Below are 265,093 nucleotides of genomic sequence, written 5' to 3' on the forward strand. Positions count from 1 at the left end.
AATACCCCCAGGCATGAGTAGGGGATGACTGCAAGCCCTGCACTGTGTCTCTCTGGGCCTGCAAACCTCACAGAGCTGAGAGCTCTTTGAGCTGTTTTTCTTTTCTCAGAACCATTTAAACATAAGTTATACCATGATAAAGACATAGCCATAGGAAGTCCATACAACTCAATTGATTTATATTCTCCAAAATGGTGTCATCAATTAAAATGATGTAGATGGAATCTGATTTTCCCTTTTGAACCTGTAAGAAGGCGATGAAGTGTCTAAGGCCCTGAAGCCCATGATTTAATGAATGCTGGGTATTTATTAAAATGAAAGAAGCAAAAAACTGGAAGGAACTTTAAAATCATCCAGAGACTCCAATTCTTCTATTTTACAAATATGGAATAGCAACCTCTTACTCCATAGTCAATAAATTATATATCTAATGCTGAATAGTGTAATCTAAATAGTAATTAATCACACCCAACTTCAAATTTCATGATAACGACTTATGCATACACTACAGGAAAGTCTCTTTTAATATTCTTCATAATTTTTTCCTTGTTTTGATTGTAGCAAAGCAAAAATGAAAGGATTGCTGCAAGGAATCTTGGGCCAAGGAACTGAAAATAACTTTTTTTTTCTTTGAGATGGAGTCTCGCTCTGTTGCCCAGGCTGGAGTGTGATGGCACAGTCTCGGCTCACTGCAACCTCCGCCTCCCAGGTTCAAGCGATTCTCCTGCCTCAGCCTCCCGAGTAGCTGGGATTACAGGCATGCGCCACCACGCCCGGCTAATTTTTGTATTTTTAGTAGAGACAGGGTTTCACCATGTTGGTCACGCTGGTCTTGAAGTCCTGACCTCATGATCTGCCTGCCTCGGCCTCCCAAATTGCTGGGATTACAGGCATGAGCCACTGCATCTGGCCGAAAATAACTTCTAATGGAAATTTTGACAAAGCTTCTTCGGGAAGTAACTTTGGGGGAAATTTTGGGGGTGGTCTTTGCGTACATGGTTCAGGAAAGTTTGTCTCACTGTCTAACTTCATAGCTTTATAAATCAAATTAATGGTGTTGAGTTGTGGTATAATATAGTTGGTCTTTATTTGCCTCCAGTTCCTGGCACAGAGCTCCTAAATTATTAGAATTTCTTGAGTGATAGGTGTATCTTTTGTTATTCATAATGAGCTCCTTTTGACCATACTAGAGTTTATGTTAATGAGGTGACTCAGGGTGGCCTTAGATAGATTTAGGTTGGGGACTGGTCCCCAGAAAGACCAAACATGGGATCAGAGGGTTGAACATTTAACCCCACCCTCCAACCTCCCGGGAGGGGAGAAAGGCTGGAGATTGAGCTCAATCACCAATGGCCAATGATTTGATCAAACACACCTACAAAACAAAGCTTTGATAAATACTCTTGAACAGTGAAATTTAGAGAGCTTCTGGGTTGGTAACATTGATGTGGTGGGAGAGTGGCACCGTGGAAGAGGACATGGAAGTGTGACTGTAACAGGTTCCTTACCTAAAGCATGGCAAGTGGACACACTGACCTCAAGGATTGCAGCAGAGAAAGGGTTTAATAATCATAGGGCATCTGAACAAGGAGATGGAAGGAAACCTCAGATTTGCCTCCCTGAGGAGTTTGTAAGGGGTTTGGAGTGGGCTGAGGTGTGGGGATTGCAGGGTGAAGTCATGGACTGGAGAGATGAAGAAACTGCATTCTCATGTTGATTCAGCTCTTCTGTGGGGATTGCAGGGTGAAGTCATGGACTGGAGAGATGAAGAAACTGCATTCTCATGTTGATTCAGCTCTTCTGTGGGGATCCTCAAACTGGTTGTGGATGTCAGCTGTTCTGCTGGAATTCAGGATCTGAAGAACATCTTAAGCAACTCTTAAACAAAAGCCTCATGATTCCAACATCCGAAATCCCATCTATAGAAACAATGTGGATGCAAATGGTCAGTATCCAGTGCTATGTGACTTTCAGTTACAAGTAAGTAGGCCAAAATGCAGCCTATAATTAAGCCTCATGCTTAATTATAACTATATTTCTGTCCAGAACCTGGCATGAAATTCTTGTCAACTCTGTGATTGAAACCTCCTTTGCAAAGATTATGACAGTGAGAGAAATCTAACATGGCTGACTCCATCTTGCTTCTAGTCTCACAGGCTGGCTGTCTTTGCTCATTCCTGGGGATAGGCCAAGGTAACTGCGAGGAATATAGTTCATAGTTTAAAGCAAGAATGAGAAGAGTCCCTCCCTGAAACTGATCCCTTGTTTGTTCAGGGACTGAAACTGCCTTTGTAATGGGAGGGGCCTGACTTCTGCCAAAATGCAGGCATAATTTCTCTAATCTCTTACTGCTCAGGAGTCATGTGGCCAGAGGTCACAAATCTTGTGACTTCCCCAATTGCTCCTGTAGGAAACATCCCTGTTGTGGAACCTAAGATTGGTCTTTTGAGATGTTTTTCAGACTTTTGCATTCAGGCAACTGATTAATTCCAACTGGACTGGTGACTTATGACTCAACCAATCCTGTAGCCCCACCCAGAGGCAGACTCAGCACATAGGGACTGTTTTCCACACTCTTATGCTTTTATTCCCCAACCAATCAGCAGCACCCATTCCTTAGCCCCTGCCTGCCAAACTATCCATAAAAACCCTAGCCCCTGAGTTCTTGGAGAGATTGATTTGAGTGATAACATCCGTCCTTCTGCTTGGCTGTCTTGGGTTAATTAAGCTCTTTCTTTACTGCAATACCATGGTCTCAGTGAATTGTTTTGTCTGTGCCGCAAGCTGGAAGCACCCGTTGGGTGATTGTACAAGGACAGTTTCAGAAGCTCTCCACTTCCTTTCTCCCGCAGCCTTGCCCTATGCATCTCTTACATGTGGCTGTTCCTGAGTTGCATCCTTTATAATAAACCAGTAATCACAAGCAAGGTGCTTCCCTCAGTTCTGCAATTTGTTCTAACAAATTATCAAACATGAGGGAGGGTGATGCGAACCCCCAAATTTGCAGCCAAATAGGATAGAAGTGTGAGTAGCCTAGAAACCCAGGAATTCTACCTGGCATCTGAAGTGGGGGCAGTCTTGTGGGACCATGACTTTAACCTGTGGGGTTTGCACTAACTCTGGGTAGTTAGCATCAGAGTTGAATGGAATTGAAGAACACCCAGTTGGTGGGAGATAACTGGTGAATGGATGTTGGAACAATGTGTTGGAAAAGACACTGTAACCACCCAATGGTTTCACTTTGCCCACTGCCTAGACAGAGCTGATTTCTAAAGACAGGGGCATTGTAACAGAGAAAGTGTAATTCACACAGAGCCGGCTGTGTGGGAGACCAGAGTTTTATTATTACTCAAATCAGTCTTCCTGAGCATTTGGGTATTCGGGGATCAGAGTTTTTAAGGACAACTTAGTGGACGGGGGGAAGCCAGTGAGCTGGGAGTGCTGATTGGTGAAGTCAGAGATGAAATCTTAGGGAGTTGAAGCTGTCTTCTTGTGCTGAGTCAGTTCCTGGTGAGGAGGGGGCACAAGATCAAATGAGCCAGTTTATCGAACTGGGTGGTGCCAGCTGATCCATCAAGTGCAGAGTCTGCAAAATATCTCAGGCAGTGATCTTAGGAGCAGTTCAGGGAAAGTCAGAATCTTGTAGCCTCCAGATGCATGACTCCTAAATCATAATTTCTAATCTTGTGACTAATTTCTTAGTCCTACAAAGGCGGTCTAGTCCCCAGGCAAGAAGGAGGTTTGTTTTGGGAAAGGGCTGTTATCATCTTTGTTTTAAACTATAAATTAAGTTCCTCCCAAAGTTAGTTCAGCCCATGTCCAGGAATGGACAAGGACAGCTTGGAGGTTAGAAGGAAGATGGAGTCAATTAGGTTAGATCTCTTTTGCTATCTCAGTCATAATTTTGCAAAGGCAGTTTCAACACCACACATTTGGTGTCAGAAAAAACCCACACATGGATATATGCAAGGTTAGGATCAATTTTTCCCCAGTTGGTTAGATGATGCCACATTGTAGCACTTGTCACACTATGTTGAACTGCTTGTTTCCTTGTCTGTCTGTTCTATTAGACTGTGAGCACATGGAAGACTAACATGGGCCTTAATGCAACTTCATTCACATACCAGGGGGAAATCCAGGTTCTGCAGGCCTGAAGCTTACATAGTTTGGGGAAGGAAGGATTTTTCAAAAGAATACAAAATTAGGTATGAAGAAATCACAACCAATTACAAGTATAAAAAGCTAATAAACACAACATCTATGAAAATGAAATGTTTTTCTTTATTAACTGCCTGACACATCTCTATATTTTTCCTACTTTTTTGGCTTGTCTTCTTCGATTACCTCTTTCTTTTTCTTTTCTTCCTATTTTTTTTTTTTTTTCTGAGACAGAGTTTCACTCTTGTTGCCCAGGCTGGAGTGCAATGGCTTGGTCTCAGCTCACTGCAACCTCTGCTTTCTGAGTTCAAGTGATTCTCCTGCCTCAGCCTCCCAAGTAGCTGGGATTACAGGTGTGCACCACCACACCCAGATAATTTTGCATTTTAAATACAGACGGGGTTTCACCATGTTGGTCATGCTGGTCTCGAACTCTTGACCTCAGGCGATCCACCCGCCTCATCCTCCCAAAGTCCTGGGATTACAGGCATGAGCCGCTGGGCCCAGCCTTCGATTACCTCTTTCATATGACAATAATTTATAAGATCATTTCCTATATTGAATAGAAAGGTCGTTCATGCTTTTCTCTAGCATGGTTGATCAACATGTTTTCTAATATTTCCTAGAAAAGCTTATTTCAGTTCCCCAATTCATTATTGCTAAGTCATGTAAATTTTTACAAATGCTATCAAATTTTGGAAACCTCTACCAAGTGTCTTACATAGATGGGTTATAACATTTCAGGGCATTTCAAATTATGACACAGTGACTAAACTTAACTGTTCTTTGTATTGACCATACTCCTATTAACCAGTGTATCATCAATGCCCTGCACCATCAGGTCACAACATCAGATGACTTGTCATGTTGAAGAGTACAAGTATTCCTACCAGCCATTCCTAAGCTGGGATGGCCAGCATAGCTTAACTATTTACAGAAATGGCTGCCCAAACACATAAACGTATCCCACTAAAGCCCAAATAAATGTATTCCTAGCCCAAATTACCTTAGAGGAATCTCAAAATGACTGTGAATCTCCAATGCCACTAGACACAAGGGAGAACTGAAGTAAAGAGGAAGTCAAAGTGGAAAGAGATAGTAATCTTAATCAATTGTGGTTAGAGTATCTTACCTCTGCAAATTTTGCAAAAACATATGACCACATAAATATATCGCTAGGTGCCTTCTTGGAAGAGGCACATGACACTGAGGGTCTTTGAAGCTGAAGCTTTACTGGCTTCATGTCAGATTCCTGCCTGCCTCACACAGTACTGGTCACAAAACAGGTACTTTACAAGTATTTGCAGAGTGCACGAATGAGAGTTCATCTGTGTGCAGTCTGTCGAACGGCAGTAATGATAGCATGGGCAGGGAAGGAGTGAGTAAGTGCTTTGAGTCCATTACCCTAAGTCAGGGACTGCCTGTGTCCTTTCCTTTTAAAATTTGTTCCAATGTAGTAGAAGAAATACAAGGTTCCTCTGGTTAAAAACAGTGAAATGATTAAATCTTTACAGCTCTGAAAATAACTTTTGCAGCACATACCTCATAGTCTGTCCTTGCTGCCTAAAAGCAAAGAGAGCTGGCAAATCCACTGGGTAATAAGGAGGCCTCCAACCTCCCTGCCGCCTTCATTTTGAATATCCACCCCCCAACTCCGCCACCCCGCAAGTCACTTTGCCTCAATACCCTGACAAGCATCTTGATCATTTGGGGGCATTCTTTAGAAACTTTGATATGAAAAGGCCTTTCTCATCTTCAGATCAGTGCTTAAGTTCTACATTCATCAAATACAAAAGTGAAAAGAAGCTTTTAAAAATGTCATTGGCACTCACAGGCACCATCAGGAGAATGCTTGCACAAACTGTTTAGGGAATATTTCTGATAATAAGAAGCAACATTTCCAAAATTTGAAAGAATAACTTTAAGAGTACATATAAAAACACATTCCATTCTAATAATTTGGGCTACTGATATCCTACCTAAAAAACAAGCTATTTGCTAATTTCACAGAGTATGGTAGAGGTCAACATTGCTGTGTGTCTTATTTTTCTCTTATAGTTTCAGTTCTGAGTTGTGCCCCAAGTTGGAAATTATGGGAAAAGTGTTGTGACTTAGCTGGGAGTCAGAAGTGAGCCTCAGAGTTGGCTAGCAGAAGCAAATTTCACAAAGTTTGAGAAAACTAAGTTCATAGAAATAGGTTATAGAATGGATAAGGGGTCACAGATAGGAGTGCCAGAAACACACCCAGGGTAGACGCCAATTGTGTTGGATTTATATTTGCAGTTTCTCCAATATTAGGTAGTCCCCCACCCAACTAAAAATTCCACATAAGAGATATTTATTATTCTTGGGGTACTACTCAGCATCTGAAACTTCTTCCTATGTTTGGGGAATCCTACTTTATGAGTCTTAGTGGGAAAAAGTGCCTACTTCCCACTTCAGAAGCAGAAAATGCCAGATCTTCATTTCCCAGCTCCCTTACTGGAAGGTGGTGTTATACAATGTGGGCAAAGCCAATTAGAAATATCTGCCTTCGACTTTGAACCAGTGACACAGGACATAGATACTGCAGAGAATCCTGTTGTTTTTTTTTTCTTCTTAAATCAGCCAGAAGTAGTTTCTGTCATGTGTAACTTGTGACCAAATTATAGCTTCTGACACCTTGGTCACAAGTAAAATGCTATTTTAGGGGGCCTGAAGGGCACTTTGAAATCCTGAGTAGTTCCCTTTAAGGATTCAAATATGACTTTGGGCTGCATTTTAAATTTTAGGCTGGGTGCAGTACCTCATGCCTATAATTCTAGCACTTTGGGAATGAGGTGGGAGGATGGCTTGAGCCCAGAAGTTCAAGACCAGCCTGGGCATCAAAACAAACTCTGTCTCAACTTAAAAAAAAAAAAAGCCATGTGTGTTGGTGTGGGCCTGTGGTCCCAGCTACTCAGGAGGCTGAAGCAGGAGGATAGATTGGGCCCAGGAGTTGGAGACCTCAGTGAGCTATGACTGCACCACCACACTCCAGTCTGAGTGACAGAGCAAGATCTTGTCGACATCTGTTGGGATCATTGATCTTCTTAGTAACAGTGAAACTGGAGCAAGTATTAGGAATCTAATTTTACAGCTTAGGAAAATGAGGCACAGAGAGCCAAAGTGCCCTGTCCAGGTGACAAAACTCATTTAATGGCAAAGCTAGGGATCTTGATATCCAGTCCTGTGATCTTTCTCTTCTTGCCTTCATAAATCTTTTTTTTTTTTTTTTTGGAGATGGAGTCTCACTGTTGTCACCCAGGCTGGAGTCAGTGGCTCGATCTTGGCTCACTGCAACCTCTGCCTCCCAGGTTCAATAGATTCTCCCGGCTCAGCCTCCCGAGTAACCGGGATTACAGCTGCCCACCACCATTCCTAGCTAATTTTTGTATTTTTAGTAGAGATGGGGTTTCACCATGTTGGCCAGGCTGGTCTCAAACTCTTGATCTCAGGTGATCTACCTGCCTTGGCCTCCCAAAGTGCTGGGATTACAGGCGGTGAGCCACCACGCGCAGCCTCCATTGTAAATCTTTATCATGCAGGCAAAAGAAAAGCAGAGAGAAAGATGCATGATCAGAACTCAATTCATATAAAGATCAGAAAGGTCGGCCGGGCGCAGTGGCTCACACCTGTAATTCCAGCACTTTGGGAGGCCGAGGAGGGCGGATCACGAGGTCAGGAAATCGAGACCATCCTGGCTAATATGGTGAAACCCCGTTTCTACTAAAAATACAAAAAAATTAGCCGGACGTCGTGGCGGGCACCTGTAGTCCAGGCTACTCGGGAGGCTGAGGCAGGAGAATGGCGTGAACCCGGGAGGCAGAGCTTGCAGTGAGCGGAGATCCCACCACTGCACTCCAGGCTGGGCGACAGAGAGAGACTCCGTCTCAAAAAAAAAAAGGCTCAGAAAGGTCATCAAAATGACCTGATGCAGCTTCCAAATCTCAAAAACAGGACCTGGAAGCAGCAGAAAAAGGCTTTTGAGTCCCGTGCTTTTTTACTGCTAAAGAGACAAACCAAGAGATTCCTCCTTCTTCTATCAGCCAGCTTAGAGTGTGACCAATTGTGAGGGGCAGTGAAAAGATAATCACTCATCACTTTTTCTCTGTTTAAGAATGACCTGTGTGAGGTTATTTTAAGAGGAGAAATTACTGCTAAAATCACAGAGAGTCGTAATCAGTCATAATTTTACTTTCTCTGGTAAAATTCCCAAAGGAGATATTTGTACTGAATAACACACTTAAAACAAACCTGTTGTGCAGAATCCATTTCAGATTCCTCATAATGCTTCTGCTTCATATAAGAATTCAGCTCTGTACAGAGTAACCTGAACAATCATCACTCCCAGGATATCAAACCCCAAACAGTAATGTGCATTTAATGAGAACTTCAAGGAACGTTTCTTAATTTGGAAGAGGTGCTGTCTATAGGCAATGATGGTAGTTATTACAGGCAACCACTGAGAGTTCAGCTGTTGTGTTAAAAATAAAAGGTCGAATTCAGTCTTGGAGTTTCTCACAGATTATGTTCTATTCGCATCGACAAATAACAAAATGCTTTGGAAAGTTATTCTTTTGTGTACGCTATTTTAATTCCAATCTTTATCTAGATTTGGTTAAAAAAATGTTTGGTTGATCACTTATGTCCTTTATTACCCAGGCGCAGACAATGGATCGCAGATTGAGCTCAGTGCAGAGTGAATATCTGGTTGTTTGTGGAAGACTGGGGAGTAAGTCTAGCCAAAAGGAAAGGTCCACTTTTTTTCTTTCTAATAAGCTTATTATTTTAAATCAGTTTTTGATTTACAGAATTTTTGTAAAGATAGTACAGAGAGTTCTTGTATGCCCCAATTGCTAACATCTTACATTAGAATAGTACATTTGCTACAATTAATGAACCAATATTGATGCTATTATCAACAGAAGTCCAGAGTTCATTCAGATTTCCTCAGTTTTTTTCCTAATGTCCTTTTTCTATTCCAGAATCCCGTCCAGGACAGCACATTACGCTTAGCTGTCATGTCTCCTTGGCTGTAACAGTTCCTCAGTCTTTCCTCGTTTGTGAGGACCATTTGAGGAGTACTGGTCAGGCATTTTGTGGGATGTTCTTCAACTGAGATTTGTGTAAAGTTTTTCTCATGATTATATAAGGTTATGGGTTTTGGGGAGGAGGACCACAGAGGCAAAATGCCGCTTTCTTCATATCATATCAATGGTACATACTATTAACATGACTTATTACTGTTTATGTTTGGGAGCCCCCTTTTTCCTCTCAATCTCAGGGACCTTCTTCCAGGTCCCCAAATAACACTGACTTCTCTCTCTTTGTGTGTACGTTTTTTGTTTTGTTTTGTTTTGAGACAGAGTCTCGTTCTGTCACCCAGGCTGGAGTGCAGTGGTGCGATCACAACTCACTGCAACCTCCACCTCCCGGGCCCAAGCGATCCACCTACCTCAGCCTCTTGAGTAGCTGGGACTACAGGTGCATGTGCCACCACACTTGACTAATTTTTTTCTTTCTTTCTTTTTTTCTTTTTTTGAGACGAAGTCTTGCTCTTGCTGTTGAGGCTGGAGTGCGATGGCACAATCTCAGCTCACTGCAACCTCCGCCTCCTGGCTTCAAGCAATTCTCCTGCCTCAGCCTCCCAGGTAGCTGGGACTACAGGTGTGCACCACTATGCCTGGCTCATTTTTTTGTATTTTTAGTAGAGGCAGGGTTTCACCATGTTGGCCAGGCTGGTCTCAAACTCCTGACTTCAGGTGATCTGCCCACCTCGGCCTCCCAAAGTGCTGGGATTACAGGCGTGAGCCATCAAGCCCAGCCACTTGACTAATTTTTGTATTTTTTATAGAGATGGGGTTTTGCCAGGTTGCTCAGGCTGGTCTTGAACTCCTGGGCTCAAGCAATCCACATACCTTAGCCTCCCAAAGAGCTGGGATTATAGGCGTGAACCACCATGCCCAGCCTTTGCTTTCTCTTTTGATTGATTATTGTAATTTTGAAAGTGAAATTGGGGATCAAATATTCAAAGGTGGAGAGAATTCTACAAATTATAAACATAACCAAAGAGAAGCCTCCTTGTCTACCTCAGCCTCTGCCTTCTCATTGCTGCCCTGAAAAATCGAATCATCTCAGACTGATGAGACTCTTTTCACATCAGAATATAAACCAGGTGATACTGTCAGTAAAGGACAGGAGGAATTGCCAGTTGTGTCAATCATATTGTCCAGTACATTTCTAGACAGCTTTGCTTTGGCTAAATATAGTTGTAATGCATTTCTGTTGCTAAGCACCATATTTTTATTAGCCAAGGTACTCTATTTGAAAATGCAAACAGAGCCTGGGTCTTGTAATGAAGTGCCTGGGTAAAAAGGGACAGAGTCTAAATGTCATTGACTTTGGTAAGTGCGAACTTCCAGAATGGTGTGGTACAGTTTCCTAAATCCACCTTACAAAAGAGTCCAGGGAATGACCTGCTTTCATCTTGCAGCCTACTTCATTTTATTGCCATGTCTATGTGTCTTATTTCACATATCTTTCCCGTCAGTTACAGAAAGACTGAGCTACAGCTATGGCCGCTGAGCTGTATCTATCCACAGTCATGTGGTTCAGGTGACAACGAAACAAATAGCTCACTCAGATGAACATTGGCTCTCCAGAGCAAGGTAATCTATAGGAGAGGAACAAAAACTATATATTTCAAATCTTTCCTTGTGAGGAGATTCTGGGGTTATATCAGACAGTTCAAGGAGCCTATGAGTTGCTAAAAATTGCAGCAGGTGACCCATGGAGGTTTATGTAAAAAATTCTTCTCTGGCAGTTGAAGAAAAGCAGAATGAGTGTTTGCCTTTCTCAGTGGCTTAAGAATAACCTTCTCCCAAAACAGGCATAGACTAAATGTATTAGTCAGGGTTCTTAGCTGCAAATCAGAAGCCAACAGTAGGTCATTTAAGCAGAAAAGGCATGTTTTTGCAGAAGTCAGCAAATGTGACCTGGCATTTATTTTTGTATGGCCCACAAGCTAACAATAATTTTTACATAATTAAATAGTTGGACAAAGAACATTTTAAAAGATGGATATTCATGACCCATGAAAAGTATATGAAATTCACATTTCAGTATCCATAAATAAAATGTTATTGGAGCACAGTCACACTCGCTTGCTTAAGTACTGTCTCTTGTTGCTTTCATGCTATAGTGGCAGGATTGAGTAACTACAATGAAGATTCTCATATATGGCCTACGAAGCCTAAAATATTTATTAATGTCTTAGTTGGCTAAGGCTTATTTATTATAAGCTTATTTATTAATGGCTTATTTATTATAAGGCTTATTTATTAATGGCTTAGTTGGCTTAGTAGTCTATGTTATTAATAAAATAACATAGACTAGGTGGCTTAAACAACAGAAATATATATTTTTCACAGTTCTGGAGACTGGAAGTATAAGATCAAGATGTCAGCATAGTTGGTTTCTGGTGAGGGCTCTCTCCTTGGGTTGCAGATGACTGCCTTTCTGCTGTGCCCTGCACAGCAAAGACAGAGAGAGATAGCAAACTCTGTTGTTTCTTCTTATAAGGGCACTAATTCCATCATAAGGGCCCCACCCTCATAACCTCATCTAAACCAAATTGCCTACCAAAGGCCCCATCCTCAAATACCATCAAATTAGAGTTAGAGTGTCAACATATGAATTTTGGGCAGACTCAGCTCAGTCCATAGCAACTAGCTAACCCTTTACAGAAAAAGTTTGCCAATTCTTGTATTAAAGAATATTAGGACACATGCAGACTCTTCAAGGGGACCAGAAAACTAGTCTCAGAGGAAACAGAGCCAGGAAATTCATAAAATTACACTTCACACTGCTGATTCAGGAAGACTTCACTTGTACCACCCAAGGTCCTGCTAATACTCCCAACATCAGGCACTGGACAGGACTGTAGGAGCCTTGGCATTGCCGCCTCTGTAAACTGGAATGTCGCTTTTCCACCTTACCAGAATGGATTCAGCCAGCGCCTGCTACTTGTATACAAGCTTTGGATTCTGGTACTGGTGGATCTGATAGATGAATCCCAGATCACGTGTGTGTGTTACAGCTACAAAGGAGGCTGGAACAATGAGTGTCTGGCTTTTGCAGTGATGGGGTGGGAACCCATAATGTGGGGAATTCCCTAAATATGTAGCGATACTCTCTAATAGCAAGTCACAGTGTTAAAATAACTTGTTCCTACATTGTTTCCCTTCCACTATTTTCCCTGAGAATTGTTATCGTAACTGCCTTGAATGAACACTTGCTCTCTTTGGGAAGTATAGCCATGTGGCATCCCAATATTGAACAAGCCTTCCTGGGTCAAGAGACTGTTCTTGATAAAATGGGCAAAAGCCAGACTTAGTGATTAGGAACCTCCCTGCAGTGGCATGACATGGTTGGGGCATGGAGAATGATGCCCCAAAGTATAAAGCTTCAGCTTGCTGAGCACTTTTGAATTAAAAGAAATTGGAAAGCCTTAGAAGCTAGAAGCTGCCTCAGAACCAAGGACTTTCTAACCTTCTCTTGTCTCCTCCCCTCAAGTGCAGGGAGAGGCTCTCTCTGGATATTCCCTTATCTGAGGAAAACTTCTTCCAAAAGAAATGTAATTGTCAGGCCTGGCGCGGTGGCTCATGCCTGTAATCCCAGCACTTTGGGAGGCTGAGGCGGGCAGATCATGAGGTCAGGAGTTCGAGACCAGCCTGGCCAACATGGTGAAACTGCATCTCTACTAAAAATACAAAAATTAGCTGGGCGTGGTGCTGTGTACCTGTAATCCTAGCTACTCAGGAGGCTGAGGCAGGAGAATCACTTGAACCCAGGAGGTGGAGGTTGCAGTGAGCCAAGATCGCACAACTGCACTCCAGCCTGGGTGACAGAGGAAGACGCTGTCTCAAAAAAAAAAAAAAAAAAAAAAAAAAAATGCAATTGTCCTAAGACCAGAAAAGATGAACCACTAGAGAAGAGAAAAGACTAAAAGTCATCATGCCCACACAGACTCTTCATCTATTCTTCTGAGGGCACTCTGAGAGAATACCTGGGAGACTTTATCTATGTAATAAGACAACCTTTGTTCACAGTGAAGTTCCACCCCTCATCTTCCTGCCACCTCCCCCAGAGCTCAGAGGAACTTTGTCCCAAGCCATTGTCTGTTTTTTGGACTCATTCATTTCCCTTGAAAATAACTTCTGCCCTTCATAACTGCCTACATTTCCCATTTCTCTCTTCCCTATGAAATTGGTGCTATCTAAGCTTCAGCTACCGGGCCTTTGAGTCTCATATTTGTGGGACTACCATGTCCACGTGCATGTTAATGAACTTGTATGCTTTTTCTCCTGTCAATCTGTCTATTGTCTGTTTATTTTGGCAGGATGACTCAATTATTGAACCTTCAGAGGGAAAGTTTAAATTTTCCTACAATATATTTGCTGTGTCTCCCTCTTTCTCTTGCTAAATTCCCTTCTCCAGAGATGTGCTCTTAACAGTCTTTCCCACTTTGAATTTTGAATTTGCCTCCTCTCTCTGGAATTGAACATACTTTCATTTTTTTTTAAATACTATCTTGGCCGGGTGCAGTGGCTCACGCCTGTAATCCCAGCACTTTGGGAGTCTGAGGTGGGCGGATCTCAAGGTCAAGAGATCGAGACCATCCTGGCTAACATGGTGAAACCCCATCTCTACTAAAAATACAAAAAATTAGCTGGGCATGGTGGCGGGTGCCTATAGTCCCAGATACTTGGGAGGCTGAGGCAAGAGAATCACTTGAACCGGGGAGGCAGAAGTTGCAGTGAGCCGAGATCGCACCACTGCATTCCAGCCTGGGGCGACAGAGCGCGACTCTGTCTCAAAAAAAAAAAAATGTGTGTGTGTGTGTGTGTGTGTGTGTGTGTGTGTGTGTGTGACACAAGATCTCATCTCACTTTATCACCCAGGCTGGAGTGCAGTGGTGTGATCTTGGCTCACTGCAACCTCTGCTTCCCAGGCTCAAGTGATCCTCCTACCCAAGCCTCCTGAGTAGCTGGGATTACAGGCGTGAACCACCATGCCTAGCTAATTTTTGTTGTTGTTGTTTTGTTTTGTTTTTGAGACGGAGTTTCGCTCTTGTTGCCCAGGCTGGAGTACAATGGTGTGATCTCGGCTCACTACAACCTCTGCCTCCCAGGTTCAAGCGATTCTCCTGCCTCAGCCTCCTGAGTAGCTGGGATTACAGGCGTGCACCACCAAGCCCAGCTAATTTTGTATTTTTAGTAGACACAGGTTTTCTCTATGTTGGCCAGGCTGGTCGCAAACTCCCAACCTCAGGTGATCCACCCGCCTCGGCCTCCCAAAGTGCTGGGATTAGAGGGGTGAGCCACCGCGCCCAGCCAATGTCCTGCTAATTTTTGTATTTTTTGTAGAGACAGGGTCTCATCATGTTGCCCAGGCTGGTCTTAAACTCCTGAGCTCAAGTGATCTGCCTGCCTCAGCTTCCCGAAGTCATCCTATTTGCTGTCAAATACTAGATCTTATTCATTCTTTCAATTTTTTAATACACATTAATCATCCCCACTTGCCCCCTACTCCTCCAAACTACCCTTCCCAGCCTCTGGGAACCATCATTCTATTCTCTATTTCCATGAGTTCAATTGTTTTAATTTTTAGCTCCAAAAACAACCACCTCATGAATCTTAAAAGCAAGATGCAAAATGTTCAATGTTTCCGAATAATTTAATTGCATCCCAGAACAAAGATCAGGTATATTTATAAGAATACAAAAATATCCTGCACCCAATAGATTAAAATTCACAATATTATGCATTAAAAAAACTCGCCAGGCATGCAAAGAAACAGGAAAATATAACCAATAAGGAAGAGGAAAATAAACTAGTTGAAACTGATAAAAAAAACTAACACAGATATAGGAATTAGTAACAAGGATATTAAAATAGTAGTTATTATTATATTCCAGATATTTGAAAAGTTAAGGAGAGACAGGAACTATTTTAAAACCATAAATCAGATTTCTAGAGATAAAAACTATAATATCTGAGATTAAAATTACACTGATGAGATTAATGGCAAAAGAAAAGATTAGTGAATCTGAAGACATAGCAATAGAACTGATCCAAAAATAAAACACAAAGAGAAAAGAGAATTAAAAACAAGAATGAAAAGAGCATCAGTGAGCTGTAGGAAAACTTTAAGCAGTTTGATTTATATGTAATTGTTGTCCCTAAAGTAGCGGGAGGGACAGAAAAGCTATTCAAAGGAATAATAGCTGAAAATTTTCTGGTTTTGATGAAAACTAAAAACCTACAGGTCCAAGAAAGTCAATAAATCCTAAGCACAAAAATATGAAGAAAATGAGTACACTAAGGCACATCAGAATCAAACTGCTCAAAATTAGTGATGAAGAGATAATACTAAAAGTAGCCAGAGAAGAAAAGACACATTATATACAGAAGACCAAAGATAAGGATGACAGAAGACTCCTCATAGGAAACAATGATACAGGTGATAAGACAGTGGAGCAACATCTTTAAGCTACTGAAGGAAAAAACAAACTGTTACCTAGAAATTTATACCCAGCAAAAATATTTTTTAAAGATGAAGGTGGAATAAATACTTTTTCAGACATACCAAAGCCGGAATAATTTATCACTAACAGATCTGCAATATAAGAAATGTTAAAGGAAATCCTTCAGGCAGAAGGAAAATAACACCTGATGGAAATATGATTATACAGAAAATTCAGAGCAACAAAAATGATAACTACATGGACAAATACGTAAGACTTTTTCTCTTATAATTTGAATATCTTTAAAATATATTGACTGTTTAAACAAAAATAATAACAATGTGTTGTGGGGATTACAACATATGCATAAAGAAAACAGTAGCCTAAGTGCTGGGAGGGAAAAGTGGAGTTATGTAATTATAAAATTCTGTGGCCTGGCGCCGTGGCTCACGCCTGTAATCTAACACTTTGGGAGGCTGAGACAGGCGGATCACTTGAGGTCATCAGTTCAAGACCAGCCTGTCCAACATGGTGAAACCCCATCTCTACTAAAAATACAAAAATGAGCCGGGTGTGGTGGTGGGTGCCTGTAGTCCCAGTTACTTGGGAGGCTGGAGCAGAAGAATCATCTCTACTAAAAATACAAAAATTAGCTGGCCATGATGGCATGTGCCTGAAATCTCAGCTACTCGGGAGGCTGAGGCATGAGAATTGCTTGTACCCAGGACGTAGAGGTTGCAGTGAGCTGAGATGGTGCCACTGCACTCCAGCCTGGCAATAGAGTGAGACTCCATCTCCAAAAGAAAAAGGAAAAAGGACTGGTGCGGTGGCTCACACCTGTAATACCAGCACTTTGGGAGGCCGAAACAGGAGGATCACGAGGTCAGGAGTTCAAGACCACCCTGGCCAACATAGTGAAACCCCATCTCTACTAAAAATACAAAAAATCAGCCGGGTGTGGTGGCAGGTGCCTGTAATCCCAGCTACTTTGGAGACTGAGGCAGGAGAATCGCTTGAACCCGGGAGGTGGAGGTTGCAGTGAGTGGAGATTGCGCCACTGCATTCCAGCTTGGGCAACAGTGCAAGACTCCATCTCAAAAAAAAAGAAGAAAAAAAAAAGAACAAAAGGCTCAATAATAAGAAAACAACACAATTAAAAAAATAAGCAAAAGAATCAAACAAACATGGGTGACAAATAAGCATATGAAGCATATAAGAAGATGCTCAGCATCATTAGTCATTAGGAAAATGCAAATTAAAACCATAACTACTGAATGGCTAAAATTAAAAAGACTGACCATACCAGGTGTTGGTGAGGAGGTAGAGGAACTTGAACTCTTATACCTTGCTGGGGAAAGTATAAAACAGTACAACCACTCTGGAAAACAGTTTGTCAGTTTCTTAGAAAGTTAAACATAAACCTACCATTTTATCCAGCCATTCACTCTTAGGTATAAGAGAAAAAACATGCATCTATATAGAATTATGCATAAATGTTCATAGAATCTTCATTGGTAATAGCCCCAAACTGGAAACAACCCAAATGTCCATGTACAGGTGAAACAAACCGGTATATCCAGCTGATGGGATACTACCCAGCAATAAAAAGAAATGAACAATTGATACATTCAACAACATGGATGAATCCGCAAATAATTAATGCTGAGCAAAAGAGGCCAGACCAGAAAAAGAGTATGCACTGTATGAGTTCATTTATATAACATGCTAGGAAACGCAAACTAACGTATAGTGACAGAAAGCAGATTAGTGGTTTCCTGGTGGATGAGGAGATGTGAAAGAACAGGAAGAAAGTGTTACAAAAGCAAAGAAACTTTTTGAGGTATTTTCACTATATTAATTGTGGTTATGGTTTCATAGTTGCATATGTGAAAGGAAGATAAAATCATGGAACCCCAAATTCACGATGCCAAAAGGGAAAAGTTAAGCTTGGAAGCTGAGTCATGAAAAAAAACCCCAAAACTGCCTTTATCTTTGTTCCTAAACTGATAGCTACAGATAGAAGGCCACAGGGGGCCTCCCTCACCTTGACAATGTAAATGAACAGCTTATCTTCATGGACTTGGGGGTGGAGGAGTGAGGGGAAAGAGGAGATTCGAAATCCCCTTCCATCCTGAGCTGAATGCATGTTTGACTGCTTTTCTACTCTATGTTTACTTCACCTTATGTAAAAGAGCAGATTTACTGAGTGTGAGTCAAATACATAATTGATTTTTCCCCTACCCCTTCCTTTTCATGCACATGTGACTTCACAAGAATGTGACCATGCCCTTCCTCTTTTTTTTCTTTCCCCTTTCCCCTCCTGCCTACTTTTCCCCTTTAAAATTGAAGCCCCCAAAATTCTCTGCAGAAAAAATAAGGGCCACAGATCCTGCTGTGGCTTGTGTCTCTTTTTCCTGGGTGTGTATTCAACCTCAGCAAAATAAACCTCTAAACTGATTGAGACCTGTCTCAGATACTTTTTGGTTTACATATATGTATGTCAAAACCTATCGAGTTGTACATTTCAACTATATGTTATTTATTGTAAGTCAGTTATACCCCAATAAAGCTGTAGAAACATAAATATTAGTTATTTTTAAAAATCAGTGCTAGGGGCCAGGCACGGTGGCTCACGCCTGTAATCCTAGCACTTTGGGAGTCCAAGGCGGGCGGATCACCTGAGGTCAGGAGTTCGAGACCAGCCTGGGCAACATGGTAAAACCCCGTCTCTACTAAAAGCACAAAAATTAGCCAGGCTTGGTGGCATGTGCCTGTAATCCCAGCTACTCGGGAGTCTGAGGCAGGAGAATCACTTGAACCCAGGAGGCGGAGGCTGCAGTGAGCTGAGATTGTGCCACTGCACTCCAGCCTGGGAAAGGAGAGCAAAACTCCATCTCCAAAACAAATCAGTGTTAGACTTTACCACACTCTGGCCTTATGACTCTTTGAAGCTGAGATTCTTTTAGTCATCAACATGGTTCTGGCCTAGGAACTAGTAGTTCTTCTGTGGAGTTAGAGAGCAGATAAAGGCCTGTTCTTCTACAGACAAGTTCTTTGCAAGCCATCCAAGGTGATGGAAAGGAGGTGGGGGCCACAGAGTTGAGCTTTTTTCTTTCTTCCAGGAAGAAATTAAAGACCCTTGGGGTTTTTCAATCACAATTCTCTTGACCTACTTGAGTCACTATGGGGCAGGATGCTTTGTTTCATTTCATAGAAACAAAGAGTGAGCATAAATTCTAAACAAAGTAATGTATTTGTAGATGGTCTTGTCTCTTGACGCAGATATAAAGCCTATCTTCTGAGAGAGGACAAAGAGATTAGTATGTGCCTTGCTTAAGAACAATAGACAAATGTTACAGCCTGTTAACTCCATCTGCTTCCCAAAAGAAGAAAGAATTTTTACAATGAAGTGTCAGAGGGTCTTCAGGCCCCATACGGGAGATTTTCCCAAGGGAAGCCCATAACAACCTTCCTGTGTATTTAAGCCAATATGTTCCAGCTCCTAGAGTGGGGCTCCTTGTCCTTAATTGTGGAATAAAAAGCTTTGTCTTATTGAAAGAATTTGAGGCATAGGGAGAAGGGGAAGTATTTTGGTTGGTGGGGAGGGAAGTCACAAGGTTGCATGCTTTCCTGGCTACGATGGAATCATTTGTGTAGTGAAGAAACTGAATCATCCAAAGGAAAGTATCGTCAGCTACCATATTCCAGAAATCATTTGCTTTCCTGAGGCACTGGGTGACTGAAGCAGATACATTGCAGGCACATGCCTGTAAGAGCCAAGGAATTCAACTTTTTTTTTTTTTTTCTTTGAGACAGAGTCTCGCACTTTCACCCAGGCTGGAGTGCAGTGGCGCGATCTCGGCTCACTCCAAGCTCCACCTCCCGGGTTCACGCCATTCTCCTGCCTCAGCCTCCTGAGTAGCTGGGACTACAGGCACCTGCCACCGCGCCTGGCTAATTTTTTGTATTTTTGGTAGAGATGGGGTTTCATTGTGTTAGCCAGCATGGTCTCGATCTCCTGACCTCGTGATCTGCCCACCTCGGCCTCCCAAAATGCTGGGATTACAGGCGTGAGCCACTGCACCTGGTTGGAATTCAACTTTTTTTTTTTTTTTTTTTTTTGAGTCAGAATCTCGCTCTGTCCCTCAGGTTGGAGTGCAGTGGTGTGATCTCAGCTCACTGCAGCCTCCACCTCTCGGGTTCCAAGCGATTCTCATGTCTCAGTCTCCTGAGTAGCTAGGGTTACAGGCACCTACCACCACACCCAGCTAAATTTTGTATTTTTAGTAGAGATGGGGTTTCTCCATGCCAGGAATTCAACTTTGTTTTTGTTTTTGTTTTTTTGAGATGGAGTTTCACTCTTGTTGCCCAGGCTGGAGTGCAATGGCACGATCTCAGCTCACCACAACCTCTACCTCCTGGGTTCAAGTGATTCTCCTGCCTCAGCCTCCCGAGTAGCTGAGATTACAGGCATGCACCACCATGCCCGGCTAATTTTTTTTTTTTAGTAGAGACGAGGTTTCTCAATGTTGGTCAGGCTGGGCTCGAACTGCCGACCTCAGGTGATCTGCCTGCCTCAGCCTGCCAAAGTGCTGGGATTACAGACATGAGCTACCATGCCCGGCCAGGAATTCAACTTTGGAGGCCCCATTTCTCCATTCTTTCTTTTCTGGGTTTGTGGGGCTATATTTCCCTTTCCTCTCTTCCTAATATAACTTTCCATACCTCAGCTGCCTCCCTGGCGCCAGGGCTGCCATCCCAGCAGGCCAAGAGGCAGACCGCTCTGCAGCGTGATGTGTTTTTTATGTTTCTGGCCATCTTTCTAGTCTTCTGCACAAGTGGAGTGTGTGAGGGGAACCCCTGCAGGAGAGTTACTGAGGACTACAGACTCTACTTCTGGCAGGTTGCCCTGCTGGGGAATCAGGCATTGGTCTCAGTCAGCTGGATGGGGCTGGGATCTATTTTCTATTTCCAGGTTCCCAGCGCGCATGTTCTTGTTTCCTGATGGTGCAACACTGAGGCTCAGCTATATGGCCGGGGAGATCTGTGAAATAAATGTGGGCATTTCATGTCATGTCTGGAAATTCCTGTGGAACTCTGGAGAGTGCCCCCAAAGTGAATAAAAATCAACATAGTCCTCTAATAATGTAATCTGTCCTCATAGGAAGCACTTCAGAGAATATTTTCAAACAAAGGTAAGATCTGAATAAAGTGAAAAGTGCTACTTTTATGCCCATTACCTGATGGACTGCTCACCAGTTCCAGAAGTCCTCCAACTATGGGAACACTGTCATGAGAACATGAAAATAAACCATACTGATTAATCTTGAATGAAACCTAACTCTTAAGTTTTGACTCCTCCCCCTCAAAAAGTACCTAGTGAATCTGTTTGAACAAAAATGAAATCAAAATTTAATTTGAGAAACAAATATATAAACATGAAAAAGTTTAGGCAAGAAAGGGCAATACAGGCCGGGCACAGTGGCTTATGTCTGTAATCCCAACAATTTGGGAGGCTGAGGCAGGAGGATCACTTGACCCCAGGAGTTTGAGACCAGCCTGGGCAGCATAACAAGACCTCCATCTCTACAAAAATTAAAAATTAAAAAAAAAAAAGAAAGAAAGAGGAATATGATGAAATAATTCCTCATCTAATCTCTGTCCCCTATTCCCTTGTTTCTCTCCAGGAAGTATTGTTAACAATTACTTAAGTATCTATACATGGCACTGGCATAGACATTACACACACACACACACACACACACACACACACACACAGGTGGTATGTGTATACATGTATGTATATATGTATATATCACATATCCTTTTTATTATTGTGAATGTCTTTATACATACAAGAGAATCTATTGTATAAGTGATGAACAAAGATTATGACCAACATGAACATTGTTGAATGTCATGGTCCTAGAAACAGAGGACATGGGCAAACTGAGAAGAGTTTAATAAAATGACTATTTACAAAATTGCAGGCAGGTTTAGAGAAATCAATAAAGGATAGTGCAGTACTCAGACACTTACCCAGATTTTGTGGGACCTAATGAATATTCAGTTTTTAGAAACTTCTTTAAGAAAAAGCATGTACTTCTTTAAGAAAAAAATGCAAAATTATGACACAAAAGTAGGTGCAAGAATAAAATTAAATAGCTGGAGACCGGGCGCCATGGCTCACGCCTGTAATCCCAGCACTTTAGGAGGCCGAGGCGGGCGGATCACGAGATCAGGAGATCGAGACCATCCTGGCTAACACAGTGAAACCCCGTCTCTACTAAAAATACAAACAATTAGCCAGGCGTAGTGGTGGGCGTCCGTGGTCCCAGCTACTCAGGAGGCTGAGGCAGGAAAATGGCGTGAACCCGGGAGGCGGAGCTTGCAGTGAGCCAAGATCGCGCCACTACACTCCAGCCTGGGCAACAGAGCGAGAGTCCGTCTCAAAAAAAAAAAAAAAAAAATTAAATAGCTGGGCACAGTGGCACATGCCTATAGGCCCAGCTACTCTGGAGGTTAAGGCAGGAGGATCACTTGAACCCAGGAGTTTGAGACTGTAGTGTGCTATGATCACACCTGTGAATAGCCACTGTTTTCCAGTCTGGACAACACAGCAAGACCTCATCTCTTAAAAAAACAAAAAGAATGAATTAGAATGAGAAAGCACATCAAACCAAATTTCTAAGACTATAAATATCAAAATTGTCATAAAATATCATAAAGTATCAAATACGATAAAATCTAGATAATATCATCATATCACGATTAATCACCTGTCTTTAATACTTTTTTCCATATATATATTTTTTTGTTTTTGCTATGTCCTTTTTTTTTTCTTTTTTGAGACAGAGTGGAGTGCAGTGGTGCGATTATAGCTCACTGCCACCTCAATCTCCTGGGCTCAAGCAATCCTTCCACCTCAGCCTCTCGAGTAGTTAGGACTACAGGTGCATGTCACCACTCCCGGCTAATTTTTTATTTTTTGTAGAGACACGGTCTTACTATGTTGCCCAGGCTGGATATGTACTCTTTGATCATTGCTTTACATGACATCGGTATCATTCTCTAAAGAAAGAATGGCAAGCTAAGTTAGTCTTTCCTCTAGATGGTCTCTTTCTGGATTCTCTATTCTGTTCAATTGGTCTGCAAATATCTCCCTACAAGAGAATAAGAATAGTTCAGAGGAACAATTGAAAAGACAAATCATAGCACATATACTGCTGAGCATTGGTCAGAGGCACCATTTTTTAAGTGCAAAGATTAGGGCATTTTACAAAGCTAAGCAAACTCTCAGTTCACCTTCCACGCATAAGAATGATTTTGTCGTCAGGGTCACAGCTCCTGCCTGTAATCCCAGCTACTTGGGAGGCTGAGGCTAGAGGACCCCTTGAACCCAAGAGGTCAAGGCTGCATTGAGCCATGATCGCACTACTGCCCTCCAGTCTGGGTGACGGACTGAGACCTCATTTCTAAAAAACAACAAAAAGAACGTTTTTTTCACTTCCTTATTACCAAGTACTTCAGTGGCTCCTGATCCCTTCAGATAACATCTAAACTCCTCTTCGTGGCAAATGAGACTCTCCATCCTCTGATTTCTTTTTACCTGTCTGGCCCCATCCCTCACTATTTTCCTACCACCACACCTCCACCTGTTCCACACAAGTTTTACTCCAGTAGCACTCAGCTATCTGGTTCCAGAGCATGCTATGCTCAGTCCCATTCCTGAAGCTTTGTATACAATGTTCTCTCTACTTGGAACACCCTCCCCAGCTTGTCCACCTGGCAAATCCACCCCGTGTCTTCAAGTCACAGATAAAATACTGCTTCTTCTGTGAAGCCTTTCTTGATCCCCTCAGACTCATTCAGGTTTTCTTCTCCTTTGTCACAATCCTACTGAAGCAATAATCTTACTGTAATGCAACTGTTTGCAGGTCTGTCTCCTCACTAGTCTATACATTTCTGCAGATCATGAACTGAGACTTCATCCTTGTATGCCAGGCACTCAGCACAGGGCCTGGTACACAGTAGGCACTTAATAAGTATGTTTTAAATGAATGAGCTTAAGCAACTTACATATGCTTACTGCTATGCTAAAATGTTCTCTCATGTTATGCTTACAACAACCCTATGAAAAAGTATTATTCTTATTTTGGGGGGGTGATTAGAATATGCCACCCCAAAATATGAACTTTTGCATAAGGATTATTTTGAGCTGAAAACAGTTGAGAAGCAGCACATGCCAAGAAGTATCTCTGCCCTCCTCCCTACTTGCCTAAAAGTAGGACGTAAATTTCCATTTGTGCCAGGTTTGGCGGCTCACACCTGTAATCCCAGCATTTTGGGAGGCCGAAGCAGAAGACTCACTTGAGGCCAGGAGTTTGAGACCAGTCTGGGCAATATAGCGAGACACCCATCTCTGCAATTAACAATTTTTTTAATAAAAAAAAATACATTTGCAAAGGCGTCTCTCTCTCTCTCTCTCTCTCTCGCATACCAGGAAGAGGAAACTCTTAGACTCATAATCACTAGAGACGAGGAGATAACTCTAGCCCAGAGATAGCACCAAAAGGTACCTACATAGTAAACCCTAATAAAATAACTCCTATTTTCCATTAGTTTCTCTCCACATATTTACCTCCCCACAATTTGTCACTCCAAAAGCTTAAACCCCTTTTCCTTCGTTTTGCCACATCTCTACAAATACACCATTCTTCGTTACGATGCTACATAACAACTACTCCTGCAAACTACTCATCACTGAGTAGTTTTTATGTAGCATCTTTGTTACGATGCTACATAACAACTACTCCTGCAAGTTACACTCATCACTGAGTTTCTCCCAAATGCATGTGCATTGCACACATTCATAAGCTCTGTTTTTCTCTTGTTAACCTGTCTTTTGTCAGTTCAATTTCTAGGTTCCTAACTGTAGAACCTAGGAGAATAGAAGAAAAGTGGTTTTTTCCTCTGCAGTTTACAGATAAACAAACTGAACCATAATGAGTTTAAGTAATTTGTCTGTAGAATTTCAACCCAGTTCTGTCTAATGCTAAAAATTTATGCTGTTTGCTACATTATGCTGTTTGTCTAAGCAGGTAAATTGTGTCGTTTCAGTAGCACTTAAGCTAGCTGCATATGGCATGGCTGATCCAACTTTTTCTGAAATAATAGACTGCTCTTCTTTCCCTGAGAGATCAAAACCCCCATTATGTGTCTGCCCCATCCACTCCCACTGAAATTGTTCTTTTCAAGGTCTCAAGTGATCTCTTTGTTGCCAAATCTAATGACCATTTTTCTCTTATCTTTTTTGACTCTCAATAGTTTCCCACAAAGTTGACCGCTCTCTTTGTTCTGGAAATAATGTTCTCTCTCAGCTTTTGTGACAAACCATTCTCTTGGGTGTTTTTTTTTTCTTGCCTCCCTGGGCACTCTGTCTCAATTCCCTTTTCTGGCTCTTCCTTCTCTTCCCTACCTCTAAATACTGGGCTTCCTCAGAATGAGGTCTTGAACCAGCTCCTCTTCTCTGTCCACCTCCTGCTGTAGGTGATCTCACCCAGGCCTGGGAAATTAAATGACATCCATATGCTGTTTGCCATTAGTATATCTCCAGCCAAGAAGTCTGCTTACGCTCACATGTCCAACTAACTACTTGATATCTCTACTTGATTGTTTCATTAGTACATCTTTAAAATCTCATTGGGAACTTAATTTCTCCTCTTAAAGACGTCCCTCTCCCAGTGTTTCAGTTACTATTGCTATGTGACAAACCACTTCCAATCTTCATGTGTCAGGACCCCAGACAGGGTACAGTGGGAATGACTTATCTTGACTCCATAGTAGCTGAATCCTCTGCTGGGAAGACTCGGAGGTTGGGGTTGCCTTAACAATAGGGGCTGCAATCATCTGAAGGCCTCTTCATTCACACATCTGGTGGTCAATGCTGGCTGCTGACCGGGACCTTAGCTGGGACTGCTGAATGGAACATTTACACTTCATGTGACTTGGATTCCTTCATAGCGGGGCAGTCTCAGGATAGGTGGGCTTCCTTATTTTTATTTATATGAGGTCTCACTCTGTTGCCCAGGCTAGAATGGGAATGCAGAGGTGTGATTATGGCTCCTGCAGCTTTGAACTCCTGGGCTCAAGTGATCCTCCCTCCTCCGACTTCCTAGTAGCTGGGACTACAGGTGTGAGCCACCGTCCCCAGCTGAGGTGGACTTATTTTTTTTTTTTAAGACGGAGTATCGCTCTGTTGCCTCAGGCTGAATACATTGGCAAGATCTTGGCTCACTGCAACCTCTGCTTTGCGGGTTCAAGCAATTCTCCTGCCTCAGCCTCCCCAGTAGCTGGGATTACAGGCACGTTCCACCATGTCCAGCTGATTTTTGTGTTTATAGTTGAGAGAGAGTTTCACCATGTTGGCCAGGCTGGTCTAGAACTCCCGACCTCGGGCTGGGAGCGGTGGCTCATGCCTGTAATCCCAGCACTTGGAAGGCCGAGGTGGGTGGATCACCTGAGGTCAGGAGTTCAAGACCAGCCTGGCCAACATGGTGAAACCCCATCTCTACTAAAAATACAAAAATTAGCCCGGTGTGGTGGTGTGTGCCTATAATCCCAGCTACTCAGGAGGCTGAGGCAAGATAATCACTTGAACCTGGGAGGCAGAGGTTGCAGTGAGCTGAGACCATACCATTGCATTCCAGCCTGGGCAACAAGCGTGAAACTCTGTCTCAAAAAAAAAAAAAAAAAACAAAAAAAACTCCTGGCCTCAAGTGATCTGCCCACTTCAGCCTCCCAAAGTTTGGGATTACAGGTGTAAGCCACAGAGCCTAGCCTGAGATGGACTTCTTATGTGATAGACCATGCAATGTCCTAGCAGACAAGACAGAGGCTTCCCATGTCCTTTTATGATCTAAATGTGGATGTCCCGGGGTTGGTTCCACTGCTACTCTATTGGTAGAAGCAGCCACACGCATGCCCAGAGTCAAGAGAAGGAGGTGTAGAGATTCCCTCTCGGTGGGTATATTAGTCTGTTCTCACACTACTATAAAGAAATACCTGTACCTGAGACTGGGTAATTTATAAAGAAAACAGGTTTGATTGGCTTATGGTTCCACAGGCTATACAGGAAGCATGGCAACATTTGCTTCAGGGGAGGGCTCGGAAAGCTTCCAGTCATGGCAGAAGGCAAAAGGCGAGTGAAGAGCTTCACATGGCCAGAGCAGGATGAAGTGCTGGGGGTGGGGTGGGAGGGGCGGGTAAGGTGCCACACAGTTTTAAACAAGTAGAACTCATGAGAACTCACTCAGTGTCAGGAGAGCCTCGCCAGGATATGGTGCTAACCCATTCATGAAAGACCACCCCCATGATCCAATCACCTCCCACAAGGCCCCACCTCTGACACTGGGGATTACAATTCAACACAAGATTTGGGTGGGAACACAGATCCAAACCGTATTAATGGGATAAACAGCACAAGTCACTATCACCTGGTACCAACTAACTGGTCTTACTGCTTCCGTATTTGTCCTCCTCCAATACATTTTTCATGTAACAGCCAAAGTGATCTTACTAAAATATGACTAACCTTATTCTCTGCCTTAAAAGCCACTAATGATTTCCCAATGCACTCAGAATAAAATCTTAATTTCTTGTCCCTGCAACCTCATCTACTATCACTCTTCCCTTGACTCAACCACTGTAGAGCATGCCTCTTCTTTTCTACTTCATAGGTTTGTACTTGCTGTTCCCTTTAACTGAAATACTCTTTCCTTCCTTGTCACTGCTTTTCATCCATAGGCCTAGCTTTTTCTCACTCAAGACTTGCCTCTCATGGCCTGACCACTCTGACTAAAGGGACCTTTACTCAATTTAGTCACCTTTTTATTCACTCTTCATCACCCTCTTTTTTTTCTTCAGAACTCTTCAGAATCTGTAAGTATAATATTTATCTGCGTACTTGTTTATTTGGGACTCTCTCATTAGAATGTAAACTCCGTGCGGGTCTTATTAACTAATTTTATCCCCGGCACCTACCATAATCCCTGGCATACAGTAGATGCTGAGAAAATATTTTTTGAATATAACAATAGATAGATAGATAGATAGATAGATAGATAGATAGATAGATAGATAGACAGAGAGAGAGATAGATAGATGATCTAGTCATTCAATGGCAGCAAAAGAAAAGACATTTCCTCCTGAGTGTCTCTTTAGCCAAGAAAAAAATTTCCCTTAAGAAGTCCTTCCCCTTGAGAACCCAGTTCTAATTCCCAGTCTTTTTGAGATTCCGGACATCTGATTCAGGCCCTGAAATGGACCTGGCATCTTGGATCACACTGTTCCTGGAGGAGGCATGTTCATCAAATTATCAAAACAATGTCACCTGCATTCACTTAGAGGCAATGACATAATTAACCTTGCTGGTTTCTGAAGCTCATAGAGGGCTGTGATGGGTTTCCTAGGATCCCCGTTTTCTTTCAGACATCCATTTGCAGCCAGATCTGACCATCCACTTGTAGGTCATCCTTTCTGCAATCATCCTGCAATTCCAAACATTCAAAGACACAGACAATGGTTTACAAACACTTTGGATTTGTTACAACAACACATTCATGCTTTTTCATACCCCCTCATCTATGAGCTATAGGCATCTATGAGCTATAGGCATCTATTTGATTTTGCTCATCTAAAGAGAATCACAATGAAGTGATTTTGAAAGCATTTTGAGACTTTTGCCAATTCCTTTAAGCTTAGTAAACAGCCTCAGGTGTCAAAATGCCAGCACTCCAAATCACCCATCTAAAGATCTCTTGACAAGCTCATTAATACTAAAGGTTGGTTTGCCATTTCATTTGGTCTTATCAAGATGTTATTTTCTCCCCCTTTTATTCACACTGGATCTTCAGCCAAGGAAATGTGCTCCCAGTTTCCCTTCAAGGAAGATTTTTCTTTTGTTGTTTTTCACTGCACTTCTTTTTCTTCGTTTATTTTATTTTTTCTTTTCTTGCTATAGCTTGCCATGTTGCCTCTATGTTTTATTCTTAAGATGGTATTTAAGCCTTTTATATCCTGCTACCTTTATTGATAGCAAAACGGAAGTTTATGTGTCTTTTCCCCTTGAAACTCAGGAAGGATTTGTCAAGTGTGACTTTTTAAGGAAAAAAAAAAAAATCAACTGTATCTGTTTGGCAAAGATTCGCCACCACACTTGCAATTCTCCTCTCCAGTACTTTCCTGGGACTGACAGTTTTTTGGTCTATTTCACTGGCTGCTGTAACATGTTCCCTTATACTGGCTCATTCCCAATGGTTTGGTAGCAAGTCAGATGAATGAGTCATGGTGAACTGGGAAGTAATGTCAACATTCAGAGCCCTTCTCACTCTCCCTCCAGGCTGGCATAGGCCACCTCACATTCTTTACATGTTACAAAGAGCCAGGTAACTGATTCTAACACCTTTTCACCCATCTACAAGTGGAAATTGTGCAACCTCTGTGAGCACACAACAGGGCTGAGACATCTGGAATTTTTCTGCTATTCCTTTCCCCTTGGAGAGTTTACACTGTATTAAATTTAACTTTTCTGATAGCTAAAGAATAGTTTTAGAGTTAGGAAAAAGAGAGAATGAATGTTAATGAGCAACATTTTTACCAGTTCTCTGCAACATTACCCAAATCATTCAACTATCTTATTGCTAAAAAGAATTCTACCAACTTTTCGGGTGGAAATCCTTTGGACTGGTGCCTGATACACCAACTTTGAGAACAATTTAATGTGACTGGGTTTCATTGTTTTCAGTTCCTTCAAAGAAAGGCAAATTTTTTTTTTTTTTTTTTTTTTTTTTGAGACAGAGTCTCGCTCTGTCTCCCAGGCTAGAGTGCAATGGCGCAATCTCGGCTCACTGCAAGCTCCACCTCCCGGGTTCAAGCCGTTCTCTTGCCTCAGCCTCCCAAGTAGCTGCAACTACAAGCGCCCGCCACCACGCCTGGCTAATTTTTTGTACTTTTTTTAGTAGAGACGGGGTTGCACCGTGTTAGCCAGGATGGTCTCCATCTCCTGACCTTGTGATCCACCTGCCTCGGCCTCCCAAAGTGCTGGGATTACAGGCGTGAGCCACCGCGCCTAGATGGGGCAAATGTTTTACTACATCAGATACTTTGTCTTTAGTCAACCGATTTTTTTCTTTTTTTTTTTTTGAAGACAAGGTCTTTTTGAACATTTTATTTTCTTCTAAGTACTCCCTGAAAGTATTCTGTTTTGCAGTGTTCTTCATAATGCTCCATCTGTCCTGGATTTTTAGAAGATTTTTTTTTTAAATCCCCTCAGAAAATTCAATGAAAAAAGGTAAAGGCTTTACTGCCAGTAGATTTTTGTTTCTCTTCTTTCTGGGAAAGAGCCAGTTTGAGCTTAAAAATAGACCTGAGAAATATCTACAGCTTGAGAATCATTCAACCCTCTAATATTTGCTCTAGAATAAAAAGGAGAGTTGATACATCTGATCTCAAATGATCCCCATCGTTATCACCTTTTTATTTCAGATCAAATAATTCACCACAGCAGCCTCCTGGTGAAGCAAATTCCATTATGTTAACCACCTGCTCTCTCTTATTTTTAATTTATACTGACAAAAGAGAGAAGGTGGGAATTTAGGTCATTCCAAGTGTCCCATGTTCAACATTCATCAATTGATGCTGTTTATTATTTATTACCAATGGCAGTTACTGCGATCCTAACACCAGATATCCACTGGGATAAAAATAGTGTGGCAATAAAAAGGAATGACTTATTTTTAAAGTTTTCCTTTTTAAAAAAATTATTGATTACAATTGACATAATAAAATTCACAATATTTAAGTGTACAATGAAAGTGTTTATCATCAGCTGATAAATCTGGAAGTGTTGCTGCTTGAATTTTTAATGACAAATTAGAGTTGTTGATACGAATACATTGGTATTTGGATGTACTTTCAGGGTCAATGTTAAAAGACATTTTAATATGATTTGGATGTTTTGCCTTGGAAGCAGTTCATCTATGCATACAAAATCAATCCTTTTTTTGTTTGTTTGTTTTTAGAGACGGATCTCCCTATGTTGCCCAGGCTGGCCTGCAGTGGGGTTATTCACAGTTATGACCATAGTACACTGGAGCCTCAAACTCCTGGGCTCAAATGATCCTCCTGCCTAAGCCTCCAGAGTAGGTGAGACTATAGACACACACTACCATGCTGGGCCAAAATCAACTCTAAAGAAACTGTGGGTAAATTTCTTTTCTTTTCTTTTTTATTTTTTTGAGACAGGGTCTCATTCTGTCACCCAGGCTAGAGTGCAGTTGCACAATTACCGCTCACTGCAGCCTCGAACTCCTGGGCTCAAGCTATCCTCCTGCCTCAGCTCCTGAGTAACTGGGACTACAGGTGTGTGGCACCACGCCCAGCTAAATTTTTTTTTTTTTTTTTAGTAAAGACAAGGTCTCACTACGTTGCCCAGGCTGGTCTTTAACTCCTGGGCTCAAGTGAGCCTCCTGCCTAGGCCTCTCAAAATGTTGGGATGATAGGCGTGAGCCACTGCACCTGGCCTCGCTCTCCTTCTTAAATAAGTTTTTCCTCTTTTCCTTGGGAACTTAAAGTTTTGATGTAATTTTATCTTTACATTTTCATTTTTATTTTAGATTCAGGGGGGTCCATGTGTAGATTTGTTACAAGAGTATGTCATATGGGGCTGGGGTTTGGGCTTCTTTCTATTGGTCCCATTACCCAGATAGTGAACATAGTCCCCAATAGGAAGGTTTTCAGCCTTGCTCGCCTTTCCTCCTTTTGGAGTCTCCAGTGTCTATTGGTCCCATCTTTATGTCCACATGAATCCAATTATGTAATTTTAAGCTTACAGAAAAGCTGCAAGAATAGTGCAAAGAACTCCCATATACTCTTACTCAAATTCACCAATTTTTATTTTTACTCCAACTTAAATAAATTTAACATTTAGTTTTTTATTTGAGAAAAAAAAAATTAAGGTCTAGCTCTTTCCAAAGTTTGTATTTCCATTTATCTCTAGCCTAACTGGTAGAAAAATAGCAATTAATAGCACTGTTTTACAGCAAGGGAGACTGAGACACAGAGAAGTCTAACAGAACTCTGGGGTCCAGCACCACCTATGGCCAACATAAGGAAGCCAGTCACCACTCAGCTCTGCAGTCTAGCTTGGCAACCTCTAGCCTGACCTCTTCCTGGGATCCCTGGCTCCTATACAAAGCCCTTGCTCCTGACCCTTAGTTTTGATGACTGACATTACCCTTATTGTCCCAATCTTCGATGCGCCTTTTGCCTTTGGCCATTCTGGAGATCACCACACACTCAATTCAGCCCACTAGGGACCTTACCCTGTCTCAGCCCTTAATAGCAGGCAACTTAAAAAGTAGTAGTATTGTCAAATATGCACAACTAGGGATCCCAGGTGTCCTAGCACCTAGAATCATAGAATCAAGAAACACTGGCACTGACGTGACCATGAAATCATTCGGCACAACTCTTGTATCACATGAGGACACTGAGGCCCCAAGAGATTTAATATTTTGTCAGGGTCACATAGTGAAGTGAGCTGGTAGCAAAGGCATGGCTAAAATTCTAGTTTTATGATTTTTTAAACAACATACTGCTGCCTTGTTTTTATTATTATTAACAATTAATCACATGTAAAACAGTATGGCAGTCACTCCAAAAATTAAACATAGAACTACTAGCAATTCTACTTCTGGTATATACCTCAAAGAATTGAAAGTATAGTTTGAACAGATATATTTGTACACTGTATTTATTTATTTTGAGACAGGGTCTTGCTGTCACCCAGCTAGAGTGCAGTGGCATGATCACAGCTCACAGCAGCCTCAACCTCCTGAGCTCAAGCAATCCTCCCACCTCAGCCTCCTGAGTAGTTGGGACCACAGGCACGTGCCATCATGCCCGGCTAATTTATTTTTACTTTTTGCAGAGATGGGATCTCCCTATGTTTCCCAGGCTGGTCTCGAACTCCTGGCCTCAAATGATCCTCCCACCTCAGCCTCCCAAAGTGCTGGGATTACAGGTGTGAGCCACTGTGCCCAGCCTGTGCACTGCATTAATCAGCTCAGACTGCCCGTAAAAGCCACCACAGTCTGGGTGGCTTTAACAACAGAAATTTATTTTCTTTAAGTTCTGGAGGCAAGAAGTCCAAGATCAAGGAGTTATCAGGGCTGGTTTCTGTTGAGGACTCTCCTCCTGGCTTGTAGGCAGCTACCTCTTGCTGCGTCATCACATGGCCTCTTCCCTACACTTGTAGAGAGGGAGAGTGACAGAGGGGTGTCTTTTCTCTTTTTTAAAATAAGGACATCAGTCTTATTGGATTAGGGTCTCACCCTTCTGACCTCATTTAACCTTAATTACCTCCCTAAAAGTCCTGTCTCCAAATACAGTCACTTTGGAAGCTAGGGCCTCAACATATAAATTTTGAGAGGACATGAGTCAGTTCACAACAACTATCTTCTCAGTTTTTTTTTTTTTTTTTTGAGATGGAGTTTCGCTCTTGTTGAACAGGCTGGCGTGCAATGGCGTGATCTCAGCTCACCGCAATCTCGGCCTCCTGAGTTCAAGCAATTCTCCTGCCTCAGCCTCTTGAGTAGCTGGGATTACAGGCCTGTGCCACCACACCTGTCTAATTTTGTATTTTTAGTAGAGACAGGGTTTCTCCATGTTGGTCAGGCTGGCCTCGAACTTCTGACCTCAGGTGATCCGCCCGCCTCAGCCCCCCAAAATGCTGGGATTACAGGCTGAGCCACCACGCCCAGCCTCTTCTCAGTTTTTTGTAAACTAGAACTATTCTAAAAAATAAAATATATTAATAAAAAATTTAGATTCCCTAAGCAACCTAAGTGTCCATTAACAGACAAATGGGTAATGAAAATGTGGTACATATACATGATGAAGTATTATACAGCCATGAATAAAGAATAAGATCCTGTCATTTGCAAAAACATGGATGGAACTGGAGATCATTATGTTAAGTGAAATAATCCAGGCACAGAAAGACAAACTTCACATAATCTCACTGATTTGTGGAAACTAAAAATTAAAACAATTGAACTCATTGAGATAGAGAATAGAAGGTTGGTTAACAGAGGCTGGAATGGTAGTCAGAGGCGGGGTGGAGTGTGGGCATGGTTAATGGGTACAAAAATATAGTTAGAATGAATAAGATCTAGTATTTGATAGCACAACAGGGTGACTACAGTCAACAATAATTTATTGTACATTTAAAAATAACTAAAAGAATATAATTGAATTGTTTGTAACACAAAGGATAAATGCTTTAGGTCATAAATACCCCATTTACCCTGCTGTGAGTATTATGCATTGCCTGTCTGTACTAAAATATCTCATGTATCCCATAAATATATATATACCTACTATGTACCCACAAACATTTTAAAAAAACTTTAGATACCCAAACCAAACTTCTAGAGATAAAAATACATCTGAGATGAAAATACACTGGATGTATTGTGCCATTGGATGGGAATGTAAGTGCCATTGCATGGAAATAATGGTAGATTAAACAATGCAGAAGAAAAAATTATGGATTTTGAAGACACAGCAATAGAAAGTTCACAAGGAGCTGCCTCCACCGTGGGCCTGTGAGAATCGAGGCCCTCGCCAGTGTACCCATGTATCAAAACCAGTTCACGGCCCGGTACCAGTGGATGTTGGTGGTCTATGGGATCAGTTGGTGATCTATGGGATTGGCACCCGGTCTCTGGTGGGCTCAATGGTTTACTTTGGCCAGAAAATGGCGAAGTTGTCAGGTGATGAAGTACAGCAAAAGGATGGCTCAACAAGTGAAGTACCCAGTGAACTATCTGAACCCCCAAAAGGGTTTTATGTGGAAACAATTGTCACAGATAAGGAAGATTTTGTTCCAATTACTGAAAAGATCCTCAACAACTGGAAATCATGGACTGGTGGCCCTGGTGCAGAACCATGACTGGCTACTGAATTCTGAAAACTAAGACTTGGTTCAACATTTAAATTTGATAGATGCCTTGATTCCCATTTTGTGTTTGTGAAACGCATATATATTTAATTTTGCTGTAAAACATAATCACTAATAATATGCAATAAATCTTTTCTTGAAGGAAACTAAAAAAAAAAGAAAGAAAGTTCTCAATGAAACAGAGGGAGAAAAAAAGTCTAAAAAAAAAAACAGTTTCAATAAGCAGTGGAATAAGTTTAAGTAGCCTAATATATATGTAATTGAAGTCCCAAGACAGAGTATACTAATTTGCTAGGGCTACCATAACAAAATACCACAGACTGGGTAGCTTAAATAAAAATTTAAGCTCATGTTTCTGGAGGCTGGAAGTCTAAGATCAAAGTGCTGACAGGTTCTGTTTCTCCCGAGGCCTCTCTCTTTGGCTGGTGGACAGCCACCTTCTTGCTGTCTCCTTTCATGGCCTTTTCTTTGTGTGTGCCTCCCTGTTGTCTCTACCTCTTCTTATATGGACACCAGTCATATTTGATTAGGGTCCCACCCTTATAACTTTAACTTTAATTACCCCTTTAAAGGCCCCATCTTCAAATGCAGATTGAAGGGGGTTAGTTTCAATGTATGAATTCAATCCATAACAGACAGGAAAGAGATAGGAGAACAAAATTTTTTTGAAGAAATAATGGCTGAAAATTGTCCAATTTTGATGAAAACTCTAAACCCAGAGATCCAAGAAGCTCAACAAACCTAAGCACAAGACACAAGAAGAAAACTATACCATGGCACATGATAAATTGTCCAAAGCCAGAGATAAAGAGAAAAACCTTAAAAGCAGCCAGAAGAAAAAAAAAAAGGTTTATAATGTACGGAATAAACAAGATAAGAATGAAAGTAGAAAGGTAGACTTCTTGTCAGAAACAATGCAAACCAGAAGAAAGTGAAGCAACATCTTTAAAGTACTGACGGAAAAAAAAATTGTCAACGTAGAATTTTATACCCAGTGAAAACCTCATAAAGACATCTTCAGACATATGAAAGCTAAAAGCTTTTCACTAGCAAATCTGTACTATAAGAAATGTTAAAGGAAGTCCTTGAGGCAGAAGGAAAATGATATCAGACGGAAATCTAGATTTATACAAAGGAAAGAAGAGAATCAGAAGTGGCACCTATTTGAGTAGTAATAAAAGACTCTTTTGTTATTTAGAAAAACCTCTTTAAAGTATAATTGACCATTTAAAGCAAAAATAATAAGATATTGTGGGACTATAATAAGTACAGTTGACCCTTGAAAAACACGAGTTTAGACTGTGTGACTCCACATACACAGATTTCTAAAAATAAATGTATTGAAAACATTTTTGGAGATTTGAGACAATTTGAAAAAACAGATGAACTGCATGCATATCTAGAAATATTAAAACAATTAAGAAAAAGGTATATCATGAATGCATAAAATATATGAAGATACTAAGCCTTTATCATTTACTACCATAAAAAAAACAAATCTATTATAAAAAGTTACAATTTATATGCACACAAACACAGACCATATGTGGTGCCATTTGAAGTCGAGAAAAATGTAAACAAATATAAGAATGCAGTATTAAATCATAGCTGCATAAAATTAACAGCAGTACATACTGTGCTACTGTAATATTTCATTGCCACCTCCTGTTGCTATTGTGAGCTCAAGTATTGGGATTATCTGCTTAAAACACCATGCGACCCTAATCTCCTTATGAGCAGTTGTCCCTTCAGTAAATTGCATATTGCAGTAAAAAGTGATCTCCCCTGGTTCTTGCGTATTTTTCATGTTTAGTACAATACCATGAACCTTGAATAACATCATGGGACCCACACAAAGTGCCACTAGTGATGCTGGAAGTGCTCCCAAGAAGCAGAGAAAAGTCATGACATTAAAAGAAAAAGTTGAATGGCTTGATACATACCACAATTTGCAGTCAGACACTGCAGTTGCCACCATTTCAGACAGATGATATATCTTGTAAATGGATGGCGTGAACTTCCGGTATGGATAAATACAGCACAGAACTGACAATGTATGTTCTCTTCTTTATGATTTTCTTAACATTGTCTTTTCTCTTACTTACTGTATTGTAGGAATACAGGGTATAATACATATATAAAATACGTGTTAATCAATTGTTTAGGTTATCAGTGAGGCTTCTGGTCAATAGAGGCTATTAGTAGTTAAGTTAGTTAAGCTTGGGAGAAGTCAAAAGCTATAGGAGAATTTTCTACTGTACAAGACGAAGGGGGAGGGCAGTGCCCCTAACCCTTGCATTGTTCGAGGGTCAACTGTAATTATAATAAAAATGAGTTCTGAGTGTTGCTACGGGATTAAGCTGAAGCTGTGAGATAGGGATTGCGACAGCAGTGTTAACTGAAACTGCTTATTTCCTCAGAGAGCTTACAAGGTCAAACCATTTCTTACTTTTTCTGCATTAATTTGATCACAAAGTAAGATGATTACTGCTTTATCTGATTTTTACCACTTGTGGTCTTAGTATAGTAATATCTAAGCTCACAATTCCTCCGGGTATAAGATCACTTTATAGTATAAAGATCCCTTTAGTCTGTCTGGATTGAGTGTGGTGGCTCACGCCTGTAATGTTAGCACATTGGGAGGCCGAGGCGGGCTGATGGCTTGAGCCCAGGAGTTTGAGACCAGACTGGGAAACATGGTGAAACCCTGTCTGTACGAAAAATGCAAACAATCAGCCAGGTGTGCTGGCGCGTGCCCATAGTCCCAGCTACTCAGCAGGCTGAGATGAAAGGACACCTGAGCCCAGGGAGGTCAAGGCTGCAGTGAGCCATGATGGCGCCACTGCACTCCAGCCTGGACAACAGGGTGAGACTCCATCTCAAAAACAAAAACAAAAACAAAAAAAGCCTGTCTGGGCAGACTGGCGGGGGTCAGAGTCCTGTCTTTACTAATTTCAAAAATAGTCATTTAAAATAAGTTTAGACTTAGCTTCTGACACAACTTGGATAGAACTCTCCTTTTTTGGGAAAATTAGGAAGAAGATGAGGTAAAAGCGTCTCCTTAAAAGTCAGAGGCAGAAATTTAACCGGGGGATCATAGATGCACATAGCTAACTCGATAGGCCCTTTCTCTACCAGCTCGAGGTAGAGAAACACAAGAAAAACTCAACACCATAGGTTGTGTCATAAATAGGATAACGGGTTTGGGTTTGTAAAATCGTCTGGATATTTCCTTATTCCCACATTTCCTTACTCCTCCTTATTAAAAACACCACTTTGGGTCACTTTTTAATAGATTTATTTTATTTATTTATTTTTTTCAGTAATATACTTCTCCAGTAGAAGGCCAACGCCTTGATGGCAGGGCAGCTGCTTTGGGTTTGGAAAGTACAAGAACTAGTCTCTGGTAGGTGTGGCACAATGGAGAAGGAGGAACCATGCTTTATATTCATGCAAACATAAATCAGTGAAAAGCAATTGCCTGTAGGGATCAGGCCTGAGGGTGGGAGAGCAGCTGGGCAGAGATCAGCTACCATCTGGTATGATGACCTACATTTATTAATAGGAAAATGCGCATATTATGTCGTTGAGTAAAACAACAGGTAACAAGATAGTGTGTAGTGTGCAAAGATAAATACTTGACAAGCTGTGCTGTGGTGTGATTTTAGATTGATTTCATTTTTTTTGTTTGTTCATTTTCATGTTCTACTTTTTTTTTTTTTTTAACACAAGATACATGTTTTACTTACTAAACTAGGGGGAAATAATACGAGTTTTTAAAAAATTGAATAAGATTCTGGACCCTCACTGAGAATTCAGATACTCAAGAGACTTTTCAAAATTCTCACCTGTCTTCAGTGGCTTAGGGTGTTCTTACTTGGGGGACAGGGATTCGGGCACAGTCCCTTCAGTAGAAAATTAGCCACTCTTCAAACAGCCTGTGTACCTCTTGAAAGTACCAGGCTAAGGCATCCTCCAGAAACCAACACAGAAGTACAACAAACGTTTCTCAAGAACATTGGAAACAAGCTAATGGCCCAATATCATGTGATTTTTAAAGTAAATTATGGGACCGCCAGATAATTGGAATATTTGCAGCCATTAAAATCTATGGTTTATAAGAATATTTAATAACATGAGAAAATGCTCAAATTGTAACATTAAATTTAAAAAGTCATATGTGGTGTTATGCTATTTGAAAAGAGAATTATATATGCAATTTAATTTCCAAAAGGAAATAGACCCAAATGTTAATAAATGTTATCCCTGGGTAATAAAAATATAAATAATTTCAGTTTCTTTACCCCTTTCTCTAATTTCAAAAATTCCTACCATGACTTAGTTTTATAATTGGAACACAAAATGTTATTATTATAATTATTTTAAAAGAAGTTGGCTTATAGAACTGGAGAGAGGTTCATGACAGGCTCTAAAGCAGACAGCGTAGGTAAAAATCCTGGCTCCGACAAGTCAGCAAGCCACTGTCCCTCTCTGTGGCTCAATTTCCTTTTTCTTTTTCTTTTTCTTTTTTTGAGACAGAGTCTTGCTCTGTTGCATAGGCTACAGTGCAGTGGCATTATCATGGCTCACTGTAAGCCTTGACCTCCCAGGCTCAAGCAGTCCTTCTGCCTCAGCCTCCCAAGCAGCTGGGACTATAGGCACAGGCCACCATGCCTGGCTAATTCTTTAAATTTTTTGCAGAGACAGGTTCTCACATTTTTGCCCAGGCTGGTCTCAATCTCCTGGCCTCAAGGGATCTTTCCACTTTGGCTTCCCAAAATGTTGGGAATACAGACATGAGCCATTGTACCTGGCCTAATTTCCTTATCTTAAAATAGAGATAATGATAGTACCTATTTCATAGGATGACTATAAGATTAAATGAATCAATTCATAATAAAGTGCTTAAAATAGTGCCTGGCTTATAGTAAACGCCTCCCAAAGTTATTATGATTGCTATTATTATTATTGTAGGTCGAAAGTTCTAGCCTCCTACCTATTCATAAGTTTAGCTTTTCAATAAAAGCTGTTTTCTAAACATAATCACAGACCTCCAAGATAAAGTGGAGCCTATATACAGTATTTATTGCAAAAAACTCTTAATAATTTCCTTTTGGATCAGGTATTTAGCTTGCTGAATTAGGCAATGAAGAGTAAACTAGTTAGAGAGCCAGCCTGTGGTTGCTTTTTTCTTTCTCTATGGCCTTGATGCTCTAGATGTGATCACTGAGTTATACCTGTTTATTCCAATAACAGAGGAGTAAAGAAGAGCTCTCTAAATTTTTCCTTGGTGCACTCCAAATTTATAGTTGTATCTCACCTCTCAGAATTTGGGTCCAAATTTGGGTGAAAAGTCAATGCTCAAGATCACACAACTAATAAGAAGTAGATCTGGGATTTGAACTTATGTCTATCTGGTGCCACACTTTTTTTTTTTTTTTTTGAGATGGAGTCTCACTCTGTCGCCCAGGCTGGAGTACAGTGGCACGATCTTGGCTCACTGCAACCTCTGCCTCCCGTGGTTAAGCGATTCTCCTGCCTCAGCCTCCTGGGTAGCTGGGACTACCACCAGGCGACATCATGCCCTGCTAATGTTTGTATTTTTAGTATAGATGGGGTTTCACCATGTTGGCCAGGATGGTCTCAAACTCCTGACCTCAGGTGATCCACCCCGCCTTGGCTTCACAAAGTGCTGGGATTACAAGCCTGAGCCACCACTCCCAGCCTGGCACCACACTTTACTGCTTAACCTATATCTTTTTTTTTTCTTTTTGAGATGGAGTCTTGCTCTGTCACCAGGCTGGAGTACAGTGGAGTGATCTCAGCTCACTGCAACCTCCACCTCCCAGGTTCCAGAGATTCTCCTGCCTCAGCCACCTGAGTAGCTGGGATTACAGGCGCCTGCCACCATGCCCAGCTGATTTTTGTATTTTTAGTAGAGACGGGGTTTCACCAAGTTGGCCAGGATGGTCTGGATCTCTTGACCTCGTGATCTGCCCACCTCCACCTTCCAAAGTGCTGGGATTACAGGCGTGAGCCACCGCACCCAGCTTAACCTACATCTTATGACACTTTCCAAATGAAAGAAGAAAAACTTCAAGAGGACCACTTTATCTATCAAAACCCAGTAGTGGGAGATAGAGAGGATCAGTTTATTTTCCACTTCTCACTCCTAAATCTCATCAGCACAAAACAAATAAAGATCTAGCATGGCATCAGTGCAAAGATCAGCTCCTGACTCTAAAACAGAGCACAGAGCAGAAGGAAACTGTTTGCTTCATAAAACCAAGAATGGGTTATAAGTGAGGCCCCAAGTGCACCATGAATTGGGCTAGAAATCTGAATCCCAGTGTCATTATTTCAGGGAAACAGAGCTTCTCAGATGAGCAACTACTCTGGGTGAATGCTTGGGAAGCAACTGGTAACCTGGTGCTCTGAGAGCCTTGGGGTTTGGCCAGCTCCTATAGCATGAATGGTCTGTGCTGTCAATTCCTATCTCTCTGTCATCTGTATCCCTGCCTATCTAGTAGTGATCTCTTTCACCTGTGTTGCTCCTGCTTAAAAACTAGAATGCCACAACCTCTTCAAAGCCTGCCCCTACCCTCTGGGGACAGTGAACCATTCTCTCCTCTACTGAGCTCACTGGCTCTGGGCATTTTCCTCCATGGCATTCCTTTTCGCTGTGGATTGATGCTTTCTGTCCTCTCACACCCCAATGAACACCTTGAGGTCAAAGCATACAACCCTTTTTAGAAAAAAATTCTTTTAGGATTGATGGAAATGCATTGAGATGATGGAGGTAAAATGATGGACAGTGCCTGGTGCACAATAGGTGCTCAATAACTGTTCTTCCACTTTATTGGTTCTCCCACTTAGTATTCCCAGCACTCAGTGTGATTCCTCAAAGGCCATGGTTACTAAACAGATTTTTCGTGACTAAATAAATAAGTAAATAAATGAACACATTCTACCTCCTGCCTCAAGGGCAGGTGTCATGTCTCCTGCTGAGCTCCAGGAATATCTCCTTATTTTCATTTATATCTCTGAAATATGTGTAACAACACTGGTCACATGGCTGGGTATAGTAAATAACTTAATTGATTTTCTTTTGTTGCAAAAGATGTTGGTAGATTGAAATTTTACCTCTAAGGCATCTATAGGAAAGATGTGTTCTCCTATCTGTTTCATTTTGAGTAGAGTGAGATTGCCAGGGGTCTTATATACACAGCTTTAGGTCTCTCTAAGAAAACTTTAGCTTAACCCACTTGCCAATTAGAGGGTTGTTTTCCTTTCTTGATTTCTTTCTAAACAGTCAATAACTAATACAAACTCTAGAAGAATAAGCTCTCCAAAAGTGAGGACCCTGGTGAAATCCAAACATTTACTGCTATGATCCTAAGTAAGGGCAGGGAAGTCTCATTTATTTCCATATCCCTAGTGCCAGCCTAGTATTTAATGCATAGTAGAGACTCAAAAAATATTTCTTTGATAAATGAAGTTGCTTTTAAGGCAGTAAAGAGAAGTAAATTTATTAAATCTGCAGTGTAATTTTGTGATTATCTATGGCTTTAGAGTCACACAGTACAGAGATGAAAAAATAATAATTTGCCTATCTGGATAGAATCGTACAATTGAAAAAAGTGTTTTATCATGTATCGTATAGTATTATTTACATACCATTCATTGAGCCTCTAGTGTATAATAGGTGCTTTAAATATCATTGTATCTAATCCTGACAATGCATCTTGAAATGTTATTATAATGTCCATTTTACAGGTGGAAAAAACAAGCTTAGAGGGGCTAAATGATTTGCCCAAGGCCACAAACTAGTATTGGTCCCCACATTAAAATGTGAGCTTCATGTAGGCAGCATCTGGCACCAAGAATAGCGCCTGGCATATAGTAGATGCTAAATAAAGATTTGTTGAAGAATGAACCAGATCTGGCTGACTCCAAAGCCGTCATTCTTTTCATGACGTTATTTGCTACTCTGTAAACTGTCTTTTGAAGTATCAGAGCAAGTAGCACACTTCTTTACATCCATGAGGACCTGAGGTCCAGGGAAATGAAGTTAATTTTTCTACATTGCACAAGAGTGGCTGGGCCAGGAGTGGAACTCAAGTTTTCTGATAGTATTATTTTCTTTTTTCTAGTCTGCAGGGAGACCATGAGGCAGAGATAGGTTGTGGGCCACTTCCTTTCCTCAGGAAAGTTCAGGGGTCTGGCCTGGGGAGGAACATTTCAGAAGGAGTTATATCCAAAACTTTCTACCTAGAAAAGTGATTCAATGCTGGAGGAAAGTTATTTCCCCTGATAGAAGGATGGACTACTGGGGGATACTTTCTTATTCACAACACCAGAATCTGATGTTTTGAGACAGGGCTAGTCCTGTGGTGAAGTCTAACCAGGCAGCTGAAACCTGATAGTGGCTACTTCATCACACAATTTTATTTCTCCTAATCATATCACTTAAAATGATCACAGGCCTTTAACTTTTTAAGGAAGAAATTGGTGTTAAATTATACATCTTAAAGTCATTATGGTTTTTTTGGCCAAATAAACCCTTTCTTCTGTTTTTTTCATTGCATTTTTAATATCAAAAAAATGGGGGCCGGGCGTGGTGGCTCATGCCTGTAATCCCAACACTCTGGGAGGCTGAGGCGGGTGGATCACCTGATGTCAGGAGTTCAAGACCAGCCTGGCCAACATGGTGAAACTCCATCTCTACTAAAAATATAAAAATTAGCTGGGCTTGGTGGCAGGCGCCTGTAATCTCAGCTCTTCAGGAGGCTGAGGCAGGAGAATCACCTAGGAGGTGGAGGTTGCAGTGAGCTGAGATCGCACCATTGCACTCCAGCCTGGGCAACAAGAGCAAAACTCCATCTCAAAAAAAAAAAAAAAAAAGAAAAAGAAAATGGCTATGAACATCCTACTGTTAGTAGTAGTTTGTAGCTATGGCAACTCATATATCTATTTGTTAAGTACCCAACTAGTTGTGTCTCTATGCTAGGTGTACAGTTAAATAAGTAAGTAAATATATACATAAATAAATAACTACAAATTTACAATATTCCATACAGCATTAAGGAGACCACATAAAATTGAACAAACATATACCAGGCCCAGAACCAAATTAACCTACTATCTGAGATCATGTGCAATGAAGTCATTATAGCTACACAGGACAAGAGACTAGACCATCTAAAAGTCATTTCTTCCTTGCTTTCAAGTTCTCCATCCTTCCTTTCTTTTTCCATTTGTTTGTTTTTAATCTTTGAGTATTTTGCCTGTTAATCTTTTCAAATCATCAAAGTCTGAGTGAAGATAAACCAGAGCCTTTTCTAGTTACACCCACCTCAGGAATCCCCAAACCTAAACTCCCAGCAATAGCTTGCAGAAAAGCCATACAAACCATTCCTGGTTGGGAAAGAAGTCATCCTCATCAGCAGCTCATATGCTGACAAAGCCCAGCAAAGATTACATGTGGCCATAATAACTGCATGGATATGCTTCTCACAGCTGACATGTCTCTGCCTTCCTGGATTCTCACACTGTGTCCAGTACATGCCCTGGCAAAACTCTCTCCAAAGACACCAGAGTACTGGAGCTAGGTTTTCCTTGTCTCTTGTTCCTCCCCTCATCTCCACACTTAATAACTCCACATTGCACAGTGGAACACTTGGCAAGGCAAGAAAGAAGTCAAGCCTGGATGCTAGGGGCAGCTCCTGTCATGAGAAGGATCCATGACTGTCTCTTGCCCTTTTCTCTCCTCCTCAGCACACTTCTGCTTTCCCCTAATTTTTCCATCTTATACATATTTTATTGTTTTCTAAATATAGACATCCTAAAATCTCCGTGGAAAGACATCTATTGAAACCAGAGTGATAGCAAGTAATGTGCCCAGCAGGCAAATCGCAAAACAAATAGAGGGTGCACTCAGCACTTTTTTCTTCTGCTGCACAAAAGAACCCAAATAAGGCTCCTGGAACCATGGGTTGAGTAATCAAGTCCTTTTCCTGGATGTACAACAGCACAGCTTTGGGAGATAACTAATTCAGCTCGTGTAATTGTACACCCGTCTAGAAGAGGAAAAGGAAGCACAAAAAGAGAGAAAAGGAGAACAGGCCAAACTTTTAATGGCTTGCCCTCCTTCTGCACCTGCCATGACTTGCAAGCAGAATATTGTGTCCCAGCTGGCCACTTGTCCTGAATCTGAGACCCCAAGATACCCATTGCCCTTGGAATTAAAGAATTATAAATGGAATTTTTGCACCTGCAAATTTAAAAAAGAAAAAAAGATAGTGAGAAAACTTGGAAAGGTCCCTTGAAACATTTCTATCACCCTTGTCAGGCTGTGTTTACTGCCCCTGGTGAATGCTAACCAGACACATGAGTAAGGACTCTTGAGGACCATTTAGCTGTTTTACTGAAATTAATTTTGGTTCCTACAGATTAACCATAAAGACATGCACTGGCTGCAGGTGTGCCAAAGCCAGCATTCGGAGAAAATCCAGCAAATTTTGTGGAGATAGTTAATGACTCCTGCAAAATTAATTTAAATTGAAATAGGATAAGAACATATGGAAAGAATCAATCACTCCTCATTTTGAATGAATGTTATTTTAGCATGCATAGACTTCTGATATAATTTTCCTCCTTTCCCTTAAGGGTCAAGAAGTACTCAAACACTAAGTCTTTTCGCAAAAGAGAAGATTTTTTTTTTTTCTCCAAGAAAGAGGAGAAACGTGTTTCATAAATCTTTTTACTTGTCTAATGCGGAAATTTACATCTGGGGCTCCATAGACACTGCTCAAAGCCCTCTCAGAAAACACAACTCTGCTCTTGGGGTAATTATGCTTTCCTAGTGTCTGGACAGTGGCTCTGGCTTCCATTTAGAATAAGATCTGGGCCCACTTGTTATGCATGTCCACATTAACTGGACAAGTCATAGAATTTAAATGTGATATGAGGCGAAAACACAGAGGCAATAGCAATAGAATAGGATTAGAAAAGTCTTTTTCAAGTGTTTGGAAGGCAATTACTATGTTAAAATCCCACAGCCACGTGTTCACACTCTTGTACCCCCATTCCATGTGCAAAGCCATCTCCAGAGTTCTCTCTCCAGGGGAGTGAAACAGCGGCAGGCACACCCATCGTAAGCGGGGGCTCCCCCAGCATTAGTGCCACCCATGACGTTTCTTCTCCAAGACCTTCTTCTAATCCCATTTATAGTTTATTTACCCAAGTTATTTACACTTTGTTCCAGAAAATAGTTAAGACAACATTAATAATATAAATCCTCATCCACATCAATCACAGATATCAACTGTCTAGTCTTTACTTATTCTTCATTCAACAAATATAGATTATGGTTTTGTGCCGTATCAGGTATTATTTTAGGCACAGGGCAGGAGAGAATATAAAGAAGAAGAAAAACTAGTCCCCTTATTCTTGAGGACGATATAATTTAGGGGTCAAATGGATGCATAAACTTCTAAATAAAAACATAGCAACATTGTTCATGCAAAAATCATCTACTAATATTTTTCTCTCTTTTCACTTTGCATTTATTTTCACATATATTTATTGAAAACCTATTATGTGTCAGGCAGTATGCTAAGAATTGGGGATATAACTCTGGATACAAAAATCCAAAGAAGAATTTCAAAACAACATTCCACAATTCCAGGGACAGCAGGAAAGAAGTCACAAGACATCTATTTGTAATGTTTGTGCCAATGGAGATGGAGCAGAGAACTGAGAAATTTTTTTTAAAAAGTCATTTCTATGTGGGTTGGGAAGAAATCCTAAATTTTGTGGAAAGCAAGGAAATAGGGAGTGGTAAGGAACTAATGACTGCCTAGTTCAGCTTTCCTTAGGCTAATGTTACAATTAATCCCTGTTCCCTGAGCATTCATCATTCTGGGGAGTGGGGGGCAGATGGTGGAGGATTAAATCCAGATTCCAGCAGTTGGGGGGCCAAGCATTAATTGTATAAAATTCACAAAAGAGGTCACCTGGAATTGGCTGTATAAATAATTAAAAAGTAGGGAAAAAGGGGAACATGAGATAGCCAGAAAAGAAAGTCTTTGAGAGAAAAGGAAAGCTGGAGGAAGATACAATAAAAGACAAAATGAGACAGTAACAGGTCAAAAGGGTAGTATCTTTCCTCTGGTCCTGCTGACTAGAATCCTGGTTCAAATCCTTGGCCAACTAATTGGTGTAATCATTAGTTTATGTGCTCCATCTGCCTAGCATCCCTAGAGGACTGTGACCGTGTTCTGGTCATCCGTGTCTCCAAATCTCAGCACAGTGTCTGGCCCAGAGTTGGCCTTCAGTAAGTGCTGCTTAAATAGATTTTTTTTAAAAAAAGTGAATCATGTGAAAGAGAAGATAGAAATAAGTTAAACACACACGTATGAGGAGCTCTTCAAAAAAATTCATGGAAAATGTGTATTATCAAAAAACTATGCAGAGAATTCAAAATGTTTGCACTAAAATAAACTCATACTAATTTGTTATGGCATGTCTGAACAGGATCTAGTTTGGGGCACTAAGAAGGATAAGACATCAGTCTGAGAAGAGCCCCCATCAGAGCAACATGAATTCTGCTATTAATAAAATTGAAGCAAGAACTAATGTTAAGGCTGGGCACAGTGGCTCACATATGTAAACCCAGCACTTTGGGAGGCTGAGGTGGGCGGATCACCTGAGGTCAGGAGATCCAGACCAGCCTGGCCAACATGGCGAAACCCCGTCTCTACTAAAAATACAAAAATTAGTAGGACATGGTGGCACACACCTGTAATCCCAGGTACTCGGGAGGCTGAGGCAGGAGAATTGCTTGAACCCAGGAGGTGGAGGTCACAGTGTGCTGAGATAGCGCTACTGTGCTCCTGCTTGGGACAGAGCAAGACTCTGTCTAAAAAAAAAAAAACAAAAAAAAAACCAACATCAAATTTATGGTTTGTGTAGAAAAATAGTGAAATCATTGATGCTTTACAAAAAGTTTATGGAAACAATGTCCCAAAGAGATCAGTAGGGGTCTTTCTATGTTGCCCAAGCTGGTCTTGAACTCCTGGACACAAGCAATACTTCTGCCCCGGCCTCCCAAAGTGCTGGGATTACAGGGTGAGCCACCGTGCCCAGCCCTGAAATTCTTTCTGTTTCATAATCTTAAAAAGTCTTTAGCTGAGCCTGGTGTCTTACACCTGTAATTCCAACACTTTGGGATGCTGAGGGGGAAGGATTGCTTAAGGCCAGGAGTTCGAGACCAGCCTGAGCAACATAGTGAGACCTCATTTCTACTACAAATTTAACAAATTAGCTGGGTGTGGCAGCATGCACCTGTACTCCTAACTACTTGAGAGGCTGAGGCAGGAGGACTGCTTGAGCCCAGAAGTTCAAGGTTGCAGTAAGCTATGATCTCACCACTGCACTCCAGCCTGGCAACAGAGTAAGACCCTGCTTCTAAAAATAAAAATTAAAAATATCCTTTACAGTGCATCCATTTTTCTTCAGTTGACAATGCAAAAAAGATTGCCCTGGCCGAGTGCAGTGGTTCACGCCTGTAATCCCAGCACTTTGGGAGGCTGAGGCAGGTGGATCACTTGAGGCCAGGAGTTCAAGACCAGCCTGGTCAACATGGTAAACCCTGTCTCTACTAAAAATACAAAAAAAAAAAAAAAAAAAAAAATTAGCCAGGCATGGTGGTGCACACCGGTAATCCCAGCTACTTGGGAGGCTGAGGCAGAAGAACTGCTTAAACACGTGAGGTGGAGGTTGGAGTGAGCGGAGACCATGCCACTGCACTCCAGCCTGGGTGACAGAGTGAGACTCCATTTCAAAAGAAAAAAAAAAAAGACTGCCTTGACGTGGTTACATTCCCAGGACCCTACGTTCTTTAGGAAAAGACTAAATGGCTGGTATCATTGTTTACAAAAGTGTCTTCGGCTTGATGAAGCTTATGTTGAAAAATAAAGCTTATATTTTTCATTTTTATCTTTTAATTTAATAATCTTCCATGAACTTTTTGAAGTCCCTTCTATTCTGTACACAGGAGGCTTCAGTTACATCCCCTAAGTTTTGGTATGTTGTGTCTTCATTTTTCCTCTTTTCAAAGTACTTTTTGCCTCTCAAATTATTTTCTAATTTCTCTTTTGATTTCTTCTTTGTTCTTTGACCCATGGGTTATTTAGGAGTATATTGTTTAATTTCCACACATTGTGTTTCCCAGCATTTCCACAGGGAAATGACAATGTTAAACTGGGAGGCCCAAGAAGAACACCATTTGGAGAGGACAGGACTAGATTAGAATGAGCAAAAGGTTTCCTGGTGACCTCTGCTAATACACCTCATCTACATATACCCACCCTCCAGCTCTCCACCCAGAGAACACAGACGTGCTCAGCAGATACTTTTTTTTTTTTTTGAGATGGAGTCTTACTCTGTTGGCTGGAGTGCAGTGGCATGATCTCAGCTCACTGCAACCTCCACCTCCCAAGCAATTCTCCTGCCTCAGCCTCCCAAGTAGCTGGGGCTACAGGTGTGCACCACCAAGCCTGACTAATTTTTTTGTATTTTTAGTAGAGAGGGGGTTTCACCATGTTGGCCAGGCTGGTCTTGAACTCCTGACCTCAGGTGATCCACCTGCCTTGCCCTCCCAAAGTGCTGGGATTATAGGCATGAGCCACTGCATCTGGCCCAGCAAATACATATTCTTCCAACTCATGGATGAGAAATCGATGTCCACGCATGGTCTGACACAAGGTACCATGTAGCGTGTAGGAGAATTGGAATTCCAGGCAGGTGATAGGGCAAGATGGTTAGGAGGATAGGTTCAAATCTTCATTCTGCCATTTTTGGGCTGGGTGATCTTTGGAAAGGTACTTAATTTCTCTAGGTCTCAACTCATTTGTAAATTGGGATAATAGTACCTACCTCATAAGATTATTGTAATAGTAAAAATAATTCACATAACCCAGCACCGTGGGAAGCTTTCAAAAAATGTTAGCCTGGTCAGGCACAGCGGCTCACACCTGTAATCCCAGCACTTTGAGAGACCAAGGTGGGCAGATCACAAGGTCAGGAGTTCAAGACCAGCCTGGCCAACATAATGAAACCCCATCTCTACTAAAAATACAAAAAATTAGCCAGGCGTGGTGGTGGGTGCCTGTAATCCCAGCTACTCAGGAGGCTGAGGCAGGAGAATGGCTTGAACCTGGGAGGCGGAGGTTGCAGTGAGTGGAGATCACACCACTGCACTCCAGCCTGGGCGACAGAGCGAGATTCCATCTCAAAAAAAAAAAAAAAAAAAGAAAAGAAAAAAAAAATCCGGTGTTTTTGTTAGCACTTCGTGACCTGGAGCTGGAAGCCTTTAATATTAACATGCTGCTGTACTCTTGGGCCCCCACTGATTCCTGGGTTTGAATCCTGGCTCTCTCATATAATAGCTTAGGAGACCTTGACCAGGCCACTTACCCTCTCTGCATCTCGGTGTCCTTGTCTTTCAAAGGGGCCCTCACAAGGTGATTGTGAGTAGATGAATGAATATGGGTAAAGCTCAAATAGTCCCTGACCCATGCTAAGTAGAGACCCCATCCCTACACTGATGAAATTTAAATTCTTGCTAGGGAAACAGGCGAAAACCAATAAAGAGGTAATTATGTAAAACAGTTACCAATTGTGATAAGTGCTATGAAGGCTGAAATAAGGCTTAAAGAGAGAATGGGGAGGGGAACCTACTTAAGTGATTAGGTGGTCAGGGAAGCCTTTCCCAAGGAGGAAACATTTCAGCTAAAAGCTAAAGGATAAAAAGGATAAATAGAACTAAGGAACATCTTAATCTCAGCCTTACCAAGAGCTGAAGGAAATATCTTCAAGGCATAGGGAACATCAAATGCAAATAGCCAGAAATGCATTTCAGATTGAATTCCTACAGTATCCGCTATTGTAGAATTCCTTAACATGAATGTATCATTTTTACATAAACATGATAGCAAGTGAGATACATGATGAGACATGAACACGTGTCAAATACACATTCCTGAACATTGCTCAGCATTTAATTGACCTGTGCCCATGTGTTACAATGGTATACAAATGTGTGCAATTTTATATAAACGGACACGTGTAGACCTGAATTTTTCTAAAAGACTAATGCAGACCTAAAAATTAATTAGTGACACGTTTAAGATATTCAATTAATGGATAAGCAGAGACTGACTAGAAAAATTAAAAGAATAAAAAATGATGTTCAAATAAAAGCACAAAAGAGACAGGAGGAACTCTTGTTTTTAGGCTTGCACAAAAATTCACCTGGCAGCACAAGTTGACGTGTGACCTGTTTCCCATATGTTAAAAATTTTGATATATAACACGTTTGGATGTGCATGTTCCTGTGCTTTAGGGAAGTTCTTTTTTTTTTTTTTTTTTTTTTTGAGATGGAGTCTTCTTCTGTTGCCCAAGCTGGAACGCAGTGCTGCAATCTCAGCTCACTGCAACCTCTGCCTCCCAGGTTCAAGCAATTCTCCTGCCTCAGCCTCCCGAATAGCTGGGACTACAGGCATGTGCCACCATGCCCAGCTAATTTTTATATTTTAAGTAGAGATGGTGTTTCACCATGTTGGCCAGGTTGGTCTCAAACTCCTGACCTCAAGTGATCCATCTGCCTTGGCCTCCTAAAGTGCTGGGATTACAGATGTGAGCCACCGCGCCCATCCTCAAGGACAGTATTTTAATAGTTAGAAATATACATATTTAGAACAAGAAAGAAATGTCTGTGGAACCCCTAACATAATTTCACTAAACTCTTCAGTGTCACAGAACAGTTTGAAAAGCACTACTGCAAAATAATTCCAGATGGGAAAAAGTTAATTTTCCACCGTCCTCCATTCTCTCCTTAGTGACTAGTTTCGTTTCATTCATTCACTGAACAAATGTACTGAGCTCTGTGCTCATTACTCTTTATCCCATGCTCTCCTCCTGCCCTCACCTATTCTCCATTCTTCTCTGCCCAGGGTGGTGGGAGCGGTCCCCTAAGGGCTGCATCATCCAGGATCTCTGCCTTCCAGCTTCTGATTCCCTACAGCCAGTGGGAGCAAGGCATGGTTCTGGCAGTGACGGGAACTGGAGCTCCTGCTGGGTGCTCCTCTTAGGCACCTCCAGTGCTCACCAGCTCTAGTAACGGCTTTTCCTCTCCTTTGTAGGCTAACTGCTCCCCTCTTTTGCTAGTCTTTTGGTGCTTCAGCATCCTTTGTGGGTTTCCTTAACCTTGCCCACACTTCTGTAAACTGCCCCTTCATTAACATCTCTTCAAAATCCAAAATGAATGTATTTTCTTTTGCCTGCTAAGACCCTGACTCAAGCCTCTACTATGTTCTAGACCATCCCTGCCCAATAAAAGGATAACAGGAGCCATATATATACTTTTAAATTTTCTAGTAGCCATGAAAGACAGTAAAAAGATGCAGATAAAATTAATTTTAATAATATATCCTATTTAACACAATACATCCCAAACATTATCATTGTAACATGTAATCATTATAAAAATTTATTAGTGAGATAGTTTACATTCTCTCTCTCCCTTTTTTTTTTTTTTTTTTTTTTGAGACAGTCTCTGTCTGTCACCCAGGCTGGAGTGCAGTGGCGAGATCTCGGCTCACTGCAACCTCCGTCTCCTGAGTTCAAGTGGTTCTCCTGCCTCAGCCTCCTGAGTAGCTGGGATTACAGGTACCTGCCATCACAACTAGCTAATTTTTGTATTTTCAGTAGAGACGGGGTTTCCCCATGTTGGCTAGCATGGTCTCGAACTCCTGACCTCAGGTGATCTACCCGCCTCGGCCTCCCAAAGTGCTGGGATTATAGGCCTGAGGCAGCACGCCCGGCTGTCTCTCTCTTTTTTTTTTCGTTGAGACAGAGTCTCACTCTGTTGCCCAGGCTGGAGTGCAGTGGTGTGATCTCGGCCCACTGCAACCTCTGCATCTCAGGTTCAAGTGACTCTTGAGCCTCAGCCTCCCAAGTAACTGGGATTACAGGCATGCACCACTATGCCTGGCCAATTTTTTGTAGTTTTAGTAGACAGGGTTTTGCCATGTTGGCCAGGCTGGTCTTGAACTCCTGGCCTCAAGTGATCTGCCTGCCTCAGCCTCCCAAAATGCTGGGATTACAGGTATGAGCCACTGTACCCAGCCTACATTCTCTTATTCATACTAGGTTGACAAAACCTGATGTGTATTTTACACTCACAACAATCTCAGTTGGAATTTATCACATTTCAACTGCTCAATACCCACATGTAGCTGGCAGCTACCATACGGCACAATATAGTTCTGGATACTGATTTAGGGCTGGAGATAGATGCAAAATACAGTCCCTAACATCTTAGAGTTGATGGTCCAGTAAGAAAGATGGACACACAAACCATTAGAAAATAATGCAGCAAATGCATAATTAATGCTGTGTACAAGATGCTGTGGGAATAGAGCTCTTTCCATCAATGGGGTTTACAGAGAGATAATAGATATTAACATTTGAGCAGATCCTGAATGATCAAGGATTCTGCCAAGAAAACAAGAGGGTGGAGAGGACAATGCAGGCAGACAGACATAATCTTCACCTTTCCATCTACCCTCGCTGTATCAGCTGTTCTCTGACTATGCTCCTGAGACAGGCACCCTGCACACCAAGGGTGCACTTGGATCTCGCTAGTTACTGTGGTCCAGGTTTGGATGGACCTCTGCAGTCTTAGCACAGGCTCGAGGAGTATAAGTTTTCAAAGGAAACACAACTAGGAAATAAGGGTGAGATATGAATGCGGGGAGAATGCCTATAAACAGACATACTGAGAGAGCCTGGAGCCATTTTCCTAAGGTAATGGAACTCTGGCCACTGACAGGCTTCAGTGGCTCAGGTTCCTGGGCACAAAGCCTAACCTTATTTTCCTCATCTAATCTGTCTCCTTTGCTATTCAGAAAGCATTGTCACTGGCCAGGTATTAAAGCTCATTGTTTCTAACCTTTGGCAACATTTTGGTTGTTATTGTTTTTCATCTTTTCCCCTTATATGAGCCCATTTCTCTAGTAGTCCCAAGGATTTGAGGACCAGCACTGACCTCCCTCTAGATTGTCTCTCTCACATGAAAATCCTACTATTTTTAGTCAAATATAGCTCTCTTTTCCCGTTTCAAAACTCAGACGCCCTATAGAATAGCTCAAAAAGTTCTTATTTTGGCCAGGCATGGTGGCTCATGCCTATAATGCCAGCACTTGGGGAGGACAAGGTGGGAGGATGGCTTGAGGACAGGACTTTGAGAGCAGCCTGGGCCACATAAGGAGACCCTGTCTCTACAAAAAATTTAAAAAGTAGCCAGACGTGGTGGTATGCACCTGTAGTCCCAGCTGCTTGGGAGGTTAAAGTGGAAGGATTGCCTGAGCCCAGGAGGTTGAGGCTGCAGTGAGCCATGATCATGCCACTGCACTTTACCCTGGGTGACGGAGCAAGACCCTCTCTCAGAACAAACAAACAAACAAACAAAAAAGAAGTTATTTTTGTCTCAGAGGCAATGTTTGTTCTCTACTCTCTGAAGGGAGGTTATAACTTAAGTGACCCAAGGCCAAGGAATGGTCACGTATTTTCCGCTCTAACTTACCTTCTCAGCATACTTTGTTAGATATTTTTGGAAGATTCACCTCACTCTCTTAAATCCTCCAAACCTCAGTTTTCTAACATAAAAGTACATCACACACATGAGAGCAACAAAATAGAGCTGCTCACCTTTCAAGCCTAGGGCCTCCTGTGAGGTTCTCTGATCCACTTTGGGAAGCCATCAAGTTCCCTGCAGACCTCTTTGCGTAACTCCATGATACTTAATAGCTGGTGAGGATTTTTAAGGATACCCAAGCAGTAATGGGAGAGGAAAGGAGGATAACTATTCTTAGATACTAAAAAAGAAGTATGCACTTAACTCAGACAAACATTCTGGCGCCTTTCTGTATGAGCAGAATCCTGATTTCCAGGAGGTTGGAGAGCCATGGCTAACTGTTTACATCCTTGGTCCGCAGCAGTCAGATGGTATACACTGTAGCCTTATTTTCCTTGTCTCCTTCTTAAATCAACCATAAATCATGTTCAATGCCAAGCTTTCTGCAAAAATTCCCTGTGGTTTCTTTTAGTCTCTCACTCCAACTATCACATTGTGATTCCCATTGGCAATAATGTCGGCATCTGTTCTCCATACCAGCACTATTTGCAAATACTTTGAGACCGTGCCCTTGATTACTACTCAAAAGTTCAACTTCTGTTTTCTCAGAGCTAAAACACATACTGTATTATCCAGTTTAAATAGTTTCCAATCCTCATCTGGGCAGCAGGCTTCATCAGCTCCTCCCATTACTCATATTGTTTTTTTTTTAATGCTTTTAATTCTTTTCTTTCAATTGACTCATGTAGAGATGATTAACTTTGGTCTTGAACATTGCTAACCTTCCCACTCTGAGCTGTGCTTCATTCCCTCCTTAAGGATCTCTTCCATCCATGATGTCGTGGATTCTAAGAGGTTCTTTTACTCCCCAAAGCAGTTTATTAATACCACCTTTTTGTTTTTCTTCTCCATGGTCTAAATTAGATCTCAGAAAATAAATAAATAAATAAATAAATAAATAAATAAATAAATAAATAGGATCTCAGTATGCTAGGAATTAGGCAACAATTATATATAAAGAATCAGTTACGGCCAGGCGCGGTGGCTCATGCCTGTAATCCTGGCACTTTGGGAGGCCGAGGCGAACGGATCATGAGGTCAGAAAATCGAGACCATCCTGGCCAACAAGGTGAAACCCTATCTCTACTAAAATACAAAAAATTAGCTGGGCGTGGTGGTGCATGCCTGTAGTCCCAGCTACTCAGGAGGCTGAGGCAGGGGAATCGCTTGAACCCGGGAGGCAGCGGTTGCAGTGAGCCGAGATCGCGCCACTGTACTCCAGCCTGGCGACAAAACAAGACTCAGTCTCAACAACAACAACAAAATCAATTATTCTTAAAGAGAAATAATTTATATGGTTTACAATTTCTTTTATCTCTCTGGCTTAAAACATTTGTTTGTAATGTGCATGTGTGTATGTGCATGGTTTGGGTTTGGTTTTGGTTTTGTGAGTGTGTGTATGTATGTGGTTTGATTTTGCTTGTTTGTTATTTTTCTAAACGATTTGGTTGAACAGTTATTCAACAGAGATGACTGCACCATTCTGAGCACTGTCAGGCAGTCAGCATTTTTATGAGCTGCCCCTTTGGCATAGACTCTGTGTTTCTGGACTTGTGAGAAAATACATACTCGTACACTCATATGTGCATGTCTGAACATACACGCAAAACCAATACAGAAATTAAAACAACAGAGAAAGACACTTAGCCAAACCCAGCAGACCAAATGATTACATCTATGTTATATAAAGATTTGCCTTATAAGTTAATCAAAGATATTATGCATTTATACAAAGACCAGAGGAAATCATAAATTGTAATGAAAATCAGGAATGTTCTAATACAATTAGTACTTTTTTTAAAAGGTTCTCCATATATCAAGTACTATTGTATACACTTTACATTGAGAAATCCATACAACATCTCTGAGATAGAAATTATTATTATCCTGCTTATAGATGAGAAAACCAAGCCCCAGAGAGGTTAAGTGACTCACCTATGGTTTCACAGTCAGATAAATGGAAAAGGGCACAACCAGACAATTCACATAAGATAAAATGCAATCTCAAATGAAAAAATGTTCAAGATTGCCAGTAATCAAATAAATGTAAATTAAAACATTAAGTAATTTCATACCGCACCTTTGGGGAGGCTTAAACTATCACTCTCAGATATGGTGGCAACAATGTAAATCAGTGTAAGCTTTCAGGAAAGCCATTTGCTGATACTTATAAACAATGGTAAAGAGGTTCCCTTTAATTCAGTAATTACACTCCTAGAAATTTATTCTTAGAAAGTTATTCAAAAGAAAGAGCCATATGAATAAAAAATTTGCTGTAGCTTCTTTATGGTATCAAACATTGAAAGCAGTCTAAAGTTCCAAATATAGGGACTTTTAAAGTAAACTATGATACATCAATGAAATGGAGTACCATGTAGCCATTTAAACTATAATTATCAGTGATAATGATAATATTAAAGTTACATAATGTTAAGTGAAGTAGGCCAAATATAACATTTTACCTATTTTATGATTGGAACTATGTAAAATTATGTATACATATGTTCAAGGACCAGAATGGAACATAAAATGAAAATGCCTGAGACGTCAGATGGCATAATTTTAAGTCCATTTCTTTCCTATTTTTAATTACCTTTATTTTTGTTGTTTTCCATATGATGGCAAAATCGGGAGTTAGGAAAAAATAGAAGATACCGTTTCTACCTTTTGGTGATACAGAATGTAGCTGAGCATTCATAGAATCATTGACTTTTAGAGCTGGAAGGGGCTTTATCAGACTCTTGGTGCAACTTCCTAATTTTACAGATAAATACTCTGAGGCAGAAAAAGACTGACTTGCTCAATCACACATATTTAATTAGGAGCCAGAATTTTCAACTCCAAAAGTGACCCACAATCATTTAGGGTACATTTCTTGCAGAGAAATTAAGTTGTTAGGACCCTATCTTGAAGCAGATTATGTTAATAAAAATAACTATTTTAGCCTAATTCTACTTTTTAAAATCTGCATTATCAACTGCCTCCTTTCCCCACCTGAAATTTGCTTTATGCCAAAGCAAAAGCACTAATTCTTGACTACATGGCACACACCATGCATATTCTTGGCATTTCAAAAAATGTCAAAATATTTATAAAGAAGACGAGTATTTCAAATAACAATGGAAAACGTGGTAGTCATTTTCCGGTGATGGAAACAGCAGGAATTCAATTATGATTTAATAAATTAATTACATTGAATTTCACTTTCATACATTAAAAAATGTTTTCTAACATTGACTAAAAAATCTGCTTTAAATCTGCTAAAAATTAGTTTCTGGGATGAAAATGAAGAATATGAGTAAATATGTAAATGTTTACATAGCCTTACAGGGAGACCCTCATCTACTCACCTGTGATCACAAACAGCAAAGCATGTCCTCAGGAGACGTGCGACCCAGCTGGCAGGGGAGACTCATTAATCTTAAACCTACCTTTGATGATAATAGCTTCTGCCTGGGCTCTCTGAAAGACCAGAGGAAAATGGAGGTCAGGTGCAGTGGCTCACGCCTGTAATTCCAGCACTTTGGGAGGCCAAGGACGGCAGATCACTTGAGTCCAGGAGTTCGAGGACAGCCGGGCCAACATCGTGAAACCCCGTCTCTACTAAAAATACAAAAAAAAAAAAAATTTAGCCAGTCGTGGTGGCCTATGCCTGTAATCCCAGTTAGGAGGCTGAGGCAGGAGAATAGCTTGAACCTGGGAGGTGGAGGTTGCAGTGAGCTGAGATTGCACCACTGCACTTCAGCCTGGGCGACACAGCAAGACTGTCTCAAAAAAAAAACCAAAAAAACCAAAAAAAAAGCAAAAACATGGGAAGATGCTAAAGAAAATTTAGAAGTCACAGATTGATGGGGCTACCAAAGTTGTTTTGGTTGTTGGGGCTGCTATGTCACGGCCACAAGGTTGATTTGCAGGGAGTATGTAAAAGCATCATGTGCTCACTTCAGGGCACTGTGAGTCTCTACGGGCATCAACCGAACATCGCACCAGCAACCAAGGTGGTGGTGATGGCCGATCCCAACAGTGCTCTGCAGCTGGGGCTTCAGCAGCAGCAGGAAGCAGCACCAGCTCTGGGCACTGGGACAGGAGCATGACCCTCTCACGAGACTTGGTTGGAAGCCCTGGACACTATTTAATAGAGGTTAAGAGCTGTTGAGACACATACCCTAGGGACTAAGGAAATAGAAAACAAGAGAAATATAAAGAATCAGAGAGGAAGATTTTAGGGGAGAAATTGCTTCTACATACAATCTGTAATTTCACATTAATAGTCATATATTAAGGTTAAGACCTACTCAAATTTAATAATCTGACTCTGTTTTTTACAACTGTAAACGAGCTCACTATCCATGGTATTCTCCATGATATTTTTCTCTTAGTCATAACTCAGTGGTTCTCAAGCCTGGCTAACCATCAAAATCTCCTAGAGAATAAAAAACATCATCTGTACAGAGGAAACAAACAAACAAAAACAGACACAAAAAATGCAAAAACATAACACACACCAATGCCTAGGCCTCCCATAGATAGATGAAATCAGAATCTGGTGGTGGATCACAGGAATCAGTAGGTTTGCTTATTGCTTTTAGAGAGAGACAGGGTCTCACTCTGTTGCCTAGGATGCAGTGCAGCAGAGCAATCATGGCTCACTGCAGCCTTGAACTCCCGGGCTCCAACAATCTTCCCACCTCAGCCTCCCAAATAGCTGGGACTACAGGCGCATGCCACCATGCTGGACTTATTTTTTTGCCTGGGGGTGGTGGGGGGTTGGGGGTGTGTGTAGAGATGGAATCTTGCTATGTTGCCCAGGCTGGTCTCAAACTCCTGGTCTTAAGCAATTCTCCTCCTCCCAAAGTGCTGGGATTATAGGCATGAGCCACTGTGCCAAGCCAAATCAGTATGTGTTAAAAGCTTCTCAGGTTCTTCCAATAAACAATGAGGGTAGAGACCCATTGTTCCAACAAGAGCAGTTAGAATCTTTCTGGAACGGTTCTAATTTTAATGTAATACAGATCACCTGGGGATCTTATTAAGCTGCAGATCTTGATTTGCTAGGCCTGAGTTGGAGATTGCGAGGTCGAATTGCTAACAGCCTCTCCTGGTGATGTTAACGCTAATAGTCTGCAAACCACCTTATAAAAAGGATCTAGGAAAATTAAGACAGGTGGTTAATTCCAGAGTAGAGGGGCCAGAGACAAGTAACTAACAACAACAACAAAAAACTTTTTTTTAACCTTAACAAAAGGGTAAAAACAAAAGTATATAGGACCTCTTTTATTTTATTTTATATTTTTTTTGAGACTGAGTCTTGTTCTGTCACCCAGGCTGGAGTGCAGTGGTGCAGTCTTGGCTCGCTGCCTCCCAGGTTCAAGCAATTCTCCTGCCTCAGCCTCCCAAGTAGCTGAGATTACAGGCGCCTGCCACCACACCCAGCTAATTTTTTATGTTTTCAGTAGAGAGGGGGTTTTACCATGTTGGCTAGGCTGGTCTTGAACTCCTGACCTCATGATCCGTCCACCTCGGCCTCCCAAAGTGCTGGGATTACAGGCATGAGCCACCACACCCGGCCAGGACCTCTTTTAATACAACCCAATTTATTTATTTATTTATTTTTTATTTTTATTTTTTGAGACGGAGTTTCGCTCTTGTTGCCCAAGCTGGAGTACAATGGCGCAATCTCGGCTCACCGCAACCTCCTCCTCCCAGGTTCAAGTGATTCTCCTGCCTCAGCCTCCCGAGTAGCTGGGATTACAGGGATGCACCACCATGACTGGCTAATTTTTGTATTTTTAGTAGAGACGGGGTTTCTCCATGTCGGTCAGGCTAGTCTCAAACTCCCGCCCTCAAGTGATCTGTCCACCTCAGCCTCCCAGAGTTCTGGGATTACAGGCTTGAGCCTCTGCGCCTAGCCTATGACCCAAATTTTTAACTTGGTCACTGCTATGGTTGGAATGTTTGTATCCCCCTAATATTCATATGTCGAAATCCTAACCCCTAAAGTGATGGTATTAGAAGGTGGGCTGTTGGGAGGTGATTAGGTCATGAGAACTAAAGGGATTAGTGTCATCATAAAAGAGTCCTGAAGGAGCTCAGTTGTCCCTCAGCCTCCCAAAGTTCTGGGATTATAGGTGTGAGTCACCATATCTGGCCAAATCCTCCAGTGCCTTGATCTTGGATTTCCCAGCCTCCATAACTGTGAGAAATACATTTCTGTTGTTATAGCAACCCAAATGGGCTAAGAGAGTCGCCTCATCTAAACATGAATTACAGTCAACGAAATGCTAAATTGATAGCATGGACTTACCTATATTGCCTCCTACCTCCCAGGTTTGCTGTATGTGACCGCAGTCATGTCATAATAGTCCAGAAGGGCCTGCTGTGAGTGACACTCCCTAGCACCAAGCTTTAGGCTATGCAGTTGGAGGTGACATTTGGATTGAAATAACAGATAAGCTGAAGTCATAGGTAAGAAGATGAGCATGAACTCTGAAGGGAGATTTAAGACCAGAAAATGGGAAATGAGCACTTTGGTCAGAGATCAAGAGGCAGCTAGGTGCAGTGGCTCATGCCTGTAATCCCAGGACTTGAGGAGCCTGAGGCAGGAGGACTGCTCGAGCCTAGGAGTTTGAGATCAGCCTGGGCAACAAAATGAGATCCCATCTCTACCAAAAAAAATTTAAAAATTAGCCAGGTGTGGTGGTATGTGCCTGTAGTCCTTGCCACTCAGGAGGCTGAGGCAGGAGGATTGCTTCTGCCTAGGGATTTGAGGTGGCAGTGAGCTATGATCACACAACTGCACTCCAGCCTGGGAAAAAGAATGAGACTCTGTCTCAAAAAAAAAAAAAAAAAAAAAAAAGTAAGAGGCTGGAGAGACAGAAAAAAATATAGTTCTTAAAATGCCAAACTTGACCCTCAAAGAATGTTGAGGTTTTTCTCCTATGGTGTGCCAGGCACACTAAGAGGGAGGTCATGTGTAACTCCTTTGCTTCAGGCTCTCTCCACTTGTCCATCACCAACCACAAGGAGTAATGGAAGGGCTGAACTTTCCCAGGTTTGCTTGGCAAAGAGTTGTGATGATCCCAGAGCATACTGTGGGGTGGAGTGTTATGAGAAGGTTCTGTGGTGGTGGGAGTCCAGGATGTCTTATAATTAAGTCCTTCCTCTGGGACTGGATGACAAGAGTATATGCACAGTGCCAGGCACAGTCGACATCGGCTGGCCATAGTGAGAAACGGTGGAAAACAGCGTGGTGTATATAAAAAGTGGATGGCGGCCGGGCACGGTGTCTCACGCCTGTAATCCCAGCACTTTGGGAGGCTAAGGCGGGCTGATCACTAGATCAAGAGATCGAGACCATCCTGGCCAACATGGTGAAACCCCGTATCTACTAAAAACACAAAAATTAGCTGGGCATGGTGGCATGCACCTGTAGTCCCAGCTACTCGGGAGGCTGAGGCAGGAGAATCCCTTGAACCCAGGAGGTGGAGGTTGCAGTGAGCCAAGGTCGCACCACTGCACTCCAGCCTGGCAACAGGGTGAGACTCTGTCTCAAAAAACAAAAAACAAACAAACAAAAAAAAAACAAGAAAGAAAGAAAGAAAAAAGTGGATGGCAAGTCCAGGGAGCTAGAAATAGAGGGCAGAAGTTCATAGTTTTGGAAGGCCAGACTGAACACTGGGCTAGCTGCTTTTTTTTTTTTTTCTTTTTTGAGACACAGTCTCGTTCAGTCACCCAGGCTGGAGTGCAGTGGTGGGATCTTGGCTCACTGCAACCTCTGCCTCCCGGGTTCAAGCAATTCTTCTGCCTCAGCCTCCTGAGTAGCTGGGACTACAGGCACGCACCACCATGCCCGGCTAATTTTTGTATTTTTAGTAGAGACGGGGTTTCACCATATTGGACAGGCTGGTCTTGAACTCCTGACCTCGTGATCCGCCTGCCTTGACCTCCCAAAGTGCTGGGATTACAGGCGTGAGCCACTGCACCTGGCCGCTAGCTGCTTTTTTAAAAATTGTGGTAAAATGCACATATAATAAAATTTACCATCTTAACTATTTTTAAGTGCACAATTCAGTGACATTAGTACTTTCACATTGTTGTGCTACCATCAATATTGGGCCCATCAATATCATCCATAGAACCCTTTTCATCTTGCAAAACTAAAACTCTGTACCCATTAAGTGACAATTCCCCATCCCCCTGTCACCCAGCCCTGGTGACCACCATTCTATTTTCCATCTCTATGAATTTGACTATTCCAGGTACCCCATGTAAGTGGAATCATACTATATTTTTCCTTTTGTGATTGGCTTATTTCACTTGGCGTGATGTCCTCAAGGTTCATTCATATTGTAGCATGTGTCAGAATTTCCTTCCTCTTTAAGGCTGAATAATATTCCATTTTATGTATATATCACATTTTGCTTATACATTCATCTGTTGATGGACACTTGGTGCTATTCTTTGAATGTATTCCCCAAGCTCATGGGTTGGAAACTTAATTCCCAATTCAACAGTGTTGAGACCTTTAAGAGGTGAGTAGGTCATGAGGGCTCTCCCCTCATGAATGGATTAAAGCAGTTATCACACGAGTGGGCTCCTGATAAAAGGATTCATTTGACCTCCTTTTCTCCCTCTCATGCTCTCTTGCCATTCCACTTTCCACCATGGAATGGCACAGCAAGAAGGCTCTCACCAGACGTCAAGCATTTGCCAGTACCATGCCCTTGGACTTCCCAGTTTCCAGAACCATGAGCCAAATACATTTCTTTTCTTTATAAATTACCCAGTCTCAGGTATTCCGTTACAGCAACACAAAACGGACTAAGACACTTGGGTTACTTTCACCTTTTGGCTACTGTGAAAAATGCTACTATGAACATGCATGTACAAATATCTCCTCAGGTCCATGCTTTCAATTATTTTGGGTATATGCTAAGAATTGCTGAATCACATGATAATTCTATTTTTAATTTTTTGGGGGCCCACCATACTGTTTTCTATAGCTATTGCACCATTTTACATTCCCATCAACAGTGCACAAGAGTTCCAATTTCTCCATACCTTTGCCAACATTTATTATTTTCTGGGTTTTGGTAGTAGCCATCCTAATGGGTTTGAGGGGGTATCCCATTGTGGTTTTGATTTGCATTTCCCTAATGATTAATGACATTGAGCATTTTTTTATATGCTATTGCCATTTGTATAACATTTTCTGAGAAATGTCTATTCAAGTTCTTTGCCCATTTTAAAATTGAGGGTTTTATTGTTGAGTTGTGAGAGTATTTTTTGTTTTGTTTTGTTTTTTGTTTTGAGACATGATCTCACTCTGTCACCCTGGCTAGAGTGCAGTGGTGCGATCACAGCTCACTGCAGTATTGACCTCCAAGGCCCAAGCGATCCTCCCACACCAGCCTCCTAAGTAGCTGGGACTATAGATGCACACCGCCATGCTCAGCTAATTTTGTTCTTTTTTTTTTTTTTTTTTTTGTAGAGACAGGGGTCTCACTATGTTGCCCAAGCTGGTCTTGAACTCCTGGGCTCCAGCAACCCTCCCACCTCAGCTTCCCAAAGTGCTAGGATTACAGGCATGAGCCACCATGCCCGGTGTAAGAGTTCTTCATATATTCTGGATACTAAACCCTTATCAGATGTATGATTTGCAAACATTTTCTCCCATTGCGTGGGATGCCTTTTACTCTGTTGATGTGTCCTTTAATGCACAGAACTTTTTAATGTTGTTGTAGTCCAACTTTTCTTTTTCTTTTGTTGTCTGTACTTTCGTTGTCATATCCAAGAAATTATTGCCAAACCCAATGTCATGAAGTTTTTCTTCTGTTTTCTTCTAAGAGTTTTATAGTTTTAGGTTCTACATCTAGGTTTTCAATCCATTTTGATTTAATTTTTGTATCTGGCATAAATTTGGGGTCCAATTTCTCTTGCAAGTTGATATCCAGTTTTCCCAATGTTATCTGTTGAAAAAACTGTCCTTTCCCCATTGAATGGTTTTGGCACCCTTATGGAAAATCATTTGACCATATGTGCAGGTATTTATTTCTGGACTCCAAAAGGGCTATTTGTTGAGTTTATGTGAGGATCAGGTGATAACTGTGGTAAAGGTGAGTCAGATCAGGTTCTATGCTTGGATGACCGCTTTGAGTAAATGATGCATAGTGTGAGGCTTTATAGCCGTCTTTGGCCTATTTTGGAGAATCTTACAGATCTCCGGAAAGCAGCTCAGATCTTATCTTAATTGTGACCAGTTGGATGGACTGTGGTGATGCTTAGAGGTGCTGCTAGGTATTGTGAGTAGAAGTCCTACATGCTGTGGCAGGAGGCATTCTGCACAGAGTTATGGGCAGCATTGTTAAAAGCGACCTTGGATGCCAAAGGGTAGATGGTACAAAAGCTATACCTTAAGGACCCATTTCACATGCTTTGTTTGGCTTTTGCCGTATAGCACATGGCTAGATTTGTTCTCTGAGGTTCTTGAAAAGGGTCTAAAAAATGCGGATACCAATTGATATGCTGAGGTTGGCGAAACTATGGTGGCCAAATGGTGATGGTCTGTTGGAGCTAAAGATTTAAGTAGGAGATGCTTACCACATTTCAGACAAATGGGCATCTATCCTGAACTGCAGGAATCTAAAGAGCAGGGGTTCATTTCATCAGCCACCTGCATTTCAGTATTCTCAGTATGCATCACACTTTCTGGCACACAGTAGATGCTTAATAAGCATTTGATTATCTGAATTAAACATAAGCCAAAGAAACAGCAATGACTTTCTTAAATAAGAAAACTCAACTTTTCGGTTAGCAAGTTTCTTAAGGCTAATTTAATTATTTTTAAATAATTATTTAAAAATTATTTATTTTAATTTATTTAATATTTATTTAATATTTAATAATTTATTTATTTAAATAATTATTTAAAAATAATTTTATATTAAATATATTTATATTATATATAAATAATTAAATATTTAAATTATTTATCCTGTAATTATTTATCCTCCTCAAAAGAGACAAAGACTTGTTCACCATCCGTATTAGCCAAGGTTCTCTAGAGAGATAGAACCAATAGGGGAGAGAGAGACAGCGAGAAAGAGAACGAGAGAAAGATAAAGAGAAGAGAGGATTTATTAGGGGAACTGGCTCACAGAATTATGGAGGCTGAGAAGTCCCATGACAGGCCATCTGCAAACAGGAGACCAACGGAAGCCAGTGGCATGGCTCAGTCCAAGTACAAACACTTCGGCACCAGGGAAGCCAATAGTGTAACTCTCAGTCTGAAGGCCTAAAAACCAAAGCAGCTGCTGGTGCAAGTTCCAGAGTCCAAAGGCCAGATAACCTGGAGTCCAAAGGCAGGAGAAGAAGGGGGTGTCCCAGTTCCAGGAGAGAGAGAAAATTCACCTTCCCTCTACCTTATTCTATTCAGGTTGCCCACATTGAGGGCAGATCTTCCCCACTCAATTCACTGACTCACATACCAATCTCCAGAAATAATGCTTTACCAGCTATTCAGGTATCTCTTAATCCAGCCAAGTTGACACCTAAAGTTAACCATCAGGTCATCCTTTGAAAAAAAAAAAAAAAAAATATATATATATATATATATATATATATATTTTATAAATATATAATATACTATTATATATTATATATTAATAATGATATTAATTACCACTTATTAAGTGCCAGTTATCACCAGGCATCATACCTAGCATTTGATGTGCATTATATTTAGTCCTTGCAACAATCTGCAGGTAAGCATTATTTCCATTTGTAGTTCAGTGCATTGAAGCTTGGAGATTTCAAGTGTCTTGCTTAAGGTTACAAAACCAGCAATAGTGAAGTTAGGACTTATATCCAAAATGGGTCCCATGTTTTTGCTCTGAGAACCCTTTTTGCCAGTTTCTACCTGGGCACTGTCATTTTCATCTTCTAGTATGCATTTATTTTAGGGCAAACCCATTTCTTCCCTATAAACAAACCATTAACAATCTTTTCTCTATCTCTGGCCTTTTCCCAAGTTCTCCATGTTCCTTAAATTTGGCATCAGCCCAGCATTGACAATATCATTCGGTGTGACACACACATTCACACATGCGTGTATGCGTTGTAATGTCACCAAAAATGCAACCATCTCCCTTTCCATGTTAAGTCCGCATAGAAACTATTTTGTATCTATTCAAATATTCACAAAAAGTCAAATTTTTTTTTAGAAAGTGAACAAATAAAAGGAACCATAACTACCCGGACCCCTGGTGAGAGCTAGGTGGTGAGATGCTGAAGAGCCATTGACAAGTGCATCTCTGAGCAGACTACTCAGCAAACAGCAAAGGGACAAAGCAGAGTCCACCCCACACTGCTCTAGATTTGGTCTATGTAGCATATGCTTTACCCAGCACTTATAAAAGGTTTAGGTAATTCCCACTCCTGTTCTTTCCTGCCATGTGGAGGGACAGCAACTGATTTAAGACTGCCAGCCTCTTTAATCCCACCCTCCTCCTTCCTGGGAGAGGTGGAGTGATTTATGTAATCAGTGAATATGGGCGGTTACTTAGGCTTGTTTAATCCAGCTCTTCTTTGCTCTTTCTGTTGGATGAAAGTGTGCTGCAATAGGCCTCAAAGGGGCAGGGCCCCCTGTGTAGAGTCTTTGGCTGTCTAGCTGTGAGTCCTGATTCTAGGGTTCAGTATTAGGAAGACACTAATTACTTGTACCCAAAGCCAATTCTTTCCAATACAGCTTCATCAGTAATTGAGCTGACTTTTTTTTTTTTTTTTTTGAGACACAGTTTTGTTCTGTTGCCTAGGCTGGAGTCCAATGGCGCGATCTTGGCTTACAGCAACCTCCACCTCCCGGGTTCAAGCGATTCTCCTGCCTCAGCCTTCCAAGTAGCTGGGATTACAGGTGCCCACCACCACGCCCAGCTGATTTTTGTACTTTTAGTAGACACGGGGTTTCGCCATGTTACCCAGGCTGGTTTCAAACTCCTGATCTCAGGTGATCCACCCGCCTCAGCCTCCCAAAGTGCTGGGATTACAGGCGTGAGTCACTGCGCCCAGGCTGAGCTGACATTTTAATCTTCATTTATTGACACCTTAATCTCTCTGATTGGTTTAAAACTTGGGCAGAGAACATAGGGATATTATTTATTGGGTTTCTCTCAAACCTCATTGGATGGCTGTGATTCCACATTGTGGTCTTGTCTAGCAGACTATTCTGGCCTGTATTCTTTGCTTGCCCTCTGTTTATTTCCTCAGAGGGGGACAGTAAATCTTGAATCACTTGGTGACTCTGTTATACTGATACCTAGCCAGTTCCCTTAGTTCCCTTACACAAGGTAGGAGTCAGGCCTTTCTCCTTCACTGAGGAATGAGGATGATCTTCTGGTTGGCCAATGTCTCCTTCCCCTTTACATCTCTGGGTATATTTCTCCTAAATCTGTGCTGCATCTTTCCACATTTACGAAGCATCAACAAACTCGTGGTTTGTGATGTCATGGTAGAAAACAAACATAAAAGTCCAAGGGCTCTGGAATCAAACAAAGAATCAGGTAAAGGTGAGTCACTGCTCTTCAAACCAGTGTCAAGAAAAAGTGTTTAATGTAGGGAAGTTTAAACTTTCCCTCTGAAGGTTCAATAAGTGAATTATCCCACTGAAATAAACTGACATTACACAAATTAATAGGAGAAAAGCAAACAAATTTATTAACTTGCATAAGCATGGAGCCATGTAAAATATGAGACTCAAGGAAGGGCCAGATGGAGCTTACATAGTTCCCTCTTCACAGAAGAGAGGGAGATGGGGGAATACAGGCTATTTTGAGGGATAATAATATGGTTTGGCTGTGTCCCCACCCAAATCTCACCTTGAGTTGTAATAATCCCCATGTGTCAAGGGCTGGGCCAGGTGGAGATAATTGAATCATGGGGGCAGTTTCCCCCATACTGTTCTGGTGGTAGTGATTAAGTCTCATGAGATCTGATGGTTTTATAAATAGGAGTTCCCCTGCACAAGCTCTCTTGCCTGCCTCCATGTAAGATGTGACTTTGCTCCCCATTTGCCTTCAGTCATGACTGTGAAGCCTCTCCAGCCAGGTGGAACTGTGAGTCAATCAAACCTCTTTCCTTTATAAATTACCCAGTCTCAGGTATGTCTTTATTAGTAGCACGAGCACAGACTAATACAGTAAATTGGTACCAGGAGTGGGGTGCTGCTGTAAAGATACCCAAAAATGTGGAAGCAACTTTGGAAATGGGTAACAGGCAGAGGCTGGAACAGTTTGGAGGGCTCAGAAGAAGACAGGAAAATGTGGGAAAGTTTGGAACCTCCTAGAGACTTGTTGAATGGCTTTGACCAAAATGCTGATAGTGACAGGGACAATAAAGTCCAGGCTGAGGTGGTCTCCGATGGAGATAAGGAACATATTGGGAACTGGAATAAAGATCACTCTTGCTACGCAAAGAGTCCAGTGGCATTTTGTCCCTGCCCTAGAGGTCTGTGGAACTTTGAACTTGAGAGAGAGGATTTATAGTATCAGGTGGAAGAAATTTCTAAGTGGCAAAGCGTCAAGAGGAAGCAGAGCATAAAAGTTTGGAAAATTTACAGCCTGACAATGTGATAGAAAAGAAAACCCCATTTTCTGGGGAGAAATTCAAGCCAGCTGCAGAAATTTGCATAAGTAATAAGGAGCCAAACGTTAATCACCAAGACAATGGGGAAAATGTCCCCAGGGCATGTTAGAGACCTTTGCGGCAGCCCCTCCCATCATAGGCCCAGCAGCCTAGGAGGGAAAAATGGTTTCTTGGGCTGGGTCCAGGGACCCCCTGCTGTGTGCAGCCTTGGGATTTGGTGCCCTGCATCCCAGCTGGTCCAGCCGTGGCTAGCAGGGGCCAAGGTACAGCTGGGGCCATGGCTTCAGGAGGTGCAAGCCCCAAGCCTTTGCAGCATCCACATGGTGTTAAGCCTGCAGGTGCACAGAAGCCAAGAACTGAGGTCTGGGAACCTCTGCCTAGATTTCAGAGGATGTATGGACACACCTGGATGTCCAGGCAGAGGTGTGCTGCAGGGGCAGAGCCCTCATGGAGAACCTCTGCTAGGGCAGTGCAGAAGGGAAATGTGGAGTGGGAGCCCCCACACAGAGTCCCTACTGGGACACTGCCTAGTGGAGCTGGGAGAAGAGGACCACCATCCTCCAGACCCCAGAATGATAGATCCACCAACAGCTTGCACTGTGCGCCTGGAAAAGCCACAGACACTCAACACCAGCCCGTGAAAACAACTGGGAGAGAGGCTGTACCCTGCAAAGCCACAGGGGCAGAGCTGCTCAAGACCATGGGAACCTACCCCTTCCATCAGGATGACTTGAATGTGAGATATGGAGTTAAAGGAGATCATTTCGCAGCTTTAAGATTTGACTGCCACATTGGATTTTAGACTTGCATGGGGCCTGTAGCCCCTATGTTTTGGCCAATTTCTCCCATTTGGAATGGGTATATTTACTCAATGCCTGTACCCCTCATTGTATCTAGAAAATAACTAACTAGCCAGGCGCGGTGGCTCACGCCTGTAATCCCAGCACTTTGGGAGGCAGAGGCGGGTGGATCACCTAAGATCAGGAGTTCGAGACCAGCCTGATCAACATGGAGAAACCCTGTCTCTACTAAAAAAATACAAAATTAGCCAGGTGTGGTGGTGCATGCCTGTAATCTCAGCTACTCGGGAGGCTGAGACAGGAGAATTGCTTGAACCTGGGAGGCGGAGGTTGTGGTGAGCCGAGATCACGCCATTGCACTCCAGCCTGGCCAACAGAGCAAGACTCCATCTCAAAAAAAAGAAAAAAAAGAAAATAACTAACTTGCAGGCCGGGTGCAGTGGCTCACGCCTGTAATCCCAACACTTTGGGAGGCCGAGGTGGGCGGATCACCTGAGGTCAGGAGTTTGAGACTAGCCTGGCCAACATGGTGAAACCCTGTCTCTACTAAAAATATAAAAATTAGCCGAGCATGGTGGCAGGTGCCTGTAATCCCAGCTACTCGGGAGGCTGAGGCTGGAGAATTGCTTGAACCCGGGAGGTAGAGGTTCAAATTCCTGACCTCGGGTGATCCGCCCGCCTCTGCCTTGCAAAATGCTGGGATTGTAGGTGTGACAGACCATGTCTGGCCGGGTATGTCTTTATTAGCAGTGTGAGAACAAACTAACACAGGCAGTGAATGATTTTTAGGAGAACTGAGTGGACCCAAAGAGCAGAGAGTAGTTTGTAAATGATTCTCTTTGAAAACTGAATGGGACCAGAGAACAGATAATGGCCGGGACAAAGTTTTTTGTGCTCTGTGAGAGGTGGCAACAAATTTTAGGAAGGCAAGAGGCAGAACTTCATTGTAAACAAAGGTTGTCTTATTATGTGGATAAGGTCTCCCAGGTAACCTCTTCGAACTGCCCTCAGAAAAACAGATGAAAAGTCGGTCTGGGCTAGGTGACTTTTAATCTCTTATGGTAGTTAATCTTCCCTGGTTATTGAATGAGATTTCCTAGGGAGGCGGTTTTAGGCCAACAGCATTTCTTTTGGAAGAAGTCTACTCAGTCAGATAAGGAAACTTCCACAGAGAACCCCTTCCTGTGCTTGATGTGGGGTGGAGAAACCAAGAGTACTTGTTTTTTGTTTTTTTTTTGAGATGGAGTTTCACTCTTGTTGCCCAGGCTGGAGTGCAATGGCGTGATCTCGACTCACTGCAACCTCTACCTCCTGGGTTCAAGCAATTCTCCTGCCTCAGCCTCCTGAGTAGCTGGCATCACAGGCATGCGCCACCACACCTGGCTAATTTTGCATTTTTAGTAGAGATGGGATTTCTACATGTTGGTCAGGCTGGTCTCGAAGTCCTGACCTCAAGTGATCTGCCCAACTCGCCTCCCAAAGTGCTGGGATTACAGGCATGAGCCACCACGCCTGGCCGACTCCTTGGTTCTGAGGCAGCTTTGATGGCCTTTTAATTTCCTTTAGTTCAGTGTGCTCAGCATGCTGAAGCACCATCATTTGGACCATTGTTTTCTGCACCCTAATACTTTTAGTAGCCATTTCTGTGCTACAAAAACACCTGAAATGGTGTTTCAGGTAAGCAGAAAAAAGCTCCTGGCCTCTAGCTTTCCTATTTCCAAAGCTCAGCTAGGGCTCTTTCTTGGGTTCTTTCTCTGAGCTCAGGCAGGGGATAGTTAAGCCTACAGTTCAGTTCTCTGAGATTCAGTCATAAGTCACTCTTGCTACAATCTTCTGTGATTTTGCATTTTTCTTTGGGTCACTGAAGCAGTATTTACCTAATGTGCCTGTGAACACTGTCCACTTTCCATAAGGTCACAGTGCTGCTGGCTTCTGCTGGTAGCCTTCCCTGCAGGTGACTGCTCCTGACTGAGCTTTAGGGGAATGACCAACTCTGGATTCCTCATCACCAGTGACAGAGTGTGCTTCCTCAATTGGACCTTGTCTATGCCAATAGCTTAGTCTTTGTCTGTACCACCATGAATATGGTATTTGTTGTTCTGGTTTTTTTTTTTTTTGTTTTTTTTTTGAGATGGAGTTTCGTTCTTGTTGCCCAGGCTGGAGTGTGGTGGCATGACCTCGGCTCACTGCAACCTCTGCCTCCTGGGTTCAAGCGATTCTCTTGCCTCAGCCTCCTGAGTAGCTGGGATTACAGGTGCACGCCACCATGCCCAGCTAATTTCCTTGCACAATTAGAGATGGGTTTCACCATGTTGTCCATGCTGGGCTCGAACTCCTGACCTCAGGTGATCCACCCGCCTCGGCCTCCCAAAGTGTTGAGATTACAGGCGTGAGCCACTGCGCCTGGCCGAATATGGTATTTGATTTGACATTTTATATTACAGATTAAGTCCTTAAGAAAGACAACACTCATCCCTGATGTACTGAAGATCTTTGTTTTGTCAGTCAGTGCTTTCTACTTTCATTCTACTTATCATTCAACTTTCTTAGGTTAACTATCTTCTAATGTAAAAAAAAATGCATTAATATATAAAAGTATAGGCTTCAAGTTTAGAAAGCCTGTCTCTTCGGAAAGTTACTGACCTCATAGCAAACTATGAATAAATTCCCCAAAGTAGGATGAACAGAGCAATTTATATCCATATATAAACATAATTATACTATACAGTTACATAACTAGAATAAAATTTAATGTAAATGTGCCAAAGAGGAGAAGAAATCACAGAAGATTTACAAAACTTACATGAAATAAGAAAATGTTCAACTATGTAATAACCAAAGCTTCCTTAACTTGGGAATCTTGGGAACCTAGAAAGTGAGGTAACCCAAGCCAAATTCCTCTGGTGTCACAGTTCCTCCTATACCAGGCCAGGCACTTGCCAATGACACTGGAGTAGGGGTAAGCCCTGGGTGTGTTGTGTAGTGTGTGACGTAGTAGGTGAAAAACAGCAAAGAGGTAATTCTTTATTCTCGAGAGCTTCCTCGTGCACATGATCAGCTTTTGCACATGCTTGGAGGAAAAACAACACTATTAAAATGTCTTTTTAAAAGTCAAAGCTAAATGAGTATGCAATAAAGCTTTGAGAAATGGAAAAGAAAATCTATGAGGAAAACGTCAGCTTGCTTATCCAGGGAATGAGCAGGACTTAATTCTCATGCCGGCATGGGGCTGCCGGGCACCCAGCTCCTTTCCTGTGGGTAGAAAACAAGTCCCCAAGTTGCTACTGAGCCAAACTGTAAAGGCCAGTCAGGAAATGAGCAGCAGTGCTGAATGGGGAAGCCTGGATCCATGGTTTTTTCCTAAAGTAAACAAAAGATCTGCAAAAGTATTTCCTTGCACTATTTGGCAAGAGAAAGAAGCACCTGGAGAGTGAGTTAGGGAGAGAAAGCATGGAAGAAATGTGAGTAAAACAAGGAAGATTATAATGAAGCTTTGTCTCACTAATCTCCAGAGCCCAGGTGTTCTATTAAGAAACAAAGCTGCAAATGAAGAGACATCTCAGAGAGTGGTGGATTAAGAATATATTCATGGAAAGGATAGATCTTCCTTGCTTTTTGGGATCCTGAATTTCATCTTTCATTTGGATTAAAAAGAAACTTAAAAAATATCTTGTAGAAAGTCAAAGTAAAGATATAAATATTAAAATAAATGAGGGCTGCGAAAGAAAAAGTATGAGCAATGAGAAAAGCAATTATCCTTGGAGGCAGAAATTTCTTTCTTGTTTCAATGCAGCATGTGATACTGGCAATTTCAGCCATTCTCTTTCAGGCAATTTTCAGTGCGAGTGCCAAATGCTGCTTAGGGGGATATGTCTCTGCTCACCTGAGGGAGCAGGGCACAACTAAAGATGTAAGGAGAGCGATCGCATTCTTTACGCCAAGCATTCTGTTTAGCAGGACTGCCTCAGGAGGAACACAAGTTGCTCTCAGGAGGCAGAAGGTGAGAGAAATGAGGCAGCAATTACATAGTGTTGCTTGTGCTAAGTACAGAGCATTAAAAACAAAAAACAAAAAAGCCCCACTAATGCAGTGGACTCAGCAGCGGGCTCATTGCTAATTTTAGGAAGTCACACAGGTTTAGTGCTTGCTTCCAGCGGAAAAGCCTTAAAAGCCCAAAGGGTGACTGTCCTCCAGTGTTTTTTGAAACAACCAACACTTGATATATAAAGGTTAACTGAGGAAAAAATTAATTTCTGCGTTTTCTGCAATGAACTAGGAGCAATGGATTGAAAATATTTGGCCAAATAATTTTTATAAGCATAACAAAATTCCATTTTTCTGGACCAAACCTCATCAGCCCAACTAGGAAAGACGATGCTGGAGCTTTAGGAGGCAATCAAAGGCTCATTTTATTTGATAGGTAACATCTGATACAGAAGCATTTCCCGCCCTGGGCCCTGGATCTACTCAGTGCCTACCTGCTGGAGAAAATCAAAGATAAAGACCCAGATCACTGGGATGCCAAGGACACAGCTAGCTGGACACTATTTGAAGTCTATGTGCTCAAGTATTGCTTTTTTTCCCTCTTTATGTAACGTTAACGTGTATTTATTCATTCAGCTAACTCTAGCTGTTCCTTACTTAAGGTTAAGTGGTTGTGAAACCACAGACACTGTAGAATCAGAAGCTGTTGTTTTAAACTCTTGGCCAAGTAGCAGTGCCTTGTAGCTTGCCTTTGCCGAGCTCCAGGGGCAGCTGAGGGTGGGCTGTCTGACCATCTGGAGATTTCAGTGTGCTCCATCCATCTCATGCCAACCTGACTTGCCAGAATTAGGGTCACTGTGCTCTGAGACACTTTGAGATGATGCTCAAGGGAGCTGTGCTCTGCAGCCTCCTGGGTCCCTTCTGCAGGTGCACTTGCTTTTTCAATCTGATGCTATTTTTCTTACCCTCTGTAGGCACTCACACGCAGAACTATTATTACTTGCTTGTTACTGCATGTTGCTGATTCATACTCATAGGAAAAAGTAATTTTATCTTCAACACCTCTTCCTTGTCATTTAAGACATATGTTAATGAAAGACAGATTTTGGCATCCACTTTTCTCTGTAGCTTTGAGGCCACAATATAGATTCATTATAAATGAAGATGCAACTGTTATTTTACTTCTATTTATATTTATAACTACACCAAAGCCATCTTGCGGGTACCTTTGCGCCTCTCAAATCCCCAACCATATTCCAAGAAACCGTATTCCAAGAAATGCTCAACATTTCATGCCTGAATTGGTATTAATGTGGCATTAATGTACATACAATGTTTTAAATAACGATGTTTTCACTCATATTTTATTATGGACACCTCCTGATTTCACATATTTTACATTACCCTAGAGCTGAATCCTTTTGAAGACATTTTAAGGGTTTTTTTTCCCCACTGCAGTACAGAATGCTTTTTTTCTTTAAGCGAGGAGTATGCAAGTGAGAGTGCTCTGCGAGGAGGGATGCCAAGTGGAAGGCTGAAGCCTGAGGGGGTGGGGCGAGTGCAGAACTAGGCAGAAGCAGAATGCTGAAAAGAACTGATTGAAAGCTTTTTGCTTTGTCATTCCTCTCAGTTCCTTTCCTTCTCTTCTTTTCCAATTTGTAATTGTGGACAAGTGTAACCTACTTATTTGCTAGAATGATTGGATCTAGAATGAGCCATAACCTTGAAGGTCGTCTGAAACAAACTCCTCTCCACTGCTATCGTTTTCTGCTTGACTCAGAAAGCTCTTTCTTCCCTGGTGCCTTTCCCAGCAGCATTTGGGCCCATCCATTACAAGAGCAGCAAGTAGAGGTTTTGGAATCAGAGAGTTCTGGGTCCGAGTTGTGACTCTGCTACTTACTAGATGTGGTATCCTGAGCAAGTTACCCAACATCTCTTCTGTAAATGGTTATCATCAAAATGAATTCCTAGGAGTTTGAGGATTAAATAATGTGTATAGTATACACAAAATCTAGCATTCAGAGCTAAATTAAGAGTAGCTAAGCAGTTCAATAGGAACTAGGACCCATGCTTCCTGTTTGACTCTGAGGCAACACTTTTTTCCATGGAAAGATACTGTCTTTCTTACAATGTCTCATAAAACCTTTGAAAAAGTCACTGTTGCTGGAATACTGTGTGTACTGCCTTGTAGATTAATAACAATACCTCACATATATTTAATGCTCTAGAATTGACAATGCACTTTCACAAGCGGGGAAAATACCCACGCCAACACTAAGTCTCCTGATGACTAACAGAGGCAGGAAGCAGGAGGAGCAGAGGCTTTGAAAGAGGTCGATTAGTGATGCAAATGTGAAGTTATCTGCACTTGTGAGGAGCATAACAAACATCAAAACCAATTAGAAGTAACAATGTGTGATCTATTCAGGCTTCAGGACTTTGATGAGTTGGAAGTTTTGGGGTTTAACAATCCAGATGGTTCTGATAGCTTTAAGTTTTGCCTCCAAGAGGGCAGCTATCTGCATATGGGTGAATTTTCACGTACAAGCTAGAGTACAGCAACGACTTAGAATCACACACGGGTAGAAACCGGGACGTGTTCACAATTTGTAGACAAAGCATATGGAATCGAGAGAGGCAAAGCAAATAAGTTCTCAGAAGTCAATGTTAAATGGGTGTTTCAATACAGGCAAATGTGTCATACCGAATGCAAAACTTTTAATAATAGAAACTGTTATCTTGACTTTCTCACAACCTTCGGAAACAGTTCCTCATGTGTGAGAATTTTTACATTTGGACGATGCTCAAAAGTGAATTTTTAGAAATGGAGAAAAAAATGAAGGGTGCATTTAAACAATATATTCCATTGTTTCTGTACTGTAAGAAGATGAAAGAATATACCTTTTACTCCTGGAAAGAAAATGGTCCTTTTGAAATTCAGCTCTCTCAGAAGATGAATTTTTAAATATCAAACTCTGCCTAACCAACTGGTCCTAGCTTTATGGATGTGAGGGGTAAATTAGAATTTCATGCAGTTATCAAATATTTTAAACTAATACCCAAGCAGTTACATTTGCAACGCTTCATGATTTCTTAACATCTATAGACAAAATTCCAAATAGGTCTTTCCCTTTTCTTTCTGTGCCAAAATCTACATTTCTATCTAGCAGCAAACCCCGAGAAGGAAGTTGTTGTAGGTAGGTTAAGAGACAGAAAGACTGACCAGGCAAGCAGAAGACACTGGTGGAAATGGCCCTGCTGCGCAGCCATGTGGAATAGGAAGGCTATGCTGGACAGAGCCCAAAAGAGACCAGTTTGTGTCTCACAGTCCAAATTTGGTTGATGTATTTTTGAAGCTTCTAAAGGTTAACTCACATGCTGTAATACATTATAGAAAGACACGAAGCCGAATTTTACTGTGCCAGTCAAGAGGCTGGCTTGAATCCGCTATTTAGAACTGAGAGAGACAGTACAATTTACATGTGTGAGAATGTGAGAATAATTTTACCTTCTGTTGTTTTTGAAACCACCTTGGGCCATGATTTTTAAACGGAGACACAAGGAGATCTGCTGGGGTTCCCATAGCAACATTAACTTATCTAAACTGCCCTTGCTGTATGTAATACTTTCATGACTAGTTTGGCTTTTTAATGTACACTTTAATTATGAAATACAACTGAGTTAAGAGTCTTGGGCAAATTTTAATGTTTATATTTACTGACTTATGCATGTTTAAACAGAAAGCTTGATAATTGTACTTTTGAGGACTTGCCATCAAGGCAAGTTTGTGCAAAAACCTTTATGTGGTCTTCCTTGCCACTGATCTCTGACCTCACTCCATTCCATTCTATAGACAACTCCTCAACCTCTCTCAATACATTTATAAGACACCATATCTCAAACTGATCTCAGATGGCTCCAGTTCAGAGACTAGAAGTCATACACCTGCTAGTCTAGGTTATCTACAAGCTGACCCCCTTCCCATCTTTTCTACCTATCCCTCATCATTAATGTCCCACACCACACTTGTCTTCTCACCATCTGCTGAGAATGTACATTCAAGAACTAGCCTGAGACCTACCTCCCCCAAGAAACCTGATTCTTCTCCATTCTTTTTCAGAGCTAATCTCTCTCTCTCTCTCTGGAAATACTATTACTACTGCTACCACTGCTATATGATGTGTTGGCTGTGACTGGACAGCATCCCTCCCCTGGTGTTTTTTGACAGCAGTGTCTTGATTTTCCTTTGAAGAACTTTCTTCCATTCCAGGAAGTGAAATTTCCTTCCACTCCAGGTTGGAGTGCAGTGGTGCGATCTCAGCTCACTGCAACCTCTGCCTCCCAGGCTCAAAAGATCCTCCCAGCTCAGCCTCCTGAGTAGCTGGGACAACAGGTGCGTGCCACCATCACTGGCTAATTTTTGTATTTTTGGTAGAGATAGGGTTTTTCCCATGTTGCCCATTCTGGTGGCATCATCAATTAAGCTGCCCTGCCCCAGCCTGTTAAGAGATGAACCAATGACTAAAGCTGGACCAATGATATTCTTCTAGAAATTGGATTTTAAGTGAATTCAGAAAGAAAAAACAGTTGGAACTTAATTATTCCAATGATGGTTCTTTCAAGAGAGTATTTATTTATTCTAGGTTCTGTGGTTCATAATCAAAGTCTGCTAGCTGGTAAGTTCCCTATTTGAGTGTTTGTATATTGTCTTAGATCATGATTTACAGGTTTGGGATATGCACATTTTGTTTTGCCAGCTGTACTCTATTTATGCTCCCTGAAGAGCATAAACAAGGCTGGGTCTTTATTGTTCATATTATTCCACTGAATTTAGCACTCAATATGTAAGTAGTCAATAAATATTATGTAATGAGTATGAGACTAATCTTAAAAACTTCATTTCTACAAAATGTGATTTGCAAGCCAACTTATGTCCTTTTTGAAGCAAGGGAGTAAATAAATTTTTTTTTTTTTTTTTGATACGCAGTCTAACAACTGTCACCCAGGCTGGAGGGCAGTGGTGTCATCTCGGCTCACTGCAACCTCTGCCTCCCGGGTTCAAGTGATTCTCCTGCCTCAGCCTCCCGAGTAGCTGGGATTACAGGTGCCCACCACCACGCCTGGCTAATTTTTTTTGTATTTTTAGTAGAGACAGGGTTTCACAGTGTTGGTCAGGCTGGTCTTGAACTCCTGACCTCATGATCCGCCTCCTCGGCCTCCCAAAGTGCTGGGATTACGGGCTTGAGCGACTGCGCCCGGCCCTCGAGGGGATAAATACATTTTTAACTGCCACAATTTAAGAATTCTCTTGGGTATGACAGTTGTCTTAAACAGAGCTTACCACTGATACCAGAAAGGGTCTGGATCCAGACGCCAAGAGAGGATTCTTGGATCTTGTGCAAGAAAGAATTGAGTCCATACAGCAAAGTGAAAACAAGTTTAAGTAAAGAATAGGCTGGGCGCGGTGGCTCACACCTGTAATCCCAGCACTTTGGGAGGCCGAGGCGGGCGGATCACAAGGTCAGGAGATTGAGACCATCCTGGCTAACATGGTGAAACCCCGTCTCTACTAAAAATACAAAAAAAAAAAAAATTAGCTGGGCATGGTGGTGGGTGCTTGTAGTCCCAGCTACTCAGGAGGCTGAAGCAAGAGAATGGCGTGAACCCGGGAGGTGGAGCTGGCAGTGAGCTGAGATCACGCCACTGCACTCCAGCCTGGGTGCCAGAGCAAGACTCCATCTCAAAAAAAAAAAAAAAAAAAAAGTAAAACATAAAGAATGGCTACTCCATAGGCAGAGCAGCCCCAAGGGCTACTGGTTGCCCATTTTTAAGGTTATTTCTTGATTATATGCTACACAAGGGGTGGATTATTCAGGCCTCCCCTTTGTAGACCATATGGGTAACTTCCTGATGTTGCCATGGCATTTGTAAACTATCATGGCACTGGTGGGAGTGTAGCAGTGAGGACAGCCAGAGGACACTCTCATTGCCATCTTGGTTTTGGTGGCATTTGGCCGGCTTCTTCACTGCAACCTGTTTTATCAGCAAGGTCTGTATGACCTGTATCTTGTACTGACTTCCTATCTCATCCTGTGACTAAGAATGTCTTAACCTCCTGGGATTGCAGCCTAGTAGGTCTCAGCTTCATTTTACACAGTCCCTATTCAAGATGAAGTTGCTCTGGTTCAAAAGCCCTTGATACAAGAGCTTGTCAGCTTACATACCTTTTTTTTTTTTTTTTTTTTTTTTGGAGACAAGGTCTCACCATGTCACCCAGTTTGGAGCGCAGTGGTACAATCTCAGCTCACTGCAACCTCCGCCTCCGAGGCTCAAGCGATCCTCCCACCTCAGTCTCCTGAGTAGCTGGGACCACAGGTGTGTGCCACCATGCCTGGCTAATTTTTGTATTCTTGGGAGAGACAGGGTTTTGCCATGTTGTCCAGGCTGGTCTTGAACTCCTGAGCTCAACCGATCTGCCTGCCTCAGCCCCCCAAAGTGCTGGGATTACAGGTGCGAGCCATTGCACCTGGCCTAACAACTTGTATATCTAAGAATAGCCTGAAAATAATGTCAGCATGGGCTGTACTTCCCCAATTTTAGGAAAGGAAAGAGGAACTAAAATTCTATTTCAGATATGAGCCTCTGAATTTCAAAAAAAAATTGGGAGAAAATAGACAACAACAAGACAAAAAATAATACACTTTGACCTTGGGCTTGTTGTAGCTTTCCCTGGAAATAAGGTGTGCTTTCTCTCTGCAATCAGATGACAATGGGAAGAGTCTGACTGTGTTTGGGAACTGGTTTACTAAGCCTAAACAAATAAACAATTTTTTTTACTTGCAAAAAATGTCAAGTTACATTTTCTCAAAATTACTTGACATAATACTAACTTAATTGAATGCTTATAAAAATCAAGGAACAAGCAAAATGGTTAGATGTAATAAATTCAAACAAGCTTGAGCATATCAAGTTTTCAAAGCACAGAAAAAGGCATACTGTGCTGAACCACTTACATGTGCTTAAAATGCACAAAGGAGCTCACCTATGACAAAACGGCAGGAAATACAAATTCTCTTCTTTTTTTCTCATTGTCTTTTGAGAAACAATAGACTTACAGTAGTCCTTGAATAGCACAGTCCTCTGGCTTTGTACCTTAACATGTTACAAAGTTCAGTCTTGTGAAAGGAGTGTAGATACCATATTGGAGCTATTCTGAGTCTGGTGCAATGGTTTCTGGAATTTGCCTTGAATCCACACTCGGTGCATTTTCACTTGTTTTTTCCTATTAACTTGTAAGCGGCGATCAACCAGATTTTGCTTTTCATCTAAACTGGCTTTGCAGAACATACTGTGGACTTCCCCTGTGAGACAAAAATGGCAATAAAAGATATGACATGTGACTAGAGATGGGGGAGGTCAGGAGTAGAACACTGATGGAATAACTGACCATCTAAATTTCATTTATACAAGAAACACTCTCTAGAACAATTTGGTGAAGGAAACCTGTGAAACCAAGCGAGTTTCTTCTATTTCACAAAAATACACCATGCATATAAAAATACACCTGTTTACAGACTAACACGGCAGACATCAACAGATATATAAAACTATTGGTTGCAGCTTTCAATATTTTGAAAGGTGCTCCCTTTCTGAGTTTTTGTTGGTTTACAGAAACCCAAAACGGCAGATTATAAAAGTACTCACATAAATTTGGGGAAATCCTTGAATGCAGCATTCACTTGGTACTGTTAGAAATGCATTTTTAAAAATGTGAAATTGGTTGGGCATGGTGGCTCACGCCTGTAATCCCAGCACTTTTGGAGGCTGAAGCAGGCAAATCACCTGAGGTCAGGAGTTCAAGACCAGCCTGGCCAGGGTGAATCACTTGAGGTCAGGAGTTTGAGACCAGCCTGGTCAAATGGTGAAACCCCTTCTCTAATAAAAATACAAAAATTACCTAGGCGTGGAGGTAGGTAATCTCAGCTACTTGGGAGGCTGTAATCCCAGCTACTTGGGAGGCTGAGGTGGGAGAATCGTTTGAACCGGCGAGGTGGAGATGGCAGTGAGCTGAGATTGTGCCACTGCACTCCAGCCTAGGCAACAGAGTGAGACTCTGTCTCAAAAAAAAAAAAAAAAAAAAGAGAAATCAGCTAGAGATAAGTAATTTTCCTTCTTTCTATTTTGAAAATGTATTGTTTTTTTAGACATAAGATTCACTCTGCTGCCCAGGCTGGAGCACAGTGGTCCAATCATAGCTCACTGTAGCCTCATCTGCCCCAGCTCAAGTGATCCTTCCACCTTAGCCTCCCAAGTAGCTAGGACTACAGGTATGCACCACCAGACCAGCTAATTAAAAAAAAATTGTTTTGTAGAGACAGAGTCTCATTTTGTTTTCTAGGCTGGTCTCAAATTCCTGGCTTCAAGCAATCTTCTCACCTTCATCTCCCAAAGTGATGGGATTACAGGTGAGCACCCCTGTGACAGGCCAAGATAAGTAATTTTCTATAAACTTATCAAATGTCCTCCTTTGGCTGTGGCTATCATCAATTTTTTTCATATCTAGGCTAACAATATCTCCAAAATGGAACAGCCTTCACCTTCATCTGGGTATGAGGGTAAAACAAGAGACTTTAAAGCAGTTTAACTGGAAAAAGATTAAACAGTAAACGGCCATTTTCAACCTTTTATGTAGACCAGTAATAAGCATCAAAGTATGAAGACATCTAATGCTTAATCAATGACTGAAGCCTCAGTTTCATAGCTTCTGAGCTATAATCAATGAGATAATAACTAACAAGAACGATTATGACCAATTATTTCCTTTTGTAGATTAGCATACCTTTTGTAAAGAAATATGCTCTGGTACCATCTCCTCGAACATAAAAATTTTCAGATAAACAATGTCCTGAAAAAAATTGTGAAAAGAGAAACTCTTAAGGGTATTCCTTTAAAAAAAAACAACTAAATACTTTGATGTGAAATATAAACAAGGCATTCTTTAGAACATTTAAAAATAACCTCAAACTGAATATACTATTACCCTTTTTAAAACGAAGCTGAGTCTTATCATATCTTCCATAGTCTCGAAATAACAGCATTCCCCCAGGTTTCAGTAACTTGGACAGTCGGTTTACAACACCTTGCATCCTTTGGAAACAAAGTATTAAAAAGATACCCAGTTTGTAGAAATCTTGTTTTATATGCTGGATTTAACTTTGTTGAAGACAAAATAAGAAAAGCTTGATAAGGCCAAAGAAATCTAAACCATAAACATAAGGGTAACAAAAATAAAAATATTTTGTAAAGAAGAAAAAACCAAAACCAACTTGCTAAATGACTAGATTCAAAAGTCCTAGAGTATCAAGAAATCACCCAAATGATCAGAGTGGTAACTTCACAGAGCTTGACGTATGATGTCAAAGCTAAACTTCAAAACCACAGATGTTTCCTGGTACTTACAGAAAATTAAGGTAGTTCTGAGATAGACAACAATGGAGTGTGCTTCATTTTCCTTGCAAGATAAAAAATATGCCAAAGCCATCCCAAGTTGTACATATCTAAAGAGGGAATATCTTTCCTCCAAAACGAGCTCATTCTCCTTTTCTTTATTTAGTTCGGAGGTACCACCATTTACCTCATGAAAGAGAAATTATTTTTCTTCCACTGTCCTCTCCATGTGGCCATAAAATTCTATGTCCTCTTTAATTTTTATTTTTAATGACATCTTTGATATTTCCTGTCTTTTTTGTTTCCCATTTGTACTCCCTTAGTACCAACCCCTATCTCCTTAGGCCTGGAAACAAATCTGCTTCCTAACACGCTGTATTATTCTCCCTGTCAATCCTTCCTGCATGTTATCGATGAATAATTCTGCTTAAAATGATAATTTTGTCAAATCATCTCCTTGCTCAAAAACTTTCATGATTTTAATCCATAGGATAAAATTTCAATTTCTTAGTTGAGCTCTTAAGATCTCCTACTACTGACCCCAATTAATCTTACCAACAGCTTTCCAATCTGAAGCAGCTCCCCTAGCCAAACTGTCATGCTTGGCCCTGAGCAGCCTCTGCCTTTGCTCACATGGTTTTTCCTCAAAGAATTCTCTCCTCCTTACTGTCTGCCTATTTAAATTTTATTCACATTCCAAGCCCTAGTTCAACAGCAGGGAGCCTTTGCTTTTCTCCTTTACTGTTTATTCTACTTATTTGGCTTCCAGTCAAATACAATCCCTTATAGCTGCTCTTGATTTAGTGTTTTTGGCTAAGTGTTCATGGCTTTATGTGTGATTATGGGCCAGGGATGGCATAGATTTCAGATCTCATATTAATTCTGAGTGACAGCATCGGCTGCCTACAGAGCTCTGAGAAGGACTCATAAAGCTCATTGCGAGTTACCGAGTACAAAATCGATTATCAATGTCTGCCATGGGCAGAGAATGGTAAATGGCAGCTTGTGTGCTAAGTCCTTGTCTCTGCCTTATCTAAGCTACTTAAAGCTGCTGAGGTTTTCTTATTTGAAAAAAATGAAAAGTTTGAATCAGATAATCTGTAAATTCCTTTCAATTAAAACACTGTTCAGTGGAATAGTAAGGTAAAACTCAGATTATGTCATGTTATGAAGGAAGCAGATACTGAGAAAATGAAAGCAACTATAAAACAAGAAAGAAGTAGGACAAAAGGAGGTGGCATGATTAGGTGAAAAGTCCTTTTAAAAAAACTAGCACATAAGGACATAAAAGAAAAAAGAAACGTATTTTTTGTTTATTTTATTACAGGTTATTTTCATACTGTGCTTATATCATAGGCTTTGCGAATGAAAGAAAATCATATCTAAACCTTAAAATATTCACTTTCAATATAAATATTTTACGTACATAGCAAAATCTTTCTGTAATTATTAGTAAAACAAGTATGAAACTAAAATGCAGAAAAATAAACAATCGAACACTTTAAAATGTAGCCACCTCCTCCTGCAAATTCTTTCCTCTCAGCTATCCTTTAATGTCTGGGGTTGAGGATAAAGGCAAGGAACGGGAGCTACTTTTCTTGCTCATCTCATCTTGGTTCATAGTGCAGTTCCCGAGCCAATTCCTGAGAACTGCAGGTGGGAGTGGGCTGGGGGTGAGATGGACAAGACAGGAATGGTATGAAGCCCCTTTTCTTTCTTCATCCTACTTGGGCCAACTCTGCTGTCTTCACTTATCTCTGGATAGAGGGAGAGGAGAAGGAAGAGATAAAAAATGTATTGACTGCCTGCTTTATGCTTGGCTCTGTAATATTTTGTATTTTCATTTCAGTGACAAGAAGGACAATTCGCTCTTCTTTTGTAGCCACCTACAATTTATTCCCATTTAAGCTGGGTCCTCCAGACTCAAGGTCTAGCCAAATTGCTTGCCATTTGCTTATGCCTGAATTTTCCAAGCTACCAAGATGCTACTTTTCTAGAACTTTTCTGGGGTTGAATCTACTACTATAGTCCTAAGTGACACTATAGACATTGCCTTGGTTTTAGTTTTTTCTTTTTTTGAGACAGGGTCTTACTCACTGTCACCCAGGCTAGAGTACAGTGGCGTGATCTTGGGTCACTGCAACCTCCGTCTCCTGGGTTCCAGTGATTCTCCTGCCTCAGCCTCCAGAGTAGCTGGGATTACAGGCATGCAGTACCACGCCCAGCTAATTTTTGTATTTTTATCATTTATTTATTTTTTTGAGACGGAGTCTCTGTCTTGCCCAGGCTGGAGTGCAGTGGCATGATCTCCACACACTGCAGCCTCTGCCTTCCAGTTTTAAGCAATTCTCCTGTCTCAGCCTCCCAAGTAGCTGGGACTACAGGTGTGTGCCACCACAGCCAGGTGATTTTGTATTTTTGGTAGAGATGGGGTTTCACCATGTTGGCCAGGCTGGTCTTGAACTCCTGACCTCAGGTGATCCACCCGCCTTGGCATCCCAAAGTGCTGGGATTATAGGCGTGAGCCACAGCGCCCAGCCTTTTATTTTTTTTTTGAGACAAGGTCTTGCTTTGTCGCCCAGGCTGGAGTGCAGTGGTGCAATCTCGGCACACTGCAACCTCTGCCTCCTGAGTTCAAACGACTCTCCTGCCTCAGCCTCCCAAGGAGCTGGGATTATAGGCGCCCACCACCATGCCTGGCTACAGGAGGCAGAGGTTTCACAGTAGAAACGAGGTTTCACCATGTTGACCAGGCTGGTCTGGAACTCCTGACCTCAGGTGATCCACCCACCTCGGCTTCCCAAAGTGCTGGGATTACAGGTGTGAACCACTGCACCTGGCCTTTCTCTTCTCTATAACATTCAATTCAAATCATGAGAAAATACATTATCTGAACTAATTTCAAATAGTCTTTTTGTGGTTATATGTAGAATTTAGATGTTTCTTGTTATGGGTGTCAATGGGGAATCTTGTTCTCTATCCACCTCTCCATCCTTTTAACTGTTCATATAAGGAAACCAAACACATAGATGACAACTTTCTATTAGTACCTGAACAATGCCTACAGTCTAAACAGATTAGCAGAAAGAAATAGGTTATAGAAACTGGGAGGAAACAGTAGCTTCATAAAACCTGACATACCTCACTAGGTGCTAAAGTATCTTATTTCAGATTTATTTGGAAATGGAATTTGTTCTTCTACAAGTAATCAAAGTGCTCATTTCTGAATGGGAAGTAAAAGAACTGTAAAGGGTCCTAGTGGCCTTTTAATTGCAAAGAAATAAGCACATGGTAACTCAGTTTCTATGGAAAAGGGTCACACTCATCAAACAAAAAGTGGTTGACGCCAAGTCTGTATCTTCCACCAGGGAACTGTGAGAACCCAATTTTAAGAAACCTTATGAAAGCACAGACCTGGTACTTACCATATGTACCCTTTAATACATAGAAGATGGCAAGATTTAAGAAAGGTAATCATTCTAATTGCTGGTAATATCTCTTTATGTTTTCTCTCTGGAGAAAAGCTATGTTTATAGTTTTAAAACACTGTATGAAACTAAGTCATAAATATTTAAATGATGGCATCAGGCTAACCTTAGATCATAAAGGTCCAAGGATAATCTGGCAAATCTTAATAACTCCTGATTCCCTAGTGTGCTTCTTTAGAACAAAATTTTTAAAGCCCATCAACAGGCCTGTGTGAAGCCAAACAGATCCCAAGCCCACCTCTTCATGAACATTCAGGAAGACACTACACTAAAGATGTTTGTTTCTGATCACCAAGTACAATTTCCCTCTTGGGAGTCTATTAGGTTGTTCTGAATTTGTAATTTCCTTGAAGCACTGTCACTTTTAATAGGTATGTGTCTTGCCAGAATATGCTCACTTCATTCTGACAGTGACAGAAAGCTCATTAATGAAGTAGTCTGACCAGTTTCTGTCTAAAAGTACGAAGAAAGGAAAAACTGCCTTTAAAAGGCTGTGTATTATACATAATGTTGCTCACTAAATAATAAATTCAAAAATTGTCATTTTTGCTTTGATAGTTCTGAAAACCACTACTGATAAAGGAGCTTTACACATCCACTTTGCCCTTTCGTCTTCATTTACCTGTCAGGATGAATAGAAGAGAGCACAAAGACAAGGAGAATGACATCCAGGATCCCATCTGGAAAAGGGTAAGGTAAGCCATCATCACATACATCATGAACAAAGGCAAAACACTGGGTTGCTCTGTAGGACGAGTGTGACTGTCATGATAAAGGAACAGAAAGCAAAAAGAGGACTTAGTAGACTTCCGGGATTTTTTTTTTTTTAAATAAAAAGGTCAAATTTTTAACCTTTTCTCCCAAAAGCCTTTCCTCTGTCAGTCTGAACACTTTTTTCCAATTCAGTATTGTTAGCTTATTTCAAGCTGCCCTAAAAAAATTAAGGCTAGCTCTTGGCCTTGATAACAAATATCCTTCGCAATCCCTCTTTAACTTTAAAAGTAGAGGAGGGTAGGCTTTCTGAGTTAGTAGACAGTGTTGTTAGAGGCCTGCTCTGGGTTGCTGTTTCTGAACTTAAAGAGGTTCTGTTTGGACTACGATTATTCATGGGCAGGCATACATTCTAAATTTTGTAGGTCAGTACCCTTTCTGGTCATTTCTTGTGTGTTGTTGGCCTTTCTTTCTTTCTTTTTGAGACACAGTCTTGCTCTGTCACCAGCATGGAGTGCAGTGGCGCAATCTTGGCTCACTGCAACCTCCGCCTCCTGGGTTCAAGCCATTCTCCTGCCTCAGCCTCCCAAGTAGCTGGGATTACAGGCACCCACCACCATGCCCAGCTAATTTTTGTATTTTTAGTAGAGACGGGGTTTCACCATGTTGGCCAAGATGGTCTCGATCTCCTGACCTTGTGATCCGCCTGCCTCGGCCTCCCAAAGTGCTGGGATTACAGGCGTGAGCCACCATGCCTGGCGCTGTTGGCCTTTCATCTTTTTTTTTTTTTGAGACAGTCTGCTCTGTCACCCAGGCTGGAGTGCTGTGGCACGATCTTGGCACACCGCAACCTCCACCTCCCAGGTACAAGCGATTCTCGTGCCTCAGCCTCCCAAATAGCTGGAACTACAGGCACGTGCTACCACAGCCAGCTAATTTTTTTATTTTTAGTAGAGACAGGGTTTCACCATGTTGGCCAGGCTGGTCTCAAACTCCTGACCCCAGGTGATCCACCCACCTTGGCCTCCCAAAGTGCTGGGATTACAGGTGTGAGCCACCACGCCCTGCCTCTAGTGATCTTAAAATCAAAACAACTTTTATTGTTCTGGGGTAATACCTTAGGCATCAGTTGGTATGATTCCCAGGAGTAGCATACCTTTACGAGCTCCACAGCTCCAGAAGCAAAATCACAACAATACAGAAAGGACTCCGGAGAGTTCCTATGAAGATGGAAGAAATATTTATTTATTTTTTTGGAGACAGGGTCTTGCGCTGTTGCCCAGGTTGGAGTGTAGTAACGTGACCATAGCTCACTATAACCTTGAGCTCCTGGACTCTAGCGATCTTGCTTCCTCAGCCTTCTGAGTAGCTAGGACTACAGATGTGCCTCACCATGCCCAGCTAATTTTAGATTTTTTTGTAGAGATGGGGTCTCACTATGTTGCCCAGGCTGGTCTTGAACTATTGTTCTCAAATGATCCTCCTGCCTCAGCCTCTCAAACTGTCAGGATTATAGGTGTGAGCCACTGTGCTCGGCCAGAAGAAATATTTATATCTGGAGTCTAGAAATACTCAAACTAGAGAAGAAAGGAAACTGTAGGTCTGACTTGTTAATAAGTTATTTCCACCCCCGCCCCTCAGCTTTTTTTTTGAGACAGGGTCTCGCTCTGTCACCCAGGCTGGAGTATAGTGGCACAATCACGGGTCACTACAGCCTCGACCTCTGGGGCTCAAGTGATTCTCCCGCCTCAATCTCCCGAGTAGCTGGAACTACATACAGATGTATGCCACTGTGCCTGGCCAATAGGTGGTATGATTTTTAATTGGACTCTTCTTAACTTAAATATGTTCTGTTTGGCCTTTATCTGAAATTCAGTAATGATGGCTGGACCATGGTTACTTAAGGCAGCCATATACTCTGAAATTTGTAGACTAATACTCCTCTTGATTATACTGTGTATGCTGGTATCAAATAATCCTTGCATCATGTTGCTTAGTACCATGTCTGAACTACAGAAAGAGGTCAGCATGTCATTAAACAGTAAGGATGGTCCTGGCTCTCATGGGTTTTATAGTCTAGTTGGGGACATAATTGGTTTTATACAACTTCTACAGGGGTGTCAAGAGGGTCAGCACCCTGAGGTATAAGTCTTAAAATTTCTGAAGGAGGAGGATGTATTGTTAAGTGAGGAGAAGGGGAAATGGTTGAAGAGTTTAGAAGTGGGAGTCACATGCCAGGGATGAGAAGTAGCACTAATCCTGAGAGCCCAAACTGGTATATGGCAGGATAAAAAGGTGGGCCTTGAAGCATATCATTAAGACTTCTAATCTGACTCAAGAAGCATTCCAAGCAAGGTGAACCTCTAAATAAATATGGAATTTATTTAGCTAAATAAATATGCATTTAGCAAAATCTGACCCAGGTGCAGGTTATACTCTTTTTTTTTCTTTTCTTTTTTTTTTTTGAGACCCCAGAGTTTCGCTCTTGTTGCCCAGGCTGGAGTGCAATGGTGCAATCTCGGCTCACTGCAGTCTCCGCCTCCTGGGTTCAAGCAATTCTCCTGCCTCAGCCTCCCAAGTAGCTGGGATTACAGGCATGTGCTACCACGGCCGGCTAATTTTGTATTTTTAGTAGAGACAGGGTTTCACCATGTTGGTAAGGCTGGTCTTGAACTCCTGACCTCAGGTGATCCACCCACCTTGGACTCCCAAAGTGCTGGGATTACAGGAGTGAGCCACCGCACCTGGCCTCAGATTATATTCTTAAAGGCAACTCATTGATGAATAACTATGATAACATATAATTCACTCATTCTATGGCACTAGGGATTTGCATTCAATTTAAGATCTATCCAAATAAGTTAAAGTATGATTAATAGGATTTTGTTATGAAAAGCTAACCAGTACTGAATCAAAGTTAAAACTCATACTGCTTGGTCTTTTCTCATCTGTCAAACATAAAAATAGCACTTTACTTCAGCATGTTCCCCTGTTTTTTTCTGATTAAATCCATATAATTGTGACTTGTAATTTGCTGGGTGTTTGAAATGTATTTGAAATGTTCTCAGTAAACACTCAGCACTATGTGGCTAATGGTTAAGGGCAGGGGCTTTGGAACAAGACTGCCTAAGGTTTGAGTCTCAGCTTTACTACATAGTTGCATGACCTTGGGCTAGTTGCTTAATCTCTTCTTTAATTCAATTCCCTCATCTTTAAAAAAAGAGATAAACATGGCATCTAAGATGGTTGTTTGAAGTGAATGGATTCTTATAGCTAAAGTTTCCAGAAAGGTGCCTGATTCAGAGTAAGCACTCAATAAATGTTAGTCATTATTATAATTGTTGTTGCTATTATTATCATCACTATTATTATTAAAGGAGATTGTTTTTGCCTTCCAGGAGCTTAAAAACTAACATAGTCCTCTAAAACAAAACAAAACAAAACAAAACAAAACAAAACAAAAACCAAAAAACTTCCATATAGTTCAAAATGCTTTTCTGGACACTGGTATGTCTAGCTCATTATAAAAGGTCTGCAGTCTACCTTTGGGCAGTAGTTACCACATACCCATAAGATATAGAACAGTCTACGAGCTAAAGGAAAGCATGTGCCATATGCCATGTGTCCTGCCACGGTGGCAGCATGACCTCTAAGATGGAATTCCCACTGTATCAGCAGCCCAAGGTGATGTCTTGTGACCACCCAGTGACTTTCCAGAACCTTTCTGTAAAATCAGCTGACTACCTTGGCTCTTCTCCCAGCAAACAGGTGTAAATATCACTACTACCACCACACCACCAAGCACTCTCTTGGCAGGGGTCTATGAATTAAATGATCCTTGGAGAATGATATGACCTCTCCATTTCAGAGGTCTAATTATGGTAAAATATTCTGAAAATGTAAAACATTAATCCTACACTCTCTAAAAGTAGTAAAACATAATTTCTTAAGCAGAAAAAAAAAGTCTAATAATTCCTTTGGAAGGCTAATCACTGGTTGCCTTTAAAAGATGAATTAATTATCTGAGGTTATTGAGCTACAGTAATTTCTAAAACATAGGTATGAGGCAAAGAAAGACAGAGCTAAGAAGAAAGAGTTAGGGAGTGAGGAACCAAGAGCTTGCAATTATAAGCTGAAGGGAGAAGCAGAGGTGAAAAATACAACTAGCAAGTGGGGGAATGAGAGATATTAATCAGGCAATATGTATTGAGCTCCAACTAAGCTGTACTGTTAGGCAACCTGGGAAATCAGATTAGGATAAAATATGCCCTCTACCTTAAGGAATATAAAAAGTGGTCGGAGAGACAAGGCATAAATAAATGACATGCTAAATAATACCTTGAGATCAGTCATAAAGTAACACACAATCAACTGCCAATGTAGTGTATTTACGTGTATTATAAGCTCAGAGACCACTGGGGTAAAGGAATATGGCTATGTGACATAAGCAAGTTTGAAATTTCAGCCCAGAAACTAGAAAAAGGAAAACAAAACTAACAAAGACACAAACAGAAAGGACATTCAGAACTGTAAATTTACCAGCATCACCCAGGCCTGGCCACATTAACTGGTTATTAAATGATAGTAGGAAACTACTCACTATTCATTATGTTAGGTTTATAATAATATTAGAGAGTATACTGAGTTTTGGGAGATATATCCTGAATAATCAAGGATAAAGTATCATGATGTTGGCATTATATTGGTAATTGTTGAATTGAGGTGTTAGGCATATGGAAATTCACTGTACTCTTTGCTTTTCTGAATGTTTTTTAATTAAAAAAATTTTTTTTGAGACAGAGTCTCTTGCTCTGTCACCCAGGCTGGAGTGCAGTAGTGCGATCTCAGCTCACTGCAACCTCCACCTCCTGGGTTCAAGCAATTCTCCTGCCTCAGCCTCCCGAGTAGCTAGGATTACAATTGTGCACCACCACACTCAGCTAATTTTTGTATTTTTAGTAGAGACAGGGTTTCACCATGTTGGCCAGGCTGGTCTCAAACTCCTGACCTCAAGTGATCTGCCTGCCTCGTCCTCCCAAAGTGCTGGGATTACAGGTGTGAGCCACCGCACCAGGCCCCAGATGCTTTTACATTTTAATAATAAAAAGTTTAAAAGATCACATCATTTAAAAATATGCATAAAGACTGAAAGGAATTAAAACAAAAATTTTGTCAGTGGCTATGTTAGGATGATGAGTGATTCCCTCCCTCTCCTTTTCCTCTAATGGAAATGTTCTGCAACGTGCTAATGCTGATTTTATAATGGAAAAATAATGTGAACTTAAAAAAAATGTGTAAACTTAAAAAAGAATAGAGCTTGGCAGATTGGCCATAGATAAAAGGTGTTTGAAGAGTTTTGTGTGTTCATCATGGAAAAAGTAAAAGACACAGGTGAAATGGTGAACAGGAAGGGTGAGCCTGGAGCAAATCTCTGTCCCTGTAGTCAAACTCTGCTTTTTTTTTTTTTGAGACAAAGTTTCGCACTGTTGCCTGGGCTGGAGTGCAGTGGCGCATCTCAGCTCACTGCAACCTCCACCTCCTGGGTTCAAGCAATTCTCCTGTCTCGGCCTCCCGAGTAGCTGGGATTACAGGCGCCCGCCACCACACCCAGCTAATTTTTTGTATTTTTAGTAGAGATGGGGTTTCACTATGTTGGCCAGGCTGGTCTCGAACTCCTGATCTCGTGATTTGCCCGCCTTGGCCTCCCAAAGTGCTGGGATTACAGGCATGAGCCACCACGCCCGACTGCTTTTTTTTTTTTTTTTTTTTTTTTAGACGGAGTCTCACTCTGTCGCCCAGGCTGGAATGCAGTAGCGAGATCTCGGCTCACTGCAAGCTCGGCCTCCCGGGTTCACGCCATTCTCCTGCCTCAGCCTCCCGAGTAGCTGGGACTACAGGCGCCCGCCACCACGCCTGGCTAATTTTTTGTATTTTTAGTAGAGACGAGGTTTCACCGTGTTAGCCAGGATCGGCTTTTTTGAGTCTTAGGATTAGTTGCTGCTACCTCCAAACAATTTTAAGCCTAGACACAATGATTTGGCATGCAAACATCTTACATAGGGTGTTGCTTCAGAAGGGATGACAAAATGAGGCTTAAGTTGTAAGCTTTACATTCAATTGTCTATGTGTAAAATGACATCTAAGTATCTAGGGAGAGTAAATAATCTCTGAAGTTTAGCAGTTCACAGCTCAGTGGAAGGATGAAATCACTTCCTCTTTTTTTTTTTTTTTTTTTTTTTGAGACTGAGTTTTGCACTTGTTGCCTAGACTGGAGTGCAATGGCGCAGTCGGGTCACTGCAAACTCTGCCTCCTGGTTCAAGCAGATTCTCCTGCCTCAGCTTCCCAAGTAGCTGGGATTACAGGCATGCGCCACCATGCCTGGCTAATTTTGTATTTTTAGTAGAGGTGGTGTTTCACCATGTTGGTCAGGCTGGTCTTGAACTCCTGACCTCAAGCGATCCACCCGCCTCAGCCACCCAAAGTGCTGTGATTAAAGGCATGAGCCACCATGCCCAGTCTGCTTCCTCTTTTCTTATTCTCTCATCCATATACACATAAGCTTAAAAAATTACTTCAAAACAATGATGGACAACCCATGGCTACGAAACACTATTTTCAGAGTAATTCCCAGTTCACATGAAAGTAGACATTGAGATTAAGACATTTCTTTTGAAATTTGCTTGAGCCATTGTTCATATAAGAATTAGAAACACTACTGGCATACACGTGACAATATTTTCCCAGAATTTCTCAACATTCCATAAATATGTAAAATTCTGTAGAAAGAAAACTCTTAAAACTCACTCCAAAGTGTTCAAAATTGGAAACACACTATTTCCAGCTCCACAACCAACCTAAAATCAAAAGAACAAGCAAATATCAAAAAAAGCAAGGTTAAATTTTTGTCACCAATGTCAGATCTCCTATTAAAGAAAAAAACAATTAGACTTACTGGATCTCTGGGCACAGGATAATTTTCTAAACTCAAAAGCAATGAAATAAATCACAGGAATAAACACTAAGAAATCTGACTATGGAAACATTTAAATTTTTTACACACCAAAACCCAAAATAAACCAAATTTAAAAATAACCAATACGCTGTGAAGAAAACTGCAATGAATATGATAAAGGGCAAGGCTCATTAGGAAAAAAAAAAAAACAGATAAGCAGAGAAAATAAATGGACAGAACAAAAAAGAAGTACAAATGATTCTAAACATTTGAAGTATGTGACCTACTTAGTCATCAAAGAAACGCATATTAAAACAAGGTACAATTTTTGTCTAACAAAGTGGAAAACATTAAAATAATACTTCAATCAATGAGGGTGTGATGAAACAGACATACACTGTCATGGAATGGTATTAGTACAACTTCTTAGAAAGCAAGTGGGCAATATGTTTTAAAAGTATTAAAAATCTTCATAAATTATGAACTAGAAAATCTAACCTAAAACAATAAAAGAAAATGCAGGTAAAGGCTATACCCAAAATGTTTGCTTCAGAAAATCTGAAAACAATTAAAATGCCCAGTAGTGTGAAAATAGATAAGTAAAATTATAGTACTCCACATAGTAAAATATTTTGTAGCCATCAAAATATTTACAGAGAATTTTTAAAGATAGTGAAAACTGCTTATGATGCCATGTTAAATAGAAACAAACAAAACTTAGAATACATGTACAGTAATAAAAGAAGAAAAAGGTCAGCCAGGCACAGTGGCTCATGCCTGTAATCCCAGCACTTTAGGAGGCTGAGGCGGGCGGATCACCTGAGGCCAGGAGTTCAAAACCAGCCTGGCCAACGTGGCGAAACCCTGTCTCTACTAAAAATACAAAAAAATTAGCTGGGTGTGGTGGCAGGCGCCTGTAATCCCAGCTACTCAGGAGACTGAGGCAGGAGAATTGCTTGAACCCGGGAGGCAGAAGCTGCAGTGAGCTGAGATGGCGCCACTATACTCTAGCCCGGGCAACAAGAACAAAAGTCTGTCTCAAAAAAAAAAAAAAAAGAAGAAAAAGGTCACTAAAATGTTAACAGTGGTGAAATCCTTTGTTTGTAGGATTGGTGATAAATTATCTCCTTGTTAGCAAATTTTCTATAATCAATATACATTGCCTTTAAAATAAGAAAGACAGGGTTTAGTTTTAAAAATAGAAAACCAAGGTCTACACCAGATTATAGCAAATTATATATCTCACTTATTTCTATTTCATCTAAAAAGGGGTAATAACAAAGAGAGTAAAAATTAAGGCCAAAGCTTCATTGGTACTTAAAACTGCCCTCAGATTAAAATGAAAACAGACAATTTTTTTTTTTTTAAAAACCAGCAAAACCAGATTTAAACCACAAACTTAAAACTTGACTGATTAAAGACATGAGTCCCTTAGATATTATTTATGCACAGAAGTACACTGAATGCTTATTTACATTTGATAGTTTTCCACCAAAAAAAATCTGGATTTTTAATAAAATAATACAGAATGTACATTTTCAAATTATTTGTCACCTCCCATTTTTGTCCCTTGAGCACAATACCTCTAGTATCCTGAAAGTGGCATTGCTACCAGGAAACAATCCAGTCTCCATAGGTCCTTTTTTGTGTTTTTCAGAGTCTAGGTTGGAAAAATCAGATTCTGTTTTGCTTTGACCTTCTGAAGAACCAGAACTTTTCTCATAATGATTTTTTTCATCAGGCACAGTAGGACAGTGCATTCTTGAGAAACGATTTGTAGCACTAGTTTTTACATGATCCCATGATGATTCTCTCGCCTTCTCTTCAGGTTTTTGATCAACTGGAAGAATTTCAGGAAATTCCCTCAACAGCCAATTACGATCCTTGAAAAACTTATTCTTATGAATCTTGTAAAATGTGTCCCAGTATTTACTAGCTTCTCTCTCATACTTAACTAAAATAAAGAGGAAAAAGAAAGATTTATTTTACTACGAATTATATTTACTATTAGCTACTGTCTTGATAATTGTTAAACATATACATTATCATTTATAACAATTATATTTACAAATGAATAACTTTAATATTATAATATTTTAATCTATCTGATAAAAGGTTGAAACTACAGAGCTTTAATTCTCTCAAAATGTGTCAAAATGTGGGATATTTAGTCCTACCCCTGTGAATCTGCTTTTATCTTAATAGTTTAGCCAATTTTTGTGAGAAATATAATCACTGCAAACAACTTTCTAATTTTATCTTAACAATCACATTGTTACCAATAAGCTGTGTGGTTTTTTATTATCTTAAAGAAAGGTCCAGGCGCGGTGGCTCATGCCTGTAATCCCAGCACTTTGGGAGGCTGAAGCGGGTGGATCACGAGGTCAGGAGTTCGAGACCAGCCTGGCCAACATAGTGAAACCCCATCTCTACTAAAAATACAAAAAGTTAGCCGGAGGTGGTGGCAGGTGCCTGTAATTCCAGCTACTCAGGAGGCTGAGGCAGGAGAATTGCTTGAACCTGGGAGGTGGAGGTTGCAGTGAGGTGAGATTGCACCATTGTGCTCCAGCCTGGGCAACAAGAGTGAAACTCTGTCTCAAAAAAAAAAAAAAAGAATGAGGGCTGGGCACGGTGGCTCATACCTGTAATCCCAGCACTTTGGGAGGATGAGGCAGATGGACACTTGAGGTAAGGAGTTCAAGACCAGCCTGGCCAACATGTTGAAACTCCATCTCTACTAAAAAAATAAAAATTAGCTGGGTGTGGTGGCAGACACCTGTAATCGCGGCTCCTCAGGAGGCTGAGGCAGGAGAAATGCTTGAACCCGGGAGGAGAAATTTGCAGTGAGCAGAGAACACGCCATTGCACTCCAGCCTGGGCAACAGAGTGAGTTGTCTCAAAAAAAAAAAAAAAAAAAAAAAGAGCCTGGAGCAGTGAGACAGAGTGAGACCCTGTCTCAAAAATTAATAAATAAACAAATAAAAGAAAGGACACCTTATTTTTAATGTATTTACAAATACAATTTCAGCATAAATGCAAATTGGTGATCAGACAGGAAATTTCAAAATTATAAACAACATAATTTAAGAGCTAAAAGGGTCCATTGGAACAATTTACTCCAACCTCCCTTTTTGCATTTGAAGAAAGGACCTAAATCCACTTGTTCCAAGTCCTAGAGCCCCATCACAGTGAATCCATGGCCATGTCTCCTGACTTTTGGAATCTGGAGGCCATCCCGTAACTCCATTCTTCCCCCAACCTCCAAGGCATCTCTTCCTACTGACATCTCCCAAGATGAAGCCTTAAAGAAAATTTCTGATGCTCTTAAAACAAATATGCATTTTATGATGTCATCCTGTGGTCAGGGTTAGGTCAATAGTCTCAGAGCTTCAGGTAATTCTTCGCTTTCTGCCTCTTCCTATTTGCTCCTTAAATTAATAAAGTAAGGGCCGGGCACGATGGCTCATGCCTGTAATCCCAGCACTTTGGGAGGCCGAGGCGGGCGGATCACGAGGTCAGGAGTTCAAGACCAGCCTGACCAACATGGTGAAACCCCATCTCTACTAAAAATACAAAAATTAGCCAGGTGTGGTGGCAGGCGCCTGTAATCCCAGCTACTCAGGAGGCTGAGACAGGAGAATCACTTGAACCTGGGAGGCGGAGGTTGCAGTGAGCCGAGATCACGCCATTGCACTCCAGCCTGGGCCATAGAGCAAGACTCCGTCTCAAAAAAAAAAAAAAATTAATAAAGTAACCCACTCTCTCCCTCATTTATTCAACAAACATGTCTTTTATTTATTTATTTATTTTATATTTTTAGTAGAGACAGGGTTTCACCATGTGGGCCAAGCTGGTCTCAAACTCCTGACCTCAAGTGATCTGCCTGCCTCCACCTCCCAAAGTGCTGGGATTACAGGCGTGAGCTACTGCGCCTGGCACGTTCCTTTTTTTTCCCTTTTTTTTTTTCCGTGTTCTTGGGCAGTGCTACAGGCAGTAACAATTTCTTGAGTGCTATTATGTAATAGGCCTAATCCACGCATTAGGAATTACTTTAACCTACTGTAGACGCATGCCATTTTAAAAGTGCAAAAGCTTTCTTTCTAGGAATACAGAATAATTTCCAAGATTTGGTGTTAGGTGAAAAAGCAAGGTATATAACAGTGTCTATATTCTGTAACCACTCATTAAAATAAGAAGAAAATACGCATGTATGGTTACATAGAAATATTCATGTACACACACACACACACACACACACACACACACACTTGTAGAAGGTACAAAATACTTCTAGAAGGATAATCACATAATCAGTAATACTGGTTGCCTCTAGGGAGAGGAAAGGAGTGGCTGGGGACCACAGTTGGAAGGAGAATTTTCATTTGAATTTTGATCCATGTGAATTTACTATACATTCCAAAAATAAATTAAACTAAAAATAAAAATAAGAGATGCATTTCCTTCACAATTTTAAAGAAGCCCCTACTCTCAGAACAAGCAGTTGCCTGTAATCAGGTTCATCTTTGTTACAGAACCCTGTCCTGAGGCCCTTATAATTTTCTTCTTTCCAATTTTATCTTTATGGCCTTGTACCGTGGATCTCCACCCATCTGGCCACAAGACTTCCTTCCCATCAAGGCTGAATTGTATCTGGCAGCAGGAATGCTATAAAGACTGAAACTCCCATCTGTATTTAAGGTCTGAGAAATGAAAGTGGATCTTTGTAACAAAAGAATTATGTGATATTAAGTCCAAAACATACTCACCTCTGCACTAATGGAAAGAAACCTATTTATGGTTGATCTGAAACTATATATTTGTCTTTTAAATATTTCTATCTCTATTTTCCTTCTTTTTCAATAATTTTGGTGTATCTCCACTTTTAAAAATTGGAGTGTGCCTGATATACTATGTAAGAAAACAAAATGACACTCTGAAAATCAGACTCAGGAGAAATTATAAAAGAGTCAAATTTCTCCAGGGTCTTCTCAAGCTTTCTCTTCTTCCTTTACCTTAAAAAAAAAAAACTCTCTTTGTAACTCATTCCATGCAGGTAAAAGATTTTCTGCCTAACAAAAAGCAGCCATCTAAGAAGACTTATATTTAGTGAAATCTCTAGTATTTGAGTTTACAATATCAAGCTACTTGTGAAGTGTGTTTGAGCCCAATTACCAGTAACTAGAATGTACTGTAATACTACTATATCTTGATTAATTTGTGGGAATATTCCTCTAGGAATTAAGTGGGGTGGGGGAAGTACAGGGGAGTAACCTAATAAAAGATGTGCATAGCGGCCAGGCGAGGTGGCTCATGCCTGTAATCCCAACATTGGAAGGCCCAGGCAGGAGGACCACTTGAGGCTAGGAATTCAAGATGAGCCTGGACAACAAAGCAAGACCCTGTCTCTACTTAAAAAAAAAATGTGTGTATAGCAGTTCTATTTATATTAGGAAAAAGTGGGGAAAACTCAAATGCCCAACAACATGGGAATGAGCAAGCAAACCATGCAGTTCAAACAGGGTAACCTTATGTAGCAATTTAAAAATAAAAGATAATAAGCGGGGCATGATGGCTCATGCCTACAATACCGGCACTTTGGGAGGCCAGGGAGGGCAGATCACCTGAGGTCAGGAGCTCGAGACCGGCCTGACCAACATGGAGAAACCCCATCTCTACTAAAACTACAAAATTAGCCGGGTGTGGTGGTACATGCCTGTAATCCCAGCTACTCAGGAGGCTGAGGCAGGAGAATTGCTTGAACCCGGGAGGCGGAGGTTGCGGTGAGCTGCGATCGTGCCATTGCACTCCAGCCTGGGCAACAGGAGTGAAACTCCATCTCAATAAATAAATAAATAAATAAATATAAAAAATAAAATAATAAAGGAAAATAATATTAAGAGAAAATACACAGAATAGTATATACATTGATGGCAGCTCTAAAATTTATTTTATAGTCATTCATAACAATAAGTTGAAAATTTGAAGCAATGATAACAATTTAATCATTATTAGGTAGCTCTTTCTTTTGCAAAGCTGTATCTACTTCTTACACAAAGATTAAAGAATCTTAGCTGAATTCTTCATTCAAATTGCCTACAGAATTTCCTCATTTGATGAAAGGTTTGAATTAGAGTAGTATCTCTAAAGTCTGTTTAAGCTCTAAAAATTCTGTGTACTTTCCTATTAAGCGCCATGAATTTATGGAGAACATTAAACATTATCAGTTCTACAGACTACAAAATCTTGGATCAGATTGCCGTTTTAAACATGAGTCTGTACTACTGTTTTAATTTTTACAATTTAAAGAGAAAATGAATCTGTAGTGACGTGACTGCAATCTGGTTCAGAAACCAAACATGTCAAGCATCTAAATTCAACTCTAGCCTATGTAATATTAGAAGGCAATAGTCAGGGTTTGCTAATATACCTATTTTCAAGCCTTTTCCAACTATTTCCCACTCAGGAATTAGGAGAAAAGAAATCAGATAATTACATAAATTATACCAATAATAGTAGCATTAAAAATGACAAGAATAACACATATTACGTGTTTATTATGGGCTACGCACTATGTCAAATGCTTTACTTGGATTTTTCCCCCATTTAATCCTAGCAGTATCTCTCAGATAGATTTTATTATTCCAATTTGCAGAGAAAGAAATTCAATGTCAGAGGAAATAAAGAATTTCCCCAAGGTCACCCAGCCAGAAAGAACAGAGTCAAGACCTAGCCTAAGTCTGCTAAACTCTAAAGCCCACGCTCTCACCCATTACACTACACTGCCTCCCGAACACAAAGTCAATATGAACCCCCTGAAAATCATCTCTGCTTTTCTGATTCATACTTTCTTCTCAATTATGAAGTATCAAGTTGAAATTAAAACCTCAGTGTGGCTTACAATCAGTGTAACTACATTGTAAAAATAATGCTGATTGGAGTTACCCTTCATTAAGACAGATCAGAAATACATAATTAATTAAACTGCATACTTTAAATTATAAGAAATATAAACCATGCAGTTATATGATGAAATGATGAGCAATAGGAACATTAAATGCTCTATGAGAATATATGGGTTTGTGGGACAGAAACAAAACAGAGAAGCAGCACCAGTGTCTGGAATTTGGCTTTCAGCAGCTTCTCCAATCAATGCTGGCAACTCCATAGTTCCCAGTAATGTGTGAGAGCTTCTGAGACCCCACAGCTTGGTCAATCATCATAATTATGATTATGAGACAACAAACACCTTCAGTGTATGATTTAATTTCCTGAACTGCAAGAGTATCTGTGTTAACAGGGGAATTGGAGGAATTACTGCTCTGACCATGAGTAAAAAATTCAGTATCAAGCTGCTGGTAAGGCAGGTCAGGAATGATAAAATAATATAGCGTGGAGAAATCTGCCCTGTCTTCATCTTGTTTAACTGACTTTCTAAACAGGTGTATTAATGACAAATTTTTCTTGGAGGAAAATTTTTTTTCTTTCCTAGGTTGGTGATTCAGAGTTAACTGCTTTATGCCAGTGGCAGTAAGAGGGATGTAGCGATCTGTTTAACTACAGCCCAATGAAGCAACTTCTCAATTATTCACTTATTAAATTCAATATTGCTGAGGGAAAGAAGGAATATGCACGCTAACCATCCTTAAATATTCAGAATTCATTCTGAATCACACTCAACATCACAACTAAGAAATTGAATTAAACCATTTATGTATGACATATATAATATGATTAATATGAATTATGAAAATTTATTCTAAGTTTCCATGTAATAAAAAGCAATTTAAAGTTATTTTTGCACATCAATTACGCAAATACCTGAGCTCTCAAAGTTGGAAATTTCCACACATCAGTGAGAAAATTCATTGTCTAATAAAAGAAAACTCTTAAAAACTATGAAATTAAAAGTATGTTTCTAAGAGCACTGCATAAAATTTTAAACAAGCAAAGCCAACTTATAAACAAATAACCTAAATTTATAAGCATAAAACTTTTAGCTACTCTCTCTATATATTTTTTTCACATAGAACATTTTCTCAATGGTAAGGTATTCACAAAGTAAAGTATAGTGAGACTCATTCTTTTGCTTGACATAGATAACTTTCCATAGGTAGATAGTTAATTACAGGATATTTTAAAGTAAAAATAGCAGCTGCTTTTGTTATTCCATTTAAAAGACTCATTACATTTGCTAAATAACTGAGATATGACACACTGGAGATGTTTTTTAGGAAATTATAAAATATAATTATGTTAACTCAAAAATTGCCAAATGTATCTTTCATTTCTCTGAATTAACTTGCTTTTAAAATAAATTTGAGCTATAGTAAAATTGAAAATAAATTACAAAAAGGAAATGTGGAATTAAAAATCATTAATCTGGGCAATCTTATTGAAAGAAATGAGGGCCTGGATCTATAGTTTTTTTGTTTTTGTTTTTGTTTTTTGAGACAGGGGCTTACTCTGTGCCCAGCCTGGAGTGCAGTGGTGCAATCACAGCTCAGTGCAGCCTTGACCTCCTGGGCTCAAGTGATCCTCCCATCTCAGCCTCCCAAGTAGCTAGGACTACAAGCACGCACAACCACGCCTGGTTAACTTTTAAATTTTTTGTAGAGATGGGGTCTGACTGTTGCTCAGGCTGGTCTCAAATTCCTGGGCTCAAGAGATCCTTCCACCTTGGCCTCCCAAAGTGTTGGGATTACAGGTGTGAGCCACCACATCCGGTCCCAGATGCCATATACATTTTAATCACAAAAATGAAATGTCAACCATCCTGCAGCAAGACTATTATTTGTGATGCATAATTTCTTACTTTCAGATTGTGAGAGTGTTTCCTGACTTCAGTTCTCACCAACAGCTGAGACAATATGTGAGAAATGGGAAATGGGAGTGACAGGAGAGCCTGAGACACACAGAGACCAAAAGAAATGTGCCAGAGAGTTGGCCAGCATGGGAGAACAACCAGTACTTCCTCCCAGTTGCATTAAAATAAAGTGAGATAAGATCAGTAAACAGTGCTCCTGCTGTATAATAATCTGCATATAGAATACTCTGTGATGGGAGAACACTGGCTCTTTCAAAGATTTAGGACTCTCCTAGATAAGAAAAGATGGTGGTTCACAGAGGCACTTGCCGAAGAGCCAGGTCACTGCTTCCTCTGGGGTCTCAGTGTTTGAAAGTAGAGCTTTTAAACAATCTATTTACCTTGACCCATATTCATCAGAGACATTAAATATCAAACCTGAAGCCTCACCCAGGGTGCTGCAGACTGGCACGTCTGTGATCCCTACAGAAATTGCGCTGGATGGCTCTCACTGTAACGTCCTGCCACTCAACATGGTTCCTCAGAACAAAAGTATTCTTCCTTTACCACCCTCCGGGTAGCCTCAGTTATTGCTCTGTGTGCCCTTGCTTACGTGTGATAAGATGGTCACCCCCATAATGTGTTCCTTCTCCCTGCAGTGGTCCCCTGACAGGTATAAAGCCCATCACACTGAAGTGTTACAGAGGGGATGCAGAAGGGACCTAGCAGAAGCCTTTATCTCTTTGAGTCATTTTGAAATGGAATTTTTTGTTCTGTGTCTCTGCAGCAGTCAGAAAACTTGCACAGAAAGAGACTGGACATACTAATAAGCAAATCAAATGCTTCAAAGTGGTATCATCAACCCTCTCCTGCCTGCCTTTCCTGCTTCTACAGAGAGAGGCCAGTCACCACCTTTCTATTTCAGTCACACTACGTACGGTTCTATGGGAACTGTCATTTTCCTTTACTGCGGTTTCCAAGGCCCTAAAATAACCTTCTCATTAGCTTCACCAAGTTCATTGTTAACATAAATAGGACAAAATAGGCAGCCACATACAAACGACTTTAAGGGAACACTATCAGCACTGCTCATCTATTTATGTTCTAAATGGAAATATTCAAAATAGGGCAAAAAAATCCTTGGTTTTTCATATTATCAGGAAATATATTGTGGATAATTTTTAACTTCCTGGAAATGAATTAAGATGGCTGACAACTTTTAATTCAGTTTAGGCTTGACTCTGTCTGTCACATCCAGGTGGCCACCAGCAGAAGCTTGAGTAATGTGGAAAATATGTCTGTGCAGCTGCTGGCAAAGAAGCACAGTTATACTTCTTCAGAAACAGTGTGACAGAGTTCCTGCAAAGGAATGCAATATTGGCTGATTTGTAAGCAGTACTGCCACTGGTATGCACCCTCGAATCCAACCCTAATACTCTCTGGCCATATTCCCCTCAAAGACTTCGTGGTTGAAGCTCATAAAAATAGAATGATGTCATTGTGGATCAGGTGCTCTTCATTTCTGTCCACTCTCCAGGATACAATAAGGAGCTTAGGAGGAGGATGGAGAACTGGCTCTACGGAATAGCAAGTGATACCAGAAGATAAGATAGGTAGGCACTGCCCTCTTCACTAGGTAAGGGCAGCTAATGAGGGCAGTCTCATTAGCTTAGGCTCCCCAACTACTGTTGCTTCAAACTTTGGCCTCAATTTGTAGACTAAAGTCACCAGAACAATAGTTAACTACCAGTGGGATTAGTGATCTTCCTTATACTTGGTTTACACAGAGGAATGCTAACATCTTTCCCTGGGGAGTTCCAGGACAGCTGATCAATCTAGAAACAAAATTCAATCTCAGGGGTTGGAAACCTTTTTCTGTAATGGGCCAGATAGTATTTTAGTCTCTGTGGGCCAGCTGCAGCAGTCTTTGTTGCAACTACTCAACACTGTGACTATAGCTCAAAAGTGACCATAGACAGTATGTCAACAAATGAGTGTGTCTGTGTTCCAATAAACTTTATTCACAAAAACAGGCAGCAGGCTGGATTTCGACCATAGACTAGTTTGCTGACCCTTGCTTCATCTAACGGTTACACTGATGTTGCCACAAGAGTGACCAAAAAATGATAACCAGAACCAAGTTGTTCTGGCAAAACTAATCTATTGTATTAGAAGCCAGAATAGTGGCTCTTATGGGCCACTATTTGTGGGATTAGTGGGGTCAGGGATCAGGGGGAGTACTGTAATTGGGAAGAAGCACATGGAAGCTTCTGGATTAATAGTAATATTCTGTTTCTTGATATGGTTGATGTTTACATAGGTGTGTTAACTTCGTGAAAATTCATTGAACTATGCGAGAATTCATTGATGAGTTGTATAAATTTCTGTGTCTATTTTATAAACTATTTTTAAAAAGAAAAAAAAAGAACCAACATGTTCTAAGGGAGAAATCATTTTAAGAAAAATAAGGCAGAAAGTCCTATAGAGAGAATATAAGAGTTGGGTAAAGTGTCTGTGGGTTCCCAGCTGTGCAATGAGGATGATGCAGGCCAAGTTCTTTTGTTTGTAGTGTGCTTTTTAAAAAAATTGTGATTACAAACCACATAATGTAAAATTTAACATCTTAACTATTTTAAAATGTATAGTTCAGTACTGTTGAGTATATTCATATTGTTGTGAAACAGACCTCCAGGATGTTTTTATCTTGCTAAACTATTAACTACATACCAATTAAATGACAACTCCCCCTTTTATGAAATAACATGAGGTTAAAAAAGTAGATCCCCAAATTATATATGTATTATAATTACAACTGCTTAAAATTATATACACATTGGGTAAAAGTTCTAAATGATGAGCTAAAAACAATTATGTTAGAACAGTAGGATTAAGAGGCAATTGTCCTAAATTTTCTTAATATTTCCCCCATTTCCCGAGCCCTTGGCAACCACCATTTTTCGTTCTATGAATCTGACTACTTTAGATGTCTCAAATAAGTGGAATCATACAGTATCTGTCTTTTTGTGGTGGCTTATTTCACTTAGCATCACGTCCTCAAGGTCCATCCATGTTGTAGTATGTGACAGGATTTCTTTCCTTTTTAAGCCAGAACACGATTCCATTTTATGTATATACCACATTTGTTTTAACCATTCATCTGATGATGGGCATTTTAGGGTACTTCCACCTTTTGCCTATTGTGAATAGTGCTGCTATGAACATAGGTGTGCAAATGTCTCTTTGAGACTTTGCTTTCAAATCTTTTGCATATAACCCAGAGGTGGGATTGCTGGGTCATATGGCAGTTCTATTTTTTATTTTTTTAGGAACTTCCATACTGTTTTCCATAGTAGCCACACCATTTTACAATCTTACCAACAATACACAAGGGCTCCAATTTCTCCAAAGCCTTGTCAATGCCTGTCATTGTCAGGTTTATAAAACATTTATTTATTTTTATTGATATATAATAGATATAAATATTTTCAGAGTACATGTGATAATTTAATACCTTCTAATCAGTGTAACTGGTATATCCATCAACCTAAATATTTGTCTTTTCTTTTATTATTGTTATACTTTAAGTTCTAAGGTACATGTGCACAACATGCAAGTTTGTTACACATGTATACTTGTGCCATGTTGGTGTGCTGCACCCATTAACTCGTCATTTACATTAGGTATATCTCCTAATGCTATCCCTCCCCACTCCCGCCACCCCACAATAGGCCCCAGTGTGTGATGTTCCCCATCCTGTGTCCAAGTGTTCCCATTGTTCAATTCCCACCTATGAGTGAGAATATGTGGTGTTTGCTTTTCTGTCCTCGCGACAGTTTGCTCAGAATGATGGTTTCCAGCTTCATCCACGTCCCTACAAAGGACATGAACTCATCCTTTTTTATAGCTGCATAGTATTCCACGGTGTATATGTGCCACATTTTCTTCATCCAGTCTATCACTGATGGACATTTGGGTTGGTTCTAAGTCTTTGCTACTGTGAATAGTGCCACAATAAACATACGTGTGCATGTGTCTTTATAGCAGCATGATTTATAATCCTTTGGGTATATACCCAGTAATGGGATGACTGGGTCAAATGATATTTCTAGTTCTAGATCCTTGAGGAATCGCCACACTATCTTCCACAATGGTTGAACTAGTTTACAGTCCCACCGACAGTTTAAAAGTGTTCCTATTTCTCCACATCCTCTCCAGCACCTGCTGTTTCCTGACTTTTTAATGATTGCCATTCTAACTGGTGTGAGATGGTATCTCATTGTGGTTTTGATTTGCATTTCCCTGACGGCCAGTGATGATGAGCATTTTTTCATATGTCTGTTGGCTACATAAATGTCTTCTTTTGAGAAGTGTCTATTCATATCCTTTGCCCACTTTTTGATGGGGTTGTTTGATTTTTTCTTGTAAATTTGTTTAAGTTCTTCACAGATTCTGGATATTAGCCCTTTGTCAGATGGGTAGATTGCAAAAATTTTCTCCCATTCTGTAGGTTGCCTGTTCACTCTGATGGTAGTTTCTTTTGCTGTGCAGAAGCTCTTTAGTTTAATTAGATCACATTTGTCAACTTTGGCTTTTGTTGTCATTGCTTTTGGTGTTTTAGACATGAAGTCCTTGCCCATGCCTATGTCCTGAATGGTATTGCCTAGGTTTTCTTCTAGGGTTTTTATGGTTTTAGGACTAACATTTAAGTCTTTAATCCATCTTGAATTAATTTTTGTATAAGGTATAAGGAAGGGATCCAGTTCCAGCTTTCTAATATGGCTAGCCAGTTTTCCCAGCACCATTTATTAAATAGGGAATCCTTTCCCCATTTCTTGTTTTTGTCAGGTTTGTCAAAGATCAGATGGTTATAGATGTGTGGTATTATTTCTGAGGGCTCTGTTCTGTTCCATTGGTCTATATCTCTGTTTTGGTACCAGTACCATGCTGTTTTGGTTACTGTAGGCTTGTAGTATAGTTTGAAGTCAGGTAGCGTGATGCCTCCAGGTTTGCTCTTTTTGCTTAGGATTGACTTGGCAATGTGGGCTCTTTTTTGTTTCCATATGAACTTTCAAGTAGTTTTTTCCAATTCTGTGAAGAAAGTCATTGGCAGCTTGATGGGGATGGCATTGAATCTATAAATTACCTTGGGCAGTATGGCCATTTTCATGCTATTGATTCTTCCTATCCATGAGCATGGAATGTTCTTCCATTTGTTTGTGTCCTCTTTTATTTTGTTGAGCAGTGGTTGGTAGTTCTCCTTGAAGAGGTCCTTCACATCCCTTGTAATTTGGATTCCTAGGTATTTTATTCTCTTTGAAGCAATTGTGAATGGGAGTTCACTCATGATTTGGCTCTCTGTTTGTCTGTTATTGGTGTATAGGAATGCTTGTGATTTTTGCACATTGATTTTGTATCCTGAGACTTTGCTGATGTTGCTTATCAGCTTAAGGAGATTTTGGGCTGAGACAATGGGGTTTTCTAAATATACAATCATGTCATCTGCAAATAGGGAAAATTTGACTTTCTCTTTTCCTAATTGAATTCCCTTTCTTTCTCTTGCCTGATTGCCCTGGCCAGAACTTCCAACACTATGTTGAGTAAGAGTGGTGAGAGAGGACATCCCTGTTTTGTGCCAGTTTTCAAAGGGAATGCTTCCAGTTTCTGCCCGTACGTATGATATTGACTGTGAGTTTGTCATAAATAGCTCTTATTATTTTGAGATATGTCCCATCAATACCTAATTTATTGAGAGTTGTTTTAGCAAGAAGGGCTGTTGAATTTTGTTGAAGGCCTTTTCTGCATCCATTGAGATAATCATGTGGTTTTTATCTTTCCTTCTGTTAATATGTTGGATTACGTTTATGGATTTGTGTATGTTGAACCAGCCTTGCATCCCAGGGATGAAGCCCATTTGGTCATGGTGGATAAGCTTTTTGATGTGCTCCTGGATTCAGTTTGCCAGTATTTTATTTAGGATTTTCACATCAATGTTCATCAGGGATCAGGGATATTGGTCTAAAATTCTCTTTTTTTGTTGTGTCTCTGCCAGGCTTTGGTATCAGGATGATGCTGGCCTCATAAAATGAGTTAGGGAGGATTCCCTCTTTTTCTATTGATTGGAATAGTTTCAGAAGGAATGGTACCAGCTCCTCCTTGTACCTCTGGTAGAATTCGGCTGTGAATCCATCTGGTCCTGGACTTTTTTTGGTTGGTAGGCTCTTAATTATTGCCTCAATTTCAGAACCTGTTATTGGTCTATTCAGGGATTCAACTTCTTCCTGGTTTAGTCTTGAGAGGGTATAAGTGTCCAGGAATTTATCCATTTCTTCTAGATTTTCTAGTTTATTTGCATAGAGGTGTTTACAGTATACTCTGATGGTAGTTTGTATTTCTGTGGGATCAGTGGTGATATCCCCTTTATCATTTTTTATTGCATCTGTTTGATTCTTCTCTCTTTTCTTCTTTATTAGTCTTGCTAGCGGTCTATCAATTTTGTTGATCTTTTCAAAAAACCAGCTCCTGGATTCATTGATTTTTTGAAGGGTTTTTTGTGTCTCTATCTCCTTCAGTTCTGCTCTGATCTTAGTTATTTCTTGCCTTCTGCTAGCTTTTGAATGTGTTTGCTCTTGCTTCTCTAGTTCTTTTAATTGTGATGTTAGGGTGTCAATTTTAGATCTTTCCTGCTTTCTCTTGTGGGCCTTTAGTGCTATAAATTTCCCTCTACACACTGCTTTAAATGTGTCCCAGAGATTCTGGTATGTTGTATCTTTGTTCTCATTGGTTTCAAAGAACATCTTTATTTCTGCCTTCATTTCATTATGTACCCAGTAGTCACTCAGGAGCAGCTTGTGCAGTTTCCGTGTAGTTGGGTGGTTTGGGTGAGTTTCTTAATCCTGAGTTCTAGTTTGATTGCACTGTGGTCTGAGCGACTGTTTGTTATAATTTCTGTTCTTTTACATTTGCCGAGGAGTGCTTTACTTCTAACTATGTGGTCAATTTTGGAATAAGTGTGATGTGGTGCTGAGAAGAATGTATGTTCTGTTGATCTGGGGTGGAGAGTTCTGTAGATGTCTATTAGGTCCACTTGCTGCAGAGCTGAGTTCAATTTCTGGATATCGTTGTTAACTTTCTGTCTCATTGATCTGTCTAATGTTGACAGTGGGGTGTTAAAGTCTTCCATTATTACTGTGTGGGAGTCTCTTTGTAGGTCTCTAAGGACTTGCTTTATGAATTTGGGTGCTCCTGTATTGGGTGCATATATATTCAGGATAGTTAGCTCTTCTTGTTGAATTGATCCCTTTACCATCATGTAATGGCCTTTGTCTCTTCTGATCTTTGTTGGTTTAAAGTCTGTTTTATCAGAGACTAGGATTGCAACCCCTGCTTTTTTTTGTTTTCCATTTGCTTGGTAGATCTTCCTCCATCCCTTTATTTTGAGCCTATGTGTGTCTCTGCACATGAGATGGGTCTCCTGAATACAGCACACTGATGGGTCTTGACTCTGTATCCAATTTGCCAGTCTGTGTCTTTTAATTGGAGCATTTAGCCCATTTACATTTAAGGTTAATATTGTTATGTGTGAATTTGATCCTGTCATTATGATGTTAGCTGGTTATTTTGCCCGTTAGTTGATGCAGTTTCTTCCTAGCATCGATGGTCTTTACAATTTGGCATGTTTTTCAATGGCTGGTACCGGTTGTTCCTTTCCATGTTTAGTGCTTCCTTCAGGAGCTCTTGTAGGGCAGGCCTGGTGGTGACAAAATCTCTCAGCATTTGCTTGTCTGTAAAGGATTTTATTTCTCCTTCACTTATGAAGCTTAGTTTGGCTGGATATGAAATTCTGAGTTGAAAGTTCTTTTCTTTAAGAATGTTGAATATCGGCCCCCACTCTCTTCTGACTTGTAGAGTTTCTGCCGAGAGATCCGCTGTTAGTCTGATGGGTTACCCTTTGTAGGTAACCTGACCTTTCTCTCTGGCTGCCCTTAACATTTTTTCTTTCATTTCAACCTTGGTGAATCTGACAATTATGTGTCTTGGAGTTGCTCTTCTCGAGGAGTATCTTTGTGGCGTTCTCTGTATTTCCTGAATTTGAATGTTGGCCTGCCTTGCTAGGTTGGGGAAGTTCTCCTGGATAATATCCTGAAGAGTGTTTTCCAACTTGGTTCCATTCTCCCTGTCACTTTCAGGTACACCAATCAGACGTAGATTTGGTCTTTTCACATAGTCCCATATTACTTGGAGGCTTTGTTCGTTTCTTTTTACTCTTTTTTCTCTAAACTTCTCTTTTCGCTTCATTTCATTCATTTGATCTTCAATCACTGATACCCTTTCTTCCACTTGATCAAATCGGCTACTGAAGCTTGTACATGCGTCACATAGTTCTCGTGCCATGGTTTTCAGCTCCATCAGGTCTTTTAAGGACTTCTCTACGCTGTTTATTCTAGTTAGCCATTTGTCTAATTTTTTTTTCAAGGTTTTTAGTTTCTTTGCAATGGGCTCGAACATCCTCCTTTAGCTCAGAGAAGTTTGTTATTACCGATCGTCTGAAGCCTTCTTCTCTCAACTTGTCAAAGTCTTTCTCCATCCAGCTTTGTTCCATTGCTGGCGAGGAACCGCGTTCCTTTGGAGGAGAAGAGGCGCTCTGATTTTTAGGATTTTCAGCTTTTCTGCTCTGGTTTCTTCCCATCTTTGTGGTTTTATCTACCTTTGGTCTTCGATCATGGTGACGTACAGATGGGGTTTTGGTGTGGATGTCCTTTCTGTTTGTTAGTTTTCCTTCTAACAGTCAGGACCCTCAGCTGCAGGTCTGTTGGAATTTGCTGGAGGTCCACTCCGGACCCTGTTAACCTAGGTATCACCAGTGGAGGCTGCAGAACAGCAAATATTGCAGAACGGCAAATGCTGCTGTCTGATCGTTCCTCTGGAAGCTTCGTCTCAGAGGGGTACCTGTCCGTATGAGGTGTCAGTCAGCCCCTACTGGGAGGTGCCTCCCAGTTAGGCTACTTGGGGGTCAGGGACTCACTTGAGGAGGCAGTCTGTCCCTCTCAGATCTCAAACTCTGTGCTGGGAGAACCACTACTCTCTTCAAAGCTGTCAGACAGCGACGATTAAGTCTGCAGAAGCTTCTGCTTCCTTTTGTTCAGCTATGCCCTGCCCCCAGAGGTGGAGTCTACAGAGGCAGGCAGGCCTCCTTGAGCTGTGGTGGGCTACACCCAGTTCGAGCTTCCCGGCCGCTTTGTTTACCTACTCAAGCCTCAGCAATGGCAGGCGCCCCTCCCCCAGCCTCGCTGCCACCTTGCAGTTCGATCTCAGACTGCTGTGCTAGCAATGAGCGAGGCTCCGTGGGCGTGGGACCCTCCAAGCCAGGCATTTGATATAATCTCCTGGTGCGCCGTTTGCTAAGACCGTTGGAAAAGCGCAGTATTAGGGAGGGAGTGACCTGATTTTCCAGGTGCCGTCTGTCACCACTTCCTTTGGCTAGGAAAGGGAATTCCCGGAACCCTTGCGCTTCCCGGGTGAGGTGATGCCTTGCCCTGCTTTGGCTCATGCTCCGTGGGCTGCATCCACTGTCCTGCACCCACTGTCCGACAAGCCCCAGTGAGATGAACCCAGTACCTCAGTTGGAAATGCAGAAATCACCCGTCTTCTGCATCGCTCATGCTGGGAGCTGTAGACTGGAGCTGTTCCTATTTGGCCATCTTGGAACCACACCTTTTTGTCTTTTCTTCATGCTAGAAACATTTATTCTCTTCCAGCTATTTTTTTTTGAGATGGTCACCCAGGCTGAAGTGCAATGGCATGATCTTGACTCACTGCAACCTCTGCTTCCTGGGTTCAAGCTATTCTCCTGCCTCAGCTCCCGAATAGCTAGGACTACAGGTGTGTGCCACCAGACCCGGCTAATTTTATATTTTTGGTAGAGATAGGGTTTCACCATGTTGGCCAGGCTGGTCTTGAACTCCTGACCTCAGGTGATCCACCCACCTTGGGCTCCCAAAGTGCTGGGATTATAGGCTTGAGCCATCTTGTCCGGCCTCTTCTAGCTATTTTGAAATGTTCAGTAGATTATTGTGAACTAGTCACCCTACTGATCTATATTGAACATGAGGTCTTAACCCTTCTAACTGTATATTTGTACCCATTAATCAATCTCTCTTCACCCCCCACCCCTTCCTGGCCCCTGGTAATTACCAATCTATTCTCTATTTTCATAAAATCCACTGTTTTAGCTCCCACATATGGATGAGAACATGCAGTATTTGTCTTTCTGTGCTTGACTTATTTAACTTAAGGACCTCCATTTCCTCCATGTTGCTGCAAATGATAAGATTTCATTCTTTTTTTATGGCAGAATAATATTCCATTGTGTATATATACCACATTTTCTTTATCCATTCATCCATCTGGAACAGGCAAGGATGCCCACTTTTGCCACTTTAATTTTACATAATACTGGAAGTCCTGGCCAGAGACATTAGGCAAGAGAAAGAAATAAAGGGCAGCTAAGTTGGAAAGGAAGAAGTCAAATTAGCCTTGTTCAAAGACAATATTTTTTTTTTTTTTTTTGAGACAGGGTCTTACTCTGTCACCCAGGCTGCAGTGCAGTGGTGCAAAAGTGATCTTGGCTCACTGCAACCTCTGTGTCCTGGGTTCAAGTGATTCTCCCACCTCAGCCTCCTGAGTAGCTGGGACTACAGGGATGCACCACAATTCCCAGCTAATTTTTTGTATTTTTAGTAGAGATAGGGTTTCACCATGTTGGCCAGGCTGGTCTCGAACACCTGGCCTCAAGTGATCTGCCCACCCTGGCCCCCCAAAGTTCTGGGATTACAGGCGTAAGCCCCTGTGCCCAGCCAACAATATGATCTTACACTTAGAAAAACCTAAAGACTCCACCAAAAAACTGTTAGAACTGATACATTTAGTAAAATTGCAGGATACAAAATAAACACACAAAAATCAGTAGCATTTAAATATGCCAACAGTGAACAATCTGAAAAAGAAATCAAGAAAGCAATCCCATTTCCAATAGCTACAAAGAATATAAGATACCTAGAAATCAATTAAATCAGAGATGTGAAAAATCTATACAGGAAAACTATAAAATATTCTTAAAAGAAATTAAAAAGGACATTAAAAAATGGGAAGATATTCCATGCTGATGAGTCCAAATAATTAATATTGTTAAAATGACAATTCTACCCAAAGCAATTTATAGATTCAATGGAATCCCAGTCAAAATACCTATGACATTCTTCACAGAAATAGAGCACAAAATCCTGAAATTTTTCTCTCTCTTTTTTTTTTTTGAGACAGGTTCTCGCTCTGTCACCCAGTCTGGAGTGCAGTGGCACAATTACAGCTTACTGCAGCCTCAAACTCCCGGGTTCAAATGATCCTCTAGCTGCAGCCCCCTGAGTAGCTGGGACTACAGGTGCATGACCACAACACTTGATTAATTTTTGTATTTTTTGTAGAGACAGGTTTTAGCCATATTGCCCAAGTTGGTCTTGAACTCCTGGGCTCAAGCAATCCTCCAGCCTAGGTTTCCCAAAATGCTGGGATTACAAGTGTGAGCCACTTGTGCCTGGCCCCTAAAGTTTTTATAGAACCCCAAAAGATCCAGAATAGCCAAAGCAATCCTGAGGAAAATGAACAAAGCTGAGGCCAGGTGTGGTGGCTCACACCTGTAATCCCAGCACTTTGGGAGGCAGAGGTGGGCGGATCATCTGAGGTCAAGAGTTCAAGACCAGCTTGGCCAACATGACAAAACGCTATCTCTACTAAAAATACAAACATTAGCTGGGTGTGGTGGTGGGCACCTGTAATCCCAGCTAATCAGGAGGCTGAGACAGGAGAATTGCTTGAGCCTGGGAGGCAGAGGTTGCAGTGAGCTGAGATCCTGCCATTGCACTCCAGCCTGGGCAACAGAGCAAAACTCCGTCTCCAGAAAAAAAAAAAAAAAAAGAACAAAGTTGGAGGCATCATACTACCTGACTTCAAAACATACTACAAAGCTACAGCAACCAAATTGGCATGGTACTGGCATAAAAACAGACACATTGACTGATGGAAGAGAATAGAGAACCCAAATATAAATCCATGCATTTACAACCAACTCATTTTTGACAAAGGTGTCAAGTACATATGATGGGGAAAGGACAGTCTCTTCAATAAATGGTGCTGGGATAACTGGAAAACTGTAAGCAGAAGAATGAAACTAGATTCTTATTTACTATATATAAAAATCAAATCAAAATGGACTAAAGACTTAAATCTATGACCTGAAACTATGAAATTACTAGAAGAAAACATTGGGGGAAATGCTCCAGGACATTGGAGCATTTTTATTTGTCTATTTTGTCATTTGTCAAAAGATTTCAAAAGCACAAGCAACCAAAGCGAAAATAGAAAATGGGATTATATCATGCTAACAAGCACCTGTACAGCAAAGAAACAATCAACAAAGTGAAGAGACAACCCACAGAATGGAAGAATATATTTGCAAACTACCCATTTGACAAGGGATTAATAATGGGAATATATTAAGGAGCTCAAACAACTCAATAGGAAGAAAAAGAAAATCAGATTAAAAAATGGGCAAGGTTGGGGCAGTGGCTCACTCCTGTAATACCAGCACTTTGGGAGGATGAGGAGTTTCAGACCACCCTGGGCTGAGGTGGGAGGCTCACCTGAACCCAGTCAGATTAAGCTGCAGTGAGCCATGATCTCATCACTATACTCCAGACTGGGCAACAAGACCCTGTCTCAAAAAAAAAAAAAAAAATGGCAAAAGATCTGAATAGATATTTCTCAAAAGAAGGCATACAAATGGCCAACAGCTATACGAAAAAATGCTCAATATCACTAATCATCAGAGAAATGCAAATCAAAACCACAATGAGATATCATCTCACCTCACCTAACATAGCGTATATCAAAAAGACAGGGAATAATGAATGGATGCTGGTGAGGATGTGAAAAAAGGAGAACCTTCATACACTGTTGGTGGGAATGTAAATTAGTATGACCACTATGGAAAACAGTGTGGAGTTTCCTCAAAGAAGTAAAAATAGAACTACCATATCATCCACCAATGCCACTACTGGGTATTTATCCAAAAGAAAGGACATCAATATATCAAAGAGATAACTGCACTCCCATGTCTACTGCAGCTCTATTCATAGTAGCCATAACATGGAATCAACATTTCCGGTTTTTTTTTTTTTAGACGGAGTCTCGCTCTGTCGCCAGGCTGGAGTACAGTGGTGTGATCTCGGCTCACTGCAACCTCTGCCTCCTGAGTTCAAGCGATTCTCCTGCCTCAGCCTCCTGAGTAGCTGAGACTACAGGCATGTGCCACCACGACCAGCTAATTTTTGTTATTTTTAGTAGAGACAGGTTTTCTCGATCTCTTGACCTTGTGATCTGCCCACCTCGGCCACCCAAAGTGCTGGGATTATAGGTGTGAGCCACCGCGCCGGCTCCTGAGTTTTTTTGATAGTAGCATAGGCCAATTTTTTAAAAGCCATTTATGAAGGTTGGCAAGGCTTTTCTTAAATTAAATATAAAGGCCTTCAAGAAAACTGCCTTCAATCCTTACTGAAACTATATTTATCCTAAAACTTCAGCACCATTTTGATGTGACTTTATCTTCTTTGCTCAAAGTTTATAAATTTGTTCAAAGTTCCTAGGAAGTGAAATGCATAATAGCAAAGTAATAGCAGCATAGCAAGTGGAAAAGTTTAAAATTATGTTTTCATATTTTGTTTGAAATGCCACCCATGTGTGTATCTCCCAGAAAAAGCAATAATATGACTACTCAAAGACCCAATTATAGGGTGAATACAAATTTCATTAACTTTGGTCCCACTACACTGGAAGAACTGGGAATTCTACCAAATGGAACAAGTGGACTGGCATCAGGAGAGGCTAAGAACTCTCAGAAGCAATGACACGAGGAGGAGGAAAAGTCACTAAAGCTCTGGCTCTAGGAGCTACAGCACGCAGTTGACTACCTTGCTCTTCCAGAAGGACTCGCACAGCTGAGTTTTCTTTTACTTTTTTTCTGGCTGCTGCTTCTTCTTCCTTAGACCACTGCATGTGATCCCTATTAAAAAAAAATAGACTGTAAAATATGCTTTATCATTGAAGAAGGCAGAAAAAAGGTGACAAGGAACCACATCTTTCATTCTAGATTAGCTGAAGACATATGATACAGACTAATTCCACATGGAATGAATACATTTTGTGTAAGATGTTCCTACTGATGGCGCTGGTACAACCCTGGAACTCCTAAGATTCTTCTGTTTAAATCTGGTTGTGCTGCAAGCCCCAGCTACCTCTGGGAAACGGCTGCTAAAGTAATGTCCTCAGAACACCCTGGTGTATGACTATTTGGGTGCTGGTATGCCGGTTTTTACTCTAAGGCTAAATTTATTTGCCTTTTTGTTAATTTATGAACAGAACATTCTTCAGTAGTTTTTAAATGCTCCTCTTACAACACTTGTATTCTAACACTTTGCTGTCAAAGAGATGAAAGTTTTAAAATGTTTTGTACTTAGCCTGCAATTTTTAAAGTAACTTTAGATTTATTTTTCTTATTAGCTACTTTAATTTCTGTAAAAGGATTCATTTGCATTTAAGTGATAGAGTACTTGATACAGCATGTGAAAAGGTCACCTTTCTAAGTTCTGGTACTTTCTATAAGTATTTTTAGTTTCAGAATCGACTCTCCCTATATGAGAAGATACTATTTTCTGCTGCACAAAAATGTCTTTCTTGGAATAGAAGCGACAACTGTATACAAGAAAGGTAATTTTTTTTAAGTTTTGTTTTCACAAAGTTTGCTTTTTTTTTTTTGCAATAGGTTAGACTATAAGCAAAGCAATTTCCTGGAATAAACCAGGAATAATTTTTTATCACTAAACAATAAAAAAATTACACACCCCATATTCAAGTTGCATTTAGCCTAGAAGAAAAACCCCTAACACTATTATCATATGATATATGTAGTAGTCACCTGACTGATGAGAAGGGATAAATTATACAATTTTCTTGGAAGTGCATCATGCTGTGACCGACAAACATTGAGCAGTTAGGATGATCATAATTATAATTATAGTAACTGCCATCCTTTATTTATTACATATCAGGTATTGTAATAAGCACATTACATACATATGTCTTATTTAATCCTTTCAAAAATCCTTTGATAGGGTTATAATCATGTCCACTTTGCATAGTGGCTAACAGAAATTTAATAACTTATTCAAGGTCATATAGCCAGGAAGTGGCAGAACCAGAATTCACCTAGGTTTGTGTCACTTCAAAGTCCATCTTCTCAACTATTAGTCTATTATTTTCTACCATGGCAGTGGGGGACACAGAGAGATTTAAGATGTAATGTTTGTCCATCTTGGGTTTATATTCTCCTAGTGCAAGCAGGTAAACAATACGTAAATGATAATACAGTGAAACATGCATGGCTAGCACCTGATGAAGGGGAGTGCAGTCAATTAATGCAGCTGGGGCAAATAGGAAGGCTTAAGAGAAGGTAGGTTTGGGTTCAGGTTAGGAGGAAAAGTGGTGGAGCAAATTCATGTCACTCAGAAGCTGACAATACAGACAGTGCATACAGGGAACAGTTAAAAAACTCCATTTTGACTGGTTCTCTTGGACAACTGCAGATGAAGTTGGGAGCTGGGTAACGGTCAGATTTCAGAGGATCTTAAATGTGGGGCTGAACAGTTAAGTAGTATGCAAGACACAGTGAAGCGGGGAAGGACTGGAGGAAAAGCGACCAATTAGACTGTTGGAGTGGTCTAGGAGTAATGAGTCCCATGACTAAAGTGGTAGCTATGGAGAACAGGAAGGAAAGGGGGAGAGGGAGACACTGAAAACACTGAAATTAAGACCTAGAGATTAACTAGATATTGGAGTAGAAGTGTAAGAGTCATGAATGATTCTAAGGTCTTAAAACTGAGTATCTAGGAAAGTGGGGGTAACAATGACAGAATATGGAGTTACATTGGGTGGAATGATGATAAGCATGGTACTATTTTAAGTATTGCTTATACAATCAGATATGAGAGGGTATATTCCAGTGACCTGGCTATAAATACACCGTTGAAGGTACGAAACTGTTTTCCTTAAAAAAATAAAAATAAATAAATAAATAAATAAATAAATAAATAAATCAAAATTGGTATGCTGCAGTCTCCAGGAAAACTGAATGAGAATGTTTTCAGAGTTTCATAGATAAAAGTTTAACCACCAGTATTTAAATAAAACTGAATCATGTACAAGCCAAATAATCATTAAACAGCTTTGTCTCTTGCTTTAATAAATGAGGTTAGAATAGTTTTTGTTTTGACTTATTTTGACTTACTTTAACATATGTGAGCAATCACATATAAATTGGGGCTGGCAACTACACTTTAAATTCTGTATATATTAAATATACTATATTGAATACAATTACGTGACAGTTGTGAAATTAAAGGCAACAAGTTATTTATTGAAAAAACAGTATTTCTAAGGCTAGGGATGAGTTTTTCATCTACAAATTTCTACCACTTATAGGAAAGAAAATAGAACAATCTATTTCCCTGGGAAGAATCAAGCTGTGAGACAGTAAGAGTATATGTGGTCTTCCGCTTTAAGCATTTAAGCTTTTAGTTTAACTTGCTATTTCTTATTTAATAGATTTAGTTATTTCTTAACTGTAACTTCCTTACACTGTTCTTTATGTTACTTCATTTTCTTAACTGCTAAGTGAGGGGAATAGTATATCCTAAGTTCCTGCAGAACAGATTTTTTTTTTTTTTACACCACAGTTACAGAATCCCCACAGAAACCTATAAAATGTTCCTACTGTATTTATGGGGACTTCCTCCAGCCCTGCTGCTTTATGGCAGTTCTTTATTTTAGAAGAACTGGATTCACGTATCCCAAAACCCAACAGCTGACAATAAGAATCATACAACTTTTTATTAGTAATAAATACAACTATAGAATTTAAGCATAGAAACAAATAATAAACAAACTGGAAATAATCAAGTATTTAACAGTAATAAAAACCAAAGGAAAAAAGTGGTTTATAGAGTTTGGCCAATAAATTGTACTTCTGGGAACTTACTGAAACGAAGTAACTTGAAAGAACTAAGAAATTCTGTACAGGGAAATATTTGTATGAAGATATTCACTGGAACACTAAATATAATATTAATAGCAAAAAATTAGAAACAACTTCAGTGATAGGGGAATGAAAAAATTATAGTAAATCAAAGGAATATTATGCAGACATTAAGATAATAAATATGACTATTACATGACAATATGGAAAAGTATTTATAAAATGAGGTTAAAAAAGTACATCCCCAAATTTTATATATATATATATATATATATCTTTTTTTTTTTTTTGAGATGGAGTCTCGCTGTGTTCCCCAGGCTGGAGTGCAGTGGCACAATCTTGGCTCACTGCAACCTCCACCTCCCGTGTTCAAGCAATTCTCCTGCCTCAGCCTCCTGAGTAGCTGGGATTATAGGCATGTGCCACCATACCCGGCTAATTTTTTTATTTTTAGTAGAGATGGGGTTTCACCATGTTGGCCAGGCTGGTCTCCAACTCCTGACCTCAGGTGATTTGCCCGCCTCAGCCTCCCAAAGTGCTAGGATTACAAGCGCGAGCCACTGCGCGCCCGGCCAAATTATATATGTATTATAATTACAACTGTTTAAAATTATATACACACAGGGTGAAGATTCTAAGTGGTGAACTAAAACCAATTATGTTTGAATAGGAGTAAGAACAAACTATCTTAAATTTCCTTAATATCGTAAAGCAGCTTCAACTAGAGATAATTTTTTAAAAACTATATGTAAAACCTGTACTCTATGTTTAAGACATACAACAATTGTCTTTAAAACTTTACCCTTCTTGAGGAAAAAGCCATCAACCCTTATAATAAGAAGGAAGTTATGTTTTCTTAAAAAAGGAAAGACATAAAAAAGAAACTTGGGCAGAAAGTACAAAATATACTTTTCACAAAAATTTGAATTTGAGAAAAAAACCTCAAAAATAGAAGATTTTTGAGTAAAACAAATTTTTACATGCCCTATAATTTGTTTGTATACATAGTTTATATATATTTCTTATTCCTTCCATATCTATAGTACAATTGAATAATGTTTCCTTGATTTAGCTTTTAGTTGATGGCAATGTGTAATCTAAATAATTGTGTATTTGGTTTGATTTGGAAAAGTTAAAACACACACACACACACCCCAATTATTTAAGTTGGATACTAAAGTTTTTGATAATCTTACCTAGAGAAACTTCTGCTGAATGTAGTGTTGCTTCCTGTTACAACTTTTAATAATCAGATATAAACCAAAGTACCCAATATAAACTATTTTCCTATCTTTGTCATTTACTATGTATGTGATGGCCTCACTATAGGACACAATTTTGTTCTATAAGTCAATGATATTTGACAAATTTGACAAATGTATTAGATGACTAGGGAATTAAAAAGAAAATATTTATTCTTAGGTTAAAGGAAAAAATAGTTTATTACTTTCAGCCTAAAACGATTTCAATAATTCTTAATTCTATAACAAAGTGTGGGGAAGAGAGTTTCTGGGATGCCAGATGAGTTGGTCTCCCCTGTGTGAGACACCCATGGGGAGCCATGGGCGGCATCTGAGGAGAAAAGTCTCCTTATTGCCTTCCTGTCTTTATGCCCCAAGAGCATAACAGCTCCACGGCATTCCACAGGTTGCTCGGGGAAATAATACTCCTTTGAAGCAGTGGAGTATAATCAAACATCTTGGCTTCTCCTGAAACCCACTCCCACTCATTTTAGTCCCGATAAGTTAAAGATCTTAAGTAGTATAGAGACTACTTTGCTCCAGGAAATTCACAGAAACTGCCAATGCTATACATCTTATTAAATGACTCATGAGTTCTCCTTCACTGATTAATCCTCTTCCTCATCCGTTCCTACCCCTCCCATTTGCCCTAAGAACGAAGAGCTTGTAAACCAATAAATTGGGTGGAGGCCGAGAGCTCAGGGCCGTGAGCAAGCCTCTGATGCTCTGGTCCCCTGGACCCGCCTTTTAAACTCTTATTCAGTTTCTTTCTAATTCCTTTGTCTCCACTGGAATCTGGGTACCCGCCAGGTGGTATGGGGCTGGTTTCTCCAACACAAAGTCATATTTATTACATAGTTACAAACAAACACACACATTTTTCTATATACTACAAAATCTTCAACATAATTATGACTTAAAACTCTGGTATAGGACTTATGATTTTGGCCATGACAGAGTACCTGGCAATGGACTTACCCTCCTGCCACAAATAATTATAAACTGGATAAAATATATAAAGCAACTGCTTTTAAACACTGGACTACACTTCAGACAGTGCAAGACTGATCCTTAAGAGAAGAAAAACACAAAAGGTGAGTCCCCACATCCACCTGTTCTGTCTGGGGACACATTCTAGACTGTGGTGCAGAGAGGCTGTCTCACTGAGTGGCAGTTTCATGAGTTGAGAAGGCAGAGATCAGAGTTCAGAGTTGCAGAGGTGGTGAGGGTTTGTGCAACAGGATACTAAAGGGGAGATGGACAGACAAGAGGGCCCCTGAAGTCTACAAGAGTTCTCCTAAGGTTTTCAGCTAGTGCTAGCTGCTCATCTACAGGCAGAGTCGCCACAGGATCTAGTAGAAGAGAGAGGATTCTAGGAATGAGGATGGAGAAGAGAGAACTGACAAGATAGGTAGTACAGTGCTTGGTGACATTGGAGTTCTGGCTAAGCCACAGTGGAAAGATCTATCTGAGCATCTTGAGTATTTAGTTAAGACCCTAGAAATCCCATGCCATAGGAACAAGAACCACACTAGACTCAGGATATTATCAAAATAGTCCCACCCAAACAACACCTAAAATCAAACCTGATCCAAGAAGGAACTGGCAGAAATTTAACCACTTGCCAGAAAAAACTCGACATCTTTAAAGGAAGGCAACATAATCCAGACTGCATAGAAGATATTATCCATAATGTCCACCATATAATCAAAAACTATTAGACATGCAAATCAAGAGAAAAGTCAGTCAATAAATATAGACTTTGAGAAAACCAAATATTGGAATTAGTACACAAGGACTTTAAAACAGTATTGAAAAATATGTTGAAAGATTTAAAGAAAAAGATGGACAGAATGAATGCACAGATGGAAGAAATCTCAGAAAAAAATGAAAACTTCTTTTTAAAAAAGGAAATTCTAGAACAAACCCATATACACTATCTGAAATAAAGAGTTGAGTAGGCTCAGGTGGGCATGGTAGCTCACACCTGTAATCCCAGCACTTTGGGAGGCTGAAGTAGAAGAATCGCTTGAGTACGGGAAGTTGAGGTTACAGTGAGCCATAATCACACCACTCCAGCCTGGGTGACAGAGTGAGACCCTGTCTCAAAAAAAAAAAAAAAAAAAACTGGGAGGGTTAACAGCTGACAGACACTGGAGAGAATGGGTCAGTAAACTTAATGACAGATGTAGAAATTATTCAGATTGAAGACCAGAGACACAAAGATTGAAAAAAAGTGTGAGTCTCAGTAACCTGTGGGATAATACCAATTGGTCTAACAAACACATAAATTGAAAGCCCAGAAGTAGAAAAGAGAGACAAAATGAGTTAAAAATAATAATAAAGAAATACTAAAATTTTTCCAAATTTGAAGATAAAAAGAAGAAAGAAGAAAAAGAAATACTCAATAGATCCAGGCAGGAAACACAGCAAACCCCAGGCAATATAAATACAGAGAAAACTGATAAAAATCAAAGATAAAGATAAATTTGAAAAGTAGCTACCATATACAGTGGGAAAAGAAATGCAAACTACAGCTGATTTCTCATCAGAAACAATCATAATGAAGGCAAGAAGATAAAGCAAGGAGATCTTATGTCAGCATAGGGGGATGGGAGGGATGTGTCAACCTTGAATTTCACATGCAGTAAAAAGATCTTTCAAATTTGTAAAATAAAGACATTTTCAGATAAACAAAATTTGAGAGAATTTGTTACCAGCAGAATTTGCACTACAAGAAATGTTAAAGATCTTCAGGTTAAAGGAAAAGGGGACCACACGGAGTCTCAGATCTACAGGGTGAAAAAAAGAGACCAGAAGTGGTAAATATGTGGGTAATTATAAAATAATCTTTTTAAAAACTTTAAATTTATTTTAAAAAACTCAACTAACTATATATAGCAAAAGTAAAAACAATGATTATAGCATTTACATATAGAGGTAAACTGTATGACAACAATATCACAAATGTTGGAGGGATGACAAGTAGAAACATATTGTTGTAAGGTTCTTAATTTTATGCTAGGTGGCACAACATTAATTCTAAGTAGACTATACTAAGTTGACAAAGCACATTGTAATGTCTAGAGCTGTGGTTCTCAAACTGTCGTCCACCCTTTGAGGTGGACCACTAAATCGAAACTATTCTCATAACAATACTGTGTTTTGCTCTTTCACTGTGTTGACATTTGCAGTGATGGTATAAAAACAATGAGGGGTAAAACTACAACTGCCTTGGAATGAAAGAAGGCAGTGGCACCAAAATGTGTTAATTGTCATATTCTCTGCCACCATCCAGTGAGCAGCAAAGAATATAACAATTTTTACAAAAATGAAACAATTAAAAAATTTTCAATTTTGCTGATTGATGAAGCAGTAAAAACTATTAATTTTATGAAATATTGACCCTTGGGTACAAATCTTTTTAACAGTCTATGTGACAAGATGGAAAGCATGCACTTCTTACTGAAGTACAATGGATGGCTTGACTGAGGAAAAGTACTCATATGAACTGTGAGCTGAACTAGCTGCTTTTTTCATGGAATGCTATTTTTACTTGAAAGAGCAACTACTGATAAAGCTATAGTTATTTAGACTTGGGTATGTGGCATATAGTTTCTCAAAAGTAAACAAAATGAGCCTATCACATTAAGAAAAACAAATTACAGTATGTGTTTGCAAAAATAAATTTTGTGCTTCCAAGCAAAAATTAGACTTCTGGAAAGCTTGTGTCCACCACCATGAGTTTGATAGGTTCCCAATACAGATTTTCCTGATGAGACTGGTGGTGATATTAACAAATGTGATTTTTAAATATTTTATAATAAAATGTGTCAACATTTAGAAGATCTACATCAAACAGGGAACCAATATTTTCCAAATTATCCATGCATGATGTTATAAATCATGCCTAGGTAAAGGATCTATCCAAAGTGCAAGGTATACCAGTGTATCATAATATGGCAGAATATAGAGCCAGGCCCTGTGGAGCAGTCTTGTAGTCCCAGCTACTCGGGAGGCTGAGGCAGGAGAAAGGCTTGAGCCCAGGAGTTCACAGCCAGCTTGCGTAATATAGTGAGACCCGGTCTTAAAAAAATATATATATATGGCAGAATATAAAAAGTTCCGTGATATGGTTTCATATGCCATATTGCAACTAAGAAACTACCACTATTGAGATTTAGTGTAATATCAAAAAAAACCCCACAATTATCTGATAAAGGCTATTAAAAACTCCTCTCCAGCCAGGCGCGGTGGCTCATGCCTGTGATCCCAGCACTTTGGGAGGCCAAGGTAGGCGGATCACGAGGTCAGGAGATTGAGACCATACTGGCTAACACGGTGAAACCCCGTCTCCACTAAAAAATACAAAAAATTAGCCGGGCATGGTGGCAGTCGCCTGTAGTCCCAGCTACTCAGGAGGCTGAGGCAAGAGAATGGCATGAACCCGGCAGGCGGGGCTTGCAGTGAGCCGAGATCGCGCCACTGTACTCCAGCCTGGGCAAGAGAGCGAGACTCTGTCTCAAAACAACAACAACAACAAAAAAACTCCTCTCCTTTATAAGCACATATCTGTGAGAGACCAAATTATCTTCATATAATGCAAGAGGATATGAGAATCCAATTTCTTCCATTATGGCAGACATTATAAAGAGACTTGCAAACATTTAGAGCAATGCCACTCTTTGCATTACACTTTTGGGAATATACATTTACATTAAAATATGTCATTTATGTTAATATGTAATGGATTCATTATTGTTTTGGAATTAATAAATGTTTTCATGTCTGAGTTTTAATTTCTAATACAGAAAATATCAATAGACATAATCCATATCCATAAGAAGTCTTTGCGGTTCGTAGTAATTTAAGAGTGTAAAGGGGTCCTGAGACCAAAATGTTTGAAACTATTGCCTTGAAATAATTCCTAAAACAGAATGCAAAGATGTATGGCTAAATGCCAGTAGAGGAAGTAAAAATTGGATACAAAAAATTATTCAATTAGGCTGGTCACGGTGGCTCACACCTGTAATACCAGCATTTTGGGAGGCCAAGGCGGGCGGATCATGAGGTCAGGAGTTCAAGACCAGTCTGACCAACATGGTGAAACCCCGTCTCTACTAAAAATACAAAAATTAGCTGGGCATGGTGGTGCATGCCTATAATCCCAGCTACTCGGAAGGCTGAGGTAGGAGAATCGCTTGAACCTGGGAGGCAGAGGTTGCAATGAGCCGAGATCATGCCATTGCACTCCAGCCTGGGCAACACAGAGAGACTCCATCTCAAAAAAAAAAAAATTATTCAATTTATCCAAAAGCAGGCAGGAAAAAAGGAACAGGGGAAAAAAAGGGCAGAAGAGAGAAATTAAAAAATAAACAGACAACCAAACAAATATTAATATACAATGCTACCTGGACTAGGTGTTATCTTAAGTTTCTTTTCTTTCTGTTTTCTTTGGTGTTAATTTAATAGGTCCAAACATTACTTTATTGTTTGCATTTGTATTTTTTTAACTGTTAAATATTTTCCTGTATGCTCACATGTACTTCCTCCTGGATCAACTTTCTATGTACATTGTTCATTTATCAATTATTAGCAAGTAATGCTTTTCTGACAATATAAAAAATGTTCTATAGGTTAGCCCTGATGTATGGCAGTGGAAAATCATTTAAATTTTTTCTCTCTCCTTTGGTTTTTGTATTAGTAATAGTTCTCAAAACAGCATACGGGCTGGGCACGGTGGCTCATGCCTGTAATCCCACCACTTTGGGAGGCCGAGGTGGGCAGATCATGAGGTAAGGAGATCGAGACCATCCTGGCTAACACAGTGAAACCCCATCTCTACTAAAAATACAAAAAATTAGCCGGGTGTGGTGGTGGGCACCTGTAGTCCCAGCTACTCGGGAGGCTGAGGCAGGAGAATGGCGTGAACCCGGGAGGCGGAGCTTGCAGTGAGCCGAGATCAGGCCACTGCACTCCAGCCTGGGCAACAGAGTGAGACTCCGTCTCAAAAATAAATAAATAAATAAATAACCAGCATACAAATTAAGATTAAGTACTTTGAAGACTTTGGTTTTCCTTGGGAGGAGGTAATTAAGGTGAACAGGACCTAAGGGCTTCTGGGGTCTGCAATGTTCTGCTCCTGACTAGAGTGCTGGGCAGGTGGACATATTACACTTCGTAAATAAATCAAGTTGAGTACTTAAAAAAAGATTAAGTACTCTGAAATTATAATTATTCTATTTCATCAAATCCAATATGCTATTATTTTCTGTACCAGTAATAAAGAAAAAACATTTTCAGCTACAATTTTAAGATGCACAAACTGTAAAAATGTCATGATTTCAGAGATGTTAATAGGTAAATAAAAATGTGAGTCTCAGAAAAGATAAAATATAGCTGTTATAGGCATATCAGCTAATAACTGAAGTAACTTCAATTAAATCTTCCTTTCTACTATTGAGTCTAATTTATATTTGTAACTCCAGGATGCCTACCTCTCTTTTTGGCTATAATGAATATTTCAGTTGGTTACTGTTATTAGTAAATTAGTTTTTGTTTTGTTTTCATTTTTCATTATTAATTTATTTTTTGAGACAGAATCTCACTCCATCACCCAGTTTGGAGTGCTGTGGCACCATCTCGGTTCACTGCAACCTCCGCCTCCCAGGTTCAAGTGATTCTCCTGCCTCAGCCTCCTGAGTAGCTGGGATTACAGGCACGTGCCAACACACCCAGCCAATTTTTGTATTTTTAGTAGAGATGACGTTTCACCATATAGGCCAGGCTGGTCTTGAACTCCCGACCTCAGGTGATGCGCCTGCCTTGGCTTCCCAAAGCACTAGGACTACAGGTGTGAGCCACCGTGCCCAGCCTATAACAAGGTTTTTTTAAAAAAAACCTTTTTAGCCTCTGGAAAAACCTCTGACAGCCTCAAACTCCTGAGTTCAAGCAATCTTTCGGCCTCAGCCTCCTGAGTAGCTAGGACTATAAGTGCATATCACTGCGCCCAGCTAATTTTTAAAATTTTTAAATTACATTATTGTTATTATTACTATTATTATTATTATTATTATTATTATTATTATTGTAGAGACGGGTCTTGCTTTGTTGCCCAGGCTGGTAAATCCAACTCCTGCATCAAGCGATCTTCCTGCCTGGCCTCCCATACTGCTGGGATTACAGGCATGAGTGAGCCACAACACCAGCCTGAGTTTCTTACTTGTGTGACTAACAAAAAACACAAACATAGAGCCAATGCCTTTCTACTTTGCATACAATGGGATGGAGGTCACAGGTGCTGAAGAAACCAATACCCACCTGCCTCATTAAATATTTAGTGGGAACCTATATCTATCAGGCACTGGGCCTGTGAACTGAGGACACAAAGATGAGGAAGATTTGGTAGAACTCAAAATTTTGAGAAGTTGGAATCAGTATTAAAGAATACAGAATTTGCCATCAGGTAGATAGCAAGATGGGAAATAGGTACATAAGGAAGGGGGCATTTTTTTTTTAAATTAAAACTCAATACCAATGCATATAAAATATAGTTACATCTCTACCCTCCCTCTCATCCCCATTCCCATCTCTGATGTAAATACCATTATCAGGATAATGTGGACCTTTTCAGACTTTTCTCTCTATATATAAAAGCAAAGGTGTATATACATGTAACACAGGTACAATAATTTCTTTTTATTATTATTATTATTATTATACTTTAAGTTCTAGGGTACATGTGCACAACGTGTAGGTTTGTTACATATGTATACATGCGCCATGTTGGTGTGCTGCACCCATTAACTCGTCATTTACATTAGGTACATCTCCTAATGCTATCCCTCCCCACTCCCCACACCCCACAACAGGCCCCGGTGTGTGACGTTCCCCTTCCTGTGTGCAAATGTTCTCATTGTTCAATTCCTACCTATGAGTGAGAACATGTGGTGTTTAGTTTTCTGTCCTTGCGATAGTTTGCTGAGAATGATGGTTTCCAGCTTCATCCATGTCCCTACAAAGGACATGAACTCATCTTTTTTTATGGCTGCATAGTATTCCATGGTGTATATATGCCATATTTTCTTCATCCAATCTATCACTGATGGACATTTGGATTGGTTCCAAGTCTTTGCTATTGTGAATAGTGCCGCAATAAACATACGTGTGCATGTGTCTTTATAGCAGCATGATTTATAATCCTTTGGGTATATACCCAGTAATGGGATGACTGGATCAAATGGTATTTCTAGTTCTAGATCCTTGAGGAATCACCATACTGTCTTCCACAATGGTTGAACCAGTTTACAGTCCCACCAACAGTGTAAAAGTGTTCCTATTTCTCCACATCCTCTCCAGCACCTGCTGTTTCCTGACTTTTTAATGATCACCATTCTAACTGGTGTGAGATGGTATCTCATTGTGGTTTTGATTTGCATTTCTCTGATGGCCAGTGATGATGAGCATTTTTTCATGTGTCTGTCGGCTGCATAAATGTCTTCTTTTGAGAAGAGTCTGTTCATATCCTTTGCCCACTTTTTGATGGGGTTGTTTTTTTCTTGTAAATTTGATTGAGTTCTTTGTAGATTCTGGATATTAGCCCTCTGTCAGATGGGTAGATTGTAAAAATTTTCTCCCATTCTGTAGGTTGCCTGTTCACTCTGATGGTAGTTTCTTTTGCTGTGCAGAAGCTCTTTAGTTTAATTAGATCACATTTGTCAATTCTGGCTTTTGTTGTCATTGCTTTTGGTGTTTTAGACATGAAGTCCTTGCCCATGCCTATGTCCTGAATGGTATTGCCTAGGTATTCTTCTAGAGTTTTTATGGTTTTAGATCTAACATTTAAGTCTTTAATCCATCTTGAATTATTTTTTGTATAAGGTCTAAGGAAGGGATCCAGTTTCAGCTTTCTAATATGGCTAGCCAGTTTTCCCAGCACCATTTATTAAATAGGGAATCCTTTCCCCATTTCTTGTTTTTGTCAGGTTTGTCAAAGATCAGATGGTTGTAGATGTGTGGTATTATTTCTGAGGGCTCTGTTCTGTTCCATTGGTCTATATCTCTGTTTTGGTACCAGTACCATGCTGTTTTGGTTACTGTAGGCTTGTAGTATAGTTTGAAGTCAGGCAGCGTGATGCTTCCAGCTTTGTTCTTTTGGCTTAGGATTGTCTTGGCAATGCAAGGTCTTTTTTGGTTCCATGTGAACTTTAAAGTAGTTTTTTCCAATTCTGTGAAGAAAGTCATTGGCAGCTTGATGGGGATGGCATTGAATCTATAAATTACCTTGAGCAGTATGGCCATTTTCACGCTATTGATTCTTCCTATCCATGAGCATGGAATGTTCTTCCATTTGTTTGTGTCCTCTTTTATTTAGAGGTCCTTCGCATCCCTTGTAAGTTGGATTCCTAGGTATTTTATTCTCTTTGAAGCAATTGTGAATGGGAGTTTACTCATGATTTGGCTCTCTGTTTGTCTGTTATTGGCATATAAGAATGCTTGTGATTTTTGCACATTGATTTTGTATCCTAACACAGGTACAATAATTTCTTAACAAAAATGAGGTCATACTGGAGAAAATTCTCTTCAGCTTGCTCTTTTCATTTAATGATATATCATACCCATCTCTTGATTTCAGTATACATAGATCTCTCATTTTTATTAACTGCTACATTATTTTCCAATGTATGGAAGTAACTTTTTTTAAGGTTTTAATGAGGTGTAACTGACATACAGTAAACTGTATTCAAAGTGTACAACTTGGTAAGTTTTAATATATGTAGACACTTGTGAAATTTTCACCGTAATCAAGAAAATGAACATGTCCATTCCCTTCAAGTTTCCTTGTGCCCCTTTGTAATTCCTCCCTCCCACCCCTCCCCTTCTCCCCACTCACCTCCACCACTAGCATCCACTGATTTGCCTTCTGTCTCTATAGATTAGTTTGCATTTTCTAGTACAGTAAAAGAAAGTATTGTATGTACTCTATTTCTAACTTCTTTCACTCAGCATAATTATTCTGAAATTCATCCATGTTGTATATGTTTAACATACACAGTAGGTGTATGTTTAACTTTTTTTTTTTTAAGTACAATTTCCATTTTATTTTTCTCCAGAGAATAGTCTGTCTTCAGTCTTTAAGAACTCAGCTCCTTACATGGGCTTTGGTGGGGGACGTGGGGCAGCACCCACAGGTCTAAATCAGGGTGGGGGTGTTCGGTCTTTGTGGGCTTCACGAGATCGATTCCTGACTACTTTGCTGTGAATTGCACAACTCACACAGTAATATAGCTTCACATACAGCTTGGGAAGCACATAGGCATTGAAGACGCTCACTTCAGAAATGTCCCTGACTGCTGCGGCCTCCACTACGTTTCGAATGACGAATTTCTTAATGGCCTTGTCCTTGGGCACGCATCGGGTACAGTTAGTGCAGCGAATAGGATGCACGTGGCCGCGGCCCTTTTTGGCATGACCGTTGTTCCTTCTTTTCTTTGTCATCTTGGAGGCACGGACCAGAGATATATGTTTATCTTTTAAAGAAACTGCCAAGTTCCTCGTTAGCATAGTGGTGAGTAAAAACAACCTAAACAAACAAATAAACTGCCAAGTTGTATTCCAAAATGGTTATACCATTTTATATTCCCACCAGCAGTGTATGAAAGTTCCAGTTCCTCTACATCCTTATCAACACTTGGTAAGCTCAGTACTTTTAATTTCAGCTATTCAAATAGGTGTGTAGTAGTATTTTACTGTGCCTTTCATTTGCACGTTTCTAATGACTAATGATATTCAGCATCTTTTCATGTGCTTATTTACCATCTGTATATCTTCTTTGGTGAAGTATCTTAAAATACTTCATTTTTACTGTGTTGTTTGCTTTCTTATTATTGAATTTTGGGAGTTTTAAATTTATTCTGATTATGAATCTTTTATCAACAGTAAAAAGGAACAAACTATTGATACATGTAGCAACACAGATAAATCTCAAAATAATTATGCTGAGTAAGAGAGGCCAGACAAAAAGATAAAACATATTAAATGATTCTGTTTATACAAAATATTGGAAAATACAAGTGAATCTACAATGCATTCTAGGTTCTTTAACCTTCCTTCTTTCCTTTTATTTTGCAGGTAAATTCTCCCTGACACCCAACCTTTTCCAGAGACCTGCTTCTCCTGCCCTGTAAGCTTCATTTCAAAGACTAGACATTATGTATTTTCTGCATTTTTCTGTAGCAGGGGAGACTGGTAGCCTTTATGAGGGTCTGGGTCTTTTGCTTTGTCAAATGATCCTTTACTGAAATATTTTACTTTGTAGTTCTTAACTAACTGGGCATTTGACTGCAACATTGTTGAGTCATCTCTTCCAACTGGGCTGGTCTATTTGCTTGCTTTGAATATACCTCTTGTATTTATTCCCAAATTCACATCTTTATTCATGCTACCACTTGTGTAAAACATTATCTTCACTATTTAAATACTCTTTATCCTTCAAAGCTCAAGTTAAATCCTACCTGCTCTTCCAACCTCATCTTGGGAATCTCTTCCTATCCTGAGTTCCTTTGGTCTTCACTGTCTTCACACTTATCATAAAGGGCATCCAAATTGGAAAAAAGGAAGTCAAACTATCACTGTTCACCGATGATATAATCATATACCTAAAAAATCCTAAAGACTCTTCCAAGAAGCTCCTAGATCTGATAAATGGATTCAGTAAAGTTTCAGGATACAAAATCAATGTACATAAATCAGGAGCACTGCTATACACCAACAACAGCCAAGCTGAGAATCAACTCAATAACTCAATCCCTTTTATAAAGGTTGCAAAAAATAAAATAAAATACTTAGGAATACACTTAGCAAAGGAGGTGAAAGACTTCTACAAGGAAAACTACAAAACACTGCTGAAAGAAATCACAGATGACACAAACAAATGGAAACACATTCCATGCTCATGGATGGGTACAATCAATATTGTAAAAATTACCGTACTGCCAAAAGCAATCTATAGATTCAATGCAATTTCCATCAAAACACCATCATCATTCTTCAAAGAAAAAACATTCCTAACATTTATATAGAACCAAAAAAGAGCCCATAGAGCCAAAGCAACAATAAGCAGAAAGAATAAATCTGGAGGTGTCACATTACCCAACTTCAAACTATACTATCAGGCTTTAGTTACCAAAACAGCATGGTACTGGTATAAAAATAGGCATATAGACCAATGGAACAGAATATAGAACTCAGAAATAAAGCCAAATACTTACAGCCAACTAATCTTCAACAAAACATACAAAAACATGAACCAGGGAAAGGATACTCTATTCAATAAATGGTGCTGGGATAACTGACAAGCCACATAACAGAAGAATGAAACTGGATGCTCATCTCTCACCTTAAGCAAAAATCAACCCAAGATGGATCAAAGATTTAAATCTAAGACTTGAAACCATAAAAATTCTAGAAGATAACATCGGAAAAACTCTTCTAGACATTGGCTTAGGCAAAGAATTCATGACTAAGACCCCAAAAGCAAAACAAAATAAAACAAAAATAAATATAACAACAAAAAATAAATATAACAAAAACAAAAATAAATAAATCAGACCTAGTTAAGCTGAAAAGCTTCTGCAAAGCAAAAGAAATAATCAGCAGAGTAAACAGACAACCCACAGAGTGGGAGAAAATATTCTCAAACTATGTATCTGACAAAGGACTAATATCCAGAATCTACAAGGAACTCAAATCAGCAAGAAATAAAACAAATAATCCTGTCAAAAAGTGAGCAAAGGACATGAATAGGCAATTCTCAAAAGAAGATGTACAAACAGCCAACAAACATATGAAAAAAATGCTCAACATCACTAGTTATCAAGGAAATGCAAATGAAAACCACAATGAGATACCACTTTACTCCTGCATGCATGGCCATAAAAAAAGAAAAATAGATGTTGGCATGTATGTAGTGAAAAGGAAACACTTTTACACTGCTGGTGGGAATGTAAACTAGTACAATCACTATGGAAAACAGTATGGAGATTCCTTAAAGAACTAAAAGCAGAACTACCATTTGATCCAGCAATCCCATTACTGGGTATCTCCCAAAGGAAAAGAAGTAATTATATGGAAAAAAACAAAACAAAACAAAACAAAAAACACATGCACATGCATGTTTATAGCAGCACAATTTGCAATTGCAAAAACATGGAACCAATCTAAATGCCCATCAACCAACAAGTGGATCAACTAGTGTTCAAAATAACCAGCTAGCATCATGATGACAGGATCAAGTTCACACATAACAATATTAACCTTAAATGTAAATTGGCTAAATGCCCCAATTAAAAGGCACAGACTGGCAAACTGGATAGAGTCAAGACCCATTGGTGTGCTGTACTCAAGAGACTCAACTCATGTGCAAAGACATACATAGGCTCAAAATAAAGGGATGGAGGAAAATTTACCAAGTAAATGGACAGCAGAAAAAAGCAGGGGTTGCAATTCTAGTTTCTGACAAGACAGACTTTAAACCAACAAAGATCAAAAAAGACAAAGAAGGGCATTACATGGCTGGATGCAGTGGCTCATGCCTGTAATCCCAGCACTTTGGGAGGCTGAGGTGGGTGGATCATGAGGTCAGGAGTCCAAGACCAGCCTGGCCAACATAGTGAAACCCCATCTCTACTAAAAATACAAAAATTAGCTGGGTGTGGTGGCATGCGCCTGTAGTCCCAGCTACTTGGGAAGCTGAGGCAGAAGAATTGCTTGAACCCGGGAGGTGGAGGTTGCAGTGAGCTAGACCACACCACTGCACTCCAGCCTGGGTGACAGAGCGAGACTCCATCTAAAAAAATAAAAATAAAAAAATAAAAAAAGAAGGGTATTACATAATGGTAAAGGGATCAATTCACAAAGAAAAGCTAACTATCCTAAATATATATGAACCCAATACAGGAGCACCCAGATTCATAAAACAAGTTCTTAGAGACCTACAAGGAGACTTAAACTGCCACACAATAGTGGTGGGAGACTTTAACACCCCACTGTCAATACTGGACAGATCAACAAGACAGAAAATTAACAAGGATATTCAAGACTTGAACTCAGCTCTGGATTAAGCGGAACTGATGGATATCTACAGAACTCTCCACCCCCAGACAACAGATTATATATTCTTCTCAGTGCCATATGGCACTTCCTCTAAAATAGACCACATAATTGGAAATACAACATTCCTCAGCAAATGCAAAAGAATTGAAATAATAACAAATAGTCTCTCAGACCACATTACAATCAAATTAGAACTCGAGATTTAAAAACTCACTCAAAACCACACAACTATATGGAAATTGAACAACTTGCTCCGGAATGACTCCTGGGTAAATAATGAAATTAAGGCAGAAATCAAAAACTTCTTTAAAACCAGTGAGAACAAAGAGACAATGTACCAGAATTTCTGGAATGCAGCTAAAGCAGTACTAAGAGGGAAATTTATAACACTAAATGCCCACATTGGAAAGCTAGAAAGATTTCAAATCAAAACCCTAGCATCACAATTAAAACAACTAGAGAAGCAAGAGCAAACAAATCTACAAGCTAGCGGAAGGCAAGAAATAACTAAGACCAGAGCAGAACTGAAGGAGATAGAGACACAAAAAACCCTTAAAAAAAAAAATCAATGAATCCAGGAGCTGGTTTTTTGAAAAAATTGATAAAATAGATAGACTGCTAACTAGACTAATAAGAAAAGAGAGAAGAATCAAATAGATGAAAAATGATAAAGGGGATATCACCACTGACCCACGGAAATACAAACTACCATCAGAGAGTACTATAAACACTTCCAGGCAAATAAGCTAGAAAATCTAAAGAAATGGATAAATTCCTGGACACGTACACCCTCCCAACACTCAACCAGGAAGAAGTTCAATCCTTGAATAGACCAATAACAAGTTCTGAAATTGAGGCAGTAATAGCTTACCAACCAAAAAAAGCCCAGGACCAGATAGATTCACAGCTAAATTCTACCAGAGGTACAAAGAGGAGCTGATACCATTCCTTCTGAAACTATTACAAACAATTGAAAAGGAGGGACTCCTCCCTAACTCATTTTTTGAGCCAGCATCATCCTGATACCAAAACTTGGCAGAAACACAACAACAAAAAAAGAAAACTTCAGGCCAATATCCCTGATGAACATTGATGCAAAAATCCTCAATAAAATACTGGCAAACTGAACCCAGCAGCACATCAAAAAGCTTATCCACCAATCAACTTGGCTTCATCCCTGTGATGCAAGGCTGGTTCAGCATATGCAAATCAATAAGCATAATCCATCACATAAACTGAACCAATGACAAAAACCACATGATTATTTCAATAGATGCAGAAAAGGCCTTCAATAAAATTCAACATCCCTTCATGTTAAAAACTCTCAATGAACTAGGCATTGATGGAACATATCTCAAAATAATAAGAGCTATTTATGACAAACCCATGGCCAATATTATACTGAATGGGCAAAAGCTGGAAGTATTCCCTTTGAAAACTGGCATAAGACAAGGATGCCCTCTCTCACCACTCCTATTCAACATAGTATTGGAAGTGCTGACCAGGGCAATAAGGCTAGAGAAAGAAATAAAGTGTATTCAAATAGGAAGAGAGGAAGCCAAATTGTCTCTGTTTGCAGATGACATGATCCTATATTTAGAAAACCCCATGGTCTCAGCCCAAAAACTCCTTTAGCTGATAAACAACTTCAGCAAAGTCTGGGAAACAAAATCAATGTGCAAAAATCACAAGCATTCCTATACACCAACAATAGACGAGCAGAGAGCCAAATCATGAATGAACTACCATTCACAACTGCTACAAAGAAAATAAAATACATAGGAATACAGCTAACAAGGGGCATGAAGGGCCTCTTCAAGGAGAACTACAAACCACTGTTCAAAGAAATAAGAGAGGACATAAACGAATGGAAGAACATTCCATGCTCACAGATAGGAACACTCAATATCGTGAAAATGCCCATACTGCCCAAAGTAATTTATAGATTCAATGTTATTCCCATCAAACTACTGTTGACTTTCTTCACAGAATTAGAAAAAACTACTTTAAATTTCATATGGAACTAAAAAAGAGCCCATATAGCTAAGACAATCCTAACCAAAAAGAATAAAGCTGGAGGCATCATGCTACCTGACTTCAAACTATACTACAGGGCTACAGTAACCAAAACAGCATGGTACTGGTATCAAAACAGACATATAGACCAACGGAACAGAACACAGACCTCCATTAAACAGAGAAATAAGTCCACACATCTACAACTATCTGATCTTCAACAAACCTGACAAAAACCAGCAATGGGGAAAGGATTCCCTATATAAATGGTGCTGGGAAAACTGGCTAGCCATATGCAGAAAACTGAAACCGGACTCCTTCCTTAGACCTTATTCAAAAATTAGCTCAAGGTGGATTTAAGACTTAAATGTAAAACCAAAAAACATAAAAACCCTAGAAGAAAACCTAGGCAATACCATTCAGGACATAGGCATGGGCAAAGACTTCACGACAAAAACACCAAAAGCAACTGCAACAAAAGCCAAAGTTGACAAATGGGATCTAATTAAACTAAAGGGCTTCTGCACAGCCAAAGAAATTAGCATCAAAGTGAACAGGCAACCTACAGAATGGGAGAAAATTTTTGCAATCTACCCATCTGACAAAGGGCTAATATCCAGAATCTACAAGGTATTTAAACAAATTTACAAGAAAAAAAAACATCAAAAAGTGGGCAAAGGATATGAACAGACACTTCTCAAAAGAAGACATTTATGCAGCCAATAAACATATGAAAAAAGGCTCATAATCACTGATCTTTAGTGAAATGCAAATCAAAACCATGATGAGATATCATCTCACGAGAGTCGGAATGGCGAGTATTAAAAAGGAAACAATAGACGCTGACAAGGCTGTGGACAATTAGGAACACTTTTTTTTTTTTTTTTTTTTGACATGGAGTCTTGCTCTGTAACCAGGCTGGAGTGCAGTAGCATGATCTTGGCTCACTGCAACCTCCACCTCCAGGGTTCAAGCGATTCTCCTACCTCAGCCTCCTGAGTAGCTGGGACTACAGGCACGCATCACCACGCCCAGCTAATTTTTTTGTATTTTTAGTAGAGACGGGGTTTCACCATGTTGGCCAGGATGGTCTCAACCTCCTGACCTCATGATTCGCCCACCTTGGCCTCCCAAAGTGCTGGGATTACAGGCATGAGCCACCGCGCCCAGCCAGGAATGCTTTTACACTGTTGGTGGGCATGTAAATTAGTTCAACCATTGTGGAAAACAGTGTGGCAATTCCTCAAGGATCTAGAACCAGAAATACCATTTGACCCAGTAATCCCATTACTGGGTATATACCCAAAGGAATATAAATCATTCCACTCTAAAGACACATGCACACATGTGCTTACTGCAGCACTATTTACAATAGCAAAGACATGGAACCAACCCAAATGTCAATCAATAATAGACTGGATAAAGAAAATGTGGTACATATACACCATGGAATACTATGCAGCCATAAAAAAGAATGAGATCATGTCCTTTGCAGGGACATAAATGAAGCTGGAAGCCATCATCCTCAGCAAACTAACGCAGGAATAGAAAACCAAACACTGCATGTTCTCACTCATAAGTAGGAGTTGAACAATGAGAACACATGGACACAGGCAGGGGAACAACATACACAGGGGCCTGTCCAGGGGTGGAGGGCAAGGGGAGAGACAGCATTAGGACAAATCCCTAATGCATGCAACGCCTAAAACCTAGATGACGGGTTGACAGATGCAGCAAACCACCATGGCACATGTATGCCTATGTAACAAACCTGCACATTCTGCACATGTATCCCGGAACTCAAAGTAAAATTTAAAAAAAAAGAAAGAAAAAAAGAAAAGAAAACTACAAAAAAACAAACAAACAAAAAACACACATCTGGGCCAGACGCGGTGGCTCACGCCTGTAATCCCAGCACCTTGGGAGGCTGAGGTGGGTGGATCACCCGAGGTCAGCAGTTCAAGACCATCCTGGCCAACATGATGAAACCCCATCTCTACTAAAAATACAAAAAATTAGCCAGGTGTGGTGGCGGGCGCCTGTAATCCCAGCTACTTGGGAGGCTGAGGCAGGAGAATCACTTGAACCTGAGAGGCGGAGTTTGCAGTGAGCTGAGATCGAGCCACTGCACTCCAGTCTGGGCGACAGAGCAAGACTCTGTGTGAAAAAAACAAACAAACACAAAAACCCCAAAAAACACACATGTGTACTGAACATGTAAAAAACAAAAAGAACCATATATGAAACAGGGCAAGAGGAATCAGATGATAAGTATAATTTTTATATAAGGAAAATTATATAATGAAGAATTCTTGGGATATGAACCCCATTGAGATTCTGTAAACTGTCTATTATTTAAGTGGGTTACATAATAGAAATCACATTGCAACACACAGTCTTACCTTGGATCTACAGAAAACGGCTTAGCTCAGTGTTTTTAAACTGAAGGTCATAAACCTTGGTGAGTCATGAAATCAATTTAGTTACTCTAAGCAACCCTTGAATAAAGAAATAGAAACAGGGTAGAATAAAATAAATGGAAAATACTAGATGCACACCTCCCATGGTAAAAACTGTACTGGAAACTTTTGTTCCTGTTTTATATATGTGTATATGTTATGTACACATGTGCTGGTCCATGATGGAAAGTGTGTTTCTTACTGGGAGCATGCCAATGGCCTAGCTGATGTAGTCATGTAAAACAAGTGCTTAGTGCTTACTTATAAATGGCCGAGATCCCTTGAAAAGTTTCTATATGCTTAAACCAAGAACATTGTGAATAAGGAATGATTTTTCCAAGTAACTGTGTAAGTTGCTCAATATAGACAGATCTCTGGGCCATGTCTCAAAAGCATTTTGAAAATCGTTTCCTGTCATCACCCTCCAAAATTGATAAATGTACTAAGTATAATTAAAAGACAATAGGCAAAATGTAAAATGGTTCAGTCACTGTGGAAAACAATTTGAGTTTCTCAAAAACTTAAACACAGAATTACCACATGACCCTGCAATTCCACTCTTAGGTATATATTCCAAAGAAATGAAAGCAGGGACACAAACAAGAACATAGTTCACCCATGTTCATAGCAGAACTATTCACAAGAGGCAAAACAGGGGAACAGCCCAAATGTCTATCAGTAGATGAATGAATAAACCAACTGTGATGTATACAAACAATGGAATATCATTCAGCCATAAAAAGAACAAAGTGCCAATACATGCTGCAAGGTATATGACCCTCCAAGACATAAGTGAAAGAAGTCAGACATAAAAGGTCGCATTGTATGATTCCATGTCTATGAAATATCCAGAATGGCTGGGTGCGGAGACTTAAACGTCTGTAATCCCAGCACATTGGGAGGCTGAGGCAGGTGGATCACTCGAGCCCAGGAGTTCAAGACCAGCATGGGCAACATGGTGAAACCCCATGTATACTAAAAATACAAAAAAATTAGCTAGCCATGGTGACACACGCCTGTAGTACCAGCTACTTGGGAGGCTGAGGTGGGAGGATCACTTGAGCCCAGGTGGTCGAGGCTGCAGTGAGCTGTGACCGTGCCACTGCACTCCAGTCTGGGTGACAGGGCAAGACTGTCTCAAATAAGCAAACAAACAAACAGACAAAAAATGAAAGACTAGACCAACTGTGGTAGCTCATTCCTGTAATCTCAGCACTTTAGGAGGCTGAGGCAGGAGGACTGCTTCAGCCTAGGAGTTCCAGACCAGTCTGGGCAACATAGTGAGACCCCACCTCTACAAAAAAAATAAAAAATTAGCCAGGTGTGGGTAGCACACACCTGTAATCTCAGCTACTTGGGGGACTGAGGCAGGAGGATCACTTGAGCCTAGGAGGTCAAAACTGCAATGAGCTGTGATCATGCCACTGCACTCCAGTCTAGGTGACAGAGCAAGATGCTGTCTTTAAATTAATTAATTAATAAAGTAAGTAAATAAGTAAAAGACTATAGGCAGATATAAGTACTAGTAATACAAATACCCAGAATCTGGAAGGCAAATCTTTCTCAGCATATTAGAAACTAAATAAAAAAGAGTATCTTTATTTTTTCTTAAAATTAAAAAAAAATATGGTCATATAGAGAGTAAATAATCCTTAAAACCAAAGGCTAAATGGAAAAATGAACTGTAGATAATTCTGAGCAACACCTCTGAGAGAAAACTGGCATATGCTTTTCTAGAAACATCTTTAAAAAATCAAATTCAGGCTAGGTGTGGTGGCTCATGCCTGTAATCCCAGCATTTTGGGAGGCCAACACAGGAGGACTGCTTGAGGCCAGGAGTTCAAGACCAGCCTGGGCAACATGGCAAGACCCCCCCTCTCTAAAAAAAATAAAATAAAACAAAATTAAAAATTAGCCATTATAGTGCCATTGTACTTCAGCCTGGGTGACAGGGCAAGACCCTGTCTCAAAAAAAAAAAAAATCAAATTCAGCAAGAGAGGAAACACTATTCTTAAATATAAAGGAGAAAATAAGGAAGAAAACAAAAACTTCTGAACAGAATTTTGGACTTGAAGGATGGGGAGAACAAACCAGGTTTCGTTTAATTTACACATCTTCTCCTTAAGAAGAAAAAAATGTAAAAAAGGTGTGTGGGAAGATAATGTGAATCAACTACCTTCCTCTTCCCTGGGTGAAAGTTTTTATTGCTGCTCTTACAGTATGTATCTGTGTTGGTAGAGAGTTCACCACAGGTGTCGGGTGCAGACTGGCCAACCCCTTGGGGGGTATGCTATGAAGATGGATGGCTGTCTAGACTAGATCAATGTTTTTCAAACTGAATAACAGAGCCCTAAGGGTCCTCTTGGCTGCTAGAGTAAGTGAAGAGAGGTGAGAGGGAAAAGGAAGTGGTGCTGTTGATGCTCCAGGCCTCTATGCCTAATTCATTCAGGTCAGGTTTGCTTTTATCTTTTAAATCCTAGGATTCCATGTTAAAGCTTCACTTGAAAATAGTTCTGTTGCTAAAGAAAATTATAAAAACCACTGGACTGGATCAAGGGTTCCCAAACCTGGCTCCTCAACAGAATAACTAAAAGAGCCTTTTCAAGTTAGAAATTCCTGGGCCATACCTCTAGACCTACTGAAATAGTAACTCCCAGAAGGATTCTTGTGCAGCCAGCCCAAAGCTAGCCCGTGTGTTTGAGGAGTGCTGGACCAGATGATCCTTGCTTTCCTGAGTCTATGACAAAACAGAACTTAAATCAGTAGGCAAGAATCTCAGGCAAGAGAGCAGGTGGTAGCAGATGGAAAAAGAGAATATAGATAGCTAAATCACTAGGGTCTAATGAAGAAAACAAAAAAAATTGATAAATGAGGAGCTTGCCTAAGATCAGAAGTTGCTCTGGAGATTTAATTGCCTGGCAAAGGGCCCATTTTATCTCATAGCCTGTGATAACTATCCATATTGGTGATGGTAGTGAAAATGGTTTAATGGAGCAGCTGTCCAAAAAAGTATAATGTGAACTACATACGTAGTTTTAAAATTTCTAGTAGCCATGGTAAGGAAAAATGAAAATAAAGAGGTGAAACCAATTTTAAAAATATATTTTATTTAGGCCAGGCACAGTGGCTCACGCCTGTAATCCCAGTACTTTGGGAGTCCGAGGTAGGCAGTTCACCTGAGGTCAGGAGTGCGAGACCGGCCTGGCCAACACAGCGAAACCTTGTCTCTACAAAAAATACAAAAATTAGCTGGGCGTGGTGGCAATATGGAAGGGAAGAGTGTGGTCCCTTTAAATGATACAGAAGCGGGGAAGGGAAGCGCTACTTAGAGGAGGACGTGGTCCCTGGCTAGGGCTCCACCCACATGAACCTAGGTGAGGACAGGCATTTCCTGCCCAAATGTTGTATTTTCCCAAGACCGCCCTGGCCTGCCACGCCCCGATCCTATGCCTATAAACAATCCCCTCCCCCCAGACCCCAGCAGGCAGACACACAGGTGGCTGGACATGGCGAGAAGCACATCAGGAGGCACCAGCACACCAGCAGGCCACCCACCAGCAGAACGACATTTGGCTAGGGCAGCCAGAGGAGAGCCCAGTCCACCTAGCGGTCCGACTCCAGGGGAAAACCATCTCCCTTCTGACTCCCCAATCTGCTGAGAGCTACTTCCACTCAGTAAAACCTTGCACTCATTCTCCAAGCTCATAAGTGATCCGATTCTTCCCATACACCAAGGCAAGAACCCTGGGATACAGAAATCTGTCTTTACGATAAGGCAGGGGTATAACTGAGCTAACACAAGCTGCCTATGCATGGCTAAACTAAAAGAGCACCCTGTAACACGCGCTCACTGGGACTTCAGGAGCTGTAAACACTCACCCCTATACACTGTCATGGGGTAGGAGCCCCACAGCCTGCCCATCTGTATGCTCCCCTAGAGGTCTGAGCAGCGGGGCACTGAAGAAGTGAGCCACACCCCCATCGCACATCCAGCGAGGGGGACATAGGAGCTTTTTCCCTTTCAGTGGTGCATGTTTATAATCCCAGATACTCAGGAGGCTGAGGCAGGAGAATTGCTTGAACCTGGGAGGCAGAGGTTGCAGTGAGCTGAGATTGAATCACTGCACTCCAGCCAGGGCGACAGAGCGAGACTCTGTCTTATTTAAAAAAAATTAAAAAAAAAATTTTTTTTTAAATATATATATGTATGTATGTGCATATATATATAATTTAATTGCATATATCCAAATTTTCATTCACTTTTAACATATAATTCAATATAAAAATTGAGATTGTTTACCTTATTTTTTGTACTAAGTTTTTAAAATTTTACAGTACATCTCAATTCAGCCCAGTTATTAATATATTTCAAGTGCTGAATAACCACCTGTGGCTAGTGACTACCATATTGTATAGTGTAGAACTAATTAATTAAAAAATCAATGTATTCCCTTTCAAAATTGAGATTCGGTTGCAATAAAAACATAAAAAGCCCATGAATCACCTTCCTAGCCCCAGAGATGCTGTTCCAGAGGCTAGTCTGATAACAATTTTGTCTGCAGATATCATGCCCAACTTGACTTCTTCAGCTCTGACCACTCTCCCTCTTCCCAGCAGCAGTGTCTGCGTGCTGGACATTTACACCTGAATGTCCTGCTCACAAAGCCTATTATTCAAAATGTCTAAAACCAAATTAACCATCTTTCTTCCAAAATAAAACAAATACATTTACCTCTTGATTTTCCTATTTCTATCAGTTACTTAAGATCAAAACTTCAGAGTCAACTTCTTCCTTTTTCTTTACTCTGCACAAGCACCAAATTCTGTTTATTCTTCTGTCACGATCTCTTGCTCACTGGCCCTTTTCTGCTTCTAATTCTTCCTGCTGATCAGTCTAGCATGGTGTTACCAAATATATACACTTAATACACTAAATATAATGTCATTTATTTATCTTCAGTGGCTCTATAATGCCTTATACTTCAGCTATGAATTCAGGACCATGCACATCTTAAACCTACCCCCCATCTGGCCTATGTCATTCCAACCTTATCTTTCACCAATCTCCTAGAAAAGCCTTTCTTAAGGCAAACTATCCTATCCTCTATCTCATGAAAATGCCTTATATTTCCTCATCTCAGTGCTTTATGATTTTCTATCCACCTAGAATGCCCTTATTTCAGTTTACCTATTCAAAGCATTAATTCAACAATATTTGTGTGTCAGGCATTGTGCTATGTACTGCAGGCAATATAAATACAGGCATATCTTGTATAATTATGCTTTGCTTGATCACACTTCACAGCTATTGCATTTTTTACAAATTGAAGGTTTGTGGCAACCCTGCATTGAGCAAGTCTATTGGCACCATTTCTCCAACAGCATGTGCTCATTTCATGTCTCTGTTACATTTTGGTAATTCTTGCAATATTTCAAACTATTTCATTATTATTATATCTGTTATGAGCTGTGATCAGTGATCTTTGATGTTACTATTGTAATTGTTTTAGAGTACCATGAACCATATCCATATAAAACAGCTAATTTAATTGATAAATGTTATGTGTGTTCTGACTGCTCCACTGACCTGGCTTTCCCTGTCTATTTCCCTCTCCTCAGGTTCCCCTACTCCCTGAGACAAAACAATAATGAAATGAGGCCAGTTGATTACCCTACAATGGCCTCTACGTGTTCAAATGAAAGGAATAGTTATATATATCTCATTTTAAATCAAAAGCTAGAAAAGATTAAGCTTAGTGAGGAAGGCCTTTTGCAAGCTGAGATAGGACAAAACCTAGGCCTCTAGCACTAGTCAACTTGTGAAATGCAAAGGAAAAGTTCTTAAAGGAAATTAAAGATGCTACTCCAGGTTGAGTGCTATGGCTCACACCTGTAATCCCAGCACTTTGGGAGGCTGAGTTGGAAAGATCACTTGAGCTCAGGAGTTCAAGGCCAGCCTGGGCAACATGGTGAAACCCCATCTCTACAAAAAATACAAAAATTAGCCAGGCATGGCAGTGAATGCCTATAGTCCCAGCTACTTGGGAGGCTGAGGCCAGAGAATCACTTGACCCAGGTGAAGGTTCAGTGAACCGTGACCACACCACTGCACTCCAGCTTGGGTGACAGAGTCTCCCTGTCTCACAAAAAAAAAAAAAAAAAAAAAAAAAAAAATGCTGCTCCAGTGAATACATGAATGAAAAGAAAGTGAAATAGCATTACTGATATGGAGAAAGGTTTAGTGGTCTGCATAAAAGATAAAACCAGCCACAATATTCCCATAAGCCAAAGCCTAATCCAGAGCAAGGCCCTAACTTTCTTTGACTCTATGAAGGCTCACAGAGATGAGGTAGCTGCAGAAGAAAAGTGAAGCTAGTGGAGGTTGGTTCATGAGGTTTAAGGAAAGAAGACATCTCCATAGCATAAAAGTACAAAGCAAAGCAGTAAGTGCTGATGGAGAAGCTGTAGCATCGAGTTATCCAGAAGATCCAGCTAAGATCACTGATGAAGGTGGTTACACTAAAAAACAAACTTTCAATGTAAATAAAACAGCTTTCTATTGGAAGAAGATGTCATCTAAGACTTTCATAGCCAGAAAGGAGAAGTCAATGCCTGGCTTCAAAGCTTCAAAGGACAGGCTGACTCTCCTGTTAAGGGCTAAGGCAGTTGGTGACTTTAAGTTGAAGCCAGTGCTTATTTACTATTCCCAAAATCCTAGGGCCCTTAAAAATTATACTGAATCTACTCTGCCTATACTCTATAAATGAAACAACAAAGCCTGGATGACAACACATCTGTTTATAGCATGGTTTACTGAATGTTTTAAGCCCACTGTGGAGACCTAATGCTCAGAAAAAAGAATTCCTTGCAAAATACTACTGCTCACTGACAATATACCTTGTCACTCCAGAGTTCTGATGGAAATGTACAAGGATATTAATGTTGCTTTCATGCCAACTAACACAATATCCATTCTGCAGCCCTTGGATCAAGAAGTAATTTCAACTTTCAAGTCTTATTTAAGAACTACATTTCGTAAAGCTATAGCTGCCATAAATAGTAATTCCTCTAGTGGATCTGGGCAAAGTAAACTGAAAACACTCTGGAAAGGATTCACCAATCTACATGCCATTAAGAACATTTGTGATTCATGGGAGGAGGTCAAAATAATAACATCAATAGGAGTTTGGAAGAAGTTGATTCTAATGGATGATAAGGGGTTCAAGACTTCAGTGGAAAAAGTAACGGCAGATATGGTGGAAACAGCAAGAGAACTAGAATTAAAAGTGGGGCCTAAAGATTTAGTCTGAATTGCTGCAATCTCATGATAAAACTTGAACAGATGAGGAGTTCCTTTGTAGGGATGAGCAAAGAAAGTAGTTTCTTGAGATGGAATCTACTTGGGGTGAAGACAGTGTGAACACTGTGGAAATCACAACAAAGAATTTAGACATAATTTAGACAACAAAGAATTTAGACATAATTTAGACAACAAAGAATTTAGACAAAATTCTAAATATTAAACAAAATATTTAGAATATTACATACACTTAGTTGATAAAACAGTGGCAGGATCTGTGAGGACTGACTGATTTTGAAAGTTCTACTGTAGGTAAAATGCTATCAAACAGCATCACATGCTACAGAGAAATCTTTCATGAAAGGGAGAGTCAGTTGATGATGCAAACTCCATTGTTGTCTTATTTTAAGAAACTGCCACAGCCACTCCAACCACCACCCTGATCAGTCAGCAGCCATCAACACTGAGGTAAGACCCTCTGCCAACAAAAAGATTATGACTCACTGAAGGCTCAGATGACTGTTAGCATTTTTTAGCAAGAAATTACTTTTTAATTAGGTTTGTACACTGTTTTCTTAGACATAATGCTATTGTACACTTAAGAGACTACAGTATAGTGTAAACATAACTTTTATATGCACTGGGAAACCAAAAAAATTGTGTGACTCACTTTATTGCAATATTTGCTTTACTGCAGTGGTCTCAACCAAACCTACAACATTTCTGAGGTGTGCCTGTAATCGTAATCTCAGTTTCCCTCACTTTAAGAAATCTTTCTGACTATGCCCAAACAGAAGTGTTTTTGCATTACTGAGTTGTTCTCATATGGCATATAGTCTGTAACACTCATTGAGCCCTCACAATTTACTGCCTTGTAGGGGTAATTATCAGCTTTTTCTGTAAATATCTATCTTTCCAAATAGGGTGGATTCCCTGAAAGCATAGACGAGAATCATACCAATATGATCTCCCTGGTGCTCAGTAAGACACAGGTACTGATCTGCATTTGCTGGATGACAAGTATGAAAAAGAGGGAAGGAACTGTGGAGCAGGAGGAGGGCCCCACCTAGGAAAGAATCCTCACCCCCACCCAGTGACAGCAGGCAAATCAGGATCAGAGGTAAGTAGGAAGGGCCTGCAAGAACTCCAAGGCTACTAAAAGCATATGGAAAGTTTCACTCTTCCAATTCCATTTGCAATGAAATTCAGAATCAGCAACACTTAAGTCAGGATCGGTTACCCTAGCTTTTGGACCTCTACAACATGAGTTAGGTCATCAGCTTTAAAAACCCTTTCTTAATTCTAAATGAAAATAATACCACTGGTGATATTTAAGAAACACACATAATATCAGATTTAAAAAGAAAACTCACCACATGTTGTGTTCAAAAACTTTGGCTGGGTCAGTTAAAATCCTTGATCCCAGAGGGGCCACTGGGTGGTAACCACTTTGGTATCTGTGTGGCACCTTTCCTAGCCTTAGACAAGAAATGGAATTTCTCCAAATCATATTCATCCTAAGCAGTACCTAAAAAGTTACAAATGATTAATTAGTCAACATAGATTAAACAGTGTATTGTTTATCTAATACCCAAAACCTGGTTCTAAAGGTTTTCAATCTGAGAATGCACATGAAAACTAGAAACTTTTTAATGAAAGATGAGCATAACAGCTTCTCTCCTGAAGTATATTCAGGCCAAGAGATGGGAGAGAAATATTTAGGGTGGGCAACACTGGCTGGCATTTTTTTGAAGCCATAGCCTTGACCAACTTTGCTTTGTTCGATATTTTATTTGCTTATTTAATTTTTAGCACATGATCAAAGCATGTCTGAATTTGTGTACTAAAGACAGATTTTTTTTAAAGTAATTTTATTTTTTGGGGGGTAATTCTAGGAAAATATATTTCTAGGAAATATTTTGTGACCACTAGACAAAAATCCCAAGTATGGCAGAAGAATAAGAAAACAAACCTGTAACTCTCATTCTCCGTGCTGAACTGAATAATATGAAAATCAGTCAAATAAATAAATATTAAGACAGAATCTTAGCAATTATTAATTCTAACAATCCTGTATACATATATTTTTAAGAATAGTCAGTAATATGGATGCAAAATAGATTTTCCTGAACAAAATGCATGCTTTGCCAGGCATGGTGGCTCATGCCTGTAATCCCAGCACTTTGGCAGGCCGAGGCAGGTGGGTCACTTGAGGTCAGGAGTTCGAGACCAGCCTGGCCAACATAGGAAAACCCCATCTTTACTAAAAATACAAAAAAAAAAAAAATTATCCAGGAGTGATGTGAATTCCTGTAATCCCAGCTACTTGGAGGCTGAGGCAAGAGAATCGCTTGAACCCAGGAGGCGGAGATTGCAGTGAGCCGAGATTGTGTCATTGCACTCCCGCCTGGGCAACAGAATAAGACTCTGTCTCAAAACAAACAAAACAAAACAAAAATGCATGCTTAAGGCCAGCTGCAGTGGCTCATGCCTATAATCCCAACATTTTGGGAGGCCAAGGTGAGAGAGTTACTTGAGTCCAAGAGTTAGAGACCAGCCTGGGCAACATAGTGAGACCGTTTCTTCAAAAAATAAAAAAAAATTAGGGGTGATGGTGCACATCTGTGGTTCCAGCTACACGAGAGGCCAAGCCTAGAGGCTGAAGCTGTAGTGAGCCATGATCATGCCACTGCATTCCAGCCTGGGTCATAGAGCAAGACTCTGTCTTATAAAAAAGCAAAAAAAAAAAAAAAAAAGCATGCTTATACCCTAGCTCAAGAGGAGAATCATCTGCTGATTAGCCCAAATCCATCTCCATTTCTGGAAGAATAACAAGCATTTAAAGAGTATGTCATCTTAATTATGTACTTGTAAATATGTCACTTTAAAATCTTTATGGAAAAGTATTAAAAAGAAGCTCTAAGGTGCTTACTTTTTCCAATAAGAAACCATTGTAATACTGCTTGACATTTCAGTTGTTCATCACAACATTCAGCCTAATGCTGTCAGCTGTCAGGTGGAAACAGATGCTAAAAGGTGTGTGTATGTAATATGCATCACAGATCATTGGAGGTGCTATTAGGCGTAAAAATGCCATATACTGTGCACTCTTTACCACCCTACTGAAAATGAATAGGTTTAAGACTGTGAATTCCAAAATGAACTGCAGAATGTCAAAAACAGCTCTTTGTACTTTTAAACATAAAATTCAAGATTTTCCTTTTGGAAAAAAAAAGTGGGGGCATAGTTATACATACCAACAAGACTGTAATGGTTCCATTCAAATGTGACTTAACAGTGATAAGAAATGAAACCTTCAACAGCAAGTGCAGATGCTCCTGTTTCTTATTTGTTTTCCTTCTCCAGTAAATGCAAGCTCTTTGGTGGAGGCAAATGAAATGAAATGCTCCACCTACCACCACCTTTACCCTGATGTGCCTTTGTTCTTTTTGCCTGCCAATGTTCCACATAAGACTATCAGTGTTCTATAAAACCCTACCTGCAAAATTATTTTTAGAGCTCTTTCTGCAGTGAATAGTATTCATAAAATCTTTTGTATGCTGAAGAGTAGAAATTGATTACACCTAGAAAGAGAGGCAATTCATGCTCAAAAGTATAAAATGATGTAAATGTTTCCTACCCAGGAAAGGCAAATCAAAATGGAATTTCAATCCTTTAAATAATCACGTGATACTTATCTATACTCATCTATATATAGAAGAGGGAAAAAAAAAAAGTAAGAGTTTCTCTCACTATAAATGACCAAGAGCCTCTGTAGACAGAGACAAAAAGATACAACCAGATTGGATTATTAGGCAATTCAGGAAAATGTCAGAGAAATGTGAATCTTGCAGGCTGCTAGTCTGTGGAGAAAGCATGGTGTGGCCAGGGTCTAAATATGTGGCAATTTCCCTACTTAGGCAGCTGTTTCTTTAATTAACCACACAAACATCTTTATTTCACTTGCTTATCTATAACAGTTATGCACAGCCTTGCATTGCTATTTATCTTATTACATAAATATATAACAACTGTATATAGGAGATAATATAAATACATAATAAAATTATATAAATGCCTTCTTACTTAAATTGCAAGCTTCTAGAGGCAGCACCAGGCTGCTCATGAATTGTTTGACTGATTACATAAAAATGGTATTTGTCTGACATAAATCTAATTGGATGGAAGTTACTTCATATTTTCCAGGGTGGATCCTAATTAAGATCCTTGCAGTGCGAAGGAAGTGATAGAAGAATGTGACAATGTACAGGTAGCTATCCAATTAAATTAACTACGATGATTAACAAATATGTGCTTTGTATTATTACTACCACGTTAGCCTAAGGTTTGCTGGTCATGGTTCAATTTTGTGGGAAAAGAAGGGCAGGGCCAGCCCCAAATAAAATTGTGGTAGAAAAAGTAGGTTTCTGCCACCAGAATGACCCAATCCCTTTATGTACCTTCTCTTAGCTCTCTTTTGGCATACTCTAATTTGAATACCAGTTTAACTCAGATAATTGCACAACAAAACTGTGTGAATAAGTAGTATTTTTATTTGAAACAACACAAAGAGGTACAGTTTAAAATATTCCATTCATCCAAAAGAAGGCAAGAAAGGAAGAACAGAGGAATGAAAAACAAATAGGACAAATAGAAAACAAATACCAAGATAGCATATGTAAACCCAACCATATCAATACTTACAATAAATATAAATGGGCTCCAATTAAAAAGCAGATTATTAACTTGGATTAAAAAAAGTAAGACCCAGCAATATACTGTTTATAAGGCAAGCACTTTAAATATAAAGAAACAAATAGATTAACGTAAAAAAAGGTATACTATGCAAACACTGCATAAGAAAGCTGGTGGGGCTATATTAATAGACAAAGTAGACTTCAATGAAAAGACTATTATAGAGATAAAGAGGGGCATTTAATAATGATAATAAGCCAATTCATCAAGACAACATAGCAGTCTTAACTATGCATGTACCTAATAACAAAGCTGTAAAATAAATAAAGCAAAAAGACAGAACTTTCTAAAAGGAGAACTTAACAAATTCACAGTAATACTTGGAGATTTTAACAACCCTTTTCCAGTAATAAATAGAAAAATAACCAGCGACAAGCTATCTAAAAATCAAAAAGGATAAAGAAGATTTGAACATTATTAACTTGACCTAGATGACATTTATAGAAAGAACATCATACAGCAATAGCAAGAATACACATTCTTTTCAAATGAACATGGAACATTCACCAAGGTAGACCATACGCTGGGCTATAAAACAAGTCTCAATAAATAGATAAATTTGGCTGGCCAGGCACAGTGGCTCATGCCTGTAATACCAGCACTTTGGGAGTCCGAGGCGGGCAGATCACCTGAGGTCAGGAGTTTGAGACCAGCCTGGCCAACATGGTGAAACCCCATCTCTACTAAAAATCCAAAAAAAAATTAGCTGGGTATGGTGGCGGGTGCCTATAATCAGCTGAGGCACAAGAATCACTTGAACCCAGGAGGCGGAGGTTGCAGTGAGCCGAGATTGTGCCACTGCACTCCAGCCTGGGTGACAGAGTGGGACTCTGTCTCAATGAATAAATAAATAAATAAATAAATAAATAAAAATAAATCCCAAAGTATTAAAATCATACAGAGTGTGCTTTTTGACTATAATAATATTAAATGTTAATATTTTGATGAATTAACTTGTATTAATAAATGTCCCTTCTTATCTCTGGTAACAGTCATTTTCTTGAGGTCTACTTTGTCTGATATTAATACAGCCCTACCAATTGTCTAATGTAATGTCATGTATGGCATGCTGTGTATCTTTTAAAAAAATTTTAGTCTATTTGTGTGCTTTTCTAATAGGCAGTGCTTTTCTAATAGGCAGCATATTGTCAATCCTTGCTTTTGTATCCAAATTCAAAATAATAATAAGATAGCTACAAAAATTTCCAAATGTTAAGGAATTAAGCAACACAGCTATAAATAACCTATGAGTAAAAGAACAAATCTGAAGAGAAATTAGAAAATATGTTGAACTGAATGATAACAAAATCTGAAAATATCAAAATGTATGGGATGCAACTAAAGCAGTGTATAGAGAGAAATTTATAGTTTTACATATTTTTATTACAAAAGAGAAAGATGTCAAATCAATAATCTCAGCTTCTATCTTTTTTTTTTTTTCTTTTTTGAGACAAGGTCTTGTTCTATCACCCAGACTAGAGTGCAATGGCACGATCATAGCTCATAGGCCTGCTTTGGCCTCCCAAGTAGCTGGTACTACAGGCATGTACCACCACACCTGGCTACTTTTTTTTTTTTTTTAAGAGAGGGTCTCCCTATGTTGCCCAGGCTAGTCTTGAACTCCTAGGCTCAAGGGATCCTCCCACCTCAGCCTCCCAAAGTGCTGGGATTACAGGCATCAGCCATCTTGCCTGGCCTCAGCTTCTATCTTCACAAGCTAGAAAAATAAGAATAAATTAGACCCAAAGTAAGTAGAAAGAAGGAAATAATAAAAAATAAAAACAGAAAGCAATGAAATAGAAAACAGGGCCAGGCATGGTAGTTCACGTCTGTAATCTCAGAGCTTTGGGAGGGAGGTCAAGGTGGGCAGATGGCTTGAGGCCAAGACTTTGAGACTAGCCTAGGCAAAATAGTGAGACCCTGTCTCTAAAAAAAAAAAAAAAAAAAAAAAAAAACAACATCAACAACAACAAAAAACTTCAAACAAACAAAATTAGCCAGTGCCTGTAGTCCCAGCTACTTGGGAGGCCAACGAGGGAGGATCACTTGAGTTCAGGAGTTCAAGGCTGCAGTGAACTATGATCATGCTATTGCACTGCATTCTGGGCGACAGAGCAAAACCCTGCCTCAAAAAAAAAAAAAAAAAAAAAAGAGAGAGAGAGAGGGAAGGAGGGAAAATGAGCAAAGCAGGGAAAAATCAAAGTCAAAAGTTAGTTCTTTGGAAAGATTAATAAAACTGATAAACTTCTGGCAAGACTGATATCAAACATGTGTTTCACAAAACACAAACTTCCAATAATAGGAATGAAAAATGAGATATCACCACAGACCTTACAGACATTGAAAAGCTAATACTGGGATATTATGGACAATTTTATTGCATTCATTAGATGGGACAAAGTCCTTGAAAACCATAACTTACCAATAATAACAAAATAACACAAGAGAAAATCTGAATAGCCCTAAATTTATTAATTACATTTGTAATTAAAATCAAAACAAACAGCACACCTAATAGGATGGCTGGTATTTAAAAACAGCAACAACAACCCAGAATATAACAAGTATTGGTGAGGATGTGGAGAAATTAGGAAATTGGAGCCCTTATTCATTGCTATTGGAACATAAAATGATACAGCAGCTATGAAAAAACATTATGGTGAATCCTCAGAAATTAAACATACAATTACCATATGATTCAGCAATTCTACTTCTGGGTATATACCCAAAAGAAGTGAAAGCAGAGACCAAAGAGATATTTGTACACCCATATTCATAGCAACATCATTCACAATAGACAAAAGGTAGAAGCAACCCACGTGTCCATTGAAGATAAATGGATAAACAAAATGTGATACATACATACATATATATGTACAATGGAACATTATCCAGCCTTAAAAAGAAAGGAAATTTTGACACATGGTACAACCATGGATGAATCTTAAAGATATTATGCTAAGTGAAATAAGCTAGTCATAAAAGGATAGATATTGTATGATTCCTCTTATATGAGGTTCCTAGAGTAGTCAAACCGATAGAGACAGGAAGTGGAGTGGTGTTTGGCAGAGGTTGGGGAAGGGGGAATGGGGAATTAAGTTTTTAATGGATAGGGGAGGGGCGAGAGGAAACGGGGAGACGTAGATCAAAGGATACAAAGTTGCAGATATGTAGGATGAACACGTCTACAGATCTAATGTACAATACGAGGACTACAGTTAATAATATTGTATTATATTTGGGACTTTTGCTGAAAGAGTAGATTTCAGGTACACTTGCCACACATACACACAAAGGTAACTATGTGAGAAGATACAATTGTTAATCTGCTTGCCTATGGCAACCACTTCACTGTGTATATGTACATTAAAACATCTTCTTGTGTACCTTATATATACAATTAAAGAAGAGAAGCTAGATACCAAAAAAGTAAAAAATAAATAGATAAAGAGTTTCATTTAGGGAAGATGAAAAAGTTCTGGAAATGGATGAAGTATGAAGAAGGCAACAAAAATTTCCACAAATCCTGATAAGGTGTTTCAGTTTTTTAAAATTTACTATGTGAAAAATCTGAAAACGTGGTCCTGACCCTTCACTTAACTCAAATTAATGTCACATCAAAGGTATATATTGTACCAACTTTGCCCACAGGTTCCCATTTTCAGCTCACCATCCTATGAAGGTCCTTCCTCTTGAATCCTAAGAAGGCCAAAATGAAACAGAACAAGCAAGACTTTAGGGCCATGCCCCTATGAGATCTTAATGCCAAGGCTCAGTCATGAATAGGCAATGGTTAAAGCAATCACTAAGGAACAGACGAGAAAGGAAATGAAGCTCATTCAAGTATTGGATTGACAGTGTCATTAAAAATTGCATTTATTATGCTACCAAGTATAAAGAGGCATACCAAGAAAAGCTGACAGACTTCCTGCCAGCTCTAGGTGTAGGTAGGTATGTGTCTATTTTAGAATGTAAGGAAAAGAACAAATGTATAAAAGGACTTGGGTTCAGCATACATAGTAACCATGACAAGCCAAGGAGAAGGTGGTTTTAATAGTTACCAGTTTCCTGAGCAGACTACCACCACAATGAGCATAGTGGCAAAAGCAGCAGCCTTGATACAGAAGGCCAACTTATGGGGAGCAGATCTCTCCCCAGCTACAAATTTTGGCTAGATGCTTTGCCTACCACTAAAATGGGATCCTTTTCACAATGATTCATACATCTGCCTGACCATATCAACAAACTATAACATATGCTACAGGAATAGGTAAAATGTATGTAATGCACATGACAAAATACCTCTTAACTGCAAATTTTGCTTTTGGGGAGCAATAGTTTTGAGTAATACTTTTTTTTAAAGAAGGATTTTAATAAAAGGAAAGACTCCATAGTATATTTTGCAAATTGAAAAAATATTTTGGAAAGTAAAGGCTGAGCACAGTGGTTCATGCCTGTAATCCCAGCACTTTTGGAGGCTGAGGCAGGAGGATTGCTTGAGCCTAGGAGTTTGAGATCAGCCTGGGCAACATAGAGAGACCTCATCTCAAAATAAAAATAAATAAATAAAAGGAAATAAAGCACCAATTCCAATATCTCTTCCATGTAAATTTCATTTTTTTTTAAAAAAGTTAAATATTTACCATGTGTGATGACCTATCCTAAGCACTTATATACAGTATATTATCTTATTTAGCTTCCATTTCCCTATCAAGGGGTACTATTTTAAGAAAAAAACCTATAAAGGACGAAGTAAACTAACAGGCCTAAAGTCACCCAGCTAAAAATTGATAGAGATTCAATTCCAGTCCAAGCAGTCTAATTAAAGAATCCACATTCTACCTTTTTGGATGTTTTTGTTTTTGCTTTTTTGAACAGCATTATTATTCACATACATATAATTCACCCATTTGCCTTCTACTTTTGTACACCACATATACAAGAAGGATCATGTTACTGATTCCCCAGTCTTTAATGGGGTTGCTAATTTTGTTGTAACTGATTTAAGGAGGCCCAGAATTCCTTCTCTCCCTTCATCTCTCAACTCTGTTTTTCTCTTGGGCCTTAATCAAATAGCAAGCAATGCCATTGGTAGTCAGCAGTCCCCAGATTTAGGAAAGCACAGTCATTCTCTTATTTGGCTTGTCATATTACTATATGTGCTGAACCCATACATAACAATATGTATAATCTGTACTCAAACCTCAAGGTGCAGACAAAAGGCTCTTGCATCACCTAAATAATGTAACATTTTAACACCCACGTCTTTTCACCGGTTTGCTTCTGCAGAGCTGAGTAGTAGAGGCAAAGAACGGCTTCTTAGTTCCATTGCTTTTTAAGATGGTTCCTAAGACTGCTTTCTTGCATTTTAATACTACTAGAGGAACACCAAAGAAATAGAGCAAACAGTACTGCTGTTTGTGTGAATCTATAACGATTATCCTTGGAGCACTTAGCTAGCTCTAGGAAAAACTATTTGTAAAACTCCCCAAGGATGATTCCCAGTTGTCTCAGCTCACTGCAACCCCAGGGAGAGGAATTGCTATTAACCATACACTAAATGCCAGTCCACCATGTAAAAGTTAACTTCCCTTCAATGTTTCCTGAGTTCTGAGTATCCTTTAAATAAGTAAATTAGTGAGACGTTCATGTTTTCACCTTTGTAACTGTTTAGCATTTCTTCTCAGCTGGGAAGCTGGGAAGCAAACATCATCTAGAATGAAGTTGCACTAAACATTACCTGAGAGGCTAGCATTAATGAGAACAAATTAAGCGCTACTGTTGTACTTTTTTGGAGAGCAAAAGCTGACAGGTAAGAAACACTTAAGTATCAACTACACTGCAGTGAAAACTGAAGCTTCAATTAACCCTGGCAATTTCAGCGAACTCAGAGGGTGACCATCTGCCAGACAAACAGCTTAGGCAACTCATGCATCTTGTTTTAATCTTTCTTTGGATGATTATAATTTCAGGGTATAAATAAGGTTATTAGCAAGAACAGAACAACAACAATAATTACAGTAAGTATTTGCAGAGCATTTTGATCACACTATGACGTCAGTAACTCTGCAGCTTCAAAATGGGAATTTCATGCTTAGCGTTTGTTCTCCATGACTGCCCTGAATGGTGGCTACATGATACACTCACTCACACAAAAAGAGGCAACTGGGACTCAGAAGTTATTTCTCTAAGGGATTTAATGTAAGCTCATCTCAAAGCCATCTCAATCCAAAATATCTGAACTATTCTTATTTCTCTGGACGTTGTCTCCAAACACATTATACTGGGCCAGAATGAAATTGGTTTTAACTTATTTACCTGGCATTTCACATTTAGACTTCTATGTACGGAAGAAGGAAAAAAGCCTGGATTCTTGATGGCATCATTGAACAGGTAAACCAATGATAGTCTATCTCTGACTTCTTGCTAGGTGAAAAAAGTAAATCCTTTTGTATTTTAGCCACTATTAGGTTTTCTGTTACGTAATATGTATTATTGTTAAGTCCTGGGATTTCAGAGACAAATCCATTTGGTTTCTGCTCTCAAGAATTACCATTAAGTGAAGAAGAAAGAGATGCAAACAAAGAATCCTGACATGATATATAGTAAAGGTAAGTACAAAATGCTATTGGAGCACAGAGGAATGAAAGATTAAGTCTACTAGTGGTGGCTCTGAGAAGCTTTCTGGTAGAGGCAATATTTGTGCTGGGTATAGAAGAATGAGTAACATTCCACGGAGAGAAGGGTAAAAGCCAGGGAATTTCAGGCAGGAGGATTAGCACAAATAAAGATTAAACAGGTGTGAAAACATGGAATATTCAGAGAATAAAAATAATATAGAAAAAGGTGCTGACCTAAATAATTCTGGATATGAATGGTGCCTATAAAACTGAAGGCAATAGGAATGGTAATAAGCACTGTACTCTAGTTGATAAAGGGTTAACAATTCTGAAATCAGTATACAAGGAAATCAGAATTGAACAATTAGGAAGTAGGTGATACTTGGCAGAAGCCAGGTTTCTCATTGTTGGAGTGGGAGGTTACAAACAAGGGAGAAGAAAAGGCTAGAATAATCTATATGGTAATGACTTAGAATGCGAGTCATTTGTATGCACTCATATTTAGCTTAATATACATACGTTATATATAGAAATATCTGTAGATATGTATGTATACATTCATTAGTATACACACATATATTTCCTTACTCTGTCATCTGAGAGGGCCTAGAAGTCATCACATCCCGGTGGCAACAAGCACACCCAGTACCCAGATCTTCGTTTCTAACCATTCTCTAATAAAACAGAACCATGGCTGCTTGGAGAACTGGCTGATTCTAGGATTGAGGCAGAGAATATAACATGAGCCTAGAGCATCTTATAGTGCCAGAAAGTAAGGAAGTGCACACACATACACCCGAAAAACCAAAAAAACCTACAGTGCTGAGGGTATTGTCAAAAGGACACAGGAGCCAACTGAACGTGTAGCCAATGGCCAAAGCTAGAATACTCTGAGCAACAAAATAAAAAGTAGTTTTGGATTACAACCCAAAGTATAAAATAAATATCCATGTATCCATACTGATATAAATGATTAAATAAACAAATAAATGAGGGAGAAGAGAGAAATCGTCCATGCAAATAGTCCTGAATAATTTATGTAAATAAATACTCTTCCCTTAAGGAAGTGGAACATAACTCCTCATTAAGTGTGGGCAGCACATAGTGACTTCTTTCTAAAAGAGTTCAGTGTGGAAAGGGGGAAAAATAACTCTGCAGCGGAGTAACTTCACAAAGACTTCCTCAGCCAGGTGATCAAGGTTAACACGAACAGTGATAGTGCTGATAGCATGTATTCTTGATATGATGTGACAAAAACAGCACTTTACCTCTATGTTCTTCTTCCCCAACCCCCATAACTTCAGTCTAATCATAAGAAAACTATCAGATAAACCCCAGTTGACAGACATTCTATAAAATATGACTAATACTCCCCAAACTGTCAAGGTCATCAAAAACAAAGAAAGTCTGAGAAACTGCCAGAGCCAAGCAAAATAAGGAGACACGATGACTACATGTAATGTGGTATCCTGGATGGAATCCTGGAACTCAAAAAAGTCATTAGGTAAAAAGTAAGGAAATGTGAATAAAATATGGACTTTAGTTAACAATAATGTATCAATATTGGTTCATTAACTGTAACAAATGTACCATACGAATCTGTTACTAACAAGGGAGACGGGGTATGGACTATATGGAACCTCTCTATACTAACTTCACAATTTCTTCATAAATCTAAAAGTGTTCTAAAATTAAAAATGTAAAACAAAATAATTTTGTATGACTACAGACTATGATGTGAGGGGCAGACAGGTGGGGTGGGGAGGTGGTTATAAGGCTGGAAAGTTAGGCAGAGGCCAGATAGGAATCTTCATGTACACCAAATTAAGCAGTTTGAATATTTTCTCATAGGCAATGCAACAAACAGAATTTTAAATAAGAGAGCAAGATGATGAGATCTGTTCAGTGGTCCCCTCCTCATCCTGTCTGCAGGGGATAGGTTCCAAGATCCCTAGTGGATGCCTGAAACTGTGAATAGTAACAAACCCTATACATACTATGCTTTCTCATATATATATATATATATATATATATATATATATATATATATATATATGATAGTTTAACTTACAAATTAGGCTTAAGAGATTAGCAATAACTAATAAAACAGAACACTTGTAACAATATACAATAAGTTATGTGAATATAGTCTCTCCCTCTCTCTCAAAATATCTTATTATACTGTATTAACCCTTCCTGTGTTGATGTGAGATGATAAAATGCCTACGTGATAAGATGCAGTGAGGTGAATGATGCAGGCATCGTGACATAGTGTTAAGCTACTATTGACCTACATCTGAAGGACGATCAGCTGCTTCAGGTAATCCTGGATCATGGAGCCATGACGGTGTCAATGGCTGGCTGTCAGGAGCAGATGATGACTACCGGGTAGTTAGAATTTATAGAGTGGATACACTGGACAAAAGAGTGATTCACTTCCTGGGCAGGACAGAGTGAGATGGTGTGACACTTCATCATGCTATTCAGAATGGCATGCAGTCTAAAACTTCTGCCTTGTTTATTTCTGGAATTTTCCATGTAATATTTTCAGACTATGGTTGACAGTGGGTAAATGAACCATGGAAAGTGAAACCATGGATAATGGGAGACATTATTTATAAAGATTATAAAGACTTACAAAATGTATTTATATATATTATAATGGCCTTATACTACCGATGACTGATCAATGAAAATCAAAGTTCTGGGACCAGGGCATGTGTAGCATTTAAAATCTCCCCATACAATCTTGGTGTACATTGAGGATTGAGAACCACTCAGATACAGAATTAATGAGAAGAGAAAGAGGCCCAGGGCTACACACTAAGACTATTAGATCATGACAGCTAAAGAAAACAGTGGCCATGAGTATCAACGAGGGCACATATTCAAGTCACACTTCAGAGGGAGAATCAATGAATTTCTTGCAATGACTAGATGTAAAAGTTGTGTGCAGTGAAACAGGAGACAAGGTTTCTGGCTTGCATGGCTGAGTAGATGTTGATGGTATTCAAAACAGAGTTCATACACACAGGCAAAAAGGCTAGATAATGGTGGGATGAAGGTAGGGAAGGGAAGATAATGAGTTCAATTTGCACATGACAAACTTTAAGGATCCTACAATATATTCAAATGGATAGCCCCAATAGGTACTTAGAAATGAATTCATGTGAGTGGTAGGTGCTAGAGATGTGTATCTGGGAATCAAGTCCTGGTTTTACAGGTGGTGGCTGAAGTCGAGAGGGACTGATCAAGAAAAAAAAATAGGGCAGATGGAACTAATGGTAATACTGATATTTAGGAAGAAGAGGGGTTAGTTTATGGGACTCAATACTAAAGAATATTAAAAGAAGCCAAAAATAAACAATTGGTTTTAGAAATGTAGGAAATCAGTGATGACCTTTATCAAGGTGATTTGAAACCTGGCTCTGCCAGCAGAAAACAGTTTAATCAATATATAAGTCACTGGAGTAAAGGAGGTAATGAATGTAGATGACTGACAGGCAGAGGAGAGAAAAGGAGAGAAGTTGGGCTGTATTTTGAGGGATCATGTAGGTGAAAGAAGGGTATTTGTTAAGCTGCAAAGATTCTTGAGTATCATTGTAGGATGAGAGAACACACACACACAAAGACTGAAGATACTGAAAAAAGAAAATTGCTGACAAAACAAGTTTTGAGAATAAGTAGGCCAAAGAAAGGGGAAATAAGTACACAGAAAACACATCAGCTATGTGAGGTATCTAGAACAACTTTATGCTCTGAAGAGTAAGAACAGGTGAGTTTGTAGTAGAAGAGAAGATGGCTAAGACACTCCTTTCCCAATGAGCTCTTCTTCGTGAAGTAAGAGGCTGTAAGGTAGGGGGCATGAGAAAAGGAGGAACAGAAAAAAAATGGGAAAGGACACTAACAACATTTGAATAAAAGAATGTCAATGAACATAAGTTGCCTATCTAAAGATGCAGCTCAAATTAGTGGTTATTTATTGGTTGTCTCTCAAGTATTCACTCCCTACTTCCCATAGCTCATGGACTTGAAATCTGTACATTTTCTGAGAGGCCAGAGTGGACATGATTGAAGCCAGAGGTGAACATATACCCTATGCTAAGCCAATCGGCACACTTCTATACCTCTGGGCATAGTGATTGGTTAGGAAGTGGGCATGTGGCCAAACCTGTCCAACAGAGTACCTTTCTGTTTTACTGCTAGAGATCTGGGAACAAAGATAATTTTTAATACCTATTAGGTATGAAAGAGGAAGCACCTGTTATGTATGAAAGAGGGGCTTTTTCAACAGCCCCAAAGCTGTTGAAAGCTATATTGGTCAGCTTGGGCTGCCACAACAAAATATCATAGACTAGGTTGCTTAAACAACAGAAATTTTATTTTCTCACAGGTCTGGAGGCTAGAAGTCCCATATCAAAGTGCTGGCTGATTTGGTTCCTGGCTTGTAGACAGCCACCTTCTCATTGTGTCCTCCAATGGCCTCTGTGCATTCGCAGAGGGAGAGATATCTTCTCCTCTTTTTATAAGGACACCAGTTCTATTGAATTAGGGCCTCACTCCTAAGACCTCACTTGATCTTTATTACCTCCATAAAGGCCCATCTCTAAATAAAGTCACATTGTGGGGTAGGCCTTCAGCATATGAATTTAGGGGGACACAATGCAGTCCATAACAAAAGCCACCTTGGAGCCATGAGTGGGCCTAACGTTAGGTATGCATGGTACAAATATAGGATGAAGCCAACTATGAGGCAAGAAAACTAGGAAGCTAAAAAGAGGTTCATAAGTCCCATTGTTAAGTAGTTGGATTAAATTCCTCTTTTTTTTTTTTCAGTTATCGAGCCAATACATTTCTTAATTGTTTAAGCCATCTGAGTTTTCTGTTATCTGCTACCAAAAGTAACCTAACTGATAGGGCAGTTATTGATTTCCTCTACTACCTAGTTTGTGGGGCGAAATATTTGGTTTGATCTGGATTAGGACTATTTAGGCTTGTAGTATGGAAAGCAATGGTGATTTAAGATGGTGGAAGTGAAGGAAAATATAACTAGTAACCACAGAGTAAGCCCATGCTGACTGGGAAAAAAATAATAGAGAGGGAAGAGGAGGGTAGAAGGAATTGGAGGAGCTGATGGACTTAAAGTGGCTAGAGTCTGGGTTTAAAAGAAACAAGGGGAGGGACCCAGCAACTTGGGAGGCTGAGGTGGGAGGATCACTTGAGCCCAGGATTTTGAGGCTGCAGTGAGCCTTGATCATGCCTAGGTGACAGGGCAAGACCCGGACTCTAAAAGCGGGGGGGAAATGGAAAGAAACAGGGGAGGGAGAAGACAGATAGGAGGTACTGGTTAGGAATGAGGCCTTCTAAGTTTTTTTTTTAACCCATCTCACCTAGTAACAAAAACAGTAAACACTGTAACAATGAGAAGGAACTACTGCTTTGAACGAGAGGCTCTTACAGTGTGGCCAAAACCACAAGGCCACAAATGCCTATGAAAGAGAAAGCTTTTAGTATTGACAAAAGCTAAAACATGGACTCCCGTCCACCATCTTATGTTAATCTTCTGAAAGTCATTATAATAGATCTCCATCCCTTGCTCTTCAGGAACAGTCCCCCACTGGACACATCTGCTAAAACAGGGTTTGTCCAACCAAGGTCCTATGACAATTATTTAAATCGCATTTTTATTATGATAATAATCTAAAATTCAATAGGAGCCATGTATAACTGCTACTTGATTTCAGTGTCTGTGTTTGCATTTATGATCTTGCTGGCAATAAGCAGCACAGATGTAATACATAAATGATGCATCTGAGTATACAGCACACTGTAAAAAGATTCTGCAGTATTTTGAATAGAGAAAAGTGGTGAGGGAATTGGGAAGACACATAGCACACAACAGCACAGATGGGCTGAAGTCAAAAGAACCTGCATGATGATGGTCAGTAGCTTCTTTATAATGAGAGTTGCAATTTATTTTCAGTAAAACATCAGCAGTCACACTATACCGCTGTTAATTCGAGTTTTATTGGTTTTGTGGTTGTACTTGTACTTATTTTGATTTTGTGGCTGAATAGGAGCTCTATGTACAAGGAGCTTATACCTGGATTTGTGTTCATAAACAACATAGTAAGAATATTTTAAGTCAACTGAGGGACCTGAGAATATTTTTCCTTTAAACAGAGATTTATTTCTCAGCATTTAGAAATAGTATTAGAAAATTCTGTTCCAGAGAATTCTACAGTTTTTTTGTTTTTTTTTTTTTTTGAGATGGAGTTTCACTCTTGTTCCCCAGGCTGGAGTGCAATGGCAAGATTTTGGCTCACCGCAACCTCCGCCTCCCCAGTTCAAGTGATTCTCCTGCCTCAGCCTCCCGAGTAGCTGGGATTACAGGCATGCACCACCACGCTTGGCTTTTTTTATTTTTAGTAGAGATGTGGTTTCTCCATGTTGGTCAGGTTGGTCTCAAACTCCCGATCTCACGTGATCCACCCACCTCGGCCTCCCAAAGTGCTGGGATTACAGGTGTGAGCCACCGTGACCAGCTGCTGGGAATTCTACTCTTACTGCTCCTTAATAGCAGAAATATCCCTAAGTAGGGCAGAGTCATCTCAATTCTCTGCAGAAAGCAATTTCAGGTGGCGCTGAAGGGTATGGACTAGGTTGGTTCAGGATCTGCCACTTACTACCACAGGCTGTATCACTACCAGAGGTTGTCTTAGTTTTACAACCTCTGGCATGATACCTAACTTCGCTAGTCTCAATTTCTTTAATAAAATGTGGCTAATAAGGTTATTTCCAAAGATAGGAAGCTTCTGGGAGGTAACACATGTAGCTTAGTGCTGGGTGCGTGGTAAGTGTTCAATCAGTGCTAACCCATTTGCTGTTATCATTAGTCTGCCTCTCCTCACAATTTCCACAGGGCTTTGTGAATACCACAGGATCAAGCCTTCCACTAAGATGCTGCTTAATTTGAACAGCCCTAAGTAGTCCCAACTTTTCAAGAAGACAAAAGACTAATTTACCAATGAAGCAGGATGGTATAGTAGAGGGCTGAACCGACAACAGGCTTAGTCCCAAGTTCAAGTCACTTAATAGGTGGCTAAGCCGGGACTTGAAGTTGAGATTAAGTCTGTTGTCAGTTCATGATTTTTTAGGGAAAGTCACTTTGCTTACGCCTATCAGTGCGTTCGTAAAATTGAGAGAATTCTTAAGTCACAAAGTTCTTACAAAGAAAATTATAAACTACATAGTGCCTTACAAATGTAAAGTCAAATTATTATTCAACAAATTCCGGAAACATTTCTAAGGGGCACCTCTTAAAACTAAAACAGAAAAAAAAATCCCACAAAATAAAATTAATAAATAATTACGAACACCCTCCCACCTCCCACTGTCTAGCAATCAGGTACTGAGGCAGTCAGTTAGGACCACAAGCTAAAATGAAAGTAACAATCAAGTCTTACTTTCTGCAACAGTGCAAGCGGGAGGCAAAAAGAAATGCTAGCTCCCCAGCTTTCCTTTCTCCCCCACTGAATGGCAGCACTGGGTGAGGATCAAGTAGACACGGCATAGATGGGGAAATTGTCTTACTGTCAAGGAGGGGTGGGAGAAGGCTCTCGCTTTTCTAAATGGACCCCTGGGGTGGAGGTGGTCAGGGACGCGGCAGGGCAGAGAGGGGAGCCTGGAATGGAAGGAAGTCCTCTGAATGGAGGCATCTGGGCTAGGAATGCAGGGGGCTGATTCCTAGACTACAGCCCCTCCAGGAAACTGCAATGTTCTAGCTGTGCACCAACTATGGTGTGGGGAAGGCAGCTTCTCCCCATGAGGCCCTCCAGGCAGAGCCTTGTAATTGTCTACGGTCAGGCCGGAAAGATCACATGTGGAATTTCGACCTAGAGCCAGACTCCTCACCCACAAAGAAGTAAACCTTATCCCAGGAAACTATATAAACTTAAAAAAATCAATAAATTTAAGAAAGGTTTAGAAAAGCCCATGAATAATAATGTCACAGCAAGCTGCTAAAGAATAATTGAGAATATTAATTATGTTCTTAATCTCCAAGGAATACATCATATAGAGAAACCTTAGTAATCTTTCACCTATGAACGGTCTTATTCCTACGCTCATTTGTAAGACAGTTGTTAAGAGCTCAGAACCACATTTTCTATAGGAACATTTTAAATGGTGATTAAGAAACCAGGCTAGTCCACACATGCTTTTTAAATCCATAACGTGGATGAAAAGAAATGTCCTTGTTTATTTTAAATGGTCTTAGAAAACTGGCAAATCCTATTTTCCCAAATAGCTGAAACATTGCCAATCCACACTGCCTGGGGCAACTCGAATCTTATTTAATACAAAAACAATCTGATTAAATATGATTCTTTCCAAACAACAACAAAACACATAAAACCTGTCAACCAACTCCCTGCCACCTGACAACCTAAGATGTGTCTAGAAGGTACTAATGTTGTTTAGCTAAAAACTAAACCTGTACCTCAAAATAAGTGCTGTCCCTTCAAATAAGTGACTTTAAGAGATTACTATTTATTCCAATAATAGCAAAACATTTTTGAAATTCCATTTTCAGATAATGTCCTCATAGCAAGCTATTGTTCTTTTTCATATCCTCAATGATGGCAAACTCTTTGCTTTAGAAGAATACCTTTTGCTTTCAGAGTAAGTTGTTGTTCTTGTTGCCATACATGTATAAACTCCTGACATAAACAGCTTGGAAGAATAATACTCATTAAGATACAGCTTCTGGTATGTTATTTCCTTGAACAGTCTTAAGCAGTCATACCTCATAAATCCAGTTCACATAGTACATACTGTAATACCACAAATGATAGTATCTTTAGATATTACTTAGATAATATCCTTAAATGTTACTCTTTTCTAAGAAGCCAAAGTTATCTGGAAATATGAGCTGGATGTTTTTAAAAAGTGTTTTTATTTAAATGGAACATATACAGTGGGAAAGATCCCTCTACAAATTCAACATAAAATAATATGAAATACCTAGGAATAAACCTAGCCAGAAATATACAAGACCAATATGAAGAAAGCTATACAACTGTACAGAGGGACATGGAAGACAATTTTAATAAGTAGGAAGACAGTACATGGGTTTCTGGGGCTGAAGATTCAATACTGTAAAAATATAAATTCTCACCAAATCATCTATAAAATTAAAGTAATTCCAACAGAAATTCCAAAAATGTTTTGGGAGAACTTTAACAAATAATTTAAAAGTTCATCTGGACAAATAAACATGCAGGAAGCACCAGAAAAATACTACAGGGAGAAAGAGTGATGTGATTGTGTTGGGTGGAGTTGGGGGATGGTGTGTACCTGTCCTTCCAGACATTACAACACACTGTCAAACAGATAAGTCTTGGGCATACCTCTAACACAGGAGATACAGTCAAAGCAAATGGAACAGAATAGAAAGTCCAGAAACGAGTTAGAATACATATATAAGAATTCCATTTGTAATAAAGTTAGTATTTCAAATTAGTGGGTTAGAGCTGGCCTATTCAAAGATGTATATTAAGAAAAGGGCCACCCGTTTGGAAAAAAAAGGTACATCGCTACTCCATATCTAACATCAAAATAAATTCCAGATGAGTTAAACTTTTAAATGTGAAAAATTAAATCTTTATTAGTCTAGGAAAAAAGTGAATATTTTCCCAAAAAATGGGGTAAAAAAGACTCTTAAACATGATACCAAAGCCACAAACTATTTAAAAAAGGAGAACAAGACAAATAGATTGCTTACATTTAAATGTATGGGAAAATATGCTATAAAAGACACTGGTGGAAATAACCTGCAAAATATTACAATGTGTTAGTTTATAAGGAATGCTTAGAAAATAATAAGTAGAAATGACCTCAGCAGGAAATGTGCTAATGCTATGAATAAGCATTTACTAAAGAAATGCAGATGGCCACTAGACACTTGAAACTGTTCATCACACTAATAATAAATGTCTCTTTAGGATTCTTTTGACTGCAAATAACAGAAGGCACTACTCAAAGTGGCTTAAATGATAAGGAAATAATATCTGTCATAACTGAAAGCCCAAAGATTGGGCAAGTTCCAGGTAAGGTTTCATCTGCTATTCTACAATGTCATCGAGGATCCAGGTTCCTGCCATTTCTCCATCCTGCTCTCCGCAGCATCACCTTCATCCTAAGGCTAAGTCCCTCTGTCAATTACAAAATGGCTGCAGCAGTCCCAAGCATCACACAGACATGGCAACATCCAGCAAAAGAAAAGGACCATCTCTTTCTGTGTCTCTTTTTAGGGAGGAGGAAACTTATCCACAACTTCCCAGCCAGACTTGCTCTCAGATTTCACTGGCCAGAATTTGGTCACAAACTATTCCCAAATCAATCTCTGGTAAGAGAATCTTAAACTAGAAGTTCTCAGAGTATGGTTCACGAATTCCTGGGGAACCCTACCCCCCTTTAGGCAGTCTTCAAAAGGCTAAAATTATTTTCATGATAATATCAACATATTATTTGCCTTAAAAAAAAAAAACACTGTAGTGCCATTTGCACCAATGGTGCACAGGCAATGTGGATAAAAGCATTAGCACCTTTGCCTAAATCAAAACAGTGGCATCAAACTATACAGAAGATCACTGTCTTCTTCACCAACTATGGACTCACAGAAAAAAAAAAAAGGCAGTTTCACGTAAGCATTTCCTTGATGAAGCAATAAAAATTGTTTTCACAGAGCATCATTTTAACTTTGGTATTTTCTCAAAAATAAATGAAGTAAGACTGCCAAGAAAACAACTGACACCATTTGTTGCCTTTGATAAAATTTAAGCTTTTAAGCAAAAATTAGAATTCTGGAAAACCTGTGTTCACCACTATAAGCCTAACAGCTTTCTAATTCTTAAACACTGTTCAGATGAGAACAAGATATTTTTGGCACTATAAAATGAAATGTGTCAACATTTGGAAGACCTATACAACTCAATGAGCCAGTATTTTCCAGATGACCAACATAAGATGATACAAAATCAAGCACGGGCTAAAGATCCAGTCAAAGTATAATACAAGACAGACCAATGGATTTTAATGTAGCAGAATATGAAAAATTCACTGACAAGGCTTCAAATTGTAATATTGCAATTAACCTTTAAGATACTACCACTTACTGGGATTTGGTGTAGTAGTAAAGTAGAATACCCATATTCATCTGAAGAGACAAAGCACTCCTCCCCTTTCTAACCACTTATAAAATATATCTGTGTGAGATCAGATTTCTTCACATATATCAACCAGAACAACATATCACAACAGACTTAATGCAGAAACAGATATAAGAATCCAGTCATCTCTTAGGTGAGACATTGAGATTTGCAAAAAATGTAAAACAATGCCATTCTTCTAATATTTTTCTTTTGGAAAATATTTTTTATAAAAATATGCCATAATAACATACAATGGGTTTATTAGTCTTATTTTTAAATCACTTAATAATGCAGTTTTTACAGGTGTTGTGATAAAAAAGATTTAATAAATATTTAAACAATTAATTTTTTCTTAGGTTACATTTCAAATGTAGTAAATATCCATAGCTACAAGCCACATAAACAAATGTTCTTTGGAGCCTTTATAATTTTTTAGTGTCTAGAGGTCCTGAGACCAAAAAGCTGGAGACTCGCTGCCTTAGATTAATTTTCTGGGTGATATGGATAGCGGAAAGCCCATCACACAGAAAACAGTAAAATAATCTTCTGTCATTTTGGCGAAGGTAAAAACACTGTGATAAATGGTGTGCAGGAACAGGCATTCTGGCAAACTGAGGGGGCACTGAACTGAGAGACCTTTCCTGAGGGGGCTTTGGTAATACATATGAAAATTTTAAAGAAAAAATTAGAAAGAAAATTTCGTTTCTAAAAATATATCCTATGGATATAATCAGAAGAATATATTAAGGATTTGTCATAGCATTATTTGTATATTACACTGAAAAACTACAATACAAATATTAATTTTTAGAAGACTGACTAAATTATTGTACATGCATAGAAAGGAAAATTATGTAGCTGCTTAAAAATGTTGCTAAAGCCAGGCACAGTGGCTCATCCCTGTAATTCCAGCCCTTTGAGAGGCCAAGGTGGGCGGATCACCTGAGGCTGGGAGTTTGAGACCAGCCTGACCAACGTGGAGAAACCCCATTTCTACTAAAAATACGAAATTAGCTGGGTGTGGTGGTACATGCCTGTAATCCCAGCTACTCGAGAGGCTGAGGCAGGAGAATTGCTTGAACCCGGGAGGCGGAGGATGCGGTGAGCTGAGATCGCACCACTGCACTCCAGCCTGGGCAACAAGAGCGAAACTCCGTCTCAAAAAAAAAAAAAAACATCTTGCTAAAGGCTGGCCCCAGTAGCTCACACCTGTAATCCCAGGACTTTGGGAGGCCAAGACAGGCAGATCATTTGAGGCCAGGAGTTAAAGACCAGACTGGGAAACATAGTGAGACCCCCATCTCTACAAAAAATTAAAAAATTAGCTGGGCATGGTGGTGTGTACCTGTGGTCCCAGCTTCTTGGGTGGCTGAGGCAGGAGGATGACTGGAATCTGGGAGGTTGAAACTGCAGTGAGCCATAATTGCACCACTGCACTCCAGCCTAGGTGACAGAGTGAGGCTCTGTTTCTGAAAAAAAAAAAAAAGGTTACTAAAACCCTAAATTTATTGGTATGTGATATGGTTTGGCTGTGTCTCCACCCAAATCTTATCTTGAATTGTAGCTCTCATAATTCCCACATGTTGCGGGAGGCATCTGGTGGGAGATAAATGAATCATGGGGGCGGTTTCTCCCATACTATTCTCGTGGTAGTGAATAAGTCTCACGAGATCTGATGGTTTTATAAGGGGAAACCCCTTTCACTTGGCTCACATTCTCTCTCTTGCCTGCTGCCATGTAAACTGTGCCTTTTGCCTTCTGCCATGATTGTGAGGCCTCCCCAGCCACATGAAACTGTGAGTCCATTAAACCTCTTTTTCTTTATAAATTACCCAGTCTGGGGTATGTCTTTATCAGCAGGATGAAAATGAACTAACATGGTATGAAAAGATGTCCATGATTTATTAGGTAGAAAAAAAAAGTCAGGTACAAGATAGTATTTATAGTACGGTCTCATCTTAAAAAATTAATGTCTATATACCAAGAAACATGCATATGCATAGGGAAAGTCTAGTAGAATTTATAGCAGTTGTCACTGATTGAAAGGCTCACAGATCTTCCTTGCATTTTCTTCTTAATATATCTCGAAATCTTTTTTTTTTTTTTTTTTTTTTTGACAGAGTCTCACTCTGTTGCCCAGGCTGGAGTGCAGTGGCGCGATCTTGGCTCACTGCAACCTCTGCCACCCGGGTTCAAGCAATTCTCTGCCTCAGCCTCCCAAGTAGCTGGGATTATAGGCCCCTGTCACCATGCCTGGCTAATTTTTGTATTTTTAGTACAGGTGGGGTTTCACCATGTTGGCCAGGCTGGTCTTGAACTCCTGACCTTGTGATCCACCCGCCTTGGCCTCCCAAAGTGCTGGGATTACAGGCATTAGCTACCACGCCTGGCCTAAAATATTCTTTTTTCTATGTAAACCCAAATTACCTTTATAATTAGAAAATATAAAAATATTTTAAAATCACTAAATATACAAATTCTATATAATACTCATGAGTAGAGGATCCACTCTAGGGAATAAAAGATGGTATAATAGGCAGTAGGTGACAGCAACACTAGAATGCTGGATTCTGGACCCAAATAGCCAAGGGTAAATGTCCAGAGAAGAGTTGCTTAAAAGACCTCTAATTGTCAGACTGGGTAAGGCAGATGATTATGGATGCTGATTAAGGTGGAGCAAAGAACCAGGAAGTAGAAAGAAATTATTAGAAAAGGAAAAGGGTAACAGGAGAATGTGGGAAACCAACAGCCCATGCTAGAATGCTGAATTCCAGTTATCTAGAAACCTCCTATTCATCAACTATGGCAGGCACTTGCTACACTGTTGTTTGACATTATGGCTGCTCTCTCTTTCCATTTGATGACTGTGTTTCTGACGCGCCAGGATCGTTTCATTTATAGTACTTGTTAATCATCAGACAGAAAACACAGATGGTACCAGTCAGGTCTGCCCAGCCTTGCTGCTGAAGCTGGAGTCAGCTCCTAGGAAAGCTCGTGCACCCTCTGCTGGTCATCTCTACACCAGGACAAGAGGATCTGTGTCCAAAGGAGGTAGGTAGCTTCCCATATCACAGGGATTCACCTTTGTATTCTCCAGCTAATTTCAGTGAAGACTTTGGGAACCATTTCCTCAAACTGCCACCTCAAACAGACAATTCCAGACTAAAACAATGCCTTCCTTTATTATGCCAAAGAGAAACATCCTAAAAACTAAAGTGCTGTGAGAAAATTTTCCATCAAGAGCATTTTAAGTTCAACGATTTCACCTTATTACTTAATAATTAAAGGTGTCCAGATGGCTGCAACACTTAATATGGCTATAAAGCTCCATTAGCCTTTACTCTGGTTGAAAATCTGAGAACCACTCTAACAGATCTTATTTGTACAGATTTTATAACTTACAAAAGCTCTCACATTCATTTTCACATCTGATCTTCAACTATCCTGTAAGTGAGGGACAAGGGTGGGAAAAGCATTTCTGTTATCACTGTTGTACAGATGCAGGAGCTGAGGCTCGAGCACTTGGTCACATAGCCACAAGAGCCCACTCTCCAAGCAGGCTCCTGACTCCAGATTCTATGTTCTACTTAGTACGCTATTCCATCTGAGCTGCTGATCCATCAGAAGTTTTCTAAAGAGTTGGCATGAATTTTAGCAGAGAGGTAAAAGACCGGAAATACATGTTTCCATAATACATCCCACTTTTGCTTCAAATGTCATCTAAATTTTAGATGCTGAACCCTACATCTGAGGGGTTTGCATTGCAGGCAGTGCTTTTCCCAAAAAGAACATCAGCTTAACAAGGGAAGTGGATATCTTAGTAAGAAATCTACTGAAAACCAAATAAAATTAACTTAGAATTTCTATGTGTGGCATGTCTATGCCCATAAAAAGTAGATCCTGTCAGGCTTTGTAGCTTTCACTAAGTCAGTGCTATATATGAAGCATGAAACTGGGTTGGGGATTCTCAAGTTCTGGTCCTGCTTTCTCTTGAATCTTTATAATCTCGATGATTTTCCCCATGAAAACAAAGTATTATGGATACTGTTCTGTTGGAGTGCCAAGCTAAAAATCAGTATGCTGAAGAAGAGAGATGCAGTGAAATTTAGCCATAATCACCAAAACTAAAGAACAAAAGTAGTAATAATAAATAGATTCAAACAATTATATAAGGTTTGCTTTGTGCTAGGCACTACTCCAAGTCATACACATGCACACACACACAAATTCATTTAGTCCTCCCAAGAATCTTCACTAACAGATAAAGAAATTGAAGCACAGAGAAGTTAAGTAGTTCTAGTTACTTAAGGTAGCCAGGGTTACACAGATACTAAGCAGTGAGGCTGAGATCTGAACCCAGGCAGGCTGGTACGTGAGTTCATCTTCTTAATTACTAAGTTGTGCTATCCCTATATAGTGGTGTCTACCATATTCCTGCTGCATTTTTAAAGTAAACTTTTAATTTCAGATTTATAAAAATGTTACAGATAGTACAGAGAGTTTCCATATATGTGATATAGTTTCCCCCACTATTAAATCTTACATTATTATGGTATATTTATTATAATTAACAACTCAATAGTAATACATTATTATAAACTTAAGTCCATACTTTATTCAATTTCCTTAATTTTTATCTAATGTCCTTTTTCTGTTCCGGGACCCCTTATTACATGAGATCATGTCATCATGTCTTTTTTTTTTGAGATGGAGTCTCACTCTGTCATCCAGGCTGGAGCGCAGTGGCGCAATCTCGGCTCACTGCAAGCTCCGCCTCCTGGGTTCACGCCTTTCTCCTGCCTTAGCCTCCCGAGTAGCTGGGACTACAGGTGCCCGCCACCATGCCCGGCTAATTTTTTGTATTTTTAGTAGAGATGGGGTGTCACTGTGTTAGCCAGGATGGTCTCGATCTCCTGACCTCATGATCCACCCGTGTCAATCTCCCAAAGTGCTGGGATTACAGGTGTGAGCCACCGCACCCGGCCATGTCATCATATCTTCTTAGGCTCCTATTTATTCTGACAGTATCTCAGATTTTCCTTGTTTATGAAGACCTTGACAGTTTTGAGGTATACTAGTCGGGGTTTAACAGGTTTCTCCCCACTGTTAAGGTATATGCCCCTTTTACATAGTGTACTCTTTGGAAGGAAATCATTATGCAGAGCCCACATTTAAAAAGTGGGCACTTAGGCTCTACCTCCTTAAGGGCAGAATATCTACACAAAATATTTGGAATTCTTTTGCATGGACGATTTGTCTCTTCTCTCCCATTCATTTATTTATTCAATCCTTTATTTATATCAGTACAGACCAGGGATACTTATGTTATACTTCATGTTATAACTAAATACTAACAGTTATTTTGCTGCTCAAATTATTTTGAGCTTTGGCCATTAAGAGCTCTTTCAAGCCAGGCATGGTGGCTTATGCCTGGGATTATAATCCCAGCACTTTGGGAGGCCGAAGCTGGAGGATCACCTAAGCTCAGGAGTTCAAGACCAGTCTGGACAACATGGCGAAACCCCATCTCTACCAAAAATACAAAAAATTAGCCAGGCATAGTAGCATGTGCCTGTGGCCCCAGCTACTTGGGAGGCTGAGGTGGGAAGACTGCTTGACCCCAGGAGGCGGAGGCTGCAGTGAGCCGAGATCATGCCACTGTACTCCAGCCTGGGTGACTATACTCCAGTATAAGTATAGTCCGGTATGAGTATACTCCAGTATGAGTATAGTCACGCAGCGTGACAGAGTGAGACCCTGTCTCAAAAAAAAAAAAAAATCCTCTTTCAGTTGGCTCCTATATTCCTTTTGACATAGTTCCATCACTGTGTTTTTGTTTTTAGCACTTGCTTACTTTCTGGCACTCATTTTGTGTATTCCTTGATCTAGTCCTAGAAACAGCCATTTCTACAAAGAATCTTTGTTCCTTTTATTAGAGAATGGTCTGGGCACCAGGTGTGTTCCTTGCTACTAGGTTGTCCTTGCTTCTCAGTCCTCTCAAGGGACAAAGCAAGGAAATATAGGTGTGCATAATAAACCAAGTATATACATATATCTATATATAATGTGTTTCTATATGCATTCATCTGTATCTATATTAAACTAGAGTTCATACTACTAGCTCCAACTCTAATCTATTACCACACAGATAACTCCAGCCTTCCCTTCTTGCTTGTCTATAGCCTTCTACTCCAACAGTAAGAAACCTGGTTCCTATCATCACCATCCAGTTAATAATTGTTCGATTCTAGTACACCTGTATAGTGGTTTCAGAATTATTACCCCATACTGCCACAGGAAACTTTATCAACTGCAGTATAGTGCTTATGTACAGTTCCCATTGCCTTTAGTCTTACGGTCTCATTTCCAAAGTTACTCAGGTCAACACCTTTTCTCTGGCCCCCTTCAGTGAGGTTATTGCATACATTTGTAATACAGTTAGATTATTTTGTCACTCTGCATTCCATCCTGGAATCCCCACACTCCTGATATCATTTTAAAAATTCTGAACATGTTAAATTCCACTCTGTGCTGTACATAACACATGCATGGTGTCATGTACCCACCATTATAGTCTCAGACAAAATAGTTCCACCACCCTAAAAAAATCCCATGTGACTGATTTAAATCTCTCCCTTCCCCAAACTCCCTGTTTCTGTTACATTTTCTAAACAGAGAATGTACTGTATATCATTGCTTCTCATCCTTTCCCCTAACAACATGTTCACATTTATAAATATGTGATCTCACTTCAATCCTGAGTGTTCCCACCAAGCAGATGACTGAGTAAAACTTAGAGAAACAAAGTGTTGGCTGGGCACGGTGGCTCACACCTGTAATCCCAGCACTTTGGGAGGCCAAGGTGGGCGGATCACTTGAGCTCAGGAGTTCAAGACCAGCCTAGGCAATGTGGTGAAACCCTGTCTCTACAAAAAATATAAAAATTTTATTTAAAAACAACAACAAAAGAAAGCGGCTTGGTCAAGATCTCAGGGAGTGATGGTGCTGGCACTAGAACTTGTAGCTTTTGACTCCTGGTATGATGCTCTTCCCGCTAGACTATTCTTTTGTCTTTTCAGTAGAGAGTGGCATGGTTATGCAGAGAGACAAGAAGAAGAAAAAGAAGATGAGGCAGACATGGTGGTAAGTGATTATTGAAAGCATATATTATTAACAGAAGCTTTTAAACTAAAAGTATAATAAAGTGGAATTTTAGTTCTGCAAATTAGGTGAACTTTATACTCCAAAATCCTTGCTGCTATCAACCACCCCTAAATGGCTGGATTAATATGTTTTAAAAAGAAATCTTATTAAACATACCCCTGAGCCAGCAAGAAAGAGAAATACTCAGAGACCAAAAGCTCGCAAAAGTCCAGAGCTGAATGAGCACTGAGGTTAGCAACCACCCAAAGCCTACAATGTATAAAAAACAAAATGTGTCACAAAAATTGATCTAAATAAACCCAAGTTTGGTTTAACAATAGAAAGTATATCAATGTAATTTGCCACATTACCAGATTAAAATAAAAAATCATATAATGACCTCAGCAGATACAGAAAAGGCCTCTGATAAAATTCAACATTCGCTCATGATTAAAAATCAAAACTTTTAGTGACTGTGAAATGGAAGACAATTTCATTAACTTGATAAAGGGTAGCTGCCAAAAACTTATGATGTCATCCTTAATGGTGAAATATTAGAAGTATTCCCTTTATAAACATGAATAAGACAAGGATGTCCATTATCAATGGTTCTACTCAACACTGCAATGGAGGTCTTGGCCAGGACAGTCAGAAAGGAAAGAGAAATAAAAAGTAAAAGGTGGAGGAGGAAGTAACAAACTGTCACAGTTTCCTAACGATATGATTATCTACACAGAAAAAATCCCCTAAACCCTACAAATGACAATTATTACTATTAAATGGAAAGTTTGGCAAGATTGCCAAATAAAAGATCAATATACAAACAGACAATTATATTTTCATATACTAGCAAACATATAGTTAGAAAACCTAATTTTAAAATATACTATTTAGCAAGGCACAGTGGCACCACTTGTACTCCCAGCTACTCAGGAGGCTGAGGCAGGAGGATGACTTGAGCCTAGGAGTTTGAGGCTTTAATGCACGATGATCACACATGTGAATAGCCACTGCACTCCAGCCTGGGCAGCACAGTGAGACCTTACTTCAAAAAAAAAATACATACACACATCCATACACACACACACACACACACATCATTTATAACAATGACCAAAAATATGATACACTTAGGAAGTTGTAAAATATGCAAGTCCTTTAAAGAAAAAATTATAAAACTTCACTGAGCCACTAATGAAGATCTAACTAAATAAATGGAGAGCTACATAGTGACTCTTGAATACAATGGGTTTAAACTTCATGGGTCCACTTATATGAGGATTTTTTTAACCAAACTCAGATTGAAAATACAGTATTTGGAGGATGTGAAATCTGCATATAAGGAGGGCCAACTTTTCATATACTTGGGTTCCACAGGGTCAACTGAAAGACTTGAGGATGTGTGGATTTTGGTATATGCGGGCATCCTGGAACCAATCTCCCTAGTATACTGAGGAAAGACTCTATAGTCTTCATAGATAGGATTATTTGATATTGTAAAGATGTCAGTTCTCTTCAAACTGATATACAGATTTAATGCCATCCCAATCAAAATTTCAATAAGGCTTTTGGGAAGCCCAAGCTGATTTTAAAAGGTATATGAAAGTGTCAATGGCAAAAAAGAAATAAGACACTCCTAAAGAAGAGGAGTAAGATGGAACAGTTCCCCTACCAGCTCTCAAGCCTTATGATAAAACTGCAGTGAATAAGTGGTCACTTATCACCCCAGGGACAGAAAAATAAGATAATGGAACAGAAAACAGAGCACAGAAATAGACTTGACCAGATAGGTAACTTGATCTACAACAGAACTAGCACCACAGATCTGTGAAGAAATGAAGAGACTATTCAATAAGTGGGTCTGGAACAAGTGATTATTCATATACAAAAAATAATAATAATGAAAGGATCTCTAATTTATACCATACTCTCAAATCAATTTCATCACTGACTGAAGACTTAAGTGGGAAAGTTAAAACTTTAAAACCTAGAAAAAGAATAAGAGGATATCTTTATGACCTCAAGTTAAGCAATTCTTAAACAATAGTCAAATTATAACCATAAAAGGAAATACTGACTACTTTTACCACATTTAATGTGAGCTTCTTTTTTTATATAGTATCAAATAAGCCACATATTGGGAGAAGACATTTGTAACACATATTATGATGAAGAATTGTTACGGAGAAACATGCAGAAACATTCTAAACTCAAGAAGAAAAAGACACACAATCTAATAGAAAATGGGCAAAAGTCATGATCAGGCTTTGCACAAGAATGAAAACAGGAATGCCTAGTGACATTAAAAATAGATGCTCAACTGTATTTATAATATGGAAAATGCATAAAAATCATAATATGATAGTCTTATATTCACTACATTGGCAAAAACTTAAGTCTGACAATACAAATGCAGGCAAGGATGTAAAGTAATGGGAAGTCAGCTAATAGGATAGAAATTGCTATAACAACATACAGAGTCAACATGGTATCACCTAAAAAAGCTGAAGGTGCATAATATGGTTTGGTTGTGTCCTCAACCAAATCACATCTTGAATTGTAGTTCCCATAATCTCCACATGTTGTGGGAGGGACACAGTGGGAGGTAATTGAATTATGGGGGGTGGTTATCCTCATGCTGATCTTGTGATAGTGAGTTCTCATGAGATCTGAGGGTTTATAAGGGGCTTCTCCCCTGCTTCACTCTGCACTTCTCCTTGCTGCTGCCATGTGAAGAACGATGTGTTTGCTTCCCCTTCTGCCATGATTGTAAGTCTCCTGAAGCCTCTTGAGCCATGTGGAACTGTGAGACAATTAAACCTCTTCCCTTTATAAATTACCCAGTCTCAGGTATGTCTTTATTAGTAACGTGAGAACAGACTAATATAGTAAATTGGTACCAGGAATGGGGTGCTGCTGTAAAGATACCCAAAAATGTGGAAGCAACTTTGGAACTGGGTAACAGGCAGAGGTTGGAACTGTTTGGAGGGCTCAAAAGACAGGAAAATGTGAGAAAGTTTGAAACTTCCTAGAGACTTGGAGGGCTCAGAAGACAGGAAGATGTGGGAAAGTTTGGAACTTCCTAGAGACCTGTTAAATGGTTTTGACCAAAATATTGATAGTGATATGGACAATAGAGCCCCCCACCTGAGGTCATCTCAGATGGAGATGAAGAACTTGTTGGGAACTGGACTAAAAGTCATTCTTGCTATGCAAAGATACTGGAGGCATTTTGTCCCTGCCCTAGAGATCTGTGGAACTTTGAACTTGAGAGAGATGATTTAGGGTATCTAGAGAAAGAAATTTCTAAGCAGCAAAGTGCTCAAGAGGAAGCAGAGCATAAACGTTTGAAAAATGTGCAGCCTGATAATGCAGTAGAAATGAAAAACCCATATTCTGGGGAGAAATTCAAGCGAGCTGCAGAAATTTGCATAAGTAACAAGGAGCCAAATGCTAATCACCAAGACAATGGGGAAAATGTCTCCAAGGCATGTCAGAGAACTTTGAGGCAGCCCCTCCCATCACAGGCCTAGAGGCCTAGGAGGGAAAAGTGGTTTCCTGGGCTGGATGCAGGGCCCTCCTACTGTGTGCAGCCTCAGGACTTGGTGCCCTGCACCCCAGCTGCTCCAGCTGTGGCTAAAAGGGGCCAAGGTACAGCACAGGCCATGGCTTCAGAGGGGACAAGCTCCAAGCCTTGGCAGCTTCCACGTGTTATTGGGCCTGCGGGTGCACAGAAGTCAAGAACTGAGTTTGAGGAACCTCTGCCTAGATTTCAGAAGATGTATAGAAATGCCTGGATGTCCAAGCAGAAGTTTGCTGCATGGGTGGAGCCCTCATGGAGAACCTCTGCTATGGCAGTGCGGAAGGGAAATGTGGGATTGGAGCCCCCACACAGAGTCCCTACTGGGACACTGCCTAGTGGAGATGTGAGAAGAGGGCCCCCATCCTCCAGACTCCAGAACTGTAGATCCACTGACAGCTTGCACCATGTGCCTGGAAAAGCCTCAGACACTCTACACCAGCCCATGAAAGCAGCCAGGACAGGGGCTGTACCCTGCAAAGCCACAGGTGTGGAGCTGCCCAAGGCCATAGGAGCCCACCTCTTGTATCAGCATGCCCTGGATATGAGACATGGAGTCAAAGGAGATCATTTTGGAACTTTAAGGTTTAATGACTGCTCTATTGGATTTTGGACTTGCATAGGGCCTGTAGCCCCTTTGTTTTGGCCAATTTCTCCCATTTGGAATGGGTGTATTTACCCAATGCCTGTACCCCCATTGTATCTAGGAAATAAATAACTTGCTTTTGATTTTACAGGCTCATAGGCAGAAGGGACTTGCCTTGTCTCAGATGAGACTTTGGACTTAGATTTTTGAGTTAATGCTGGAATAAGACTTTGGGAGACAGTTGGAAGGACATGATTGTGTTCTGAAATGTGAGGACATGAGCTCTGGGAGGGGCCAGGGGCAGAATGATATGGTTTGGCTGTGTCCCCACCCAAATCTCATCTTGAATTGTAGTTCCCATAATCTCTACATGTTGTGGGAGGGACCCAGTGGGAGGTAACTGAATCATGGGGGTGGTTACCCTCATGCTGTTCTCATGATAGTGAGTGTGTTCTCATGAGATCTGATGGTTTTATAAGGGGCTTTTCCTCCACTTTGCTCTGCACTTCTCCTTGCTGCTGCCATGTGAAGAAGGGTGTGTTTGCTTCTCCTTCTGCCATGACTGTAAGTTTCCTGAGGCCTCCCCAGCCATGAGGAACTGTGAGTCAATTAAACCTCTTCCCTTTATAAATTACCCAGTCTCAGGTATGTCTTTATTAGCAGTGTGAGAACGGACTAATACAATGCACATACCATATAATTCAGTAATTAAGTACCTAGGTATATACTCTGGAGCAACTCTTTGTGGCAGCAGAATTATAACACAGTCCCCAAGAGACCCCCTCATCCTCTGCATAGTCCATCAGTGTGGATGGGACCTGTGAAAATGATGGACAGTCATCTCCTTCATAGGTTACTTTTATGTAAGACCTCATCTTAGCAGAGGAGGTCAGAGAGACATTCTCCTATTTGCTTTGAAGAAGCAGACTGCCAGGTTGTGAAAAGGGCCATGAGGCAGGGAATAGTGGGCAACGTCTCAGAGCTGAGGGCTTCAGTCCTATAGCTGCTAGGAATGGAATTGTGTCAATATCCAGTGAGGGTAGAACAGGACTGTGAGTCGCAGATGAGACCACAGCCCAGGCTGACACCATAATTTCAGCCTGGTGAGATCCTGAGCAGAGAATTAGGTTATGCTGTTTTAGGACTTCTACAAGAATTTGAGGTAATGAATGGGTGTTAATTTAAGCTACTAAAACTGTGGTAATTTGTTATACAGCAAAAGAAAACTAACGCATTCTTTAACGTGTGCCAGGAGACAGGGATAAGAATGTCTATAACAGCACTTTCCTAGAAATAAAAAACCTGAAAGAGGCCAGGTGTGGTGGCTCACGCCTGTAATCCCAGCACTTTAGGAGGCTGAGGCAGGCAGATCATGAAGTCAGGTGTTCGAGACCAGCCTAGCCAACATAGTGAAATCTCATCTCTACTAAAAATACAAAAATTAGCCGGGCATGGTGGTGGGCACCTGTAATCCCAGCTACACAGGAGGCTGAGGCAGGAGAATCTCTTGAACCCAGGAGGCAGAGGTTGCAGTGAGCTGAGATTGAGCCACTGCACTCCAGCCTGGGCAATAGAGTAAGACTCCATTTCAAAAAACACAAAAACAAAACAAAAAACATGAAAGAAACAAAAAGCCTGGCTAGTAGAAAGGGGATAAATTAATTGTAATAAATTTATACAAGGAAATACTACACAGTAGTAAACATGAATGAATTACAGGTATGTCGTAAAATGTAATGTTGAGAAAAATATAGACAAGCTATAGAAGAGTACACATATATAATATGAATGATGTTCAAAAACATTTAAAACAATTTTTTATTTATCTAAAGAGGAAAGAGGGATCTGGGAACCAGCAGGGCACATAAGAGATGTCAAAGTTTTAGGTAATATTCTGTTTATTTTTAAGTTGATGATAAGTATATGGGTGTTCATTTTATAATTGTTATTTGTATATTATGCTATGATATCTGTAACATAGCATAAAGGATTGATATTCTTTTGAATAAATATTGTTTAAAATAAGAGGGTGAGTCTGCGAGCTTTACTATCAATCCTTTAAACCTAAATCTTTCTGAAAACTTCGTATATGCATTAATATACTGTGTGTTCAGACACACATCATTAAAATATAGAGAGGAAAGAAAACATAAGAACCAAACTTGTGGTCAAAAGGTTCAATAACTTCAAAATAAATTTCTAAAAGTGACTTGCACCTGGACTACTACAATCACCTGCTAAGTGGTCTCTTATATTTCACTCTTGTTCTTGATGCTGCAGCCAAGTATCTGTTTAAGAAGAATGTCACATCACTCTAAGGGTTTTCCATCACATTTCCACAGTTCCACATGGTCTGACCCCTACCTACTTCTGAGATCTGATTTTATTCACTTTTCCCACATGCCCTAGCCACATAACAAATCCTAACATTCCTTAGCACTAATGTATAATGCTGATGTGCACCTTTAATAAAATCCAGGCATTGTTTCTTTGGCATCACATCATGTTTCCAATTTGTTTTGAGGAGTTTGGGAATATTTATCGTGGTTCTGTTTTATTAGGATTTCACTTGATTCTTTTCTTTTCCTCATCCTTAATATCCACTGTATCAGAAGTCCTATCAACTCTACTTCCAAAATACATCTTGAATCTTGTTCACTTCTTTCCATCTCTCCTGTTACCACTCTAGTCCAAAACACTATAATCTCTTACCTGGACAAATGCAATAGCCACCTGTCTCCTTACAATTATTCTTGCCTTCCACAATGTATTTTCCACTCTATAGCCATAATGACCTTTTTATAACACAAAATAGATCATATCACTCCCCTCTTCAAAGCCTCCTATCAGAATAAAATCCAAAATTCCTTACCATTGCCTACAAAGCTTAACGTCTTGGTCCCATCCGACTGCTCCAAGTTTACCTCTCTCCTGCACACTAAAGAGCCACACTGGCCTTCTGAGAGTTTTTGACTTCTTATTATAAGCCTTAGGAATCCTGAACTCAAGCATCCCTTTGCCTGGACTACTACTCTGGACTGTTGCAGATCAGCTCCTCCTCATCATTCAGGGCTCAGCTTACATGTGTTCTCTTTAGAACGGCCTTCCCTGACCACTCTGGCTAAAGCAGGGTGTTCAACCACCCTCCAGCACATCACCCTGTTTTATTTTCTTCACAGCACTTATTGCTACCTAGAAATCTTATTTTTTCATCTATTTATTTATTGTCTATCTCCTCCCACCTGTAGGGACCCTGTCTATCCTGTTTACTGCTATACCCTATGCCAAAACTTTCCCCTGCACATTATGGATGAAAAACAAAAACATGTTGAACAAATGACTTCCTATAGCTTAGTTAAAATTTGTCTCTGAATAAATGTTCAAGTTTAATAACCTGAGTATTTTATACATTTATTCAGTTATACTATGTTTCTTTAAACAAAGTATATGAACAAAAAGCATTTTATTAACTTTTGAATTAATATTTCTTCTTTCTTGTCTTTAAAATATCATGGCTAGGATGGTTAAGTATTCTGTAAACATAACACAGACAAAGAATAGAAAAAAAGAAGAACTAATATTTGTTCTATGCCCAAAACTAAGAGAAATCATTTTCCAATCATAAAACTGTATCTATTTATGCCATTTTACCTTCAACAAATGGAAAATATCTACTTCATAGGTAGAAGTCTTAAGGATTTAAGTTTTTTTGAAAGTTATTAATATTGTGACTTCCTACTGATTTAAGGAATAAGTGGAGACTAAATCTGCATCTAAGCTAAAAGTAGCTGCTATTGCCAAGTATTGTGGTATATGCCTGTAATCCCACTATACATGCCAGCTACTCAGGAGGCTGAGGCGGGATGATCGCTTGAGCCCAGGAGTTCAGCACCAGCCTTTGAGATTTCTTCTCAAGCAAATAAAGTTAAAAAAAAAAAAAGTACTTAGCTGTTGATAATAGATTCTATACAAACATATTGTTTTTTATAGCCCATTCATTTATTCAACATACATATGCATTAACCACATTTTAGGTAGTGTAAAGCAGGGAGAATTATATTACTACTCAGTTTCTGCCCAGGTTAGTTGAGAAGACAGACAAATGACAATTCTAGTATAGTGCCACAACAGTATACACAGTAACATGGAAGCACAGAAAAGGCTACTAACCAAGCTGGAGGAGTTAGGGGAAGGGTCTCAGTGGAGCTGTGATACCTGGGATGAGTCTTGAGATCAACTGATAAGAGGAGAGGAAAGGAAGCTTCAGATAAAGAAAATCTCAAATATAAAGGCACATTGGCTTGAGAAAGTCAGCAAACATGTCAGAACCACAAAAGCAAACATGAGGGATGGCCAAAGAGATGAGGCTGAAAATGTGGGCAAGATAATGAAAACATGGGAAGATAATGAAGTGCCTGGTATTCTACCCAAAGAGATTCAGATTTTGTACTATAAGGTACCTTATGTGAACCCCTAGGGATTTTGTACACATATCTTCAAGGCTATGAGATTTCTGTAGGAGAAACCTTTCATTTTCAATTTGATAAAAATCTTTCAAAAAAAAAAAAGAATATTAACAAAAGGACACTCTGGATCATCTGAATGAGCACTTTTTAATTGAGTGCTGTCACAAGATTTGAATTCACACGTGTGTTTAGGAGTGTATTGCTAAACAAGTGGTGCTGTTTGTCATTGATACATGTTAATGAGAATGAAATGGGGACTACTGTATGTAAATGATGTTGTTTGTCAAGTAAAGGACAAATGAAGCCATGACATACTGAACAAATGAAGGTTTTGTGGTGATTTATATAAAGAAAAGAGGTGAAGGCATCAAGTAATCTCTCAACACAAGGGCAATATGGACAGACCTTTCTGTAAGGAAGGTACGCCACAGAGGACATTCATGATTAGAGCTTTTTAGGTCCAACTAAAGTCTCATTGCTCACAATCATTTGAATTTATTGGTTTTATAGCTTTGTTTCATTTAACTTGTAAATGTTCGGGTGTTATCGGTGTATAAAAGATACAACACACACATAAAAAAATTAAAAAGACAAAAAACAAGAAAGAGACAAGATGAGGAGTTTATACCTAATTTTATCTTTGCATATATGTGACATACTAAAAAGGTTTTAAGTTAACAATGGAGGATCCTGAGTATCTTATTTGGGTATAAGAAATACTGCTCAGCCAGGCGTGGTGGCTCACGCCTGTAATCCCAGCAGTTTGGGAGGCAGACGCAGGCAGATCACCTGAGGTCAGGAGTTTGAGACCAGCCTGACCAATATGATGAAACCCCATCTCTACTAAAAATACAAAAATTAGCTGGGTGTGGTGGCATGTGCCTGTAATCCCAGCTACTCGGGAGGCTAAGACAGGAGAATCACTTGAACCCGGGAAGCAGAGGTTGCAGTGAGCCGAGATCACACCATTGCACTCCAGCCTGGGCAACAAGAGCAAAAAAACTCCGTCTCAAAAAGAAAAAAAAAAAAGGAATTCTGCTATGGGCCAGGAACGGTAGCTCATGCCTATAATCCCAGCACTTTGGGAGGCCAAAGTGGGCGGATCATCTGAGGTCAGGAGTTCACAACCAGCCTGGCCAACATGGTGAAACCCCGTCTCTACTAAAAATATTAAAATTAGCCAGGGATGGTGGTGTGCGCCTGTAATGCCAGCAACTGGGGAGGCTGAGGCAGGAGAATCACTTGAACCTGGGAGGTGGAGGCTGCAGTGAGCCGAGATAGCCCCACCGCACTCCAGCCTGGACAACAGAGCAAGACTCCATCTCAAAAACAAAAAACAAAAAAAAAAGGGAGCCTGTCTAGGGGCTAGGGGAGGGATAGCATTAGGAGAAATACTTAATGTAGGTGACGGGTTGATGGGTGCAGCAAATCACGATGGCACATGTATACCTATATAACAAAACTGCACGTTCTACACATGTACCCCAGAACTTACAGTATAATAAAAATAAATAAATAAATAAGAAATTCTGCTATGGGTGTTCGGAGCTGCTGAAAGAATGCAACAGGCAAGTGACAGCTTGTGCTTTAGGAAAATCACTCTGGCAGCAGTATGGAGGAGGGCTGGAATTAAAAGTACCCAAGTGATAGCAGCAGGAGGCAGACAAATCCTAGGCAGATGGGGGTGGGTCCCCAGTGAAACCTGACCTTCAAGCTGAAGACAGCTTAAAGCCTAGCTACATGTCCTGGATAAATCTATGGACCAGATCGAGAACCTCTCTTCCCATTTGGTGCACTTTCCTCTGATTGATCCCCACCCTTCACCTATTTTACATATACCCACCCTTCTCTAATTTGTTTTTTCACACTGTTGTGCCCACCTTTGAGTGGTGCCTTTGTTTTAGCCTATTTTGCATACTCACAAACCAATCAGCATGCACTTCCCCATTCTGAGCCCATAAAAGCCCCAGACCCAGCCATGCCAGAAGAGAGGCCAAACTACTTTGGGTGGGGGACCACCCTTGCGTCCCCTCTTGGCTGAGAATGAAAGGAGTTAGCCAGCTTGCTTTAGGCAGACAGTAAGGGAAGCGTCCCTGAAGAACCTACGACGTGCCCCAAAAGTGCTTACACCAGATGTTTTGTGCACATAAGGGAATTTGCACAGGGGGCTTGCCTAAACATGCCCACAATAGAAAATTCCATTCCCTAACACATGTGCAGTAAGGGAAATAACCAATATGGAGTAGCTCAGACTAAGGGCCCACGAGCACACTGGAAGGATGGGGTGGAGCCTCCAGAAATTTGCACCTTAAGCCCAGGTATTCAACTGTAAAGGGGGCAACCAGCAACCTGCTTTCAGGACCCCTTTCTTTACTGGGAGCTTTCCTTTCACTAAATAAATTCTACTCCACTCACTCTCCGGGGTCCACACACCTAATTCTTACTGATTGTGAGACAAAAACTCAGACCTAGCTGAGCTAAGAGCAAAAATCCTGCATCAAGAGCTGTTTTGTTGCTCAATAAAACTCTTCTCTGTCCTCCTCACCCTCCGATTGTTAGTGTAATCTCATTCTTGGACACAGGACAAGAGCTCAGGATGCCACCAAACATGGGTAGGAAGAAGAGAGTAACACGGTAGCTCTCTGCCCCACCAGCAGCGCCTGGTAGCCACCCTATGCAACAAGAAGCAGGGCGGGGGGCCAGGCCAGCCCCAGGGCCATGGGCGGGAGTGGGGTAACAGGACTGATAGGGCTGTTAACATGCCCCTGTTCGTCAGGCTGCAGAGGGCAGATCTAAAAGAGCTGTTAGCATGCTGTAACACCCACCTCTGGGGCTTCTGGGTTGCCTGACCCATTTGGTTACCACCACCTTCCCCTAGTCTGGACTCCAGAGCCCACTGTGGGAGTCACTTGTGACATGCCTGGTCCAGCCGCAAGCGGTGCACGGAGCCAGCTCCTGTGCCGGCACTTGGAGCAACCAGCTGGATACCACACAACTCTGCACTCACCAGCTCAGACACCCTCTCCTGCCAGGGGCTGAGCCCACAGTCAGGTGGCCACAGGATCCACACCTGCGTGCAAGCCAGGAGTGGCCCAGTGGGCCAGTTGTGCAGGGCACCTCCTGTGGCAAGCCCAGCCCGAGCAAGGCCTGGGTAGGTCTCCAGCTGCGGAGGTCTCCAGTGGCAAAGCAACGTCAAAAAAAAAAAATCCTGTGTCACAAGTAAGGCAGAAATTAAGAGACTACTTAATAATGTGATAAAAAATGGTGAGGCCCTAAATTACTTAGGTGAAATGAAGATGAGATGGATAAGAGTCTAAAGGACTTGGTTGTGGGTGAGGAACAGCAAGGCATCCAGGATGACTCTCCCTTGGTGACGACTTGGTGGTGAAATAAAGGCCACAAGAAAGAAGACAAACAAGTGGGGGCAAAGAGGAAAGAGAAATGAGAGAGTTGATGAATTCAATTCAGAAATGATTTGAATTTCATTTAAGCCAAAGAAAACCCAGTTATCTTTTCTGGGTTCCAGTTTTCTCAGTGACAGCTGCATTCATGAATTACCAAATTAACTATTGTAGCACTCTCTAAAAATATACAAAGCACTCTACCGTATGCTGTAAATAAGTCATGAAAAATCAGCAAAAGCTCGAGCCCTGAAGGAAATTCAGCAGGGTTAAAAAGAGATATGGCCAATGTTTACTAAACACTTAAACTGTGACCCAACACACTCACCCAGTACTGTAAGTACTCACTTAATGTCATCAACAGATTTTTGGAAACTGACTGTAAGCAAAATGACATATAACAAAACCATTTTTACCATAGGCCAATTGATATAAACAAAAGTTAAGTTCCTATAACATATTTCTGGTCACAAAAACATCACCAAACTCCTAAATACAAACCAAAACACTTCTAATATTAAACATTGAAATAAATGGGAGCTATACATACATTTAAGGAAGATTAATAAAAACAAGTAAGATAGTTATTTACCTAATTATTCCAGTTCAGGGTCGAGGGTGGCTGAAGCCTATCCCCTCAGCTCAGGGTGCAAGGTGGGAACCAACCCTTGGACACGACGACATTCCATCGCAGGGAGCACTCACACTCACACTCAGACAGGAAACACAGACAAGGCCAATTCATCCAGCCTGCACTGAGATGTGGGAGGCAGTACCCTGGGGTACCTGGTGAAAACCCATGCAGACGTGGGGAGAAGGGGCAAGATCCACACAAACAGTAGCCCCGGTAGGAAATTATTATTTTTTCTCATCAAGTTATACAAAATGACACTGAACGAAAAAATGCGATTCAAGGACCTGCTGTACTGTACTTTTTGCTCTGCCAGTCAGGTGCGATCGCTGGCTTTCTTTGAGCACCTATGAACAAGAGGTAGCATGCCCAAGTCCACGTGGGAGATACAGCGGCCCCACCCTTAAGGGACTTAGAGCATGGCGGTGGGACACATGTGGTGCAAGCTTGCTGAAAGTTTAGTGTGCTGGGAACTTTGAACATACAGGCAGGGCTAGTTAACAAAGTATATCTTTTACTTAGAGACATCGACGAGGAATATCTTAGGCCGTCCAATAAGAATGTAAGCATTTCATATTTTATTCCCTATAAAGAAAAAAGAATGGAGGCGAGAGGAAATGAAATGAAGCAATTATCGCAAAACCAGTCAGTGTCCCCGCAGGCCACCCAAGGACAAGCCTCCGGGAAAGAGTAACTCAATCCCAGTTTGGAGGGTGAAACTAAGAGTGAATGGGAAGCCAGCATCTTCCTAATACAAAAGCACAGTTTACCGTCCCCCTCAGCCAACATGCGGCTGAAGGGAAAGCCGCGGGGCGTACCTTTAGCACGGGACGCTGCTTTGGGGGGATCGCCCTCGACACAGCGCCCCTCCCGGCACCTGGCCAGAACCTCCCAGGGCGAAGGTCGGGGCCGAGAAGCTTGTGAGTACCGGGGCAGTGAGGGAGGGATCCCTAAGTGCAGGGCGCACACACGGGGCGGAGACCTGGAGGCGGCAGCACCGCGCCCCCAGGGCTCTGCCCAGCTAGCCACTCGCAGCACAGAGAAGCGCGCCCGCAAGACAGCGCAGCCTCCGCGGGCCGGAGGAGGCGGGGCCGCGGCAGGCAGAGGCAGGGCCGGGCAAGCCCTCGCTCCCCGCCGCCTGACGGGAATTGTAGTTCCTGGGAGAAGCCGGGCTGCCTCACGAGGCACTAGGAACTACATTTCCCGGTGAGAGAGCGGCTCCGGCCGGCCGCGCGGTACCGGAGCGTCGCACTGTCAGCGGCCAGAGAGCCTGGGGCAGATCGAAAAGGGAGTGCTTCTTCCCTTCTCTCCGCGCTCTGGCGGTGCAAGCGGCTCTGCTTTCCCTCGCCCCGCCGTCGGGTGCTCCCTGCCCGCCTCCCCGTGTCAGCTTTCCCTGGGCCCCGCCGGGAAAGTCTGGGCCTCGAAATTCGAAGGCAGCGGCGGCTGCCCAGCACGGGAGTGTGGGGCGCGCCACTCGGCGGCCCAGCCTACCCAGGGCCCGGCCCGCGCCTCCATGGGCCCGACCCGGAAGCCCAACGTGTGCAGCCGGCTGAGTCGCCGGGCGCTGGGCTGCTTCTCGCGCGACGCAGGCGTGGTGCAGAGGACCAACCTGGGCATCCTGCGGGCGCTGGTGTGCCAGGTGACCGCCAGCCGGCCGGGGCGGGACGGAGGGCCGCGGGCGCGCGGCGGCCGAGCCTCCTGCGGGGATGCGGTTTTAACGCGCTGGGGCCTCCCTTTATAGGGTCACATGTGATGGGGAGGAGGATACAAGCCCGGAATCTGGGATAGGTGGTAATAGGGCCACCAGCTGCTTTTAGTTTTACGCTTCTTATGTCTTACCTGGAAACAATTATTCTAAAAGTTGGTCACCTCATTAAGCCAAAACATGAGGGCAGAGTGGAGGAAGGATGCAAAAAGTTTTAAAATAATATAGGTGACATTATGTTGCTTTGAAAATTTAAAATCTAACTTAAAGCCTAAGAGTTCTTTCCTGAACGGAAATTCTTTATGTCTTTTAGGAAAGTACTAAATTTAAGAATGTCTGGACAACTCATTCCAGGTCACCTATAGCCTATGAGAGAGGAAGAATATATTTTGACAATTATCGGCGCTGTGTCAGCAGGTAACTTTTTATTGATAATTTTGCTGTAATTCACCTCACTGTTGATCTTAACTATAATTTGTATAGAACCACATGCCTACATTAGTGCCTAGTGAAATAGAATGAAAAAAATGGGTCCGAAATAAGACTAGGCAGTAAAAAATGCATGTAATTTTAAAATCTTGTTAAATCTAAAGTTGCAGGTGTCATTTTTGTAAATACCAACTTAAAGCAAAACTACAGTGCAGGCAAAACCACAGATTGTTCAGAGTACTGTTTAGTGTTTAGTCTACTTATACCACAGTCAAGAAATCCAGTTGCCAATCAAATAATTAGATGCTGCTTTGGAGAATTGATGGATTGTGTTTTGGAAGTACTTGCCTTTTTTTTTTTTTTTTAGAGAAATTTTTTCAAACAAAAGCCTAGTATTTAGAGATCCAAAATGTTTAACAGTCAGCCTCATCCACAACTGTCCAACATGAGGGGGGAAGGAAAGCCACAATGCATCCCCATATACTCATTACCCAGATTCAAAAACTATCAAGATTTGCCACATTTGCTTTATCTAACCCACTTTTCCTTTTGCATGACCTCTTTTAAAGCATATTCTAAACATACATCAGTTTGCATTTTTAAAAAAATGAGCTTTTTTTATAGGCTTTATTAGGATATAATTCACATACCATATATTTACCCATTTAAAGTGTACAGTTCAATAATATTTAATGCATTCACAGATACATGTAATCACTACCACAGTTAATTTTAGAGCATTTTCATCACTTCAAAACAGAACCATGTACCTTTAAGCAGTCACCTCAGTACCACCATTACCCTCAGCCCTAAGCAACCACTAGTCTGTTTTCTGTCTGTAGATTCACCTATTCTGTACTTTTCATATAAATGGAATCATATAATATATGGTCTTTTGTAACTGGCTTTTTCACTTTGCGTGTTTTCAAGGTTCATCCATGTTGTCACATGCATCAGAATTCCTTTATAAAGTTGAATAATATTGCATTGTATCAATTACCACATTTTACGTATCCGTTTATCAGTTGTTAGACATTGGTGTTTCTACCTTTTAGCTATTATAAATAATGCTGCTATAAACATTTCCATGTAAGTTTTTATGTGGGCATTTATTTTCACTTCTCCTAGATTATACCTAGGAATGGAATTGGTAGGTCATAAGATTATACTGTAACTGCGTTTAATAGTTAGAAGAACTGCCATACACTTTTCTAAAGTGGTAGTACCATTTTATGTTCCCATAAGCAGTATATGAGGGTTCTGATTTTTCCACATTCTTGTCAACACTTGATGTGTGACTCACAGCATCTCACTGTGGTTTTGATTCCATTTTCCTGATGACTAGTGATGTCAGGCATCTTTTCTTGTGCATATTAGCCATTTGTATGTTATTCTTTGGAGAAATGTTTGGTTAGATATTTTGCCCACTTGTAAATTTTTTTTTTTTTTTTTACAAAAATCCTTACATATTTTAGATACAAGTCCCTTATCAGATATATGATTTCAAATACTTTCTCCCATTGTGTAGATTGTCTTTTTACTTTCCTGATGTTATTGTTTGAAACAGAGAGGTTAATTTTTTTTTTTTTTTTTGAGACAGAGTTTTGCTCTTGTTGCCCAGGCTGGAGTGCAATGGCGTGATCTCGGCTCACTGCAGTCTCCACCTTCCGGGTTCAGGTGATTCTCCTGCCTCAGCCTCCCGAGTAGCTGGGACTACAGGCATGCGCCACCACGCCTGGCTAATTTTGTATTTTTGGTAGAGACCGGGTTTCTCCATGTTGGTCAGGCTGGTCTCGAACGCCCAGCTTCAGGTGATCCGGCCACCTCGGCCTCCCAAAGTGCTGGGATTACAGGCATGAGCCACCGCGTCCAGCCACAGAGAGGTTAATTTTGATGAAGTCCAATTTATCTAAATTTTTTTCATTACTCATGCTTTTGGTGCCATATCTAAGAATCCATTGCAAAATTTGAGGTCATTAAGATTTGCTCCTAGGTTTTTTTCTAAAGGGTTTATAGTTTTAGCTCATATTTAGGTGGTTGATCCACTTTGAGTTAATTTTAGTATAGGGTATAAGGTAGGTATCCAACTCCATTTTTTTTAACATGCAGCTATACATTTGTCCTAGCACCATTTATTAGAAAGACTTTTCTTTCTTCATTGCAAGGCCTTGCCACCCTTGTCAAAAATCAATTGACCATAGACACTTTTGGATTTATTTCCGGACGTTCAAGTCTGTTCCACTGATCTGTATGTCTGTCCTTATGTCAATACCACATTGTCTTGATCACTGCTGCTGTGTTATTTCTTCTTTAAATGCTTGGTGGAATTAACCATTGAAAGCATCTGGGCTTGGCACTTTCTGTTTTGGTAGGTTGTTCATTATTGATTACATTTCTTTAATAGATACAGACTTATTCAAGTTATCTAATTCTCCTTGGGTAAATTTTGATAGATGGTGTCTTTCAAGGAATTCATCTAAGTTATCCAAACTTGTGAGCCTAGACTTATTCATAATATTTCTTTATTATTGTTTTAACGTCCATGAGATCGGTAGTGATAGCCACTCTTTAATTTCTCATATTAGTAATCAATTTTGTTGACCTTTTCAAAAAAACAGCTTTTGGTTTTGTTGATTTTCTCTATTGATTTTTGGTTTTCAATTTTACTACTTTCTGAGCTAATTTTTGTTATTTCTTTGCTTACTTTGGATTTAATTTGCTCTTCTTTTACTAGTTTCCTAAGGTAGAAACTTAGATTACGATTTGAAGTCTTTCTCCTTTTCTGCATATGCACTTACTGCTATACCTTTTCCTCTAAGCATTGTTTTTGTTGCATCCCACAAATGTTGATACGTTGTATGTGCATTTTCATTTAGTTCAGAATATTTTTAAATTTCTCCTGGGACTTCTTTGACCCATGTGTTATTTAGATGTGTGTTGTTCACTCTCCAAATATATTGGGATTTTCCAGTTATCATTGTTTTATTGATTTGTGGTTTAATACCACTATGACCCAAGAGCATACTTTATATTAGTTCTAGTCTTTTAAATTTGTTAAGGTGTCTTTTATGGCTCAGAATGTGGTCTACCTTGGTGAACGTTTCGTGTAAGCTTGAGAAGAATGTGTATTCTGCTGTCGTTGGATGAGATATTCTGTTTGATCCAGTTGACTGATGGTACCTTTCAGTTTAAGTATATGCATAATTACTAACTTTCTGCCAGCTGGATGTGTTAATTACTGATGGGTATTGAAATCTCTATAATAGTGAGTGGATTTATCTATTTCTCCTTGCATTTCTATCCGTGTTTGCCACATTGTGTTTTGATACTCTGTTGTTAGATGCATATGTATTAAATATTGTTATGCCTTCTTGGAGAATTGACACCTTTTTCATTATCTTATGCCCACTTAATCCCTGGTAATGTTCCTTGCCAAATTCGACTTTGTCTGAAATTAGTATAGCTACTCCAGCTTTCTTTTGTTTAGTGTTTACACATTGTATCTTTTGCCATTCCTTTACTTTTAATCTATCTGTGCCTTTTTTTTTCCCCCCCAAAGTCAGGGTCTGGCTGTGTCTCCCAGGCTGGAGTGCAGTGGCACAATCATAGCTCACTGTAACACCAAACTCCTGGACTGAAGCAATCCGACCATCTCAGCCTCCCAAGTAGCTAGGACTATAGGCATGTGGCTATTTTTAAAACAATTTTTTTAGAGATAGGGGTCTCAGTCGTGCTGTGTTGCCCAAGCTGATCTCATACTCCTGACCTCAAGTAGTCCTCCCACCTCAGCCTCTGCTGAGGATTACAGACACGAGCCACCAGAACACTTTAGGTATTTATGTCTCTCTCTGCTTGCTCTTATGCTCTCTGAAGAGAAATCCAAATTAATTCTTATTGTTCCCCTATATAGTTAAGGTGCTTTTTTTTCATCTGGCTTCTTTCAAGATTTTCTCTTCACTTTTGATTTTCTGCAGTTTGAATATGCTTCCCAGATTTGGGGCTTGGTATCTGTCAGTTTTGGAAAATTCTCAGCCATTATTACTTCAAATATTTATTTTTCTCTTTTTCTTCCTTCTGGTATTCCCATTATGTGGATGTTATACCTTCTCCAATTTTCCTGTAATACTTGAATATTCTGTTCTACTTTTTCTTTCTTTTTCCTCTTTTATTGCCCCAGCTTGGGAAGTTTCTGTTGACCTATCTTCAAACTCACTGATTCTGTCCTTGGCTGCATCCAGTTTACTGATAACTGTTAAAGGCGTTCTTCATTTCTCTTATGGTGTTTTTTGATTTCTAGTATTTCTTTTTTTTCCTTTTTTTTTTTTTTTTTTTTTAGAATTTTTATCTGTGTTTAATTTACCCATCTTTTCTTGCATGGTGTCCACTTTTCCCAGCTCTGATCCTGTTAATCAGCTATTTAATTAATTAGTTTAGAAATGAGGTCTTGTGACTGGGTGCGGAGGCTCACACCTGTAATCTCACACTTTGGGAGGACTAGGTGGGCAGATCACTTGAGGCTAGGAGTTCGACACCAGCCTGGCCAACATGGCGAAACCCCATCTCTACTAAAAAAACAAAAATTAGCTGGGCATGGTGGCACACACCCATAATCCCAGCTACTCCAGAGGCCAAGGCAGAAGAATTGCTTGAATCTGGGAGGTGGAGGTTGCAGTGAGTTGTGATTGCATGCCACTGCACTCCAGCCTGGGTAACAGAGCGAGACTCAAAAAAGAAAACCCCAAAAAACCCCAAACAAACAGTAAAAAACAAGAAATGAGGCGTTGCTTTGTTGCCCAGGCTAGAGTGCAGTGGCTTTTCACAGGTATGATAATAGTGCACTGTAGCCCCAAACTCCTGCACTCCAGTGATCCTCCTCCCTCAGCCTCCTGAGTATAGCTGGAACTACAGTCACATACCATCGCACCTGGCTTAATCATTGTTATTTTAATTTCTGGTCTGCTAACTCTAAAATCTCTGCCATATCTGAATCCAGTTCTGATGTTTGTTTTGTTTCTTCAAACTTTTGTATTTTGCCTGTTAGCATGCCTTGTCATTTTTTTGGTTGAGGGCTATATATGATATGATATATTGGATAGGCCAGGCACAGTGGCTTACTCCTGTCATCCCAGCACTTTTGGAGGCCAACGTCTGGGGTTGCTTGAGCCTAGGAGTTTGAGACCAGCCTAACCAACATGGCAAAACCCCATCTCTACAAAAAATATCAACATTAGCTGGGCATGGTGGCACACACCTGTAGTCCCAGCTACCAGGGAGGATGAGGTGGGAGGATCGCTTGAGCCCAGGAGGTCAAGGCTGCTCGAGCCGTCAGCATGCCACTGCACTCCAGCCTGAGCAACAGAGCGAGACAGTGTCTCAAAAAATTTTACAAATTTAAGATAATATTGGATAAAAAGAATTAAATAGGCCTTTAGAGTGAGATTTTATGTTTATCTGAGTAGGAGTTCGGCTATGATTATTGTTTGTTGTAGCCGTAGGTATTAGAGGTTAAAATTTCCTCTAGTGTGCTTATTTTTGTCTCCCCCATTGTTGGCTCCAGTGGCTTGTTCCTGGGCTTATGTTCCTGGAAAGCTGTAATTGTCAGTATCCACCTTTCTCTCCAGTTTTGGAGGCAGCAGTTTGCCCTGTGACCTGAATTCTCTGATGGATCTAAGAATAATTATGGATTTTCAGATTGTTCAGCATTTTTCGTGCTATGAGGACAGACGGGTGGCACTTCCAGGCTGTTTTCGTCTTGGACCAGAAACCAGAATTTAGAGAGAATAGTCAGCTTTTGAGATTTGTTCTAACCCCAAGAGGGCTCTGTCCTGCTAGCTTTTTCTGGTTATTTCTGGCAAATTAGCCAGCCTACAATTTAGCCTGTATCTCCGCTGAGTCTACCAGTCTCCTCCCATTTGCCTTTCATCACAAACTCCACAGATTTTGTTAGTGCTCCTAGGCCTTAACTTCTCCACACTCTGTTGCAAATAAAATTAGTTTTTCTGGAAAGAGCCACAGAGCTATCTCTTTTATGGCCTGCTTCTCCCCTCCTGCACAGTTTTTGAACTAAGGCTCTTTACCTGGTTGTGGGAGTCAATGCCATGCTTCTCTCTGAGTGACTCCCCTACTCTAGAAGCTGCGCACTTGGAGTTGAGGAAACACTGACCTCAGATCTTCCCACCTTGTCTCTCTCTCAGTGTAGAACTACTGTTTTCTAAGGAGGATAAGGCCAGTTAGGGCCTCAGTATCCTCAGCTGTGCTACATCCAAGGTAGATCCTCCATCCCATGAATAGGGGCTGGGTGGAAGAAGGGACCCCCACCTCTTGACTATACTGACCCAATACTCAGCCCCAGCAATAGGCAGCTGGGGACTGGATGAGAAATGCTGTCATCCCACCCCTCCTAGGAAGATAGCTCTCTGAGTGGAAGCTTGGAAAACAGGGAGCCTTGTACTCTTGGCTGCACCAGTCTGGAGTGGAGTTTCCATCTTGCTGAGCTGGGATTGGGAAGGAAGGGACTATGCCCTGGTTCAGACACCACAGACTCACTATTCTTACTGAGCAGTAGTAGGTTTTCTTGAATAAATGTTTCTTCATATGCTGTATGTCCCCAGGACCATTTGCAGAGACTTTAAATAGTTGTCCTTTTATGATTTTCACCAGTTTTGCCAAGGAGTTTGTCCACAGAGCTCTTCATGCCCTCATGCTGGAAGTGGAAATCTGGACATGTTATCTTATCATGTCATTATCACACCTAGGAAAATGAGCAACAATTCTTCAGGATCATTTAATGTCAAGTTTATAACTTCCTGCTTTAACTTAAAAAAAAAATTAAATTAGAGTAAGTGGTGTCAATTAGTGTTCTAATGATTAAATATTATTGAGTTATTTAATGTCCAATGGTGTTTTATCCACAGGTTATAATCGCATATGAAGTTGCCTTCATTCTTGTGAAACTGTTTGGTTTAAACTTTTGAATCAGTGAGAGAATGTCAAAGAGGTACAATAAAATTATCACCTGAAAATTGTTTCTCTTTCAACAGTAATTTAATTTCAAAGTTCATTTAAAAAAATGAAAAGGGGCTGGGCGCAGTGGCTCACGCCTGTAATCCCAGCACTTTGGGAGGCTGAGGCAGGCAGATCACGTGGTCAGGAGTTCGAGACCAGCCTGACCAACATGGTGAAACCCTGTCTCTACTAAAAATACAAAATACAAAAATTAGCTGGGCATGGTAGCATGCACCTGTAATCCCAGCTACTCAGGAGGCTGAGGCAGGAGAATCGCTTGAACCTGGGAAGCGGAGGTTGCAGTGAACCGAGATGGTGCCATTGCTCTCCAGCCTGGGAGACAGAGTGAGACTCCATCTCAAAAAAAAAAAAAAAAAAAAGAAAGAAAGAAAAGCGCCAGGCGAAGTGGCTCACACCTGTCATCCCAACACTTCGGGAGGCTGAGGCAGGTGGATTACTTGAGTCCAGGAGTTCAAGACCATCCTGGGCAACATGGCAAAACTCTGCCTCTACAAAAAATGTAACAATTAGCTAAGCGTAGTAGCATGAGCTTGTAGTCCCAGTTACTTGGGAGGCTGAGGCAGGACAATTACATGAGCCTGGGAGGTGGAGGTTGAAGTGAGCTAAGATCATGCCATTGCACTCCAGCCTGGAGTGTGAGAAACTGTCTCAAAAAAAAGGAACAAAATAAAATTAAACATTTATGATCACATCTCAACTAATCAGAGAAGTACAAATTAAAAGAGACTATTTTTCACATCAAAGATATAGCATTCAATATTGGCAGAAGTATAAATTTACTCAACCTTTCTGAAAAGTAATTTGGGAGTAAAAAAAAAAACCATAAAGGGTTTTTTGTTTTTTGTTTTTTTTAAATCCACTAGTTTTCATTCTAAAATAATGGGACCCTTTTTATCCAGTAATTTTCATTTTAAATATCAGAACAATAGTTTTTGATCTTGATGGAATTCAACAGAGATATTCTTAGTAAATGTTCAGAGGTAAAGAAAGAATTTAATATGAACCATTTTTGGAAAACAACGTCCAGGTACGTATATGTATATAAACCAGAAGGAAATGAACCAAAATGTTAATAAGGGTTATTTTTGGCAGTTTTATGGTATTGTAAACTATTTTAATCTTGTTTTTTTTTATATGAATTATGTGATCAGAAAAAAATATTAATATTTAGTTAAGAGGAAAGCAAATAAATTGTGCCTTGGTATTTCACATCTCTGAATAAAAATAGTCTCTCAAACCTGAACAAATACTGTCTTGGTTATCAAGAATAATAATCATTTATTTTTCTTTTTTCCCAGTGTTGCATCTGAGCCAAGAAAACTTTATGAAATGCCAAAATGTTCCAAATCAGAAAAAATAGAGGATGCTTTATTATGGGAATGCCCAGTGGTAAGATTTGTTTTTAGAGCGTTTGTTTCTAAAGCATTTTTAGCCTAGAAGAACCAGTTATTATTAACATATTGCATAAAATAATACAACTTAAATATCATAGTGACTCTTGCATCTTTAAAGCAATCAAGATGAGAGTATATCTTTTATTTTCCTCATGAAATAATTTCTGTATTAAAAATACTAATATTATGAATGTGTTTTTAAAATTAGATAGATTTTTTTTAGATCCTGAAAACTAAAAAGTTATAAATCGATTAAAAGTTATATAAGCAGCATAAGCTAATGTATAATTATCTTAGTGTTTAAGAGATCATTCCACTCAATATACTGAAACAGTAACAAAGTATTTAGAGCAACAGTTATTTTACGTTATTTTACGTGTTAGGAAAATAATAAAAATAAAATAATAGGATAAGCTCATTTCATAAGGCTAGCTTTGCCTGGGTGTATATTTTTCAAAACACTGTTTTCATGGAATGTTAACGGGTGTCAGAGGAGTTAGGGGGAATTGGGCTGTGAAAAACTAAGTTTGGGACATTCTGAGTTTAAGACTGTAAACATATCTATTGATAGAATTACTTCTCAGAGCCTTTACTAATAATAATAATACAATAATACTAATAGGTATGATGATTATCAAGCCATTTCCCCAAATTCTTTTGATCATAGAACTTCCTTGTTTAAGGAATATTTCTAAGTACAGGTTGAGCATCCCTAATCTGAAAATCTGAGATCCAACATGCTCCAAAATTCAAAACTTTTTGAATGCCGACATGACGCCACAAGTGGAAAATTTTACACCTGCCCTCATGTGACAGGCACAAAATTTAAAATATTATGTAAAATTATCTTCAGGCTACATGTATAAGATAGATATGAAACATAAATGAATTTTGTGTTTAGACTTGGGTCCCATCCCCAAGATACCTCATTATGCATATGCAAATATCCCCAAATCCAAAGAAATTCAAATCTGAAACACTTCTAGTCCCAAGTGTTTCAGTAGGAGAAGGGATAATCGACCTGTATTTGTTTTCTATAGGATCAGTGCTTATTCTAAGAAATGCACTTAGGAAATACTACAACAGATTAATCAGGTCTTTGAATCTGATTGGCTGTCCTTTAGGAAAAACGGAACTCATAATATGTGACCAAAAATAATTTTTAAAGGATAAGAGGCTGTACGCTAAATTTATTGTTAATTTTTTTTTCAGGCTATCATTTTTACATAAAGTTTTAGTTTTCTGGAGCTGCTGCTTTCTTTTTCTCTGAATACTTATTGTCTGTTCACTGAAGGCTCCTATTTAAAAATTAGAAAGCTTTTAAACCTATGTTTTCTTCTTCAACTCCTTATTGAAAGCTAAAAGTAACTGTTGTGCCTTTAGCAATTTAAAGCTTTTTGATCCATTTTCATTGGGGAGTATGGGGGAAGACGACAGATTTCTTAATTGAGAAAGTTTTTAATACACTAGTATAAAACACCAAAAATTTAGTAACCTAATTCCTATTCTCACTATTTTTTTTTTTTGAGACGGTCTCTCTTTGTTGCCCAGGCTGCAGTGCAGTGGCGTGATCTCCACTCACTGCAACCTCTGCCTCCCAGGCTCAAGCAATTCTCCTGCCTCAGCCTCCCAAGTAGCTGGGACTACAGGCACCCAGCACCATGCCCCACTAATTTTTGTATTTTTAGTAGACACGGGGTTTCACCATGTTGGCCAGGCTGGTCTCGAACTCTTGACCTCAAGTGATCCACCCTCCTTGGACTCCCAAAGTGCTGGGATTACAGGCATAAGCCACCATGCCCGGTCCGTATTCTCACTTATTTTTAAACATTTTATTCTCATTTCAACTGCAGCAAGATTTTCTCTTAAGAAAAACCAGGAGCATTTTGAATTGTTATTAACACACTGATATGAAACTACTTTTAAGTTAGTGTCCATCTTTTCCAAGACTCTGTGTGAATTACAGCTTTTTGTTCAAGAAAATATTTCGAACGTATTATATTTGCTGCTTCAAATTATTTTGATAGGCAAGTTATAAATAGTATATTTTTTAAAACTTAAATTTTTTTAATATATTTTTTTAAGACAGGGTCTCACTCTGTTGCCTAAGCTGGAGTCCAGTGGCACAATCACAGCTCACTGCAGCCTCTACCTCCTGGGCTCAGGTGATCCTTCCACCTTGGCCTCCTAAGTAGCTGGGACTACAGGTGTGCACCAACAAACCCAGCTAATTTTTGTATTTTTTGTAGAGGTGGGGTTTTGTCATGTTGCCTAGGCTAGTCTTGAACTCCTGGGCTCAAGTGATCTGCCCGCCTTGGCCTCCCAAAGTGCTGGGATTATAAGTGTGAGTCACCACGCTCAGCCAAAAACTTTTAAATCTTCATGAAACAACATTTAGATAAGACGTTGTAGAATAAATGCATTTATATCATTGCCCTGAATCCAGTGTAAGACTTCAAGGGTTAATAAACTTAAAAAAAAAATCTTATAGCCAGTATTTTAAGAAACTTGATTATACTTACGAAAGGAACATTGTTTGTTTTCTCTTCTTTTAAATATGGAGAGGTTTAATCCTTTACCTAACAAAGGAATTAATTTTAGCAAAATGATTCATTCCAACCCTCTTATAAGAAATATCTAGGAGAGTGGCCAGGTGCGGTGGCTCACGCCTGTAATCCCAGCACTTTGGGAGGCCGAGGCGGGCAGATCACGAGATCGGGTGTTCAAGACCAGCCTGACCAACATAGTGAAACCCCGTCTCTACTAAAAATACAAAAATTAGCCAGGTGTGGTGGCACGCACCTGTAATCCCAGATACTCGGGAGGCTGAGGCAGGAGAATCGCTTGAACCTGGGAGGCAGAGGTTGCAGTGAGCAGAGATCATGCCACTGCACTCCAGCCTGGGTGACAGAGCAAGACTCTGTCTCAAAAGAAAAAAAAAAAATCTAGGAGAGTCAACTAAGAAAAATAATGAATCTAAGTGATAAACATTCAGGAAATTCTCTAAATAAGAGATTTATTTACAGTCTTAATATCTCAGGGTTCTTTTTAGGTTTCCAGGGGAAAAGAGCAGGATAACAGTGTGGAGACTGCTAAGTTGAGAATTTAAAACAAATGAGAACATAAGATTTTTAAAATTGCATTGTGAATGTAACATTTTTTATCAATCCTTTAATCTCACTCTTTTAGACATATTGAGAAAATGTTAAATAGAAAATATTATGAAATTTTAATAAGATGTTTCAGATCTTTGAGCATGAAAAATATAACAAAAAAGCCTAATTTCAAAAAACTATTTGAGATCAAGGGACAATGGTGTGACCAATATGAAGGGTCAAGACTGAAATGTATTGTCTTTACTATCAAGAACTCTACTTTCAGTTTTTTCTCGGACAGTTAATTTCAGCTTCGTAGAGATTTCTGACCAAATTAAGGAACACTGTTTTCCTGGGTTTGTTTTGGGTATATGTCATTATAGTTATGTTATTTCTTACTGAAATTTATAATTGTGAGTTTTTTGTATTGTTTTAGTATTTAGTGGTGTATAATGTGTTATTCAATTATATGTAGTCATACAAAAAAAAAACACTAGCATACAAACAAAAATTATTTTTTTCCTTAACATTTGAAAGGCAAGACAAATTTTTAGGGAGCATATATAAAATAACTATGTCTTCATTCTTTTCTATTCACTTTTTGGCCTAAGCAGATACTAGATTAATTTCAGCCTCTCTTTACTTTCTTTCTTTCTTTTTTTCTTTTTTGAGATGGAGTCTTCTGTCGCCAGGCTGGAGTGCAGTGGCACGATCTCAGCTCACCGCAACCTCCACCTCCCGGGTTCAAGTGATTCTCCTGCCTCAGCCTCCCAAGTAGCTGGGATTATAGGCAAGCACCGCAACGCCCAGCTAATTTTTGTATTTTTTTTAGTAGAGATGGGGTTTCGCCATGTTGGCCAGGCTGGTCTCGATCTCCTGACATCGTGATCCAGCCACCTCAGCCTCCCAAAGTGCTGGGATTACAGGCGTGAGCCACCGCACCTAGCCACTTCTTTTTTTCCTTTTTATCTAGAAACAGAGTCTTGCTGTGTTGCCTAGGCTGATATCGAACTCCTGGGCTCAGGTAATCCTTCTGCCTCACTCTCTCAAAGTGCTGGGATTACAGGTGGGGACCACGATGCCCTTTTAGTCTACAAATTAAAGAAGAAAACTTTGCTTCTCTTTTTCTTCCTGCCTTAGACTTCCACCTTGTGGTGGCTCCTCAGTGACAGGAGTGCCCATGCAGCTATCCTCTCCCTTTTCTAGGATAATTCACTGGTGACATAGGTCATCTTTCAAACCAGGTCCATTTTCTGTACTTTGGCTGTCTTCATTGGTTTCTAGCTTTTCATTTGAGCTTAGGTTAGAACCACAGTGAATAATGAAGTAATTTGCATTTTGCCAGTTTTGACTTCCATCTAAAGGAAACAAGTCCTGTGGTAAAGGAAAAAGGGGGCAATATGAATGTCTATTCTAGCAGAGAACCCTTTTTTTTTGAGACGGGATCTCACTCTGTCACCCAGGCTGGAGTGCAGTGGCATAGTCATCACTCACTGCAGCCTTGACCTCCCAGTCTCAAGCGATCCTCTTGCCTCAGCCTCCTAAGTAGTTGGGACTCCAGGCACTCACCACCATGCTAATAGCAGAGGACTCTTAATCGCTATGCTATATACATGATTTTAAGAGCTGTTATTGTTGTTATTGTTATCACAGAGGTAGCATCATTGTCTTCTACTGTTATTATGACTAACATTTGTGAATACTTAATAAAATAATTAATTCATAATAATAAATTATTTCAGGCCATGTTTAAGTGCTTTATGTGAATAAACTCAATAAGTGATGATGAAATAATTACCCACAATCTTATCTTTCCTTGTCTTAATTCTCTAGTTGGGCATTTAATCTTTCTTTTGTGGTTTATTTATTTGGCATTTGAATATTTAGCTATTTTCTTTGGACATTGATTACTGCAAATTGTTCATGGCCAAGCAGTTTCATTTTTATATCTCTCTTTTTTTTTTTAGGGAGATATACTTCCCAATTCATCAGATTATAAGTCCTCACTCATAGCACTGACTGCTCATAATTGGCTACTTCGTATATCAGCAACTACGGGAAAAATCCTTGAGAAAATATATCTTGCACCTTATTGCAAATTCAGGTATTTACTGTGAATTTATTATTCAAGATTTTATTTTAAAAATTTGAAACCTGTGGCCCATGAAATTTCAAGCCTTTTTTCCCTGTCAGTTTTCTAATCCATTACCAGATCTCAATTAATAAACCTATTTTCTTTTTCTCCCCTCATGACTACATTTAGAGGTCTGAGTATAGAGACCCTCTATCATTTGTCTTTTTTTTTTCTTTTTTAAGACAAGGTCTTGCTCTGTCTCCCAGGCTGGAGTGCAGTGGCGTGATCTCTGCTTACTGCAACCTCCACCTACCAGGTTCAAGCGATTCTCCTGACTCAGCCTTCCCAGTAGCTGGGATTTTGGGTGTGCACCCCATGCCCAGCTACTTTTTGTATTTTTGGTAGAGCTGAGGTTTCCCTATGTTGGCCAGGCTGGTCTCAAACTCCTGACCTCAAGTGATCTGCCCACCTCAGCCTCCTAAAGTTCTGGGATTACAGGCGTGAGCCATCGTGCCCAGCTGTCATTTATCTTTGTATCCCTAATAAGTAACTAACCTGTAATAGTTTAAATAAACTTAAAAAAAAAAATTCCCTGTATTCTACAAATAGTATTTTCTATGTAAGATGCTCTTTATGGTAGATTTTCCTGAAGGCTAGTCTGTTTCAGTTAAATTGTCTGCTGTGTACAATCCAAGAACTGTTATTTTAACTATTAGTTTTATAAATTAGATGTAAATGGAGTGAATATGTTCATGGAATGTGTGAAAGTAACATTTTTAGTGCTTTTTATACTTCCATTTTAAAGTAGAAATGATTATTTTGTTTTCTAAGTTTTGAATACTCTTAGATCGAAAACAATTTTTATTCACCAATGCTCTAGAAAGATTAAAATTATGTATGTATTTAAATAGGGATATGTCCATATGGGGATATAGAGGAAATTTTTTTAGCTATTTATTTTTTAAAATAGATCACTTTGCTTTTATAATTTAAATAACTAAAAAATAGTTTACTTATAAAATATAATATTTTGGTTTTAAGTATAAGGAAACTGACCCAAATAAATAAACTTCTCTTCATTCTTTTAAAAGATACTTGAGCTGGGACACTCCTCAAGAAGTCATTGCAGTTAAGTCAGCTCAGAACAGAGGCTCAGCAGTGGCCCGGCAGGTATACATATTTAAACATTCAATAAAATGAAGACTCTTTTTCATAGGAATTTGTCTGCAGATTTGTTATGAAAAATCTAATGATCTTTTATTTCTGAAGCATGCTGTAAAAGATAGGATTCACGGCAACCTGGATGGGATCGGAGACCATTATTCTAAGTGAAGTAACTAAGAAATGGAAAACCAGACATTGTATTTTCTCACTCATAAGTGAGAGCTAAGCCTTGAGGATGCAAAGGCATAAGAATGATACAATTTACTCTGGAGACTCGGGTGAAAGGGTGGGAGGTGGGTGAGGGATGAAACACTACACATTGGGTATAGTGTATACCACTCAGGTGATATGTGCACCAAAATCTGAGAAATCACCACTAAAGAACTTACTCATGTGACCCAACACCACCTGTTCCTCAAAAACCTATTGAAATAAAATAATAATAAAAATATTTTAAAAAAGAAAAGTTGATAGGTAGATTTTTTTTTTCTGAAGCGTGCTATTTAAAGAGATTTTTCTCTTAAAGAATTACCCAGGATTTACTAGATTTTATAAAGTCTGGAAATTTATATCAAGAAACTTTTTGTTTCTATTGGTGACTTATGGGGAAATACTATGGAAAGCATTTATTGAGCACTTAAAAAATAGATATAGACTGCTTTTAGAGGTTTTCTGTTTCTTTATACACCGGGACACCTAGAAAAAGCAAATACTTATTTTGTGTCTCCCCTTGGCAGAGTCTGTTGTAGTTCTTTCTCATTTTTAATTTGAACTACTTCAGCTGTTTCTCACTAGTGTCCTTGATTGCAAAACAGGCAGGCACTGATCTGAGTTCTTTACCTGTATTTACTAATTTGATCTTCAGCACACTCCTTTCAGTAGATACTTTTATCATCCCATTTTACAGGTGAGGATTCTGAGCCCCAGAGAAGCTAAGTAACTTATCCAGCATCATAGTGTTGGTAACCTTGGCTCAAACTCAGGCAGTTTAGCTCTAGAGTCCCTGCTCTTATGCACTGTAGTAAGCTGCCCCTTCTTGAAATTTCTGTAATATGGACTGGCAGGTGAAGTTTATATAGAACTCTAGCATTAAAAAAAAAAAAAAGTTAAGTAGTTCCTTTAATTTTACCTTGTTTAGATAACTACATCAAGCATTTCCTTGTCAACCCTCCAGTGTATTCCCATACATGCTGGGTCTGTGAACTCTGCTTTTCATTCCTCCCTCATCTCTCTTGTCTACTTTTTCTGTATGCCCCTGAAGCCAAGCAAACTATTTGTTGGCTACTTCTACTTACTTTTTATCATGGTTATCTGAATGTTTTCCTACCCTTTACTAATCCTGCCCAGTCACATTAATAACTTAACTGCATGCCTTTTATTGGAATCTCCTTACCCTTTTCCTGATTTATTTAGTATGACATCTAAGAAAGAGAGATGCTATCTCTCTCTTAGTAATACTTCTCTCTTTATACTCTTACTACCTTGCTTTTACTTTGGTAAAGGAAAATTCAGAAAAGTGGGATAGTATAAAAAAGCAAAACATTTTGCTACTTTGAGAATTCTAAAGTGTCTTGTCTGATGTACCTTTTTAATAATTTAAATTGCTAAAGAGCAAGAATTTTTGTTTTGTTTTGTTTTGTTTTGAGACGGAGTCTCGCTTTGTTGCCAGGCTAGAGTGTCGTGGTGAGCTCTCAGCTCACTGCATCCTCTGCCTCCCAGGTTCAAGCAATTCTCCTGACTCAGCCTCCTGAGTAGCTGGGACTACAGGCGTGCACCACCAGGCCCAGCTAATTTTTGTATTTTTACTAGAGACGGGGTTTCACCATGTTGGCCAGCATGGTCTCGATCTCTTGACCTCCCAAAGTCCTGGGATTTACAGGCGTGAACCACCACTCCTGGCTAAGAATTTTTTTAAGTTTAATTCTATACGTTATCATATGTTAATGTTTTACATTTACCATCACCTGATAATGTTAATAAAATCTTGTCAGTATTTCTATATTCTGGACTGTTTTCCTACAGTCTCCAGCCAACAAGTAGTAGCTCTTAGTTGGGGTATATAAACTGTACTTTTCCTTTGGGTTTAAGGAACACAGAAGGAGTCTGATTTACCTTGAAGATATTAGTTCAATAAAAATTTATCCCTTTGGAAGGGAGAATCTTTTGGGCTTTAAGCATTACAATCTTTTTTGTTTGCTGTTTATTTGTTTTCTAACTTTTAGTTATAGCAGTTTTGATTGGTGTTTCCAGCCTTAAAAGTTCTATTGAAGCAGAGACTGGCTGTGATGGGGCAGACAGCTTTGCCTAACACAAATTTAAGAAATTCCCTTCAAAACTGTATTGGAGAAGTACAAGAGATTGTTTTACATTTCACAGTGGCAAGAAATTGGACCTTGTTCTTCAAAGTAAGGAGGCTATCCTTTTCAAGCAGAAGAGTCACTCAAGCTTTCATTGATGATATTATTTCTAATTTCCTGTAAAGGAGTCAGCACAACACTACTTTCATTATATATTTATTTATTTAGAGACAGCATGTCTGATGCCCAGGCTGGAGTGCAATGGCTTGATCAGAGTTCACTGCAGCTTCAAACTCCCGGGCTGAAGTGCTCCTCTCACGTCACCCTCCTGAGTAGCTGGGACTACAGGCATGCGCCACCATGTCCAGCTAATTTTTTTATTTTTTGTATAAACGAGGTCTCACTATTTCTACAGTGAGTGGCCAGGCTGGTCTCAGACTCCTAGCCTCAAGCGATCCTCCTGCCTTAGCCTCCCAAAGGGCTGGAATTATAGGCGTGAGCTACCTGATCCAGCAGCTTTCAAATGATATGAGCACGATAACTACATTATCTTTTTATTAGGCTCTTTATTGTTCAAACTCCAATTCAAAATATAAATGCATGGTATTTTATTGCTAAGAAATGTTTACTTTTATGGATTTTTGTCTGTATATATGCGCATGTGTGTCTGAAGGGCTGAAGCTTTAGTGGACATGTTTTGAATATGTTGCCCTTCCATTTAAGTAACTTTGCAATCTAGATAGATGGTTGTTTTCATAATATGAAAATGTCTGTATAACTACATGCTAGAACAGATGGATTTTTTCAACTAATGAAAACAGTGTGTTTCTGAAGTACTTTTGAGAGCTGCGTGTAATTGTAGTCTTTCCTTCTAGGCAGGCATTCAACAACATGTTTTGCTGTACCTTGCAGTGTTCCGAGTTCTACCTTTTTCACTTGTAGGGATTCTAGAGATCAACAAAAAGGTAAGAACTCATTTCTTATTTAATTGCAATATTTTATTGACAATAAGTTGTAATGTCATTATTTAATTATTTATGAGATATTTGATTGGAAATGCTCCCCTCACTATAAAAAGTTCACTAACTTGGTTTATTTTGTAACAAAATACATGAGAACATTTGCCTAATATCCCTTCATCTTTCTGCATGTTTTTATGCCTCTCAGGTGGATCATATTGGATACCTGTGGTCATTAACAAACTACTATGTTATGAAATTACAAAATGAGTAAGGTTTTTTTTTTCCAGAAGGAACATTCCAAAGCTTGTTAAAAAGATCATTAAAGGAAGGTGAAAAGTTGCAACAAAATATTTCATTTTAATTGCAAGATATAGGTCTAAAACTTGCTTTATGATATATAACAAGCCTTATATTTAAATATGTAAATTTTCCAATTCATTCAGTTTTGGGTTTTATTGTTGTTCCCATTTGTTCTTGACTTGTGGAGCAGTTACATGGGAGGAAAGAAGGAGCAAATTTCCTTTGAGTAAAAGAATGAATAGGATTCTACTTTAAAAAAAAAAGTTACTTATTCTTGGTGCATAGTTATTTATTGAGCTCTCCTACTGGTCTTTAATTCAGCACCTGAAGTATTGTAGAGGACAGTATCTTGAGGATCTACTGATCTTTATAAGCAAACAAGTTGAATGTATTAAAATTTTACATTATGTAAGCATTATATACTAAACTGCATAATGGCTAAAGAGTAATATTAGTTACCGTTCATTGCTTATTTTGTGCCATGCACTTTGAATATTTTACAACATTGTAACGTATATATTTAATTAAGTTAAGCAGCAGTCCCAGCTACTCAGAAGGCTGAGGCAGGAGAATGGTTTGAGCCCAGGAATTCAAGGCTTTGATGAATTATGATTGCACCACTACACTCCAGCCTGGGTGACAGAGTTAGACTCTGTCTCTAAAAAATTAAAATAAAAAATAAAAAGCAGCTACCTAAATCCTAAAGGTGGCAAGTAGAGGATCTAGAATTAAAACAGATTGGCTACTTTATTATAGCAGTCATTATTATTATTATTAATTTTTTTTTTTTTTGAGACAGAGTCTTGCTCTGTCACCCAGGCTGCAGTGCAGTGGCGCAATCTCTGCCCACTGCAATCTCTGCCTCCTGGGTTCAAACAATTCTTCTGCCTCAGCCTCCCGAGTAGCTGGGACTACAGGCGCCTGCCACCACACCCGGCTAATTTTTTGTATTTTTAGTAGAGACGGGGTTTCACTGTGTTAGCCAGGATGGTCTCGATCTCCTGACTTCGTGATCTGCTCACCTCAGCCTCCCAAAGTGCTGGGATTACAGGCATAAGCCACCGCGCCTGGCCAGCACTCATTATTTTAAAATATGTTTGAATTGGCCTGGTGCAGTGGCTCACACCTGTAATTTCAGCACTTTGGGAGGCTGAGGCAGGCCGGTCATTTGAGGTTAGGAGATCAATACCAGCCTGGCCAACATGGTGAAGCCCCGTCTCTACTAAAAATATAAAAATTAGCCACGGGTGGTAGTGCACACCTGTAGTCCCAGCTACTCGGGAGGCTGAGGTGGGAGAATCGCTTGAACCTAGGAGGTAGATATTGCAGTGAGCCAGGATTGTGCCACGGCAACAGAGCAAAACTCCATCTCAAAAAAAAAAAAAGTTTGAATTGCACAAGTCCTCTTTTTCTTCTTTTACTTTTTCTTTCTTTTTTTAAAGCTTTTCTTTATATATTTTCTTTTTTTTTTAACTTCTAAGTTCAGGGGTACATGTGCATTATGTGCAGGTTTGTTATATAGATAAACATGTGTCATGGGGGTTTGTTGTACAGATTATTTCATTCCTCAGGTTTAAGCCTAATATCTATTAGTTATTTTTCCTGATCCTTTCCCTCCTCCCACCCTCCACCCTCCACCCTCCGATAGGCCCGAGTGTGTGTTGTTCCCCTCTATGTGTCCATGTATTCTCATCATTCCATGTGTTCTCATCATTTAACTCCCACTTACAAGTGAGAACATGGAGTATTTGGTTTTCTGTTCCTGTTTTAGTTTGCTAAGGTTAATGGCCTCTGGCTCCATCCACGTCCCTGCAAAGGACATGATCTTGTTCTTTTTGTGGCTGCATAGTATTCCCTGGTGTATATGTACAACATTTTCGTTACCCAGTCTATCACTGATGGACATTTAGGTTGGTTCCATGTCTTTGCTCTTGTGAACAGTGCTGCAGTGAACGTATATGTGCATGTGTCTTTTATATTTATAATAGAAGGATTTATATCCCTTTGGATATATACCCAGTAATGGGATTGCAGGGTTAAATGGTATTTCTGTCTTTAGGTCTTTGAGGAACCACCACACTGTCTTCCATAATGGTCAGACTAATTTCCATTGACACAAACAGTGTATAAGTGTTTCCTTTTCTCCACAACCTTGCCAGCATCTGTTATTTTTTGACTTTTTAATAATATCCATTCTGACTGGTGTGAAATGGTACCTCATTGTGGTTTTGATTTGCATTTCTCTAATGATCAGTGATGTTGAGCTTTTTTTCATGTGCTTGTTGGCCACATGTATGCCATCTTTTTAGAAGTATCTGTTCATGTCCTTTGCCCACTTTTTAATGGGGTTGTTTTTTTTTCTTGTAAATTTGTTGAAGTTCCTTTTAGATTCTGGATATTAGACCTTTGTCAGAGGTATGGATTGCAAAAATGTTCTTCCATACTGTAGGATGTCTGTTGACTCTGTTGATGGTTTCTTTTGCTGTGCAGAAGCTCTTTAGTTTAAGTAGATCCTATTTGTCAATTTTTGCTTCTGTTGCAATTGCTTTTGGTGTTTTCATCATGAAATCTTTGCCCATGCCTATGTCCAGAATGATATTGCCTAGGTTATCTTCCAGGGTTTTTATAGTTTTGGGTTTTAGATTTAAGTCTTTAATCCATCTTGAGTTAATTTTTGCGTATGGTGTAAGGAAGGGGTCGAGTTTCAATTTTCTGCATATGGCTAGCCAGTTATCCCAGCACCACAGGGAATCCTTTCCCCATTGCTTGTTTTTGTCAAGTTTGTCGAAGATCAGATAGTTACAGGTGTGCAGTCTTATTAATATTTCTGGGTTCTCTCTTGGTTTATGTTTCTGTTCTTGTACCAGTACCATGCTGTTTTGGTTACTGTAGCCCTGTAGTATAGTTTGAAGTCAGATAGCATGATGTCTCCAGCTTTGTTCTTTTTGCTTAGGATTGCCTTGGCTAATTCAGCCTCTGTTTTGGTTCCATAGGAATTCTAAAATAGTTTTTTCTAGTTCTGTGAAGAACATCAGTGGTAGTTTAATGGGAATAGCATTAAATATATAAATTGCTTTGGCCAATATGGCCATTTTAATGCTATTGATTCTTCCTAACCATGAACATGGAGTGTTTTTCCATTTGTTTGTGTCATCTTTGTAGATCTCCTTGTAGAGATCTTTCACTTCCTCTGTTAGCTGTATTCCTAGGTATTTTATTCTTTTTAGGACAACTGTGAATGAGAGTTTGTTCATTATTTAACTCTTGGCTTGACTGTGGTTGTTGTATAGGAATGCTAGCAATTTTTGCATATTGATTTTGTATCCTGAGACTTTGCTGATGTTGCTTATCAGTTTAAGAAGCTTTTGGATTAGACAATGGGGTTTTCTAGATACAGGATCATGTCGTTTGAAAAGAGGGATAGTTTGACTTCCTTTCTTCCTATTTGAATGCCTTTTATTTGTTTCTCTTGCCTGATGGCTCTGGCCAGAATTTCCAACACACTGTTGAATAGGAATGGTGAGAGTGGACATCCTTGTCTTGTGCTGGTTTTCAAGGGGAGTGACAAGATGTCTTTTTTCAAAGTGGGAAACTAGGATCAGTGAATTAAAAAGTCATGAACTAGTCAATGTCAGAGTAAACAATACTTATCCTTCTAAGAGATGACAAAAAATACAACTCATAATTTAATTGTTCTCTCTGTGCCTGTAGGTTAAGTACTTATGTTTGCTTATTACAGTCTACAACAGAAATGAACATGTGGCAAAGTAATAAACTGTTTCTATTTATTCCTGTATGTCCAAGGTAATTGGACATCTTCCTCTATTCCTGTATTTCCAAGGTAATTGGACAAGGACATCTTCATTTAAGTAGTTTGTTTTTGATTAAGCTGCTGAATTGTATAAAAATAAGAATAATAGAAAAATATGCAATTAGAGAGATTTGGTTTTAAATATTGTTACTTGGGATTGAAGAACATCTTTCACTTACCATGCATGAAAGACTATCCAGGGGCTGGGCACCTCTAATTAACTAAAAATTTGTCTCTATTTTATAAAGAACATTTTAGCATAAAGAATTGATCCTTGGAAGAGTATGAATAGTAGATTAAATATTCATTTAGAACGACATGGCCTTGGTGTATGCCAGTGTCTATGAGGAATGGAATTTGTTATTAATAGATATTGACAATGCTATGAAGCAGATGAATGCTGGTGCATTATTCTGAGGGATGTGTGCCGCACTTCCATTAGTGCTCCAGTATGAGAATCCAGTGGCTTACTGTTCACTCCTAATAACACCCTAGCCTCAAGGTGATAAATTATAATGAGGTTTTAATGCTAGGCGGCAGTGTTATCATAGTGACATGAATATTAAGCAAGAGTACAAACCACTGTGAACATTCAGAGGATTGGACTTCCAGTCTTTTCTCAGGTGATATCTGTCTTTCCCCCCGCCAGATTTTTGGGAACGTTACAGATGCTACCTTGTCTCATGGAATACTGATTGTGATGTACAGCTCAGGACTGGTCAGACTCTATAGCTTCCAAACCATCGCTGAACAGGTAGAGAAAACTGAAATTTGTCATGTTACTATTAGCATGAGTTTTCGACTAAAGTATGATTTTTTTTTTTAGTGAGATGCTTTTAGAGTAAGGCACTTCTGTAGATTTTGGCTCTAAAAAACTGTAGAAATGTAGAAGACAAGTAACCTTTAAAGCAGGGGTGGGGAAGATAAACAGAAAGGCCATTGGAAAAAGACATTTTCTTTGTCATATACATGTGAATTTTATTTTTGTTCTCTCCAGATATCAAATAAATAGGTGCTAAAGCCACCATTTTTGTTTTGTTTTGTTTTTAGTTCATGCAACAGAAACTTGACTTAGGGTGTGCATGCAGATGGGGTGGGACTACTGGAACTGTAGGAGAGGCTCCTTTTGGCATTCCTTGTAATATTAAAATCACAGGTATGGCTACTCTATAGTATTTTTTCACCTTAAAAAAATTAAGTGGTCATATAAATAGTTATTAATTATAGTCATCCAAATGTTTTTCTCATTTATTTAAAAAACTCAATTCATTTTACTCCTATACATCATGTGCCTTGCTATTCAATAATGAATAAGCTTCGAGGAAAATCTGTCAGTTATTCATTGAACCAAAGGCCTGGGGATGCTGAGCCTTGCTTGGCCACAGACCTTTAGCAATTCACTTTACTTTTCTGATCCTTGATTTCCTTATCTGCAAAATGAGTTGCAGCAAATGATACCATCTTAGCTCTCTTATAACTTAGTATTTTACAATTCGATGAAATTTACCCCCTCTCTAAGAAAGGTGTTTTCCAAGAAAAAATTTTTACCATGACATCTGAACATAGAGCTTAGACACAGACAGAACTTCCCAGTATACTTAAAGAGTGCCAAATCACAAAAAGAAAATTATATACAAGTCTATAAATATAGTAAAAATGTTCTATATTTAGCTTATGAAATTCAGTTGTTAGAAAAGAAATCAACTGGCCAGGCATGGTGGCTCATGCCCGTAATCCCAGCACTTTGGGAGGCTGAGGCGGGCGGATCACTTGAGGTTGGGAGTTTGAGACCAGCCTGACCAACGTGGAGAAACCCCATCTCTACTAAAAATACAAATTAGCCAGGCGTGGTGGCACATGCCTGTAATCCCACCTACTCGCAAGGGAGGCTGAGGCAGGAGAATAACTTAGACCTAGGAGGCAGAGGTTGTGGTGAGCCAAGATCATGCCATTGCACTCCAGCCTGGGCAACAAGAGCGAAACTCCATCTCAAAAAAAAAGAAAAGAAATCAACTATTACTCAAATTCAGTAGTAGTACATTAAAAGAAATAGATCATGACTGTTCAGAGTTCATCTCAGGAATCCAAGGATGGTTTAATGTTTACAAATTTAGTAGCTATAAAGATCACATGAGTAAACTAAAAGAGAAAATTTTCTTTATTATCCTAATATCTGTTTATCTTAATTCTTGTTCATTAAGACTCATTCCTTATCATGTTGAACACATTCCTCTTATTTATAACCAACCAATAAGCATTATATTTTTAGGTGAAATGCCAAAGGATTTTCTAATATATGCAGAATAAGATAAGAATTTTTTCTATCATTTTTCCTTAACATTGTATTAGTAATAGACCAAGAAACAGAAATGAATGATGTCATTGTTCAAAAGGAAAAAAATATTATTTTTGGTAGTAAATGACAAATTATAAAAACTACTGGGAGTTCAAGTAAGTTATTCATGAAGTTCAAAATAAATATTTTAAAAATTACTCAAGTTTTTAGATGCCTTGGACAAACTGAATTAGGCAGTTGTATGAAAATTCAGCTCTAGCAATACCTCCTGTATTCAGTACAAATACATTAAAAGCAATCTATTAAGAATTTTAAAACTGTAGGCTGCAGTGGTAACCAGGTTATTTTGAAATGGGTTATTTTGGACAGAGTTTTTCCAAATGGTAGCATTTTTCTTGTTGAAATGCAAATAAAAAGTAAGTAAAGTCTGGGCACAGTGGCTCAAGACTGTAATTCCAGCACTTTGGGAGGCTGAGGCGGGTGGATCACGAGGTCAGGAGTTCGAGACCAGCCTGGCTAACATGGTGAAACCCCATCTCTACTAAAAATACAAAAATTAGCTAGGCACGGTGGCAGGCACCTGTAATCCCAGCTACTTGGGAGGCTGAGGCAGGAGAATTGTTTGAACCCAGGAGATGGAGGTTGCAGTGAGCCGAGATCGTGCCACTGCACTCTAGCCTGGGCGATTGAGCGAGATTCCATCTCAAAAAAAAAAAAAAAAAAAGTGAGTAAAACAAAAGAACAAAGATGATAAAGACAAAGTACATAGAGCCTGAAGAATTGACCTGGAGTTTTATCCCTTTTTTTAGAAAGAAGACTGGATTTGGGATCAGAATTTTAGTCTGCTGACTAGTAAGGGTGACACTCTGCTACTAATTGGTGGTATGATAGTGGGCAAATTATTATTATTATTATTATTATTATTAATTTTGAGACAGGGTCTCACTCTGTTGCCCAGAGTGGAGTGCAGTGGAGAGATCACAGCTCACTGCCACCTCCACCTCTTGGGCTCAAGTGATCATCCTACATTAGCCTCCCAAGTAGCTGGGACTACAGGTGCATGCCACCACACCCAGCTAATTTTTGTATTTTTTGTTTGGTGGAGATGGTGTTTCACTATGTTGCTCAATTTGGCCTTGAACTCCTGGGCTCAAGCAGTCTGCCTACCTCATCCGCCCAAAGTGCTGGGATTACAGGCATGAGCCACTGTGCCCAGCTGATAGTGGGCAAGTTATTTAACCTCTCTGGGCCTCAAATTTTGAAACTTTGAAATAATAATATTTGAAAACATGATCTATGAAATCATTTGTCATTGTAAAAAAAAATAATTCAATGATTTTTGTATGTTTGACTAAGAAAATTAGCACATTATATTGGAAGCTTTCAGTGTTTATTTCATACTGTAGAGACTTAAATCCCATTCATTTCTCCAAATTTGTTTTTCAATCTTAAGGTCTATACAAATAGTATTTATTTTAACTTTAAATAACTTTTTTTCTTAGTGCAAAAGCAGTTCCTTTGCATTATTTAAAAAATTGGGAAATTGGCCAGGCGTGGTGCCTCATGCCTGTAATCCCAGCACTTTAGGAGGCTGACGCGGGCAGATCACTTGAGGTCAGGAGTGCAAGACCAGCCTGGCCAACACAGTGAAACCCCGTCTCTACCAAAAATACAAAAAATTAGCCTGTAATCTCAGCTACTCAGGAGGCTGAGGCAGGAGAATTGCTTGAACCCAGGAGGCAGAGGTTGCAGTGAGCCGAGATCGTGCCACTGCACTCCAGCCTGGGCGACAGAGCAAGACTCTGTCTCAAAAGGAAAGAAAAAAAGAAAAAATAAAATAAAATTTAAAAATTGGGAAATAAAGATAAGCAAAAGAGAAAATGTAAAACATTATAGTCCTCTTACATGGGGTTAACTGTTATCTCCTTGATGTGTAATTTTCTAATCTTATAATGTATATATTTCTATATGTTTAAAACCAAGAAAAGAATCATACCATAAGTGCTCTTTTATAACTCACTTGTTAAGAAATCAACTCTATTGAGGTATAATTTACATGTAATTAAAATGCACCCATTTTAACTGTACAGTTTGAGTTTTGTCAAATGTATACATCCATGAAATCACCACTACAGTCAAGATTTAGAATCTTTTCATCATCCCAAAAAGTTCCCCTGTGCTCTTCGCAGTAAATTCCTCTCTTAACCCAGCCCTAGGCAACCAGTGATCTGCTTTTTTTTCACAGTAGATTAAATTTATATTTTCTGGAGTTTTATATTAATGAAATCACATGGCATGTATTTTTTGGTTTGGCTTCTTTCACTCAGGATATTATATTTGAGATTCGTTTCATGTTGTTGCATGTATCTATAGCCTAACCCACTTTTTGATGTTAATATATTATGAGTATTTCCATCTAGATTATTTAATAGGTGGCCTTGTGAAAACAACAAAGTTGTAATCCTATCTCACTCTTAAATAATAGATGGATCAAAGACTTAAAAGTTTTAGAAGAAAACTTGGGAGAATCTTTTTATCTCAGTGTGGGGAAGACCTTTTTAAGTATGGCACAAAACCCAAAGCCATAAAAGAAGAGATTGATAAATTTGATTATATAAAAATAAAATTCTGCATGGCAAAAAATCCCCAGAAATATACAACATAAACCAACTCAAATAACAACAGGAGACATAGTTACAAATCATACTGTAATGGGGCAATTTCCTTAATATGTGAAGGGTTCTATAGATCAATAAGAAAAGGAGTGATAACACAATTACAAAATGATCAAAGGATATTGTTTAAAAGAAACAGAAATATAAATGACTTTTAATTAGGGGAGTGCAAAGCTCAATGTCACTGATAAGACAAATGTAAATTAAAATTATTATAAGATAACATCTCTTCAGATTCTTAAATATCAGAAAGTTAGAACTTTCGATACAATATGGTTGGTAAAAGTTTAGGCACTTTCATTTATTGTTGGGACCCTTTATGGCCCCCAACAATTTGTCAATATGACAGTTTGTTAATATGTATCAAAATTTTAAATGCGTGTACTCCTTGAACCCAGCAACTTCAGTACTAGGAATTTATCCCAGATATATTCACTTGTACAGAAAGTGATAAATGTACAATTAAAACATTGTTTCTAATAGCAAAAGATTGGAAACAATCTATACATTGGTAAGTGACATTAGTATTATTATATCATCGTATACAAAAGATTGGAAACAATCTATACATTGGTAAGTGGCATTAGTATTATTATATCACCATATAGCTGTATCACAAATTTAATTGCTAAATTGTTAAAAAGAAGGAGGAGTTTTAACTGGGCATAGTGGCTCATGCCTGTAATCTGAGCACTTTGGGAAGCGAGGCAAGTGGATCACTTGAGGTCAGGAGTTCGAGACCAGCCTAGCCAACATGGCGAAACCCTGTCTCTACTAAAAATACAAAAATTAGTCAGGTGTGGTGGCGAGCACCTGTGATCCCAGCTACTCAGGAGGCTGAGGCACGAGAATCACTTGAACCCAGGAGACAGAGGTTGCGGTGAGTGAGACTGCGCCACTGCACTCCAGCCTGGGCGATGGAGCGAGATTTTAAAAAAAAAAAAAAAACAGAAAGAAGAATTCTTTTTGCACTGGTATAGGATAATTTCCAGGATGTGTACTATTAAGTAAAAAAAAAAAAAAAATCGGTGCAAAACTGTGTATATAAAAATCTTCATTTGTGTAAAGTATTGTGTAAAGTATTCATACTCATGTATTAAAGGAATATATATATGGTGATGTGCTTTTGGATTTGCTTGGAATATCTGAAAGGACACATAAAAACTTGATAAATCGGAAGAGATACAGATCAAAGGAAGACTTAGTTTTCATTATATCTTCTGATACTTCTAAAATGTAGTGCTTGTATTACCTATGTGACAAAGTGGTTCTGTGTGTGTGCATCTCCTTGAGATGTTCAGAACTTGACCTATATGCCATTTTACAAATGAACCATAATTTACTTAACCAGTTCCCTACTTTGGACATTTAGTTTGTTTCTAATTTTGTGATTACAAATAGCATATTTCTATAACTATTAGTGATCCTTGCCTGAATCAGTTATGTCATGTGATTTGCAGAATGGCAGTTTTTAAAACTCTGTTACTGCTTTTACCTTCAATAGCTGGCATTTTTCTAGAAATAAAAGCTTTAACTCATCAGCTAGAGATAAACTGTATTTCCTTCCAAAAGGCAAGTTAAAGACTTATTTCTTCCCTTTAATTATCAATATTCAGAGCAAGGAGTTGGTATAATAGTCACTTTTGATGCCAGCAAAATGTTTTACAGACAAACACACATATATAAACACAATAGACTTGTGGATTTTTTATTTGTCCAATATTATATAGTAATAGTTATTATTCTTAATGATGTTCAAATTGTCCTGAATTTGGCCAACAGAAACTCCATTTTGACACACTCCAGTAATCTTAGAGAATTTCCTCGCTTTCTAGAACAATAATGTGTCCCAGGCTTACCTTTAACTTTCCTATTTCTGATAGGGGGCCATTTTATTAGAGAACGTCATTAGAGACTCTCAGTTTCCTAGAGAGCAACACTACAAACTGGGCAGCTTTAAACAATGGAAATTGATTCTCTCACAGTTCTGGAGTCTAGAAATTCAGAATTAAGGTGTTGGCAGAGGTAGCCTCCCTCTGAAGGCTCTAGGGAAGAATCCTTTCTTACCCCTTCTCGCTTCTGGTGGTTGTTCACAATCTTTGGTGTTTCTTGGCTTGTGGCAGCATAACTCCAAATTCTGCCTCTCACTTTTCCATGGCCTTTCTCCCTCTGTGTCTTCAAATCTCTTTCTCCTTATAAGGACACCAGTCATTGAATTTAGGTCCTATCCTTATCCAGTATGATCTTAACTTGATTATATCTGTAAAGATCCTATTTGCAAATAAAGTCACATTTACCAGTACTGGGGGTTAGGACTTTAACATATCTTTTGAGGGAACACAAGTCAACTCACAACAGAGACCCAGATCTAGTTGTGTTCATTGCAGTTGGATATCTTTACTTTTAGGTCCTTTAAATGAACAGAGCTGAGAAATACATTAAAACAAAAATTCATTAGCTCATTTTCATACTTCCAAATTTAGCCGTTCTTTTTTGATTATATTTGTATTTCTCTTAACTCATACTGAGCTTCTTGATTTCTAATAAAACTTTATCCTACTATATATATATGATAGTCTTAAAATTGCAGTACCAGTGTTACTACTAAGAACTAAAGTATGGGCCAGGTGCGGTGGCTCACACCTGTAATCCCAGCACTTTGGGAGGCCAAGGCAGGTGGATCACTTGAGGTCAGGAGTTCAAGACTAGCCTGGCCAACATGGTGAAACCCTGTCTCTACTAAAAATAGAAAAAATTTAGCCAGGCGTGGTGGTGTGCACTTGTAATCCCAGCTACTCGGGAGGCTGAGGCAGGAGAATCGCATGAACCCGGGAGGTGGAGGTTGCAGTGAGCCGAGATTGCGCCACTGCACTCCAGCCTGGGTGACAGAGTGAAACTCTGTCTCAAAAAGGAAAAAAAAAAAAAAGTATGGGGTGAAGGTTAAGATTTCCCTGCAGTTTCTTTTCTCCTTAGTGTACAGCCCAGTAAGTATACACATGGAGTGATGTGTTCAAAGGCGATTTGAAATCATTTTTCTATAGGATTAAGCTACCAGCATGACCTAATTAGATTCATTTGTTTCATTTTGTTTTCGATTTTGGGGTTTGCTGTTTTCCTTTTGAGTTTATTCTTGAAATTGTGAAATGTGTATATAGTTGAAAGGTTGAAACCGAATAAAAAGATACACTCTTGGAAATTTCTTTTCTTTTTGTTTTGAGAGTTTTGCTGTCACCCAGGCTGGAGTGCAGTGGCGCGATCTCAGCTGACTGCAACCTCCACTCCTTGGTTCAACCAATTCTGCCTCAGCCTCCTGGGTAGCTGGGACTACAGGCACACACCACCACACCTGGCTAATTGTTTTTTTGTATTCTTAGTAGAGGTGGGGTTTTGCCACCTTGGCCAGGCTGGTCTTGAACACCTGACCTCAGGCAATCTACCCACTTTGGCCTCCCAAGGTGCTGGGATTACAGACATGGGCCACTGTGCCCAGCCCCATTTTCTATTTCATTGCTTTCTGTTTTTATTTTTTATTATTTCCTTTAATCCTGTTACTCTCATCAGTAACCATTGTTTTTAGATTCTGGTTTATCTTACTATTGTTTCTTTTTGCAAAAATAAGCAAATTTATGTTTGCATACTTTAAATATTTAATCTTCTTTCTTACATCAAATGCAGTATATCATATCCTCTGTTCTATACCTTATAATTTTACTTAACATGTATCTAAATTAAAAAAAATTTTTTTATTTTTAGTAGAGGTGAGGTTTTGCCATGTTGCCCAGGCTGGTCTCGAACTCCTGGGCTCAAGCAATCCACCCACCTTGGCTTCCTGCAGTGTTGGGATTACAGGCGTGAGCCACCACACCTGGGCAAATTTTCTAAGTAAACATTTATTTGGTAGAAGAAATATATCAAGTTAATTATCCCCTACATTTAAAAATTCTAGAAAAAATCATATTGTATTACAGGTGTAGCCCTTCTTCTTTGATAAATAGTAAAGTTATTTTGTATGCTTTATGTTAAAATTGTCTTTTAAAGTATTATTTGACCTTTCACAGATTTTAAGTATTTTAATTAATCATAATATTTGTTTTCTTTTTAAGGCCCCTTTTTTTCACAATGTAGGAAGTGGAAGCCCTTTTGCTGGCTCTCCTACTCTTTTAATACTTCTCTCTGATATCCTTGTGAACATCCTTGCTTTCTCGAAACAACAGATTGTCCACACCCATCATAAAATTTTCTTACCACAAGACATGGAATCAGCTACTCTGAGAATTTTTAGGCCTTTTTCATTGAGAATATTAGAGATCAAAATTGGGGCTCTTGGGTTCACAGGGCACATTAGAGTTGTGGGCAGAGTAATAGTGCTACTTTTGGGTCATTTTTTGCATTTACTGGGAAAGGTATTTCTTTTTAAGTACATCTGTTTGTACTGTTTTTTTTTTTTTTTCTATTTTGAATTCCTATGTCCTCTATATTGAATTTCATATTCTTTATATATTAAATTTCACATTCTCTATAACATACCTAGTTGATTTCAACCCCAAATTCCAACTCTAATTGTATGTTTTTCTTTTAATAATTTTTCTCTTCTTCATCCACCATATCATCACATACAATGTGTGTATTTCTCTTATAATTTACCAACTCATGCCTTTTTCCCTTTTTCTATTGGGGTGTTTATATTTTTTATTGCTTAAAAGACCTTTATATATTAAAGATACTACCCTTTTCTTAAAAGATTAAAAAAATAAGCACTTGACATATATTTGATATGTTTATGCCTGTCTCTTCTTTTTCCTCAAGATTTTTTGTGAACCACTTTTTATGAAAGTTGACCCTTTACACAGGTTTGAACTGCACAAGTCCACTTATACACAGATTTTTTTCAATAAATACAGGAAAATTTTTTGGAGATTTGCCACAATTAAAAAAAAAATCACAGATGAACCGCATAGCCTAGAAATATGGAAAAAATTAAGAAAAAGGTACATGATGAGTGCATCAAACATATGTAGATACTAGTTTATGTGTTAATTGACTATTTATGTTATTGGTAAGGCTTCTGGTCAACAGTAGGCTATTAGTAGTTAAGTTTTGGGGAAGTCAAAAGTTTGGCTGGGCACAGTGGCTCACCTGTAATCCAAGCACTTTGGGAGGCCGAGGCAGGCGGATCGCTTGTGGCCAGGAGTTTGAGACCAGCCTGGCCAACGTAGTGAAACCCTGTCTCTACTAAAAAGACAAAAACTAGCTGAGTGTGGTGGCATACACCCGTAATTCCAGGTGTAATACTTAGGAGGTTGTAATACTTAGGAGGCTGTGTAATACTTAGGAGGCTGAGGCATGAGAATTGCTTGAACCCAGGAGGTGAAGGTTGCAGTGAGCCAAGATTGTGCTACTGCACTCCAGCCTAGGTGACAGAGCGAGACTGTCTCAAAAAAAAAAAAAAAAAAAAAAAAAAAGTTGTACGTGGATTTTTGACTACACAGGGGATTGGTGCCCCTAACCCTCATGTTGTTTAAGGGTGAACCATTTGTGTTTTTTTCCCATGTATAGCTCTAAGTAGTACATTGTCCTTATGAAGATGCTTAATAAAGTATGCACTTCTGTATATAACATGTGACTCTTACACGAATCATCTTCCTAAGACAAGCCCCTTTACTAATAGTAGTGGCCTCATAAACTAAAAATTAAATTCTCAAGTTAGAGGGTAAATAAGGCAGTCATAGGTTAGCCACCTGCCCAAACAGACCATGTGGTGTTTCCTAAAGGCTGCTTGAAATGAATTCAGGTCTTCTAAAATTGCTATACCTTCTATTTATGCATCTAAGAATAGATCTATTATGCCCTACTTAAAGTTGTGATAAAAGAAGATGACTAAAAATTTCTCTTGGTGCTTTTTAGCACCAAGAGAAATTTATTTTACAGTGTCAGTCTTCAAAAGAAACTGACTGGATATATCTGAACTACCTTAAAGTTAACTTGTCTGATGATAATAGTGGTAGTAGTGACTATCCTGTAATAAAGCTTTCATTGTGACAGGCCCTTTCCTAAGTGGTTACATTCATTGGGACTAATACTCCTCTGTACTGGAAATCTTAAGCAAGATAGATGTATACCTGAGTATACCTGTTAGTCCAGGATGTGGAAGATCTCTTCCTCACATTTGAAGGCATTATTAGACCTAATTACCTTGTAGGATTATTATGAGAGTTGGAAATAGTATCTAACCCAGAGTCTTTACATAGTAGATGTTCAATAAATGTCCGCTACTTTTATTAAATGTACTTTGTCATTTCTTACCATCATAAACACCTTTAGCCCAGTTTCAATCTCTACTCACCTGCGGGCCACATATACCTCCTGAAAACAGATACCTAGAAAGTTGATTCAGCCTAATTTAGGTTCCGACTGGCTGTTTCTTTTCTTACAATAAACTCCTTACCTGATTGTATTTTATTTCCTTGAACATAGTAATTTTTCATTAATAGAAATTTATAGATGTTGCATGCAAAGAAAGGTTGAATTCAGTTAATGAATAGTCCAGAGCCCCCAGAACAGTGCAGCTAATGAATTCCTTTTCCTGTCTCTACAGACATGCCACCACTGCTCTTTGAGGTGTCATCCCTGGAGAATGCTTTTCAGATTGGAGGCCATCCTTGGCACTACATCGTCACACCTAATAAGAAGAAACAGAAAGGAGTTTTCCATATTTGTGCCCTAAAAGACAATTCCCTGGTAAATGAGTGATCAGACTTTTTATTAGCAAATTTGTATCAAGTTCTTTATTTTCTACCTCTCAAATAGGCCCACATTCCTAAGAATTACTTTTTTGTGCATTTGTATTAACAATTTGCAAACAATTTAAAATACAGAAGAATACAGACAATATAGAAAACATTTGTGTGTATCACCCATAATTTTAAAACGTTAACATTTGAAAATTCTTATAGCAACAAGAATTTTATAGTTTTTTTAATCTCACCAATCTCCCAGCAAGGAATCTCATGTAAAACCTCTCCACAGTGGGAATCACCAATGGAATGTGTTCACATTGCTTCTGAAATTGCTGGTGGAATGTGTTGTTGGTTCTGCTTCTCCACGGCTTGTTGCTCTTTGCCTTCCAGAGCAGAACCAGATGGAACTCTGGTGGTCACAGTGTAGGTAAATTGAAGCACTTTGAATTTTTAAGGATATTCTTAAGTTATTTATGGCAGAGTAGGTAGAAATGGTACGTGGTAAAACAATGGAAATTTCTACCCTTCGAATTCATTTTTATTTTCTTTTTAAAAATGGCTTAGGCGTTGATTTGTCATTTAATAAACATTTATTGAGGGCCTACCATGTGCCAGACATGACTAAGGACACAATCTCTTCCCTCAAGTTATACTCTTAAAGGAAACATGTAGAAAAATAAGATGCAATGTATTAAGTACAGTGATTGTGATAAGTGCAAAAAGTGAGTTAAGGGGGGAGTTCCATTTTTATTTTGTATTGCTGATTATGTTTTTTGTTGGTTAGTTTGTTTTTCAAGACAGGATCTCACTGTGTCATCCACGCTGGAGTACAGTGGCACAATCACAGCTCACTGTAGCCTCAACCTCCTGGGTTCAAGTGATCCTCCTGCCACAACCTCCTGAATAGCTAGCACTATAGAAAAATCACTCAAGCTTTAATTGTTGATATTTTTTCTCATTTCATGTGGACATGTCAGTGCAACACTACTTTTATTTTATATTTATTTATTTAGAGACAGAGTCTCACTCTGGTGCCTAGCCTAGAGTGCAGTGGCACAATCAGAGCTCACTGCAGCCTCAACCTCCTGGGCTCAAGTGATCCTCCCACCTCAGCCTCCTGAGCATCTGGGACTATAGGAGCGCACCACCATGCCTGGCTACTTTTTTATTTTTTGTAGAGATGGGGCCTCGCTGTGTTTCCCTGGGTAGTCTCAAACTCCTGGCCTCAAGTGATCCTCCCTCTTGATATATCAGAAGAATTTGCTTTTTTTTTTGAGGCAGGTTCAGCTTATGCTGACCTTGCTCAATCAGTCACTGTTGGCTCCAGTGGCTTTTAGAGTCACAGATCACCTTTCACCACGCACGTTACAGATCACCTTTTACCATGTTGCAGGTCAGCATAGCGTTGGGTCCATTTGTCCACTTCCCTTGATGTCATGGCCATCAGGGGACAATGTGTCTTCTAGTTTTCTTTTGTAGGAGCATTGTTCCCTTCCATTTCCCCAAGTACTTATCACATGGCTGCTCCTATTTGGCCCAGCCCAGTGACGTTCTCTTTTATAAAGGACTCTCTAAGGGCTGTTTTCCACTGTGACAAGTCTTGGTTTGATTGGTCACCTCCCAGTGAGTGGACATCATTCAGCCACCAGGACCTGTCACATCCCTTTTTCACTTAACTTTGGATCTAGTGAAATCCTGCACAGTTCACATTCTGGACATTTAACACGTATTCTTTTTTATAAGAACTGATAGTACCTATTATTTCATACACAAACACACGCACACGTACAGATACAGCCGGCCTTCTATATCCGTGGGTTCCACATCTGTGGATTCAACCAACTATGGATTGGAAATATTCAGAAAAAAAAAGGATGGTATAAGGGATGATGTGCATAGATGCATAGATTATATGCAAATACTGCACCATTTTATATAAGGTACTTGAGCATCCATGGGTTTTGGTATTTGTGAGGGGTCCTGGAAGCAATCCCCTGTGGTTTCCAAGGAATTACTTTAAATCTAAATAATGGCCTTCAACATGTATATCAAGCATGCTTGTCACATACTCTCCTTCTATAATAACTGATTATAACATTTATTCCAATCTATATTTCAGCATACTCTTAAAGAGCTGCCAAATTCAGGGGAAGTTTTTAGTCCTTTTATCACAATTTTATCACTGTGACATTGCTTTAATGATTTGTATGCCTATTAACTCCCCACCTGTTAGTCAGAAGAGTAGATAACTAAAAAAAATGTAAGCAGCCGAACTTAAGATTTCAGAAAATGTTTCATAGCTTTCTCTATTAAACTGAGCTTTAAAATCTAACATTTGAGCAAATAAAAACAATAGAAGCTGATAATAAGCTGCCCAGTATTTCACACAAAAATCTTTTTTTGCATATTTTAATTAGATATTACAGTAAAGAGAACAATCTCCTAAAAAGATATGTATAGTATGTGCATATTTTGTATTAAAGGAGCATCTGGAGCTAATACCATCATGGACACATTAATTTCAGTGGTTACAATCAATCAACATATTTAATTACATTAATTTTCTTTTATGTAAAATGTAATAATACCACTATTTCTATTAGATATAATTAGGATTCTTGTAGAAATTCTTGAAAAATTGAAACTCATTAATTGATTTGATACATAAAATGTATTACATTCCAAAAAATTTAAAAATCATGAGGCCAGGCACAGTGGCTCATGCCTGTAATTCCAGCACTTTGGGAGGCCTAGGCAGGCAGATGGCTTGAGCCCAGGAGTTCAAGATCAGCCTGGGCAGCATGGTGAAACCCTGCCTCCACAAAAAATACAAAAATTAGCCAAGTGTGGTGGTGCACACCTGTGGTCCCAGCTACTTGGGAGGCTGAGGTGAGAGAATTGATTGAGGCCAAGAGGTCAAGGCTCCAGTGAGCCGAGATCACACCACTGCACTCCAGCCTGTGCAACAGAGTGAGACCCTGTCTCAAAAAATAAAAAATAAAAATAAATCATGGCATAGAAAGCACTTACAATATAACCCCAGCCTACCTCTCCAGTATCATGGCTGGATGCTACTTTTCAGTTTAATTTTACCTCCTACTCATGTTTATATGCATACTATATGGATTAGCACGTCTATACTTTTGGTTTTTTTGTTTGTTTTGTTTTGAGACAGGGTTTTACTCTGTTGCCCAGGCTGGAGTGCAGTGGCACGATCTCGGCTTACTGCAAGCTCTGCCTCCTGGGTTCAAGCCATTCTCCTGCCTCAGCCTCCTGAGTAGCTGGGATTACAGGCACACACCACCATGCCCACTAATTTTTGTATTTTTAGTAGAAACAGGGTTTCATCTTGTTGGCCACGCTAGTCTCAAACTCCTGACCTCAAGTGATCCACCTGCCTCGGCCTCCCAAAGTGCTAGGATTACAGGCGTAAGCCACTGCCCCCGGCCGATTAACACTTCTGTACTTTCGATTTTACTGTCTCTTATTTGTAGCTATTTTCTACTTATCCTTTAAGGCTCATTTCAACCTTTTTTTAACTCCCAAAATTCTGTTCACTTGGATATCTGGTGCATGGGTCAATCACTTATTGGAGTACAGTGGCACAATCATAGCTCACAATAACTGCGTTATTATTTTTTGTTTATGTTTCTGCCTCCCCCTAGACTATAAGCTTCTTGATGACAAGGATTATGTTTAATTGATGTGAGGTATGAATGCCTAGTCTGATACCTAGAACATAGTAGCCTATCAATATATGCTAATGGAATTTAAAAGCTTTAGTGTTTCAAAACTCATGAATATCTAGTAGGAAATATGGCATCATTTCATTTTACATTAGAGAAATTAAATTAAATGACTTCTGTAAAGCCAGTGAAGTTAATATATCCAAGTTGATGTTCGTTCCCAGTGCTTCTGGATATAAGGTAATACATTTGTGTACACATGTGATAACATATCAGATGGTTTTTTTCTTTATTTTAATTTCTAAATATACTACAGTGAAATCTCTTCTTGCCTTAAAAGCTAAGCAGTATTAGATCATTTCCTCAGATATTAGAGTTCAACATTTGACTTATCCAAGATTCTGTGACCCATGTCTGAGGCTTTAGGTTTGTTTACATGTTCATTTTTTGTTATCTGCTCTTCTGATTGAAAGATAGTTGGGGATAGGGAAGAGAGGAAGAAGTTGTGGAGAACTGCATGTGCATGATTATGGCAGAGTTATATAATGGAAAGTCCATGGATTTTGGAGTCAGATCTGCTGTTTAGTAGGTTGAAAATATTGGAAAAGGTCAGGTGCAGTGGCTTACGCATGTAGTCCTAGCACTTTAAGAGGCTAAGGTGAGAGGATCACTTGAGGCCAGGAGTTTGATACCAGCCTGGGCAACATAGCGAGACTCTATCTCTATTTAAAAAAAAACAAACAACATACACCAAAAAAAATTGGGCAAATGATTTATTCTATTTGTGTATCAGTTTTCAGTACTTCCTTTGAGTGTTATTAAGATTAAATGAAACAGTGCCTATAAAGCATCAAACGCAGTTCCTGACACAAAGTAGATGCTTGAGATATGGTATCTCTTGGGTTATTAACTCCTGTTTGTGAGATATAGGGTATGTTACAGAACAAATCCATGACATTTCTGAATTTAAATGTTCAGAATTTCTCAAATTTGCATGTCCTCATTTGGCCCTCAAATATATTCCACTTTAACTGGTTAATATTTTTTCTTCCGTGTACCTTTGACCTACTGATCTATCACTTGGGTTAGATTTGTAAAATCATTTGATTTTCCCTTAATCTTTGTCTTTAATACTTTTTTCCAACTTCAGGCAAAAAATGGGATCCAAGAAATGGATTGTTGTTCTCTAGAATCTGACTGGATCTATTTCCATCCTGATGCTTCTGGTAGAATAATACATGTTGGTCCAAATCAAGTCAAGTGAGTAATCTCATTAGCACTTGAAAGTTAAGAGCAGCTTTTGGTAGCATTTATTGGCATCTTTATTTTTGCCAGCGAACTAGTGAGCCAATTAATGGAAATAATTAGCTTGTTGTTGGGTGCTTCCTCAGAGACTGGCATACAGAACACCTGAATTTATTCTTTGAGACTCAACATTACTGTTTGTAAATATTAAATTTGAAAACGTTATTTGATGGATGATATGCAAGTAAAAGGGAATTACAGACTGGCCCTTTCTCATCAGGTCTTAGTTAATTCTATAGGGTTAATAAGAAAGAAGAGTATTTGTCTTTGTTCTGAAAGGCAGCCTAGACACAGGAAAGGAAGTAGATTGTTTGAAGTAAATCTTGTTTTATTTTGATTGGTTTCAGGGCACACACAACTCCCACAAACTGACCTCTCCTTCCCTTAAACACTTCTCATTTGTCATCCCTGACACCACAATTCTGAATATTTTCCTATTTCATCTATCTTTTTTAGTTTGCTTTCATGTTCTTCCTTCTCTACCCAGACTTTAATTGTTGAATGTCCATAGTTGGGTCTTAAGCCCTCTTCTTTTCTCACTGTTTCCATTCTGCATGATTCTATTTATTCCTTTGGCTTCAAGATCATGTATACATGAGAACTCCAAAATGTATATACCAGCCTCAACCTCTCATCTAAACTCATTCCAGAAATCTTGAATCATTCCTGATACCTTCTTACCAATTTGTCTTTCATCAATGTACATACATTTAAACACTTACAGGCATTCTCTTTCTCTCATACATACACACCATATATCCTCTTAATCCAGTTTATTTTGCTACAAAATATTTTTTAAATCTGCCTGTTTCTGCCCTTGGCCACTGTCTTCATCTTGGCCAGGTCACTGTCATCACTAGCCAAGGCTACAGTAATAGCCCACTCCAGGGCTCCAGGATCACTCTTGCGCTGTCTGTTTTCTTCTCAGCAGCTAGCATGATTTTTAAGAACATGAAGAAATATAAAAACCTATGCAAGTGAATTCAAATGCTTTAACCTTTTAATGGCTTTTCATTGCTCTTAGGATAAAAACCAATATAGTTAGCATGGTCCGAAAGACCCTCCTTCAACTCAGTTTACTCTAGTCATGCTGTCTTTTCAGAAAACTGAGGGCCTGTTCCCTCTGTTTGAAGTCTGTTTCCCCTACCTGTTCTGCCTAATTTCTATTCATATTTTATGGCCCAGCTTCAATGTCACTTTTCCACAGACCTTCCCTGATGCCCTTGTTAGATTTGCTTGCCCATCATATTTTCATTGCACCCACTGTGTCGTCTTCCTTTGTAGCACTTAGGGCAACTTAAATAAATTATTTTTGTGATCTTCTGCTTAAATAACTTATTTGGTATCATAAACTCTATGATGACAGGGAAAGAGTCTGTTTTGCTGACACCTATAACCCCAGCACTAAGCATAGTCCTTTGCACAGAGTAGATGCTCAGTATTTGTTGAATAAGAAGAGAAGGGGCTGGGCTTGGTGGTTTAGGCCTATAATCCTGCACTTTGGGAGGCCGAAGCAGGAGGATCCCCTGAAACCAGCAGTTTGAGACCAGCCTGGGCAACATAGTGAGACTTCGTCTCTACAAAAAATAAAAAATAGCCAGGCATGATGGTGGGCACCTGTGGTCTTAGCTCCTCAGGAGTCTGGGGCAGGAGGATCAGCTGAGCCCAGGAGTTCGAGGCTGCAGTGAGCTATGATTGTAGCGCTGTACTCCAGCCTGGGTAATGGAGTAAGACCCTGTCTCTTAAAAAATAAAAAATAACAAAGGGAAGTGTCTGCCTTTATTTTTTATGCTTCGTAGTAATCAGTCTACCTCTCTGGATCTATTTAATATAAGGAAGATGAAAGGATTTAATGAAATAAGATTATTTTTACACATTTTAAACTGTGGTTCCGCTTCAGTAAGCCTTACTTTTAATGTTTGTTACCACCCATATTAGTTTGAACTTAAGAAAACAAGGCCCACGAAGAGTGTATGGCCTTTTGCCAGGTTTTACAATATAAGCATTTAAAAATATTGCCACTAAAAAAACTAAGTGAATAATTTAAATTATTATTTGATCTCTTGGTCTTTGGGAACTCTGAGGTCTCCAGCACTCTCTGGACACATAGCTGCTTCTCTCTGCTGTTCTTTTTTTTTTTGCATTTGAGACTTTGAGCTTGTAAAACATTGTGCTTTTGAAGCTTGTTAACAATGTAAACAGATTTCTGTGGGTGGTGAGCAAATTATTTTATTTTCTTTTAATAGGCTTGATCCATGAGGCCATTTGCACTCCAAACCCCCAAATCTTTAAATATAACCAATCCTAAGAAAAAAGAATAGTATTTTCAGTTGTAGTTTTTAAATATTAATCTATCATGAAAACTCTTAGTTTCTATTTAGGTATAGATTTAATTGCTGATTGAATTTCTTTTTAGTTAACCCTAAGTGTTGCTCATAGATATCTCATCCTACTTCAGAAATAAAAATGCAAATATCTGCTTTAATTGTTAGAGCTGAAATGTTAGAGACCTGTTACAGCATAGCAGAGGTAAGGTTCTTCAGAGTAACTTTCATTAAGCCAGTTTGGAAAATAGCTTAGGCCTGACCAAGCTGATCATTACCTACTTCAGTGGCACCTGTTGTCACAGTTCCCACGTTTTTCTGTTTAACAGAATCTCCGAATTTGAAGGAGTTCATGGACATTTAGTGATCACTTATTAGTATTGTAGACTAATCAAGAGAACTACCTCAGTGTTACTATAATTTTTATTTGTTGAGTTTTACTTCAGTACTTAAACTTTGGCACCTTGATGGTGTTTTGAAGTCTTAGGTTCTCAGAATCCTTTTTCCCTTCTCAGAGTTTTGAAGCTAACTGAAATAGAAAATAATAGTTCTCAGCATCAGATCTCTGAAGATTTTGTCATTTTGGCCAACAGGGAGAACCATAAAGTAAGTCAAGAGTACTTTAAAATCCTTTATATATCATTGTCTTTCTATATAAGACTATAATATGCTAATATATTTGCCTTTGAGTGTAGCAGAAAACAACAGCACAGCCCTATAAAAGTCTGTACATTTTGTCTACATGGGTAGCCAGTTTTAGCCCCATGTACATTTCAGATTTAAAGAAAGTTGACTATCTTGAGTTTGTCTTTTGCTGATTTCCGCTTCTTTTCTGAGTTTCCTTTTAAGTTTTTATTGATGAATTATCAACCTTTGGGTCTAATTAATTGTGCAAACTTAAATTTAATTGGGGTAATATATAAGTCTTTAAAAATCACATACCATACTTTAACTCCAGATGGTACTTTTCTTTTAGTGTATAAATTAAGACCACAAAGAAAATTATGGGGAGAACAATTTCAAAAACAGATCCACTTTTTATTTGCTGTGCTATATACTAAGGCAAAAGTCAGGTGAATGAGGCAGCTAATCTATAATCTTTTAAATAATTTTTTTTTTGCCCATTCTGGCATTTTAGCCATTAAAAACTTTAATAAAGTATTTTTGAGCCGGGCATGGTGGCTCACACCTGTAATCTCAGCACTTTGGAAGGCCAAGGCAGACAGATTGCTTGAGTTCAGGAGTTCGAGATCACCCTGGGTGACATGGTAAACCCTGTCTCTACAAAAAGTAGAAAATTAGCCAGGCATGGTGGTGTATGCCTGTAGCCCCAGCTACTGGGGAGGCTGAGCTGGGAGGATCACTTGAGCCTGGGAGGCAGAGGATGCAGTGAGCCAAGATTGTGCCACTACAGTGAGGCAAGATCGCACCACGGCACTCCAGCCTAGGCGACAGAATGAGACCCTGTCTCAAAATATGAAACGGAGGATCAGAAATCTGATTCAGAATTTTCTCAGTTGAGGAAAGAATTGTGGATGTGGGAGAAGGGTTGGTAAGTTTTACCAAATTTGTTAATACAGTTTTACCTTTGACTGCATGTAATAGAACTTGTCATATCTTTTTATTTCTTTCCATATGATAGAATGAAAATGTACTCACTGTTACAGCTTCTGGACGGGTGGTAAAAAAAAGTTTTAACCTTCTGGATGATGACCCAGAACAAGAGGTATTGCTTTGGCCAGAGATGACAAACCAAACCAGTGTGTCCTTGCATTGTGAATTTCATATTAATACTTCCCCATATCCTGGGGTAGAGGTTGGGGTTGAGGGGTTGCAGGCAGGCCAGTTGGGTGGGGTTGCGCATGCTATTTCAACCAGTGCAAACCCATCATCCTCTCTTTTCATATTGTAATTATTCTTAAAGTTTTATTTGCAGAAAAGTTGATAGGACCAAAATAATTTGAAAACACGATTAGCTTATTGTTTTGTTTTATTTTGTATTGTTTTGTTTTGTTGATGTGTATATTTTCTAGGGAAATCTCTTAAGGGAAAATTCTTGAGTTATATCCTGAGGACTTTATGGTTTTTGCCTCATTTTTTACTTGCTAGACTTGAATATGTTTGTTAATGTCCGTAGTCCAGAGGAAGAGGATGTGAGGGCATGATAAATCAGTTCAGCTCTTATCTTCAAGTTGGTTTTATGAGTCACTGAAGTAATACATTTTTATCCCCTTCCTTTAAAAAGGCATTGGAAGTATTTATGAAATCAACTGATAGTGATCATGCTTTAAACATATAAACCATTGTGTAAATTCTAAATCCATTTAGACTATCTAACTATATTATTTGTAGGACCATTTTTAGGTAGAAACATTAGAGTGGCCTTCCAAGGACAGTTTTTGAACTTCTTTTAAAATAGGTTAGAGGTGGCCCAGTATGTAGCTGTTCTCAAAAAAACACACAAAAAAGTATTATTTTGGACCATACAAACCTATTGAGAACAAAGAAGAAAGCAACATACTCTGCATATAAAACTGTATTCCAGAAAGATGTACTAAAATTTCCAAAAGGTAGCATAATTCATTAAGGGGGGAGAGGTGGTGGCAAAACAGGAGATGCTCTGTATCATGAGATTAAAAAACAAAATATTTTAGCCTGTAAAGGAAAAGTTTGAAGAAATAGTGACTAAAATCTATAAAATCACAGACACCAAGGCAAGAAGTCACCCTTTGAAGTTTGACCATAGTAAGGTGAAGGCAAAAAGGAAATAACGTAAAAGTACATTTTAATAATCAAACGTAATAAATCCATATAAATTTTTATGTCTTAGGGTGGTAAAGGCAGAAAATGTCAGTGGATTAGAGAGCAGTTTGACCAAACATAGGTGAAGAATTAGTGCATAGTGATTGAGGGAAACATGCTATGCCTGTCTTTAAAGTTGATGCCAGGCATTCAGCCAAGATGTACCTTCCTGTGGTCTATTCCTGGATGCTTGGGCACTGATCTGCTTTCCGTGCAAGGTTTCTGGAGTCTCAGGTTTTCTTCCTTGAGACACAGTTCTGGGATTTTTCTCTCTTTACCATAGCTAACCCTCTTGTCCCAGTCCTGTTCTGTGGGTTGGATTTCATTTCCTAATATTCTCCCTCAAGTATAAGCAGCCATTTTTGCTTTATTTAAAAAACCAAAAGGATTTTTTTTTAAAGGTGGTAAAAAGTCATAAATAGTGTATGATGGGTTATCCGTCCTTCTAGAAATGACTGTGTTTTTCTGGTGTGAGAAATTTCAGAGCTCAGTGAGCAGTCTTTAGGTTTCAGAACCGAGCTTCATGTGTTTAGTCCTGTCCAGGAATCAGCAAACACACTTGTGAGAGGCAGCAGTTGAATACTCTTTTAAATTTAGAGAATCTCTGATTTGCTGTCACTGTGGAGAATTTCAATTATACTTTGAGATCTACATAGACTTGGTTTTGTTTATCAAATCTGTAGGATACTGCTTAACTCTTGAAAATCTTGGAGCTGATGTTTTACTAGGCATATAAACAGATACATTTCTACCTATTATTCTTCCCATTCATTCATTCTTCTCCCATATTTTTGTAAGTAATAGAATACTTAAACTATAAATACAGAAATAAGCCTACCTGAATAACTGGATTTTGCCCCTTTCCCTCTATTTTATCTATCTATCCCAAAGACTTTCAAAATTGTGGACTATGAAGATGAGTTAGATTTGCTTTCTGTGGTAGCTGTTACTCAAATAGATGCTGAAGGAAAAGCTCACCTGGATTTCCACTGTAATGAATATGGAACTTTACTTAAAAGCATTCCACTAGTGGAGTCATGGGATGTGGTGAGTAGAGTCCGTGGGATACAAAGTTGTAAACCTTTCCTTTATAGGTGCCATTTATTAGAACAGATGTTATTGTGTTCATGTCAGTCCAGACTCACCTATGCCAATGACCATGTGAAAGAGGTTTTGTCCTATATACAGGACAAAAGAGTACTTCTTAAGCCTTCCTCCCCTGGGCACTAGGGGATCCTTACCAGTGGCCTTAAAGATAAAACTTCATGTGTTTTCCTGAGACATGTTGTCTCTTTCCCTACCCTAGTCTTTGATTTTCTTTCAATTGTAAATTTGGAAAAATTTTTTAAAATAAGAGAATACGGTAATCCCCACAATTATTTACTAGAGACCATATCTAAGCATGCGGGATTCCCAGGTACTCTTGTATACATTTGTCTGATATTTCAACTATTATAGAATGTCAAAGTTGTAAGGAACAATAGACATCATTTTATCCAGGTCTTGTTTTATCAGTGGAGAACCTGGGAAGTTTGGCACCTCGTAAATGATCACACAGTGAGATAGATAATAGCAGCGTTGGCAATAGAATCTGGGTATTTAGACTCCTGGGTCCAGAGTTCTTTTTATTCTCTATATTTTGTAGAATGCCTTTTTTGTTAATAATCTGCATATCCACAAATAATGAAAAATAAACCTCTTTCTAGCAACTATTTTCTTCTAAGTGTATGTTTGAAGATCCCTAGCATAGGTACTGTGACATTTTAGTAACACAGTAGTGAATATGGCTGTGTGAAAAGGACTCCATATGATTGTGTTTTGTTACAGACATATAGCCATGAAGTCTACTTTGACAGAGACTTGGTGCTACACATAGAGCAGAAACCCAACAGAGTCTTCAGCTGCTATGTTTACCAGATGATATGTGACACTGGGGAAGAAGAAGAAACCATAAACAGAAGCTGTTAAAAAGAGTGAGATAATTGTAACCTAAGAGACTTTTAGCCAAACACCCCAGCAGCTGCGTCCAATCCATTTTATTATCTGCATGGCACATTCTCCAGTATTTTCCAAAAAAGTCTTGTGTTGACTTCAGATGACTATGACTTCTTTTTTAAACTCTTGCTGTAAAAGATGGTGAGGACTTCATTTTTTTTAAAGGTTTTTTAGAATACTGTTCCAAGAAGTTTAGTGTTTTGCAGCTTTGAGCTAGGTGGTAATGCAAATATAAAATGCTGGGAACAGAAAAGGACAGGTTAATTCCAATTGTTGAGGAGTTAAGTCATTGATGGGGTGGGTCATTGATGAGTTCTTAAAGGATGGTATGGAATTTTGTTTGTTAAGGCTAGGAAAGACAGGGAGAGACAAAAGTAAACATGCAGAAAGAAATCTTATATCCTCTATACCAAACTTTGCTTAAGGATGAGAAATGAGATGTGTTATGTGAGAACATTATTTTGAGCCCAAAATGTGTCATCACAGTTTTTAAAAATCTTATATATGTATTTATATGTGTTTCGTATTTGTATATAGTATCAGGAATTGGTTCTAGTTCCCAAATTATCTTTTCTTCCTTGGTTTTGTTCTCTTGGCTTGATGTTCACATTGAATATTTGTGTTTCTATATAGGCTAATGTAAAAGATTCCAAGCAAACCTTAAGTGAAATTGTTTTCTGATTTGCATCCTGTTTAGCTCTTAATGTATCTAAGGATGTTCTCATCTCACCATTCTACTCATTTAGTGAGTTTTCTGATCTTGTTTAGGCAATATTTGCATACTTATGCAATAAGATAAAGGTACCCTTGCCTGCAGTAGTTCTGTTTCCTGTAGAAAAGTGGATAAAGAGTCCCAGAAGAAGTTCTTACTAGCTTGGGAGTTACCTGATTAACCAGAGAAAATTTTTGGCTTACTTATGGAACAAGCATTATTTCTTCTTTGTTAGGAAAGATCTAAATATGGTCCTTGACTTTTAATAATCATTCTTTAGAATGTTAAATAAAGGCAACCCAAGTAAAGGGAGAAAATGTTTCTTTGTGCTTCCTGTTTGAGAAATTCAGTTGCTTCCATTTCGCATGTTCTGCACATTTATCCGATGTAACCTCAAAAGAATAACTGGTAATAAGGGAAGGAAACAGCAGCAACAATCATTGCTGATTCAAGTTTAAGGTTAAAATATGGAATTTTTAGCTTGGATGATTTATATTAAAATCTTTCCATTTTTTTTTTCAGTTTTGGCTTGATGCCATGTTAAGAATGATGTGAATTCTTCCCAGTTCTGCCCTGGTGCTAGACATTGCCCCATACTTTCAATTAGACACTAGCTGTATCTAAATAGTCCCACTCAGTAAACTTACATCTTGAAAAACAAGACCAGTAAGAGGCCAGTGAAAGTACTAAAGAAAGAAACCAATGTTGTGTGAGTTTCAAAGCAGCTGCAATGCTGTGTAAAAGTAGAGTGTTCATTCTCCATTTCCAAGAGTGTTTCAGAATAGGATGTCTTAAGACTTCAGTCATGTCAGAGATTTTTTTTTTTAGGTGATTATTGAGTTTCTCCTTCTCCTTTAAGTCATCACCTTCCTTTTATGAAATGATAGTAAGGAACTCGTCTATTCTGAAAGGCATTTGAGAAATAGCTGAATTCCTGGCTGCTTTTTTGCTGGGGGTAGATGGTGGAATACTTCTGGTCTAGATATAACTTACCACTAAGAAACCCCCAGTATGTCACCACTGCCTAAATCTAACTAGACCAGGGTCCAAATGCCATCCAGGCCAGGCAGGAAATATACCTCATGTGAAAGACAGTAAGGAGTTGTGGGCAGTGTAACAAACAGGAGAGCTATGCCCCAACTAAAAGGAGCAGCTGCTACTGCTTAGTTTCAGCCAGTTGCAACAGTATGTGGGAATGTAGGCTGCATGGTTGTTAACAAGATAGATGGTAAAAAGATGCCAGAAGATACAGAAGATAGCAAAGAATGTGGGGAATTTGGATACCACACATAGCGAGAGACAATGAAGCATGCTTCCCAGCTCGCCAGAGTGTCACACAGCTGCTCATTCTGCCACCTGCCAGACATTAATGTCTTCCTGCCCTACCTAAACCCCCTCTTTACCTGATATTTTAATTCGAGACTCTAGCTACATGCCCACCTACTTAACAGGTACTAGTGACAGGTACAAAACATTATGGGTAACAATTCTGAGTGTTTAATGCAAGCCCAGGTGAAGCAGGGTAGCTTCCATCAGCAGGTACAGACGTTACGCTGAAAAGAGGTGCATTCTGCATTGCACTCCTGGATCTAAGTTTCTGCATTCTCAGAGCATCAATGCAGCAAGCTTATTGTTCCTCAATTTTTTACAATATTTATCACAACTCTGGGAGAAAACAAAACAAATCCTATCCTATTTACTATTTGTGCTACCTAGTGAGGAGATACCGCTCTGTTTAGACAAATTAAGGCACTTCACATTCTTCCACCAATTGAAAGTTTTGTATCTTACAGTTCTTTTTTTAAATAATATATTTATTGAGCACTTTCTATCTACTAGTCACTGTGATACAGTATAAGTAAAGTGGGTTGTCTCATTTAATATTCAGAATAACCACATGAAGTATGAACTGCCATTATCTTTCCCCTTTGTACAAATGAGGAAAGTGAGGCTCACAGAAGTTAATTGGCCCAGGGTCCCACAACTAGTCAGTGCAGAGGTGGGAAACATAACCAGATTTGTTCGGCATGAACTTGTGCCAAATTTCCTCCAAAGTTCTCAAAAGGCAAGGCATGTTATTTTATCCCAATTTAGCATACCAACAACTATAATACTAGATATGTAGGAAAGTGCTTAATAATCGTTTTTTACTGATGATTCAGTGTCTAAATTTTGAACAAATTTGGGTAAGATACAAGTCACACATAAATTGACAGAAAATGTAGTTCTTCATTCAATGGTTAGCAGTCATTAAAAGGTACTTTCCCTTTGTTTGTGGTGATAATCAGTATTAGTAGTTTTCATATTATTTGGCTTCCATATTAATCATTTTTATATTTTCTTCTCCTTCTTACCATGTTTACTTATATCATCCATCTTTTAGAATCCCAGGGAGCTAATTTCTGGTCCCTGTGTTGCTATCAAATCTGTATCTTGCAGAAAGAATAATTTATTTCAAACAAGGGACATACAATAGAAAGATAAGACCTACTGAGGTCTTTTTCCCATCATTTTATTATGAAAAATGTTCAAACATACAGTAAAATTGAAAGAATTTTATAGTAAATACTGACCACGGGGATTCTACATCTTACTCTACTTGTTTTATTATTTTCCTATCCAGCGTACTTTTTGATGGATTTCAAAATAAATTGCAGTTGCTGATATACTTCCCCCTAGTACTTCAACTGCAGATTATTAACTAGAGTTTAGTATTTATTTAGTTTTTAAATTTTTTTGATTTAAGATTTACCTGCAATAAAATGTACAAATCTTAAGTATAAATTTACTGAGTTCTTGCAGACATATACACCTGTGTAACCCAAACCCTTTCCAAAATTTAGACCATTGCAATCATCTTCAGAAAGTTTCCTAAATCCCTCTCCCAGTCTATCCCCTCCCCACCCCTCAGGTATAACTACTGTTCTCATTCTTTTATATCAAAGGTTAAATTTACCTGTTCTAAACTTCATATGAGTGAAATTATACAAAATGTAATGCTTCTTTCACTTAGCATAATGTTTTTGAGATTTATTCATGTTGTTGCATGTGTCAGTGATTCATTTCTTTTTATTGCTGAGTATTCTTTCGTATGAATATATCACAGTTTGTTTTTTTATCTTTCTGTTGATGGACACTGGGCTCTTTCTGCTTGTTTTTTACTGTTATGAATAAAGCTGCTATGAACATTCTTAGACAATTCTTTTGTGAACATGTGTCTTTATTTCTCTTGGGTAAATACCTGGGGATGGAATTTTCGGGTCCTTGGGTAGGTGTATATTTAGTTTAATAAGAAACTGCCAGACCTTTTCCCCAAAGGATTGTACGATTTTACATGCTTGCAGCAATGTAGGAGACTTCCACTTGCTCCACACATTCTCCAGCATGTGTGGTTGTTAGTCTTCTTTATCTTAGTATTTATGCTGGGTGTGTAATCATTTCTAGTTGATACTCAGATTGTTTCTACTTGTGGTTAGCAACCCTCTTGTCAACTTGACCTCCTTCCTTCCCCAGGAACTGCTGAAAACATCCTTTGTGATAATAGTTAAGATACCCCAAAACTCAGCTTGAATTATTCTTTCTCAAACATGGGATACATTGCTCATCAAAGAACCCTGATTCCTTTAATGGAGATCATAGTTGGGAACAACCTGGGTTCTAAGGGCACGTGTTCCACCGTTTCACATGACTACTGGAGCTGGACAAAATGGCACTGGAGAAGAGGTCACAACAATCATTATAATAAAAGCAGAAAGGTGACTTTTTTCTTCAAAAGTTGAGTTCGTGTTATCATGTACATGATAACAGGTGAAATCAGGTGAATTTTTTTTCTCTAATATGAGAGCATATTAAACAAGCTGTATCCTTTTCTCACTAACTGTAGTATTCTAGGCCGGATATGTTGTGATAGCAAATTAGTATATTCAAATTTTAGAGGTGCACAAAATTTCAGAAGTATTTATTTATTTATACTCTTTTTGACTCTCAATTCAAGTGTCTTAGAATTTGTGCCAAAGTTTGCAGGTTCAGTTCCTTTCCTCATTATAACCTGAGTCCTATAGAAGGGTGAAGGTGGAAAGGAGGGGGACACTCAGCCTCCTATATAGGCACATTAAAAAACACCATGCTGTGAACACTAAGCTCTCAGATAGAACCCACTGAGATTAACAGACAATAGCAAGGAAAGGGAGGATTGAGATCAGCAATAGCCTGTAATATTTGTCTGATACTCTCCTTTAATTCTTTGTTTTCATGAATACAAGTGTTATTCCTGATTAGAGACAACATTGAATTTTAGTTTCATAAAGAATTTTGGCTACACTTTTTTTCTCAGAAAAACCAACTTTGCAAAGGTGGTAAATCCAATAAAAAGATGTCAGCAAATAAAATCAAATTATTAGAATTATCAGAGATCTTTAAATTTTCTTTATAGACTTATTAAAGTATAATTGACGTGCAGTAAACACTTTTTTTTGAGACAGAATCTCGCTCTGTCACCCAGGCTGGAGTGCAGCAGCACGATCTCAGCTCACTGCAACCTCTGCCTCTCGGGTTCAAGTGATCCTCCCACTTCAGCCTCCAGAGTAGCTGGGAGTATAGGCACCACCACACCCAGCTTATTTTTGTATTTTTAGGAGAGATGTGGTTTCACCATGTTGGCAAGGCTGGTCTCGAACTCCTGACCTCAACTGATCTGCCTGCCTGGGCCTTCCAAAGTAAACTGCATGTATTTAAAGTACACAATTTGATAAGTTTTGCCATGAAACTATCACCACAATCAAGATAAAGGACATACCCATTACCCAAAAAGTTTTTTTTCCTGCACCTTTGTGATCCCTCCCTTCTGCCCCTCTGTCCCCACTTCCCAAGACAACCTCGGATCTGTTTCTGTAACTTCAGGTTAGTTTGTGTTTTCTAGAATTGTATATAAATGAAATAGTAAGTATTTTTATTTGCTGGCTGCTTTCATTCAGTACAGTTATTTGGAGATTCATCTGTATTGCATGTATCAATAGATCATTCCTTTTTATTGTGGAGTAATCTCCATTGTATGGATATGTCTACAGTTTGTTTATACTGTGGCCTTTCGATGGACATTTCAGTTGTTTCCAGTTTGGGCTACTACAAATGAAGCTACGAGGTATAATTGTATGGACATACGCTTTATGTTGGGTAAATACTGAGGAGGGAATGGCTGGCTCCTATGTTAGGTGTATGCTTAACTTTTTAAGAAGTTTCCAAACTGGTTTTCCAAAATGGCTGTACCACTTCATATTCCCATTATCAGTATATGAGAGTTCTAGTTGCTTCATATCTTTGCCAGCACTTGATATGGCCAATCTTTTTAATTGTGTATGGGTGTGTATATATATATATTACATATATGAAATTGTTTTTATGATCTCAGGACCCTGGATTTTTTTTTTAATTTTAGACATTCTAATAGGTAGTAGCATCTCAATGTGGTTTAAATTTACATTTCCCTTTTGACCAATAATGATAAGCACATTTTCATGTTTATTTGTTGTGTGTATATCTTTTTGATGACATAGTGAAATCTTCTGTACTTATTTTTCTTTATTTATTTTGAGACGGAGTCTCGTTTTGTCACCCAGGCTGGAGTGCGGTGGCTCAATCTCAGCTCATTCCAGCCTCCGCCTCCCGGATTCAAGAGATTCTCGTGCCTCAGCCTCCCAAGTAGCTGGGACAACAGGTGTGCACCATCATGCCCAGCTAATTTTGTATTTCTAGTAGAGATGGGGTTTCACCATGTTGGCCAAGCTGGTCTCAAACTCCTGACCTCAAGTGATCCACTCACCTTGGCCTCCCAAAGTGCTGGGATTACAGGTGCCTAGCCAAAATCTTCTGCACTTAAAATAGAAAGAGAGAGAGAGACTTACTATGTTATGTTGCCCAGGCTGTTCTCAGACTCCTGGGCTCAAGCAATTCTCCCACCTCAGTCTCCCGAAGTGCTGAGATTACAGGTGTGAGCCACTGCACCCGGCCAAAGACACAAATACTAACAGACTCAAATTATTTTCTTCCCAGGACTTACAACCTTGGAGAAGCTCTGGGCATGTTGCCAGCCTCTCCCAGTCTTATCTCAGTTCAGAAGGATCATATACTGAATAAAATTATATCAGAAATACTTCATATCTAAAGTAGTATATCTAAATTATGTCTAAAGTTAGTTAATACCTGCTCTGACCTAGTTAATGCCTTGAACCTATTTTAGTTCAATGTACTTTGAAACCTTGGATCACCACGGAAGTGATGAAACTTCTAGTTAACAAAATTCATAAAAGTAACAGTCGGTGAAAGTGAAATTCATACTCAGGACACTCTACCTGCCAAGATAATATGCATCTATAAATTGACCTCTTAAATGAAATTTTCAAAAGAAAATTACCAATAATTTAGCAATTTTTTTTGCCATATAGCATTTACCAGCAAATGCTCTGTAACAAATGTTTTATGGCTCAATTAAGTATTTTTTATTTTCTCTTAAAAGGGTATGTTCTCAAGTAGACAACCGTTTTTGAATCCTATTCTAAACACCACTTGTGTTTTTGAAAAGCACAAGCTCCAAAGGCACAGCTTTTCAAGTTTTACCTGTTAGAGCAACAAGACTAGTTAAAGCATGTTAAAAGAATTACACTTTAAAAGCCATTATAACACTTCATTTTCCTGTCTCTGATCTGTCTGCCTCTCTTTAAAGAGCAAAACCAGTGAGAAGTAAAGGAATTCCCAACCCCTACCTCATCTAAAACCTCAGCTGTTACACAACGTCTACTTGAAGATGTGCTGAATCCAGTGTAGACTTGAAGAAGTCCTTCGGCCTCACTGCCACACCTAAAAGAACATCCCAGATGTCCCATTCCCAGAGTTTGTCTTGGTCTGCCCTACCAGCTGGACTCATGATCCAGTAGTTTCCTGTTTCAATTTCTGTAGAAAGTCTTGAGTGCCTCTGCCCCTCTGGAGTGATTATATAATTTATTGTCCAAACTCAGACACTTTTGAAAGTGAAAGGAGATACCAATAATCATTATGTCTGGACAACAGGCAAAAACCAAGCCTATTCTGAGCAAAAGGGGGCATGTGGTCACCCTAGCTAGAGCTAATAAAAGTAACCAGGAAATCGTAAATCTGCCCATTTACAGATTATTATTTCTTTTCAATCTGGTATGCCAGACTTCCCATAATGAATCAAGGGGGTAATGGACATAGTCCATTGAAACAATTTTCCATTTTTATCTACAAGCCATTTACAATCCCCTCTGCCAAGGGTGGTCCTATTGCTACCCTGGTATTCCTGGATCATATTTTCTTCTACAGTTTATCTATGTCTCCCTCAAATTAACCTAGCCGTTAAGGTCTGTTGTCTTTGTACTAGTCTCACTTCTGACACCAATTTGTACTGTCAAACAGGAAAGTGATATAAAGTAATATAAAAACACTAACAGACAGAGGATGGGAAACATTTCTGTAATAGAAAAGTATATGAAATGTACAGAGATGATCCCAAAAATGATGGAACAACACAGCATGCTGGAGGCACAGGGTTTACAAATTCTCACAAGGACATATAGCTGACGATATTACCTGCTACACACAGTGATGTTCATCCAGGCATGAGCTACTCAATTTTGCTCTGTTATAGGGAATTTTATACTTTCCTGGTTCCAGAGACTCTTTAAGTGCCACCTGTTGAGGTACAACTAATACAAAGCAATCTCAGCACATGCCTCAGTTTTTACTGTGAGACTACATAAGATGAAGCATAATTTCCTAGTTTTTTTTTTTTTTTTTTTTTTTTGAAACAGAGTCTTGCTGTGTCACCCAGGCTGGAGTGCAGTGGCGCAATCTCGGCTCACTGCGAGCTCTGCCTCCCAGGTTCACGCCATTCTCCTGCCTCAGCCTCCTGAGTAGCTGGGACTACAGGCGCCCGCCACCATGCCTGGCTGATTTTTTGTATTTTTAGTACAGACGGGGTTTCACCATGTTAGCCAGGATGGTCTCGATCTCCTGACCTCGTGATCCGCCTGCCTCAGCCTCCCGAAGTGCTGGGATTACAGGCGTGAGCTGCCGTGCCCAGCCCTAATTTCCTAGTTTTAATATCCCTTAGCAGGCCTAGACTTCCCCATACCTGTCTGGAGTCCATTTCTACGAGTCCAATGTTGCCAGGTCTTGCCATTTTTTTAATGGTAGAAATCTTGATTTATGTTAAATGTTCCAGTTTTTTAAATGACAGCCCTTAATTAGAATCTTAAAATATTGCACAAGCCAAACAAAATTAACCTGCAAGCTCATGACTTCTCTCCAACATACTCATGGGCTGTATCCCTAGCAAGGGCCAAGTATGTTTATTTCTAAACCTCTTTTTGCCAGTTATGTGTGTTATTATAATTATATATTTATGACTTTAACCCATGAAATGTGATTAAAAATTTGCTTTTTCTTTTAAAAAGATTGAGAACTTTGGAAAGACTCGCTAAAATCAGGTCACTAGAAATTGCTGTCAAATGCAGTGTGTTCAAAATAATTGTAAAAGATTGAGAGATGTCTTAGCTTGGGTGCTCCCAAAAGGAGACCCTGAGGCAAAAGCTTATATGCTACCTCCTTGGTAAGGAGTGAAATCTCAGAGAGCAAAAATGGGGGGTCAGCAGAGTGAAGCAGATCCAGAAGGAAACCCAATATGAGGATGTGACATCAAGCTGGCCACCAGTAAGTGCAATGAAATGGTTAATCTCATGGTCACACCTCTGAGAAATCACATAAACCACACCTCCAAACAGTATGTGTGAGATGGGTTGGGAAGAATTTATGATTCCTCAGCTCTTATCTGCCACTCCTCAAAGATTCACCCCAGAACATAATCTCTCCTGAATTTTCAGATTGCCCAAGGCAGAATTCACCTTGACATCAGTGGACAGGAAGCAAGGAGGACTCAGAGCAACATGACGTACATGAAGTACTGTTGGCTTGGCAGGTTGTGCCAGCAGGGAGTTCAGAGTCCACACAGAACAGTCTTGGTAGCAGTGGCTGGAACAAGAGAATAGTGAGGCCAAGAAGATCGGAATTAATGCAAGCTGTTTGATAAAAGAGGTAAATGAAAAAAAACTTGGATCCTGGGCTCAGATTTCTTCATATGTGTCTTTGAGTTCTGATCCACTGTAAAAATAACAATTCTTGAGGCCAGGCGCGGTGGCTCATGCCTGTAATCCCAACACTTTGGGAGGCCAGGGTGGGAGGATCATGAGGTCAGGAGTTCGAGACCAGCCTGGCCAACATAGTGAAACCCCGTCTCTACTAAAAATACAAAAATTAGCCAGGCACATGCCTGTAGTCCCAGCTACCCAGGAGGCTGAGGCAGGAGAATCGCTTGAACTCGGGCAGTGGAGGTTGCAGTGAGCCGAGATCATGCCACTGTACTCCAGCTTGGGCAACAGAGTGAGACTTCATCTCAAAAAAAAGAAAAGAAAAGAAAAAAAGAAGTCACTGAATGTGTAACATGCAATAATGAGAGAAGGCCTCTGGCAGCACTGCAATCCACTGTCTCTCCCAATAGGGCATAACACGGGTGAGGAACACCACAGATGCAGCTGGAATTGTGCTGAAAGAGCTAAAGAGGCAAAGTTCTTTGGGTGTTTTTCACCTGCTGGTGGCCGTGGATGGAATCAATGCTCTTTGGGGAAGGACTGCTCTGAAAAGAGAAGATAAATGCCCGATTGCCCCAGAGGAATTAGCACTTGTTCACAACCTGAGGAAAATGATGAAAAATGATTGGCATGGAGGTGCCATTGTGTTGACTTTGAACCAGACTGGGTCTCTCTTTAAGCCCCGGAAAGCCTATCTGCTCCAGGAGTTGCTGGTAAAGGAAGGATTTGATGCCCTGGATCCCTTTATTCCCATCCTGGTTTCCAACTATAACCCAAAGGAATTTGAAAGTCGTATTCAGTATTGTTTGGAAAACAATTGGCTTTAACATGAGAAAGCTCATACAGAAGAGAAAAAAGAGCTGCTGTTCTTAAATAACGCAAACCCCTCGCTGCTGGAGTGGTGCTGTGCCTACCTCTAAGCCACAATCACAATATGTGAGGAAGACAATGGACATCTGCTTTAGGCTGAACCCAGTGAGATGAGGAAGTCTGGCAGTATACAGGAAGAGGAGCCAGGCCCTTGTACCTATGGGGGATTGGACAGGACTGCAGTTGGCGCTGGACCTGCATTAAAATGGGTTTCACTGTGAACATGTGACGAGATATTCCCTTGTTCCAGAAACTTATATCGGTTTATTGGATGTGGTTTTTCACATTTAAGATAATTATGGCTCTTTTCCTAAAAAATAAAGTATCTGTCTAAAAAAAAAAAAAATTCTGCTGAGGCGAGCAGATCACGAGGTCAGGAGTTTGAGACCAGCCTGCCCAGTATGGTGGAAACCCCGTCTCTACTAAAAATACAAAAATTAGCCAGGTGTGGTGGTGCACCTGTAGTCCCAGCTACTCAGGAGGCTAAGGCAGGAGAATCGCTTGAACCCAGAAGGCGGAGGTTGCAGTGATCTGAGATCGCACCACTGCACTCCAGCCTGGGCAACAGAGCGAGATTCTATCACAAAAAAAAAAAAAAAAAAGATGGAGCACGGTGGCTCACGCCTGTAATCCCAGCACTTTGAGGGGCCGAGGTGGGTGGATCACAAGGTTAGGAGTTTAAGACCAGCCTGGCCAATATGGTGAAACACCCGTCTCTACTAAAAAAATACAAAAATTAGCCGGGTGTGGTGGCGGGCACCTATAGTCCCAGCTACTCAGGAGCTGAGGCAAGAGAATCTCTTGAACCTGGGAGGTGGAGGTTGCAGTGAGCCCAGATCGAGCCACTGCACTCCAGCCTGAGCAACAGAGTGAGACTCTGCCTTACTGCTTTTTTATAATACAATACCGTTATTGAGCTCTGATTCCTATACCATAAAATTCACCGTTTCAAAGTATACAATTCACAGAGGAAGTGGGGCTAATTGGAGTTGGCACAAATTCTCTGCTCCTACCAGCTCCACCATGTCAAAGCTTTCCTTTAAGATCACTCTGACGTCCGACCTGCGGCTGCTGTACAAAGTACTCAGTGTTCCTGAAAGTACACCTTTCACAGCAGTCTTAAAGATTGCAGCAGAATAATTTAAAGTCCTGCTGCAACAAGTGCAATTACTGCCAGTGATGGAATACAAATAAATTCTGCACAGACTGCTGGTTCAGAACTACAAAGTATGCCTGGAGATTATATTGGAAGGTAATATCTGTTACTTGAAAGTACAATTACCTTTCAGAATAAGTATTGCTAATTTTTTTAAAGTGTAGAATTCAGTGGTTTTTAGTGTATTCACAAAGGTGTGCAACCGTCATCACTATATAATTCCAGAACATTTTATAGCCCCAAAAGAAACCCTGTACACATTAGCAGTCACTCTCATGCCCCTCTCCCCACAACTTCTGGCAACCACTAATCTACTTTCTGTCTCCATGGATTTGCCTATTCTTGACATTTCATATAAATGAAATCACACAAAATGTGACCTGTTGTGTCTGGCTTCTGTCACTTAGCATAATGTTTTCAAAATATCATCCATGCTGTAGCATGTATCAGAATTTCATTTTTTTCTGTCCAAATGATATTCTACTTTATGAATGTATCACATTTTGTGTGTATGTGTCACATCCATTCATCTGTTTATGGATATTGGATAATTTTCATATTTTAGCTATTATCAATAATGCTGCTGTAGGCCAGACACAGTGGCTTATACCTGTAATCTCAGCACTTTGAGAGGCCAAGGCAGGAGCATCACTTGAGGCCAGGAGTTCAAGACCAGACTGGACAACACAGCAAGACCCTCTTTCTAAATAAAATAATAATACCACTGCTGTAAACATTTATATACAAGTTTGTGTGTAGACATATGTTTTCAATTCTCCTGGGTAAATACTTAGAATGAAATTAATGGCCATTTGGTAACTATGTTTAACTTTTTGAGCAACTGCCAAACTGTTACACCATTTTACATTCCCAGCAGCAAGGTATGAACGTTTCAATTCCTCCAAATCCTTGCCAACACTTGTTATTTTCCGTTTTTTGATTATAGCTATCATAGTTGGTATGAAGTGGTATTTCATTATGGTTTTGATTTGTATTTCCCTAATGGCTAAGGATTTTGAGCATCTTCTCATGTGTTTATTGGCTATTTGTATATCTTCTTTGGAGAAATATCTGCTCAAATCTGTGGGCAATTTTTAATGGGATGATCTTTTTGTTGTTGAGTTGTAACAATTTTTTAATATACTCTGGTTACGAACCTCTTATCAGATATGTAATTTGCAAATATTTTCTCTCATTTTGTGGGTTGTCTTTTTCTCGATGGTGTTCTTTGAAGCACAAAAAGTTTTAATTTTGGTAAAGTCTGATTCATTTTTTAAATTTTGTTGCTTATTTTTTCATGTCGTATTTAAGAAACAACTGTCTAAGTTCACAAAGACTTACTCCTATGTGTTCTTCTAAGAGGATTCAGTTAGCTCTTACATTTACATTATTTTAATCTATAATCTTGGAACGAATGGAATTTAATGTTAACACTATTTACTTTCTTACTCCCTCCTTCTATTACGCAGGAAACAAATGGCAGTTTGATTCTAAGTGTATTCACTAATACAAGGCTGGGGACTGCCCCATGAGGGATGAGCATGAGGGCCATGAGAGATACTGCTAGGAGCCCACTTTGAAACAGGAGTTGGTGACAGAAGCAAGCCCCAGCCACTGGCCTCACTTAGAGCTGGAGGAACAAGATTTTATCCAGTCCTAAGAGGAAGTATGGGAGAAACACAAAGATGCTGCCAACACACCAGTACAGGCTCACCGAGAGGGGCTATCTATTCTATAATACTTAAGTATATTTCCCCAACCTTCAGGTGGATATGGTTTTCATATGCTCCTACAGTAAGTGACTGCACATTGTATGATGCTATGAAATTAATACCTGTTATTTTATAAATGTTGACACTACTAGGTGACAGCAAAATAGTGACTATGTTATTAGCTTGTATGCACTTCTGAGCAATTGTTAACCTTTTAAGCCTTTGAACCTATCAGAATTTCGTCAATGTGCTGTGATAAATATTTGTTATCATTTTGAACTTAATAGACTACATACAAGTGTTTAAGAAGGCTTTTGAGTCCTCACAGAGTAATAACTACACCACAGAGTAATAACTACTATAATAATAACTACATTACAAAATAATAACTGCTATATTTAGACACAATGACCTGTGTGGCTATTTCATGACTTTGATCACTGAACTCAGTAGGTGCTCTCTATCAGCAAAAAAAAAAAAAGAAAAAAGAAAAAACCAGAAGTCAATTGTGCTTTTAATGATGTAGGAATAAAACAAAATGCATTTTAATAACTATTGATACCTGCTAGAAGATATGTATATTAGATAGGGAGATGTAGCTAAAAAGTAGAATTTCCACATCAAAGAATACTATGATTATATACAGACTGATGAAGCAAAACTATTTTCATCTGTGCTGATGTTACTTTAAAATTCTGTTAAATAAGAAATCCCGTATTTAGGTGTGTTCAGAAGTGCATAGTCCCTGACAGTCATTCTGAGAATGTCATTTGGGTTATGGTACTGCAGTTAATGTGTTTAAATACCTAGAACATGTAATACTCATCTTTGAAGTCTTGAAAAATATATTGGCAATTCAAAGAGAATCCACAGATTTATCAGGAAGGAGCAGAATTGGCACATAGTTCTTTTTAGCAGAACTGCCCAGACTCATGAAGGTCTGTGAATGAAGTACACTGCAGGATAGGGAAATGTCTTAATGCGGCAGCTATCCAAGATGTGCAAAGCAGCTGGAAATGCCCCACTTGGGACTGGACTGTTTCAGGATATAACTGAGGACAGGAAACCTGGGGATCACAGTTCGGTGGAGCTCCTTGGCCTCACGATCAGCATCACAAAGGAAGGAACCTGGTTTGAAATGGTTTCTGACAGCATAATTCCTAAAGTTGGGCCTGTATCTCAGGAAAGAGGTCTAGATCTCTTCAAAGAACCTGGACAGGCACAGTGGCTCACGCCTGTAATCCCAGCAATGTGGGAGTCCGAGGTGGCTGGATCACTTGAGGTCAGGGAACCAACCTGGCCACAATGGTGAAACCCCGTCTCTACAAAAAATACAAAAAAATTAGCCTGGCGTGGTGGCACACACCTGTAATCTCAGCTACTTGGTAGGCTGAGGCAGAAGAATTGCTTGAACCTGGGAGGCAGAGGTTGCAGTGAGCCGAGATGGTGCCACTGCACTCCAGCCTGGGCAACAGAGCGAGACTCTGTCTCAAAAAAACAAAACAAAACAAAAAAAACAAAGACTCAAGAATTACTGTGAACCACCTTGTCCCAGTGTCACTTAGATGTACTGTAGCAGGGTACCTCAAAGTTAATTTGCTGTATGGTCACTGGCAAAGAAAATACACACACACACACACACACACACACAACACACACACACAACACACACACACACATACACACACAAGTTCATTTGCAATTACAAAATTCAAAATGTTCAAAAATGAAAAGTAAATCACCCTCTCATCCTCTTTCTCGGTCTGTTTCTGAACTCTCTAGGTTTGTTCTTGCATTACTATAAAGAAATATCTGAGGCTGGGTAATTTATAAAGAAAAAAGGTGTAATGGCTCATGGTTCTGCAGGCTGTACAAGCATGGTGCCAGCATTGCTCAGCTTCTGGTGAGGCCTCAGGAAGCTTCCAGTCATGGCAGAAGGTGAAGAAGGAGCAGGCACATCACAGGGTAAGAGGGGAGTAAGAGTGGAGGGGGAGGTGCCACATGCTTTTAAACAACCACATCTTGTGTGAATTAACTGAGCAAGAACTCACTTATCACCAAGGGGATGGTGCAAAACCATTCATGAGGGATGGGCCCCCATGACCTAATGGCCTTTCACCACGCTTCACCTCCAACATTGGGAATCACATTTCAACATGAGATTTGGAGGGGACAAACACCCAAACCATATTATCTCTCTTCCTGAGCCTTATCTTTTACATTTAGAGCTACAATCCACCTAGAATTGTTTTCATCTATAATGTGAAATGGGGACTAACTCTTCTTTGCCTTCATAAAAAATTTCCATTAGGCTAGGCATAGTGACTCATGCCTGTAATTGCAGTACTTTGGGAGGCCAAGGCGGGAGGGTCACTTGAGCCCAGGAGTTCAAGACCAGCCTGGGAAACACAGTGAGACTCCGTTTCAAAAAAAAAAAAAAAAAGTTTATTAGTCCAGCATCATGCACACCACCTTTGTCATAAATCAGTTCCCTACATATGGGTTCTGTTCTATCGGTTTATTTGTCAATATCTCTACCAGTATCACACTGTCTCAATTACTGTAGACTTATAACATGTCTTAATATCTAGTAGAGTATGTCCTTGCACATTCTTTCTCAGGAGTGTCATGATTATTCTTGACCATAAAAAATATACATTTTAGAATCCACTTGTCAATTCCACAAAAATTAACTCATTGCAATTTTGATTGGGACTTCATTGACTCTATTGACTCTACTGTCATTTAAGGAGAAATGACATCTTTACTACTTTAGGTCTTCCAATACATCAACAAAGCACACACCTCTATTTATTTAGGTCATTTTCCATTTCTTTAAAAATATTTTTAGGTTTTTTGTATAGAGGTTGTCACACACATCTGTGTGAAGAGAGTCCACCAACAGGCTTTGTGTGAGCAACAAGACTGTTTATTTCACCTGGGTGCAGGTGGGCTGAGTCCGAAAAGAGAGTCAGCAAAGGGTGTTGGGATTATCATTGGTTCTTATAGGTTTGGGATAGGCGGTGGAGTTAGGAGCAATTTTTTGCGAGCAGGGGCTGGATCTCACAAAGTACATTCTCAAGGGCAGGGAGAATATTACAAAGTACCTTCTTAAGGGCGAGGGAGGATATTACAAAGTACCTTCTCAAGGGTGGGGTGGGTGTATTGTACAAAGTACATTCACAAGGGCAGGGGAATATCACAAAGAATATCGCAAGGGCAGGGAGGGTGTATTGTCACAAAGTCAATTGATCAGTTAGGGTGGGGCAGGAACAGATCACAATGGTGGAGTGTCATCTTTTTTTTTTTTTTTGAGACGGAGTCTTGCTCTGTCGCCTAGGCTGGAGTGCAGTGGCGCAGTCTCAGCTCACTGCAACCTCTGCCTCCTGGGTTCACACCATTCTCCTGCCTCAGCCTCCCGAGTAGCTAGGACTACAGGTGCCTGCCACCACGCCTGGCTAATTTTTTGTATTTTTTAGTAGAGACAGGGTTTCACTGTGTTAGCCAGGATGGTCTCAGTCTCCTGACCTTGTGATCTGCCCACCTCGGCCTCCCAAAGTGCTGGGATTACAGGCGTGAGCCACCGTGCCTGGCTGGAATGTCATCTTCTGTGGTTCTTCAGTTGCTTCAGGCCATCTGGATGTATACATGCAGGTCACAGGGGATATGATGGCTTAGCTTGGGCTCAGAGGCCTGACAGAGGTATTACACACCTTTTTTTAGATTTGTTACTAGATATTTGATATGTTTTGATGCTATGGTAAAGAGAATCTCTCTTAAATTTCATTTTTTAATCATTTGATGCTTAACTAGGAATGCAAAGAATTCAGTTTTATTTCTTCCTCTATCCTTAATTCTGTTTTGTAGTTGTTGTTGTACTGGTTGGGACCTCCAGTATAATTAGTACTCTAAATGTTTAGAGTAAACAGTTTCAACCATTAAGTACAATGTTTTCTGTAGTATTAAAAAATAGGGCCGGGCGCGGTGGCTCACGCCTGTAATACCAGCACTTTGGGAGGCTGAGGTGGGCGGATCACGAGGTCAGGAGTTCAAGACCGGCCTGACCAACATGGTGAAACCCTGTCTCTACTAAAAATACAAGAAAAGTAGCTGGGCATGGTTGTGCATGCCTGTAGTCCCAGCTACTCAGGAGGCTGAGGCAGGAGAATCGCTTGAACCCGCGAGGCAGAGGTTGCAGTGAGCCGAGATCATGCCACTGCACTCCAGCCTGGTGACAGAGCAAGACTCCATCTCAAAAAAAAAAAAAAAATCATATATTCATGAAATAAACCCAACTTTGTTGTGATGTATCATTTTATTTTTTTAATATTTAGTTTGCCATTATTTTGTTTAATGAAGACTTTAACTTATAAGCAGTTTATATTAATTTGAGGTAGTCTAATGTTTTTGCTGCAACAATCAGAAAATAAAATGGATAAATTGCAAAATTATACTTTTAAAGATATTAGAGAGTTTTGGAACAAGGAGGAATAGATGAACTGAAATTCTAGAAGGGTAAGAACCCTCTCTAGGTGAACTAACAATTGTCTTTGTTTTCTTCACCTGTGGGCCTGACCCCCAGGCAGAAAGACGCTAGTAGAAGAAGGAGAAACCAGTAGAACTTTTGACAGTCGCACAGGGCTGTTGTGACCTATAAGAAACTGGAAGAGCCCAAATGCAAGGCTAGTTTCCCGTGAGACATTTTCTGAGTTTTAGGGTGATCTGTGAGGCTGGGAGCTGGGCCAAAAAGGCAAACTGAACTCTCCCATTGTCTTGTTCTGCTTAGGGAAAAAAATTCTACGAAGGGAAAGGAGTCTTTCACAAATTCACAACTAGTCTGTCACTCATGCTGGTGACATGCTTGTTCAGCCTGAAGAATTGTGAGACAAATAAACTTTTCTTTATAAATTACCCAGCCTCAGGTATTCCTTTATAGCAACAAACAAAAAAATGGACTGACACAGTATTAGTTTGCTAGGAATGCCATAACAAAGTACCACAGACTACAAAGCTTAAAAGACAGAAATTTATACTGTCACATTTCTGGAGGCTAGAAGCTGGAGATCAAGATGTCAATTAGTCTTCTCCCAATGGACCAATGAGGGGAGAAAAAGATGTCAATTGGGTTGTTTTTTCTGAGGCCTCTTTCTTTGGCTTGTAGATAACAGTATCCTCCCTGTGTCCTCACATGGTCTTTCCTGTATGTGTGTGTCTATGTCCCAATCTCCTCTTCTTATAAGGACATAGTCACATTACCCACTACCCACCCTAATGAACCCCCCGCCTTTTAATTTTTTTATTTTATTATCTTTTTTTGAGATGAAGTCTCGCTCTGTGGCCCAGGCTGGAGTGCAGTGGCGCGATCTCGGCTCACTGCAACTTCCACCTCCCAGGTTCAAGCAATTTTCCTGTCTCAGCCTCCTGAGTAGCTGGGACTATAGGCACCACATCCAGCTAATTTCTGTATTTTTAGTAGAGACAGGGTTTCACCAGGCTGGTCTCAAACTCTTGACCTCAGGTGATCCACCCACCTTGGCCTCCCAAAGTGCTGAGATTACAGGGTGAGCCACCACGCCCGGCCTAATGAGCCCAGTTAAACTTAATTGCCTCTTTAAAGACCCCATCTCCAAATATAATCACATTGTGAGGTATTGGGGGTTAGGACCTCAACATATGAATTTGTGAGGGACACAATTCGGCCCATAACAATGGAGGCCAAAGAGCTAAGCTCACACCTCGAAAGCACAGGACTTCATGTTTTCAGGGCTGAGGACTCAATTAGGACTTGTAAAATCAGGACTTTACAAACTCTCAATTAAAAGCCCTGACCCAACTCAATCACTGATTGGAGTGGACTGTCCTTCAGTCTATCTGTCTAACTGAGGAAAGGAGGAATACCCACTAGTAAGAGATGTCAGTTGGAGCCTTCATCTCTTGTACACAAGGTCTGTCATATAATAAAAGACATGTAAAGAAGCAGAAAACCTGTCCAGGCATGGTGGCTCACACCTATAATCCCAGCACTTTGGGAGGCTAAGGCAGGCAGATCACTTGAGCCCAGGAGTTTAAGACCAGCCTGGGCAACATAGTGAAACCTCATCTGTACAAAAAATACAAAAATTACCTGGGCATGGTGGCACATGCCTGTAGCCCCAACTACTAGGAGCCTAAGGTGGGAGGACTGCTTGAGCCTGGGTGGTGAAGGCTGCAGTGAGTCCTGGCCGTACCACTGCACTCCACTGGCTGGACAAGAGAGTGAGACCCTGTCTCAAAAAAAGAAAGAAAAGAAAAGAAAAAAAGAAGCAGAAAAATATGACCAATGACCAAGAGAAAATATTAACAATAGAAGTAGACCAATGGAGGATCCAGATATCAGAAATAGCAAAGACTTTAACTGTTATAAATATGTTAAGTTAGAGGAAAATATAGATAAGATGGATGAAAACATGGAGAATTTCAACATGGAATTGAAATATATTTTAAAAAACAGGATGAACATTCTAGAACTGAAACACATAATCTGTGAAATTAAGAACTCACTGGATGGCTTTAACAACAGACTGGAAACAGCAGGATTGGATTAGTGAATGAAAGACAGGCTATTAGAAAACATTAAACTACAAGGAGGAAAAAGATCGTAAAGGAACAGAAAATTATGTGCTTATTGGCCACTCATATCTTGGCCACTCATATCTTTTATGGTAAAGTATCTGTTCAAATCTCTGGGCCATTTTTTAAGAAATGTGTTGTTTGTGCTTATAGAAACAATACATTGAGTTGTAGATATTCCTGTAGATATTCCCAACACATTGAGTTGTGTACATCTTGAGTTGTAGATATTCCTTTTATACCCTGAATACCAGAACTTTCTCAAGTATATAGAAATTTTTTCTCAAATATTCAAATTTTTAAAAAATTGAGGTGAGGCTGGGTGCAGTGGCTCATGCCTATAATCCAAACACTTTAGGAGGCCGAGGCAGGACAATCAGTTGAGCCCAGGAGTTCGAGACCAGCCTGGGCAACATAGCGAGACTCTGTCTCTATAAAAAGTTTTAAAAAATTAGTCAGGCATGGTGGCGCATGCCTGTAGTCCCAGCTACTCTGGCAGCTGAGGCAGGAGGATTGCTTGAGCCCGAGAGTTCAAGGCTGCAGTGAAATAGTATCACACCACTGCACTCCAGTCTGGACAACAGAGCAAGATCCTATCTGAATCAATCAGTCAGTCAATCAATCAATAAAAATTAAAACTGAGGTAAATATACATAACATAAAATTAACCATTAAAAGTGAACAATGCTGTGGCATTTAGTATATTCATGATATTGTACAACCAACATCTCTATCTAGTTCCAAAACATTTTTATTACTCCAAAAGGAAACTTTATAGTCATTAAACAGTTACTCTCCAGTCTCCCTTCCCCATAGCCCTTGGCAACCACTAATCTGTATTCTATCTCTATGAATTTGCCTAATCTAGATATTTCATATAAATGAATTCATATAATATGTGACTTTTTGTGTTTGGCTTCTTTCATTTAGTATAACGTTTTCAAAATTCATTCATGTTGTAATATGTGTCGCTATTTCATTCCTTTTCAGGGCTGATTAACATTCCATGGTATGTGTATGCCACAATATGTTTATCCATCAATTGATGGGCATCTGGGTTGTCTCCACCTTTAAAGTATTGTGAATAGTGCTTCTATGAATATGCATGTACCTGTATGTCTTTGGGTACCGGTTTTCAATTCCTTGGGGTATATTCCTAGATGTGGAATTGGTGGGTCATATTCTATGTTTAACTTTTTGAGAAACTGTCACACCCTTTTCCACAGCATCCATACCATTTTACATTTCCATAAGCAATGTATGAGGATCTCTATTTCTTCATATCCTTACCAAAGCTTATTATTTTCCCTTTAAAAAAGTTATAGCCATTCTATTTCTTCAAATCCTTACCAAAGCTTATTATTTTCCCCTTTAAAAAATTATAGCTATACTAGTTGGTATGAAGTGATATCTCATTGTGGTTTTGATTTGCATTTCCCTAAAGACTAACGATGTTGATCGTCTTTTCATGTGCTTCTTGGCCATTTTTTATCTTCTTTGAGAAATATCTTTTCAAGTCCTTTCCCCATTTTTAAATTGGATTGTTTGTATTTTTGTTGTTGAGTGATTAAGAGTTCTTTTTCTGGATGTTAGACCTTTATCAGATGTATGATTTGCAAATATTTTCTCCCTTCTCCCATTCTGTAAGTTGTCTTTTCACTGTTCTTGATAGTGTTCTTTGATGTACAAAAGTTTTTAATTTGGATAAAGTCCAATTTATTTTATTTTTATTTATTTATTTTTCAGACAGGGTCTCACTTTGTCACCCATGCTGGAGTGTAGTAGCACCATTTCAGCTCACCGCAACCTCTGCCTCCTGGGCTCCAGCAATCCTCCCACCTTAGCCTCCCACACAGCTGGGACTACAGGCAGGCGCCACCATACCTGGCTAATTTTTGTATCTTTTTTGGTAAAGCCAGAGTTTCGCCATGTTGCCCAGGCTGGTCTCGAACTCCTGGACTCAATCGATCCGCCCACCTTAGCCTCCCAAAGTGCTAGGATTACAGGCATGAGCCACTGTGCCCAGCCTTTAATTTATTTTTGTTGTTGTTTCTCTTGCTTTGGTGTCATATCTAAGACTCCATTGCCAAATCCAAGGTAATAAAGATTTCCTTCAATGTTTTATCCCAAGAATTTTATGGTTTTAGTTCTATTTAGGTACTTGTCTTAGCCTGTTGGGGCTGCTATAACAGAATACCATAGACTGGGTGGCTTATACACAACAGAAATTCATTTTTTGTAGTTCTGGAGGTTAGGAAGTTCAAGGTCAAGGTGCCAACAGATTTGCTGTCTGGTGAGGGCTTCCTGGTTCATAGAGGCTACCTTCTTGTTATGTCTTCACATGCTGGAAGAGGCAAGAGAGATCTCTGGAGACTCTTTTATAACTGCAATTATTTTTGCACTAGCCTAATAGAAGGACACTAATCTCATTCATGAGGGCTCTGACTTCATGGCCTAATCACCTACCAAAAGCCCTACCACCTAACACTACCATATTGGGAGTTAGGTTTTCAATGTATGAATTTTAGGGTGACACAAGCATTCAGTCAATAGCAGTTGCTGATCTATTTTGAGTTAATTTTGTATATGGTGTGAGGTAGAGGTTCAATTTCATTCTTACGCATGTGGATATTTAGTTGTCATGCACTATTCTTTGAAAAGACTATTCTTTCCCTCCTAGAATGGTCTTACCAACCTTGTTAAAAATCAATTTGCCATAGATGGATGAGTTTAGTTCTGGACTCTCAATTCTATTTAATTGGTTTATGTGTCTATCCTTATGCCAGTACCACACTCTTTTAATTACTGTAGCTTTGTAGTAAGTTTTGAAATCAGAGAGTGTAAGTCTTCCAACCTTTTTCTTCTTTTATATTATTGGATCAATTTTTCCATTTCAGCAAAAAGAAAGGTATTGGCATTTTGATAGGGATTCCATCGAATCTACAGATTGCTTAGATAGTATTGCCGTCTTAACAACATTGTTTTCCAATCCATGAACACAGATTATCTTTAATTTCTTTCAGCAATGTCTTATACTTTTCAGTGCCCAAGCTTTACCTCTGTGGAGGCCAAAGCAACTCCATCTTGGCTGCTAATCCACCACATGGGCTTCTGATTAATCCAAGTTCTGGAAAGGCCTCTAAGATTTCTAGTTTACTTATTGTTCCTTGTTTAAGAGCAGGCACTAACCATAAATCCTGTGCTTGTGTCAAACGACCTTGATGTTATTGTACTTCAATTGTCCTACACATCCCTTCTGAATCACTCTTTCCCTGTGGTAGATAAGCCCTGGGTCTGAGGGGTAATGGTGCAGGGATCCACCATCTTGTCTCACCACCACCCAAGACACGGACATGACTTCTGTTCTTAAGTTCCTATTAAATGTTTCTTTCCAAGAAATTGGATTTATCAATCTCTTTCTTCACCCTCTCAGCTTCCCAGACTTTGGGGCAGATTTGCACAGATCTGCCCACTGCAGAACAACCTCCTTGGATAAATCTATTCCTAGGTATTTTATTCTTTTGGACATTATTGTAAATGGAATTGTTTTCTTAATTTTCTTTTGAATTTGCTTATTACTGACATATGGAAACACTGCTGGCCAGGTGCAGTGGCCCACATCTGTAATCTCAGCACTTTGGGAGGCTAAGGCGGGTGGATCACTTGAGGTCAGAAGTTCGAGACCAGCCTGACCAAAATGGTGAAACCCCATCTCTACTAAAAATACAAACAATTAGCTGGGTGTGGTGGCAGGCGCCTGTAATCCCAGCTGCTCTGGAGGCTGAGGCAGGAGAATTCCTCGAACCCGGGAGGTGGATGTTGCAGTGAGCCGGGGTTGTGCCATTGCACTCCAGCCTGGGCGACAGAGCGAGACTCCGTCTCAAAAAAAAAAAGAAAAAAGGAAACGCTACTGACTTTTGTGTGTTGATTTTGTACTCTGCAAATTTGCTGAATTTATTAGCTCTAGTGGTTTTGTTGTTAGTTGTGGTGGTGGTATTTTGTGTGTGTGTGTGTGTGTATTCTTTGGGATTTTCTATATATGGGATCATGTGATCTGCAAATAAAGATAGTTTTATTTCTTCTTTTCTGATTTGGATGCCTTTTCTTTTTCTTGCCTGATTACTCTCACTGGAATTTCCAGTACAATGTTGAACCGCCGCAATGAAAGCAAGCATTCCAGTCTTTTTCTTGATCTTAAAGGGAAAGCTTTCAGTCTTTCCCCAGTGCATGTGATGTTAACTGAGGGCTTTGTGTGTGTTGGAGGGAAGTGTCATAAATGCCCTTTATCATGTTGAGGAAGTTCTCTTTTTATTCCTGGTTCTCTGAGTGTTCCTTATCATGAATGGGTGTTGGATTCTGTCAAATGCTTTTTCTTCATCAATTGAAATATCATCTGCCTTTTTTTTCTTCATTCTATTAATGTGGTATACAACATTGATTGATTTTCTTATGTTAAACTGCCCTCAGGTATACATTTTGGAAATATTCTTTCACAGTCTGTGGTTTGCTATGTTTCTTTTTATTCATTTATTTATTATTTTATTTTATTATTTTTAAGACAGGGTCTCGCCCTGTTGCCCAGGCTGGAGTGCAATGGTATGATGTCAGCTCACTGCAACCTCCGCCTCCTAGGCTTAAGTGATACTCCTGCTTCTGCCTCCCAAGTAGCTGGGACTATAGCGTGAGCCACCACGCCCAGCTAGTTTTCGTCTTTTTTGTAGAGATGGGGGTTTCACCATGTTGGCCAGGCTAGTCTCAGACTCCTGAGCTCAAGCAATCCATCTGCCTCGGCCTCCCAAACTGCTGGAATTACAGGCATGAGTCACCACATCCAGACCTATATTTCTTTTCAATGGTGCCTTTTGGTGAGCCAAAGTTTTTAATTTTGATGAAGTTTATCATCTTTTCTTATATGGCGATTGCTTTCTGTGTCTTATCTAAGGACTTTTTACCTATCTCTGAATATGAAGATATTCAATTTCCTCTAAAAGTTTTATGGTTTTAGCTTTTATATTTAAGTTCATAATCTATCACAAATTAAGTTTTGTATGGTGTGAGGGAATTAAAAAGTCCAAGAAGAGGATAAAATAAGCTCTTTTGCTTAGAGATGCATACAGAGATAGTAAATTTATAAAGTAGAGCAGGATAACTAGTGTAATAGAAGTCAGGATACTGATTATATCTTGGAGGAGAGATAGAATTATTATCAGAAAGGCGTATGCATGTAGCTTGTAGGGTGCAATGATAATCTATTTTTTGACCTGGTGAATGAGTTATGTGGTTGTTTGCTTTGTTACAGGTCATGCCTTAGAATAGTAAAGAATGATGAAAAAAGATCCAAACTATAACAACCACAAAATAAAAGACTGATAAATTCAACCACATTAAAATTAAGAACATCTATTCCTCAAAAGACTCCATTGTTATTACATATTATTACACATTCTTTTCTAGGAGCATTATTTTTCTTTTCTTAGCTAGGTCTTTCATATCCCTGGAACTGATTTTTGTGTTTTTAAAAAACTTTCTTAAACATTTTATTTATAGCTTTTTTATATTTTGTTTATTGCTTATGCAGATTCTCACTAAGGGTGGCTTGCTTTGCCTTCTCATGAACTTGATCATCTTTGATTGCAAGCTCGATCTGAATCTGTGGGTCCTATAGCTCCAAAGTGGAAAGCTCTCTTCCAAAGAGGATTTGTTCCTGCTTCTGTTTGTAGCCAAAGATGCTAGGTTGGTGCAAAAGTAATTGCAGTTTTTGCAATTACTTTTAATGGCAAAACCACAATTTCTTTTTTTTTTCTTTTTTATTTTTTGAGATGTAGTCTTGCTTTTGTCACCTAGGCTGGAGTTCAATGGCACAATCTCAGCTCACTGCAAACTCCACCTCCCAGTTTCAAGCGATTCTCCTGCCTCAGCCCCCTGAGTGGCTGGGATTACAGGTGCATGCCACCACGCCTGGTTAATTTTTGTATTTTTAGTAGAGTTGGGGTTTCACCATCTTGGCCAGGCTGGTCTCCTGATCTCAGGTGATCCACCTGCCTTGGCCTCCCAAAGTGCTGGGATTACAGGCATGACCCACCACACGGCCAAAACCACAATTTCTTTTGCACCAACCTAATACCATTTCAGGACCACTTCAGCGTCTTGGCTCAATTCATCCTTCCCAACCGTGTGTTGGCCAAAACTTTAGTATCTTAATAGCAGTGCTGCTACTATCAGCATTTTGCTCAGGACAACTCTGGTTTTGTTTTCTTTTTTGGAGGGGAAGTTTCTTTAGAGACCTTCGCTACCTCTTAAGAGACTAACACTGTCTCAGAGAAATGAGTCTATCCAAGGTCTAATTATTCCATAGCAGAAGGGTGCTTCAGCAAACCTAGTCAGCCTTTATAGGATATTTGAAAGTCCCTAATAATATATTTTGCACAGTGCTCCAGATCATTACATATAGAGCGTCTTCATTTTATAAGGCTGCATAGCCATCTGTTGTATGGGATCTATTTAGCCCATTTCCCAATTATTGATCTGTAGATTCCATCCAATTGTTTGCTATCACAAGCAATGTTGCAATGTCATTTCACACCTGTGTGAGTATATCTGTATTATAAATTCCTAGAAATAGAATTACTGCCTCACATTTCCTCTATAGAGGTTGTATCAATTTATAATTTTATATTGTTTACACATGCTGACATTTACATGGAATAGTTGCTTTATGTACTTTAAAAGAAATATACCACATTACTTTTTGACAAAGAATCAATGCAGTGTTACAATTTGGGTATTTCATTGAACTCATTAAGAAGGAGATTTTATGAGATTT

At 39.6% G+C, this 265,093-nt stretch overlaps 2 protein-coding genes, 2 long non-coding RNA genes and 3 pseudogenes across 27 annotated transcripts, besides 28 other annotated features; 3 read left to right on the forward strand and 4 right to left on the reverse strand.

Moving 5' to 3' along the window:
• Window positions 1,215-2,414: an enhancer, noted in NCBI's record as "P300/CBP strongly-dependent group 1 enhancer chr2:172100813-172102012 (GRCh37/hg19 assembly coordinates)". NCBI's record gives its function as "activates an origin of replication core promoter dependent on BRD2, BRD4, P300/CBP, MED14 and CDK7 cofactors, with strong dependence on P300/CBP, by STARR-seq in HCT116 cells {active_cell/tissue: HCT116}" and the evidence as "EXISTENCE:reporter gene assay evidence [ECO:0000049][PMID:35650434]".
• Window positions 1,545-21,832, reverse strand: LOC107983995 (uncharacterized). Its single transcript, XR_923576.2, has 3 exons — window positions 21,746-21,832; window positions 20,947-20,993; window positions 1,545-1,919 (listed from the first exon to the last, which is right to left on the reverse strand). It is a non-coding gene; the product is annotated as an uncharacterized LOC107983995 (long non-coding RNA).
• A 705-nt stretch (window positions 21,833-22,537) lies between these two features.
• LOC105373737 (uncharacterized) lies at window positions 22,538-58,052 on the reverse strand. 2 transcript variants are annotated; one of them, XR_007087295.1, is made up of 4 exons: window positions 54,507-58,052; window positions 28,131-28,254; window positions 25,185-25,684; window positions 24,093-24,128 (listed from the first exon to the last, which is right to left on the reverse strand). It is a non-coding gene; the product is annotated as an uncharacterized LOC105373737 (long non-coding RNA). The 2 variants fall into 2 exon arrangements; XR_923573.3 differs by having other exon boundaries at window positions 22,538-25,684; window positions 57,924-58,052.
• On the forward strand, window positions 34,405-34,721 carry LOC124906093 (small integral membrane protein 26-like; annotated as a pseudogene).
• A 14,605-nt stretch (window positions 58,053-72,657) lies between the features above and the next one.
• METTL8 (methyltransferase 8, tRNA N3-cytidine) lies at window positions 72,658-191,684 on the reverse strand. 11 transcript variants are annotated; one of them, NM_001321157.2, is made up of 11 exons: window positions 191,586-191,684; window positions 171,515-171,638; window positions 148,955-149,109; window positions 117,334-117,425; window positions 96,096-96,466; window positions 94,365-94,414; window positions 88,716-88,779; window positions 87,471-87,610; window positions 82,954-83,060; window positions 82,753-82,818; window positions 72,658-81,274 (listed from the first exon to the last, which is right to left on the reverse strand). In NM_001321157.2, the coding sequence occupies exons 1-11, from the start codon at window positions 191,591-191,593 to the stop codon at window positions 81,084-81,086; spliced, it is 1,368 nt and encodes a 455-aa protein (NP_001308086.1). In that variant the 5' UTR covers window positions 191,594-191,684; the 3' UTR covers window positions 72,658-81,083. The 11 variants fall into 11 exon arrangements, 10 of the variants coding, with proteins under 10 accessions (NP_001308086.1, NP_001308084.1, NP_001308085.1 ...); NM_001321155.2 differs by lacking the exon at window positions 191,586-191,684 and adding an exon at window positions 190,795-190,902; NM_001321156.2 differs by lacking the exons at window positions 171,515-171,638; window positions 191,586-191,684 and adding exons at window positions 189,938-190,131; window positions 190,795-190,902.
• Window positions 72,772-73,594: an enhancer, noted in NCBI's record as "OCT4-NANOG-H3K27ac hESC enhancer chr2:172172370-172173192 (GRCh37/hg19 assembly coordinates)". NCBI's record gives its function as "activates a minimal SCP1, AML or CMV promoter by ChIP-STARR-seq in primed H9 embryonic stem cells {active_cell/tissue: H9 hESC(primed)}" and the evidence as "EXISTENCE:reporter gene assay evidence [ECO:0000049][PMID:30033119]".
• Window positions 73,671-73,965: a silencer, noted in NCBI's record as "tiled region #707; HepG2 Repressive non-DNase unmatched - State 15:Elon, and K562 Repressive non-DNase unmatched - State 23:Low". NCBI's record gives its function as "represses a minimal TATA promoter and a strong SV40 promoter by Sharpr-MPRA in HepG2 and K562 cells {active_cell/tissue: HepG2 | K562}" and the evidence as "EXISTENCE:reporter gene assay evidence [ECO:0000049][PMID:27701403]".
• Window positions 74,697-74,756: an enhancer, noted in NCBI's record as "active region_16746". NCBI's record gives its function as "activates an Ori minimal core promoter by ATAC-STARR-seq in GM12878 lymphoblastoid cells {active_cell/tissue: GM12878}" and the evidence as "EXISTENCE:reporter gene assay evidence [ECO:0000049][PMID:35858748]".
• Window positions 75,272-75,474: a silencer, noted in NCBI's record as "fragment chr2:172174870-172175072 (GRCh37/hg19 assembly coordinates)". NCBI's record gives its function as "represses an EF-1alpha promoter that drives an FKBP-Casp9 reporter gene in an ReSE screen in K562 erythroleukemia cells {active_cell/tissue: K562}" and the evidence as "EXISTENCE:reporter gene assay evidence [ECO:0000049][PMID:32094911]".
• Window positions 75,484-75,583: an enhancer, noted in NCBI's record as "active region_16747". NCBI's record gives its function as "activates an Ori minimal core promoter by ATAC-STARR-seq in GM12878 lymphoblastoid cells {active_cell/tissue: GM12878}" and the evidence as "EXISTENCE:reporter gene assay evidence [ECO:0000049][PMID:35858748]".
• Window positions 76,062-76,884: an enhancer, noted in NCBI's record as "OCT4-NANOG-H3K27ac-H3K4me1 hESC enhancer chr2:172175660-172176482 (GRCh37/hg19 assembly coordinates)". NCBI's record gives its function as "activates a minimal SCP1, AML or CMV promoter by ChIP-STARR-seq in naive and primed H9 embryonic stem cells {active_cell/tissue: H9 hESC(naive and primed)}" and the evidence as "EXISTENCE:reporter gene assay evidence [ECO:0000049][PMID:30033119]".
• Window positions 77,030-77,079: an enhancer, noted in NCBI's record as "active region_16748". NCBI's record gives its function as "activates an Ori minimal core promoter by ATAC-STARR-seq in GM12878 lymphoblastoid cells {active_cell/tissue: GM12878}" and the evidence as "EXISTENCE:reporter gene assay evidence [ECO:0000049][PMID:35858748]".
• Window positions 80,891-81,185: a silencer, noted in NCBI's record as "tiled region #8774; K562 Repressive non-DNase unmatched - State 15:Elon". NCBI's record gives its function as "represses a minimal TATA promoter and a strong SV40 promoter by Sharpr-MPRA in K562 cells {active_cell/tissue: K562}" and the evidence as "EXISTENCE:reporter gene assay evidence [ECO:0000049][PMID:27701403]".
• Window positions 81,267-81,366: an enhancer, noted in NCBI's record as "active region_16749". NCBI's record gives its function as "activates an Ori minimal core promoter by ATAC-STARR-seq in GM12878 lymphoblastoid cells {active_cell/tissue: GM12878}" and the evidence as "EXISTENCE:reporter gene assay evidence [ECO:0000049][PMID:35858748]".
• Window positions 83,198-83,247: an enhancer, noted in NCBI's record as "active region_16750". NCBI's record gives its function as "activates an Ori minimal core promoter by ATAC-STARR-seq in GM12878 lymphoblastoid cells {active_cell/tissue: GM12878}" and the evidence as "EXISTENCE:reporter gene assay evidence [ECO:0000049][PMID:35858748]".
• Window positions 83,742-84,266: an enhancer, noted in NCBI's record as "OCT4-NANOG-H3K27ac hESC enhancer chr2:172183340-172183864 (GRCh37/hg19 assembly coordinates)". NCBI's record gives its function as "activates a minimal SCP1, AML or CMV promoter by ChIP-STARR-seq in primed H9 embryonic stem cells {active_cell/tissue: H9 hESC(primed)}" and the evidence as "EXISTENCE:reporter gene assay evidence [ECO:0000049][PMID:30033119]".
• Window positions 93,751-93,810: a silencer, noted in NCBI's record as "silent region_12100". NCBI's record gives its function as "represses an Ori minimal core promoter by ATAC-STARR-seq in GM12878 lymphoblastoid cells {active_cell/tissue: GM12878}" and the evidence as "EXISTENCE:reporter gene assay evidence [ECO:0000049][PMID:35858748]".
• Window positions 104,159-104,208: an enhancer, noted in NCBI's record as "active region_16751". NCBI's record gives its function as "activates an Ori minimal core promoter by ATAC-STARR-seq in GM12878 lymphoblastoid cells {active_cell/tissue: GM12878}" and the evidence as "EXISTENCE:reporter gene assay evidence [ECO:0000049][PMID:35858748]".
• Window positions 131,774-132,211, reverse strand: RPS26P20 (ribosomal protein S26 pseudogene 20; annotated as a pseudogene).
• Window positions 143,276-143,860: an enhancer, noted in NCBI's record as "H3K27ac-H3K4me1 hESC enhancer chr2:172242874-172243458 (GRCh37/hg19 assembly coordinates)". NCBI's record gives its function as "activates a minimal SCP1, AML or CMV promoter by ChIP-STARR-seq in naive H9 embryonic stem cells {active_cell/tissue: H9 hESC(naive)}" and the evidence as "EXISTENCE:reporter gene assay evidence [ECO:0000049][PMID:30033119]".
• Window positions 143,861-144,445: an enhancer, noted in NCBI's record as "H3K27ac-H3K4me1 hESC enhancer chr2:172243459-172244043 (GRCh37/hg19 assembly coordinates)". NCBI's record gives its function as "activates a minimal SCP1, AML or CMV promoter by ChIP-STARR-seq in naive H9 embryonic stem cells {active_cell/tissue: H9 hESC(naive)}" and the evidence as "EXISTENCE:reporter gene assay evidence [ECO:0000049][PMID:30033119]".
• Window positions 162,696-162,745: a silencer, noted in NCBI's record as "silent region_12101". NCBI's record gives its function as "represses an Ori minimal core promoter by ATAC-STARR-seq in GM12878 lymphoblastoid cells {active_cell/tissue: GM12878}" and the evidence as "EXISTENCE:reporter gene assay evidence [ECO:0000049][PMID:35858748]".
• Window positions 163,376-163,475: an enhancer, noted in NCBI's record as "active region_16752". NCBI's record gives its function as "activates an Ori minimal core promoter by ATAC-STARR-seq in GM12878 lymphoblastoid cells {active_cell/tissue: GM12878}" and the evidence as "EXISTENCE:reporter gene assay evidence [ECO:0000049][PMID:35858748]".
• Window positions 164,303-164,362: an enhancer, noted in NCBI's record as "active region_16753". NCBI's record gives its function as "activates an Ori minimal core promoter by ATAC-STARR-seq in GM12878 lymphoblastoid cells {active_cell/tissue: GM12878}" and the evidence as "EXISTENCE:reporter gene assay evidence [ECO:0000049][PMID:35858748]".
• Window positions 172,959-173,068: an enhancer, noted in NCBI's record as "active region_16754". NCBI's record gives its function as "activates an Ori minimal core promoter by ATAC-STARR-seq in GM12878 lymphoblastoid cells {active_cell/tissue: GM12878}" and the evidence as "EXISTENCE:reporter gene assay evidence [ECO:0000049][PMID:35858748]".
• Window positions 173,079-173,128: an enhancer, noted in NCBI's record as "active region_16755". NCBI's record gives its function as "activates an Ori minimal core promoter by ATAC-STARR-seq in GM12878 lymphoblastoid cells {active_cell/tissue: GM12878}" and the evidence as "EXISTENCE:reporter gene assay evidence [ECO:0000049][PMID:35858748]".
• Window positions 190,136-190,305: an enhancer, noted in NCBI's record as "active region_16756". NCBI's record gives its function as "activates an Ori minimal core promoter by ATAC-STARR-seq in GM12878 lymphoblastoid cells {active_cell/tissue: GM12878}" and the evidence as "EXISTENCE:reporter gene assay evidence [ECO:0000049][PMID:35858748]".
• Window positions 190,283-190,843: an enhancer, noted in NCBI's record as "OCT4-H3K27ac hESC enhancer chr2:172289881-172290441 (GRCh37/hg19 assembly coordinates)". NCBI's record gives its function as "activates a minimal SCP1, AML or CMV promoter by ChIP-STARR-seq in naive H9 embryonic stem cells {active_cell/tissue: H9 hESC(naive)}" and the evidence as "EXISTENCE:reporter gene assay evidence [ECO:0000049][PMID:30033119]".
• Window positions 190,516-190,585: an enhancer, noted in NCBI's record as "active region_16757". NCBI's record gives its function as "activates an Ori minimal core promoter by ATAC-STARR-seq in GM12878 lymphoblastoid cells {active_cell/tissue: GM12878}" and the evidence as "EXISTENCE:reporter gene assay evidence [ECO:0000049][PMID:35858748]".
• Window positions 190,896-191,805: a silencer, noted in NCBI's record as "silent region_12102". NCBI's record gives its function as "represses an Ori minimal core promoter by ATAC-STARR-seq in GM12878 lymphoblastoid cells {active_cell/tissue: GM12878}" and the evidence as "EXISTENCE:reporter gene assay evidence [ECO:0000049][PMID:35858748]".
• Window positions 190,896-191,964: a biological region, named in NCBI's record as "NANOG-H3K27ac-H3K4me1 hESC enhancer GRCh37_chr2:172291003-172291562".
• DCAF17 (DDB1 and CUL4 associated factor 17) lies at window positions 191,138-241,964 on the forward strand. 13 transcript variants are annotated; one of them, NM_025000.4, is made up of 14 exons: window positions 191,138-191,615; window positions 191,995-192,098; window positions 200,435-200,525; window positions 205,593-205,729; window positions 206,791-206,869; window positions 210,036-210,125; window positions 214,883-214,987; window positions 215,284-215,389; window positions 225,800-225,942; window positions 230,778-230,887; window positions 233,772-233,862; window positions 234,899-234,982; window positions 236,950-237,105; window positions 237,886-241,964. In NM_025000.4, exons 1-14 carry the CDS (start codon window positions 191,490-191,492, stop codon window positions 238,024-238,026), a joined length of 1,563 nt encoding a protein of 520 aa, NP_079276.2. In that variant the 5' UTR covers window positions 191,138-191,489; the 3' UTR covers window positions 238,027-241,964. The 13 variants fall into 13 exon arrangements, 11 of the variants coding, with proteins under 11 accessions (NP_079276.2, XP_011510183.1, XP_011510184.1 ...); XM_011511881.2 differs by lacking the exon at window positions 215,284-215,389 and adding an exon at window positions 217,339-217,411; XM_011511882.2 differs by lacking the exon at window positions 215,284-215,389 and adding an exon at window positions 217,339-217,381.
• Window positions 191,405-191,964: an enhancer, noted in NCBI's record as "NANOG-H3K27ac-H3K4me1 hESC enhancer chr2:172291003-172291562 (GRCh37/hg19 assembly coordinates)". NCBI's record gives its function as "activates a minimal SCP1, AML or CMV promoter by ChIP-STARR-seq in naive H9 embryonic stem cells {active_cell/tissue: H9 hESC(naive)}" and the evidence as "EXISTENCE:reporter gene assay evidence [ECO:0000049][PMID:30033119]".
• Window positions 204,170-204,374: a silencer, noted in NCBI's record as "fragment chr2:172303768-172303972 (GRCh37/hg19 assembly coordinates)". NCBI's record gives its function as "represses an EF-1alpha promoter that drives an FKBP-Casp9 reporter gene in an ReSE screen in K562 erythroleukemia cells {active_cell/tissue: K562}" and the evidence as "EXISTENCE:reporter gene assay evidence [ECO:0000049][PMID:32094911]".
• DAP3P2 (death associated protein 3 pseudogene 2) lies at window positions 248,329-249,041 on the forward strand (annotated as a pseudogene).

This window comes from Homo sapiens, chromosome 2, assembly GCF_000001405.40.
Source record: "Homo sapiens chromosome 2, GRCh38.p14 Primary Assembly".
Classification (NCBI taxonomy): domain Eukaryota; kingdom Metazoa; phylum Chordata; class Mammalia; order Primates; family Hominidae; genus Homo; species Homo sapiens.

What these genes read in the sequence shown, in the direction of transcription:
- DCAF17 (NM_025000.4), top strand. Translation starts at nt 191,490, where the DNA reads ATGGGCCCGACCCGGAAGCCCAACGTGTGCAGCCGGCTGAGTCGCCGG. An exon ending in TCCAAACCATCGCTGAACAG is followed by an intron (nt 214,988 to 215,283) that starts GTAGAGAAAACT and finishes TTTTGTTTTTAG; the next exon opens with TTCATGCAACAGAAACTTGA. An exon ending in ATGATGACCCAGAACAAGAG is followed by an intron (nt 234,983 to 236,949) that starts GTATTGCTTTGG and finishes TCTATCCCAAAG; the next exon opens with ACTTTCAAAATTGTGGACTA.
- METTL8 (NM_001321157.2), bottom strand. An exon ending in AGTCCTTCTGGAAGAGCAAG is followed by an intron (nt 96,467 to 117,333) that starts GTAGTCAACTGC and finishes TCTTTATTTTAG; the next exon opens with TTAAGTATGAGAGAGAAGCT. An exon ending in AGCATATTTCTTTACAAAAG is followed by an intron (nt 81,275 to 82,752) that starts GTATGCTAATCT and finishes TTTGTCTCACAG; the next exon opens with GGGAAGTCCACAGTATGTTC.